The sequence below is a fragment of the Salminus brasiliensis genome, chromosome 3 (assembly GCF_030463535.1).
Source record: "Salminus brasiliensis chromosome 3, fSalBra1.hap2, whole genome shotgun sequence".
Lineage (NCBI taxonomy): Eukaryota > Metazoa > Chordata > Actinopteri > Characiformes > Bryconidae > Salminus > Salminus brasiliensis.
The window spans coordinates 24,080,967-24,339,758 of NC_132880.1; the positions used below are offsets into that span (position 1 = coordinate 24,080,967).

General features: G+C 40.8%; 6 protein-coding genes across 7 annotated transcripts; 4 read left to right on the forward strand and 2 right to left on the reverse strand.

Moving 5' to 3' along the window:
* Positions 1 to 4,600: 4,600 nt before the first annotated feature.
* On the forward strand, positions 4,601 to 12,398 carry polr3gla (RNA polymerase III subunit GL a). 2 transcript variants are annotated; one of them, XM_072674695.1, is made up of 9 exons: positions 4,601 to 4,780; positions 5,101 to 5,216; positions 6,789 to 6,918; positions 7,653 to 7,736; positions 9,488 to 9,556; positions 9,698 to 9,754; positions 9,926 to 9,996; positions 10,724 to 10,855; positions 11,671 to 12,398. In XM_072674695.1, exons 2-9 carry the CDS (start codon positions 5,103 to 5,105, stop codon positions 11,755 to 11,757), a joined length of 744 nt encoding a protein of 247 aa, XP_072530796.1. In that variant the 5' UTR covers positions 4,601 to 4,780; positions 5,101 to 5,102; the 3' UTR covers positions 11,758 to 12,398. The 2 variants fall into 2 exon arrangements, with proteins under 2 accessions (XP_072530796.1, XP_072530797.1); XM_072674696.1 differs by lacking the exon at positions 7,653 to 7,736.
* Positions 12,399 to 58,907: 46,509 nt separating this feature from the next.
* txnipa (thioredoxin interacting protein a) lies at positions 58,908 to 63,198 on the reverse strand. Its single transcript, XM_072675644.1, has 6 exons — positions 62,684 to 63,198; positions 61,723 to 61,795; positions 61,463 to 61,610; positions 60,801 to 61,160; positions 60,363 to 60,677; positions 58,908 to 60,251 (listed from the first exon to the last, which is right to left on the reverse strand). Exons 1-6 carry the CDS (start codon positions 62,937 to 62,939, stop codon positions 60,204 to 60,206), a joined length of 1,200 nt encoding a protein of 399 aa, XP_072531745.1. The 5' UTR covers positions 62,940 to 63,198; the 3' UTR covers positions 58,908 to 60,203.
* Positions 63,199 to 69,116: 5,918 nt separating this feature from the next.
* On the forward strand, positions 69,117 to 94,475 carry mtx1b (metaxin 1b). Its single transcript, XM_072674697.1, has 8 exons — positions 69,117 to 69,213; positions 75,845 to 75,914; positions 79,589 to 79,668; positions 85,850 to 85,942; positions 88,357 to 88,539; positions 90,711 to 90,787; positions 91,229 to 91,386; positions 93,825 to 94,475. Exons 1-8 carry the CDS (start codon positions 69,133 to 69,135, stop codon positions 94,037 to 94,039), a joined length of 957 nt encoding a protein of 318 aa, XP_072530798.1. The 5' UTR covers positions 69,117 to 69,132; the 3' UTR covers positions 94,040 to 94,475.
* Positions 94,476 to 108,597: 14,122 nt separating this feature from the next.
* On the forward strand, positions 108,598 to 134,347 carry thbs3b (thrombospondin 3b). The gene is made up of 23 exons (XM_072674698.1): positions 108,598 to 108,685; positions 114,089 to 114,295; positions 115,414 to 115,667; positions 119,441 to 119,543; positions 120,023 to 120,049; positions 120,182 to 120,264; positions 121,779 to 121,830; positions 122,355 to 122,503; positions 122,764 to 122,901; positions 122,992 to 123,066; positions 123,773 to 123,925; positions 125,661 to 125,771; positions 126,412 to 126,519; positions 127,450 to 127,609; positions 127,690 to 127,808; positions 127,932 to 127,984; positions 129,040 to 129,233; positions 129,357 to 129,535; positions 130,467 to 130,515; positions 131,701 to 131,897; positions 133,359 to 133,531; positions 133,670 to 133,809; positions 134,286 to 134,347. The coding sequence occupies exons 1-23, from the start codon at positions 108,598 to 108,600 to the stop codon at positions 134,345 to 134,347; spliced, it is 2,874 nt and encodes a 957-aa protein (XP_072530799.1).
* A 9,475-nt stretch (positions 134,348 to 143,822) lies between these two features.
* On the forward strand, positions 143,823 to 162,677 carry LOC140551068 (ATPase family AAA domain-containing protein 2-like). The gene is given in 22 exon segments (XM_072674437.1): positions 143,823 to 143,874; positions 145,306 to 145,389; positions 146,406 to 146,508; positions 148,341 to 148,406; positions 149,067 to 149,175; positions 149,261 to 149,376; positions 149,996 to 150,170; positions 150,730 to 150,818; positions 150,905 to 151,064; positions 152,001 to 152,091; positions 152,317 to 152,631; positions 152,822 to 152,892; positions 153,935 to 154,201; positions 154,503 to 154,688; positions 155,206 to 155,341; positions 156,626 to 156,822; positions 158,194 to 158,353; positions 158,580 to 158,702; positions 158,955 to 159,086; positions 160,604 to 160,737; positions 161,516 to 161,644; positions 162,645 to 162,677. Coding segments are annotated over 22 exon segments (2,928 nt in total).
* Positions 162,678 to 163,866: 1,189 nt separating this feature from the next.
* On the reverse strand, positions 163,867 to 231,018 carry zfpm2b (zinc finger protein, FOG family member 2b). Its single transcript, XM_072674700.1, has 8 exons — positions 230,973 to 231,018; positions 205,375 to 205,533; positions 199,654 to 199,755; positions 190,061 to 190,185; positions 185,994 to 186,090; positions 167,886 to 168,092; positions 167,099 to 167,323; positions 163,867 to 166,247 (listed from the first exon to the last, which is right to left on the reverse strand). Exons 1-8 carry the CDS (start codon positions 231,010 to 231,012, stop codon positions 163,867 to 163,869), a joined length of 3,336 nt encoding a protein of 1,111 aa, XP_072530801.1. The 5' UTR covers positions 231,013 to 231,018.
* Positions 231,019 to 258,792: the final 27,774 nt, after the last annotated feature.

The window sequence follows — 258,792 nt, forward strand, 5'->3', positions numbered from 1 at the left end:
TGTAGGTTATTATGTCTAGTATATCTGCTAAACAACCAATAAGATTATATCCAATCCTAAAACTACTAATCCTGTTTTTTCAGCCTATAAACTAATGGATTGTAAGTGATATTGCATTTCTGCCACTATAATAAATGTCCAGTGTTTCAGGAGCAGGACCAGCACACCCTGTGCCCAGTGAAAGTGGGCGGCTCAGCATGGCCGCACCTCTGACGTCTCTGGGCTGCTGTCTGTTTGCAGAATGAGGTTTTTAATGCCTGTTTAAATGTTTGAGCTGAACAAGCCCTGCTGTGCGGAAGTTTGTATGATTGTGTTTCAAGTTTGTGCCAATAATAGCCTTCATCAGTAAACTCCATCCACCCTAATTCCAGCACTACTGGCGCTGCACTGCAGGGTCTTATCTCAAGGGTCTGCGGGTGGCTGTTGATAATGTGTGCTGATTTTAGATGAGCTCTTTGTGGTCTATTGTAATGTCTAACAAATGAACTGATTTAGGCTGTGAATAAAAGGCAGGGTAAATGGTTCGACCTGCCGTTGCATTGCTTATTATACTGTTTGTCCAGTGTAATCAGTGTAGTTGTGTTTCTATTTCAAGAGGTAACACTTAAAAGAAGTCTTCTCAACATTTAGCCCCAATTTCAAACTCAGAACACAGGACAGTGTTGTGTTCTCCATTAACTGCATTTTCAAACCCTAGAAGCCTTTGAAAATACTCTGGAAATCCTTTTGAAAGACTGTCTACAATCAGACACATCTACAGTTTGTCAAAGAGAATCTTGCAGGGTCACCTTCCTACCTTTTTCCCATGTAGGGAAATGCCCTGTTCCTACGGCTCCGCCCAGGGTTACCCTACCTGGCTCTCCTCTACCCTGCTGCCCATTGCGATGCGGTCCTGCTCCGGTTCTTGTTTTAAAAGAGGCTCTGACCCGGAGCTCTGCAAAGCTGCTTCATGACAACGTTGTAAAAAGCCTATATAAATAAATCTAAATTGAATTGAATTGAATGTGCTGCTTCCCGTTTGAAACCCCTACCTTGTGCTTCCACTCACTGGCCACTTTATTAGGAACACTCACCCTTGTGCGTCTGCTCACTGGCCACTTTATTAGAAACCCCTACCATGTGCTTTCACTCACTGGCCGCTTTATTAGAAACCCCTACCTTGTGCTTTGACTCACTGGCCACTTTATTAGAAACACTCACCCTTGTGTGTCTGCTCACTGGCCACTTTATAAGAAACACCTACCATGTGCTTCCACTCATTGGCCACTTTATTAGAAACCCTTACCTTGTGCTTTTACTCACTGGCCACTTTATTAGAAACACCTACCATGTGCTTCCACTCACTGGCCACTTTATTAGAAACCCCTACCATGTGCTTCCACTCACTGGCCACTTTATTAGAAACACCTACCATGTGCTTCCACTCACTGGCCACTTTATTAGAAACACCTACCATGTGCTTCCACTCACTGGCCACTTTATTAGAAACCCCTACCATGTGCTTCCACGTTTGGATTATAGTGTTGAGGAATCTCTTCTAGTGGAAACAACAGACGGGAAAGAATAATGAACAGTGCCACACTTGACCTGTTTTCTAATCGTACATTCACTCCTCCAGTCCTCTTTTCTTCAAACAATATACTTTTGAGGTTGTTAAGGGTTCCTTTAAACATCTGAATACAATCTGGAGAGGGATGTTTGTTTGACCGCAGTCTAATCAAGTAATACAGCATGTAGAATCCAACTCCCTCAGACTCTATTAACTAGGGGAGCTTGATGGACAGGTGCTTGATGCCTGGCTGAGTCAGAATACTTTGCTGAAGCTTCTTGTTCTGGCAGTTGTTGGGCTATCCGGCAACAACCAGAGGAGGATGGGTTCCCCTTTTGAGTCCTGGTTCCTCTTAGGGTTTCTTCTTCTCGCTCTAACTGAGTTTTTTCTTGCCACTGTCGCCCCCAGCTTGTTTTAGAGCTGTAAAGCTGCTTTATGACAACATTCATTATTACTGGAGTGAACCGCTGATGGCTGGCTGAGTCAGAATACTTTGCTGAAGCTTCCTAGATTCCTTCTAGATTCTGTCTGATCTATGGCCATGTTAATCTATATATCTATATATAAAAATTTGTCTTACTGTATGCAGTGATGATCATATGAGTACGGCCTTCACCTAATTGTAAGCTTCAAAGTTTTAAAGGAATGCCTATTACTAATAATGTTGAAGCTTTAGTGTTGAACATACAGCCACCCGTCAGCTCCCAATTTAAAGGCCTACTAGCCTTCAGTGATTACCAGCCTTGGAGTAGGCCTGGACAGCTCGCCAGTGCAGTGTCTGAAATATGTAGGTTATTATTTCATAACATTGCTTAACTATACATGCACTGTGTTTTTAAACAATGAACATATACAAATACATTGGCTTGCAAATCTGATGCATAGCCAGACAGCCTCTGGCAGTGTTCCTGGGGAATCTTAGCCCATGTCTCATGGGCAATGGCCTCCAGCTCACTAATATTCTCAGGTTTGCTTGGGACAACTGTCCTGTTGCAAGGTCCAATGGTGGTTAGCACATTCGCCTCTCAGCACTGGGATCTGGGTAAAGTTTCTATGTTCTCCCTGTGTCCGCATGGGCTTCCTCCAGGGACTCTAGTATCCTTCCACAGTCCAAAAACAAAGGGCATCAGCTGAATTGGTTACTCTAACAAACTGCCCAGGTGTCTATCCCAGGTGAACTCCTTTATAAAGAAACACAACAAAAATGTAAGATTTGGGTCCTTCAAAGTATACAGAGACAAGGCAAGACACATTATAAGCAAAATCATTCTGTAGAGAGGTTAGGTTTTTTTTGTTTTAATATTTTATAATATTTATTTCAAAATATGGAATTTGGAAAAATATGGAATATGGAAGCTTCACAGTTGGAGTCTGGAAAAGTACCAACAGTAAACAGGTCAAATTAATCACATTCTCCGACATCTGAATTAGGCTGGGGTTACATAGGGTCGGTTAAGATGTGACACACCCTTTACAGTCAGTGTAGATAGCCCTGCTTATCCATATGACCGTAATCTACAGCTCCATAGTCCTTTACAAAGGACTCTCCCCTCTACTGATAAACATGATCATCATGCCACCTACAGGTCAATGAGCAGGATGACTGTCCATATGCTGCACTTAAAGCCAGAAAGGTTCTATTGTATATAGAGCTGAATAAGGCACATAACAAATTTTACTTATTTTTTTGTTGTAAAAAATAATTTACAAGAAATGCGTTTTGTTTATTTTAGAGACAGACTAACCAGGCAAAGAACCATTTAAGCATTCAAATCATTAGCTTTACTGAATATCCACTGAATAACTGAACCCTTGATGCATATATATATATATATATATATATATATATATATATATATATATATATATATATATATATATATATATATATATATATATATGTGTGTGTGTGTGTGTGTGTGTGTGTGTGTGTGTGTGTGTGTGTGTGTGTGGTTTCAGTAAAAATTAATTAATCAATTTCATATAAACATTGCCTGTCTACCTTGTTTCTCTAGACAACTGAAAAATAGCCTCATTATAAAATGACTTTTATATTACTGTAATATTATGCAATATTTTTTGTTGTTAGTATGTTTTATTCATGATGAAACTACACTTGTAGATAGCATAGTATTGTATATTACATTATATTATATTATATTATGTTATTATATTATATTATAGTACTGAGGCTTGTATTAAATGTAGTTCTTAGGCTTGTAACATCGTGGAACCCCTTATGTGCTACATTTTTAAGTTCCTATAATGAATCTACTAGAGCTTTTCATTTTATTTTTAGAAGTTTAATCAGTTAAAGACGCATTTCAGTAGTCAGATGGTTATTGGAGTTGGTGGAGTTGGTATATATTTTTTTTTGTAGTATGTTTTCTGTATACTAACATACTAAACCTGTAATAGCGTAGTAATATTATATTATATTACATTATATTATGTTGTATTAAATTATATTATATTATATTATATTACATTATATTATATATTATATTATATTATATTATATTATATTATATTATATTATATAGAAGAAACAATACTATTGCTATAATCCGCTTCTCCCGTTGGCTAAAGCCGCGTACTGTCCCCGTCAATCATCGGCGGTGGGCGGAGCAACTAACCTCTTAAGACAGATATGAACGTGCCTGGTTGTGCGACCTCTTAAATTGAAAAACTTTATATATATATATATATATATATATATATATATATATATATATATATATATATATATATATATATATATATTAAGCTGTGTTGACTGTGATTTACCAAAAAAAAAAAAATAGCATTCTGTTAAACCAAAATGAAAGACCATTCAGTGTATCACATACAAATAAAAAAGAAAGACTTCTAGACTTTAAAGTGTATTTAAGGCAGTAATCTACAGACTACTATTGATTTTATTAAGCCACTGCACAGCTATAAGGGTCCTGAAGAGGCAGGATCTGCAGGGGACGTATAATGACGTAGCACATGCCGGCAGGAACTGAGACCGAGCAGGAACACACGTGTACAGTAAACACAACCCACGTGGTCGAGCAGAATCCTCTTCCTAGCTCTTTAAGTTTGCCAACAAACGGGATCCTTTGAGTAGATCTCGAGAAATCCTAACACTTGAGATGACCAGATAGCTGGAGATACTGGAGAAATTGGGAAATCTACTGAAGGCAAAGGAGCAGAGCCTGAGGAACTGAGAAACCAGCAGAGCCAGAGGTAAGAGGTACATCTAGATCAGCAGTTTCATTGCCAGCATGTATTTGTACCTTGGGTAAGTAAGGCAGTCATTTCTATTTAGAAGATGCAGAAACTGCAAATTACCCTGAGGAAAACTGCCCCACATTATCCTGCATATGGGGGTATATAGGAGTTATTACAGCTTATCTTCAATGATTGTTCAATTATCAGTGTAAATAAGCATGTTAAAAAGTTGTAATAACTATAGTCTACTTTATCCTGCTGTTAAATGTTCTTCAGTTGTCTCTACTGAGGATGGTTGCAATTATTGTCTTTCTCTGTTGGGTTTTCTCTTAAAGACATGGCAGGTAGAGGCAGAGGAAGAAGCCTCTTCACCTTTAACGTGGATTCTCTGGGTTTTGGAAGAGGAGAGGCTTTACCTACCAGTGCCCACGCCCCGTCCCCCCTGTACCCTGTACGTACACAATTAGGCCACCTTTCAGTAATACAGAACCAAAGTGATGATGGATGTAAAAATGTTCTAATATTATTTAAATCTGGACTCACCCACTGCAGTAGAAATACTCCACAATATGGAGCCCAAACCTTTGCATTTGGAGGTGTTTTTTAGTTCTGTACAGCATCAAATAAAATCACATCAATATTTAGACTGAAGCTCTAATAACATTAATATCCAGAATGAAGTTCTAATAACATGAATATCCAGAATGAAGCTCTAATAACATTAATATCCAGAATGAAGCTCTAATAACATTAATATCCAGAATGAAGTTCTAATGACGTTAATATCCAGAATGAAGCTCTAATAACATTAATATCCAGAATGAAGCTTTAATGACATTAATATCCAGAATGAAGCTCTAATAACATTAATATCCGGAATGAAGCTCTAATAACATTAATATCCAGAATTAAGCTCTAATAACATTAATATCCAGAATAAAGTTCTAATAACATTAATATCCAGAATGAAGCTCTAATAACATTAATATCCAGAATGAAGCTTTAATAACATTAATATCCAGAATGAAGCTCTAATAACATTAATATCCAGAATTAAACTCTAATAACATTAATATCCAAAATGAAGTTCTAATAACATTAATATCCAGAATAAAGTTCTAATAACATTAATATCCAGAATAAAGCTTTAATAACATTAATATTCAGAATGAAGCTCTAATAACATTAATATCCAGAACGAAGCTCTAATAACATTAATATCCAGAATGAAGCTCTAATAACATTAATATCCAAAATGAAGCTCTAATAACATTAATATCCAGAATGAATCTCTAATAACATTAATATCCCAAATGAAGTTCTAATAACATTAATATCCAGAATGAAGCTCTAATAACATTAATATCCAAAATGAAGCTCTAATAACATTAATATCCAGAATGAAGCTGTAATAACATTAATATCCAGACTGAAGCTGTAATAACATTAATATCCAGAATGAAGTTCTAATAACATTAATATCCAGAATGAACTTCTAATAACATTAATATCCAGAATGAATCTCTAATAACATTAATATCCCAAATGAAGTTCTAATAACATTAATATCCAGAATGAAGCTCTAATAACATTAATATCCAAAATGAAGCTCTAATAACATTAATATCCAGAATGAAGCTGTAATAACATTAATATCCAGACTGAAGCTGTAATAACATTAATATCCAGAATGAAGTTCTAATAACATTATTATCCAGAATGAACTTCTAATAACATTAATAGCCAGAATGAAGCTCTAATTACATTAATATTCAGAATGAAGCTCTAATAACATTTAGATCCAGAATGAAGCTCTAATAACATTAATATCCAGAATTATGCTCTAATAACATTAATATCCAGCATATCCATGTTCAGTAGTCACTGTCCAATAAAATATGTTCAGAAAGTATGAAAATAATTATTTGTGTTAATGTTGAAAAGTAGTTTGAGCTCAGTGATCAGTGTGACATAATCTTGCATGTAACACTTTCTAACAGGACTCTAATGTCTTTATTCTTAGCCAATGCAGTTCCGGCCGGTCCCGCTGCATACGGGGGAGGAGGTGGATTACATGCTGGCCCTGAAACAGGAACTAAGAGCATCCAGCAAAAACCTGCCTTTCCACATCCGCCCAGCCAGAGCGAAGAGAGGTGAGGAGGATTAGAGCGTGCTGGAAATGCTAAGAGGCCACTCATATGTAAATCTAGCACATTGTCTTTAGAGAGGTGTGAGCAGTTCTTACTATTGTGTTGCTAAACACATGCGCATGCATCGTTGATGGGAGTGCCTGTGTGAATGTGTGTGTAAATGCAGTCATGTGATTCAGTGATCACTTAGATGGACTGGCAGATGGACGTTAACTCTATGGCTCTGTATGCAGGCTCATGCTTCAGTTCCTCACCTTTAGCTTATCGGCCCTTACTTAGGTGGCACCAGAAACCGAAATACTGTGATTTACTGTATTTGAAATATCAGGTTGAGTAAGCACTGATTAAGTTAATGATCCCAGGCCTCCTGAGTGCTTCTACTCTGCACAAAAATATCTTCTAAACCTAAAACACAAGATGACACAGAAGACAATCTCACACAGCACTGTATATGTTAACCATAGACCACATTTTCAGAAAATTATTAATGCATTTATTAATTAAGGTTTATTTTTGTATTTAGAACAATCTGAAGCTATAAAAAATACCTATATTTCAGCTAACCCCTTAACACTTATTACACACTAATGTGTATTACTCAGTAACTACAGGGACTTCTGTACAAACTGATAGGGCTATTCTCTGGTACTAGAAGTTTGTATGAACACTTTCCGACCTCTGGCGGTCCATTAGGCTATTTAAGGGGTTAACATTCTGTAAATTCCCCTTGTCCCAAGGGTCAAAATGCCCCGAAGACAATCTGGTGGTATACAGAAAGTCTATCCTGGTGATGTACAGCTTTCATGGAAGTATAAACAAAGGTGATGTTTTTACCTTCTGTAAGTTTTGTCCCTTTAGACAACACAAGCGCTACGTTGATTTGTGTAATCTATCAATACCACTAAATCCTAAAATCAATACTGGTGTGTGACCAATACCAAGATACCGATACAGACAATATCACCCAGCCATTAAAAATCAAATCAAATCAAATTTTATTTGTCACGTACATAGTCATACACAGTATAACTTGCAGTGAAATGCTTTTTTGACAGTCTGCTCACATCAAGCTATACAATGAAAATCTACATTTAAACTTAACTAAACCTTAACTTAATGAAGTAAAGTGCAAAAGTGCAAAAGAAAAAATAAAATAAAAATGAAGAAAATAAAAATAGAATAAGTTACATTTAAGTTAAAGAATAGAATATAAAAATGAAAATATAGAAATATAAGCAAAAAAAAAGTACAGAATACAAATATACAAATATATTAAAAAACTATATATATATATATATATTATAAAGCCATTACACTAGACGTGAGATCCTCAGCATGAATGTCTGGCAGCTCCTTCCAATAAAATCAAATCAGTTTACTTGTTAAAAAAATGTATTCATCACATTCAAAGTCATACAACTTGCAGTGAAATGCCTGAAGATAAAAAAGGCAAGTTAAGATGGATAAAAAATATAAAATAAAATAAAAAATAACATACAGAAATAAGAAGAAAAAAACACTTCAGAACACTTCAGAGATTGGTAACAATGACTTCACACCATAAAACTGAGGAGGCCTAATCAGTCCAGTCCAATCATGAGCAGCACCTGTGTGCTGGAGATGAGCCTGGGGTAAAGGGCGGAGCTTAGCTCTTGCATACTGGAGTACATGACCTGTTCATGAGCTCCCCACTGAGGCCAGCAGAGGGAGACATTACAGTATAGTGCAATAACTTCAGTGCAATAATAGTAACAATAATGAATGTTGCACCGTATCGGCAATAGAGAGCACTGATACCATGAAGCTCACTGATGCAATACTTTTTCTTTTTTTACATAGAACATTTTTCTTTGCAAACTTTGGCACCAAACGGTTAAACAGCCAGTAAAAGCCAGTCAGAAAAAGTTATTACTATTAATCAGACGTTTAATGGAACTTTTACATTTACAGCACTTTTTCTTGTTTTTTACAGCAGTTTTTTGGGTTCTAAACCAAAAGTTGAGTTTTTCAAAGGCCAGACATTGACGTTTAGTATCTTTTCACATAGAGACATGTACTAGAATGTGAATTTGCTGAATAAGCACTTCTTAATTCTGAAATGTGAATTTTATACACAGATTAAAAAGCTGTTTGGTTGAGTTTGGCCAGATTATGCTTGCAATGTTTTTTTTTTCCTAGCTTTGAAACTTTTCAAATGTGCAGCTACTCAACCAGTAAATGCTGTGCTTTCAAGCTTATTAGATCTTATTTGGGATCAGATATAAAAAATTCTTCCTATAAAAAGTGGAACACCATAAATATCAGGATTTATAGCCGTCTATCGAGTATTTAAGTCAGAGTTGGTATCAGTATACGGTATCGGCAGATACTTGAAAATCTGGTATCAGTATCGGAAATGAAATGTGGTATTGGTGCATCCCTAATGAAGATAATAATGATAATACTAATTACAATAATTACGTATAATTACTAGTTACAAGCCAATCTTCGCCATGTAGAATCTGTTTAAGGTATCACTGTATATCTGTATAAGGAATTCACTGTTAAGTCATGTTGCATGTGTTTCTTATAGACGTGGACCGCTACTCTGACAAATACCAAACTGGAGAGCCAAAGAACAACAGTATAGAATGGAGCCCAGGTGAGTCGCTGTAAAGAGGTTATTACCAATAACGGTGAAAATGTATAGTGATTAGACTATTCTCCTTCTACAGTTTTGAATTATTTGGCCAACAGTGTGATTGCATGAATGTGTGTGTGTGTGTGTATGTGTTTGTTTCAGACTGGAGTCGACTGCCTAAAGAGCTGTGCATCAAAGTACAGAAACCACGCAAAGGAAGTGAGTGAAAGAATACATGTATATATATATATATATATATATATATATATATATATATATATATATATATATATATATATATATATATATGAAATATATTTAAAAATATATAGTTTCTTATGGTCATTCCTCGTATTTTGAGAGTTTGGTGTTTGTTCTGTATGTCCACAGAGGCCCGGCCACTAGTGAAGCCTAAAATAAAATCTGCTGCTGGCAAAGCGGACATGATCCAAAAACTGGAGGTAAATATCATGTTACAGTATTATCATTATTATAACTACCATTTTCTTTTGTTAATGGAACATTTAGATTGAATGAATACACACGTATAGCTCAAGCATATGAATGACCATAGATGGGGCCTGCTTTGGTTCCAAAATCACAGAACAACCTCATATCTCCGAAAAGATCCTTAAAAGTTTACAGGACAAGGTAAAAACCTAGACGTTTATTCCAAGACATTTTGGAGCATTCCTATTGGTTCATTCATCATGCAATTTTAAGACAAGGTAAAAAACAACAACTGCCAGATTCACAGAATGTGAAAAAGTGAAAAACAAGCGGATATTATATATGATATTGTTCTCCATCTACACTTCTTCATGTTTTAAATCACTGACTGTAAATGAACTGTAAACAGTAAATTAGAGCACAGTGGTGACCTACTGATGTCATGATTAAACACCCACACTGTTGTGCATGATCTAAATCATCTGTGAGCGCCCACAATATTTACAGCATGCTGTAAAATCATTTGCTGGAAGGCTCAGCTTTAGATAGCCTTAGTCTGCAGGCCAACAAACCATATATTATTGAGCCCTAAGCGGCTGAACATAGCAGAACTATATCTGGACCTAAAATATAAATCCCAGTCATTTTACACACCACTACACTGCAAAACGCATGCCCTGGAGCCTTCATGTAATGAAAATGTTTAATCAGTATCATTTGTTTCTCACCGTTAAACAGACTCTTGAAAAGAAAGAGGAGGAGAACCATTCTGAGGAGGAACAAGATGAAGAGAAGAAGAAAAAGAAAGCAGGAGAGGAAGAAGGAGAGGAAGAAGAATTGGAAGAATATGATGAAGAAGAATTTGAAGAAGTATGTCTGGGTTTTTTATTTTGTTTACCAACCACCTTAATGGCAGTCCTCCCACCAATTAGCATCATGTACATACTAGCTGCTACTGCAGCAAGTTGTTAATGAAATTGTTTGGCAAATAAATCAAATGAACATGATTAATATCTGACTCCAGATCAGCTACCACATGTCTTCTTTAGTTTAGCGTAAGTTTCCGGGCTAATATTGCTAACAAACACTAAACTTTGACTTTTTGTTAATATATAACCCAGAAATGTCTTTTAACCCCCTCAAAATGCATCCAGAGCTTCAGTGCTGCAGCTACTACTATTACCTTAGCACAGTTTGTGGTGGTGTTTGAACAAGGCATAGAACTAAAAAAGCAGGACGTTGAATGGATGATGATGTCGTTCAGTTTTAGCTTAAATGTTTAAATTAGGGTCTAATCACTTTTTTAACATTTTGTTCACATAGCTTTTTGATACGTTTTACAGCAAATAAATGGCGTCTATGATCTATGGCGATCAGATTGGTGACAGTCTAAGTCAAGTGTTTGTTAGCAGTATTAGCCTAAAGTTTCCTGTTCTAAACTAAACAAGGACACATCAAATATCAAAGGTGGCTTGGCTGTATTTGGGTCAGTGATTCATCATATTCATTCGATATTTTGGCCAAACTACTCCTTCAAGTATTTTCAAATAATCTGGTTTACCCGTTGCTGATTAGAGCAAGGTGCTTTAAGGCACTTACCATTAACACCCAATGAAACTGATCAGTAAATGTAAAAATTTAACCAACACATTTAACCAACACCACTGCTGCCCTGTGTGTTTCAGGAGACAGACTACATCATGTCTTACTTTGACAACGGTGAGGATTTCGGAGGCGATAGCGACGACAATATGGATGAAGCCACCTACTAAAAAACTCTTGGGGAACATTTTATTTATTCTGAATAGCTAAACTGAGCTATTCCTCATTATTAACACACCAACATGGGTTGTTTCTGCTGCTGTACTGTTTGGTTAATCCATTTCAGGACCTGAACACTGAATGCCTTGAGCTCTGTGGCTGCCAGAACCATATTTAGAAAATCCAGTGCTGCTACCACATTGCTGCTATTTTATTGTTACGACGTGATTTTATCGCAGTTCAGTCTCATGACATATGCAACTACCACAATCTCTATGACTTACTTTGCTGATCCAGCAGCGTTTGGGGACTTTATGAGAACCATGGGAGATCATTTTATCATGTGCCTTTCTGTGCAGCTTATTGTTTACGACGGTAGCTTTTGTACACACGTGTCTTGTGTACAACGGCCCGTGTCTTGGTTGGTATTCCATTTGACTGAATGTGCTTGAACTGAGTAGTAAGTATTAACCTATAATTTCACCTGTCCGGGTGGAAGAAGTGCTTTATAAATGGTCACGACACTGTGTCATATAAAATCATCCAGCAGGGGTCGTTCTGAAGCTGTTTAATGGAGCTACTCACTCACCCTGTGTGTACTTGCTTGACTGTAAAGTTTAGAGTGGTGCTATGTGTTATTGGAAAACTGGTTTGGAGAATTTGACTGGTTTGCGGTCAGTCCAGTCCAGTTACTGCGTTCATTCCATACAACCAAACCTGTGCCATAATAAACGTCATTAGTTTTAATGTGGACCTCCTGATGATTTCGCCCAACACAGTGCACTATACAATGACCATGCTGAAATTCTGGACATAGCCCAACACAGTGCACTATACAGTGTCCATGCTGCAGTTCTGGACATAGCCCAACACAGTGCACTATACAGTGACCATGCTGCAATTCTGGATATAGCCAAACACAGTGCACTATAGAGTGACTATGCTGCAGTTCTGGATATAGCCAAACACAGTGCACTATACAGTGACCATGCTGCAATTCTAGACATAGCCCAACACAGTGCACTATACAGTGACCATGCTGCAGTTCTGGACATAGCCCAACACAGTGCACTATACAGTGATCATGCTGTAATTCTGGATATAGCCCAACACAGTGCACTATACAGTGACCATGCTGCAGTTCTGGACATAGCCCAACACAGTGCACTATACAGTGACCATGCTGCAGTTCTGGATATAGCCAAACACAGTGCACTATACAGTGACCATGCTGCAATTCTAGACATAGCCCAACACAGTGCACTATACAGTGATCATGCTGTAGTTCTGGACATAGCCCAACACAGTGCACTATACAGTGACTATGCTGCAGTTCTGGATATAGTCTAACACAGTGCACTATAGAGTGACTATGCTGCAGTTCTGGATATAGCCTAACACAGTGCACTATAGAGTGACTATGCTGTAGTTCTGGACATAGCTCAACACAGTGCACTATACAGCATATATACGATGTAGTTCTGGACATAGCCCAACACAGTGCACTATACAGTGACTATGCTGCAGTTCTGGACATAGCCCAACACAGTGCACTATACAGTGAAAATGCTGCAGTTCTGGACATAGCCCAACACAGTGCACTATACAGTGACTATGCTGCAGTTCTGGACATAGCCCAACACAGTGCACTATACAGCATATATGCTGTAGTTCTGGACATAGCCCAACACAGTGCACTATACAGTGACTATGCTGCGGTTCTGGACATAGCCCAACACAGTGCACTATACAGTTACTATGCTGCAGTTCTGGACATAGCTCAACACAGTGCACTATACAGTGAATATGCTGCAGTTCTGGACATGGCCCAACACAGTGCACTATACAGTGAATATGCTGCAGTTCTGGACATAGCCCAACACAGTGCACTATACAGTGACTATGCTGCAGTTCTGGACATAGCCCAACACAGTGCACTATAGAGTGACTATGCTGTAGTTCTGGACATAGCTCAACACATTGCACTATACAGCATATACGATGTAGTTCTGGACATAGCCCAACACAGTGCACTATACAGTGACTATGCTGCAGTTCTGGACATAGCCCAACACAGTGCACTATACAGTGAAAATGCTGCAGTTCTGGACATGACCCAACACAGTGCACTATACAGTGAATATGCTGCAGTTCTGGACATAGCCCAACACAGTGCACTATACAGTGACTATGCTGCAGTTCTGGACATAGCCCAACGCAGTGCACTATACAGCATATATGCTGTAGTTCTGGACATAGCCCAACACAGTGCACTATACAGCATATATGCTGTAGTTCTGGACATAGCCCAACACAGTGCACTATACAGTGACTATGCTGTTGTTTCCCACAGCCTAAAATAATGCGCTACAGTAAAAAAAAAATCCTGAAAGCCTGGAAGTCTAAGTGCACAAAGTCATTTCTATACAACATGAAAGGTTTGCCTAGAAATAGCGTGCAGCCGTGTTCACCTACATGCAATTTAGCACGAACAGCACAGAACATGTACAACAGCACGTAGTTTCTGCAAACATATACACACCCACACACCCTGCTCCAGTCTCCTGCATGAACCATTTTCCATCACTGAGGGAGATAAACATGTTACGCAACACTTTGAAGGGCAGGTGGACAATGCAGGTCATTAAACAGGAGTCAGTGGTGCAACCTGGGAGATTCTGTAGCAAACACTTCAGGACAGTGGTCCGTCCACAGTTTGGCACGTGGACGTGGTGGCGCATTAGGACAGTGCTTGTCGTTCCTGTGGAATCTTGTCCAAAATGACTAATATTCAGTTGATGTATTACAAAAACCCAAATCATGGAACCTGAAAGCTTGTAATGATGATAAGGTAACGTGCCTATTAATGTATGGTGTCCTTGAGAGGCTTGAAGCTGTTGTAGTTGTAGTTGCCTCACAGTCTATGTGAAATCCAAATGGACCATTTTTACCTCTGTTTTCCTGTAATCCTTCATCCAGCTGCAATGACTTTTGCCTCTTCCTTCTGACTTTTGATGATGTCACCATGAAACAGTAGGCGGGGCAGAATAAAATTAACCAATAATATGACGTTGTAACCCCCATGATCTTAGCTATCATGGAGGGAATACGACCTTCCCTGATACTAAATTAAATTAAATGTTCCTATTTATGCTGACTTTCCAGTAACAGCTTAACAAACAGTGTGGGCCGCATTTATAAAACCCAGTAGCCACTCCCTGTTTAATGCTGCTGACCTCAGTAACAGCCAATTAAAATCTAAATGTTGATGAGCGTATGCATATTAATGACCATTTGCCTGTTTGAGAGCCACTACAATAGTAGAGAGTGGAGTAAGATAAGCCATATTTTTACCTTAGGGAAGGTGGTAGCTTGCTCTTACAGCCTTCCGTGTTAAAGCCGGGGAAGTTCAATATTATACAAACTACAAGCGACTGCATAAGGGAAAGTGGCGTTGGGGGAATGACTACACACTGATGGTGAGTGAGGAAGGAGAGACATGGCCAGTATGCAAATAAATGGTACCCAGAGCCAATGGGAAAGGGGTGAGTTTGACTAAATATCAGTTATGCAAAACATAATTGATATTTAACTGAACGTCATGTAAATATGAGAGGGTAAGATGAACCGTTGGTTGAATGTACCCTCAAAGTGCTGGCATTTTGGGCAGTTCAACTTACCCACTGGCTTATCTTACCCTTCATAGCCACAAATTCTAATGAAATATTGTTTGTAAAATGTCCAGGCAAAATAATCAATCAGTAAAATACTGATACTGGGTAAACAAACACTATCAGAGTGGTAACACTAACTTCCAACCAGAGTCAGAAGCAATAGCAAGATGAAAAAGCAGTACAAGTATAGATGCTGGAAAACAGGTAGTTTCTTGCACTAATTAAAGTCACACTCTGATGGTGTACTTTATGAATCTGGCTCATGGGCATTCAAGCATAAGCAAAGAAGCTCTTTAAACCCTTAATGCTGAAAGGCATATTATATTCTAATGTGTATTATTTAGTAACTACAGGGACCTCGGTACAAACTGGTGGGGCTATTCTTTGGAAACAGAAATTTGTAATAACACTGAAAGCGACCTGCCGGCGGGCCACAGGCTGTTTAAGGGGTCAAGTCCCTGTGTTCACTTATTATGTTTAAAAATGCACAAACTGGAAAATACAATGTTCAAGACTGCATGAAAAATCTTTCTCCACAGTGGTGGAAGTTGCCTATTGGAACAATACTGTGTGAACCACTCCCTTAGAATCCCTCCTCTTGTGAGAGGAGGTGACTTGTAAAGGCTGTAAAGGTTAATTGGCCATCTTGTTTACTTCTGTAGGACTTAATGACTTGAGAGACATCAGAGACTGGAAAAAGGCTAATGGTGGTCATTCTGCATTTTCCACTGTTTGCATCGCATGCACACTTTTTATTTACCCACCGTACTGTCTAGCACCTCTGTCTAGCCCACTCTTCTGACAAACAACGTCAGCTGTTCAGCAGGCCTCTCTGGACAAGGACTTTCTTTTAATTGCTCTGCTTTCATTTTATAACTCGACATGAAATAATAGGATTTATGGTCTCTTGTGATCAAGTTAGAGTAAATCATTATACAGTGCCTTATGACTGAGTAAAGCACAGCAAAATATGAAATCTCGGCTACTTAAATCTAAGTAGTTGTATGCGTTGTTTTAACAAACTAATGAATGTATCTTATTCGATTGGCTGATGAAAACATAGATAGATTGTTCAGGTGATGTAAATGTCAATACCTTACAGATATGCTAACCCCAACAATCAGCAGCTACGGACTCCTCTTAGCATCTAAGCATCACTTTCAACATTAAAATAACTGATGCCTCTAAAACAGGAGAAGGCTGGCAGTTAACAGGAATGGTGGAGGTCAATGTCAACGACCCCACTTTGCAGTTGTGCTGAAAAGACCCTTAAGAACATTCAGCAGACTCTGGAGTGGTGGTGCACTGTTCTACTGTGCACTGAGCACACATTTTGGAAGCAAACATTGCACTGCCTGTCAAAAATCTGCAGTGGGCTACCTAAATAGGCACAAACTAAAGGTTTTGCCATGGCCCTCACAGTCCCCTGAGCTAACATCATCAAAAATCAGTGCATGCAAGAAATCCCAAGACCAAATTGTAAGCCTTGATCTTGCTCAAAGAAAGAAATTCAAAAGGAAAGGGTCATCTTTAATAATCTTTACCTGCTTAGCTATTCGCAGCAACAGATATTTTGACCCGAGGTGCCAAAACTTTTGCATGCCAATGTGTGTTAGATTCCACACCTCTTCATTCGATCATTAAATGCTGCTGTGCTTACTGATTGAAAGAATAGCAGGTAAGTCAAAAATGGGCCTGATGTTTAAGGACTTTACTAGGTCATTTTGTGTCCCTTTACAGTGACAAGCGCTACCTCTGCATGAAGGTCCTGGCATGAAAATGTCAGGGAACCCCTGGTGTAGAAGTCTAGCTGTAATTTAAGCCTCGCGGTGACCAGCGCTGGCCCGAGAGCGGCCTGCTAGAGCCAGGCTGGATCTAGTGTCTGTCAGCATGCACCAGGGAGAAATAAATTTACAGCTTCCGACAGCACATACTAACTTAACCTCTGTTTACCCTGTCAACGCGCCACGTACACATCGGCTCTACTCAGCACAGCTGCGTATCCCAGGTTTCACCAGCCCTGCTCATGAGCCCGCTGTGTGACACGCACAGCCTGGCCAGCAGCTAGACAGGAGAGTTTACTCTACTTCTAGAATTGACATTAACATTTAGTTCGGAGTTTAATTAGAGTGACCAGACGCCCTCTTTTTTCCCTCTTTCCCCAGATGTCCTCTTTTATGGATGTACATGAGTTCAGTATATGAGCTCATAATTTTTACAGCTTTTACAGCTTCTGGCCACAATAACTGGTCTATATGTACCTGCACCAACACAACCACTGGTCAACCACTGCGTGAAAAAGAGAGAGAGCGAGAAAGCAAAGGAGAGATAGCAAGAGGTTTGACTAAGTAAATCAAAACTGTCATGAAGAAACCTTCTAAACTTTCAATGGAAGTTATTGGAGCATAATTTCCATTGGTCTATTCACCATGAACCTCTACCACAGCTTAACGTCCCAACAAGTGCCAGAGTCAAAACTATGTCGAATGATACAAATGATGTCATACAGATTGCTATGGTCCAACAACTTGAAGGTCTACTTGAAGCCCCCCTGGCCCCAACACCCTAACCAGTGTGTCTCTGGTGTAAATTCCATTGATAATTTTTTTTTTTTTTGCATAATTCTGTGTTTGACATGTAAACAGTTCAGAGTGGAGGGTTTGGTGTGAAATGGTGAAATGGTTGACTGTAAAGAAACTTACTGACTCAAATTTCTCTACTGTGGTGATGATGGGAACCAGGGGTTGCCATGACTACAAAAGAAATGCAGCCATTATATTTACTATCCAAAACTGTCAGTGAACCTATACTGTGTCTCCTGAGTTTTGACTGTAATGTTGATGGTAAAAAAATGGTTAATCTGTTGGACTATTTTGTCTCACATGATGCTAAACGTATTCATCCACCTTGAATGGATTTCAGGTATGTGTTTTAGGCCAAACCTTCTTAAAACTGTGGTAAAACAATGTCTCCTGAGGCATCAGGAGGTGCATTCATGACCATCTGGTGTAATAGCTTTAAGTGAGGGAGCTTTTTGAGGCATTAGACGTCTTCAGACTGGTTCCCTTCACCACCACTGTGAACAATTCTGAACCAGTAAGCTGCCAGGTTTGTTCATCTGTTCGTGTTTGTTTAGTAAGTCACTTTCACTTCAGTAACATTGCTTTTACTGGAGGATGGGTTTGGACTCCTCTATGCCTCTGCTAGCAGGAGGTTTGTAAACCAATCAGTTACAGCAGGTGCTCGGTTATGACCTCTGTGCAAAGTGACGAAATATGTGTATGTGTGGTGTGCGGCGTGAGTGTGTGTGTGTGTGTGTGCTGTGACTTCCCCTGTACTCAGCATGCTTTTGCAGTGACTCTGCTGGAACGCAATGTACAGCCAACCACAGAAGGTACAAACCGAAAAACACACACATGCGCACTTGCTGATGTGCTGTATTCTGCAGTGATGTGGACTGGGTGAGTCAAACACATGTGCACAGGCACATAAACACACACACATTCACTGTTTATTCATTTATTTTTGCACCCCTTAAACACATTTGAGACAGGACGTCTTCTATTATTAGCTGGTTTGCTTCTCTACCGTTTCAGTCAGCTTCTATTTTTTCATTTCTGAATTTTTTTTATATTTTTGCTGTGTTGTCACTTTCTCCATGCAGTAGTGATAAAGATTCATCTGCACCACATTTAACATCCCTGATGAAAAATCCAGCTGGTCTTTGATGGTCAAGGTGACTGAAAAACTGGTCATCCAGGAAAAAAAACAACTGGTAACCACCTCCTGACCAGTATAGTGTATGTTTCAGCTGATTTTGATGGACTAGCTTGTTGACCAGCATGACCAACTCGACCAAGCTGGTTATACCGGTCAAGCTGAATTGATTTTGGAACGACAGAATTGTTTATAGTCAGTTAATTATTAATGATATTCAATAAAGTATCCACTCGTCCTTTGGCCAAGCATTTCTTTGGCTACTTCGAAAAATTCAATAAAAATCCAATAAAATATGTATTGCCTATATTTCATTACTGTGTTAATAGCTGCCTCTCTCTATCTTGTATGTTATGTAAATAATCGTATTCACATAATCCAATTCAATCAAATATTTCATAATGCATCAAATATAGATCTAATTGAATCATTATGAGGTCAGGGATGTACACCCCTCCTGCATTTAACTGCTGTTCTTGTTAAGAATAGAACATGGATATCTTGCTAAACAGAACTAAAGCCTGTTGGGATATTTATGGGACATTTACATGTATGGTTCAGTGAGTCTCAGTAGTGCAGGATTTGTCTAAATATAATGACCTTAGAGCATGAATACTCTGAAAATGCCCACAAGGCCATGCCTTACCAAGACTGAGTACTATTAAAGATATGAATACAACTCAATTTGGCTTTGCTATAAAAGACATTGCCCAAAATGGTCAAATGTCAATTGTCCAGAAATGGAGTAAGGCCTCTAGAGTGAATGGAGACCATGTCAGGAAACAAACCCTACCTAGTTTGGTGTGGACCTATTGAATTTTTTTTATTAGTTTGGTTCAAAACTGGTAAAATGTTCACCTCTGTCAATGCCGTCCAATTAGACTTATGCTTCTCAGAAACACAGCCTTCACTGGTGAAACTGTATAACATTAACCCCTTAAAAGACCAATGGGCTGCCGGCAGGCCGAAAGTCTCTTGCTACGTAATACACCTTCGTGTGTAATAAGCCTTTCTGAGTTACAGAATGTCACAGATAGGCGATGTACAACAAGGAGGGCAAAGAACATGCCTCATAAGCTTTGTCACGGCCTGCTATGACCAGTCATGGTCCCCCATGTGGGTTTTGCATTCAGCTCTATCTAATCTGCAGGATCAGCAGTGGCCTAGGGCTGCAGAGAGTGGGTGGGACAGAGATGAGCGTCACATTACTGAAAGGTCAAACACTCAGCCACTGAATCAGCAAACAGCAAACTGTCCCTCCCTGCCTCCAGTCTGACCATTCTGTGATGGGGTGTTGAAAGCTCACCTGCTCACATACACTGATGCTATTAAAGTGAAAATCTGAAAATGAATGCTGCAATTATTAATTAGGTCTGAATATGGGTTGAGAATGTTCTGGCAGTCATAAATGGCCAGAAATGCCAAAATGCCCCACCTCTATGATAATGTCACTTCTGCTCGCACCCCTATGGGATTTCTAGTAGCAACATTAAGCAAACATTAAACCCGCCATTCTGTAGTCAGTGCTGTGCCAATCAGAACATGATTGGTTGAATCCTTTATCTGTTCCTAATAATGAATGTGCGATGCCTTCAGTTCCACCTGTGAAGCTTTAAGCAGTGCAAGAGCTTGATTAGGTTTTGCCGGATTGGACAATTTTCTGTTTAGCTTTATCACATTTAACCTGCTTGCTGACAACCAACCTTTACTAATAAAAACAGACTATTATTATACAATATGCCTTATGTCTTGTTCTATTCATGGTTATTCTGACATGTAAGACCTTCATTACAGCTCCTGAGATACTGACCAGTTGGGGGAGCTTGCTTTGCAGTGCCTACCATGAAGAAAATACTACAGAGAAGCAAATCCTGGTTGGACAAATGTGCTTTTTTATTTAAATGTAACCCAATCAGAAACTCCACAGAACTCCTCATTCCTCATGATTGCACCTGCGTAGTTTTCTTATAACATTGACAATGACAGCTGTTCTGAATTTGGTGCATTAGAGCCAAGGCAGGGAAAGGTCACTGCAGATGGCAAAGTAGCAAAGTAGAACAGCAGTTGGCCACAGTCTGTGCTGCTGAGCTGTTGATGACATCAGCGCTGTTCCTTAAAGGTGGTTAACAGGATTATCCCCAAACTCAGGCCTTCATTCATTCCGTTCTCATCTGCCTACATATGGAGACTCATACCATCCTCAGCACGTGAGCAGAGGTCAACCACCTGTAAATGTACAAGCAGTCAATCAATATGTATATCTTGCTATTATATATAGTACTGATGAAATGGGAACAGTGGTGGAACCCTTTTAAGTGCTAGGAAGAACCATTTTTAGAGTTTATGCAATGGTTTTCCATGGATTAGAAGAACCTTTTTTATCAGTGGTTATCTGAGTTGGTTCTTTATCAGAGCATCTCAGAGCATCCCGGTCAGCAGTAGTTAGTAGCTAATCACAGTGATCGGAAGAGGGGCAGACTATGAACCTGCAACAAGGTGTTGGGCCCCTGAGGCAAAAACTGACAAAAGGCCATTTTATATATATATATATATATAAATTGCATAGAGTGTCATTAGGCTTCACAATGTGCTTAATAACACCCTTTAACCAAAATATATTACTGTTATGTATGGTGGCTTTCATGGCTTATTGCTTTAGTTTAAGTTTAGCTGGCCTTCACGTGAGGCTACGAGGTTGCCTCTCTCTCTCTTTCTCCCTTTTCCCACTGCCAAAATCTCCTTTAACCCCCACAGACTGCTAATCCAATGAGATTATTCAGGAGCAGTATGCTGCTTTTACCCCTGCTCCTCCCACTCCTTCCACTCCGACCTGGTCTGCACTCAGCTGGTAAGCACATGCCTGTGTGTGATATACTAAGACACCCAAAGACTGAAGAATGCCAAGCAATAAAAGGTGACGAAGCAGAAATCCACCTTACTAATCCACCCACTCGCTTTCCTTTCTAATCAGATTAAAAGCGAATAGGGAGAGAAAGGAGTTGGGTGACTACCAGTGATGTGACAAGTACAGCAATACTGCAGGGATAATGAGGCCATTTGGGTAATTGAATTAACCATGCTATGTATGTTTTTGTAACTATTGCTGTGAGGTTGGAACCCTAATGAGAGACTGTAGCTCCACCTCAGTGTTTATCACAATGCCTACATTAAGAGTGTTATTAATATTTAACCCTAATGAGAGACTGTAACTCCATCTCAGTGTATATCACAATGCCTACATTAAGAGTGTTATTAATATTCACCTTAATGAGAGACTGTAACTCCACCTCAGTGTATATCACAATACCTACATTTAGATTGTTATTAATATTCACCCTAATGAGAGACTGTTACTCCTCCTCAGTGTATATCACAATACCTACATTTAGAGTGTTATTAATATTAACCCTAATGAGAGACTGTTACTCCACCTCAGTGTATATCACAATACCTACATTTAGAGTGTTATTAATATTCACCCTAATGAGAGACTGTAGCTCCACCTCAGTGTACATCACAGTACCTACATTTAGAGTGTTATTAATATTAACCCTAATGAGAGACTGTAGCTCCACCTCAGTGCATATCACAATACCTACATTTAGAGTGTTATTAATATTCAACCCTAATGAGAGACTGTAGCTCCACGTCAGTGTATATCACAATACCTACATTTAGAGTGTTATTAATATTCACCCTAACGAGAGACTGTTACTCCACCTCAGTGTATATCACAATACCTACATTTAGAGTGTTATTAATATTCAACCCTAAAGAGAGACTGTAGCTCCACCTCAGTGTATATCACAATACCTACATTAAGAGTGTTATTAATATTAACCCTAATAAGAGACTGTTACTCCACCTCAGTGTATATCACAATACCTACATTTAGAGTGTTATTAATATTCACCCTAATGAGAGACTGTAGCTTCACCTCAGTGTATATCACAATACCTACATTTAGAGTGTTATTAATATTAACCCTAATGAGAGACTGTAGCTTCACCTCAGTGTATATCACAATACCTACATTTAGACTGTTATTAATATTCAACCCTAATGAGAGACTGTAGCTTCACCTCAGTGTATATCACAATACCTACATTTAGAGTGTTATTAATATTCACCCTAACGAGAGACTGTAGCTTCACCTCAGTGTATATCACAATACCTACATTTAGAGTGTTATTAATATTAACCCTAACGAGAGACTGTAGCTTCACCTCAGTGTATATCACAATACCTACATTTAGACTGTTATTAATATTCAACCCTAATGAGAGACTGTAACTCCACCTCAGTGTATATCACAATACCTACATTTAGACTGTTATTAAAATTCAATCCTAATGAGAGACTGTAGTTCCACCTCAGTGTATATCACAATACTTACATTTAGACTGTTATTAAAATTCAACCCTAATGAGAGACTGCAGCTCCACCTCAGTGTATATCACAATACCTACATTTAGAGTGTTATTAAAATTCAACCCTAATGAGAGACTGTAGCTCCACCTCAGTGTATATCACAATACCTACATTTAGACTGTTATTAAAATTCAACCCCAATGAGAGACTGTAGCTCCACCTCAGTGTATATCACAAGTGTAGCTTCGCCAAACTTACTGCACAAGCTTTATAACAAATGTGGCAATGCATTGATCTGAGCTACAGCAATAAAATCAAAGTATCCAACATGCGGACTACTAGCACAAGTATAGCTGAAGTTGTTGAATTTTCTGCTTAGCAAATTAATCAGAAGTTTAGCTGTAAATATTACACAATATTTGGCTCTTAAGGCTGATTACATTAGACCATTAGACAATCTGTTCCCTGCTGACTTTGTATCTTCATTTGCTGATTCTTGCAAGATTTCCCCTTGGGCTGCCAGACACTCTGGACTCCCATTTCCTCTTTTTGCTGAAAGGAACTGACCTCATCCTGTCCAGGGAGGTGCAGCAGCAGTGGAAGTGTTCAGGCTTTTGCGGTGATCCAGGGCCAGTGTCCTTCATCCAGTAACAAACCCCAACCATTACTTCTAAAGCAGGCAAAGCTGCTCTGGGATCAGCTCAAATAGGAGGGCCAGGCTCTTGGGGTAGGGAGGCTTCCTTTGTTTGTTCACCGTACAGTTCTCCCTTCCTCTCCAGCGCACTCGTGATGTGTTATCTGCTCTTTGGTGCAGCAACGTTGTTACAATTCTAAACAGTGCAGTTAATACAGTGGAGGATATTGTCAAAGTCAATAAACAACTAACACCCGCTGTTCTTACAATCACCATTCAGCTGGAAGCAGTGGTGGTGTCTTGTAAGGTGGTTTGCTGTGCTTTCAGTAGTCCACAACTCAGGATACTATTTTGTAGAAAAAAATAAATGAAGAAATGTTTCGCTTATTGAACCATGCCTTTATGTCTACCATTTTCTAGTAAGAACCTCATCTCTCAGCGTGGCTTTTCTGATTATTTTCATAAGCAATGCACATGAGACACTGGTGCTGTCATCCAGCTGCTTGCTCATGTTTGTGGATGGTGGATCAGATGCCCCCATGTCTGTGTTACCTTCTGGCTCTCTTATTTTAGATCTGAAGTCAGATCTGCCACAATCTGATAATGTTCAAATTCTCTGTACGCCAATCATTTCCAAGCAGAACTAATTCTATCTCTTGGCCTTTTTCTGAGTTAATGACTGCCCACCTATCCAGCCTGACACTGATGGAAGACTGACTCTTGGGCTATCCACGCCAGACCAGCTGCTCACCCTCCAGCAACTGCTATCTGCCCTAGTTGTCTTCCCTCTATTACTGACTATGTTGAAATAGTCTATTTGCTTTAAATATTATTTTAGCCGTAATATTATTATAGTTATTATTATTATTACTATCATTAACAATGATACTCTCTTTCATTATTCTTACCATCTCTACTATGAATATATCACTCATATCATATTGTTATGATATCAGCACACCGGAGCAGTAGAACTGTCTTATATGGTGGTACGGTGACTATTGGAAATTATTTATAAGTCGTTCTGACCAGAGGAGGATGGGTTCCTCCCAAGGTTTCTTTCTGCAGAGGGAGTTTTTCCTAGCCCCTGTTGCCTTTGGATTGGTCACTGGATTTCAATACTTGATTCCTGTAAAGCTGCTTTGTGACAAATAGCAGTTGTAAATAGTGCTAGACATATAAATTTGATTGGATATGATCTAACAAAGCCAGAAATCATTATTAAACATTACATATTAGTTACAACATATTAGTTGTGCTGTCTCATTACTCTGATTAGAGATATCAGATTATATCTTCTCATTAAAGCTTAAGGAGCATAATCTATTCCCTGCTGACTTTGTACTTTCATTTGCTGATTCTGGCTAGATTTCCCACAAGACGGTAAAACACAAACATAAACAGCAGTATACCTTAAATGCACTACATGGCTGCTCTGATTTCAGGGAACAATAATAAGCACCGGTCCAAACGGCACTCTGGATATGAAATTGTGTTGTGCTGTGTTATGTAGTGCTGGAAAATACAGAACTGCTTAGAATCTTATGGCAGATTTAAGCCAGCGGCTAATTCTTTGGACTGTCAGACTTTTTTTTAATATGGAGATTTTATCCCCAACATTAGCCATAATTTTGGTCAAGGCCAATCCCCCACCCCAGCTAGGACTCCACTGATCACACAATTCCCCCTCATATCCTTTTACAGTGATGCTAACGCAATACCACTGTATCTCAACACACTTGAAGGAGAACTCTAACTGCTCATTCTGTTACGTCAGCCAACAGACAATGGCTAGCATGGTATAGATGGGACAGGGTGCCATGCTACCCACCCAGAGAGAGTGAAGCCAGTAATGCTCTCTGGGACTCTTGGTCACACAAACCGGTGATTGAACCTATGACCTCCAAATGATGGGGCAAACACTTAAGCTTTGTGCTTGTTTGATTGTGTATATAGTCTATGATTGTAAAGCACAACTGCAGGAAAAAAAAGAATGACAGTAGAAAACATGAAAACACATCCTCATATGAAGTGTTGGATATTGGACATGTGTATTTGCTCTCAGCAGTCATGATTATGATATAACACATATCTCATTGAGTTAATAAATCCCACCCCAGTGTCTAATTTATCCCACCCCTTGACAAATGCCACTGAAGATGAAGATGATCAATGTTAGACCACCACCCCAATACTATCTAGACAACAGTAGTCCTGAGGTTGAAAACTGACCAGTAATTAAATGGGGTTGGTGGATTAAGTCTGCAACTGTACCTCTATAGTGGAGCCTTAAGGGAGTGTAGTTTCTAATAAAGTGGCCAGTGATTGGAAGCCCAAGGTAGGCATTTCTAATACAGTGGCCAGTGACTGGGGGCATGAGATAGGGAGTTCTAAGTGGCCAGTGAGTGAAACTACAAGGTAGGGGTTTCTAATAAAGTGCCCAGTGAGTGAAAGCACAAGGTAGGGGTTTCTAATAAAGTGTCCAGTTCGTGGAAGTACAATATGATGTCTGTATTTTTAATAAGATGGCAATTCTAAATGGTGCGTTCATAAAGGCAAAATTTTCTTGCGTCAGGTGTCTGTATTTTTAGCAATCACTATCTCATGTCTTATCTTTTTTCCTATTAATTTTAATAAATTGAGTTAGAGTACTTAGCATCGCTCTTATCAAATAAAAGGGACTTACTCATTCAGTGACTCATATATTAGTAATACTGCCAGACAGACCAGCCCCTCCGTACTTGATGGCAGTGGTCAAAAGCCAATCTGCACCAAGAGCCCTTCCAGCTTCAAGTACGGCTCGGCTCGGCCCGCCATCCCTCAAAATCCACGGAAGACAAGCGTCCAGGCTTTTTTCTGTCCTGCACCAAAGTGGTGGAACGAGCTTCCCCTGGGTGTCTGAACGGCAGAGTCGCTCGCTGTCTTCAAACACAGACTGAAGACCCACCTTCTCAGGGAGTGCTTGGGCGAATAGCAGAGTACTAGGGTCTCCTTACTGATTGTGTTTAGTAGTGTCTAAGGTTAGAGGTATATTTGAATTTTAGTCTATTGAAACTAGCTGAGGTTATTCTTGGGTAAATAGCAAAGCACTGGATAAGAGCGTCTGCTAAATGCCTTAAATGGAAATGGAAATGTTTGAAAGAAGGTTGTAAACATGTTATTAAAAAAAAAACACACACACACACACGCCCCCCTTATCCCAGAACTGAGTCAGGACATAGTCAAAATGGCATTGAGGCTGAGACCAAATGGAGATCATTCGTTCATGTCTTATGATTGGTCCCAGTACTACAACACTAGACTTGACAAACATGAGAAAGAAAGTACACATCATAGTGGCTTTTTCATGGACAAAAAATGTATTACCTCATCCTAACAGGCCTTACAATAGGGTGCATCATTCTCCCTATTGTTTATATTAATTTTACCTCCCTCATAACCACTTTCTCACTTGCTAGCTAAACACAGCTAATCTGCAGTGCAGATATGAGAAAAGACAGAAGGTGAAAACAATCAGCTGACCTCAGTCTAAACATGCAGTCAAGGCCTGCCTGGAAGAAGCTGCTGAAGCGTTATCCTGTGTTTTTCTTTGCAACTCTGCCATTTAGCTCAAGTTCCTGTGTTAGACTTTCCAGCCTTTATATGTTGCTCTGCAAAACTGCAAGTTTTCCAGATTATATGTCCAAGTGAGGCCTGTATGGGTAGGCCGACTAGGAACCAGAACGTTGTGTCCGTGGGTTCTGTGTTGGACCATGTATGGATGCCCACCAGGGTCAGTGATTGGGCAAGGGGGGTTAAGCATGGTGCCCCATTTTGGTTATACACTGCACATGGGGCCTAGATGGAGATTAGGGTGGGCTGTAATGATGGAGCCTTTTTTGGGAAGTCCAACTGGGTCCCAGTAGTACAAACACGTACAAACCCATTCAGAGCCCATGTTCCACCCACATTAACCCCACATGAGCATTTTGGCTAGATCAGTAACATGAACTGCAACTTTAATCAGCATAAGCTACACTCAAATGGACCTTCAAGGGTTAATTGGTAAAGACAATGGAACCATGACAACTCAAATAAACATTTGGATGCTTAAATGGTTCTTTACCTAGTTAAAGTGTTCTTTGCTTTAATGGAAAACCTTTTGTAGATGTTCCCTTTTCAGTACTACGTAGAACCCATTTCACTTAGAGGCTTGCTTTCCCTCCATGTTGGATCAACTGCTGCAGAGAAGGCATCCTTGACTGGTCAGCAGTGCATGGCGCCTGACGCTTTTTCATAGGCCTTCAGTACAGACCTTCACAATGTAAAACACTGAAGCGCATTATTCTTTAAACTAGTCTGAAAAGGCATCGCCTGAACGCCTGCTTCACACCATGTCCGTAGATGTTGGAGCTGCTTTCGGCACCCATCAATATCCATATGCCATCTGTAGTAAGTATCTGGTTCTGATCTACGCTGCCACTGCCTCTGCCAGACCTGCTCAGCAGCTCATAACTCACACTAATGCTAATGTCTCACCTGCAGTGTGGGCCTGCTATGCTAGCTCAGAAAGAGAGAGAGAGAGTCTGCCCAAGGACTGTACATGAAAATGAGCTATTTTATATTTTAAAATATTTGAATAAATTAAAAATTACAAAATGCATGTATTGTCTGGTGTACCCTGCTTATGAAAAATGTTCTGACGTCCAGGGAAACGTTTGGAATCAGACCTGTAATAAGAGGGTCTGGAAATTGGCCCCACCCCCTCTCTCTAAACCAGTAGCATGCTTCTTTCTTAACATGATTCTGTCAGTCAAGCGGGAAATAATTGTGGGCAGGACATGATTTCAACCATCGGGATTTGATTGGACGGTGAAAAGAAAGAAGTGCCCGTGCAAGGAATGGATAGAAATCCTGGCAATACAGGAGCTTGGAAAGCAAGCTATGATATCATTGGTTTCTATGCCACAGTTAGTTTAGACTTTGCAATGTGCTTGAATGAGAGGCCTTCAATGAATGTCTGTTAGTATCAGTCACCTCATTCACTTATAACTATCAGCAACAATCAGAGGTCAAAGAAGTAACAGCCGATTTTAATGAGAGTAACGATCATCAGCAGTGAAGCCAAAACAACCCCATTACAAACAAGAAAGCTCTTCCCGGGCCAACGCAAACAGAGCACTGTTATTACCAGATGCTCGTTTCTGAGTTTGAAGCGTCATGCTGTTGTTCCACCTCAGCAAAAACCCTGCAGTGAAGCTGCCGCACTGTTTATCAAAACACGGCTAAACTCAGCATAATCAGACGGGTTGGATTGACAACAAAAAAAGAAAGGTTTGGACATTGTCTGACATGAGCATCAATTATTGTTGTGTCTAACCTTAACATAGGCAAATACACACATGCATTTTTTCAATATGTTGTTTTTTTGTGACTGTGTTGCAGTGTGTAATCCTGCAAGTTGCCACCAGGGGGGCGCTCTCCATTACAAAGGAGCCTCCGGAAGCGTGACCCAGGAGAGTGATGTTTATGGCCCCTTCCCTTTGATGCCCAGGAAGAACATCCTGTCGGTCTGCATGCATCAAAATGCTCTGAAATAGAAATGACATGAAATAGACTCTTATTTTACCTTGACTTCCATTCAAAGTTAAGAGCCTTCTCCTGTAAAGTCACCATGCATGTTTTTCATGGGACAGTGACCTTGAATTCATATTTTCTCCACTTTTTCTTCAGGATAATGGCTGATGGCCATTTTTACAACTTTAGAGAAATTTAAAGTAACTTATCTAATCTCTGAACTAAGTGGAAATCAAACCTGCAGCGGGACTTTAGCACTGAAAACACCCCAAAGTTAACACTAACATTTTTTTCTTTAGTTCATTAAGCTAGTTCATAATATAGCTAGTTCCTACAGCATGTCAGCATGGCAAAGCACCTTCTTCTGCTTCCATAAATCCAATCTTAGCACACTTTGTGGTGTCCGCCAGCAAAGAATTTTCTTTATTAGCCACACCTTCTCTGTCTCTGCTTTACTAGCCAAGTTTTTATATGTCTAGCTATGTTTCGGCAACTAATGCTAGATACTTTTAATGAGCGCTAGCTAGATGAACTTAAAATATGAAATGAACAGAACATGAACTTGGTGTCTTTTTAAGTTTAATCACTTAATCTTCTTTAATGAAACAAGTTAACTAACATTTTTAAATTACCTTAATTAACAAGTTAGCAAGTGTTAGACAAATCTAGCACGACACTGCAAAGGTCTCTATTTAAGCTCTTCATTATGTAGCAGTTCAGCAGTAACAACCTCATCATAAATCACACTAATGACGTCTGGAGCGCCCACTACTGCACTATGTAACTTTGGTGGAGCTGCATGAGACCCTTTTGTGAGAACTGAACGCTGCGTAACCCAAATCATGATTGTGTTACATCGTGTAATATTGCTCTACTGCATCAGTCCACATGCTTCTTTCCGCTAGTCATAAAACACACGTGCAAAGCTGTCCAACTGGGGGTGCTTAAAGCACGATTTGTATTTAACGCAGTTGTGTAAATGTTATTTATGCTCTCCAGAGAAATAATATCAATCCCAATCAATCATAATGCTGCCAGTGACTAGTTAGTCACGTGCCACGTAATATAGCCGCAGAGAAGCCATGCAAATTGAAGGTGCATTCCAGTAGCCCCCTGCGAAGTGGGCTACACAGGGAATTTGGACCTTTTAAGAGAGAACGCATTCAGTTGGCAGGAAACTTCCCACTGCATTACGAGTAGTGAGTAACTGTGTATCAGCAGAAAGTTTACCCATCAATCACAGCATGTCTTGGGGGTTAACACAGCTGCCGTGTTATCCGAGAGCATCTCCAGCAATATAACACAGTGTAAACACGACACAAGTCTATTGTACACATTTGGAGGTTCTTCAGCTTGAAACTGTGGAGGATTTTTTTCTTAAAGGTTCCTCCATGGCACCATAGGAGGTTCCTCCACAGTTTCAGATGGAAGAACCTCCAAAAGGTCCTCAAGGATCTTATACTTTCAACAGTGTAGGCCCATACAAAAAAGGTCCATACGTTTGGCGTTGCAGGGGTATTCTGAATACAGGGGATTAACCAACTGGAGTAGCCTAGTCTTCAACATCAACATCATTTTGCCCCAATTCTGCTAAGAACTGTGCTCATGCTAGCTATATACCTTAGTCAGTTCAGTGCACTGCTTTCCAGTGTGTGATCAGAAGCTTGTTTGCAGCTGCTGTGACCAGTTTAAGAAAGGCCTGTTTGGACAAACATGTTGTCTAAGCAATTGGTGGTATAACCAGAGCTGATGATGTTGCAGTGTGTCTTTCCTTTCACTCTCTTCCTCTTTCTCTTCTGTTTTTCCTCTAAAGCTCAGCGTGAACAGTACATTCCGATCCGCGCCTGTGTGTGTATGGGGGGGGGGGGGTGTTTTCAGAGTAAGTGTGCTGCAGCTCCTTCCCGCCCAGCATGTTCTCGTCTTCATTCACGTTCTGCACGTCTTGCAGGCCCTGAGGCTGTTTTTCAGTGCAGCTTTGGAGGTGAAAAGTGAGCCCCTGGTTTATTGACACTGAACGCACAGGGGCAGGTTTTCATGTATAGTAAAACAAAGTGATCTATTTGTTTTTGTTGTTGTTTATTTGTTTATTCATTAACATTTCTTTTTGTATTGAGTGTAATGTCTAAGTATTGCTGGTGTCATTACTCCTAGTGCATCTGTTGTATTAGCATTGCTGTTGCATGTGTTCATATGTGGTACATAATGCTGCAAATAATAAACAATAATCAAATGTATTATTATTATTATTAGTAGTAGTAGTAGTAGTAGTTGTAGTAGTGTACTAGCTCATTCATCCAACAGTTGACTAGGAATGGTTCGCTTGTACTGGATGTATGGTTTCCGTATGGCAACTTTTTAATAAAGGAATTAATGGCATCCAATAGGTTATGCAGAGTTATGCAGGCCACTTACATCAGCAGGGCACAAGTACACAAGCTACACCTTATCAACCATATTGATTACCATCACAGCTATCTAACAACACTCTACAAACCCTAGCAACCACTCGGGTTACCATAGCAACCACCTAGCAACCTTCAAGCAACCAATTGGAATACCAAAGCAACACCCTAGGGACCACCTGGGATACCATTGCAACCACCTATTAACACTCTGGCAACTGCCAAGAAAACCAAAGCAATTGTGTCTAAACACAACATGACATGAATCACTGTCTTCCACCAATCATTTTTGAGAGTGTTTTCTTGCAGCCTTAATGTGTGTAGCATTGTGCACAATATCTTTCATACATATAAAAGTCAGCAGACAGCGTGCAGCTAGACAAACAATAAGGAAAACAACACAGCTGTCAGCAGCAGAGCCTGACTGATACGGGCAGGTAAATTAGTCCAGATTTTAAGATCCTACTAATAGTCTGGACAGTGCCCCACTAGCTGTCAGAGCTCGGGTGCAGAAAGGTCATATCAGACCCGAAGTTGTGTGTACATGCTCACAGAGTGTGCTGAGTAAATCAGATGCTCTTCCTATCTTCTATTTTAGCTGTCATGGCCTCACACTTCCACTTCTCTATAGCAGGCTTTGTTTTGTTGCGCTGGCTTTTTTTTATGTGATCCACAGTTGATGGTCACATGTGACCACTGTACAGCATTAAAGTTCTCAGAGACAGCTGAGCTTTCCTCTAACACACTGCACAGTTGGAAGCACTCAGCTCCTCATGAGGATTTCTAAGAACTACAAAATATGTCTGTGGTCCAATTAGAATTTTAGGCAGGTTCGGCCAATCAAGCTCTCCCAGATGTTAGGCCTTCAGGAGATGGACTTAGACATTGGAATATCCAACAGCATAATTAGGACCTTTGACCTGTGACAGGACCCCTTACTGGGGTCACATATATCACTGACAGATGAAGTAAAAACACTGCTTGGGGTGGATGTACTAGGCAGCAAGTGAACAGTGAGTTCTTGAAGGTGATGTTTGAGTTAAAAGTAGGAAGAATTAGTAAGCATAAGGATCTGAGCCACTCTGACGAGGTCCAAACTGTGACATCTAGACGACTGTGTCCAAGTATCTCCAAAACACCAGCCAGGTCTGGGGTGTCCCATTGTGTGCAGTGGTCAGTACCTACCAAAAGTGCTCCAAGAACAGAAAGACAACCGGTGAACCAGCGGCAGGTCATGGGCACCTAGGGCTCGTTGATGTGATCCATGGAGGCCCCACCTCACAACTTACAGGCCTTAAAGGATCTGCTGCTAACATCTTGGTGCCAGATACCACAGAACACCTTCAGATCTGTCATGGCGGTACAAGGGGGACCTGCTCAATATTAGGCAGTTGATGCTAATGTTATGGCTGACCCGCATTGTAGAGATGGTTTTGGCATTTATGGCCAGAACGGAGGACGTGGTTCGCAATTAGTGAACTAATAAATCATTAATTACAGTCACGTTTCAGAGGAAAGCCTTGTATTAGCATCTCCTCTATTATCCCACTCACCCCAGCCACCCGGAAAGAGGTGAACCACCAGATTCATGAGCAGTTGAGCAGTTGCGTGCTGTTAAACTGGTCTAACCAGCAACACCAACCTCAACCTGCTCAACTTACTGCACTGGACACCTTATTTACGTATGTGGCGCTGCTGTAACACCAGATTGGTCTACCTCAGCATACACTCCTGAACTCCCTGTTGTAGTGTAGTTTCTGAGTTGGGGCCTTTAATCACCCAGCCTTCATGCACACATTAGCAAGTGCACAGATTTGTACTGTATTTATTGTCTTATTGGCTATGCAGCCTGTCTCCTGTCTATTGTCCTTGTGCTATTGTACCATGTCCTTACCTACCAGCAGTAACTTAGCCTAACAGTGTTTCCTTGTACTGAATTTAATTCAATTCAAGCCACTGATGTCTGATCAATAAAAAGGAATAGAGCCAGCATGAACATAATAGGACCATATAATTCCACTATTGATGGAACATAATTTTAATATTTAAGTGCAATTTGTTTATGTTACATTGGAATTTTGCTTTAATTGAAATTAATATTTATATAATTTATAAAATTATATATAAAAATTCATTCATTTAATGCTGACATATTTCCAGTTCATAAATCAAGCAAACCTATTGGGATGTTTTGCTTTTTTATTGCATATTTGGGTTTTTTCTTACTCCACAATACTACATATATTAACAAGACAAAGAGAGGGGTGTGTAAAAGATGAACAATGAGAACACTGATCTGAACCTGTTTCATCACACTGGTTTATAGAACGAGAACAATTGACCAATTGACTGTTCTTAAGAAGACTTTTCTTAAGAACAAATGTAAGAAAATTCTTAGGTATATATTGGTGCATGAAACTGATAGCGTTGGTTCTTTAACTGATTCTGATATGACAGTGCTATCACTCTGTATCATCTTTTTTATTTGTTTCATTATGAAAATTGATACACTGGCGTCCGTTTGACTGTTTATAATATTTATAAAATTCATACACTGGCATCCATTTGACTGTTTATAGTATTTATTAAATTCATACACTGGCATCCGTTTGACTGTTTATAATATGTATAAAAATTAATATACTGGTGTCGGTTTGACTGTTTATAATATTTATGAATATTCATACACTGGCATCCGTTTGACTGTTTATAATATGTATGAAAATTCATACACTGGCATCCGTTTGACTGTTTATAATATGTATGAAAATTTAAATACTGGTGTCGGTTTGACTGTTTATAATATTTATGAATATTCATACACTGGTGTTGGTTTTACTGTTTGTAGTATATGTATCTTAAATAATATCCTAATGATTCTAAAGCTTAACCTAAAACCTTTCCAACAAAAGGTTTATCTGGTTTAGACTAGTAGTGTAGCGCACTGTACATATTTCATTAACAAAGTTTAGAGTGATGGAAATCCAGGCCAGTGGCCCAGTTTTGCAGACTCATTCGGATTCACTGAGAGGCTGAGTAAGGTGGCTTTAATTTAGGTTTAGAAACAGCGTGTTAAGAAAACACTTAGTCTGAAGGCCCACTCACAGCAACACCACAGAAAGAAGACCAGACGAACCAACATAACCTTTCCACCAAAAAAAATAAAACAACACTTCAGAGAACAACCTGTACCCCAGGGGCTTTCTCCCGCTCTGCAGTCAGTGGTGATGAAAAAACTCTCACGCTCTTCAAAAACATCTGAAACCTCTTGTGGGGCGCAAAGGAAAAGACAGATCAGCCCACAGAGACGACTAGCATGCACTCGGAGCGTGAACACGGTGTGAAAAAAGCCACCAGCCAATCAGAGAGCAAGTGCTCAAACTGAGGGCCCAGTCAGAGCTCAGCAAGAGTTTACAGTAGATTTTTTGGATAAGAGACCAGGGCATGGTTGTCTGGATGGAAGCAGAGGGAGGGAGGAAGAGGAAAAAAGCTGTCATTATGACAAAGAGAGAGAGAGAGAGAGCAAGAGACATAATATATATATATATATATATATATATATATATATATATATATATATATATATATATATACATATATATATATATATATATATAGAGAGAGAGAGAGAGAGAGGTAGAGTAAGAAAGTGTGTGAAGGGTGAGACTAGTCATCTAGGTTAAAGGTCAAGCTGAGTCTGCTTTATTCACATAGGTATTTTTGGGGAGCCGGTCTATTTTTATCAGATGAATGATTATACGTTGGAGTATGTGGACGAGAGGCTCAAGTGAACTTAGGCTTGATGTTTGTTAGCATTGAAACTACAAAGCATTTGATGTGGTACTTCCTTGCGATGATATGTGATTTTTTTTATGACGATATGTGATTTGGGATGTGATGATATATGATATATGCCCAGTTTTCATTTGTATGTGGATCCATATTTGAATTCCTCGCTCTCATAACTAAAACATTACACATTTGTTATAATTAGGAGTAGATACTGAATAATTCATAATATGTCCTGAATAATTCATAATAGATACTGAATAATTCAAAGTAGACCTAAATAATTCACAATTCATACTGAATAATTCAAAGTAGTCCCTGAATAATTCATAATATGTCCTGAATGATTCATAATAGATACTGAATAATTCATAATAGATACTGAATAATTCATAATACATCCTGAATAATTCATTGTAGATACTGAATAATTCATAATAGATACTGAATAATTCATAAGTTGTCCTGAATAATTCATAATAGATACTGAATAATTCATAATTTGTCCTGAATAATTCATAATAGATACTGAATAATTCAAAGTAGACCTAAATAATTCACAATTCATACTGAATAATTCAAAGTAGTCCCTGAATATTTCATAATAGATACTGAATAATTCATAATAGATACTGAATAATTCATAATAGATACTGAATAATTCACAATGCATACTGAGTAATTAAACGTAGTCCCTGAATAATTCAGAATACAAACAGAACTCATAATACATCCTGAATAATTCATTGTAGATACTGAATAATTCATACTGAATAATTCATACTGAATAATTCATAATAGATACTGAATAATTCACAATGCATACTGAGTAATTAAAAGTAGTCCCTGAATAATTCAGAATACAAACAGAATAACTTATATTAGATGCTGAATACGTTTAATAATAGATACTGAATAAATAATAGTATGTACTAAATATTTTATAGTAGATACTGAACAATTAATAGTAGAACTGAATCATTTCTAATCAATACTGAATAATTCACTGTAGATATTGAATAATTTGTGGTAGATGCTAAATATTTCATACTAAATACTGCACAATTAATAATGGATAATTAAAGCACACTAGATACTGAATAAGGCATACTAGATATTAAAAAAATGATAGTTGATACTGAGATAGTTGTTATAGAATAATTCATAGTAGATACTGAATATTCACAGTACTTACTGAAAATTTACATTAGATATAACTGTGGTGTAGGATTTCACTGGACCATTATTCTGTCAAGCATTTTTTTTTATCTCAAAATCTCAATTCCATTTAAAAGCTTTAAAGAGAAAACCTTGACCATTGCATGATCTTCTGAGACCAAAAGGAGCTAGATAAAGATGTCTAGGTGACATTTCAGTAGGTCAGCCTCATCACTAATGAATGAATGCGATTCTACACCACACACACCTCATTCAGGGAAATGTGGACTTTCTGACGTGAACAGACTTGGATGTGGACAGATTGTAATACAGTACAGGACCGAGTCTCGTCCTTACAGAGAGAGAGAAAATAGCTTAGCTAACCCGGGTATTGAGCCCACAACGTCGTTATCAATAACTCAGTGTTCTAACCACTGAGCCACCACTGCCCAACAGAGCCTTAGCCTTACAGAGAGAGACGGACAGAGACAGAGAGTTACGTGGATGTAGAAATAGACCCACAGATAGAGAGTCATAGGGAGGGAGAGAGAGAAACAGCGAAACAGAGGAAATAATGAGGAAACAGTTGATCATGCAGTGTGTGAGTGAAGCCCTCGTGAACACTGGCTTCAGCCAATGAAATCAGTAGGTTGTTAGACTCTAACCAGTCAGAGAAAGGCTTTCATATGTGGGTTGTGTGGGTGGAGTGTGCCGATCCCATGATGAGGGGGATTCTGGATGACCTTCAGCTATGCAAGAATGAAACTGAAACATTTGAGAAATTATTCCGAATTCCCACAGGAGGAATAGTCAGCCTGCCGAGGAGCAGTTTAGAAGATCAGGGTCAGCCTGTAGGTTAAGAACTACAGGGAAAAAAAGGAAACGTTAAGTCACATCATGCAGAAACACTGAATGAAGTGAGCCGTTCAATCTGCTGGATTCAAACAAGGACAACATTCTGATCTTTGCTGACCTTTCCTCTGAATCCTGTGTTGTACATACAGTGCGCCTGACATACGCATGAACAAACACAGGGACAGTAAACAGCGGGCAGCCATTGCTGCAGCGCCCAGGGAGCAGAGAAGATAGAGGGCCTTGCTCAAGGGCCCAACAACGGCAGCTTGCTCCTATTTCTAATGAAATTTTACACAGTGCAAAAAACAAGAGTTGGAGATACGGATGGATGGACGGGCGGACAGCTGGATAAATAGATAGATGGAAAACTTAGAACACCCCCACATTTATCACTACTCACAGTTAGAATTAGATGCAGATGATTAGCACAACATTAGCGAATTCTTGTTAAGAGAGGCTCAGTTTTCTCAAACCTCAAGCCTCCAAACTCAAACCTCAAGCTTCTCACAATAGTTGGCAGGAATTTTGGCCCATTCCTCCTGACAGAACTGGTGTGACTGAGCCATGTTTGTAGGTTGCCTTGCTCGCACATTCCTTTTCAGCTTTGCCCATAGATTGAGATCAGGGCTTTGTGATGGCCAATCCAAAACATTTACTTTGTTCTCCTTAAGCCGCTTCGTAACCAGTTTGGCAGTCTGCTTCGGGTCATTGTCCATTTGGAAGACCCATTTCGCACCCAAGCTTTAACTTCCTGGCTGATGTCTTGAGATGTTGCTTCAGTATTTCCACATAACATTCTTTCCTCATGATGCCATCTATTTAGTTAAGTGCACCAGTCCCTCCTGCAGCACAACAACCCCACAACATGATGCTGCCACCCCCATGTTTCACAGTTGGGATGGTGTTTTCAGGCTTGCAAGCTTTCCCCTTTTTCCTCCAAACGTAACGATGGTCATTATGGTCAAACAAGACTCAGACCACAGGACATGTCTCCAAAAATTAGGGTCTTTGTCCCTGTGTGCATTTGGTAATAATAATCTGGCTTTTTTATATTTCTTTTGGAGTGATGGCTTCTTCCTGGCAGAGAGGCCTTTCAGCCCATGTTGATACAGGACTCATTTCACTGTGGATAATGACCAGGATACCAGCTTCAGCCAGCATCTTCACACGTTCTTTCGTTTTTTCTTTTGGGTTGATTTAGGCACATTTCGGACCAACGCACGTTCATCTCTGGGACACAAAACCTGGCTCCTTCCTGAGCTGTATGATTGCTGGACATTCATATTTTGCTTGTACAGATGAATAAGGCACCTTCAGGCATCTGGAAATTGCACCCAGGGATGAGCCAGACTTGTGCAAGTCCACAAATCTTGGCTGATTTCTTTCGACTTTTCCATGATGTTACACAAAGAAGCAGTGTGTTTCAGGTATGCCTTAAAATACATACATGACATCATCATATGGGCTGTCCCAAATTGCTTAAAGACATAGTAATCTTAGTTTATTTAAACTTTTGACTTTGAAGAAAGGAATAAAATTGCCTTAAAAAAATCCCTCTCTCATCATTCTGGCATTTAGCAAATAAATAAGAATTTTGGCAATCCTAATTGACTTAAAACAGGGAAAAGTTTATACTAAACTCATGTCAGACAGTGAGAAAAAAATGCATGTGTCTTTTTATATAGTGTATGTAGCAAAAGTTTGTATGTAGCAAAGCTCATTACATCACCTGTGTAAGTACAGCAAGAGCCACTACAGTCAATCAAAATATAGATCAATATAAAGCAATCAAATATAGATGCACAAAGCTAACGAAAGAAATGTATGTATTGCCTCTAATCCCGGTCAGGCCAGAGGACCTCATCCACATCAGGTGCAATGTTCTCCCTGGCCAAGCAACGAGGGAAAAAATGCTGGGCATGGCAGATCCATGCCTGGCATTCATCTGCATGGATATCATCACGTCTCCTCCATTGCCTGGAGTAGTGTGACACGCTTGTGGGGTCAGTGTGGGTCACAGGAAAAGAATTCCTCTGTTGGATTTAGAAATGGGTAATATGGTGGGATAAGGTACAGCACAACAAAATGTGGGTTGTTGACGAGGCAGTCTAACACCTGTATAAATTACCTGAGGCCTCTTTTACACTCTGACAGATCTCTGTGTGTTGAACTTTGAAGGTCAGTGTTTCTCGGTGACCAAAGTGTGCTAAAAGTTGTTGATACATGAGCTTCGTGTTTTCAGAATTGTGTGCATAGTTCCAATTTTGTGTGTCTGCAAATGGGGGGAAACTGTCTGAAAATGTCTAAAAACCTCAGACCTTTAGTTCTGTTTGCTCTTGATTGGTGAAGTGAGTGTTATGACCATGGCAAGATCCAAAGAGCTCTCTGAGGTCCTATGAGTCTGGGAAGATCTGAAAAAAAATCAGCCACAGACAGACAGACAGACAGACAGATAGATAGATAGATAGATAGATAGACAGAGAGATATAGACAGACAGACAGACAGACAGACAGATAGATAGATAGATAGATAGATAGTCCGGCAGATAGATAGATAGATAGACAGACAGACAGACAGACAGATATATAGACAGATAGATAGATAGATAGATAGACAGACAGACAGACAGATAAACAGACAGACAGACAGACAGATAGATAGATAGATAGATAGATAGATAGATAGATAGATAGATAGATAGATAGATAGATAGATAGACAGACAAATAGATAGATAGATAGATAGATAGATAGATAGATAGATACTCCGACAGACAGACAGACAGATAGACAGACAGAGAGATAGATAGATAGTCCGACAGATAGATAGATAGATAGATAGACAGTCAGATAGACCTGACCATTTCCTTTTTTCCTAGAAATCCATCTTTTCAAAGTAACAGAGCGCACAAGCATTTGTGGCTTGTGGGAAAAGTGTGTGTGTGTGCAGGAGAGAGAGAAATGTGGAGATGTGGAAATGGCAGTCGTTCCAGCTCCATATTAAGTTTAAAGAGGCTGAGTGGAAAATTAAGCGCTGCCTTGTTTGGTCTGAACACGCCGCGCTGGAAGGAAGTGCGCTTCTCTCTGAGAACAAAAAAAAAAAAAAAGAACGCGTGCCCTTTCACCTAGATTTAATGAGGGCAGGCAGACGAGCACAGCATGTCTAAATAAAGGCCTTCTGCGGAAGCCTGTTGTACACAGTTCAGCAGTGGGCAGCTGTATAATAACATGCTGTATTGTAAGTTATTGTTACATGCAGATTCATCTAAACTCCATCCTTCAGTAAAAGTGCTAGCTCAAACACTAAAGTATTAAAGTACTGAGCAACTTCTAGAACTGCAGTGCAGCTTCTTACTCCACCCAGCCTCTATCAGCACAGAAACGGAAGTGTGTTAGACTCAGGTCTTCTCTTTTTCGGATCCTTTCGGTGTAGAATAAAACACTACAGTTACAGTGAGGCAGTCTAGGAGCTGAACAACACAAAAGAAGCAAATCTTAGAAAAGGAATTAGGAGCTAAATGTTAATGTGAACTCAAGCTGCACAAAGCCTCTGGTGTCCACCTGAGTGTGTGACCACCTAAGTGTGTGAACGTAAGCTGCAGATGAGGAGCTCAGATTCCAAACACATCTGACCTTCCTCAGCTGTTTACACTCCGCTCTAAATCTACATAAACATCACAAGGTAGGGCTTTCTTTAAAGCACCTAACTCACTGGCCCCTACCTTGTGCTTCCACTCACTGGCCACTTTATTAGAAACCCCTACCCTGTGCTTTCACTCACTGGCCACTTTATTAGAAACCCTTGCCTGGTACTTCCACTCACTGGCCACTTTATTAGAAACCTCTAATTTACTAGAAACCCCTACCTTGTATTTCACTTACTGGCCACTTTATTAGAAACCCCCTACTCTATTAGAAACGTAACCTTGTATTTTCACTCGTTTGTCACTTTATTAGAAACCCCTACCTTGTGCTTCCACTCACTGGCCACATTATTAGAAACCCTTAATCTGTTAGAAACCTCTACCTTGTATTTTGCATTGAAAACTTTATTAGAAACCATAACCCTGTGCTTCTGTGTACTGGCCACTTTATTAGAAACCCATACTCTATTAGAAACACATAACCTTGTATTTTATTTCTCACATGCCACTTTATTAGAAACCCCTACCATGTGCTTCCACTCATTGGCCACTTTATTAGAAACCCCTACCATGTGCTTCCACTCATTGGCCACTTTATTAGAAACCCCTTCCTTGTGCTTCCATTCACTGGCCACATTATTAGAAACCCTTAATCTAACAACTCATGAAATCATGACAACAGGTCGTTTTAGAATAATAAAAGAATGTATATATAGGTTGACTGTATGTCAGTTGCATGCTGGCTTTTAGTAATAGTGTTGCTAAATGTTTAGAACTTTATTGTGTAAAACTGTTATATCATGGACATAGCAGTGGCAGTGTGTCATAGTCATTCAGGCTGTTGTAACAAGCCTGAATTTCTGACTTTCAGTCCCAAAGCCTTCCTCTTTCTCTGCTGAGTAAGTTTGACTCATGATTGGCTGAAGAAAAATGTCTGCATTTTCATTGGCTGAAAGCTGGTTGCACATGGTCACCACGATTTCCCCGCATGCTCTTCTCCACCCTGCACTGTTTGCTAAACGATGAAGAAACTGAAACTGTTGACTCCAGAAAGTATATTTTCTCAGGTGTGTCCATCTCTAACAACGTGCTCACACATGTACGTCTTCTACTGCAGTCAAGCTCAACATGAAATCATTAATAATCATTAATAACACTGGCCACTTTATTAGAAACCCCTACCTTGTGCTTCCACTCACTGGCCACTTTATTAGAAACCCCTGCCTTGTGCTCCCACTCACAGGCCACTTTATTAAAACCACTTACCTTATAGTTCCACTATGTAGGATGGGTGTACAGTAACAGATCTGTTTCTGCATAGTTTTTCAGTCCCCATGTTCTGACCTGCTGTTGTCCAAACACCTGTCAGACAGAACCAGCTGGACTTGTTTACATGTTCTCATCTTACACACAAACACAGAGGAGACCAACATCACCAACAACAAACAGTTTACTTAACAGAGTTTCTCAGTAACTGCTGTCGGGGGTCTGGAGCTGAATATTACTACACACATTACCACACACCTTACTACATTCTTACTACATGCGTTATTACACACAGTACCACACACATTACCCCACACATCTTCCCACACACATTACCACATTCTTTGCTACATGCATTATTACACACAGTACCACACACATTACCCCACACATCTTCCCACACACATTACCACATTCTTTGCTACATGCATTAATACATACATTACCCCACACATCATCCCACACACATTTACCACATTCTTACTACATGCATTATCACACACATCTTCCCACACACATTGCCACATTCTTTGCTACATGCATTATTACACACATTACCCCACACATCTTCCCACACACATTACCACATTCTTTGCTACATGCATTAATACATACATTACCCCACACATCTTCCCACACACATTTACCACATTCTTACTACATGCATTACCACACACATCTTCCCACACACATTGCCACATTCTTTGCTACATGCATTATTACACACATTACCCCACACATCGTCCCACGCACATTACCACATTCTTACTACATGCATCTTCCCACAAACATTACCACATTTTTACTACATGCATTATTACACACATTACCACATTCTTACTACATGCATTACCACACACATCTTCCCACACACATTGCCACATTGTTTGCTACATGCATTACCACACACATTAGCACAATCTTTACTACATACGTTATCACACACATTAAGGCACTTTTTCACATGCATTACTACACACTTTACCACATTTGACCACACTTTTTACCACATGCATTATTATATGTTTTACTATTGACATTACCACATGCATTAACAGGCATATTACTACATGCAGTACTACACACATTACTACATGCATCATCACACACATTGCCGCACTCTCCACCACATGCATTACCACACACATTACCACACGCATTACCTTGCACATTAACATACACATGCAGTACTGCACACATTACTACATGCATCATCACACACATTACCACACTCTTTATTACATGCATTACCATGCACATTAACATACAAATTACCACATGCAGTACTACACACATTACTACATGCCTTACTACATGTACTACTAATCACATAACGCACACTCAGTTAAACACACTAACACACAACCTTACCCCATGCATTACTACATGAATTACTTTATATAGAATGTAATGTCTTTTATATAGAATGCTATATATCATTTTAAATGTATATAAATATATATTTTGTAATTATGTCTAAGAACATTCACATGAGCTTCATATTGTTATTTTTAAGTTGTTTTTTTTCTTTGGAAGGCTTTAGTGAATCTGACCCATGGTCCTGATGAGGTTCATGTAAAATTGAGCTGCAGCAGGTTTAGTGACTGTCTCACATTAATCCTTCATACGTGTTTGATGGTGATTCAGTCTGTGTCATGGTTCATGTCTGCATTGATCAGTCGTTTGGTGCAGTGACACACTCTGGAGACTCAGTGCGTAATAAATCGACATAGTGAACATTTACAGGCCTGGGTTCTTAAAAAGGCCTGAATAAAATTAGATCCTGCTAATCCTGGGACTTTAATGATTTAATCGACTGCAGGCCTCCACACTATCACACTATCTTTCCATCCCAGCAGAGGTGGTGTAGGAGGAGGAGGAGGAGAGAATCGGGGGGCTTTTCTGAAGTCATGTTTGATATCAATTATATAAGGCTTGTTTAAATGCAGTAATAGGGCAATTTGTGATGTGTGTCTGGATCAAGTCACTCTCTGATTAGTTCAAATATGTGATCTTTTAAAGTTGTGAGTAGGAGAGAAGGAGATATTTTATTCTAAACTAAATCTGAAGAAAAGTTATTGTTGTGCATACAGTCTTAAATCTGAGCTGCTCATACAGACTGTACATTGAAAAAATGTAATTCATAATTTGGTCAGTAATTCAAGGAGTCATAGAATGAAGCTGCAGGAATGGTCCAAAATTCATAGTAAAAAAATCTCATAGCATTAACGTTTGTTGAAATGGTTTTTCCTTCTCATGAAAAGTTACACGTTTGACAATACAATGTTTAGTACTGACACTTCACCTGTGATTAAAACTCTCCGATTTCAACAATAGAATTTAATTAAGCATATAAACTATACATAGAGGCATTTAGGGGTGTTAAATTGCTTAATTTGTGCTGGAACAAGGTTTTATCATATAGGCTTTATTTCCAGGCCATTAGTCACCCTTGAACTTGTGCAGCTTTTGCCGCCGTCAACATGAGGACCAGGGTTGTGCCAATGAAAGCCCGATTTTTATACAGTTGAGAAACAAAAATAAAAGAGGAGTAGATGTCACTCAGGCCTTGGGCTTACCAAAATAAACTTTTTGTAACTTATAAAAAGTGAGGAGAGAACTGGCGAGCTTAATAACCATAAAGGGACTGCTTGGCCTCCACACAGATGCACTCATTAAGGAAGCAGGAGTGGGTTTGTCAACGGCCGCTGTCCACAGAAGACTTCATGAAATATTAATACAGCAGGGGGTAATAAGACTGCAGGCTGCAGAGACAAAAAAATATGGAGGGGACTGCATAATTCTTTCTTCCTCTTTGCAAGTTCAGTGGGAGTGAGTTCACCGTCATATCTCTACAGATATATTAACACTTTATCACCTGAAATGCCTCTGTAACACAATAACACTGTTATCTGCAAAAGAAGCCAAACAAAAACAAGGCCACAGCATTGTCGCTGGGGCTCTCTGGATCTTTACTGCTCCACAGCGAGGGACGACCTCAACTGGAGGTCACTGGATCACTTTATTTACTTCACATGCCTATGTCATGCGGTTTGACAGTTGAATGAATCGTAGACAACTTTTTTCCACCCTTGTCCAGCCCATCCATCCCACGGCATGTTTCAAAAGAAAGCCCTTGTTCCACAGTCAGGAGTTGTTTTTGTGGGCCTGAAGAGGGTATGTCCTTCTCCTCTCTGCCCCACATGGCTGGGATTGCGTTCTTCTCTTTGGTACACATGCCTGAGATTGCATTTCTCTCTCTGGCAGGCAGCTAGAAATATGGCATGGAAACAATACGCTATATGCCAGTTGTGTGTTGTCTTCTCTTCCAGCTTGGCACGTCCCTATAGCCCTATTACTGATGACATCATTTGTTTAAATTAGTGATTTCTTGTGATTAGTTTCCCTAATGAACATGGACAAGGACCATGTATGTCAATGTCAATCCTTCACCTAAGGAAGCCTGCTATATGCTCATGTATGGCTCACATGGGTGGAACATGGGCTAGGTGGGTTCCCATTGTGATCCCCAAGTGCAGTGTACAACCCTGATAAGGCCCATGCTTAACCCCTCCTGGTCCCATCAGTGACCCAGGTGGGCATCAACATGTGGGGCCAACATGATACCCATGGACAAAACTTTCTGATTCCCAGTTGGGCTACCTATACAGGCCCCAAATGGACATGTTAGATGGCTAAGTAATAATGAGGGCCAACTGTGCAATAAGTGCAAAGCTTTGTTTGATTATCAGCTTTGTTCTTCACGTATCAATCCATGACAATGTTAATAATATACATTTTCCCTCTGACTGGGGACACACTGTTACACTTTATAAAGAGCTTAATGCATCTGGGAGATCATGCACCTGAGCAGATTAAGATAAGATGAAGGTTTTGCACTCTGTGGATTTTTTGCTAGGAAACGAACAGGGCATGTAAAAGCAGGTGTGACCCTGGTCCTACTTGGCGCTCTTAGCTTTCCTCTGATTCCACTGGTAGATTAGTAACTGAGTGATGCCCTTAATGCTGGCACGGGTGGAGGAAAGAACGAGGTGAAAGGGCAGAGCAGACCAGAGCCTGGCTCAGCCGTGCTCCCCACCTGTTTCCTACCAGTACTATAGAAGTCGTTTGGAGAGGCCTAGCTTTTCAACACCCTGTCCAGGTTCTCACTGGGCTTTCCGATTTTCATCTTCGGGCCTTTTAAATTGAGTTTAGCTGCCTGAATGACTGAAGACGATCCTATTTCTAACCGAAGAACCACAGTATCTAACAGTAATCAGGGATTTCTTAAAGAAACAAATGTGTCCCCAGTGTTTGTATTTGGGAGGGGTAGGAGGGTGTGTTGCTTTGTGTTTGTAGAGGTCAATGATTCAGTGTAATTAACTGGTGGCAGATTCCTGTCTGCAAATAGCTTCAGCCTAACGCTTGCCTGGCACTGAGTTTAGAGCAAGAGGATACTCCCATTCCTAGTGAGAGGTTTCCTGGTAAAACTGTGTGTGCGTGTGTGTGTGTATTCTTGGCAGCTGTTCGGTACCATGCTCAAAAAAAAACAAAACACTGTCCAAGTTTCCATCCTTCGCTGGACAATCCTTTAAAAATAGCAAAGACAATGTGAGGACGAGACGACACAGAGAGAGGGAGAGAGAAAAATAAGTGGAAAGAGCTTGAGAGAGAGAGGGCAAGAGAAGTAATGAGAAAGAGAGAGAGAGAAGAAAGAAATGAGAATGTCTGAATTTAGTGCAGTATTGCTTTATTAATTTGACTGTACTGAGAACAGTATTATCAGAACACAGGGCAGTTGGTGTTTTTACAAGCCATGTAAACACCTCCATCCTGCAGAATAGAGGTGTCACGCAAACCTCCAGCACAAACAGGCTTGTATGGCCTAACCCACACACCACTCAGAGGGGCCAGTCCTCACCTGTCTGCTCAGCAAACTCATGGCGCTGCTGTAAATGTGCACAGGATCTTTTTTTTAGGTGTTTATCAGTGTCCTTACTGCAGGCATTTGTGGCCTAGTAGCACTATCCTCTCAACAAAAAGGGTTCTTCAAGGGTATAAGGTCCTTGTGGAACAGTACACTGTTAAATGCACCTTGAGGAACTTTTAGTGGTTCTTTGACTTGAAACTGTGGAGGAACCACTTAAAGTTTTTGAGAAGAAACAGGTTCCTTGAAGGTTTCTCAAAGCACCTTCAGAGGTTCCTCCACAGTTTCAAATTGAAGAACCCCTAAAAGTTTCTTAAGGTACTTTTAACAGTGTACAGTAAAAATCAAGGACAGTGCACAAAGCTAAATGTGCAAATGTTAGCAAACTAACTGACTGATCTGTAGCTGTAGACCCAAAGGCTGGAATTAGGCTCTGGCAGATGTCCTGATTTGATCAGGATTTTTTTTTTTTATAATGGGACGCACGCCCCTTATCCTCCCTCAGACCCACCCACCCATGTTTTTCTCCCATAGTCAAAAAATAGCCTCCATGGTGGTAAACATTGCATAGTCATCTGCTTACAGTATTTCCAAGAACTGACCTCCATGAACACCCCCAGGCATATGGCCCTTCATGTGGATTCCTCCCTGTGTGTGTTTCGCTGAGAGAATGCACCCCAAAGCACACCCCTCCCACCAGCTAACTGACAGTGGTTTTACATAAAGGTTATGTAAGGGCCAGCTGTCAACAACACATCTCTGGGAGAAGACACAGACACAGAGAGCAGAACATGAAAGGCTTTCAGCTCAGTTTCAGGTGTCAAAGAGTGATATATAAGTTGCGGTCTCCTTAATTATAGGGTAGCCATCGTAATACTCGTAATAGTTTGTTGCATATTAAAGCAAAAGAGTAAAATATCATTGAATGTACACAATTTACCCTTCTACCTTCAGTGTATCCGATCAGGTTAGGGTCTGAAGAGCGCAGTGGCACACACAGGGCATTGGACTCCACACCAGTGAACAATCTGAGACTATATTGAGTAGTTCCCTGTATGAGCCACCACCACAAATATGACCATTAGAGGCATGGACTCCTCAAGACCTCTGAAGACACCCTGTGGTATCTGACACCAAGACATTAGCGTTTAAGTGCTGTAAGACTTGTGTTGTGAGATGGGGCCTCTATGGATCTCATCAATGAGCCTTAGGTGCCCATGACCCTGTCTCTGGTTCACCAGCTGTCCTTTCTTGGAGCACGGTTGGTAGGTACTGATCCTACAGACCAGTAAAAAACCCTACAAGGCCTGCCTGATGTTTTGGAGATACTCTGAACCAGTCGACTAGCCATCTATCATTTATTTTGAACACTGATAATTACAAGTATGCAAATGTTCTTCTGATAATCATTTGCAAAGAAATTCAAAGTGCTTTACATAAACAAAATTATTATAATAACTTTGTGTGACTCCACCTTGTCTGTGGGGTTCAGGTAAATCGCCTGTTTGAGCTCTAAAAGTCTCAATGGTATCAATAGTCTGTGGCTGAATAGCTCATTGCATCACAGATTAGCACACCCGACCTATACGCTTTCATGTCTGCCTAATTTGTCTGCTTTTTTTTTTTTTCACTTTGCTTCAGGCACCAACGCGCTGTTAAACAAATTACTGCACATACAGCATTCCTGCACATGTCTACGTCACTATTTCAAGTTCAAAGAGGCAATTTCCTTAGTCCCAACAGTGAGGTGGAGACACTGATGTGCTCTCTCAGCAGTGGAGGGGGTGTTGAGGGACCTGGTGAGGTTCTCTGCAAAGTGAACGCCAAGGAACCTGGTGCCCTCTCCTAACAATCTCTATAGTAGAGCCATTGATGTTCAGTGGGGGGCGATCACTTCACACTTTCCTCAAGTCAAGGGGAACGGTTCTTGGTTCTGCACCTTTAGCTGCTGAACTTCCTTGGGTTGACTTTATGTAGACCCCAGAGTACCTGGTCGTCGAGAGGAGGGGTGGTCTGACTCGCCGTCCATTGTCCCATGATTCTGACTGACTATAGATGTTGTTCAGCACATCTGGAAGGGAGGCATGACAGGCATCACTGGCAGGTGAGGTATCTTGTAGGTGGCAGTTGGCCTGAAAGTGGCCATGCCTTTTCTGAGCGTAGATTCTTGGGAATTCCGGAAATGGTTGGCCCTTGCTGTTCTCAGGCCTGACTTATCCTCTGATTTGAAGGCCTCACGACTCTGTAGTTATCCATGTCTTCTGGTTGGGCTGCATGATGTTGGACCTAGAGACAATAACATCAGATGTAGCCATTCACTGATGCCGTTCGCTCTTCTAGGTTGATGTAGTTGCCCTAAATTGAAGCATCTCTAAACATGTCCCAATCAATGTGCTCTAAATGTCCGTTTAAACAAGATCCAGCACATACTAATGTACTAATTCTGCATGTAATATAAGTAAATTGCATATTATTGACATATAAAGGATGTACACATGAATCAAGCACTTGTTTACTGCATTCTTTGGTGCACACACGGCCTGACTCATCAGCTCATTAACAAGGCCTTGGGTGGCTGGGTCAGGTGTGAACTATATTAGACACTGTTACGATTCTTTGAGGACTGCGCTCTTCTCTCTGGTCCACACAGCTGCTGGCAGGAAGACAGAAATGTGCCATGGAAACAATACACTGTATGCCAGTTGTTTGCTGCCTTCTCCGCCAGCTAGGCATGTCCCCACAGCTCGGCAACTGACGACATGATGGTTTAATTTTGACCAGTGATTCTGAAGAATGAAATGTATTTCGAAGGCTTGCTTCATGTGTATCTCAGGTGATACAAACAGCAGCGCTGTGCAGTGTGTGACTGTTCTCTGCAGACAATAACATACATCTTTTATTTTACACATTACAAACATCTATTAAACATTGATACATTTTATGAATTTGGAAAAAATAAAGTACACATGTATCACATGATACATTTAATTAATAAACAGTAATTGTGTATTAAAATGTGCTGAAATGTGAAGTTTTGTACAGGTATTAATTCACATTTGCAACATCAACAAACATTAAAACACATTAATCATCTTACAAACTTTGGCCCCCAACTTCCTCCTGTAGGTCACTCTCCTGTCAGAGCCTAGTGACGTATTTAGCGGTGTAAAACAGCGTTGCTACTGTTGAGCTCGGAGTGTAAATTACGCTTGATTTATGCTGAAATACAGATTAAATCTAAAACTACTAACTCTCGTGCTCTTTCCCCTCTGTTTCATCTCTCTATCTCTCTCTTTCACACACAGCTGTTCATCTCTTAGCTCTTAGCTTAATCCAGCCCAATGACTGATCATCCATTTATCTTTCAAAAAGCATTTTCTCTATTTAGGCTTCTGTGTCCGAGCTTCGTCGTGTCCGAGACTAAAGTTCCCAAAACTGGATACCTCTAGACAGTTTATTAGGCATAATAAATTATGACACATCACATTTATTTGTTCTCTTGCCCAGAAAAGGGCGTGCTACCAAGTATTTTAACATCTGATTAATCAGAATTAATCACAAAATATAGCAGATTATTTTTTTAATAGATTGACCCCCACTAGTTTGTATTTAACAGTATGTAACAATAAAATGTCCTATATGTATTAAGTACATTATTAAGTACAGTAAAGTATCTTTATAAAATGGATTTGTATAGAATGCCAATATTATATAATTCTATAACTGTAATCCTAATCTGAAAATAGTCATTATTTTACTCTTTCAGTTTAAAAAAAATAAAGAAATAGAAAGTCAGTTATATTTCTAGCTTCCTCTCTCTCAAAACTCTGCATTTTGACTTGTACACGTACTCCAGGACTGCATGCTCCTGCGAGGAGCTAATCTGTCCTGCAGCTGCTACTGTCATTCCAGTGTTCGTTCGTTCTGCTACTCTAAAAGAAGCAAAAAGAACAGGCCACTATACTAAAGGTTCTGACCCCTCCTTGGCATGGCTGGGCTTGTGTTTACCCAAGGGTCAAAAAGGTAGGGTCAGAGGTCAACGACTGGTGGACGTGTCTGCCTGCATCCTCCTACAGTTCACGTTTACGGACCGACATTTAGAAATTGTTTTACAAATACTTTGGAAGCCCATAGCCTCGGCCAGTGACTTTATTTGGGGTGGATAAACATTTCCCCCTGAAAAAGCAGATGCTTTTAGCGCTGCAGTGTCTTTGTAATGGTCCTCTGTTTCCGATTGGTTTCTTTGGGAGGCAGTGGTTGTGATATAGTAGCAATGAGGAACAGTTATATAAGTGATAATATGGTTAGAAACAAATGTAAATCACCCAGCTGTTCCTGTTGCACTAGTTGCAGTCATTCGGCCAACATAGGCTTGCTTTTTCAGTTTAACAATGGAGCTGTGAGGTTAACTGAATGCTAACTGAATGTCTACATTATCGCACACTCGTCCTCGTCCTAGAGTTGTTCAGTAATCTCTAGTAGAGCTGCTTGTGTGGTTTCTGACACTGTATAAGTATGGCCCGTAGTATGTTAGCATAGCTGAAAGCTGTATATTCTAAAGGTAGCATCTAAAAGTAGGCCTGTATTCATGAGTAGCAGTAGTAGTACCATTCTGAGGTCTGTGTAACACCAATATAAGCAACTGTATATAAAGAACTATGAGACAGTAAAGTGACCCTAGGACAGGGTCATGCCGAACGTGGTGTCAGGGAATTCTGGCTTGCAGCTAAGCGTGGGGCTGTAAGGGTGTGCTTCTTGTATTCTTGGCTGCCATTTCAAATGTAGGGACAGATATTTAGTTGATTGCTGTGGGTGTAGATTCTGTTGTGATGTGTGCCGTTGCCCAAGCTGTGTGTGTGTGTGTGTGTGTGTGTGTGTGTGTGTAGCCCTGTGAGTTTCAGTTGTTCAAATTAGTTACTTCTTGATTCATGATTTGAGTCATGTGAGGCATCCTTACTCGGCCCCACAATAAACAGCTCCTTGTTTTAAGTCAGTGCAGTCGTCGACGCAGCCAGTGCTGCAATATGAGTATTGTTCCATGTATGCTGCAGGCAGGCTAATACTCCTGTGCTCAGCATTTTGCAGAAAGGCCTTCTGTAATGAGGAAGGAACTGGATGAACTTGCACAAGGGTTTTTGTTTTTAAAACAGGCACAAGTGAGAAGGTCCACGTTCAAATACCTGATGTTCAACAGGCTTGTGGTCAAAAAGGGGAAAATGTGAAAATACAAGCAAAACTGCACCTAGAAAAACAAGCAATGAGAACCGGAAGTGACCTGAACAGTGGTGATTCAGTATCCACTATGAATCATTCAGTGTCAACTATAAATCATTCAGAAACTACTATAAATTATTCAGTATTTACTATGAATTATTCAGAACCTACTATTAATTATTTAATTTCTACTGTGAATTGTTCAATATCTACTATGAATAATTCAATATCTACCATGAAGTATTCAAAAACTACTATGAATTATTTTGTTTGCTTATGTGGGATACAGCCTACCAGTGTTGGTTCCCCCACTTCTCAGACCAAATCAGCACCTCTGGTTTTAGTTGATGCACACATTGATTAGGGTTCAAGAAGCCTTTCTTATCTAGTGTGTCATTGGTCATAAACAATACAGAATTTGACCTCTCTGTGTACAGTAAAACTAATCCTGCCCCAGAACAAAAACAACTCATCTTTAGTAGAGCAGGGAGGACAGTTATACAGCACAGGTCAAGAATTCACCCCTTGCCATATCAGCAGTGGTGGATATGACCTCCCACAACTCAGCAGGGAAGGCTGGGACCAAGAAAATGGTCACTAAGTGATAAGCCTGGCTGATTTTACTGCCTAATATCTGACCCTCCTCCTGTCCTGGTTAATGATTAAAACTGGGTCATTCCACTGTGTTAAGGTCAGACATGAACTTTCACTCAATTCTTGCTGTGATATGAAATGCTGAGATACTCATCTCTCACACATTCACAATGACCGTCTGACCGTCTGAGATGAATGGCAGTGGACTGTGCAGTCCTTTTTTTAGAGAATTGTTTTGGTCAGAAATAAAAATGTACAAGTTTTCATGAACTCTTTAAAACTGCACAATAATTATTCAGTCAGTTCACTTATTATTCAATGTTTATGTCATTTGTTCAGTATCTGCTCCGAATTATTCAGTAACAACTTATTAGACTTATTTGTTCTTATTCTATGATTTATTCAGTATTTTTTTGTGTTATTCATATTATTATATGTTCTATGAATTATTCAGTGTCTACTATGAATTATTTAGTATCTACTATGAATTATTCAGTATCTACTATGAATTATTCAGTATCTACTTTGAATTATACAGAAACTACTATGAATTGTTCAGTATCTGCTATGAATTGTTTAGTATCTACTATGAATGATTCAGTGTCTACTACAAATTATTCAGAAAATACTAATTGCTCAGTGTCTACTATGAATTATTCAGTGTCTACTATGAATTATTCAACATTTACTATTACTTATTCAGTATTAACTATGAATTATTCAGTGTCTACTATGAATTATTCAACATTTACTATTACTTATTCAGTATTAACTATGAATTATTCAGTGTCTACTATGAATTATTTAGTATTTACTATGAATTACTCAGTGTCTACTATGAATTATTTAGAAACTACTATTAATCATTCAGAACCTACTATGAATTACTCAGAAATACTATGCATTCATGTTTTTTTTCACTGGTAGTAGCAAATTGTCCTCACAGTTTGCACAGCAGCAACGTACTTCTGAAAATGTGATAATACAGCACCTACAAGATTACATATCATTGCCGGAAAACTATTTATAATCCTAATATCGTATAAGACACAATGCAAATACAGATGATGAATAATTGCTTCCAACAATGTTTAGCTGAGACCTTTGCTCTCATTAGTAAGGTAAAAGTGCCCTTGCCCACACATAGGACTGACTGCAAAAGGGTTTTCAGTTTTCAAATAAATGGGAGCTGTCTTTGTGCCACCGGCTGGCCAAAAGACACTGAAGACACTCGGAGATAAGAGCAAATGCTTTCAAGGTCACATTGATTCCCACGGTGTGAGAAAATCTCATATGGCTGAACTTTTTCTGTTTGTTTTTAAAGCAATAGTTCAGCCAAAAAAATTAAAAAGAGGATAAACAAGTTGTTGAGTTTTACTATTAGCATTAAATTACATGCCTAAGTCATCCAGGAAAATAGTTTTATGCAACACCATGGTACACGCTAGAGTGTAGCATGGAAATAAAATGGTTAAAGTCATCGGTTGATCATTGGCAATTGCTTCAGGTAGTGGACTGATGGTTTTATACAACTGCCAACAAAATTAGGATCTCACAGAGGAATCAACCAATCACGTTCTCATTTGCAGTGGGCGGGACCAATACGAAAAAAAGTCACTCTAGTCCTTCTGGAAGTTCTAGATACGTCACTGGCTATGAATATAAGTGATCGTGGGAGCAGGTTTCAGCAGAGGCGTTATAAATAAGGAGACCCGTCACTGGTCGATATATCAATGGGAATTCTCATAACTTAACATGCCGTCTGTTTATGGATAAGGGCCCACCCCACCGTGGAGATGTGCACAAGTGCAGCAGCCAGAACAAGCCAAATTGTCAGATTTCATCAGTGATTTTGACCCTCAGTCTGTCCCCCATTCATACAGATAGGAGCCTGGTCTTGTGTTACTGAAGGAGTCGCTGTAAAACTGCAACATACTGTACAAGCTCAGACATATACATGTAACAGTCATGTAACAGTAACAGTCTGGACTGTTACAGACGCGACAGATTCTTAAAAACTGCTATTCAGATACTCTCCCGTGATTTTTAGTCAAAATGTGCAGCACTGCTTGTCTAATGCATGCAGTTGATCAGTGTTTTTTTTTTAAGAACTGACAATATCCTTGATATGCTCCTTGAACAGCCTAAATCCCATCCCCCACAACCGGTGGACCGGACGTGTACAGGAGTCCCTGTACACAAGTACAAGTGTGTAAGTGTGTAATAAGCCTTTTTTGCATTAAGGGGTTCAAAAAAAGCATATATTGTGTATCATGATAACAAAATGTAACAGTAAGATAAAATATTGTTAGTTGCCAATAGTAACAATAACTGCTGATGTGCATTGCTGTTAGCTTCTCACTAATGGCACTGGCAGAAATACGCATTATCATAGAATTTATAACGCTTTTATATATATGGCCCAAACTTAAGGCCCAAACTCTAATAATCAAGGTTCACCACTGAATGTATTCATACAGTTAGCACAATGGTAATTGGTGGATTAGCTTTCCTTTTTTAGCCACATTAGCCTCTTTGCTCCAGTGTAAAATTGAAGAAGCAAACGTCAGACACAACAAAAATGCCTCGACTGCTCAACTACGGCTCTTTCACCAAGGTGAAGTGGTGGCGCCTGTATCTACACACGTACAATTCAGCATCAACGGAAAGTAGCATTGCACACTGTATCTGATTTATGAGCAAAGGGTCTCTCCAGACATGCTATACTCCAGAGGAATGGAAACTGGAATCTCTTCAGTTATTTCACACGTACACACACACACACACACACACACACACACAAATGTACACAGAGAGAGAGAGACTTGAGTGTTTCTTAGAAAACTTTCAACATTTAATTGAGCAATTCTGTTGAAAATAGAGTTTTTGCAGCTCAGGCATTCAGAAAAAAATTGGCAGAGCTGTCCGAAAGCAAGCGTTTCCCATGAGATAAACAAGGCCTGGCTTATCTGCAGCCCTACCACTGCAGTCAGGCACGTCTACACATACAGCAGTTACGCACCGCAGGCTGAAACTGGAGGAAACTGACGCACGTCAAGTCCTACACTGCGAACACTGACATTGAGAGAATCTCACCTGAAACAGCTTAATGATACCAACAGCATACGAACTGCATAATGGTGATCCGGGATGGTGTTGCGCAGTTTTTTAAATAATAATAGGTGCTTTTTCTCAGTTCTGTAGTCTACCATGGACATGTCCAGTTCTTCTTACTTTATTTAACCCCTATAGCCCCACCAGTTTGTGCAGAAGTCCCTGTAGTGACTGAGTAATACACCTTAGTGTGTAATAAGCCTTTTTTAAAGGGAGCTTTAAGGGGTTCAATAAGCTAATCCTGTGTTGCTGCTGCATTCTGCCTATAGGGACGAATACTGTGTTAAATAGAACACAGGTATAAGTAGTTACCTGTTTATGCCCTTAGCCTTCTCAAATCTTCTTGTATAGATTTTCACGGCTGATTCTCCACTGAATTCTGTTACTGTGCCATATATTTATAAATCGGTTTTAAAGGGAAGTGTGTTTAATTACCATTGAAGTTGAGTTGTGTGTAGAAGTCCTATAATATCTGAATCTTCCTCTTCAGTTATATCACAGTTTACTGTTTTAAGACACTAAATGGACTGCCACCTATTTTCATATTAGACATGATTTAACTCACATGCCTTCAAGAGCCGTGGGATCGTCCAGTCAATTCCTCATAATGGTCCCTCCATTTAAAAGCTGAAGCTAAAGATTAAAAGAGCTCTCAGACTACATTTATATTTATTTGACACACTAGAGTGACCTACATTCGAATCAGGCCAATGTGGTGTTAGGAGTCTTGCCCAAGGGCTCTTACGGGTGTAGCAAGGTGCGACAGAATCGAACCCCTGTCCGCCAGTGGGAAGCTGATGTGCACCTATCTTGTGGTTCTTTTTGTTGAAGCTAATTGTGTTTGAAATGTGGTTTAGTAATAGATATTTTTTACATCCTTTTTAAGCAAATAAAAAATTATAAGCAAAAAAGAGCTAGCCAGGCTGTGTCCCCCCACCCCCTAAGCCCCATATACATCTGTACTGTAGATGTAAGGGGATGTTAAAATCTAGTTGAGGTTGACGGGACTGACATTTGATGTTCAACTTTTGTGGTAAAATGAGTGTCAGCGTGGAATTTCGTGTACAGTTGTGGTCAGACTCAGTCTACATACACTTGTGTCATGTGTGTCATGGAAACATTGGGCTTTCAATTGGGCATTTTGATGCACAAGAGAATCAACTAAGGGTCAATATTATACGTACAGAGTCCAAAATCTACATCTGCACACCTAATATTTGATTAAATAAACCTTTATCAATGCTTTTGCTAGCCGTCAACAAGCTTGTTGGACGCATATTTTAAGCACAGTCCACGTATATTTAATTCGGTTGAGGTCAGGACTTTGGGAAGGCCATTCCAAAGGCCTAATGTTAGCCTGGTCTATCCTATATAAGACCACCTTCGATGTGTTTGGGGTCATTGTCCTGTTGGAACACCCAATTGTGTCCGAGTTTCAACCATCTAGCTGATAGTTTGGTAATCCATCAAACTTTGAGCAATGTGCCAGTCCCACTGCCAGCAAAACAGTACCAGAGCATGATGCTACTGCCATCATGTTTAACAGTTGGTACAGCATTCTTGGGGTTGAATGCATCACCTTTACTCCTCCGAACATATCTTTCTCACCTGACCATAAGATTCACAGACCAGCTAAAGAGGATCATAGTCATAGTTCATAGATCACAGGATAATTAACAGAATGTTAACTGCCCTTGAACTTTCATCCATACTGTATTTTAAACCTAAGAAGATATGTCTAATTGCTTGTGGACACCCCCTTCTAATGAATGCATTCAGCAAAAAACACACACAGCTTGCAAAGTCCCAGTAGATAAGTACTGCCAATAAAATAGGACTCTCTGTAGCAGATAAACATGAACCTATTGGCACCATGCCTAACGCCAGGTACGGACTAAAGGGGTATAAAGCCCCCCCAGCATAGAGCTGTGGAGCAGTAGATCAGTGTTTTGTCTGGAATGATGGTGCACCATTCAATACTTTTAGGTTGATGTGAAGGTGACGATCAAACATCCTGACCTCACCAAAGCTTGATCTATGCAAATCCTCACAGCAGTGCTCCAAAATCTAGAAGGCCTTCCCTGGACACTTTCCTTACTCTGAGGAGAGCACCTTTGAGGCAAAAATGGTCTCCAGAGATAACCCTTTCCACGATTTAACCATCAATTCCACCACTATAAAAGAGGTGTTGGTCATCATTTGAAATGCATTGATCAGTAAAAGGAAAAAGCAGAAAAACAAATGTAAACTTTTAAATCTTTTATTGAAAACCAACCCACAGGGTTTCTGATACAAAAACATTTCAGTTTATATACATACAAAAAGATGCATTGCAAAACCATGCCACAAGATCAGTCTTACGACAAGGTGAACACCATACGCACGAGAAAAACAGGAAGAGCACCACAAAGCCTCTTCAATAATGAAATACAATCTTGGGGAAGAAAACTGACAATATTGAAAATGTTTATGCACACAGTGCAGTTCCTGATGTTGAACGGGGCTTCGGAGCCCACATGCACCAATTTGTTTTGGCACTTTAAGGGTCACATTCTCTTTTGGCTCACTGAAAAAGCCCACTTTCAAACAGGTGGTAAAGGAACGAGCCCTTGACAAACATGAGGTTTTGAATGCAATACAGTGGAAGGTCTAATTTTGATCTTTACATCAGCTTCAGAATATTACACAAAGAAAAGGAACTGGAAGACTAGAGCTTAAAAAAACAAACAAAAACTTCAACAGGCTTAATATAGGAAGTTGTCCCTGTAGGCAGTTACAGAGCACATTGCATCCATAAGAAAGTGCATTATAGAAGAAACAGCATTGTAAAACACTGATCGATAAAGATAAATGAACTCTGCATGACGTTCCCTTCATATCCTGAGGCAAAAAACATGCAGCATCTCGCACAGACCTTCTCAATCTCCGCCTCAGACTATTTCAACAAAAACCCTAACAAAACAAATGATACAGCATGTTAACAGATGGTTCCTCTAAGAAAGGATCCTCAAAACAGAGGATTCTAATGGAATGATTCGCAACAAATAAAGAAGAGTCACCCAAAATGACTAAAAGCTAATCGGTAATATGCTGGAAACCTCTGGAAAAGTGCTTTCTCCCTTGCGGAGAGAAAAAAATAAAAAAAGTCCTGGAGTGACTATATGGCCATGATACGCAAAAGTCAGCTTCATGTCTCAGCAGGAATCTCATGTTGAAGAGGAGCAGCTTATACACATCGACAATGTGTACGTGTGGGCGAGAGAGTTTGCATGTGCTTGTTCAGGCCCTGAAATGGCAGCAGTCCCACCGCGCACCCGGAAAGCTTTGATAGATGGCCACCGACAGCACACGCGCGGAAAACTCACGACCGTGGACCCTCGTTCTCCAAACTTTGCCTTTCTTTGGACCCAGGCTGTTCCTCAGCCCTGAGAAGGCCACTCAACAGCTCGCATTTCAGTTCCTGAATGGTGAAATATTTAAGAGCCTAGAGTAGAAACTGGCCCGTCAATTGATGGGCATCAGTCCTAGAGGTGCTGAGCTCTTCAGCAGACTGGAAGCATGCGAGCATTGCCGTTGTATTCTTCCTCCACCTGAGCAAAACAAACAAAAGAACAGGGTTAGGTCAATGCGGTCAATGCAGTTATTGGTTATTTGTTGCAGTCTTGGTAATTAGCACTAAAGAAGGAGCACATCAAACTCACCTCTGAGTAGGCAGGAAGAGGAGGAAACTGGAACTGTGGAGCGTTCATGAAGATCGGACTGTCCCCGCCATCGTAGTCGTCCAGCAGGGGTGTAAGAGGCTGGTCAAGCCGGCAGTCGCGGGTCACATCGCAGTAGCTAGGAGGAGCAGAGGACGGCATACGCAAGGACACCCAGCTGGCCGAGGCTGTGCTGACTGAACCCTCCTGGCTGCTCATGCTGTTGGTCCGGCTGCCGAAGCCGTTGTAGGGCACGGTGCCGATGACCAGAGGAAGCTCCAGCACCAGCTTATCACTGCCTGGGATGTGCATGTAGATCTGAGGGCAGGAGAACACGCATGTTTAGATTAAGGCAAGGAACACTAGGAGTGCATGTGAGGAACATAGACCGTTTTAATGGTTTACAGGCCATACAAAAGTGTCATGTGACCTGCCACTCACCATGAGTGCGTACTCCACACGGATGATGTTGCAGCCCAGGATGGATGGTTTGATCTTGGGCACACGGATGGTCTTCCCCTGCCAGGCGTCGCACATGCCGGAGATGATGTGGTTGCCCCGAACAGAGGACAGCTTCTGCCGGAAGACCTTGGTGCGGCCGTTGGCCTGGTAGATTTGCTTTGCCACAATGGCAGCTTTGGGCACCACGATCCTTGAGCAGGTGTTCTCGAACTTGGCGTCAATGCTGATTTCCTCACCCTCACAGAAGCCCCGTCTATCAATCTTGGCATTCAGGGAAACCTGACCATCAGGGATGAACATGCAGGTAACCTTCTTCTCCTTCATGCCACCTGTTGGAGACTGAAGATTGGACAAGAGTGAGGGGGTTAAAATTAGTCATGTTTTAGCTCACATTTTAACCGTTTCACAACCAGCTTTCAAGCTACCATAAAAGGACTGGCTGTAGTGATTCTGCCGATATCCATCTTCTCACTTTAACAAGTACACAGAGCTAAAACGCACACTGGGGTTGACTAATGACCCCTTTATATTGGGGTAGTCCTTTAATGAATACACCTCAAGGACCTCTAAAGTACACAAACTCAATCCTCAGTCGTAAATAACTCCACTATAAATAAACTACACATGAGTAAAGGTCTCACCAGCAGGTCTGGGGTGTTCACGTCGATTGGTTCCTCCACCTCAAAGTGCTTCTTGCACTCCAGGGCAGGCTGAGCGGGCCTCTCCATCAGTGCCTTCACATAGTACTGCACATATCCAAACTTGCCCTTGTATGAGGACACCAGTTGCCTAACAAAATGATACAAGTAATCCATTACTACCTTCTTATTACAGCACTTGTAAAACAACTGAAGTACAGAAATGCATGCTGAAGTGAAACCAAAGCAATGACCACACTTACCCAGGTGGAAGCTCAAAGCCAAATGTGTATTCATATTTGTTCCCAGGACGGAGGATGACTGAGCCGTCGGTATCTGTTAGGAAAAAATAAGAAAAACAGATGCTCATGTTAATAAGTGGAAAACTTCAGAGTGCAGCTTGTGCAACTCTTCACTTGTTCCGAATAAGCAATGCATCTCAAGCCAAGCCTCTTGCCCCACCAATTTGCAATCTACAGCTCCAGCTATCCCTGAGCCTGGTACTCAGGTAGGAGGGGATTTTAAACCTAGATCATATGTGGATGAACTGCTGTTACAATCCAATTCCCTCACCACCAGTCAGTCCACATTTTTGTTTTAGTCTAGCCTCATGTACACCTGAGTCAGGTAATGGTTTCCTGTTTCAGGAATGCTAGGAAGTAGAACACATGTGGACTGGCTTGAAATCCCCTGCTCCAGGGGAATCCCATCCCAGTACGTCAGCATCTAAGGTTGGAGGCATGTTCAGCTGTAGTAGAACTACTGGACATGTTCACATGTCAAGCCATCTTCATTAAAATGACTACATTACAGGCTTTCTATGGGATGTTTACAGTTCCAACCTATGCCAAGTCTACCCAAAAATAGTTCCACACAATTGCCAATCATTTTAAACCAATAATGATCCCTGAATTGCCTTCTGATCACTGTATGGGAATGCATTTGGTTTGGTTTAGCTCATTCATTGCTTGTTGGTAGATCTAACATCTCATCTCATCTCATATAGTCTTAAAGCTACTTTACACCAGAAAGATCCATAATATATTAAATATGTTGTCAATAACCATTTCCCCACTTTGGATCAACAACGTGTTATCCTGACCCACGCTGATCAGACGCTGGTCTAAAAGGAACTCAGCAGCAGCAGCAACAACAACGAGGCACCTCCAGACACCTCCACAGTTCTCCAGCATGCACAGTAGCATGAGCGATCGCTATTCTCACCTGAAGGCTGGTCGTCCAGGTGGACCACCTCGTCGTACTTGAGGTAGTCGATCTCCTCCCTGCACCTCTGCTTGCCCTTGGCATATTCCACCTTGGCACAGCCGATGCCCAGCACCCTCATGGTCAGCACCCTGGTCACCTCAGCCACCTCCACCAGCACCTTCCCGGCCACTTTATCTCCACTGCTGTAGAAGGTCTTCGACGGATCGTTGAAAGCGATCTCGAAGACCTTCACTCTCTTAGTCATCGCCACCATCTTCAGTGTTTCAGGTAGTTCTCGGAGAACAGAAGGTGAACAACGGAAACCCGAGTTTGCAAAAGCCTCGAAATGCCTCCTATCTCACTGCTGCATCTAAACGCGATCTGGATACAACTGGGTCGTGTGAAGCTGAGCTAATCGATCTATACAAACCAGTGGTGGTGGTGTGTGTGTTTTTTTTTTTATCTTAATCTTACAAAGTCAATATTCACTCGCATCCGCTGCCACTACTAGCCGTGAAGCTCTGAGCCTGGAGTGCTAGCTCACGGTTTTATACCGCTACCGACTCACTAGCCTTGTTTATCACTCTCAGCTGTGCATGTGCTCGGGGCATGCACGGCATGGCTCAGCGCGTGAACACCTCTCCCATTGGCTGAGCTGGCTTGTTTGTGTCGGCTTCGGCCAATCGGAGCGCAGAAGCGGCGCGTGCACACCGCGTGGAGCGGTGGCGTACAGCGAGTGCACAGCTGCTGCTGGAGGGACGGAGGGGGAAGCGGAGGCGGGGCCTGAAGAGGCTCGACTGGAGAAAACCGAACAAAGGCGGGGGGAAGTGTGTTGTGTTGGGTGTTTGCGGGGTTTCCTCCAGCGCAAGTCGATGTTCAGACATGATTCAGAGGGGTTAGAAACAGCAGCGAGGAGCTAAATGTGATTAGTCAACTCTCGAGCGTCGTACATCCTTCTTACCAACGTTTCTCATGAACCTGGCACTTAGAGAGTCAGGTCTGAACTGGTTCTTAATGGGCATGGACACCATGATCACTTCCCCTTACTCCACATTCAACTGAGTAGTCCTGCTTTTTTAATGTTGAGAGGACATGTGAGTAACAGGAAGGGCCCCAATAAATCATAAATCATACTTTCTTTTACTCTTCTTAGATATTTCTTCTGATATTTCACCCTGTACTTTATTTAAGGAGTTATTTTTACAAGGCCACACAATTCAGGAAGAAGGAACCTGATGAAATACACACGTTTCTCTGTTTCGAAAAAGTTAACGCCTGTGTGTATCACTGGATAGAGACCACAGCTAAAACCAGTCTAAATGAGAAGTCCATACCATTTTAAGAAAGAAAAAAAACCCCAGCTTATTATATATTCCATGCTCGTCTAAACTGGTTCATGCTGGTCTGGTGCTGGATGGTCAGCCTACCAGTGGTCAAAACACAATACAGGCTGGTTTATGCTGATCTGGGGCTCAATGGCCAGCATACCAGTGTCCAAAACACAATATAGGCTGAGTTATAGTGGTCTGGTGTTGGGTGATCTGCATACCAGTGTTCAAAACACAATATACACCATATGCTGTTTTTCTGGTGGTCTGTGCTGTTTTTTTGCCAGGGTATGGGCCTAGACACTGTCCAATAGACTATGACGTGTTTTAAACGTCATATTACTCATATTACTACTTTTTGCTTACCTTTTTTTCTATGGTAATTTAGAACCATCCTTCGTTTTATCATTGAATAGACATACAGCCTTTTAGTCTCCAATTTTATGCCCCAGTTTCATGATGAAGTCTTAAACTTTATGGCCCAGTTTCATGATCATGGGTTAAGTCTGGTCTTGGAACTTTTAGTGCCTGTCATGTTTCACCAATAAAAAAAAAACATGATTAATGAACAATGAACATGATTGACCACTTCCCCCAGATGCAGTCGATTAACCAAGACATGTTTGTTATCTGACATGTACTTCTTTAGGTAATGCTAGGCTAACATTGCTAAAAAAAAAACACTGGACTTAGACTGTCACCAATCTTATCTCTGTAAATACACGCCCCTAAACTTCAAAAAAAGCCTCTCCGGCAGCCACTTTTACAGCATTATCACAACCAAGGACCTCCTTTTCATATCTTTATTGTATGTATTGGACAGATAAAGCTTCTACCCAACCATCTTATCGATGTGAAGCCTATGCTAACAAACAAACGTAATACGTCATCTGGCTAAGGGAGAGTTTTGCTGATCACAATGGGACCCCTGTTGGTTTTGTCTTTGCTGAAGGCTTATGTCACTGTTATTGGTTTACAGTTAACTGTCAGTTCAAACTTGGCTGTTCTGGTGGGTCATTGCTGTGTTACAGGTAATTAAGGCAGACGGATAGTTAAAGAGATTCGGCCAATCACATTAGATCAAGGTCGGAGCTAAAGGTGGGTATAACCATTACTAATATGACTGCATACTTTGGAACAGTAGTGTTTGCCTTTGCCTTTACACTTCCACACTTCATATGCCAAGCTGTACACTGTAGACAAGCAAAAAGGGTCCTATGTAATACAGAAAAAAGTTTTTATACTTATTATTAAATGGTAAAGCATAAAAAATGGCCTTAATCAGAGATATATATTTTTTATTTATTGGTTCTGTCCAAGACTTTTCTAGGAAAAGACGACGTTTTGATTGCTTGGCTGGGTTTCATGTTGTCTTACTTATGATCTGATTGTGAAATCCTGGAGCCCCTTCCTTTGCTGCTCTTAAACTGGGCGTAACACACAGCAGACCTCACAGTTTGCCCCTACATTCCAGCTGTAGAGTGTATTTGTAAATATAGGCCTGTACACAGTGTCCAAAAGCAGGGTATTCGAGAGATGTTTGTCCCCTTTGCTGCAGTAACAGCCTCTACTTTTCTGGGAATGCCTTGCACCATGCTGCAGCATTGCTGTGAGGAGGATTCACTTGCGTTCAGTCCAGAAAGCTAGAGGATCAATGAGGACAGGTTGTGTTTATGTCTATACCGTACTGGCGAACTCATCCCAAAGGTACTGGATGGAGTTCCACTACTCCACAGCCCAATGCTGGGGGGCTTTAATATATCCCTCTAGCCCAAGCTTACCATTGGGCATGGTGAATCTAGGCTCATGTGGTTCTGGTCCTGTTGTATTGTTCTATTTTTTTTTTTAATGGCGATACATGAGATAAATGGAGATAATGGAGATACAAACCACATGCCTACATGTGCGTCAGCTTGTAGTTGGCTCAAAGTACGGGCGTCCAGATACTTTTGGACATATAGTTCATGTGTATATATAAATATATCTATATGTTTATGCGGTCATATGCAGTTAAGTACTTGTGGTTTCCTCAGAAACCTTTCAATAAATCATGTTGGATGTAGATTTAGACGTTAAGAGTCTTGCCCAAGGACTCTTACTGGTCTAGCATGGTGTGCCTGCCTGACTAGGGAATCAAACCCTAGTATGTTATGAGGTTGTGTGTTATTACCCACTACACTTCACAAAGCATGAGCCTGGATGGGTTAACTGTAATAATATTGGAGAGTCGCCACTGAAAATCGTGTTGTTCTGGGTCTGGGAAGCTGGCCCATTGTCTTGGCTCCACTCCACCGCTTTGTTTTTAAGGGTGTTTTCAAATGGAAGCTCATTTCTTTCCACGAATCATGGAAACGTCCCAACTCAGCACCACATGCCATGCGCAGACTGGTAGTGACCCCCACAGTGGCTACCCATGAACTGAGACCACAACCAATCAGATCCAAGAGGTCTGTGACATGTTCCCATGAGCTGGGGCAAAAAGTCAAACCACAGCCTTCCTGGATAGAATTCCACTGTAGTATTGCAAAAGACTCAGATTACACCACTGCCTCGAAATGCAAGATGCTAATCAAAGGAATGGCTCAAACAAACAAGCTAGCATTGCTAACAGTGAATGGAGGCCTCCTAACCACACTCATCAGTGTCATCCATAGTCATCTCTTACTGTTATTGTTGTTATTCTCTTACAGAGAATTGTTGTTCTCTGTTGTTTTTTGGTATCTATCTAATCTGACTTTATAATAACAGTGACATTGTCCTCCAAAGGAGGGAGGGTTGTATTGTTGATGGAGGGAAACATACAGTAAATGGAATTGTCCTTGTCATATTACTAGCGTTTACAATTTCAATCAACCCTTAAAGAGCCCATATTGTATATTTCCAACACCCCCTAATAACAGAAATATGAGTTTTATTGAATATGAGTATCATTAACTTTTTTTAACTATTTTCCAACCATATCTCTTACAATTAAACAGCCTGATTTTGTAACCATGCCTTAAACAGGCTGTTTTTGTAAGGCCGACACATGTGAATTGGCTCTTTTCCATATTGACTTCTCTGTATTGTGCCTCATTCAAAAAGCAGTGAACTTCAGCATGAGTGGGCGGGGCTAGGCGTTAGACAGTCAATTTAATAGGCAAACATATGCAAATCTTTGCTGTCCAATGAAAAACATGTATCTCCACAATGGTGACTTTGCAGGAGAAGGCAAACCGTCCTTAACTTTGAATGAAATTTGAAGCATTTCTATTGGTCCATTCATCCGGAGTTGTTCACACAGTGTACAGAGCATCTTGAAAATGTTCGAAAATATAGATAAATGGTTTTTAATTAAAAGCAGTGAAATATTAAGATTATTATTATTCAGACAGGATTCAATTGTGGTGGGCTGATCATTTTAGTCCTATCTGGAATCAGATCTTGGTGTTTTTCCAGGCACGTCACCTCGGGGTGCTGCTATGCATCATATTCAGTCTTAAAGCACACATAACCGAGATCCTCCAGTCAATAAAAAACACTTTCTCAATGGCAAAATGAAAACCTTTGACTGTTTGGATGATGCGGTTGTTGTGTATTTGACCATGCTCGAAACTCTTTGGGCTAGAAAGTAAGTAAAAGGGAGGAATAATGAAGTTCCATATGGGCCCTTTAATCTCTGAGCTGTATCCGCAGGAGTCTGAAAGAGTGTCGAGTAAGAGCTGGTGGGAACAGCAGCCCACCTCCGTGCAGAGTCACAGAGGGCCCGGCGTGTCTCCTCAGCGTGCACAGTGCTGCACACTGCTTACACACTGCTTACACACTGCTCTTTATTTCTGAGTCAGCTTTGTGTTTACATAGACAATCTGATGCTCTCCCGCTGATAATGGCCTTCGTCTCAGTAAGATAAGCTCACCCTGCAGTGTTTTTCACTTGACTTGCCACAACAGGCTGACGAAGGAAGGGTTTTTTTTTGTGTGTGTGCTGTAATTAAAGCTTTTACAGTGTTTGGCATCGGGAATCAGAGTGCGGAGGTCATTTCTCAATAGATACAGTCAGGACATGTCAGGAAAGTAACAGAGCAGTGAGTAGTTGGGGCAGTGGTGGCTTAGCGGTTAGAGCATCGGGCTATTGATGACAGGGTTGTGGGTTCAATACCCACATGGCTTGGCAAGCTGCCACTGTTGGGCCTATGAGCGAGGTCCTTCATCCATTCTGCTCCCCAGGCACTGCAGCGATGGCTGCTCCCTGCTAGTTACCCAGACAGCATCGTGATGGTGTTTCATTGCTGATTTTCCATTCAAATGTCATTACTTTGAGCTAAACAGGCAACTGTTTCTCTTCTACTTGGCAGGGATTAACTTTCATGATCATTTATGAGTGTTTGTGTTTTATTGTGGTGTGTATTTGCCTTATCAAACAGCATGGCTTGAAACCTGACTAATAAATTCCAGATGACACTGATAAGGTTCAAGATTAATAACAGCATGATTATATGATGTTTATAGCTGTTCCACAGCACTTTCACTAACTCAGGAACCTGCAATTACCCCCTATTGCTGCAGAGCATCGAGGAGTTCAGCCTGAACCGACAGCGCCCTCTAGTGACTGGCAGGAACAATGGCACCACAGACCGGGAGACTCACCTTTATTTACTTGAGTAAAGGACTGATCAGATGAACTAGGTGTTGGATTGGAACTGGAAATACTGGCCTTCTTCTAGCAGGACAAGGAAAATGGTCAAGCTAACACAGTCACACACTTATTATTATTTCTTTATTTATTTCTATATTTTTGAACCCAAGATTAATTAACATAATAAACAAAAAAGAAAAGAAAAATGATAGGGAAATATTTTCAGATGGTGGAATTATATAAAGACTCTTTTCACACAGCTAGCTGAAAAAAAGATCATACGGTCGTATCTGTTGTATAAGAACCACTAAATGAATGCGAAATATGGCCTAATATTAGTTACCCATATTATTATTATTATTATTATTATTATTATTATTATTATTAGCGATTTACTTTATCTTTACAAACACTCTTCATCATTACACACATTTATTTCAGCGTTGTCAGGCAAGACACGAACTGTGTTTGTGCGCGTGTGAGAGTGACGCGTTTCCGCCCGTGAAGCCTGCGGATCTGTCAGACATGGCGGCCCCCATGGAGCTGTACTGCTGGAGAGGAGATCACGGTTTGCCCTCGGTGGATGTGGACTGTTTAACCGTGCTGGTAAGAGCGCAGAGAGCGTTAAGAGCCGGGTCTGCTGTAGTTCATGTCTGGATTAGGGGTTGAATGCAGAGCTGTCAGAGCTGCTGTGGGTTTGTGACCGGAGCACCGTGTGCTGAGCACAGAAACGCAGACAGTCCACACTTTTCACCTTTGCGCTATCAGCGCTGACAACAGGGCCGGAATACCAGCGTTTTTCGCGTTTACATAGGGCAGTGACCGACTTCTATTCTAACAGAAATACACGCTGTTTCGGTTTCAGTCCAGGTGTGAAGGGTATTTTATTTTGTAGTTTCCAAAGTGAAACATTTCAGCGCAGTAAGCGCTTATTGAGCGAGGCAAAAACTACAACTCCCATGGTGCATCGCAGACTGGCACGCTAAAAGCTGGTAAAGGAAAAGTTTAGTGCTAGCGGTTAAACTTTCCATAAATAGACTAACAACAAATACATAAATAAATAAACAGACAATGAAAAAGACGGATGTATTCTAAACATCTCCAAAAGTATATGGACAGTTCTTTTAATATGTAAATTTAGCCACTTTAAGGTGCACCCAGCAGCTGCTACTTTTAGTCCTTTAGGATGAGTTGGAGTAGGAGATCTAATCGTCCAACATCAGTACCTGACCTCACAGATGCTCCTGCTCTCTGGCTGAATACAATCAACTCCCACTCACACCAATGTTCCAACATCTTTCCAGAAAGTGAGTGGCTCTTACTGAAGCAAAGACGTATGAGAAGCTACAGTAAGCTTCTAATTCACGCTACTTCAGACTATTAAGGGACTCCTCTTATGGGAATTCATATTTTCTCACTTTTTAAAATAAAATAATTTCTAACAGTCATCACTGAATTTTCATAAGTGTTCACGCCCCTGAAAAAAAAACTGATTAGCCTACTTTAATTGACTGTATTATTATTTTATATTATTATATGTATTGAGCCGGATAGTGTTGCTGTCCATGGTGTTTTCTCCCTGTCTTAGTAGTCTGACAGTCAGCTGACCCAGTCCAGTTTGTTTTGGAGGGAGCAGATGCTGGCAAGAAGTTGGCTAGCCTTAGCTAGTGTTTGCTTTTAGCCTAGCACAGATACCTGCTCTCTTCCCCTGGCTTTCACTTCACCCTTTGCAGAGTGCGAGCTCCCCTTCTGCGGATACTGGTACAATAAACGAAACAAACCCCTTAATGGGACCCCAGGGGTGGGCGAATGCCCTTGATTTCAGAAGAAACGCTGGAGAAGCTGAAAATATTCTGCAAACGTTGTGATCACTGCAGCAGGCTCCTGTTTCTGAGCAGGAAAAGCACTGAATTCACCACGGGAGCAGGGATACCGTCTCACTGAGCTGTTGTTTTTGGATCAGCAGGCTCCACGGCTCCCAAAGGGATTTAGCCGTGCGTTTCATTGGGTCTTTAGTAACACCGAATTCTCCCTTTTACTTTACCCAAAGCTTTGGACTTGATCCCCGCTCATTACAAAGATGCGACTGGCCTTCTTTCCTTTGAAGATGTTGAGTGTTTTCCCCGTTGTTATGGTTACCATGCACGCTAATTGAAATATCTGTTTCAAAATTACCCTTAATGAGTGACAACAGTGTAGATAAAGGGCCTGAAGCCCAGACTAATGATATCAGTTTAAGCTTCCCGCAATAAGATGAAAGACTATGTTGTTTTTTACTGATTGTTTATGCTTTTGATAGCGTCATACGTTTTCTTATATTCCACCAGCATCATGAGTTTCTCCATTTTTGCTTAGATTTATAATTTATAATTTACTTCGTTGGGTTTATATATATACATCTCCTGCATTATCTTGTGATGTGCTACACCTTAGTTAAATGAGAAATGCACTGTACAACCCTGTATATACTCCTCACCGACCCTGCTATAATCATGGGGTATGAAGGTGGATGGAGCGAGGGGCATAAAAACTGGATGAGAACATCCTTGTCGTCAAGTCTGTGCTTATAGTTCTTGCACAAAACGTTTACTGAAACTTGCCATTCCACTTCAGGTGTTAAACCAAGAAAAAATCCACTTCTTCCTTACAGATACAGATACCTGATTTTTAAGTATCTGCCGATGGCCACTCTGCCTCAAATACCCGATGGACGGCTATCAATCCTGATATTTATGGTTTTTCACTTTTTATAGTTTGTATTTTTTTATTATTATTATTATTATTATTATAAATCTGAAAAAATAAAAATAAAAAAATAAAAACTGCAGCAATGCAGAAACACATGCAGGTAGAGAAGCATAATCTGGCAAAGCCCGATCAAACAGCAATGAAAAAGTGCCAGTTTAGAAACAAAAAGTGCTTATTTAGCAATTTCACATTTGAAACCGTCAGTGTCTGGCCTTTAAACAAGCTGCTGAAACACCACATGGAAATAGGGCTGGGCGATACGGTAAACATATTGTGTCACGATATTTAAAGACATTTTCATGATGAACGATATTTATCGTAATACACGTGAGCGCAGACAAAATGCATCAGGGTGACAAATTCTTAAACCGCTGTTCAAGTACTCTCCATTACTGAGTACAGCTTGCATTTCATCCACTTACAATAGACTAATTACACACTCATCTTTAATGACACATGCAGTTGATCAGTGTTCTTTAAGCACTATCCATGATATGCTCAGAAAAGCATATTGTGTATTACAGTAAGAACATTTTTCACGATACAATAAAATATATATTTCACAGCTCCACATGGAATTAAATTAAGATGTATTTATGTCTGGCTTTTACTGGTTTCATAAAGTTTGCAAACAAGAAAAAAAAGAAAGTAAGCCTCATGGTATCGGCACTCTCTACTACCGATACCGATACTTTGTGTAAGTGCCAGTATCGGCACCAATACCGATACAGTATTGGTGCGATACTAGTCGGTCACACGTTTTCTGTATCGGAACAGAATTTTTTTATTTTTTATTATTCCTTGTCAGTTCGGAGCATTTCTATTGGTCTATTCATCCAGAATTATTTACACAGTGTACAGAGCAGCTACAGGGTACATAGGATGGAGAAAATTACAAACGTTCAAAAATTGAGATACATGTTTTTTGTTGGACTAACAAAGCTAATGCTAACTGACGAGGGCAGGGAAGAAGCGTTTGTAGGCGAGTCAAATGTCACAGAACAAGCTGATGAAGGCAGCTGGCTGTCTGGAGAGAGCGGGTTGCAGAATATACTATAACACAATAACTAGGATATGCGTCTGTGGCTCGTAGCAGAGCTTATGGTTTCTTTCCCACCTCCCTCATCATTAAAAAAAAAAATTGGCTGGTTTTATTCTGAAGCAAAATAACAGGGTGGTAATAAGCTTGTGAAACAACATACTTACTACTTACAAATCAAATAACAGAACCTAAAGTACTTAAGAAAGGCATTCTTTGGCACCATTAAGGCACAATACTGAGCAGCCATACAGAACAGGTTTCAGTTATCATATTAAGATTAAGTTATATTAAGAGTTACTCTCTTAATCTGAAAGACTCTGGACCTGAAACTAGCCATATACACGCATATACACGTATACCTGGGGATTGGATGATAATTATTTTGAAAAATCACCAGTAGTATTTATTTATTCTTATTTTTAAACCTTAGTGATATCAGAATATTATCACCACCCCTGGTTTGGAGGCCCAGTAAGAAAAACGGGCTGCTCAGTTCTAAGGAACTTTTCTAAAAGCACACAAATGTGGATTTAAAAATATGGGCCTAAATTGAGCAGAATAATATGACATTATTTCAGAATGTGGTGCTGTGAATAGTTTCCAGACTGTAGGAATACTCTACAGCCACGGCATGCTATTCACATTCGAACAGCTCCAGCCTTTTGGATGGGGTAGATCTGTCAGCAGACGTGGGAATGAGTCTGTCATTACCAAAGCTTTAAGCCCAACTGCAACCCATAGAGGGCCCTGTTCCTCGCTAAAGAGAGCCTTTTAGGCCTGACTGGGTTTGTTTGAATGGGAACGATAATGTGAAGCTCCAACCACAAATCGGTTCGTCCTCCTGCGGGACTGACTGGCAGTGGAAAACAGGCCTGTACCGGCATTGGGTTTCCGCTTGGTCTCTGGTCACCGAGCCCTTGAAGGAGCAATCCTCTTGCTTGTAGGTGTTCTCGTGGGGTGGGGTGAGTTTTAATATGCCTGTGCTGCTACATTACATTCCTGGAAAGCCCAGTCAAAGGCATCAACCGCAGTAAGATATACGGAATAAGACATTCATACTCAAGATTTTTCCGACAACTTCAGCAGTCTGAGAGCCCACACATCGTAGACTGGATCTAGACAGCCACAAATACTCTGAGTATCAGGTTGTAGTCCACAGACATGACCATATGAGGAATATCGCAGTTTTTTTTTTATATGGGAGTTTTTGAAAATCATAGAAGTGGGAGAAGAATTGAGACTCTGATGGCCAAGGATCAATATTCAATTATTAGTTTTGTATTAATGTATGTATGTATTAAGCTTACAAAGCCAAGTCTTACAAATGGATGTATAGCCTCGATACATAAAATAAGCATATAATATAATAATCATAATATGAAAAAAAAAACAATGAAGGGGCCATATTTTAGAGATCACCACCCAGGGAAAGTACACCTTGCACGGCTCGAAACGTGCAAAAGGCATAAACCAGCTCTCTTAATTAATCATGGGTGTGTTTTGGGCGTAACGTGCAATAAACCAATCAGTGTGACACTTGCTATTCCCAGTAAGAGCCAGGTGCGGTGTGCCAAATAATCATAATATCATAATATAGTATAAGTAATATAATCATAGTAGAGATGGTATAAATAATGAGAGTAATGATGGTTAATGGTGGTAGTATTAGCAGATACTTAGAGTCGTAGAAATTTTAACATGGTCATTAGGCAGGTAGCAGTGGCGGGATTGTGGGCAGCTAGTCTGACACGGGTGGCAGGGCAGCCTGGTGGTCAGTGTGGTGGGTGGCAGCTGGTCTGACTCTGAGAAGGTAGACTAGGAGACTAGATTAGTAACTTGGATGGCCAAGCCTGTGTCTAGGTTTATTTACATAGAGGCTGTGACCTGTACAGTTGAGTGTTTTATGAGACTGTCCCTTTAATTAATTACTTGCTTAATCAAAGCATCTCTGTTAAGCTCTTGTAACTCCAGTGTTCTGTATTAGTGTCTGTGTGCTGTGGGGGCAATCACTCGGACCATCATGGCCAGCGGTCTTGTGTTTTACTGTTTAGCTCGCTCTCCTATAACGAAGAAACTTTGTGACGTTGCTTTTAAAACATGTTATTATGCCTGGCCTGGGAAATATGACTCTGTTAACATGCAGTAAACCTGAAAAAAAAGAAGACTAAGATTTATTGTGTACTCAGTATGTTCCCAGTTATGGGACGCAGAGCTCCAGACCACAGTGGAATTCACAGAGGGGGAGCTGTCTGATCTTCTTTAATGGCAGTTTCCTGACTGGTTTAGCCATGGTGGGTGTGTTGGACCTCAAACCCTCTTTACGTTCCCTCCCTTTTCCTCCTCTTCCTCTGCACACATTCCTTTGAGGAACCTGGGAGTGCATAGTCCTGGATTAGCACCAAGTTCAGGCAGTTCAGATTGCTGGAGAACATGAAGAGTTAAAATTAAAGAAATAAATTGACCTTTATAGCACCACTATGTTGGTGCTCTCTACTCCAGTCTCTACTCTGACCATGGGACCACTGTTGTCCAGATATAATTAGGGTGCTGGTCCATTCTCAGCACAGCAGTGACACTGATATGGTAGTGTTTATGTTGGGGTGTATGGTGGTGGTTTGAGTGCATCAGGCGCGGTGGTGTTGCTGGAGTTTCTTACACGCCTCATGGTCACTGCTAGGTTGAGAGTGGATCCACCACCCATAAATACCCAGAGAAGACTGACTCTGTGGTCAGAAACTCGCCACTTATGAAGGATGAGAGGATTGCCAACACAAACTGCATCAACTGATGTGCTTCAGTCTTTAACTGTACACAAGCTAGGTGGAGCTATAAGGGAGAGGTTTCTGATAAAGTGGCCAGTAAGAGTACAGGCTGTTCTTCTGTACGTGAATAGGATGCTTAAACTCTTCATAATGTCTTAATATCTGAAATACCAGATGTGGCCGATTTTTGGCATTTATGTGGGATTAGCACCACATAAGAGAAGAGCGCAGATAGCCATCGTACCTCTAATTGATCTGCTGATTGGTCCATAGGTTCTTATTACAGAAAACGGCCAAACCAGGAATGAAACAAGTGATTATCTGCTTAAAAGCAGTTGGACTCGACAGGGATTCATCCAAATCCAAAATTCAGGCCCAGTGGCCTATAGACAGCAATGTTCGGCCAGGAATGCCCAGCTAACTAAGGCCCACACCCGTTTATAAGATAAAGCCTCTGATCTGAAGACAATCTGTACAATACTGCTGTCTAGCGGTCAGGGTTTAAACACAACACAAAATGAACCACTGTCTGCCACCAATCTCTGCATATAACAATTCATTACTGACACTTCAATAAATCAATATTTTCTTACACATCTTTGCTGAATACCATGTTTTTTAATTGACAAATAAGCTTTTCATTTTCCACATTAAGTGTAATGTCCTCGGTCTCTTTCTCTTCCAGGCCTATGCCAAGTTTGCAGGCGCCCCACTCAAAGTTCACAAAATTACCAACCCCTGGAGAAGTCCTACAGGTGAGACAGTGGAGCTCCTTAAGTTTGTTCTCTTTTGTTTTTTTTCTAGTTTTTATTATTATTATTATTATTTTATTCTAAGGCAATGAAATCTACCTTACAGACTTACGGGTGAACTCTAGTGGCCTCAGTGTTTACAACACTGTTGGTATGAGCAAAGCATAGAATATTACCTAGCCTCTCCACAGCATAGCACAACAAAACCTAGTACACAAAACGACACGACTTAACAGACCAACACGGCCCAATAAATACCATTTTGCACAGCACCGCACGGGACAACTAAGCGGAGTGCACCATTTGACCTAGAGCACAGATCTTCATCTACATCTACTTCTGCAACCTCTGAAGGCCAGAGGACACAAACCAGCCTTCTGAGACGAACTCCAGCGTTCTAATGTTGGCAGCTGTTTTAGAATCTTCAGAAGAATAACTGCCCCTGGCTCAGCGGGCAACGATATCCTGTCGTATGTTTTAAGCTGTATTCAGGCGGGATTCAATTTACATAGAGTTCTGGGGAATTTCTCTCTTTCTTAAGAGCTCTTCTGTGAGTTTATTCCTGTCCAGGTGAGCCATGTCTATGTTTTTCTCTGTCATCCTCTCAGAAAATCACAGGCCGATTTACCCACTTTCTTTCACGAATATTTTCTGTAATTTTGGACCCATCCAGATTTGCATCATGGTATTTTTCCATCTCACGTCAGAAAAAAGGTGTTTGGACACTGTATTTAATCTACAATAACACCGATTGCCCCCCCGACTGTTTCATTAGTTAAAATCTTGCATGTGATTAATTGCCCATCTTCACAAGGCTGTCATACTTATATTCCCGAAATGTATGGAAAGATATTTACTGATCATCACTGAGAAGGTTTTATCTGGATAAAGTGTCGCTATTTAACTTTATTTATTAAATATGAATCACTTATTAGCTCAACTTGGCTCAAGTTCAACAATATAATATTGTTGTTGCTACACTGGCACATCAAGCTAGCTATCATGCACTTGCTACCCACGATTGAGCTAACCTTGTGCAAGATCAGCAGATAATTGGTATTCTAATAATAATAATAATAATAAAAACACTAGATAAAACACACTGTAAATGGGGGGGGGGGCAACTCTGCTGGCTAACAAGTAGCATGCTAGCTACATCGGCTGGCTAACGTATTGGGTCCTAAATGGTCCTTCTGTTAGATGTCGTCAGAAGGGAAGGGATGTGTTACGACACCAGGCGAACACAAACAGCCGTGGCGCCCCAGCCCAACATTAGCGTTTGTTCATGCTCTGGCCTTAAAATGTCTTTTGATTGATTGATTGATGAGGTCACCATGCGTCAGTGTATCTTAATAATGATTACCAACAATAACATGTTGGTACCCCATCCATCACTCAGACCCTCCCTGTTACCGTGTTATAATTTCCTTCTTATTCACTCAGACTTTAATTCTGTCCACTCAGCTGTTCCTCTGACCGAGGTGATGAAGCTTCAGGAGCGTTTGAATGGGGGAATTGGGTGGAGCTGTTTAGAGCTGCCATAAAACTGCAGTAGAATTAGCAGATGATGAACTCCTTAACGCTTGCTCATACACTCTTACTGGACACATATTAAGTGACTATTCCATGTTAATAAATAAATTATTGTTTAATAAAAATCTACATTTTAGCTTTATATTCCCACCAATTAAATTTTTGTATGTCAACATTTGGACCATGTTTACACCTGGTCACTCCATCCATCTCGAGTAACAGGATTATACCTATAAGGCCAAGCCACATTAAAATGCAAGTGTAAACACACTCAAGACTCCTTTACAACTGAGACAACCAGTCCAGGAGACACCTGGTCTGATACACCTTTAAGACATTTGTTATAGCAGTGAAGAGGCGTCCATCTCCCCAAGACACGTTTTACAACCAATCCCCCTTCCACGATAATAATTACAGCGCAGATTTGCATAATCGGTCTCATATAGCAATCATATTTCAGTCTTGACTAACCAGACACGCATTTGACTACCCAGTGTAAAGGCATGTGGCTAAAATCTCAGGACACAATCCAGGTATTAGTCATGTGACGTCACCAGGTGTAAACGGGGTCTGCTCATATTTGTAACTTGGAGGGTACATTTTTATAGTTGGTGCCCTGGAGAGCAAAATTGCAGCCGTACAGCCCCTTCTTAAATATCTCAAATTTGGAGATGCCCTGATTTCCCTTCAGAGCTTCAGAGTTCCTAATGGTGCTTCTATAAAGCTGTTCAAGCTGAAGTAAAGAGGCTGAGTGGAGGGGTGATATACGAGCTGAAGGAAGGGAAGTTTTAGACCCCACTTTGTTTGTGTCTTCAAGGGTCAGAGGTCAAGAAGCCAGAGGTCAATGGGTCAAGCATTTCCTGCCTCAGTTAACCCTTTAGAGTGTGTTTGTTTTTGCACTCCGCTGGAACTCTGTTGACAGCTCTTTCAGCACCTCTCCAGATAATAACACATTTTTATTATTTATGTATAGCCCAAGTATTTATAGAGTTTAACATATTTACAGTGTATATACACACTTTTCAACTTTTTAATGACACAGTCAGGTCTATAAGTATTTGGACATAGGTTTTGTCATTTTGCCTCTGTACACCACCTCAATGGATTTGAAAAAAGACCTTTAGACCTTTAGCTTTGATATAAGTGCTTTAACAAATGCACTGTATCAAAAGTAGTAACTATTTATGTGGGTTCTTTTGTGTATGTAAATCCTAAAGTCTTGTTTTGGGTCATTGTCCATCTGTACAATAAGTGCCACCCTATCAATTTTGCAGAATGTGACTGAATCTGAGTATAGTATAGGCATTACATGCCTTTGCCATGATAGTGCCTCCATCATGTTTGACAGATTATGTGGTATGCTTAGGATTATGTGCCCTACTTTTCCCTCTTTGTGCTCTTCTCTTCCCCTTATTGTATTACAAGTTAATCTTGATTATAACTGTCCAGATAATCATGTTTTTAAAACAGGTCAGACTTCTTTATATGTTTTCTAGCAATGTCTGATCTGGCCTTTCTGTTATTGAGTGTTGCATTTTGGAGTAAACCCTCTGTAGTTACATTCATGAAGGCATTACAGGATTGTAGACTTTAAAAATGATTCTCTCCCTCCTCAAGACTGTTCTTGACTCGACTAGATGTTGGAAAGGGGATTTTCTTCACCAAGGAAATACTGTGCTATCATCTACTTTAGTTGTTTACAGTGGTATTCCAGGTCCTTATTGTTGATTTGGCCACAGTTATTTAATGATGGCCTCTTTTACTTTCATCAACACCTCTTTGGACCACATATTGAGTTCCTATTAACAGCTACCAAATGTGGTTTCCACACTGGGAATCAACTCCATTTTTTTAAAATATAAGGCTTCTTAATATTTCATGACATAATAAGGAAACAGACAATGTAAGCTTGTGAAAAATGAGTGAATATGAGAGGGGGGTGGGCTGTAATTTCTACCAGACCTGAATCCTATAGAACACCTTTGGGATATGCTGAAATGGCTGGTTCATGTTTCTAGAGACAGAACCTCCCTTAGTCTTCCTGTTCAGCTCTATGGAGAATAATGTCACCTTCTTCCAGGCTGAGTGTGGTTTTAATGGTGGGTGACAGTGATGTAAAGTTGTGTGTGTTTCCTCTCTGACAGGTATTCTGCCTGCGCTAAAGACGAGGGAGGAAGGAAGTTTTTCCCAGCCTAGTAAAATCATCATTCAGCTTAGGAAACAGGTGAATGACCTCCTTACTGACCCTCATCCGGCTCTGAATGGCTCACAGGTTATGGGACCCAACAGGTGGAACTGTGGACGAAAGTAAAGGCCTTCACGGGTCCAATCAGATTGGAAACCTGACCTCTGGGTCAGTGAGTTTTTAGGTCTAAATGCAAACATGTGTAAAAGCTGACAGCTGTGTAGGCTTTTTTCCCCCAGTGATTTCACTAATGATTGGAAATGACCAAAAAAAAAACTGTCGTTGTAAGACCAAATGTATAACTTTACAGCCTTAATTTAACATAATTGAGAATAATTATGTGCAGTTTGGGACTATAAAAAAATTTAAACAAATAATTACCTGTAAAAGAAAACTAGCAAGTTCAGAATTTTACATCATGCTCTAATTTAGTGTGTTTAGTAATCAGATTTTAACACCACTGCGGCTTTGCAGTCTGCCTGTAATCAGCTCATGTAGATCTGGAGTTTTACAAGTATAAGATTACTAAACTGTTTGTAAACCTGTTGAACGTTATTACCAAAATCAGATTTTCCAGTTATCAGATTTGATTTGTATGATTTGTGTGAATGTACTCACAGGGATGGGACTATAGGCGGATTCAGGAGTACTGTTGGGGGGAAAAATATTCTAAATTTATTTTAAATATAAAAATGTTTTTTTATTTAAATGCATCTTTATTATGATAAGACAAAATAATGAATAATCATACTGAACATCAAACCAGAAGGCTTCCATTATATACCTCTAAAAGTCCTTGTTTGCTGCCAGCATTAGCAAATGACTGTTAGACATAGGCCTACATTAACCACAAATGTCAAAAAAAAGAAAGAAAAGGAAAAAAAAAGAAAAAATATACAATAATGCTAATTTCTAAGGTTAGCCCCCTCTGGGATTCTAGTGTAATATTAGCCCTAAGCTAATGTCAAATCACTGGAACATATTATATTCAGTAGTACTCCTTAACATGGAGTTTAGCTTGTATATTGCAGTTTTACAGCGTCTCCTGATGACCGAGCTGCCATCACTGTTTTCCAAAAACGGACTGAATCCTGGTTTTCCACTCATTTTCACAGTCAGTAATGCATGTAGGATTTCTAGATGGACTAGAGGAACGTTTTTCAGATGAAATTGGCCCCACCCACTGGACCCACCCACTTCTGTCAGTACCTAATAGTGTTGGTGGTTAATCTGATAGACCCTCAACCTGTACAATCTCAATCATCAACAATTTTCCATTGCCCCCAAAACATAACAATGAAATAAGAAATAAGTTCTGTAATCTCGATTATGTTTTAATTATTTTAAATAAAACAAATGAAAATTGAATTATGATATGACTTCATGATCTAACCAATCATGCTAACACTTTACTGAAGGGCAGTGCTTGTAAGGCTGCATAAAACCTAGATACGCTTTTTTTATTATTATTATTATTTTTAACCAAATGACCTAAATCTTCACACAGGCTTATTTCAACAAATGTCAGTTGTCATGGCTGTCAGTTGTGAATAAATGGTCACAGATTCAGAGCTGCTGTTAATTTAAACAAGTGTGTGTGCTGTCATGGAGCAGAAACGGAAAATAGTTGGTGACATCTGGAAGAGTTTGGTTGCTGTACACAGACAGGAGGACATACCCTGGAGCGCACACACTGAATGGGGGGGTTGGATGGTCAAATCCGGCCAAATCCGGCCAAATCCGACCAGCCCCAAGTCCGACAAGTCTACCCACCCCCGTTGGTGTGTAAGCTCCATGGAATGTCCTAACTAAAATTAGTTCACCATGATAATTGTATAGCATTGTCAGTTGTAAAGTAAGATGTGTGCGTGTGTATTGTTTGATTGGATCTTCACAGTTCTTGGCTTTGGTTTGGTTCAGTTCCTTGCTTCACTTAGCGGGCATCCACCCTTGTCGTTATCATGTCAGGACACAGTGGGTCATCTGCTGACTCAAGGCACAAAAATGCCCCCTGGGTCACTAGTTAAAAGCTGCTAGCCTGCACGGTACCTTCTTGAGCAGGGTAATGCAGCATATACAGTGAGTCCAAGAAGTATTTGATCCCTTGCTGATTTTCTTCGTTGGCCCACTAATAAAGACATGATCATTCTATACTTTTAATGGTAGATGTATTCTTACATGGAGAGACAGAATATTAAAAAGAAAATCCAGAAAATAAATCTAAGGAATATATATTAATTGATTTGTATTTCATGGAGTGAAATAAGTATTTGATCCCTTAGTATTCATTAGCAGTTCTGGCTTTTACAGACCAGTTAGACACTCCCAATCAACTTGTTACCTGACCTGAAGCCACCTGTTCTCACTAATCACTTGTGTGAAAAACACCTGTCCACAGAATCAGACAGATCACACAGATTTCAAGTCTCCAACATGGGTAAAACCAAAGAGCTGTCACAGGACCTCAGAGTCAGAATTGTTGACCTTCACAAAGCTGGAATGGGCTACAAAAAGATTAGTAAGGTGTTGGATGTGAAAGTAACAACTATTGGTGCAATTATCAGAAAGTTTAAAGAGTATAACATGACAATCAACAGACCTCGGCCCGGTGCTCCAAAGAAGATTTCGCCTCGTGGGGTGGCAATGATGCTGAGAACAGTCAGAAATCGTCCTGCAACCACTCGGCAGGAGTTAGCAAATGACCTGAAGGCAGCTGGGACCACAGTTTGCAAGGAAACAATTGGCAACACTTTGCGCAACAATGGATTCACATCCTGCAGTGCCCGAAAGGTACCCCTGCTGAAGAGAGCACATGTGGAGGCGCGCCTCAAGTATGCCAATGATCATTTGAAAGATGAACCAAGTTATTGGGAGAAGGTTTTGTGGTCAGACGAGACCAAAATTGAACTTTTTGGCCTCAACTCCACCCGCCATGTGTGGAGGAAGAAAAATGCTGCCTATGACCCCAAGAACACTGTGCCCACCGTCAAGCATGGAGGTGGAAGCATAATGTTTTGGGGGTGTTTCTCTGCCAAGGGTACAGGGCTACTTCACCGCATCACTGGGAAGATGGATGGAGCCATGTACCGCGCAATCCTGAGGGACAACCTCCTCCCCTCTGCCAGGGATCTGAAAATGGGCCGTGGTTGGGTCTTCCAACATGATAACGACCCTAAACATACAGCAAAGGCAACAAAGGATTGGCTCAAGAAAAATCACATTAAGGTCATGGAGTGGCCCAGCCAGTCGCCAGACCTCAATCCGATCGAAAATCTATGGAGGGAGCTGAAGGTCAGAGTTGCCAAGCGACAGCCCACCAACCTTCATGATTTAGAGAGGATCTGCAAAGAAGAGTGGGCCAAAATTCCCCCTGGTGTGTGTGCTAAACTTGTGGTTAACTACAACAAACGTCTCACCGCTGTGCTTGCAAACAAAGGCTTTGCCACTAAGTATTGAGTGTGTTTGGCAAGAGGGATCAAATACTTATTTTCCTCATTGAAATACAAATTAATTAAAATATATTCTTTAAAATTATATTCTGGATTTTTGTCTTGATATTCTGTCTCTCCATGTTAGAATATATCTACCATTAAAAGTGCAGAAGGATAGTGTCTTTATTAGTGGGCAAACAAAGAAAATCAGCAAGGGATCAAATACTTCTTGGACTCACTGTAGGTTTGGTTCTTATATCACACAGTAGTCACATTACTATAAGCTATAATGTTTAATAGACATCTGTGCCAAAATGAATGCTGTAGAAGGACTACCTACTAACACTAAGCTAATGATGGGTTCTAGGAACAGTGTTGTCGGTTCTAGACTAAGCACAGATGTTTGAGGCATGTAGTTTCTTTCAGTTGCTTCTGAAATCAAGGATATTAATGTAGAGCTGCTGCACTTACAGCCTTTACTCTTTACTCTTACTGCACTGCATGCTGGAAGATTTGATTGCATGCAGCCTTACGTGAGAAGCAGTGAGGTCAGGTTGGAGGGGAGGGTTATACCCCTCTGCCCCACTCATGGCATTGAGCCTGGTGACCTGAGATTTGTGCAACTGCTCCAGAATGTCCTGTTCTTTTGGTCCATGGTTCCATGGAGATTATACAAGCGCTGTGCAGGTATAGATGGATACAAATGGGTCTGGGAGTATGGATACGGATGGGTGTAGAATGGTATGGGGTAATGTAACAAACGCCGACACCTCTAGTCTATCCTGTGTTATGTGGTGTTGGTTGTGTGTTTCTTCCTGTATTACGACATCTTTAATTAGTATTAAATTAGTAGCTAATCTATACCACTGGAGCAAGTAATCATTCCAGGTGCATTGTGCCCATTTCTATTGGTCCAAAGGGCAGCTGGAGGTTTCAAGTGCTAGAACTGGGGAAAAACCAGCAATCCGATTAACCTTTATGTGGGTTTATCTGAGCTCTTGCCTATTGAAGGTCGTTGTTATTGGGCTCTGTGGTTTGGTCAGCAGTAGCTCGTTTTGTAGCGGCCTCTGTGTTACAGTTATGGTCTGGGTTTTATAAGGCTGGCACTGTGTTTAATTGGGCAATGTGGTGAGTATTTCGAGGATTTATGAGAATACTAAAACTGCTGTTATTCAGGTCATTTGAGGAGCTTGCTTCTGCTGCTGTTGTCCCTGTACATCAGCTGTTTGTTGCTCTGCAGTACACAATATTTAGTCGTTTTCAGCAGACACACCATATGTGATTATGTACTTGAAACACAGCCACTCCATCAGAGGTGTGTTGGAGTCCCAGAGCAGCTCGGCCTTCTCAAGCTACCACTTGCACTGCCGCACTGTGATCTCGGGCTATAATTAGATGTTAGTACGGCTGTTTTTGAGTGTTACCTTCACAGGTAACTGCAATGTTTGCAGCACCGTCCTTTCTTACTGAAAGTGTTTTCTAGAACACCATGGGTAATAGTGACTCCTCTTCTGCTCATCATGTCCTTATACACTCATGAGCGAAGCTTCTTGGCACAGTAGGCTGCATCTGGTGTTGCGGGGGAGAAAAACACACACACACAGCCTAAACACTCCGCCATTAGCCAGACGCACAGTTTAAACAGAAATACATTACTACATTCTATCTCGCTCTGCAGGCCTGCAGCTGGATCAGCGCTGCTCTTACATCACTCTCGCTTCACCATGGCGCTCACTCTTGAGATCACACACCAGATAGTGCTAGACAACGTATGGTCTCATCAGATCACAGCTACACAAAAGCCTCTTAGACCGGTCGTGGCAGCAGTGTCCAGCTGCAGCCTAGCAGACCAGGCCTGTTCCCTGTTCAGATATTTTGGAGTCTGCTCAGATTCCGATTCCAAGTGATGAGAATCAATGTTTTTTTTGTTTGTTTTTTTTTAAGCAAAAGTCAGTGGAAAACTGTGGTCAGTCAGGCCAGAGATGGTTTGTTCGGTGTCTGAAGTTTGATTCTTTCGTTTTCCACTGGACATATAGGTTAAAGTAGAACGAGTAACAGAAGTAGGGATACACCTATCAAGTATCTGCTGATATTGAGTATGGATACCGATACCAGCTCTGACGTAAATACCGGATAGACGGCTATAAATCCTGATATTTATAGAGTTAACATTTTTATTGGTTGTATTGTTTTTTGTTTTTTTTATAACTGATCCCAAATAAGATCTAATAAGCTTGAAAATGGGGAAGCATTAACTGGCTAGACTTCACCAAACAGCTTTTTCACTGTAACTGTAAAAATAAAAAATAAAAAATTCACATTTCAAAGAAGTGGAAACTTTTAAACTCTTGAAACTTTTGGTTTGTAGAACCAAAAAAAAAGCATAAAGTGCACAAAATTGCTGTAAATCTAAGAGTCTGTTTAACGGTAATAACTATTTATGACTGGCTTTTACTGGTTGTTTAAACATTGGGTTTCATAATTAAGTTTGCAAATAAAAAAAATGTTCTATGTAAAAATAAATAAATAAATAAATAATGTAGAGCGTCAGTAAGCTTCATGGTATCGGTGCTCTCTATTGCCGATTTGGATGCCGATGTGTGTAAGAGCTAGTATCTGCGCCAAAACTGATACGGTATTGGTGCAACACTACAAAGAAGCTTATACCGTAACAGTTAGCGTCTAAATCAACACACCTCAGTACCGAGCAAGGCTACTAACAGCAGCGGTACCTTGAGTTTTGTGTGTATAGTTGTCTGTTGTGTAAACAGGATGCTCTTGTTTTTCAGAAATACAACGCTGACTATGACCTGTCTGCTAAAGAAGGTGCGGACACACTGGCCTTCGTCTCGTTACTGGAGGAGAAACTGCTGCCAGCTCTGGTGAGAGATGAAGAGATGGATACAAGGATGAATGGATGATATTACTTTATTAGTCCTGAAGAAAAACTTTTAGAGAGGCTGGCTCATTACAACAGACACAGTAACAACAGAACTGTATAAAAAAAACTCATGTTACTGAATCACTCGTTATATATATTCATTTATATATTTTTAGAAGATGTAAATGAAAAACATTGACAAAAGTCATACCATATAGAGAAAACACTCATACACATTTTAGAATATATAAGTACATATAAGTAAATGTAATTTAATTCATATGTAATACATAATAATTCATAATTTATATGAATAAATACATTTCAGCCCCATGGTTTGGTCACCCCTGGTCACAAATGCGAGGTATTATTTTTCCTTAATAGAGCTTTCTTCATTCTGGATATTGATGTTAGTAGAACTTCATCTTGATATTATTTTAGAATCATCTACTGCTCTCTATCATTCTGGATACTGATCATCTGAAACCTGCAGATTAATATTTGCACATAATGCACATATTCATCTTATTATTCCTCTTTTATGCAACCAAATAAGGTTCTATTAAAAACAATGAGCAACAGAATATACTTTTTTTTATATACTTAAGGTTAATAGGTGTCAGTGTCCTGTATAACTTACACACATATTAGGTATAAGGTATCACACACACGCACAGTATGACACATTTTCCATGATGCTCATTAATATTCAGCGGCTAATGGTTAAGGTATTTTTTCTGTTTTTTCTCCTGGTGGTGGTTTAGATGTGGTCTGAACTAAAGCCTTTAAAAGGTCAACACTGTTTTCACAGCATGCCAGAACGACACCCTGCAGTCTCCAGAGCATTACACAAGAAAATAAAGTTTACCAACAGATAGAGATCACGTTTCTGAACCCATAACGTCCCATCAGGCTCTTAAAAATGGCAGTATACAAAGTACTGTTGTAAGCGAACCTCAGTGCATACATTTTAGGGCACTTTGCAGTGAGGGGGAGGTCTCCAAACAAATAAGACATAGTGTAGGGCCAATCGGAGTCAAGGGAAGGTTTAACAACAGCCAGTTGCCAAATCAAATGGCATTTCTGAAGAACATCAGGTTTTATCTTAGTAAAGTAGCAGTAACAAAACACGCATTGCAGTAAAACATTCACCGGATTAGAAAGTTAAGGCTGTTTTCTTGCTCAGCTTATGCTGGTTTCACCGTTGGATTGGTTCAGAGTCTGGTTCTTCCTCTAAGCTGGAAGAGAGTAATGGAAGCTGAAATTCATGACTTTGATGTCGTTTCTTACATAAGTCATTCACATGGCTGTCCTGTTCTCATTACCATCACTGTCCACAGTAAAAATGACCTTATTAAACGGCTCAGTGTCCACTAGAGTTGACCAGTCCATGTTCTATACTGTTTTATAGCTTGTATAATGTAAGTTATAAGACCATAATGGCGTACTGTACAATAGCATCCATTAGGTCATTGACTTCACTCTCTAGGCTTCTATAGAGTACAAACTCAACAGTGTCAAGGTGAGGATTAGGATTTAGACTTTGTGAAATTGTATAAAAATCACACAAAAAAGTGAAATAAGAGAAATGTGTATATATAAAAAAGATGTAGGGCAAATGAAAGTGAATTTAATAATAATTTAGTTGAAATACATTATGCAGGTTATACACAAATAGAGCTGGTCGATATGGTAAAAATACTAGATCACGATATTTAATTCCATTTTTCATGATGCATGATATTTATCAGTCTAAATACATCAGTAGTGTCAAATTTTTAAAAACTGCTATTCAGATGCTCTCCCGTACTGAAACAGGTTGTTTAGTGTTATTAAAGTACTAACAGTATCCTCAAAATGCATAGAAAAGCATATTGTGTATTACGATAAAATTTATCACGATACGCTAAAATATCACCATATTACCCAGCTCTAGACACAAAGCACCTTAAAATTCCCCATCCAAAACCAGTTTATGATACGCAGTCTCAGATTTTCAGTCCCCTCTTCAGTTCCTCTTTTGTATCACAGAAGAGCAGAGCCGTGGCTCAAAGCTACTAGGCCTGTTAACCTCCAAGAAACGTCCTCAGTCCGTTTGAAGTGTTAGATGAGTAGAACCAACTGTGGCATGTTAGTGTGTGTATACATATTGCATGTAGAACGCCCAGACTCCCCTGAGGGACCCAGTAACATTTATTATAACAAACTTGTGCCTCATTGCCTCTCCCCTGTATTTAACGGTGAGAACGACAAGCTTTGTGAGTTTCCTGAAGTTGTGAGTTATGAGTGGGAGCCTCATGCAGACTTTTATTAGCAATGTCCAGGCTGCTCTAAGAAGCTGAGAAGTGAAGTAGGATCTTGGCTAAGTTGGTGGTTTTGTTCCACCGTTTTAACCACTTTTCTCCATGTCTTTAGATCTACACACAGTGGGTCGATGCTAAGAACTACGTGGACGTGACGCGGCGCTGGTACGCAGAAAACATCCCCTTCCCTCTCAACTTTCTGCTGCCCAACCGCATGCACAGCCGACAGCTGGAGAGACTGCGACTGGTAAGGGGAGACCCAGCGCTGGAGCCGGGCGAACAGCTGGAGAAAGAGGTGAGGAGGGAAGAGAGAGAAAACGCCCCACAGAGTACGCTAGCAGACTTAATAGCCAGGTGTGACCTGTTCCCATGTTTTTTTATGACATGTTAAGCAGATATAGGTGTGGAGTTCATTCCAAATGTCCTGTTGCATTTAGCATTTGGTAACTTTCCTAGTGGCCAAATGAATAATTTGGTATATTCATAAAAAGAAGGAAGGCATTGGTGAGCTCAACAACTCAAGCAGGCCAGGAAAGACAACTGAAGTGGATGATCGCAGAATTAAACTTTGCCAGAAAATATTTCTTAAGCCTGCCCAGACTATTTTGATGACATCAAGATTAATTCACACCAGAATGATGAAAGGAGAAGCGTATGGAGAAGGTAAGGAAGGGTTCATCATTCAAAGCCTACCACATCATCTGTCCAACATGATGTAGGCTCTGTTATGGTATTGGCATGTATGGCTGTCAGTGGAACTGGGTCACTAGAGCCATGCTTTCTTCTAAGATTACAATGGGTAACGTCCATAAAACATACCACAAAAGCAACCCAAGAGCTTTTTAAGGCAATGAAACTCAATGTTCCTAAATAGCCAAGGCAGTCTGCTGCACTTGGTGAAGTCATTCTTATTATTTTAATTGTTTGTCTAATCACTTTTGAGGAACTGTAGCACTTAACATTGTAATATTTTCCCAGTAATATAATACTCCTAGAAATTGTGCATATAGACTTTATGCCAAAATCATTAGCATATGCCAGAGAGATGGTCAAAATAAAAAAATATATGACATTTTCATGATCCACAATATTTATTACAATACACGTGATCGGTGACAAACAGATCATTGTCCCTACTCTGAAACATGGAAGAGGCTCTGTTATGTTCTAGGGCTGCTCTGCTGCATCTGGCACAGGGTGTCTTGAATCTGTGCAGGGTACAATGAAATCTCAAGATTTCAGATTTCAGATTTTCAAGGGATTCTAGAGAGAAATGTGCTGCCATTCAGTGTCTGAAAGCTTGGTCTCAGTCGCAGGTCATGGGTCTTGCAACAGGATAATGACCCAAACACAGCCAACACCCAAGAATGGCTAAGAGGAAAACGTTGGACTATTCTGAAGTGGCCTTCTATGAGCCCTGTAGCAATAAATTCTACTAGGTAATACTACTATTCCAATAATCTCCCATACACGTCCATTAAACCAGACTTCTTGCACTGTCTGTAATAAAACATGCAGATGATCAGTGTTCTTTTTGCACTGACAATATCCTCCATATGCTTAGAAAAGTATATTATATATCACAAGAACTAAATGCATTATAATACGAATAAAAATAGTCATAGTTCCTTCATGTTAGCATGTTTGGTTAAACCCCTTGAATTAAAGCTTGAAATCTACACTTCAGTCAAATCTCGATTGCTTCCTTTCAAATCCACCGAGGTAAATGTACAAATTTACAGATAAGGTACATTTGTACTGGTAAAATGACAAACGATCACTGTCTGCATACTTATGGGTCCAAATTCATATTTATAACTTTCAGGTTTAATTATAATTCAGATTTGAAGTTACTGATAAATTCCATCGCTTTACCAAAAGCTTTTTAGTCTCCTAAGCCAGTAGTTCTCAATCGGTCAGTTGCAGATGATGTAAGAGTGAAGATCATTTGGAGTTGAGCGCTATTTGGAGGCAGTTTTATCCTTTCCTCTATAGTAGCTAACGTTAATGCTATATCCATGCACTCTTTTAGATTAGCCACGCTAGAAGCTGACACAAAAATGGCTTTATCTGGACTTGTTAGTACTGTAAAATGTCCTACAGTCCATATTCTGCTTAACTTAAGGAGTATCTGATTTTATTTATTTATTTTGAAATGATGATATTTGTAAATGCGTGCAAAAGAAGGCTGATTTTCTAAGCACAGGTTTAGGACTGTGCTGTTGCAGTTAACAACTTACCCTTCTTGTTAGGATTGCTTCCCCTGCTCTGGACAGACCTGAACCAACTCATGCACCAATTAACAAGCCCCTCCTGAGGTGACCCGAGTGTCATAGAGTAGGAAAACACTACAATATGCAGGGTAGTGGTCCTGCCCTACTGTTCTACGCAGTCTCAATACTTTTACCTGGATTTAACTGATTACTTGAGTGTGTGTTTAATAATTCTCTGTTCTCTTTGCCTCAGCTTTATCAGGATGCCTTGGAGTGTATGACCCTTCTCTCCCAGAGACTCGGCTCCCATAAATTCTTCTTTGGAGATTCGTAAGTAACTTTAATGCAAGGTGCAGTGATGGTTTCTGACCACAGATTTGCTCCTGTCTGAAAAATGTTTGTGGTGGGCCTGCTCTCAACCTAGCAGCAGCACTTCAGTGCCTGAGGCACTTGTACCAGTGCCGGAAACACTACCACGTCATTGTCTCTGCTGTGTTGAGAATGAACCACCACCCCAGTTATATCTGGATAACGCTGGATAACTGTGGCTAGAAACGGAACGATAATGATTTGGGTAGAATGGGGCTGATTAACTGAGCAATAGCAGGTAGGCGATAGTCTAGAAGTCTCCATCTGCTGTATATAGCAGAGATTTAAGGTAGTTTCTAATAAAGTGGCCTGTAAGTGGAAGCACAAGGTAGAACATAAGTGCACAAACTGTAAAATACGCCCAACACCATACAGTAATATGATTATGTTGTGTTCTCTTAGGCCCTCCTCCCTCGATGCGTATGTGTTTGGTCACTTGGCCACTCTTCTGAAGATTAAGCTGCCCAACAGCAAGCTTCAGCAGCACCTCAGCTCCCTGGACAACCTGCGGCAATTTTGCACCAACATCTTGGTTCTGTACTTTCCCTCGGAGAGCAGAGGTTTGGAGTTTTTGTCTAGATATGTTCCCTTCATGGTGATTCTGAAACTCTTAGCATTGTAGTATTGCTGAAGCTGGATTACAGTGTGTGCAGAATTATTAGGCAAGTTGTATTTGAGAGGATTCTTTTTATTATTGAACAACAACTATGTTCTCAATCAGCCCAAAAGACTCATAAAGATCAAAGCTTAATATTTTTGGCAGTTGGAGTGGGGTTTTTTTAGATTTGGCTATCTTAGGAGGATATCCGTTTGTGCAGGTAACTATTACTGTGCAGTATTATTAGGCAAAAACAAATATATACCCATCTCACTTGTTTATTTTCACCAGGTAAACAAATAACACAAAATTTTGAAATAAACATTTCTGACATTCAAAAACAAAACCACAAACAAATCGGTGACCAATATAGCCACCTTTCTTTACGATGACACTCAAAAGCCTTCCATCCATAGATTCTGTCAGTTGCTTGATCTGTTTACGATCAACATTGCGTGCAGCAGACACCACAGCCTCCCAGACACTGTTCAGAGCGGTGTACTGTCCCCCCCCCCCCCCCCCCTGTAGATCTCACATTTTATGAGGGACCACAGGTTCTCTATGGGGTTCAGATCAGGTGAACAAGGGGGCCATGTCTTACTGGCCAGCCACGCTGTGGAGAATTTGGATGCATATGATGGAGCATTGTCCTGCATGAAAATCATGGTTTTCTTGAACGATACCGACTTCTTTCTGTACCACTGCTTGAAGAAGGTGTCTTCCAGAAACTGGCAGTAGGTCTGGGAGTTGAGCTTCACTTCATCCTCAACCCAAAAAGGTCCCACAAGTTCATCTTTGATGATACCAGCCCATACCAGTACCCCACCTCCACCTTGCTGGCGTCGGAGTGGAGCTCTCTGCCCTTTACTGATCCAGCCTCGGGCCCATTCATCTGGCCCATCAAGAGTCACTCACATTTCATCAGTCCATAAAACCATAAAATCAGTCTTAAGATATTTCTTGGCCCAGTCTTGACATTTTATCTTATGTTTCTTGTTCAAAGGTGGTTGTTTTTCAGCCTTCCTTACCTTGGCCATGTCCCTGAGTATCGCACACCTTGTGCTTTTTGATACTCCAGTAATGTTGCAGCTCTGAAATATGGCAAAACTGGTGGCAAATGGCATCTTGGCAGCTTCACGCTTAATTTTCCTCAATTCATGGGCAGTTATTTTGCGCTTTTTTTTTTTCAACACGTTTCTTGCGACCCTGTTGGCTATTTGCCATGAAACGCTTGATTGTTCGGTGATCACGCTTCAAAAGTTTGGCAATTTCAAGACTGCTGCATCCCTCTGCAAGACATCTCACAATTTTTTACTTTTCAGAGTCCGCCAAATCTCTCTTCTGACCCATTTTGCCAAAGGAAAGGAAGTTGCCTAATAATTAAGCACACCTTATATAGGGTGTTGATGTCATTAGACCACATCCCTTCTCATTACAGAGATGCACATCACCTGATTTACTTTACTGGTAGTTGGCTTTCAATCCTATAGAGCTTGGAGTAGGACAACATGTATAAAAAGGATGATGTGATCAAAATTCTCATTTGCCTAATAATTCTGCACACAGTGTATAGCTATACCAATCTACACAATCATACTCATATACAGCCTAATCCATATATACCAATCTACACAGCCATAGCCATACCAATACCAATTTTTAGCGCCAAACCCATACCAAATGACCATATATTATGTATTGTGTCTGTATTGAGTATATTTAACCAAATTTTCACAGATAAAACAGTCATGGCCTGGCTGTTCAGGTTCGTTTATGCACAGAACAGACTCAGTAACGAGATCAACATGCTTTATACTAGATTCATACTGGATTAAAATCACTACACAATTACGTGATTGTTAGATTTTAGCTTTTTAAGGTTCGACAGTTACAGTTACTACTGTCAGACCTCCAAAACTACACACACTGGAGATTCATACTGGGTTGAAATCACTCCGCAGTTATTACCGTCAGACTGTACAACCTAAACACACTGCAGCTTCACAGTGGATTAAAATCACTCCACACTTATTACTGTCAGACTATACAACCTAAACACACTACAGATACATACTGGATTAAAATCACTCCACAGTTATTACTCTCTGGCTGTAAAAACTACACACACACTACCAATTCATACTGGATTAAATTTACTTCATAATTATTACTGTAAGAGTGGAAGAACCACACACACTGCAGATACATACTGAATTAAAATCACTTAACCAATGAGACGGGTGATTTTAACCCAGCATGAATCTGCAATTACTTAAATGATAGAACCTATGTTTTAACTAATCCATCTCTAGTAAAAGACATTGAGAATTGTGCATCAAAACAGCGACATATCTATTCCTTATTTCCTTTATTTGTAACCTTTGTCTTTCCGCTGTCCAGAGCTGCCGACCCGAAAGGTATCACCACAGGCCGATGGCGGAGATTTTGATAATGAGCCGCACAAACGGCGGAACCAGATACTGTCCGTCCTGTTCGCTGTGGGAGCCATGCTGGGTTACGCCGTTCTCAGTGGCATAATCACCATTAAACACTCGCCAGCACAGCTGGAGGCGCCACTCGCTGATGACGAAGACGAGGAGGAAGAGGAGGAATGATAAGGTGGAGGAAGAAAAGCAGTTCAAATTGGAAATGCTTGTCCTGAGCCGATGGGAGTACTTGCTTTGCTGCTAGCAATGGGCGTCCGCCTGTTGTTCACAGAGAAACTGTACATTGTGTACAATCTGATATAACCTCCACAAGCTGCTCAACCGAAGTATCTCTGAGCTTGTTACAGGCAAGACCCATGTTGGTGCTTTTCATTTTTCTATTTTTTTTTTATAATTAATTCCTATTATTATTTAATTTTTAAAAAAACATAACTCTAATGATTATTTAAACGATTGCATCACCCCTGTTTGAAAGCGGCCAGTACCGGTCGTGGCCTCATTTCCCACAACTTCATAACCGTTATCAAAACGGAAATGCTTCTGTTTTTTGGAGCGAGGATGTGTTCTGTCAATGGATATCATTAAACCACATCTTTCTGTGTCATGTCTGCTTTTTAGGGTGTCTTGCAAATGTCTCATGTGACCTAAAGCAGTTTGGGACCCTTCAGCTGTGGAGGACTGAATTCCTTGTTCTTGTGTAATGAGTTCTGCTAGGAAGCTTGTAATTGAGCTCTAGGAGCACCCCGTTTTGAATTCTCGCTTGCTGTGATGCCACAGGAACAGACACATTTACATCCACTCTCTGTGCACTTTATTAGGAACACTATACTAATACTGGGCGGTGCCGCCTTTTGCTCTCAAAACAGCCTCAATTCTCCCCTGGGACATGTGGCGAACATTCCTTTAAGATTCTGGTCTATGTTGGTATGATGTGTCGCAGAATTCTAGCATGTTTTTCATGAGCATGTTTGTATGGATTTATGTCTAGTAAAGTCCTGAAACATTGAAGGCCACAGAAAAGCACAGTTTAGGTTCCTTTGGGAATCTAAGTATTCCAATTTTTACAGATTTAATCTCTTAGTGTTTCTGTGACAGGATGGCCAAAACAACTGTATAATTAACAAAGTATGCTTAACCATTTATTTCAATGTTTAAAAACTAATTAAAACATCATATATGCAGTAGTAGGCATACAGATATAGGCATCCATGTTCAAGTTATATGTTTTGATGATTTACAAGGGAATATAATTGGAAACAATATTGGAAAAATATTTTCCAATATGTCAAAAAGTTAAAGTAAATAAACTTAACTGTGGAAAATGTGACTGTGCTGCCTAAAATTGCATGTGTGTGTGGGGCAAAAAGTATTTAGTCAGCCACTGATTGTGCACGTTCTCCTTCTTAGAAAGATGAGAGAGGTCTGTAATTGATATCATAGGTACACATCAACTATGAGAGGCAAAATGAGAAAACAAATCCAGGAAATCACACTGTAGGATTTGTAAAGAATTTATTTGTAAATAATGGTGGAAAATAAGTATTTGGTCAGTAACAAAAGTTCATCTCAATACTTTGTTATATCCTTTGTTGGCAATGACAGAGGTCAACCGTTTCCTCTAAGTCCTCACCAGGTTTGCACACACTGTAGCTGGTATTTTGGCCCATTCCTCCATGCAGATCTCCTCTAGAGCAGTGATGTTTTGGGGCTGTCACTGGGCAACACGGACTTTCAACTCACTCCACAAATTTTCTATGGGGTTGAGGTCTGGAGACTGGCAAGGCCACTCCCTGACTTTGAAATGCTTTTTACAGAACCACTCCTTTGTTGCCCAAGCAGTGTGTTTGGGATCATCGTCATGCTGGAAGACCCAGCCACGTTCCATCTTCAATGCTCTCACTGATGGAAGGAGGTTTTGGCTTTAAAATCTCACAATATGTGGCCAGTTCATTCTTCCCTTAACACGGATCAGGAGTCAGTGAGTAGATTCCCTCTTCTCAGCCTGGTGCAGGTCTACAATTTTCTTCCTGGTGTCCTTCAACAGCTCTTTGGTCCTGGCCACGGTTAAGTTTGGAGTGTGAATGTTTGAGGCTGTGGACATGTGTCTTTTTATACAGATAACGAGGTCAAACAGGTGCCATTAATACAGGTAACGAGTGGAGGACAGAAGAGCTTCTTAAAGTGTGTGGGTGACCAAATACTTATTTCCCACCATAATTTACAAATAAATTCTTAAAAAATAAATAAAAAAATAAAAAATCTCATTTTGTCTCTTAGTTGAAGTGTACCTATGATACAAATTACAGACCTCTCATCTGTCTAAGTAGGAGAACTTGCACATGTTGAAAAACTCCATCAGCACTGCTCTGTCTGATCCACGCGTACCAGCTCAGCACACACTAACATGCCATCACCACGTCAGTGTCACAGCAGTACTAAGAATGACCCACCATCTAAATAATATTAATATATAGAAAGACAGACAGACAGATAGATGACCTGGTTCCTTGTTCATAATCTGCAGAATCTTCCCCAGGCCCTGCATGTTTCTGTCCGGAGAACAGAGAACAGGTGGAACTGATGGGGGAGCGGAGCTGAGAGTGCATGTTGGATCACGTCAAGCGTTTATTTAGTTTACTGGCAGGAGCAGAGCATTGTAGGGCAGTAAGAAATACATAATGTGCTATCATTTTGCCCCAAATCCTTTCATACAAATATTTATCCAAGCCAATCGCAGTCCAGTTTGTCGGGGCGTCTTCATCCGTTATTCTCTGATTCTTTTCTTGGCTGAAACCGATCTGGCTGTAAAAGCTGAAATCTGCACGCTGGTGTGATGTGGTGAACAGACTAAACAGCCTGACTTTCCCACTGTAACACAAACCTGTGACCTCACCAGAGAACACTTATCTGAAGTGAGCTCTCTAGAAGCTCCATGAAGCACTTAAATGCTAAATGTTCGGAAAGTCAGCCAGCACTGATGGCTCCCAGGAGATCTGCCCAAATCTCTCATTCCAAACATTTCAGAAGACTTAAAACCGGAGGCTGCGAGACAGCTGGTGTCGAGTTATATCGCACTCTTAAAACTGGACCACGTTAATGAAACTGGCAGTGTTTCACCATTTGTAAACTTACTATGGCGGTTCTCAGCGCTCTCTGTCACGTTACCACTGCAGTATTTTTACAAGTGATCTTTTTAACAGCCAGTAAAATTCCACATGTTAATGAGCTCATGCATGTTAATTAGCAGGGCTTGTTTAGGGGCCAAAATGGACCAAATCCGAATCAGAGTCACAGATTCTAATATAAAAAGCAAGGTAAAGTTTGGTAAGATACACCAACAAATGGTAAACAATATTAGCATGGTAACAAGACAAGCCAACCTTATTCACCATTAGTCTTGGCCTCTGCCACACTTGTGACAGTGAGCACACTTGCCCAGAACGGTGGGCAGCCATTGCTGCAGCGCCTGGGGAGTAGGCAGGGTGTAAAGGGCCTTGCACAAGGGCCCAGGTACGAGTACATTAGCTATCTATCTAAATGTTTGTGGACACCCTTCTAATGAGTGCATTCAGCTACTTTAAGGCTAGCTGGGTCTGAAACGTGAGAAATGCTAGCTACTGTGACAGGATTCTGAGGCAGGAAGGCACCCAGACATATCTGTGTTTAAGTTCAGTAATCTAGCCTTCTGTTTTATGGACACAGATGGAATTTAGCCTCTGCCTTTAACCCATCCACGCACACATACACACATAGTGACGGTGAACACACATGTCCGGAGTGGTGGGCAGCCATTGCTGCAGCGCTCAAGGAGGCTCCAGAGAGGGTGAAAGGCCTTACTCAAGGTTACTCATCTCGCCTAGCACAGGTATTGAACCCCCAACCCTATCATCAACAGCCAAGAGCCATCTAACCGGCAACGTGATTCAGGTACAGAGACCTGCCTTCTGAGACAGCGTGGACAGCAAGGCATCAAGTCAGCTAAGTACTTCCAGTCTAGTCCTTAAAATAAGACTCTCTGGAGCACATAAAGACTGTGTTCACATTACCAGATTTAAATCTGACACTTCCAGAGCTGTAAAGTCGTAACTACGATATATTGCAGTCTTTACCCCCAACATTATCATGCTGCAAGTAGCCATTAGAAGAGAAATGGAAATGACCCTGAAGGAACCCACATAGTTGGCAACACTACAGTCTATGGCATTCAAGCCTAGATTAATTGGTATTAACAGTCCCAATGTGTGGCAAGAAAGCATCCTCCACACCACTGCACCACCTCCACCAGCCTGGACTGTTGACACAAGGCAGATTGGGTCCATAAATTCATGTTGCTGATTCTGAAGTTTTTCCAGTCTTCAGTAGTCGAGGTTTGGCGAGCCTGTGCCCACTGCAGCCTCAGCTTTCTGTTCTTGGCTGATTTGCAAAGGTGGTCCTCTGCTGTTGTAGTCCCATCCACCTCAAGGCTAGACATGTTGTGCATTCGGAGATCGCACAACACCTTTCTGTTCACCACAGTTGTACAGAGAGGTTATCTGAGGTTATCTGAGGCGGGACGTTTGTTCTTTATTGCACCATTCTGAGCAACTCCAGATACTGCAATGCTAAAAATCCCAGATCAGCGGAAATAGAAAATACACATTTTGATGGTTGATGTGAAGAATACCTGAAGCTGTTGGACTGTATCTACATGATTTTAAGCTTTGCACTGCTGCCAAATGATTGGCTTGCATAAATATGTTGACAGGTGTTCCTGATAAAGGCCTTGTTGCGCTTGTGTTGTATTGAGTCCACAGTTTTAAGACTCACTAGTGCACTAGGTGGCAGGGAACGGTTTGGGATTCAGCTGTAGTTTGATGTTTGTGATGTTCATAGTCTATTGCTGTAAACCTTCATGTGAAAATCCTAATTGGGAGTTGGATTGTGTTACATACGCAGCTGCTTGCATTAACAAATGGCACATTCGAATAAGTGTATTTTGCTAATATTTTGCTGGCCAACGACTTGACTTTTTTCTATATCATCTGTTGACAACTTTTCTTTTATGCTTTCACTTCTTGTTTGTGTTGAAGCAGCCAAATTCATCATGAATGAATGTGTTATACCTGCCAACCCATGCACAGAAACCTCCAGCAGTCACTCCTGTGGTCTGTTCATCAGCAAATCATTACTCGCGAAACCCGTCTGTCATTGGTGTTCATCAACATGACATGAGTTATGACTGGACTCACAGATCAGTACCAGTAGGTGCAGCAGTGAAATTATAGACCTGTCTCCTGAGTGTCAGCACAGTATAAAAGAAGTAATAGTTTGACCCCAAAAATCTAATGTACGCAATATAAGTTAACTTATAACAACTAAAAAAAAGGCAACAACAGTTTTGCACTGGAGCTACAGTTTTGGCCTGAAGTACAGTCATGGCCAAAAATATTGGAACCCTGGCACTTCTTGCAGAAGATGCAGCACTTCTCCCAGAACCCTGTTGCAGTTACAAATGCTTTGGTGTTCATGTGTCTGTTTCCCTTGTTTGTTGTTTGGAACAACACAAAAATGCAGAGGGGAAAAAAAGTCAATGATTGGCGCCCTCGACTTCACATTCAGTAGCACACCCTTTGTAAGCAGTAACTGAAATCACTCACTGCCTGTAACCGTGAAGGGGGTTCTTACACCTCTCTACTGCAATTTTGGGCAACAGCTGAAGGTCTCTCAGCCTTGAAGGGTGCCTTCTCTCAACTGGTGTTTTGAGATCTCGCCACTGGTGTTCTGTAGGATCTAGATCTGGCCTCTTCAGAACTCTCCAGAACACTTTGTCCTACCTAAACCAGTTCTGGGTGCTTTTGGAGGTATGATCTGGGTCTCTTTCCTGATGGAATATGACCTCATGACCTTTGATGGAAACCCAGCTTTCTGACCCTGGGCCATACATTGTGCTCCAAATTTCTTTAGTGGTCTTCATATTTCATACCGCCAAGCACACAGTCAAGGCGTCATGTCATTTTCTGTAAGTGGTACAATGGTGTGCTTCACCAAGAAGCTCTGCTGTTATCTGTAAACATGGAGTACAGAGTATTGCTAAAGACAGCAGCAGCACCTAAAGCTTGAATTCGGTCATTTATAGATAACAGTGAGTCATACAGAGTCAGAAAACTAGTGGTTGGTGTGGCGCAACAGATAACACCACTACCTGCCACTGAACTACCACACCATGTGGGAGACTGGGGTTCGATTCCCAGTCTGGGTGACTATGCTGTGCTACATCAATAAGAGTCCTTGGGCAAGACTCCTAACACTACATTGGCCCACCTGTGTAATATGAGTAACCCTGTAAGTCGCTCTGGATAAGAGCGTCAGCTAAATGCCATAAATGTAAATGTAAACCACATACCCACGACTGATTAGAGACTGATTAGAAGTCCACAAGGTCTGAGGTGAGTCAAAAGACCGTCGCAGGATTTGTATACAGATTTGGTTCTACTCTAAAATAGGATATCCTAAAGTGTCCTAGAGAGTAAATAATAATAATAATAATAATAAAACAATACATGTACTACAATAGCATCTTACCCTACTAATGCTACCTACTAATGGAATGCATGTAACGGCTTTATATAATCAGAATAAATTAATAAATGAATAAAAATACTACAATCTTTACATAGTATATGTAATATAATATTACAATAAAATATAATTACAATAATATATATATATAATTTTTTTTTTATTTATTATTATTTTTTTTTAGTTATTACGGTTATTACATTACAGCCAAGTTCCGCTGTTGGTGGGCTGTCGCTTGGACTGCGCATGCGCACGCCTTCACGCATGAGTATAGTAAGTGACGTCTCCCGATGCTAACGAAGGCAGCAGCCGTAGTCACACGATATGTGGTACAGGCACCTTTAAACGCCGGCAAAATTATCAGTAAAACGATTAAAATGCTTTGATATTAAAGCCAGTGTGACGCCAGTGCATTTTCATGTGTCCCCAGCTGTTTATTACTAGGTCCGATCAAACAGGAATCTATAAATATGGTCGATTAAATAATCAAACCTGCCCATAGAAATGCGTGGGATTTTTATTTACTTATGGTTGAACACACTGTCCACTGAATACACTTTAATTATAAATAAATAAATAAATAAATATTTCACAATACATTAAAAAAAACATCACGAAAGGGCACATGAAGTAAAATAACCCTCCGCTGCTGTGACACACATTATAACACACTGTTATAATTTCTTGAATTAATTTAAAAAATTCTCCTCACTGAGACATCCTAATTCTAAATGTTCCAAAAAAAAACCTCTAATGTTTCCAAATTCCTTTTGTTTTAAATACTTCACTAATGTATGTATATTATTTAAAGTCCCATGTATTTTTTTTTCTGTTTTTATTTCCTTTTAATGCACTGTTCATTGTACCTCTATGAGGCTTTGTACTCGAAATGCTTAATAATAATAATAATAATAATAATAATAATAATAAACAAACAACTGTTGACACACACGCGCAGTCACTTACATGTACGCATGCGTCCAAACCGGGCAGATCGTGTTAAAATCGCGCACGTGATTAATTGTCCATATTCACGCGGCTGTTGTACTTGTATGCCAGATTAAAATGTATCGAAAGATATTTACTGATCATCTCTGAGACGTTTTTATCTGGATAAAGTGTCGCTATTTAATTGTATTTATTAAATATGAATCAGTTAATAGCAAATTCAACGATATAATACTGTTGTTTCTACGCTGGCATATGGAGCTGATACCAACAGGTAAAGCTGGCTATCGTGCTAACTTTGTGCAAGATCAGCAGATAATTAAAATCTAATTAAAATAATAAAGCAAATAATAAAAACAAAACATCGACCTACATCGACCTGCTAACGAGTAGCATGCTAGCTACATCGGCTGGCTAATGAGTAGCATGCTAGTTACATCGACCTGCTAATGAGTAGCATGCTAGCTACATCGGCTGGCTAATGAGTAGCATGCTAGCTACATCGGCAGGCTAATGAGTAGCATGCTAGCTACATCGGCTGGCTAATGAGTAGCATGCTAGCTACATCGGCTGGCTAATGAGTAGCATGCTAGCTACATCGGCAGGCTAATGAGTAGCATGCTAGCTACATCGGCTGGCTAATGAGTAGCATGCTAGCTACATCGGCTGGCTAATGAGTAGCATGCTAGCTACATCGGCTGGCTAATGAGTAGCATGCTAGCTACATCGGCTGGCTAATAAATAGCATGCTAGCTACATCGGCAGGCTAATGAGTAGCATGCTAGCTACATCGACCTGCTAACGAGTAGCATGCTAGCTACATCGGCTGGCTAATGAGTAGCATGCTAGCTACATCGGCAGGCTAATGAGTAGCATGCTAGCTACATCGGCTGGCTAATGAGTAGCATGCTAGCTACATCGGCTGGCTAATGAGTAGCATGCTAGCTACATCGGCTGGCTAATGAGTAGCATGCTAGCTACATCGGCTGGCTAATGAGTAGCATGCTAGCTACATCGACCTGCTAATGAGTAGCATGCTAGCTACATCGGCTGGCTAATGAGTAGCATGCTAGCTACATCGGCTGGCTAATGAGTAGCATGCTAGCTACATCGGCTGGCTAATGAGTAGCATGCTAGCTACATCGACCTGCTAACGAGTAGCATGCTAGCTACATCGGCTGGCTAATGAGTAGCATGCTAGCTACATCGACCTGCTAATGAGTAGCATGCTAGCTACATCGGCTGGCTAATGAGTAGCATGCTAGCTACATCGGCTGGCTAATGAGTAGCATGCTAGCTACATCGGCTGGCTAATAAATAGCATGCTAGCTACATCGGCAGGCTAATGAGTAGCATGCTAGCTACATCGACCTGCTAACGAGTAGCATGCTAGCTACATCGGCTGGCTAATGAGTAGCATGCTAGCTACATCGACCTGCTAATGAGTAGCATGCTAGCTACATCGGCTGGCTAATGAGTAGCATGCTAGCTACATCGGCTGGCTAATGAGTAGCATGCTAGCTACATCGGCTGGCTAATGAGTAGCATGCTAGCTACATCGACCTGCTAATGAGTAGCATGCTAGCTACATCGGCTGGCTAATGAGTAGCATGCTAGCTACATCGGCTGGCTAATGAGTAGCATGCTAGCTACATCGGCTGGCTAATGAGTAGCATGCTAGTTACATCGGCTGGCTAAATGGGTTCTAAATGGTCCTTCTGTAAGATGACGTCAGAGGCTATAGGACTTTCTTTAGATGACTCACACGGATCTGGTTGAGTGCAACAGCGCCCCCCTGAGGCGAATCCTACACCACCTCAGCATGGCGTGCACTAAGAACTAGCTAGATATATCTTTTAAATATCTTTTAAGCTAAAAATGAAAGAATATCACTATTCAGTGGAAATGAGGCCGTAAATATTCTCTCAGATTCAGAAGACGTCTGAAGGTAAGAAAATCACCCACGGAGACAAGCCTTAATCTTAAAACGTTGTCTAAATCTTTTTTTAGTGGTAATCCAGCGTGCAGGAGCGTTTCTGTGGGATATTTTAATACTAATATTAATAATCACAATAACGTGTAAGCTAAATTTAATATATCCTCACTGTTTTCTTACATACATACCTAAAAAAAGACAGCTGCCCTTCACACTGTCCTGTTAGAAAAAACAGCAAACACTGGAAAACCAGACCAGTTTGGATATTTTTCTGAGATATTAGATAATATGGAGTTCATGCTGGTCTGAGATGTTTTTTCAGGCAGATGAACATTGAACATTTCATGACGAAAGGACCAAAAGGGGACTTAATAAATAAATAAATAAATAATGAGGGGAAAATGTGAATGTGAACTTAATATGTAAAGTTTCTATTTAGTCTTTATGTGAATATGTGGCTTTTTAAAGTACTGAAAAAAGTAATGGAAAGTAATTAAAGTGTCTAACTTTACTATAGTAATTAGAGCTGGGCAATATTTCTTTTATCATATCGTGATCAATTTTGTTATCGTGGTCCACAGTGTGCTTTTGTGAGTGTAACGGGGATATCGTCAGTGCTCAAAAACCGCTGATTAACCGTACATTTCATTACTAAAAGTGTAATCACTCCAATTGAGTGAGTGTAAAGTGCAGCATATACATACATGCATGCCTATTACATACATGACATTGAGATAAATATTGTATATTGTAAAAAAATGTCACACAATGTTGGCTTTTGCTACAGCTATCTTACACCCTGCTGAAGGCGCGCTGCGATGCTCGTTGCTGTCCTACACCCCGCCAACAGTCTATCTTCGCATCTTCCTCCTGCGTCGTTTAAATAGCTACGGTGCTTGCGAAGATATCTACGGCAGTGGGCGTGGTGGTCTCAAAATGAGGTGAGTTCAGGCACATTTCTGCCGTATTGCTTTCTTGGCAATGTAAAACACAGATGCCCCACTGACTGAAAACAGCTTAGGCAGACGTCAACAGTCAGACGTTCATTGCTAGCTTGGCAGTGAATTGTCAACACAGGCACGTGCACAGCGCGAGTACAGCTCCGCTTGTTGCGCACACATGGACGTGCAGCAGCATGTATATATCACTTTTCTTAGCATTTGCTAATTCATGAGTGGAATTCATTATGATCTTAATATCATTAATGATCATTAATTGCTAATTAGTTGACCAATTGCGTCAACTGCATGCGGTGCACAGTTGAAGGCTCGCCCAAAGATCGCCAAAATAGGGCCCATGATCAGTAAAAGAAAAAAAATGAATTAACAACAAGCTCCTAATTTCCTTCCTGAGTTTAGTTTTTCCTTTTTTAGCACCGTCAGGATCCAAAAAGAGATGAAGAGAGTGTACTACACTTCAGACCCTCCTGCTGTAGGAGGCACTTAGTTAAGGTGCTTTATTCTGGATGACTTGCTCTGGAGGAATATCAGCTTGAAGGGCTGCAGTTTTCCCCTCATCTTTCTCATCTTAAGTATGAGCAGCAATTATCATTCCATCTAGTCTAGACTCTCCTGTGGTGTGCTAGATAGGGTTTTAATCTTACACACCCTGCAGGATTTATTTATTAGCTCTCGGTGTACGTTAGTGCTGGGCTCACGTAGAAGAATGGCCGATCCTCAAGATCCACATTACACATGCTTCACTGTGTACAGAGATTTCTGCAGGTCAATGTTAACAGCGTGTAGCTATAGGGCCGGGACACCTTGTCCATTAAATTAGGCTAAAAGTATTGAATATATGGTTACATGAATGGGGACCATGTGTCCATGAAGGGCTGCAGTTCGGATTATTTATCATTAATTGGGAAATTCCCATCATGCTCCTGGTGGGAATAGTGCCGGAATAGTTGTCAAGTGAAATTAATTCATTAGTTTAAAAAAAAAACAAACAAAACAGACCGTGTCAAAATAAAAGTCACTAATACACATGGACAAACACGCCATGTCCAAATAAAAGTCACTAACTTACAAACAGACCGTGTTGAATTATGAGTTACTAATACAAACAAGCAAAGCGACCATGTCAAAATAAATTTCACTAACACAAAGACTGTCAAAATAAGTCACTAATACAAGCGAACAGATGGTGGTCCGAATACAACAAGAATACAACTGGACGAATGGTCCAGTGGACAAAGGCTCTGTCACTATGATCAGAAGATCTCTGGTTCGAGTCCTGGTCATAATTGGCCTTGTTCTCCCTAGGGTGGGTATATGGCGCTCTCTCTCCGCAGTGCTTCACAGGGCTGTTACATTGGAGCCAGGTATGCAGCGAGTTGGTTGCATCGGCAGCAGTTCGAAAAATGAAAGCCTTAACTGCGCACAAGTCGGAGGGGCGTGTGTTGGTCCGCCCTCACTAGTGTGTGTGTGGGGGTGGGGGATGTGTGTATGGGTTGAGTGATTAGCGGTCCAAATTGGATAAAAAAAAAAAAAAAAAAAAAATATATATATATATATATATATATATATATATATATTCAAAATAACTCTAGTCTCACATTTGTCTCTCATTTTTGGCAAATTAAAAAAATGATATGAAAACATATTATTGCTGCTACTTTGCACATCTTTTGTTTTTTTTTATAGCTAATAGCTACAGGAGATATTTGGTAATTGAACGATTCATAATCTGAATAATTGATTATTTGTTTGAATAACCGATCAAAATAGAATATCAAAATAATCTTTGGTTGCTGCTCTAGTGAGATTGCAACTTATTTCATGTTGTTTTGTTCCAATGACAATAACCAATCATTTTTAAAACAAAAAATGTTTTAAGCAAATAAAATCTTTGGAGAAGCTTGTTCTATCAGAAAACATTGAAGTTTGTGTTGGTTCAGCTCCTTGACTCACACCGCTCACTCTGGGGCTTTAGTGTTTTATGTTGCACCAGAAGTTTTTTCTTTTATCAGTTCCTGTGCTGAAAGATCCTGGATCCTGAAGAAGTTCTATAGAAGTTCCACTGCCATTCTACTGGGTGCTCAGACCTTTTTACTATATTTACTTTTTACTATACTATTTCTCCGCAACAGGCTCCTAAAGCATGTTAGCCTCATTGTGTTCCGCGACATACGCTGGGGGAGGTGTGTCTGTGTGTGTGTCTGTGTGTAATCTGAGAATGTGTTTCAACAGTGACTCAAGGGAATAGCAACGGGTTCCTGAATGTGGTCCGTTATTTATGGCTTTTTATTTTGTTAAGTGAAGTTTTAAATATTTTTCTAGGTAGTAACTTTAATGCGGTTGCCACTTAAGCTACTGTCACTCTTTCGTTTCCCAATAAATAATTGATTTATCTACATTTCAACCAAGCCCTTATTTTTAGTGGCGTCGAGTTACATAAAAGTCTACCAGACTAATGGGAATCAGTACTTTATTAACCACAGCTGACTTGATATTTAAGTGATCTACATATGTCCAAAAGTGCTTTCTTGGCCATCTGATACTTTTGGTATTGGAGTTGTAATGGCAGAACTGATCCTTCGACATGAGTATCTGACCTTACTATTGCTCTTGTGGGGTTGAATGCAATCTCTGCAACCTCTGGAGTATTGTATACAATAATGTGTGGTAGGAATGTTCTAGGACTGTTTCTGAACTTTTGGGGCCTTCATTGATATCTTTCTTTGGGGTTCCTGCCCACCAGGGTCATCATTCTGTTTGCAAAAATGAAAACTATTGAATACTTCTTTCCTTTATTGATTTAATAGGGACCATTGTGTTTTGTGTCGTCTGTAAATCTGACAGTATTGTGAAGGTGTTTACTCCAGGTTCCGCCCCTAAGGACAAAGGTTTCTGTTCCAGTAAGTGTATTCTTTCCTGGTAAAGATGTTTGAGTGCAGATTTGTGTGTGGACGTCGCAGAATTCACCCCAATGTTATTTGAGTCACCCTCTTGGTGTCTGTAATAGCAGATTAAACAACTCACAGTGAGAGCTAGCCAGGCAAAAGTACAGCCTCCACACAGTGGTGTTAGTTTAGTATAATGTTACAACTGTTTGCTCTTTACATTGAGCCATAAAACAGATCATTAGAACTAGGGATGCACAGATTTTTTCCTTTCCGATACTGATACCAGATTTTCAACTCTTTGCTGATACCGATTTCTGATACGAAACCAACTCTGGCTTGAATATATCCTTAGATGGCTATAAATCCTGAGTTCCACTTCTTATATGTTGTACTTTTTAATATCTGATCCCAAATATGATCCAATAAGCTTGAAAGCACAGCATTTACTGGTGGAGGAACTACACATTTGGAGAAACTACAAGTTTCAGAGCTATAAAAAATGAAAAATTGCCGCAATGCAGAAAACACTGCAGGTAGGGAAGCACAATCTGGCTAACCTCGACCAAACAGCTTTTTAATTGGTGTAAAACTCACATTTTCGAGCAACTTTTAAACTACCCCATGGAAATAAAAAGTAAATTCATTAAATGACTATTTATGACTGGCTTTTCTAAACAATTATGTGAAAAAAATGATATATATGTATAATAAAAAAGCATGGCATCAAGAAGCTTCATTGTATTGATGCTCTCTATTGCCGATACTGATATTGTGTGTAAGAGCCAGTATCTGCGCCATTACTGATACGCTATTGGTATAAGTGCAATACTAAAAAGAACTGAGCATCTTTTCATTCGTGGAACAAGGTTGGAAAAAATTAAGTTATAGCTACATCCCCAACAATGTAGCTGGTGTAAATTGCTACATCAAAATACAAGCTTTAGAGTTGGGGTTAGGGATAAGCTTAGCAACATGCTAGCCATAGATTCTGATTGACTCAGACTCAAATAAGAATCGGAGTGGAAATCGGCCTAACCAGAGACGGCATAAACGAAGGCTGATTACGCCGTGAGAGGAGTTGCTATAGGTGGCTAACATACACTAAAAGTGCCATTTGAAGTTTATTATATACAGGACGTCCTCCAGAGTAACCAAAGCAAAAAGAACAGCTAAGGCTAAGGGCCAAGTGTCCAGTGTCTATGTGATCGAGGTGGGCGAAGAGGTTAAAGGTGGGACTAAAGATTTGGGCCCTGCCCAGTATCTTCCCATCTTGCCCATCACTTAGCCCCACCTCCTCTCCCAGCCTGCTCTCAGGCCCCTCCCCACTCTTTCAGCTTGCCCTGGTGTCAGTGAGGTTGTGTGAAGAGTGTCTTGAAGAGTGTGAGTGTGCAGTCGAGAGCTGCTGCTCCTCACAGTAAAGGTTTCTGCCTCTTCAGAATGGAGTGTGTGGACATGCTGACCACTCTTCTGCTACTGCTGACCACCACAGTGTGTGGACATCTCACCCAGCCTCAGGAGATGAGAGGTAGGTTTACACACTCGGTGTATCCACACACTGGACACTGGTTACTATGTCTTCACTAGCAGCGGTTTGAAAATGCAGTGCTGTCGGGAAGTCTTAGGAAGTCACAAAAGGTAGATTACATCTGTGTACTCTACCAGGGGCTGGGACATAGTCAGTAGTCAGAATGTGCTGTTGCTTGTTGATTAGAAGAACACAGGTCTGGCTGCTGATTCTCTGTGAACTCACTCAGTCACTGTTTGGATGTGTTCAGGTCCACCAGCACCTCACCTGGTTTACTTTATTGAAAGACTGATCAGATAAACTCAATGCTGGATGGGAACCCCTCCAGTGATTCAACTAATGGGCCCACACACAACAATCACAATACACTATTTATTTATAATATTCTTTTTTTATTTATTCATAAATGTGTATTATTTAATTTACTGAAGTAATAATAATAACGGCACAAAAAAATCAAAATAATTTAGAAGTTAAGTTTTATCTAAAATGTTCAAAATATGAGAGTTTGTTTGTTTTCTTTACACATATTTGTAATTTAGGTGATTATGAATGTGGTAGTTTACCGTGTTTGAGGTGTAAAATGATTAGTCGATATTTAATGTATGTATTTCTTAATACAAGCAAAATTTTCGACCAGTGAAATCAGATCACAACACCAGATACAGTTAATCAAACCAAGTAAAGTGTCTTAAAATAGGTTGATTTAATCTATTTGCTTCTAAATTTATGTATGTGTACATATATATATATATATATATATATATATATATATATTCATTGCTGTTTTCTTGGGTTTTTATTTTTTTGCTGCCTAGTATTAATGCTGAGCATTATGAGAGAGTTTAGGCCCTGTTGCTGGTTAATGCTTAACTGGAGACAGTCTCTAATTGCGTTCATCAGTGTGTGCTTTCACTTCACTTGTTAAAGCCAATGTTAAAGGAGCAGCTCAGTGACTGTGCTCAGAGGTGTGTAGGAGTGTCCTATCCCCATCTTTCGATCTTTCAGTAAAAGTGCTGTTACTTGGGTGAAAAAAGATGGATAAAAAGAGAAGCCGCTCAAAAGCAAAGCCCTTAAGCTCTGAGTAACAGCTAGAACGGCTAGAAGAACTTTTAAGTCCATCCAGCCTCTATCAGCGTAGGAGCTGAAGTGTCTTAGGCTTTACTCTTCTCTTTTTTGGGGGGTCCTTTCAGGGATAAATAAAATGCTAAAGGTGCAAAGTAAGAGGTGTGAGGAGCAGGAAAGCAGTTCAGGATCTGAACCAACTCAACATTAAATCTAAATGTTAAAGGGCCCATATCATTAAAAAATGGAAGAATGAAAAGTATATATATGTGTATATATATATATATATATATATATATATATATATATATATATATATATAATGGAATCTAAGCTGTAAATACAAACCACTTGTGTGGAATTTGTGATGTCACAAAAACCTATGCATTTATGTATGTCCAGCCATCAACATCTATCAATCTACAGTAGGTTAGCCCCACCCATTTACATAACATCATTGTCTAATGAAATAAAAACATGTGTCTCTTCAATGGTGACTTTACATGAGAAGGCAAACATGCTCTTAACTTTGAATGGAACTCAATATAAACGTTTATTCCATGTAATTTAAGGCATTTCTATTGGTTCATTCCTCCAGAATTATTCACACAGTGTACAAAAGCCGCTACAGGGTCCAATCCATGGAGAAAACTAAAAATGGACAGAAATGGAGATACATGTGTTTCATTGGATTGCAGTGATAAGTTTGGCCTGGACTGCCTTTTAAATGACACACAAAACAGGGCAGCCAATCGGAAGAAAGATGGTTTACGTATATATTAGTCTTAAAGGCACAGTAATAAATGAGCTGTTAATTCTAAAGGATAGAGAGAGAGGTTGGAAAGGGTTGTGTAAAAATTCTGACAGTTTTTGGATCATGAATTTACACAAACTTTAAGAGTTCAAATATACATAGTGATGAAGTGCATTGTCTCAGCAGTGTCTTTAAAATTTATTCAGAGTAATTTATGGACCATTTCTATTGGTTTATTGCTCATCTACACACCACCTTCTTCAGTGTGTTTGTAGAAAGTAGCTTTACTGTCTCTCTGAATGAGAATAAAGTCAGGCCGAGGTGGAGAATGGATCCCTGGAGGAGCAGAGGAGTCTTAAGCCCGACAGTTACACTTTAAATAGAAGGTGAGAGCGCAATTGAGCCGTAGCCCACTGTAGAAGAACAATAGACAAAAACCCTCCTCTAACATGGGGGTGGGGGGTGCAAGAAGGAGAACAAGAGACAGGAGGAGAAGATGAGAGTGAGAGGGGAGACAGAGAGAGAGAGAGATTCAACAAAGTGAGAGAAGGGGGGCAAGAGAGTGAGAGAGGCAGAGAGAGTGTGAGAGAGAGAGAAGAAAAGGTGAGGACAAAGGAAGAAAGGGAAAAAGAAACAGAGGAGGCCGAGCGACAGTGGACAAAGAGAAAGGACAGAGAGAATATAGAAAGTGAAAGGTGGGAAGAGAACAAGGCAGAAAGACGAAAGAATGAAAGAGAGAGTGAGAGAAGAGAGCGGAATCTCAATGAATAAGAGAAGTTAAGAGTGGCGTCTCTTAGGCTCTGTAAGTTCAGTTCAGCACTCAACATCTCATTACAGGGGTCAGCGTGGCGATCTATCACTGTTGAAGATTAACTTTCATGCCTATTTGATCTAATTCTAAAATCTGGCCACTGCAGGTTGAGCGTCTTAATCCGGACCTTGTGATGTGTCCGGATCTGAAAGTGTGATACACTGCTTGTAAAAAGGTTGGCTACACTCAGCTGCTGTGTGTAAAGGTTTAGTGATGGTACAGCGCCTGTGTGTAAAGGATGGTGGTAGTGTGTAAAGGTTTAGTGCTGTTTAAGCAGCTGTGTGTAAAGGTTAGTGTTGATAAAGCAGCTGTGTGTAAAGGTTTAGTGATGATAAAGCGGCTGTGTGTAAAGGTTTAGTGATGATAAAGCGGCTGTGTGTAAAGGTTTAGTGATGATAAAGCGGCTGTGTGTAAAGGTTTAGTGATGATAAAGCAGCTGTGTGTAAAGGTTTAGTGATGATAAAGCGGCTGTGTGTAAAGATTTAGTGATGATAAAGCGGCTGTGTGTAAAGGTTTAGTGATGATAATGCGGCTGTGTGTAAAGATTTAGTGATGATAAAGCGGCTGTGTGTAAAGATTTAGTGATGATGAAGCGGCTGTGTGTAAAGGTGTAGTGTTGATGAAGCGGCTGTGTGTAAAGATTTACTGATGATAAAGCAGCTGTGTGTAAAGATTTAGTGTTGATAAAGCGGCTGTGTGTAAAGATTTAGTGTTGATAAAGCGGCTGTGTGTAAAGATTTAGTGTTGCTAAAGCAGCTGTGTGTAAAGATTTAGTGTTGATAAAGCAGCTGTGTGTAAAGATTTAGTGATGATAAAGCGTCTGTGTGTAAAGATTTAGTGATGATAAAGCGGCTGTGTGTAAAGATTTAGTGATGATAATGCGGCTGTGTGTAAACGTTTAGTGATGATAAAGCGGCTGTGTGTAAAGGTTAGTGATGATAAAGCGGCTGTGTGTAAAGGTTTAGTGATGATAATGCGGCTGTGTGTAAACGTTTAGTGATGATAAAGCGGCTGTGTGTAAAGGTTTAGTGATGATGAAGCGGCTGTGTGTAAAGATTTAGTGATGATGAAGCGGCTGTGTGTAAAGATTTAGTGATGATAAAGCGGCTGTGTGTAAAGATTTAGTGTTGATAAAGCGGCTGTGTGTAAAGGTTTAGTGATGATAAAGCGGCTGTGTGTAAAGATTTAGTGTTGATAAAGCAGCTGTGTGTAAAGGTTTAGTGATGATAAAGCGGCTGTGTGTAAAGATTTAGTGATGATAAAGCGGCTGTGTGTAAAGGTTTAGTGATGATAAAGCGGCTGTGTGTAAAGATTTAGTGATGATAAAGCGGCTGTGTGTAAAGATTTAGTTATGATAAAGCTGCTGTGTGTAAAGATTCAGTGATGATAAAGCGGCTGCGTGTAAAGGTTTAGTGCTGTTTAAGCAGCTGTATGTAAAGGTTTAGTGATGATAAAGCAGCTGTGTGTAAAGGTTTAGTGATGATAAAGCGGCTGTGTGTAAAGATTTAGTGATGATAAAGCGGCTGTGTGTAAAGGTTTAGTGATGATAAAGCGGCTGTGTGTAAAGATTTAGTGATGATAAAGCGGCTGTGTGTAAAGATTTAGTTATGATAAAGCGGCTGTGTGTAAAGATTCAGTGATGATAAAGCGGCTGCGTGTAAAGGTTTAGTGCTGTTTAAGCAGCTGTATGTAAAGGTTTAGTGATGATAAAGAAGCTGTGTGTAAAGGTTTAGTGCTGTTTAAGCAGCTGTATGTAAAGGTTTAGTGATGATGAAGCTGTGTGTAAAGTTATAGTGGTGATAAAGAAGCTGTGTGTAAAGGTTTAGTGATGTGTAAAGCAGCTGTGTGTAAAGGTATAGTGATGATAACGCGGCTGTGTGTAAAGATTTAGTGATGATAAAGCGGCTGTGTGTAAAGGTTAGTGATGATAAAGCGGCTGTGTGTAAAGGTTAGTGATGATAAAGTGGCTGTGTGTAAAGGTTAGTGATGATAAAGTGGCTGTGTGTAAAGGTTAGTGATGATAACGCGGCTGTGTGTAAAGATTTAGTGATGATAAAGCGGCTGTGTGTAAAGATTTAGTGATGATGAAGCAGCTGTGTGTAAAGATTTAGTGATGATAAAGCAGCTGTGTGTAAAGATTTAGCGATTTCACCATGATTGAGGTCTTTTATGAATAACTGATTTATAAGCCTTAATGGGTTTAATAGGACAGCATCAATTTGACATGGCATAAAGTGCTGAAGAGCTCTTGAAGAATGTGGGCCAGTGCCCTGTGTGATATCTCTCTGGGGTATTCTGCTATTCACACGCATCATTAACAAAACAGGCAAAAAGACAGACAGGGAGGGAAGATTCACAAACCAGGTGACCCTATGTTCACATGACCTTCAAGGACATCCGGGCGAGAGTGGTCTAGGAACTGAAAAGAGAAAAATAGGGGGAGGTTAAAGAGGACGGGACTGTTTTTTTTGTGTGTTTCTTTAGCTTTACACTGGAGCTATGAGGCTAATGTAGTCAACGAGTAATGGAAGATTATAGCACACCAGTTATAAGATAATAAGCGCTGTTTTAAACTTACCGGATCTCAAATTGGAGCGGAGAGCTGAGAAATCTCCTATTCATGTGCCTCATATCAAGTGGTCTGGGTTTAAAGTGACTCTTATTTCGTCTGTTCAGTCAGTAAGATCTTTAAAACTAATACCTCATATTAAAAATTTGATTTGTAAAGTGATTATTATCAGACTTCTAATTTGCTCTTTCCTTTTCTGCACAGTGATTGACCTGCTGGAGCTGAGGAATGCTGATCAGATGGCAGAGGCTGTAGATAACTTATCCAGCAGTTTGGGGAGCGTACAGGACCTGTTTATAACCTCCACGTTCAGGCTGCCTCCAAAGCTGGGTGGTGTGTTGTTTGGCTTTTACCACAAAGAGGACAATAAAAAATACCTTGAAGTCTCTCTTATCGGCAAGATCAACAAGCGTGAGTGTCTTTTTTTTTTTTAATGAATTTAGATCAGATACAAAGTGTAATACAAGACGTCAACAATCAGTTTTTTTAAAGCAGCATTATGGGGAATTGGTACTTTTGCTCATGGGCTCCCCCTTCAGGTGGAGCATGTAATACAACAGTGAAGACAAATTACACTTAGAGACCCTCTTTTCCTGGCAAAGGTGATTTTTTCCATGCAGAGAGATATTACATTTTACACAAGTATGACTGATGTGGGTTATGTGGGGTTACTTAGTCCTCACGAGTGTTGTTATGGTCGCTTCACCAAAGTTACATAGTGCAGGTAGAAGCCCTCCAAGCCTGGAGAAGAATGATAGATGGAGTAGCAACTAGCTGTTTTCTCTATTGCAAGCTTCACAATGATTTTGAAGCTGTTATTTTATGGCATCAATGTTACAGAGTGTTGCTTTAAATCATTAAAAAAAAACTCACCAGTGAATGTTGTGCCAACTTTAACAGTAACAATCGCAACCAAACACTTCCTATAACTGGAGATCAAGCTTTTGAGCTTGAACTGCCCATTTAATATCCCGTGACACAGCATCTAATTGGATTGAATTTTAAGACTTTAGAACTTTAGACTGTTCAGAGGCGGACCTGCTTTTGTGTTGCTTTGCTGGAAGAGCCAGTTGTTTACAGCAGCTTTTATGGCATCCCCTTTTGCAAATCCGTAGGCATTAATATGAAGTTGCAGCTCTAACTGCAGGTCTGGAACTGATTATTGATTCAGCAGCAGCAGTATGCACTATGCTCCTCAGTACAGAGGTGCAGTGGTTCCTAAATTCTTCCACATTTCAATAATACAGCTTACAGTTGATGGATTTATACACCTGTGGCAATGGGAATTAATTAAATACCTGAATTTATTGATTAAGAGGTGTGTCCTAATACTTTTGTCCATATAGTGCATATCGTCGCTGTGTCCCAAAAACCTTATATATCCAAAATAGTAACAAGAGACGAAAAAAAATTATCTTGAAATTTGGATGGAATATAAAGAATGACTGCAGGATTCAAAATCGGGGGGGAACTCAGATTAACAGATTATGGTATCTCTCCCTCTCTGTCTCTCTTTCTCTCTCTCTCAGTGTTGGTCCGGTACCTGCGCTCTGATGGTAAAGTCCATTCTGTAAACCTGCAGAACCCGTCTCTCTCTGAGGGTCGGACTCAGTCTGTGATCCTCCGAGTGGCCGGACTCAGGCGGAACCACATCAGTATGGAGCTCTATGTCAACTGTAGATTGGCTGACTCTGCCCAGGGCTTACCCTCATTTGTCAAGATCCCATCCAAGGCGGAGTCTGTGGATGTGCGAACTGGAGAAAAGGCCTACGCCAGACTGCAGGTGCTTGACTTGAGTCATACCTGAACTAAATTAGATTTACCCAGAGAGGGTAATTTACCTCCCTCCCTGGATACCTGTAATATACCTGATTATTACTGAGATTTCTTTGTTATGATTCTGCAGTGTGTATATATTCAAGTCCATAAGTATTTGGACAGTGGCACAATTTTTGTAAATTTGCCTCTGTATGCCGCGTCAAGTGTAAACTTTCAGCGTTGATCAAAAGGTTTGAGAATTTAAGAATCACAGCCATTTCTTTCTTACATAGTCCCTTCATTTCTGCTGAGTACAACAGTAACAACAGTAATCGCACAAACTAAAATGGTTATAAATATAAGAAATATTTTTTTTAAACTTGAATGCAAGTCTGGAACCCATGAAAATCACAAATTGCAGAGTTTCCTCCCTTTCAGATGCTTTGCCAGGCTTTTACTGCAGCCACCATCAGTCTACTTCTGTGTGGGTGTGTCTGCCTGTTTTGCTCAGGTGACTGACTCTTTGGTTGCTCTCACAGTATGTTTTGGGTCATCATCCATTTGTACAATGAAAGACAATCCTCAGTTTTGTAGTATTTGACTGAAACTGATTACTGACTTCACACTTTAACCTGCTACTTCGATCAGCAGTCAAATCATCAATGAACCCCCATGGACCCAGTTCCATTGCCAACCATACATGCCCATGCTATAACAGCACCACCACCATGTTTGGCAGTTGATGTAGTATTTCATGGAACCCTTGCTTACCTTCCCCTTACTCAAGCTAATCTTGCCTTAATCTATTCACAGACTGAGTCTGAGAGTGTTCTTCATGTTGCGAAGGGGTTTTCCTACATCAAAGAAAAAATCTGTACTAATCTACTTGTTAGATTAGTTGTCTACTGTGGTCTTCCAGGTACTTTGGTGTTGCTGAGCTCATCAGTGCATTTTGTCTTTTCAGGAAGATACCAGATTGTTGATTTGGCCACTCCTAAAGTTTATGCTAACTAATTTTGAGCCTGTGACAGTGTACAAAGTATCTGTAACCTTTTGTTAAGCCTCTTGAAACACAGCAGAAGTGGTGGTCTACATTTTAAATAGACCAGCCCCTCCGTACTTGATGGCAATGGTCAAAAGCCGATCCGCACCAAGAGCCCTTCGAGCTTCAAGTACAGCTCAGCTTGACTCGCCATCCCTTAGGATCCACAGAAGACATGCATCCAGGCTTTTTTTTGCCCTGGCACCAAAGTGGTGGAACGAACGGCCGAGTCGCTCGCTGTCTTCAAACGCAGACTGAAGACCCTCCTCTTCGAGTATCGTTGTCTTCATACTGACTTTTGTACTTAGTAGCATCTAAGCTTAGAGGTATCTTTTGGATCCTAGCCTATACAGACTAACTAAACAGTGAAGACTTTTGTAGGTGGCCAGCAGGGAGAAACTACAGGTGTGAGGCTAGGGCTTGGCAGTGGCAGGGGGTGTGGAGGCTCAAAGACTTAAATGTCTTTAAAAGAGAGGGAGGATGGAGGTAGTGTGGAGAGAGGAGGGGGACTAATTGGAGAATACAGTGCAAGCATTGTTCTCTTATCTCTTAGCACTCTGTACCCAGATTAGATTGCACATCAGGCAGGTACCAGTGTATCTTATGGTGCTTATGCTTGAGATATATGCAGTTAAAGGCAAATTTGTCTGCCAAATTTTTTGTCCAATGATTTACCATGAATTCAACACTTCAAATGTAGCCATTATATTTACTACCCAAAGCCATGAGTGAACCTACACATGTGAACAGATATATATTTTAGGCCAAAATCTTCTTGAAACTGCAGTAAAACAGTGACATGGACATCAGGCACTGTATGTATACATGTTTTGTATAATAACTTTCTGTGAGGGAGCTTTTGGAGGCGGTCAACTCAATTCACCACCACTGTGAACTTTTCTGACTCAGTTTCACAGCAAACCCTCTCTGAATGACTTTGTATTCTTCAGGCAGGTGGAATTAGGGGCTCTGTACTGTGCTGGGCCTCATTGAAGAACGGACTGTTGAGTTCAGACTGGAGTTTTCAGGGCCGTTCATTTCGCATGTGTGGATCATATGGAAGCTCTTCCCTTTTTTATCTACCTTTCCGATAACCCCCGCTGCAAACCCTCTGTAGAACAACACCCCACAGCATTGTAAAGAGACTTGGCGGGGCTAAATTGCTATGGGTGGAATAAGTGGTCATGATACTATATTATATACACTATAATATATTAGATACATAATATATTGCACCAAATTCTTTTATTTAAAAAGCCTTTTAAATATGAGCTCATTTCAGGTGGGGTCAAAAGGCAGAATAATCATTTCAAATGAATAATCATTTCGAAGCGAATATTAAAGTGTAAAACATGAAAGAATAAAACTTATCAAGTTATCAATCATGGACAATAAAGAGAAGAAAAAAATATGTTTTTTAAAAATGTATTTATTTATTTATTATTTATTTATTTCAGGGTTTTTTTGCAGTGCCACTCCCCTCTCCCAGCAGTATCCCAGACAGCAGTTTATCACTCTCACTGAAGCTCAAGTACATTTTACAGTACAGTATTTTTTAAGCTGAACTGTTGGGCTTGTTGTTGCTGGTCCACACACTCACATCTGGGTGTCATGGTTGTTGCTGACGTCTGGGTTGTTTGTGTGTGATAGGCTACATGCATTGAATGTTAAAGGGATTGTGAGCACATGTGTATTTAGTCCGATACCCCCCTGAAAACATGAACGTTTAGTGGTTGTGGTGCTGCTGATTATTTGGTTGTTGAGGTAAAGGGGAGATACCGGAGGGGAAATACCAGCTCATCTAGTTATACTGTGTTTAGGTTAAATGTCCTTCAATCATCTCTCACTGTGGACTCTGTAGACACACTATTGTTGTTAAAGAAATAGGAAAGATGAAAAAAGTATGGAGAAATATGGAAGAAATGCCCTTTGTTTAGCATGGACAGTAGGCTAAGCTTAGCACTTGTGTCTTCTTGGGCCGAGTTCTTGGTCAGACGATGCCATGGAGTCGGGAGGGACGCTGAAGCTGGTTATCCATTACCGTCTGATGGCTGTAGCTGTAGCACGAGTGTGCTAAGGGACGAATGAGACAAACGACCCGTAAAACATTTAGCACTGTCTTAGTGCTATTTTTTTTTTAATCCATTGAGTTCATCATAATGCTGTGGGGTAAAGCAATGTTACACGTCATTTATGACAGAAGGGTCCGGTCAGAACCAGAAGGTTGTGGTTTCAAAAGTGAAAAAAATGAAATGAACATAATTGATCACTGTCCCTACACCCAGTCCATCAACCAAGACATGTCTTCAGGTTATGATGGAAGGTGCTAAGCTAATGTTGCTACAAACACTGCACTTAGACTGTCACCGATCTCATCTATAAACACACACCCGAATCTTCATTTTTTTGCTTCAGAAATCAACTGAAAAGCTTCGGAAACAGGGTTATTTAGTAAAAGCATGAGCAGACCTTCTTTTCAAACATTTAAGTCATGCCACAGATTGTCTGCACCAAGCAAGCGAAGATCTGGGTGTGTTTGAGCAGGTTGAGCAAGAGACGTTCTTTGGTGTGTAATTACAGAGGTGAGATTGGTAACAGTGTTGGTCGTCCTTTAACCCCCTACTGCTAGAGATAATGCCGCTATGCTGTTGATACAGTGTGGCTCCGAGACTGAATATAGCTATGCAGTTAAATGACCATTATCCCTGTTAAATTGATCAGGAAGGTAAAACTTTCCTGATATTTTGATTCTGCAGGGTTCAGTTGAGTCTATAAAGCTGGCCCTTGGCGGCTCTCTGGCTAAAGCTGGGCTCCTCATTGACTGTCCGTTCCAGGGAGACTCCAGTCTACATAATGCAGGTACACACTCAGCACTGCATGCAACTCTAGCCTTTTTAATGGTGGTCTAACGGTAGTACCCCCTGTTTAACCTTAGTCACTTGATTTGCATACCATTACTGACCAGAACTGTTGCCACCTCATTTTTGCACACCCAGCACATACAGGTATACCTTTATTGTACAGCAGTGCAGCAAGGCACAGTTGATCAACATCTCTGGAGGGCACATGAACAGCTTTTTAACTGTCAGTGCAATATTGCCGCACACTGCCATCTTGTGGCAAGGTGCAGTACTTTATGTTGTTGTGTATTTTTGCTGATGGTGTTTGTGAATGGAAAGATGAGGTCGGCTTCACATTGTACTTTTATAATCATTAAGTATTGTTGATCCTGTACATAGGTGAACATATTTGACCTGAAATGCATATACACATATTTCTTTCTTTGCCAATCTGCTCTGTGATAAAGTAAAACTAATGTGTAATTGTTGTCTTTGCAGTCAGCAGTGACATTAACGCCATACTGGGTAAGGAAAGTATATTACACACACACACACACACACACACACACACACAGAAAGAGTTTAACACACAATCAGAATCATTACCCATAACACTAGTCTTTCTCTTTAATGCTCTTCTACTTATTATTTTCTCAGGTGATCACACCAAGGCTCTGATTGGTCAGCTGATCATCTTTAATCAGATCATGGGGGAGCTGAGAGAGGACATCAGGGAGCAGGTGAGCTAGAAACACAGTGAACAGAGAACAGAGTAAAATAACAGAATAATTCCATATTTGGAATACCGAAAACTTTATTTTGGATATTGAATCATATGAGTAGATTAGTAGATACGTAGTTACTAAGATTCATAGAAGGTACTGATAAACTCATAATGAACAATGCATAATTCATAGTACATACTGAATCATTTGTAAGGGCGGCTGAATAATTTATAGTAGATGCTGAAGAATTCATAGTAGATACTAAATCATTTACAAAGGGTGCTGAATAAATCATAGCATAATGCATACAGAATCATTCATAGTAGAGACTAAATCATTCATAGTAGCAACTGAATTATTCATAATGGAGGCTGAATAATCCATATTGCATACTAATTTATTTCGAATGTGTGCTGAGAAAATCCTAGCAGAAACGGAATAATTCATAAGGGATACTGAATAATTTCTAGTAGTAACTAAATGATTCATAATGGATGCTTAATCATTCATTATGGATGCTGAATAATTCATAGTAGATACTGAATCATTCATAATATAATGTGAATCATTCATAATATTAACTGAATCATTCATAGTGGAGGCTGAACAATTCATAGTAGATACTAGTGAACAATGCATAATTCATAGTACATACTGAATCGTTCGTAAAGGTGGCTGAATAATTCATAGTAGATACTTAATAAATCATAGTAAATGCTGAATCATTCTTAAGGGTGGCTGAATAATTCAGATACTAATGAATTTGTAATTCATGCTGAGTAAATCAAAGGAGAAACTAAATAATTAATAGAAACAACTTCATAAAGGATGCTGAAGAAATTATAGTATGATTTAGTTTATAGTAAACTAAATTATTCATAATCAATGCTGAATAATCCGTAGTTGCTGTGATTCATAGTAGGTACTGATTAACTCATAATGAACAATGCATAATTCATAGTACATACTGAATTGTTCATAAGGGCGGCTAAATAATTCATAGTAGATACTGAATAATTCATAGTAGATACTGAATAAATCATAGTAGTTACTGCAAAAATCATAGTCGTTACTGCATAATTTGATTATAACATACTGAATAATTCATAGTAAATGCTGAATAATTCATAGGGGTGGCTGAATAATTCATAGTAGATACTGAATAATTCATGATAAATACTGAATCATTCATAGTAGATACTAAATAATTTATAGTACATACTGAATCATTCATAAGGGTGGCTGAATAATCCATAGTAGATACTAAAAGATTCATAAGGCATCCAGAATAAATAATTGCAGAAATCCACAGTGACATGCAGCTGTCTGCCACTTCTGCAGTAGCTACACTCATACTACGTACTGAAAAGCAAGAGAAAAAGAATATGAAGGCTAAACATGATTAAATGTAGGTGCCAGTGTGTTCTTTGCTTCATCTATATTGTCAGGCTTTTCATCATTTGCAAGTTCAGTTTAATAGTCTGTGATGGAACCTGAATGTGTTGTATTTGATGTCCTTGGATTTGCAGACGAAGGAGATGTCTCTGATCAGAAACACCATTCTCGAATGCCAAGTGTGTGGTGAGTGATGCAGCAAAAGATATGGTGGAGATGCTGTATAATGAAGTGGGAGATGGATGGATAGTCTGAGAGTGAGGGAAGGACAGAACTGTCTGAAGAGGTCATCTGGTCAAATGTGAAATGTAGAATTAAATATTAAGGCACAAGGATGCACCGACAGAAGAGTTGACATTTCCAAAGAAAGTCTACATTATGGCAAAGTCACTAAATTGGCACGATACCCTCTAAAGAAACAGAGTCAGAATTGATTACAGTGGTGGTGAATGGAGGTAGACGTCTGAAGAGTGCCTCAAAAAGTCATTAAACTAAATGCTTAAGGATACTCTGCCTGATGCTCGAGACACTGAAGTGCCCTTGAGCAAGACACCGGGCCCCCACTTGCTCCCCAGGCACTACTAGGTGGCTGTCCAACACTTCAGGTGTTTTATTTCCCAGAGTGAACACACTAATCACATCAATGATCAAATATTAACTACAGACTGGAATGTAAGAAAATGAAGAATGCCTCTCTCTCTCTCACTCAGGTTTCCATGAGCCTCAGTCTCGCTGTATCCCCAGCCCTTGCTATAAGGGTGTGTCTTGTATGGAGGTGATGGAGTATCCAGGATATCGCTGTGGCCCGTGTCCGGAGGGCATGTCTGGCAATGGGACGCACTGCCAGGACATAGATGAGGTCTCTGTCAATTCAAGCTTTTTTGGCAGTTATTTCTTGACATTATTGAGCATGTCAGACATAACAGATTAACAGGCTGCTTTTACGTATGATATGAATTAGGCAAGGCAGCCAATCAGTACAGAGCACATTAGGGCACAGCAACAGAAACAGCCTGTTTAATTTTAGGTTAATGAGAGGTAATGAGAGAATGGGTTCTCAAATATGGGTTCTCAGAAGTCTTCACTGACAGGATTTCTCTTTCTCTCTTATACCCGCAGTGTTCTGTGGAGCCTTGTTTTTCCTCTCAGTCCTGTGTGAACACTGCTAACGGCTTCCGCTGTGATCCGTGCCCTCCGGGTCTTTCCGGCCCTGTACTCAGCGGAGTCGGCCTGGACTTCGCTAAAAAACACAAGCAGGTCGAGCTGTCCGTACTACACAGATGATGAGGATGATGAGTGCTGGGAAGAAAGTGCAGCTGATTGTGTGCATTTGTGCGTATTTTCCAGGAGTGTGTTGATATTGACGAGTGTGCGGATCAGACTGGAGCCTGCGTGCCCAACTCAGTCTGCATCAACACAGCCGTGAGTAAAGACCACTGATTTTTCAGATCAAAGGGAAAGCTGGTTTGCAGTGACACACCCTTTATAAATCCAAAAGTTTGTGGACACCTGCTCCTCTGGTGTTTCTTTTGAAATCAAGAGTGCTAATAGGGAGTTTGTCCCCCTCTACATTTCTGGGAGGCTTTACAATAGATGGAGGAACATTGGTGTCAGGTGGATTTGATTGCATTTAGCCCCATGAGAGCATCAGTGAGGTCAGGCACTGAAGATGGATGATTAGTTCTGCTACTACAGCACATCCCACACAATATTATTGGTTCTGTTAGAGATCATAGACACTTTGGCCCCTTTTACAGCTGGCATTAACATGCGTCCTGGGTACAGTGCCGACGTACAGGGTGCAGTGCACCTTGAGCATACATTGTAATTCGATGACTTAAACCACTCGATGTGTCTCCAACAGCAAAGCACCACCTGCATCTTCAATTTGAAGCTGTGGAGGAACTTCCTAAGGTGCTTTGAGGAACCTTCGAGAAAATAATAAATAATAAAAAGGTTTCTTGAAGGTTCCTTAAAGCACCTCAAAAGGTTCCTCCACAGTTTCAAATGAAAGAACCTTCAAGTTAGGGTTAGTTCCTCAAGGATCCTACACTTTTAACAATGTACAGCCCTTGCTCTTGTTCTCTTTTTTGCTCCGCCTTTATTATCCACCTTGTCTGCTCCTCAGGGCTCATTCCGCTGTGGTCAGTGTAAGGCAGGTTTTGTGGGGAATCAGACCACTGGCTGTTTCCTGAGGACAACCTGCGCTCTGCTGGGCTTCAGCCCCTGCGACGTCAACGCCCACTGTGTCATGGAGCACGGCTCTGATGTTATCTGCAGGGTCAGATTCTCCTTTAATAATGGACAGTCTCAGATCAGACTCGACTGACTATCCTACAGGCACACTACAGGCCAAAAGAAACCACCATATGAACATAAAATAAAGAAAATAACCGTATCATATCAATATTTTGTTGTATTTTTAGTGGTGTTATATTAACATTTACTCAGTTAAAAACTCAATAATGATGCAAAAATCACTCCAGCTCCGAAGTCAATTAAAGGCAGGGATAAAACTTTCAAGCATAATGTTTTCTAAGAAGGTTTAAAGACTGAGGCACTAATGCATAATGTGTTAATCTGAGACAGCCAGTGTCCTTATCTGGACGTCTGAACACAGGTTACCCATACACATATTTTTTGTTGTCATTGTTGATTTAGTTCCGCTATCCAATTAAAAAGGTAGTTTTAGGTGAAGTACTTCTCATCTAGTTCTGCTGAGTTACAAATCTGCTTTGGTTGCATTTTTTTAATACGCTGACCCCCTCAAAACCTGGCAAACCCCAGCCATGCATGTCTTGGTGCAGCATGTGTCTGTGGGGGTGTACTCGAACGTGCCTCACTTCTCCTTCACCCCAGATCAAACATCCCGCGTTTGTAATGCTCAAGAAATACAGAAAACCAAAGGCCCAGATTTCATTAAATTCGTCACCCTATTCATATTTCAGTCTGGGTAACCCTAGCTGTCTCATCCCAGCTGTCTCATTTATTCATATCTTTCCATCAGTGGTTATAGTTTTAACACTGTAAAGCGTTTTAAATTCTGGCCAGCAGCAGGAGCTGTACACTCACTGCGCAACCCTAACAAGGACAGCTATTGGCTTACGAACTGCTGAATGCTTTATTGTTATTAGCTCACTGCTGAAGCAAGTGCATGAAACAGAGCAGGCTTCTATAAATGATATGTAGATGAAATCTATTGGGGCGTGGCATTCGAATTTTCTTCACAGTGTATGTAAATTTTAAAAAGTTTTTTAAAAAAAAGTTAAAAGAACATCACTAATACTAATGTAACTGCATACTTCATGTGACCGACTCCTGTGGCAGCCAACAGTATTTTTAACGTAATGTTACCTTTTAAGATGTCCGTTAATATTGTATGAATTTGAACCCTTTAAAGCCTGAGCCATCAACAAATTGCCAGAAAATTGTGATTCCTTAAAAGTGGAGTGTTTATTTGTCCAATTATTTAAAAAGAAAATTAAATAACACTTAACACTTGCATATAATTATTTATTATTTATCATTATTATTTATTATAATTATTAATTACTCATATAATTATATGATTCTTTACTTCTTGACTTATTATTTAGAATTATGTATAATATTTCCAGAATGTATTGCTCACATTGCTCACAGCAAACCAAAACATACAGAGCATAAAATTGTTGAACCTCATATACTTTTAAAGAGTTGCCGTTATTTTACTAGTAAAATTTTTACAAATTGAAATCTGGTGCATGCAGTACATGGATAATCCACCAGGAGCAGACCTGCTGTAATTATATTTTCTTGTCTTTTCTTGTTATTATCTGTTTAATTTATTGTTTATTGTTGTTCTGTTTTATATATTGTTTAATATGATTGAAAACAATAAATTATTTAATTGTTACACTGATTTTGCAGGGGTCTCAAATATGTATAACTCAAATACGTATAATATACACTTGGCTTTAAAGTGTTAATGGCTCTCTCTCCCTCTATCTTTCTCTTTCTCTCTTTTCCCCTCTTAGTGTAATGTGGGCTTTGCCGGAAATGGTAATATCTGTGGAGCGGACTCTGATCTCGACGGCTATCCTGATGAAGCACTGCCCTGCATGGACAACGACAAACACTGCAGACCTGTAATTATCTGCATTATATTGCTTTCCAGTGAAAATAAACGAACACTTAGCTTTTCAAAATATTTTCTATATAAATGAGCATATTCTTTGTTGGTTTACAAGAACTCTGCCATCTACTTTGGTAAGATGAAAAAAATGGTCTATTCAAACTGCATGCAACTCCAATGAATTCTATTAAATCCTGACAGAGCTGCAGAGTTATCCTTTGCCAATGTATATCTTAGTTTGTTCTGACTGTCTGAGCAAAGTTAGGTCAGTTAACCCCTTAAAAAGTTCCATCGAAAATGTCATCACAAACTTCTATTACCAAAGAATGGTCCCACCAGAAGTACAGAAGTCCCTGTAGTGACTGAGTAGTGTGTAATTTCTGGGTTAAGGGGTTAAATGCTTTTTAAGAAAGTAAGGTTCATTTCAGTTGAAGTATTGAGCTTTTAAATATGCAGAATAATCAGCTGAGTGTGTATTTGCATCAAGACTGACCTGTGAGACAATGCATGCCTGTAAACTAATAGATCCATCATGTCCAAGCAGAGATCAAGCAGAGCTATGGGCCTGTAGCTGTTTCTTTTTGCTGTTACTTGTTTCTCTTTCTGGCCTCTGTGTCCGTCTGTCTGCTGTTTAAACTGTCTCGCCTATGTAGGATAACTGCATGTACACTCCAAACTCCGGCCAAGAGGACGCAGATGGTGACGGCATTGGTGATCAATGTGATGATGATGCAGATGGAGACGGGATAAAGAATGTTGAGGTGTTGATTAACAGAATACCAGTCAGTTCTGTATACTAAAAACATGTACAAAGTTACATAAAACACCAATGTATAGACATTTTGAGCTAAATTTGTGACACACGTGTAAATACTGAAGTGCCTGTGCAAGAATTACATGGCTAAAGATCTTAAATTTTTGTTGAAATGACCCCCAATAAGAATTGTGTTTTCCAGCCAGTAGGGTGTGATCATATGCCTCAGTAAAGGATGGCCCTTCAGGTGGCCCTACATGAAGTTGGTGTGAGAATTCACAGCAGTCACTAAATAATTCATAGTGGATACCAAATATTCTAGAGACTGGTACTACTCTGAACAATTTCTACTAGTTAATGAATAAATCATAGTAGATACTAAATAAGCAGTAGTATACACTGAATAATTTCTACAAATTACAGAACAACGTATAGTGGATACTGAATAACTCATACGGGATACTGAATAGTTAATAGTGGATACTGAATCATTTAGAGTAGTTTTTGAAAATGTCAGTATTTATATAACAATTCATATTAGATACGAAATAATTTGTAATTGTTAATGGATAATTCACGGTAGTAATGAATTCATAGTAAAGAATTCATAGTGGATACTGTAGATACTGAATAATTAATAGGTGGTACTAAAGAATTCATAGTAGTTACTAGAGACTTCATAGTAGGTACTGTATAATCCATAGTAGATACTGAATAATTAATAGGTGGTACTAAATAATTCATAGTAGTTACTAAATACTTCATAGTAGGTACTGTATAATCCATAGTAGATACTGAATAATTGCTGATAATTGCTGAAAAATCCAGAGCAGGCTTAAAATTATTATCTGAAAAATAAATTGTTTGTTATTTTACTTTTTTATATATGTATATTTATTTGAACTCTTAAATGGAAGTGCATTTTAATTGTTTTTAGGATAACTGTCGGCTGGTGCCCAATAAGGATCAGCAGAATTCAGACACAGACTCTTTTGGGGATGCGTGTGATAACTGCCCCAACGTCCCTAATGCTGACCAGCTGGACACAGACGCAAATGGAGCGGGAGACATCTGTGACAATGACATTGATGGAGACGGTATGGTCAGTGTTCTGTCCCGCCGGATTTTGAGAATCGCTTCTTTAGAAATCATCACCCTCCCTATGCCTCTCCTGCAGGAATCCCCAACATGCTGGACAACTGTCCAAAAATTCCCAACCCCATGCAGACAGACCGTGATGGCGATGGAGTGGGAGATGTGTGTGACAGCTGCCCTGAGATCAATGATCCCACACAGGTCAGAAATGACGGGCTAATACTGTAAACGTGCATTGTGCATGTAAACTGTAAATTACCAGTAATAATACGGCATAAAATGGAATTAAATTCCCTTACTGATACTTTTTTTCTTACTTTTTAGTCGGATATTGACAATGACTTGGTGGGAGATATATGTGACACAAACCAGGACACGTAAGTTTCTCTCCGGCACATGCTGAGGCAAAAGGCGAGCACATGATTGGCATTTCGTGAGGGTTTAGTACAAGTTTCCACATGGAAAACTTTTATTTACTGTTTAAATGTTTCAAATAAAATACACTTTTCAAAGTTTTTACAGCAGTTTAACCCCATCCATTAAGCCTGCAGTACTTCAGACCCACCCATTTAGTCTGCATCAGTTTAGTCCCACCCATTTAGCCCTGCCTCTTTAGCCTGCATCAGTTTAGCCCTGCCTATTCAGCCTACAGCAGTTTAACCCCACCCATTAAGCCTCCAGTACTTCAGTCCCACCCATTTAACCTACAGCAGTTTAGCCCTGTCTATTCAGCCTACAGCAGTTTAGCCCTGTCTCTTTAACCTACAGCAGTTTAACCCCATCCATTAAGCCTGCAGTATTTCAGTCCCACCCATTTAGTCTGCATCAGTTTAGCCCTGTCTCTTCAGCCTACAGCAGTTTAACCCCACACATTAAGCTTCCAGTACTTCAGTCCCACCCATTTAACCTGCAGCAGTTTAGCCCTGTCTATTCAGCCTACAGCAGTTTAGCCCTGTCTCTTTAACCTACAGCAGTTTAACCCCATCCATTAAGCCTGCAGTATTTCAGTCCCACCCATTTAACCTACAGCAATTTAGCCCTGCCTCTTCAGCCTACAGCAGTTTAACCCCATCCATTAAGTCTGCAGGACTTCAGTCCCACCCATTTAGTCTGCATCAGTTTAGTCCTACCCATTTAGCCTCGCCTGTTTAGCCTGCATCAGTTTAGCCCTGCCTATTCAGCCTACAGCAGTTTAACCCCACCCATTTAGCCTACATCAGTTCAGTTTTCACCCATTCAACCTAAAGCAGTTTAACCCCATCCATTAAGCCGCAGTACAGAGGTTGTTTGCATTTATCTTAAAGACACAGGAACTTTTTTATCTGTGTAATACAATAGAGAAAAAGCTGTTTGTGACTCATAAAATCACACAAATATTGTAAAAGGGCTTTAGGGACAAATCATCAATTTAATAACTAAATTATATTTGCAGTGATGGTGATGGCCTCCAGGACTCAAAGGATAACTGCCCTGAAGTCCCCAACAGCTCTCAGCTCGACTCTGACCTCGACGGCATCGGTGATGAATGTGATGATGATGATGATAATGATGGAGTTCCAGATATTCTTCCTCCAGGCCCTGATAATTGCAGACTTATTCCCAACCCCAGCCAGAAGGACAAAGATGGTATGATGTGCAAAATTGTATACATATCCATAGACCCTATTCTGTATACTGAGACTGTTCTATGCTTTAACACTCTCTGAGATTAGTAAAGTTTATGTTGTTTTTTTTTTTTTTTCAATTCAGCCAATGGTGTTGGCGATGTGTGTGAGACCGATTTCGACAACGATAAAGTGAATGACCTGGTGGACGTGTGCCCTGAAAGTGCTGAGGTCACCATGACTGACTTCAGATCCTTCCAGACGGTCATCCTGGACCCAGAAGGTGATGCCCAGATTGACCCCAACTGGGTGGTCCTCAATCAGGTGACCACAATGTTAATCAGTTTAAAGCAGCAGTATGCGAGAATTGGTATTTCTTGATCCTGGTCTCCCCCTACAGTCAGGAAGGGTATTTGGCACCACCCCTAAACTCCTTAAAGAGGGTCTTCTATTACTAAAGAATAGCCCTGCCAGTTTGTACAATGGTACCTGTAGTTCCCTGTAGGCTTAGAAGCCTTTCTGTGGTAAGGACACATTTACATTGATTTCAGTATTACCAGCTTTAAAAGGTAAAGACTCATCAGGACTGTCATGTAAAAATGAAAAAATATGTCAGGATGCTACACAAATATGACTCCCACTTGACTAATGCTACATAGTTATATGCAGTTAGCAGCATTCCAAGCCCGGAATAGCAATGACAGAGACGCTACTCTCCCTGTTGCAGTCACTGGAGCGATGATTTTAAACTGCTACATAATGTTGCTTTAACCAGCTACGGAGACACACATCAAATCTTCCCATACAAACCAATGCATGCATGCATATTTGAACAGATTGAACAAGTTAATTGGGAATTATCTTTGCATACGTTTATTTACGTTTAAATATTTGGTAGCACTTTATTTTGATGGTGCCCTGTAGATGCTTTGCAGAAGGTATCTTTAAATACTACGCACCTAAACATACAGTAAATGCAAGTGAACTGTGAATTCAGTGTTGTAGTTTCTAATAAACAAAACCTTACACCTAAACCTAACCTTAGCCTGAACTTAAACCTACTCTTACATCTAACTCTAACCTTGTTGGCAAGCAGCTGTGTTTCCTTTAGTTCATTAAGCATTTATGCATCTAAAGATGATCTATCGAGGACCATAAAATAAAAGTGTGACCAAGTACGGTTTATTTTCAGACTGTACTCTGTGCATTGCTCTGTTGTTCTCTGAAGCTTCAATAAACATCTCTTTGACTTTAGGGGATGGAGATAGTACAGACAATGAACAGTGACCCGGGTTTGGCAGTGGGTAAGTCGGTCAGCAGCTCTGTTTTTTTTTCCAGTTTGGATTGTTTATTGTTTACCAATATGGTATTTATCACAGCGTAATTACAAATAGACTATGACGCTAAAGTACCCAAGAAGTAAAGGAAGCTTATAACACACCAGTTAGCATAAGTGTTAACTGTATGCCTAAATCATTGCATGTTATGTTCAGTAATCTCTTCCGACACTCTTATTCCTCAGCATGGACTAAAGTGCAGACAGAATTCAGACTTTAAGATGATTGAGGCTACTTTTAGCTACGCTAATGTACTTTTGTCTGTTTTAGTATTTTAGTATAACAGTACACACAATGCTAACTGGTGGCATATGATGCTCAGTGGTAATTGCTGGGTATAGGTTTCCATTACCTGTGAACAATCTTTGACTGCAAACATGTCTTGTCTGATCGATCTACATTTGACAATGCCATCTAGCGCTCTGGCGGTGATGATGTGGGTTTGAAATGATTGGGTTGATGCAACTCATACAAAATGTTAACGCAGTAAGAGTTGCATCAACCCAATCATTTCAAACCCATATCATCACAGCCAGAGCGCTAGATGGCACTGTCATCGGGTTTGAGGAAGCTGCCTCAACATTGAGCAGAACAAGCGATGCTGCAGTTCTTCCTTTCACTCCGCTGCTGCAGTGAGAGCACTAACACTAGAGCTTTGTTAGTTTATTCGTTTATATAGAGCTGGATGAACCACTAAAGGTTTCACCACCCTCAAATACTCATATGAGGCCTAATGGCCTGAGGTCCTTTAGTTGTAGTTCTGTTTACAAAGAGTTAAGCTCAGTGTTTTAAGCTGCTCTCCTCACTTGCTTTTACATACGAAACACTTGTATGTGGCAGGTTGTGTTTGTTTAGAGAGTTAATTGAGGACTCTGCAGGGTCTTCTACATTCCTGTCCTTGTACTACAGCCAAAGGAATTGTGACAGTCCTTAAGTCTCAGCGTTTAAAATAATATATACAATGATATTCAAACTTTTGGCTGCGTTCTGAAATAACTGCATAAAGCAGTACTTGTACTTTTACTTTCAATACTTAAGTACAAAAAATGTTGAATACTTTAGTACTTCCACTTAAGTATGGTAGCAGTCTAGGGTGCTCTCTAGGACTGTATACATGTCTGGCTTTAATGCATGCCTCTAATCTCCCTCCAGGCTACACAGCGTTTAATGGTGTTGACTTTGAGGGTACCTTCCACGTGAACACAGCCACAGATGACGACTACGTTGGCTTCATCTTCAGCTACCAGGACTCGTCCAGTTTCTACGTTGTGATGTGGAAGCAGACGGAGCAGGTCTACTGGCAGAACCTGCCGTTCAAAGCGTCTGCCCAGCCGGCCCTGCAGCTAAAGGTGCTCACTGTGCTCATTCTGCACTGCAGGAGCTCACTAAAACTGATTACCCTGAGTTCTACTTGCTGGCAGTAGTTGATTAGGATGGTGAAAGTACAAGGTATGTGTTTCTAATAAAGTGGCCAGTAAGTGGAAGCACAAGGTAGGGGTTTCTAATAAAGTGGCCAGTGAGTGAAAGCACAAGGTAGGTGTTTCTAATAAAGTGGCCTGTGAGTGGAAGCGTATGGTAGGGGTTTCTAATAAAGTGGCCAGGGAGTGAAAGTGCATGGTAGGCGTTTCTAATAAAGTGGCCAGTGAGTGGAAATGCAAGGTATGTGTTTCTAATAAAGTGGCCTGTGAGTAGAAGCACAGGGTTGGGGTTTCTAATAAAGTGGCCAGTGAGTGAAAGCACAAGGTAGGTGTTTCTAATAAAGTGGCCAGTGAGTGGAAGCACAAGGTAGGGGTTTCTAATAAAGTGGCCAGTGAGTGAAAGCACAAGGTAGGTGTTTCTAATAAAGTGGCCTGTGAGTGGAAGTGCAAGGTATGTGTTTCTAATCAAATGGCCAGTGAGTAGAAGCACAGGGTTGGGGTTTCTAATAAAGTGGCCAGTGAGTGAAAGCACAAGGTAGGTGTTTCTAATAAAGTGGCCTGTGAGTGGAAGTGCAAGGTATGTGTTTCTAATCAAATGGCCAGTGAGTAGAAGCACAGGGTTGGGGTTTCTAATAAAGTGGCCTGTGAGTGTAAGTATAGGGTATGGGTTTCTAATAAAGTGGCCAGTGAGTGGAAGTATAGAGTATGTGTTTCTAATAAAGTGGCCAGTGAGTGGAAGTATAGGGTATGTGTTTCTAATAAAGTGGCCAGTAAGTGGAAGCACAAGGTAGGGGTTTCTAATAAAGTGGCCAGTGAGTGAAAGCACAAGGTAGTTGTTTCTAATAAAGTGGCCAGTGAGTGGAAGCACAAGGCAGGGGTTTCTAATAAAGTGGCCAGGGAGTGAAAGTGCATGGTAGGCGTTTCTAATAAAGTGGCCAGTGAGTGGAAGTGCAAGGTATGTGTTTCTAATAAAATGGCCAGTGAGTAGATGCACAGGGTTGGGGTTTCTAATAAAGTGGCCTGTGAGTGGAAGCGTACAGTAGGGGTTTCTTATAAAGTGGCCAGTGAGTGGAAGTATAGGGTATGGGTTTCTAATAAAGTGGCCAGTGAGTGGAAGTATAGGGTATGGGTTTCTGATAAAGTGGCCAGTGAGTGGAAGTATAGGGTATGGGTTTCTAATAAAGTGGCCAGTGAGTGGAAGTATAGGGTATGGGTTTCTAATAAAGTGGCCAGTGAGTGGAAGTATAGGGTATGGGTTTCTAATAAAGTGGCCAGTGAGTGGAAGTATAGGGTATGGGTTTCTAATAAAGTGGGCTTTACTTTCTAATAAAATGAAATTGTGTAATGTTTAACACTCTCCTCCACTACCATTTCCCCTCTGTTCTCCCTCAGGCAGTGAAGTCCCTCACTGGTCCAGGTGAGTATCTGAGGAATGCTCTGTGGCACACAGGAGACATTCCTGGGGAGACCACCCTGTTGTGGAAGGATCCCCGGAATGTGGGCTGGAGAGACAAAACATCCTACCGCTGGCATCTCAGCCACCGGCCACAGGTGGGCTACATCAGGTAAGAACAGAACCAAATTGAAAATCAATTAACTAATCAATTTAAATCAATATTAGAAAAGTACCTTAACAGTCAACAGGTATGAGAAAAAATGTGTGTGTGTGTGTGTGTGTAAGCATCAGCTGTGTGTGTTTTCAGAGTGCGTCTGTATGAAGGCAATGCTCTGGTGGCAGACTCAGGTGTGGTAATCGACACATCGATGAGAGGTGGACGACTCGGTGTGTTCTGCTTCTCACAGGAGAACATCATCTGGTCCAACCTGGGATACCGCTGTAATGGTGGGTACAGAAAGACTCTGCAGGGTCAGACTAGGAGCAGACTGATCTACATCATATATCCACATCTATACATGTTACTAGGAATGGGATGGGATCAAATATAGGTAACACTTGATCCCTGCTACATCCCGTTGACATAACCACTGCATAAATATGTCATGACACATGTCATTACGCCCAGTATTATGAAGTGTTCCCTATATTTTGAGTGTTTCCTAAGAATATTGGGCTATTACTTTCAAAATATACAGAAATATGTAAATGAACATTAATACAGACCCACTAATACAGGTCTGGATGTTATTACTGGGGTGGTGGTCCATTATCTGTCAGGGACAGCAGTGTTGCTGGGATTTATACCCACTTTAGCGTAACTGCTAGGTTAAAAGTGTGTCCACTGCCCACAAATATATCCAGACAAGAGAGACTCCAACATTTTGTGGATGAAATTGTTTGTGTTTGACCTTTATTACCAGATACCATCCCAGATGACTTTTACCTCTACCAGAAACAGATGAACCTCAGGCTGGGAGCTTAACAGAGGACCTGCATCTTCAGTAGGGACTTTAAGCAATGATGGCTGTAGCAGCTGGGGAAAAAAAGCTGCGCTGTTCTGCAGGTGTGCAAGTTTGATTCGTTGCTTCCTGGCCCTGTGACCTGCCTCACTATTACTGCCAAAAAATAAGGTTTGACTAGTGACACTAGTCCTCGGAAGACACAATTTCAAATGCTCCGTTCTGCCACTAGTTGCCGTTTAGTGAGTCCATGGGTAGGTGGCGAACATGGTGAAAACTCCAGTTAATACAGACTAACCAAGCTCTGGCTATCGGATTCAACTCAAGCCAATACAGGCCTAGCCTAGCTACCACATTTAATTCAGGATAAGACTGGCGTAGCTTATAGTGTAATAGTTAATAGTGTAGAGTACACAATAGCTGCGTGACGGTCCTGGTAGTGAAATCAGGGCATGGATATGAGATCGGGCTGCACACCGTCCAGATAGCCGTCAATGTTTAAGGCCTCTAAATGCAAAAGGCCACTCTGTCCAGTGTTTGTGAGTGAGTAGTTTGTGTGTGCTCGAGTGTGTGTTGTGCAAAGATGGCTGTCTTTGTAACTCGGCTGTGTTTCCTGTGTTGTTTTTGTTTGTTTGTTTGTTTGTTTCGGGGAATCCATGCATTTGCTAGAGCCAGTCACACTGATGCGAGTGCCCAGGCCAATCACACATCCGGATGAGTTCCTGTGGGACTGTTATTCTGGTGGGATTAGCGCAGGCCTGTTTTACCTTATACAGCGAACATACACCTTTGTGCCCTGGTGTCTGCATGTGTTTGTGAATGTGTGCTTGTTATTGTTTTGCCCCCCTACATGATTATCCTTGAACACCTAATGTACTATGTGGAGACATAACTGAATTTCGGGAGAAGGACCTTACCCCGACCTCCTCCTCCTGGCCCTCAAGCCCTTTATATAACCCCGCTTCTCAGTTCAACTCAGCCCTCAACCTCTACCCCGTCACCACACCAACAGGGGTGTCTGGCCCACCCGGACTCCAAGCCACAAGTATTCTGAGTCCACCCTCCTGTTCCATCTCAGAGCATGGTCCGCACTAGAAAATTCTCTCTCAAAGCAATCATAGCTGGAAAAATCAAATGAATGTAATTGTTAATTGACCCCAGACGCAGTCAATCAGCCAATGTCTGACATACAAATGGAGATGCTAGGATAGATATTTTAACCAATTAGATTTGGAGGATTTGGGTGTGTATTTTTACTGAGAAATTGAAATTGTTGACAGTCTAGTGTTAGCCTAGCATCTCCCGTTGCCAGCTAAAGAAGCACACGTCAGAAACCAAACATGTCTGGGTTGATCGGCCGCATCTGGGGTCAGTGATCAATCATGTTTGTCTGATTTTTCACCAAACTATTCCTTTAAAGCCACACACTCAAAAACCTTGCTGTACTGTATCTTGCAGGTGGGCGGGGCTTTTGAATAGCTTGCCTTTTGATCTGCTAGCTGGCGAATGCAGGATTGATAGCTTCACTGCTAAAGAATATCACGTCTGTATTTATTAGCTGCTACATCATTGGCTTTGCTGGCCATCAAGATTTCTTCATTTCTAAGGAGACATTCCCAGAAGTCATGTGATGAATTTGTTCATAATACAACAAATAAACAATAATCCAATGTTTTTTTTTTTGGTCATGAATATGGTGCTAAGTGTTGTTAGTGTGTGTGCGTGTGTATGTGCATGTGTATAACGTCTTCTCTGTACATAATACTGTAATTAACACAGGTTTTGGTCAGCTGAAGAACTACGACATGTAGGAACGAGCTGTAAAAGGAATGCTAAAGGTGCCATAAGACTGAACTGTGTTTGTTGTTGTTGAATGTGCTGGTTTAAATATGTATGTGTGCGTTTTGTGGTTGGCAAACCACCATGTGTTCAGACCTGAACATAAATAAAGAGAAAGAATTAAAAATAAAACCACACTGGTGATACTTTTACTTTAAGCTTATATTACACCTTATTTTATGATTGGATTTTATTCCCCATATTATTTTTCTGCCATTTATCAAGTGCACTTGGATGTCTCTTGTTTTCAGACTCTGGCCTGGGACGCATAAGTCGCATTAATGCCACCAGATTTTCCTATTAGTCTAATAATAAAAATAATGGATGGAGCTGGGCTTGAGTACTTCAATACCCGGGCTTGGCAAGCTGCTACTGTTGGCCCCTTCACCCACCCGCCACCCTCCTTCACCCTCTCTGCTCCTCGGGCGCTGCAGCAATGGCCGCCCACCGCTCTGGGCATGTGTGCTCGCTGTCACTGAGTGTGTTTGATCACTAGTGTGTGAACTATGATCGTATATATATATATTAGTGGACCAGGACCAGCTCCACCATTAGCTGCAACATCACACAGTTTGTGGCAGAGTCTGGGTTGCGCAGAGTGAGATCGGCCCAGTGTAAAATATCTGTAACATGTTGGTACGTCCAACCTTTCACTCAAGTATATTTTTGACTCCATGCTGTCACTTTAAACTCAGTAAGATTGTGATACAGTGCTCAGGTGATGCTGATGCTGTGTAAATGCACTAATGCAATAATGCCTAAATACAGTGTACCGGGAAGCAAGGGTGCAGTAAATTAGGAGTCTAGGAAAGTTAGCTAGCTATAGTGATGCAAAATGCCCACTACACCAGAAAACTGCACTTTCCTTTTTCCGTTCCACCTTAAATGGGGAAGAAGTGACTGCTGGACCACTTAAGGTGGAAAGAATATTTTGGAATAAGCAGCTAAGTTCAGGCAACAGCAAAAACAATATTTCATATAAAACATATTACTGACTTACCCTCATTTCCAGTAATAAAAAGGCAAATAAAAGCCTGATTTCACATTAAACGCAGTTTTTCTGTAATGCAGGAGCGAAGGGTGGGCAGCAGCAGTACATATAAAACAATAAGAGCACCCCGGACTACTTAATCCCTCGGAAGGATCCCCCGCCTCCGCGGACCGGGTGGTGATGTGTCAGAGAGTAGGTGAACGAGCGCAACGGCCGGAATGTTTTTGCTCAAAACTGCTGTTTAAACCGACGCCTCTCGTTTAGCGCCGATGCTAATTCAGCTAGCTATAAGTTTTAATGAAATGTGATTAATGAACGATATTCCATCCAGTTCTGTAAAAATACAGACAGGATAGAAACGACACCGTGAGTTTTACTGCCCTAAAGCAGCCTGAGCACTGGTTTAACCGTTTATTAGTTTCCAACTGACGTTAACGTTCAAAAGTTAGCTAGCATGCTAGCGCTAGCTGCATTATTTTGTTAGCTAGCTAGCTATATAGCTATCGTTTTTCATTAATATTTGCCTAATGCAACAAAAAATAAACAATAATAATTAACAATTAATTCAGTATACAAGAATTTAGGCTAGCTACATGAATTATTAACGTTTTGGATACTTGTAATGACATGGACTTTTTCTCTAAGGAATATAGCTAGCTAGCACTACTGCTAATTTCAGGGATTAGAAGAAGTGAGAATGACATGGAAGACCAATGTGGTGAGCAGCAGCTAGCTAATTTGATTATATATCACATAGATAGATGGATATGAATTATGTGTTTAATTAGATATGATACAGTGGTAGCTAGTAAAGCCCCCATACTTTTTTTTTTTTTTGTAGATTTATTTTGGAGAATTCGACGTTTTAATAGAACAACAATAGAAACACAAGCTGTGCTTTTCAGTGGGGGGGGACTGGTTCTGACTTGGAAAGTTTGCCCCCCGAGTACAAACTCTGGAGGACTAGTGGTTGGTGTGGCGCAACAGATAACACCACCACCTACCATTGCGTTACAACACCATGTGGGAGACCAGGGTTCAATTCCCGGTCTGGGTGACTGTGCTGCGCTACACCAATAAGAGTCCCTGGGCAAGACTCCTAACACTACACTGGCTCACCTCTGTAATACAAGTAACCTTGTAAGCCGCTCTGGATAAGAGCGTCTGCTAAATGCCATAAATGTAAATGTAAATGTCGCTGTCTCCTTAGTCAGGACAGTAGCTATTCGCTGTCCTAAAAGTCAGTAGAAGTTGCTAAATGACGTCATCGCCTAATTTGCATAAGAGTATAGTTGCTTGTACTTGAAGCTGTAGAATAAAGGGATAACGATGTAGGAGAGAAATACGTAAGTGAGTAAAAAACACTAATTGTGAACTATAAATGAACGTCTGTTGATATAGATATATATTTTTTTGCCTTTTAAAAAGGCTGTCACTTCCCAGAATAACTTCATGACTTATAATGCTTTGTCTAGACCCACATTACATAAATCATTTTTACATAAATTTGAGGTGAGTGAGTGACTGAAACTATGTAAGTTAGTTAAATGCAGTGATTTATTTCTGTGTCACACTGAAGACTGCATTTATATTTACATCCCACTCTGTAAATAGGGGGCGGGGTCAGCGGTGGCTTTGGGCATGTGCAGTTCGTTTGCAGTGTGGATGTGGAGTGGTGTGGGTCTGCTCAAGTCTCTATTAACACCAAAAAAGTCTCTAGATTTGTCGCTAGTCACTTAGAAAAAATGTTGATGGAGGGGTCTGAAAAGTCGCTAAATATAGCGGCAAAGTCGCTAAGCTGGCAACGCTGAGTACAAAGTCCTGAGGACGGGAGGACGCTATACGGTCATTTTGTAAATGGAAGAGCAGCGTGGTTCGTAATGCGTTCTGGCATTTCTGGCTGTGCCGACTCCACACAAGTCACAGTTTGTGAAATTGCCAAACTGTGCTGGATACTGGCCCTTCAGCACTGTGTTTATAGAACCCTGGGAAAAGGCTTGCGTGCTACTTACAATATGATAGAACGTGATATGATGCGCTGCAAAACAGTTTAGTTTAATATGATACATATCATCACTTTCACAAAAACCTGAGATGAAAAATGGCAAATAACCTTTCAGATGTTCAGTGGACGTAAATCGCAAAACAAAAGTTAAACAATTTTATTTTGGACCATTTTGATTAGTCCATTTATCATGGGACAGTGTAAAGAACAACTCCAGAATGTCTAAAATGAAAGAAAGTAATCAAGAAAGGAAACAACTATATGTACCATATGTATAGACAGATGGGCAGATGACCAGATAGATAGACAGATAGGCAGGCAGGCACTTTGTCAGTTGTTTTTAGTATTTCGTCTTCATGTACTTCCAGACAGCTCAACCAGCAGGGATCTCCAAGACAAGTCATTTGAAGATAAGCTCCTCCTAATAAAGAAAGAGCCGTAAGTTTGTTGTTTCAGAAACAAACACAGACCATATCAGACAAATCAGAACTGAACTCTGCATCTTGGTTGCATTATTCATTAAATACTGTTAAACATCAGTTTAAAATTGATTGCTTGTTTACTAGCTTTACTGTACTATTAGGGCAAAGCGGGACACAACCAAATACAGGGTAAAATGTAACAGATATTTTATATAGTTAAACAGATTCCACTAGAACAAGAGGGATGGGCAATTGGAGTTCTACACAGAATTCACTCCTATTATTTAACTCCATCTTGGTGTCTAATAGAGCACCATTTTAACACAGATAAACAATTTACAGTGAGAGCTCGTTGGCCTAAAGTACAGCCTCCGCACCATGGGATTAGTTTAACACATTGTTACCACTAAGACCCCTAAAGTAAACAATGAGAGACCTCATAGCAGCTAATGTTTTGGACACAGACTGATCAGAGATGCACTGTAGATGTGATGGAAATAAAATCTGGTTTGATGGGTTGGATATTAGCTGTTCTGCTTTGTAAAGTAAATGTGTCAGGGTTCATCACAGCTGCCCCTTTTCACTAATCACATTTATTTGGATGCAGATATTTTTTGTTTTATGTTGGAAAACGTGTGTTCAAACACAGAACTGTATTCAATTAATTGTGCTCATTTGCATTTGCCAGATTTTTTAGTGACTGTTACAGCTCACCCTTTAGTTTGTTAGTCTGATTATCAGCTGAACATTAGGAATTCAGTTGAAAAGTTTATGTTGACAATTGTAGCAGAGATGTGCACATTGTAATAATAACAAAATATGTTATGTTGTGCTTCGCTCTCTTCCTACTGTACTGTTTTACATTGTACTTTATGTATGGCACTATTCACAATTACAGTTACAGTTGTATCTTTGTAACTATATATTATACCCTTTTATAATGTATGAGGAGCATAGTGCAGTTATAGTGATCCCTGAAGAAGAAATAAATTGGACATGTCAAACCTGTTATTGTCTAACAGCACAGCCGCCAAAGATGCCAGCATGCAGAAAAAGCACCTTGCCAACAAAGGGAGTGATGTAAGTGGAAGGGTAAAATGTGAACCACAGCATTTTTGCATTACAAAAATGTCAGAAACTACCAGAGTCCCATACTGCTAAATTCACTAGATTCAGCTCATATAGTTTGTATACTTCTAGTCTTAATATTTTCTCAATTTAATATATATATATATATATATATATATATATATATATATATATATATATATATATATCTATACAGTCATGCCCGAAAGTATTCATACCCCTGTCAAAGTTTGACTTAAATTTACTTTTATTTAACCAGAAATTACATTTTTGCCTGGAAATGACACAGGCATCTCCCAGGAGATAACACGATGATGTACAAGAGGCATCATTGTGGGAAAAAATATTTCTCAGCTTTTATACACATTTGAACAAAAAGTGGCATGTCCAAAATTATTCATACCCTTCTCAATAATTAATAGAAAAGCCTTTATTGGCTATTACAGCAATCAAACGCTTCCTGTAATTGCTGACCAGCTTTTTGCATGTCTCCACTGGTATTTTTGCCCATTCATCTTTAGTGATGAGCTCCAACTCTTTGAGGTTCGAGGGTCTCCTTGCCATCACCCTGATCTTTAGCTCCCTCCACAGATTCTCAATTGGATTCAAGTCAGGACTCTGGCTGGGCCACTGCAAAACATTAATGTTTTTGTCTGCTAACCATTTCTTCACCACTTTGGCTGTGTGTTTTGGGTCGTTGTCGTGCTGAAATGTCCACCGGTTCCCAAGGCCAAGTTTCTCTGCAGACTGCCTGATGTTGTTGTTGAGAATCTTGATGTATTGCTCTTTTTTCATGGTGCCATTTACTGCGATCAAGTTCCCTGGTCCATTGGCTGAAAAACACCCCCAAAACATTAGGTTCCCACCACCATGTTTGACAGTGGGGATGGTGTTCTTAGGGTTGAAGGCTTCTCCTTTTTCACGCCAAATGGTGCACACATCATTGTGGCCAAACAATTCAATTTTTGTTTCATCTGACCATAAAACAGAACACCAGAAGTCTTCTTCTTTGTCCAGATGAGCATTTGCAAAGGTCAAGCGGGCTTTTGTGTGCCTTTTCTGGAGAAGTGGTGTCCTCCTTGGCCTGCGTCCGTGGAACCCAGCAGTGTGCAGTGTCCATTGAACTGTCTGCCTTGAGATGTCGCCACCAGCAGAGTCCAGATTCACCAGGATGGCCTTGGTGGTGATCCTTGGATTTTTCTTCACCTCTCTCACTATTCTTCTGGCCAGCACAGGTGTCACTTTTGGCTTCCGACCACATCTTCTGAGATTTTCCACAGTGCGGAACTTCTTGTATTTTTTAATAATACTTTGCACTGTAGCCACTGGAACTTGAAAACATTTTGATATGGCTTTATAGCCCTTTCCTGACTTGTGAGCGGCCACAATGCACAGCCGCAGGTCCTTAGTGAGCTCCTTAGCTCTTAGCCATGACTGTCCACAAACCAACTGCAGAGAGCTGCTGTTTTTCTCCTGTTGAGTTGATTAAAACAGCTGTTCCCAATGAATCAGGGTAATTAGGATGCTTTAAAACAGCTTGGACTATTTGGAATGGTATAGAACTTTGGATTTTCCCATATACTGTGACAGTTTTCAAAGGGTATGAATAATTTTGGACATGCCACTTTTTGTTCAAATGTGTATAAAAGCTGAGAAATACTTTTTCCCACAATGATGCCTCTTGTACATCATCGTGTTATCTCCTGGGAGATGCCTGTGTCGTTTCAAGGCAAAAATATAACTTCTGGTTAAATAAAAGTAAATTTAAGTCAAACTTTGCCAGGGGTATGAATACTTTCGGGCATGACTGTATATATATAAATCTTTGCTGTTTTTCACGTTTTGACATAATTTAAATTTTACAAAGAATAGGCCAAAATGACTTTGAATAAACAACAAACAAAAATAAATTGAGTAAACATAATGAACATATAAGTTCTTCATGTGATAGATATGATGTGTTATGTTTTATTTATAATATGTAAAAGTCAGTCAATAAATAGAATTTGTGTTACTTCATGTATTAAAAGTTTTAAATCAACATTTGACTTAAACAATGGTGTCCAAAATTATGTATATACACAATATAAATAAGAAGTTAAAAAGCAATAACAAATAATATTGTTATTGCTTTTTTACTTCTTATTTATATTGTGTATATAGTGTAATTTATTTATCTACGTTTTTGTAACTGAGTGTCTTGCTATCCCTTTCTGCTGTGACACTGAGAATTTCCCCACTGTGGGGCTAATAAAGGATTATCTTATCTTATCAAAAGCTTATATCATTATTGTTATTATGATTCTTCTTTTTTATATTGGTCTTCTTATTATTATGAATTTTGTTATAGCAGCTCATCACAGCTCATTGCTTCAAAGTAATACAAATCAAAAAGCAAAACAATTTCAGAAAAGAATCTACAAAAAGGCAGTGTCTGTTTAACAGTGTTAGGTGCAATGTTGATTGATCTTCAAAACATCTTCAAGTTTATTAGTGAAGAAAGTAATCACACATTTAGCTCCTAATTTCTTTAATTTAGGTTCAGTTTGATGAACTGCTTTACTGTAACCATACTGTACACACCTCTCGCTTTAGAGCTAAGTAGTTTTGAGTTTTGATACTTTTGTTCTTCCTCTTAGACTGTTTTTGTAAAGATGCTTTTGGTTTTACTGCAGTTCTTATTTCACCAAAGTAACAGTGCTTTTAGGTTTAGGACACTCTACACACCTCTGACCTTTCTTTGTGTTGGTGACAGAAGCACTGTGTCTGGGAAAATCCCCGGGTGGTGCGTAGCCTCTTTGTTTTATTACTCTGGTGCGTTATCTGTGCTGATTAGTGACAGACGTAGGCGTCTCTGTTCTGTCGCTGAGGGCTTTATTCAGTAATCTCACTGTCAGTGACGCTTTTTACTGAAGATTTTCTATTATCATCTCTGACCACGCTTAAAACCAGCCGCTCAGATGAGCATTAGTCAGCTGAGCTGAATGGTCCCAAGCAAAATGCAAAATGTAGATAACTGACGCGTAGGCCTGCTTACTGTATAGCATGTTTACAATAGCAGCGTGACGCACCATTCAGAGTGCATTAATTAATCCATTAATTTGTTCATATCTTTATACTAGCAAAACACTGCAGGACTGAAGAGAAAAAAGATGACTGAGCCGGAAGAACAGAAAGAAGACTACGCTGAAGAGGAAGATAAGGGTGAGGTTCTGTTGTTTAATTGAAAGATGCTTTTTTTGTAGGGTTTAAAAGGAAATTTTGAACTGAAAAAGCATGTTTTGCAGGTTTATTGGCTTTTTAAAATAACGTTGGTCTTTTGTTGTGAAATACATGCTTCTAAACTAAGAAACATTACAAAAATGTTTGGTTTGGTAATAGTTTGTGAAAAGTTTCTTCTAAGGTAAAAAACTCAAACATTGCAAACATAGTTCTTTATGGAACTCAAAAGTGGTTCTTCTCTTACTAAGGTCGGCTTCAGGTTGTTCAAGCATAAAAACAGTTCAGCTGCAGTTCACAGTCTTTGGTTATTGTGAGAATTAAGATTGATGGAAGTTTAATATTTACTATTATGATCTTATTATCTTCAGTAACTGAACACCGATCAACCATAACATAAAATCTGAGCATTTGAGCCATGGACTCAACAAGATCTCAGAAGGCATCCTGGGGTATCTGGCACCGAGACGTTAGCAGTAGATCCTTTAGTCCTGTAAGTTATGAGGTGGGGCCTCAAATCACATTAGTGAGCTTTAGGTGACAATGACCCTGCCACTGCATACCAGCAACACCCCCACAAGACTACCTAGGGGTTTGGAGATCCTCTGACTCAGGCAATTAGCCATCGCAGCTAGGTTAGTCAGATTATTATACTTAACCATTTTTCCATCACCTTCAAGAACTGACTGTTCACTTGCTGCCTAATATATCCACAATATATCCCTTATAGATGCCACTGTAGATGAAGATAATCAGTGTTTTGTGGTGGTTGGTGGTGGTTGGTGTGGCGCAACAGATAACGCCACTACCTGCCAGTGAACTACCATACCACGTGGGAGACTGGGGTTCAGTTCCCAGTCTGGGTGACTATGCTGTGCTACACCAATAAGAGTCCTTGGGCAGGACTCCTAACACTACACTGGCCCACCTTTGTAATATGAGTACCCTTGGATCGCTCTGGACCTTCAGTCGCTCTGGATAAGAGCGTCAGCTAAATGCAATAAATGTAAATGTAAATGTAAATGTGAATGTTTTCACTTTACCTGTCAGTGGTGCTAACGTAATGGCTGATCGGTATATACACAACTGCATCGCTAACCGCAATGCCCAAACCAGTAAAGTGGTCCCAGACGAGTTATACGATTACACTGTTCTGTTTCTTATCAGGTCTAAACACGAGATAAAAATTAATAGTGCAGCCATGGGATGGGAATACTGCACCACTACATTAGTGGTAGATGAGAGTTTCTGAAAGCTATCATCCTGTCTGATTTTATAAACGGTGGAAGCCTTTGAACATTTGAACTGTATCTTTATTTAAAGCATAAAGAAGGAAAGAATTATCTTTCTGAGAAATATTTTCCTGTAATTATTTCCTCAATAATTCAATAACAAAACCCCCGTCATTGTTTCCAGACTACTCTGATGATGATGCTAAGTATGATGAGAAAGACAACTACGATAACGAGGATGTTTATAATAAGGACAAAAGTAAGCATGGTAAGTATGTAAGGGAAGACATTGGACCTTCAATAAGCATCACTGGGTAGTGTGAGCTTATTAGTGTATTTAAGAGTTCAGTGAAAAATCTAATCTGTGTAATTTCCCTGTTATCTCAGATATGGTCATTAGCCAAGGCTTTAGTATTAATTTAATTATTTATACACTATTTTACATAACGTGGTGTCTGGCACTGTAGTAAAAACTAAAGTACAGTGAACATTCAGCTTTGAATAGACATTATTTAGACATATATATCTTTAGATCTTCCTTCCTATGAACACGAGGCATGCCTCTAAAATCTGTTTCCAGAGAGACATCTTCTTACGTTCCACACATACTCTACAAAGTGGCATTCAGTACCTTTCACACAATTTTTCCACACACACAGCTTGCCTAGTCCCTATAGAGAAGTACTGCCAAAAAAATAGGATTCTCTGGAGCAGATGAACATGAACCTATTGGCACCATGCCTAATGTCATGTGTGGGCTATAGTGGTATAAAGCCCCCCAGCATGGAGGTGTGGAGTAGGGGAACTGTGTTCTCTGGAATGATGGATGGTGCGCCATCCAGTACTTTCGGGATGAGTTGGGGAGTTGGAGATGAGGTGGGGTGGTGATCATCAACATCCTGACCTCACTAATGCTCTTGTTGCTTAAAATCTAATTTTCACAGCAATGCTCCAAAATCAGTAGAAAATCAGTAGAATACCTTCCCTGGACGATAGAGACAGTTACTCTAACATAAGCAGGATACACACTTTTTAAATGCCCTTGATTTTTCAAGAACAAAGAATGAGCAGGTGGCCTTTTTATTAGTGTTTATCAATATCTTTTTGGCATGCAGTGTCAGGAACCACACAAGCAACTCTGAAATGAATGAATGCTGCATTTAAAAAATAAACCCAAGAAAAGTGTGCATGCAGAACATTGTGCAAATGTCAAACTATTCCTTTAAGGTTTCAGTATTGATGGCTGAAGCTAATGTAGAATCTATGTTTTTGCTGCTACTTCAGAGTGGCCAGACAGATTTTGTAATCGTCAGACTGCTGTTGGGAGCTTCTGTTTCAATGCTTCGATGCCCAGGAGTGTGTACACCACTGGCAGGAGAGCAGCCAGGTATGCATCCACAGTAGCTTCCACATTTTCAGCTTCAACATTTAACTAATTAAAGTGATAAAGTAGTGCACTGTACACAAATAACTCATCCTTTTCCTTAAGTAGTCACACACTCACTTCAAACTGTGTGGAACTTTTTAGTTATCTCTAATTGATCTGTTAATGAATGTATCGTGACACTGTATGATATCCAGAATGAAGCTCTAATGACGTTAACATCCAGAATGAAGCTCTAATGACATTAATATCCAGAATGAAGCTCTAATGACGTTAACATCCAGAATGAAGCTCTAATGACATTAATATCCAGAATGAAGCTCTAATAACATTAATATCCAGAATGAAGCTCTAATAACATTAATATCCAGAATGAAGCTCTAATGACATTGACATCCAGAATTAAGCTCTAATGACATTAATATCCAGAATGAAGCTCTAATAACAATAATATCCAGAATGAAGCTCTAATGACGTTAATATCCAGAATGAAGCTCTAATAACATTAATATCCAGAATGAAGCTCTAATAACAATAATATCCAGAATGAAGCTCTAATAACATTAATATCCAGAATGAAGTTCTAATAGCATTAATATTCAGAATGAAGCTCTAATAACATTAATATCCAGAATGAAGTTCTAATAGCATTAATATTCAGAATGAAGCTCTAATAACATTAATATCCAGAATGAATCTCTAATAACATTAATATCCAGAATGAATCTCTAATAACAATAATATCCAGAATGAAGCTCTAATAACATTAATATCCAGAATGAATCTCTAATAACAATAGTATCCAGAATGAAGCTCTAATAACATTAATATCCAGAATGAAGCTCTAATAACAATAATATCCAGAAGGAAGTTCTAATAACATTAATATCCAGAATGAAGCTCTAATAACATTAATATCCAGAATGAAGTTCTTGTAGCATTAATATTCAGAATGAAGCTCTAATAACATTAATATCCAGAATTAAACTCTAATATCATTAATATCCAGAATGAAGTTCTAATGGCATTAATATCCAGAATGAAGCTCTAATAACAATAATATCCAGAATGAAGTTCTAATGACATTAATATCCAGAATGAAGCTCTAATATTAATATCCAGAATGAAGCTCTAATAGCATTAATATCCAGAATGAAGCTCTAATAACAATAATATCCAGAATGAAGCTCTAATGACATTAATATCCAGAATGAAGCTCTAATAACATTAATATCCAGAATGAAGTTCTAATAACATTAATATCCAGAATGAAGCTCTAATAACATTAATATCCAGAATGAAGTTCTAATGACATTAATATCCAGAATGAAGCTCTAATAACATTAATATCCAGAATGAAGCTCTAATAACAATAATATCCAGAATGAAGCTCTAATAACATTAATATCCAGAATGAAGCTCTAATAACATTAATATCCAGAATGAAGTTCTAATGACATTAATATCCAGAATGAAGCTCTAATGACATTAATATCCAGAATGAATCTCTAATGACATTAATATCCAGAATGAATCTCTAATGACAATAGTTTCCCAAATAAATTCCAGTTAAATTAATGTCTAAGTTCTAATTCATTTAATTTCCGAAATAAGTCAATTTAAGTCAAGTCAAATTCCTATCCAGAAATAGCGTTGATATTCAGAATAAAGCTTAATAAATTAACTTCAAGTAAAGTTTTGAAATATTTAATAAAATGTTGTACTAAATGCGTAGATTTAATAAGATGATTAGTTAAGTAATAATATTTAAACAACAGTGTATTGAGGTTGGTTGTGTATTTGGTGTTGAGTGTGTAATGATGTTTGATCCACAGTTGCAAGTATGTGTGGTACAGTAAGGAAGAGGATAAAGAGGATGATTCCTCTGATGATGACCGAAGGTACGGACTCTACACCTTAAACCTATGTGGATCATGTGATTAAATATCAGTTTTGTCAAAACGTCCTGGATTATTAATTGCCTTTACAAAGTATCCCATGTAATATATTAGGAAGGCATCAAATCACATTTCAGTCACAGTCCAATTTGTGCCAAAAGTTAGGGCAGACTAAAATCGATGGTACAGTTTTTGTTGAACTTGCTTACATTTAACATTCACCACTATTATGGTATCAGTGTGCAAACATGTAAAGACATGTAAAGGTTTTACTCCTCAGAGGGGATTTATTATTGCACTCTTGAAAGTACTAGCGCCCTCTGCTGGGACTGGAGTAAACAGAATGAAAGTTTTTGTTTGGCCAGATTTGTTTATATTTACAGCTACATACAATAATGGATGGAATACTAGCTATCCACCCAGATCTTTATGTTTATGTAAATATTCTTTTTTTAGTATCTCTTAGTATATTTCATATTTTTACATGTAGTGTTTCTAATCTTAGCTATGACTATATGACATAGTTGTTTTATTCCTAGAAAAATTGAAATGTTGTCTCCAGCCGCATTTAGTCAAATCCTTTGGACTTCGCCAGGTCATTCTTCTGTGTAGCCGACTCTCGAAGGTAATGCCGACTCTCAAACTAATTATTATCTCGAACAGGCTCTTCCCTATAAACCTACGTAAGGAGGATATTTTGGGGACACGCAAAGACAGGTTAAAGCTTGGAGAAAGCCTTGCTGATGTTGACCCAATGGAGATTGATCAATCGGTGAGCTCAGTGGTTCCAAATTCACTTCCTTACTTAAGAAAATACAGTTGTGTAGCTCACACTGCTCCTGTGCTGTGAACTGCAGGTCCGTTTTGACAGTGTTGGAGGCCTAGACAGTCATATCTTTTCGCTGAAGGAGATGGTAGTTTTCCCCCTGGTTTATCCTGAGGTCTTTGACAAGTTTAAAATCCAGCCACCAAGGTTAGAGGAAGAAAGGTCTACATACATCTAAAACTATTACACCCAGCTGTACGACCTAGATAGACCCAGATAGTAAATTTTATTCAAGACTAAACTTATTCAATGTCCCCAAAACCAGTCCTGAGTGACTGCATGTGAGCCCACACTATTCTCATTCTCATTACAACTGGCATTCACACATACGTTGAAGAATAGTTACTGAATAAAAGGCCTTAAGATTAATAACTGAATAATAAGCGATGCAATGTAAAAGGATAACCCTTTGAGCCCCAGGCTTATAATAAGTTTTGTTGTAATATTATAATATTATTTAGCATGAGTTATGAATGATTCAGTATCTGCTATGAATTATTCAGTATCTACTATAAATTATTGTGTCATCCATGAATTATTCAGTGGCTACTATGAATGATTCAGTATCTTCTATGAACTGTTCAGTATCTACTATGATTTGTTTTTGTTTTCACTGAATGATTCAGTGACCCTTTCTTCAATGAATTGTTAAGTTTTTACTGTGTTATGTAGTCATTACAAAAGTCCACAAAATAGACTCTTGGGGCTAAAAAAACATTCTTTAACTTTTTTATTTTTACACTCTTACTCACTTAACATTTTTCAGGGGCTGCTTGTTCTATGGTCCTCCTGGAACGGGGAAGACGCTGGTGGCCCGTGCTCTAGCTAATGAGTGCAGTAATGGGGAGAGGAAAGTGGCGTTCTTCATGAGGAAAGGAGCGGACTGCCTTAGTAAATGGGTTGGAGAGTCTGAGAGACAGCTCCGCCTGCTGTTTGATCAGGTCAGCAACAAGGGTGTATAATCTAGTCTACAATTGTGTTTTTCCACAAAATGCCTGATCCAGGTGAGAGCTGCAGCACAGGCTTAGGTTAGGGCTACACAATGTTGCTGAAACATCACATTTAGGGGTGCAATGATTAATTGACTTAGTCGGCTGCTGGACAACCAAATTAGTTGGCAACTACTTTAATATTTGATTAGTTGATCACGCATGTTTCTTGCGCTAATTAGGCATGGTTCTGGGCGGAAGTGAACTAAGGATTAAAAGCCAAAATTTCACCATGACAGTGTGAAATACAGTTTTTCTGTTCCTTTTACTTGATACTTGAGTTCCATCAGTCTGCTGTTTTAATGCAATGTCTAAAATTGAATTTTGACATCTTGAAAATCTCAAAATTCAAAAATGTGTGATCTTGAGAAATGATTCCATTCTAAATAAAAAATAAGGTAAAAGGTTCTGTATTTGACTGCGGTTGCCTGCAAGTATTTGTGCACTGCAGATTATCATGACACTAGGAAAATCCACACAAAGAAATATTCACGGAAATCTGCTCTTTTAGGCTTATCGGATGCGTCCGTCCATTATCTTCTTTGATGAAATCGACGGATTGGCCCCGGTTCGGTCCAGCCGTCAGGATCAGATACACAGGTGTGTTGGAGTTAAAAGCTGTGTCTGCACAGTTATAAGGTAAGTTACATTTAATGTATGTTAACTGTATGTTTGTGCTCTCGCAGCTCTATTGTGTCCACTCTGCTGGCTCTCATGGATGGTCTGGACACTCGGGGAGAGGTGGTGGTCATTGGTGCCACTAACAGGCTGGACTCCATTGATCCAGCGCTCAGAAGACCCGGAAGATTCGACAGAGAGTTTCTCTTCGGTCTGCCCGACAGAGAGGTCAGAACTATATTATTGTATTTTTCAAAAGAGTAGATTATAACAGATTGTTGCTCCTCTTATTTAAGAGCACAGCTTTTAAACGCATTATTGGTAAATAAAAAAACGTAGGGTTGTTTCATTTTCGTTTCATAGTCAAGACAAGAATTAAGAAATGAATCTTCATGGCCAGAAATGACAGATACATAATGTAAAAGCGAGTTTTCCTTTAATTAGAAATGAGCAAAAACAGAAACAGTCTTTCTCTTCTTTTTTTCTTTAACCTAAAGGCAACTCAAGGCATGTAAAAGCACTGAATTGTGGCCACGTTGCTTTATCATAGAGAAGACATGTTTTTTCCTCAAGGAGTATTATAAGATTTTGTGCTGACAATGGCGTGAGTTGACTCTACAACACACATTTGCAGTTAGAGGTTTCAAAAGCCATAGATTTCTTGGTAAGCACTCGCATGATATTGCGCTACAAACATGTTGTATAAAATAAGAATGTAATATAAATGTTCAAACATTTAACATTAATATACATATTAATTTATATGTATCTTTTTCATTTGCCACATTTGCAGTAAATAATTATGCTATGTGGGACCAGGGGCAAGTAGACTACGGCAAGGAATTTATTTTTGACATTGTCCATGCTTTACACATACACACTAGTAAGCAAACTCACACAGTGATAATGAGCACACATGCCTGTAGTGGTGGGCAGCCATTGCCGTGGTGCCCGGGGGGGCAGAGAGGGTTAAGCGCCTTGCTCAAGGGCCCAACAGTGGCAGCTATCATGTATGCATGTGCCGTATTTTGTTTTTTACTATTGGTGAGGTCTAATGTGTTTTATTTTCCCTCTTTAACTAGTATACTTGTTTTACCTGTACTTTTGTCGAAACATTCATCATCCAGCAGACTGACTGCTTTATTTTTCATCATACTCACACAGGCACGGAAGACTATTTTAAAGATTCACACCAGGCAGTGGAAGCCCTGTCCATCTGACATCTTTCTTGAGGAACTGGCAGAGAAATGTGTTGGTAAGACTAACCACAGCCAGGCCTAATTTATTAGCCATAGTTGAAATATAAATTTTTTTTTTAGAGCCTAACAGGGCCCAATATAAAATGTTTACTATAATTGGATCTTACATTTTAGCCTGTGTTAGTTTACACTACTTAAAATATATGTATATAAAAATATATGTTAATTTAGCTAAATACATATTTACGATATGTGTTACCACCCTCGCCCTGCTACTCCAGGTTACTGTGGTGCAGACATTAAAGCAGTGTGTACTGAGGCTGCTCTCTGTGCGCTGCGCTGCCGCTACCCTCAGATCTACAGCACCTCCAGCAAACTCCTGCTGAACGTGAACTCCATCTCCATCTCCAGCCGGGACTTTGCACATGCGATGATGAAGATGGTGCCGGCGTCTCAGCGGGCTGTCTCCTCACCTGCTAAAGCACTGGACCCAGCGCTGCAGCCACTGCTGAGCTCCAGCCTGGCCAGTATACTGACCGTCCTGCAAAGGATCTACCCTCATACAGAACAGGGGCTCAAACGGAAGAGAGACGGCGGTCAGTCATACTTTTTAAGACGTTTTAGAGAACTGATCAAATTATTATATATAATTTTTATAATATATTATAAAATATAAAATTATTATAATATATATTATATATATATACATTTTTTTAACCACAGGAACGTATTTGGCTACCAGTGCATTTCATTTACTGACATTTTCTAGTTATTCCCAACTTTCAGATCTTATGTATCACATCCTTGATGATGAGCTCATGTACAGTGATGATGAGACACCGTCCTCCAGCACTACAGCTATTCACAAATACACCAAACCACGAGGACTCCGGCATAGCAGCAGGTATTGCACTTTAATACACCTTCAGCTCAAATTAGTTTTAGTGTGTGCTTTTAACGGTATGGTTTGGAAAAGAAAAGCTGCTTCATGCTAACTAAACCTTTGCTATTTTTAAGAGTCCGTCCATACAATGCTTTTTGTGCAGATTCACAAGTTTTTTTTAAAGAAGAACACAAACAATTTTAGGAGAAACACTGAGATGTTCAATAAAATGTTCTCAATTGCAATTCTCAAGAGAATATTTTACTTCATACGTCAAATATTTGAGAAAGGCAATTATTTTCTTAAGACAGTCTTTAGTGTTTTTTTCCTATGTCAGCCATGTGTAGCATGGTCTTTTACGCTGTTATAGCTTAATATAAACGCAAGAATTTAAATTTCATTAATCAGTCAAATCCAGGCAGCGGCAAATGAAATGAATCATTTTATTTGAAAGCATTCAAACATTTCAGTGAATGATAACAAAGTGAAACAGCTAACAGCTTTGGTAAATCTCACTGTGAAGCTGTTATTTCCTTACATGCAGAACAGTACTTTAAGAATCTCCAGTTTAAATCTTGCTACTAATAACATCTACAATTAGATGTTTCTAGTCATTTGATTTCTGGTTTCATTTTTTGTGATCAATTGTCCAGTTTAAACAAAACAATCAATAAAATATACATCATAAAATCATACAAAGAAAATGGCTTCCACCTTTAATAGCCAGTTCATCATAAAAAAAATTCAAAGCAGGACTTCTGGACTGCTGACAAAGTTGAGGAAATTTTGGTCCAAAACTCGTGTACCTTAGGACATTTCCAATGCATATGTGAAACAGTAGCATATTTATCATCAGGGTAAAAGGTGAATAAACAGTACATACAGTACATACAGTATATACAACATATTTTTAAAGAATAATAACAACATGCATTTGCAAAGGAGCGCAGTAAGAGTTTGAAGGTGTCATCTAAACAGCCTGTAACTTCATTAAAAAGCACCCATACATTTAACAGAACCTTTTGTAGAACAAGAGGTAGCAAAGGGGCAGTGTAGAACTCTTCAACCCTCAACTCTTTCTCTCTCCCCCTCACAGAAATGCTGCCCTACACCTCACCACCTGTCGACCCCGACTGCTCCTCTCTGGCCGTCCCGGCGCGGGCCACAGTTCCCACCTCGCCCCCGCAGTGCTACATGCTCTTGAAAAATTTACCTTGTATACCTTGGACCTGGCTGTGCTGTTTGGGATCAGCAGCACTTCACCTGAGGAGGCCTGTGCTCAGGTACACACTGTTTCATATCAGCAGCAGTTAGCACTGTTCTAATTGGTAGGCTACAGACTTTCTTTACATCTTAGCTACATTAGCCTCGTAGCTCCAACTGAAGCTAAAACTAAAGAAGTAGACAAAAGAACTTCAGACACCAAACATGACTTGGTTGAGGGACTACATCTGTCCCTAAAGTATTTATTAACAGTTTACAGTAATAATATAAAACTACAGTGTTTACAGGTCAAGCTTAAGGTCTAATTTCCTGTCTTCTCTGTTACTCATGGCTTTAGTTTGTGTGTCTGTGTTCCGTCAGGTGTTTTGCGAGGCTAAGCGGACGTCTCCCAGCATCCTATACTTGCCCCATGTCCAGCAGTGGTGGGACACAGTCAGCGGGAACCTGAAGGCCACATTCCTCAGCTTGCTCCAGGACATCCCCTCATTCTCCCCCATTTTGCTGTTTGCCACCTCCGATGTTGCTCATGCTGACCTGGCTGAGGAGGTAAACACACACTCACACCAACACATATATATATATATATATTATTCTTACTTTATTTAACACTACTTTCTTTTGCAGTTCCAAAAAAATGATAACATTAATATGTATAATTAAATAAATAAATAAATAGATGAATAAATGGTACGCTTGCATGACAGCATCTCAAAGTGCTTCACAGAAGATAGAAAGTGCAATTTAATTTCATTTCATTTATTATAAAAAAAAATACATTTGGTTTACATTGTGTAGCAAAATGTAATACAACACAGATGGTTATAACTCTTGTGTCTGATGTTGGAGAAGTGGCTCAATAAAGATAGAGCATCAAACAAGCAATTAAAAGTTGTGTTGTTTAAATAAATTGGTAAATAAATGACGTTTTATTACAGTTTGTGAGCTCCATCTGTTATAGCATCTGCTTTAGAATTATAGGGCTGGTTTTGTATGTGTGTGTGGTGTGTGTGTGTGTGTGTGTGTGTGTTTGTAGTCCGCTGATGTTTGTGTTTGTCTGACTCAGCTCCAGACTCTGTTCCGAGTGGAGTATGGAGAAGTTTTCCATGTGCGGCTGCCTTCCCGGACAGAGCGGATGAAGTTTTTTGAGGATCTGATTCTCCATCAGGCTGCTAAGACCCCTCCATCCAAAAGGAAAGCCTGTCAGTAACTTATCTCTCAGTAATAATTAAGTAAAGTAGAAGTGGCGATCATATTGAATGCCTCTATAATCAGAATTGTGTATATACTGTATGTGTGTGCATTTTTGTGTATGTTCTTGTGTATATGCTTATATATACACAGTATATACACCGACCAGTCATAACATTATACCACCTGCTTAATATTGAGTAGGTTAACATTGTGCAGCACAACAGATCTGAGCATTCGAGGCGAGGTGTTCTGTGGTATTTGGCACCAATATGTTAACGGCTGATCCTTTAAGTCCTCCACCAGCATCAGTGCCTATGACCCTGTCACTGGTTGACTGGTTGTCCTTCCTTGGAGCACTTTTAGTAGCAGAAACACCCCACCAGAAAAACCCTCAAGACCTGACTGATGTTTTGGAGATGTTCTGACCCAGTCAGTCGTCTAGCCATCACAGTTTTGTTCTTGTTAAAGTTGAACTGAAAGTTAACTAGGCATTTTCTTTCTCATGCGAAGTGCTCTTTTGGAAATACAAGGATTTTGCGTGACAGCATCAGTATATACGCCAATCAGCTATAATATTAGCACAGGTGAAGTGAAATACACTGTTTATCTTCATCTACAGTAGCATCTGTCATGGGATGGATATATTAGGCAGCACAGTGAACAGTCAGTTCTTGAAGGTGACGTGTTAAAAAACGCAAACCCATTCAAATCTGAGACTTAGCCAAATAATGATGGCTGGACGACTGGGCCAGAGTTTCTCCACAACATAAGGCAGGTCTTGTGGAGGTTTTCTGGTATGTAGTGGTCAGTACCTACCAACCAGTGCTCCAAGGAAGGACAACCGGTGAACCGACGACCTAAGGCTTATTTATGTGATCCATAAGGTCTTGTGGAGCGTCTCTAAGAGTCAGATCTGTTGTGGCAGCACAAGTTGAAGGATGACACAAACACCTGTGGATGTGTTTATATCTGAAGCAGTAGTGGAGCTTACTTTATCTGCTTTCACAAACCTTTATGTGCAGTTTATCTCATGAGGTGCAGTGTTGATGGTCTACCTGGTCCTTTAGAAACTCTTGTTTTTTCCAGTTATTTTCTCATGGCTTTCTCCTTCTTTACGCAAGTGGATCTGACCTCAAATCACTTCTACGAAATATGTCGTGAAAAATGATCATCTTATAGTACTCATAGACATTTTTAATCTATATGAACTCACATGCATTTGCATGGTGCGTATACAGTATGTGTGTTTTGATGCATTATTATGCATATTTGTTTGTGTGTATTTTCCTCAGTGCTTCAGGCTATGGAGGTTTTGCCGTTGGCTCCGCCCCCTCCTCCCCATCAGATGACTGAGTCAGAGCTGTTGCAATTGGAGGAACAGGAAGAACACACCCTGAGGGAACTCCGCCTCTTCCTGCGCAGCGTCACTGAGCGACTGGCCCAGGATAGACGCTTCAAAGCCTTTACCAAACCTGTGGATATAGAAGAGGTTATACTGCTCACACACATTCAGACTAGATTCAGGGTCCTGATCTGAAACTGGTCTTTTTTTTTTTTACCAGTCATCAGTATTTATTGCTACAGTGCCTTGTAAATGCAATCACCCCCATAGCTTTTGCCTATTTTTATACATTATAACCTGTAATTTAATTTTTTTTTTTTTATCTGAATTGTATGTGATGCATCTGCACAAAGTTGGTGAAGTGAAATGAGAAAAATCTATTTAAAATAAAATTGTGGAAATTAACATCTGAAAATTGGCATGTGCATATGTATTCACCCCCTAAGTTTTGGTGCAACCAGTTACCTTCAGAAGTCACATGCTTTGTGAAATGAAGTCCACCTGTGTGCAATCCAAGTGTCACATGATCTGTCAGTACATACACACCTTTTCTGGTCCTAGAGGCTGCAACACCATTTAGCAAGAGGCACCACTAACCAAACAACACCATGAAGACCAGGAGATCTCCTAACATGTCAGGGACAAAGTTGCAAGGATCTGTGGTCAGATTTGAAAATTGCTGTTTACCAGCGGAAACCATCTAACTTGAAGGAGTTGGAGAAGTATGCCTTAAGGAATGGATGAAAATCCTAGTGGCAGGATGTGGCAATCTCATAGCAACTTATCCAAAGCGACTTAAGCAGGTGTAATTGCCGCAAAAGGTGGCTTTACAAAATACTGACTGAATATGGGGTGAATAGTTATGTACACTGAAGTGTTCTGTTATTTTATCCTATTTGTTGTTTGCTTCACAGTAAATGTTCACACTCAAATGTTCGAGAGTTGTAGGTATGTTCTATAAATGAAATGATGCAAACCCATAAATAATCCATTTTAATTTCAGGTTGTCAGGTAACAAAGCATGTAACAAAGCATGTAATACTTTTGCAAGGCACTGTATAAACATGAAATACTGCACCTCTGCACGGTTCTCAACACATAATAGTCGTAACATAAACAGGTTTTAAAAAGTCATTTGAAAACATTCGGACACCCCATGATAACTTTTATCTTTTTTAAGATATTTAAACATATGGACCTTTTGCTCTTTATTTTAATAATGTTGAGACATGAAGGTAATATATTTTATTAAACCATACAACTGATGAAATTATATAATTTGTAAAATGTAATTAATAGAAATTCTCTTTGGTAAAATAACCTCAATTAGACATCTCTCACATCCACCGGAGGTTTTTCCCCCCTGTCTGATGTTTTTTTAGTTTTTAGACAGGTTTTAATGGGGATGACTGTATTAATGCAGCAGTACTTGTCCCATTTCAGTGCAGTATGAAACCCTAAATATACTGGATTTTATTGCGTATCAGGGATAGTAAAGCTGTGTGTTAATCTGTGTAGGTGCCAGACTACTGCACAGTTATAAAGCAGCCCATGGATCTGTCCACCGTACTCACGAAGATCGATACTCACAAGTACGTCACAGTAAAGGAATTTTTGCATGACGTGGATTTGATCTGGAAGAATGCTCTCAAGTACAACCCTGATAGTGATCCGACTGGTAATTTACACCTCCCAGAACATTCTCTGTATCATTTAGTTCAAAGTGATGTATTTTCTCAATAATCAAATCACACACACTCTTCAAACTGTGTGGAGTTGTTCAGTAATCCCTAATAGACTTGCTAATGTGGTTTCTGACACTGTATGACCGTTATCTATAAAGATGAACTGCACACAGCTTTAAACGTGACTCTGCCCATCAAATTTTACACACTGCACTTTAGATCGCCAGATTCGCCACCGTGCATGCACTTTGAAGGACACAGTCCACGCCATCATCACAGATGAGCTGGATGAGGACTTTGAGAAAATCTGTGGAAAAATCAGAGAATCACGGAACATGAGAGGTGAACACAGAACACACACACCGTGAACTCATGAAAATGGGGAACCTGAAAGTCTTGTCAGCATACATTATGCATATCAGCATACAATAAGCTTGTCAGCATATATGTAGTTGAACATGCAATAAGTCGATGTATTGCTGTTAAAGCAACGTTTAGTGATAATGACATTTATATCAGGTGTGAAAGTTGAAAGCACTCGTGGTGCGAAACCTTTCTGAAATAAATGCATGTTTCTGTTGTTTATATTTGAAGGTTTCAGCTCGTCCAGGTTCGCACCACCTTTCTACCAGGTGAAGGAAAGGGTGCGTGAAGCTGGAGAGCTAAAGCAGTCTCAGCGTAAAGTTGCCACGGCAACAATGACCCCCAGAACCCCACGGCCTAACAGTAAGAACCTTCTCAATGCTAATGAATGGTTTTTGGCATGTTATTTACTGTTTAGCTAGTTTTGGTATTAACGTTCACAAGTGTGTAAATGCCAATGAGTAACTTCTAATAATGCACATCTTTCCTGCTAATGTTACATCACAAGTTTCTGCTTTCAACCAGTGGTGCATAGAGGAGGCTAAACCCCCAGTAAAATTGTTGTTTCTGCAGTGACGTAAGTTCTTGAACTGCAGGGGAGTATCTTAGTCCATCCAGTATCCATTCAGCACACAACTGAAGTGTGTATCACTCTGTTCTTCTTTTTGTGGGTCTTTTTGACATAAAGCTGCCAAGTCAGAGTTGTGAGCACTCGTGAAGCAGTCCAGGAGCTGAACCAAAAACCTCACTGATATACTTGAGCAATAACATTATTTTTATTAGTTATACCCATTGCTGACACAGATGTGTAAATGCACACTCACAGCTTGTCTAGTCCCTGTAGAAAAGCATTGCCAATAGAACTCTCTAGACTATGGGCAGATAAACACAAAGCTATTGGCAAGCTATTGTTTATGGTCATTTGTAAGGGTCTGTCCAATAGTAGAGGTTTGAAAATGCATTTTTAGAACATTAATATAAATTATAATGGATTACAATAATATTTAATATGAACCTATTGGCACCATGTCTAATGTCAGTTGTGGGCTAGAGGGGTATAAACCCCCCCCCAACATTAAGCTCCGGTGCAGAGGAACTGTGTTCTATGGAATGATATAGCAGAATACATATTTTATTACCCTTGATTCTAAAAGAAACAATGAATGAGCAGATGTCTTAATACTTTTGTACATATAGTATATTTAGGAAAGCTAGTTCTAAACATCTGATAAGGTGTATAGTGTTTCGCAGCATTGGCACCTGTTCGGCAAACTTTCAACTCACCTTCCTCATTTACCTTAGATAATTAGATAGCACAGATGTGTATGAGTGGAAATACACACGCACCTGTGCAATGCAGAAGGGAGAACAGTACTGAAACCTGGAAACATCTGCTTGGAAAATCACAAAACTGTCAAACATGGAGATGTACATGAAGATTTACTTCCAACATCGAATTGCCTTAGCAGATAGATCACCACATTTGTTTATGGTCATTTTTTAAAAAAGGGTTTGTCCAATAGTAGAGGTTTAAAAATGCATTATTTTTAGAACATTAATATAGATTATAATGGATTACAGTAATATTCAGTATGCACAAATTATTGGCTACATTCTTGATCTGTTTACACATTAACAAACAAGCTCAATGTAACGCTTTCCACTACATTCCCCTACAGTGTCAGTAGTTCTTCTAGTCATATCTTATTTGTAGTTTGTTTACAGAAATAACTTGGAAATTTTCCTGAATAATCCGATTGACCTGAATCGTGGTAATGATTTCATGATACTTTGAATTGTTTTTAAAAGTTTTAGTTGAATCTAGTTGAATTGTCATGAAAGTTTTCAGTTATTTCACTGTTAACGATGGCCTTTAACAGAGAAGCGCACTAGATTGAGCTCCCGCACGATCAAACCACCGCAGCATGAACAGCAGCTGATCAATGTGGATAAAGCACTGAAGATCCTGTCCCAAAAAACACCGCCCCTCATTGTGGACCATGAGCAACTCAAGGTAATAAACTAGCAATGGTCAAAAAAACAAAAAAAGGTTTGTGCACTTGCTTTTCAGAAGTGTGAAGCTGAGAGGTTAAGATCAAAATAGCTAAAGCAGAACATACCTAAAGCTGTTTTATCAGTCCAAAACCTGCATATAGAGTTACTTAATAAAATGTCAACATTTTAAAATATATTTAATTTCACTAAATATAGTCACTGTGTTGTCACAGGGGTAAGAACTAGCACATGCCCTGTCCGAATCATATGTAGCTACATCCCAACTTTTCACACTGCTGCTAAGGCAACAGTTGATAGAGAACACTAACTGCTAATTTTAACAATCGCCTAGCTGGCTGAATGATGGGGAGTGGAAGTGCCAACCTGCCCACCCAGGCCATTATTGCTTATCCGGTTATAATCTGCTTATATTCTGTTTTTGTGAGATCTGAAAAATTTGCTCTCTAATGATCCTTTAGTGTAAAAAAAGATGCATTAAAGTTGGTGATAACTTTTTTTTTTCTTTCATATTGTGGTGTATCTGAGTGAAACATGGCAGAAGGGGTCCCAGATTTCTGAGCTATCTGAGTGTTTGGTGTTTCTGGAGTTCTGGCAGAAAAAAAGGAGTGATAGTGATAGGAGTTTAATGATAGGTTTTGATGATTTATGTATAATATGACCAGAGACACAAACTTTTAAGGAAAGAAAATTATTTTGATTTCAGGTTGACTTTAATGCTTGTGTCTAGTATTTAATTGATTGATTGATTGATTTTTATGAATATCTCATTTCTTCAGGAGCTTCTACAGTATGTGGTGGTGAAGACTGAGGGCTATGAGGTGTTTCAGCTAGAGAAGCTCTACGCAGTCCTATGCCAGTGTATATACAGACACCGCACAGATTACGACAAAACCAGTCTCATTCGGGTAAGAACTTATCCACAGTTCCAGCTGCTTTTCAGTTCTGCTTTTTCTGCAGTAATTCAGTTTTGGACAGAGTACACAAATCCTGTAGTGAAAATAGAGATAGCCTTGCTGAAATATGACTGCAGTAAAAGCAGAGGTCCTCCATTTACTACTTGATTTCTGCTTACAGTTACAGTAAGTGCTTGCTTTAAATGTACTCAAGTATCAAATGTAATAGTACTTTATTTTGCATACAATTTAGTTATAGTTAATATTATTTTTATGGACAGTGCCTGTTAAGACCATTGTGGTTTGCAAATGTGAAAAGACATGCAGAGCCTGTGGTTTGTTGAAAAAAAAATGTTGAGCTTGTTAGAGTGTTAGATTTATGGTTAAGGCCAATAGGTTTATGTTTATCTGCTCCAGAGTCCTATTCTATTGGCACTACTTCTCACTCTAAAGAGACCACACAAGCTGTGTGTGCATTTGCACACTTGTGTCTTAAAACAGCTGAATGCATTTATTAGAAGGGGTGTCCACAAACATTTGGACATATAGTGCATGTTTATTCAGATAGTATTCAGATAGATAGAAAATGCAGTTTACTTTCGCTTCACACAGCTGATATTGTAGTGATAGTTAGGCTGCACTGCTTTGCAATGTCATGGAGTGAAAATAAAAGTCCTTACCAGTAAAAACAATTGGAAATACGGACACTAGAGGTGGGAGTATTGGTAATAAAATAGATCAATACTTACATATTCGAAAAAACACGATATCCATCACAATAATTAGCTTTTCTGAGGTTTGATAACTTGGATAAGTTGGAACAAGTAAAGCAATTCTATTTAATTCATTTTGCAAGTTAACAGGAGTAATTAAGCTTTGTAAAGGTCCCTTCTCGTGCTCTGTATTTCTTAGCTTTATGCACTTACTGTTATGTATTAAATGCCTGGATATTGTACACAAACTGATTTAGATAGAGAGGACAGAAGAAGCACTTATTTCTTTTGTGTTTTAGGAAATGAAGAAGGAAATTGAGCATTTTCAGTGAATCTCTACCTCAACTTTACCTCTAATTGCAATAAAACATGGTGCACTCCAATCTGATATCTTTTACAGCTTTATGTGATTTCTATAGGCTGACAGGTCACAATTCTGTAATGTACTGTATGTAATTTCAGTATTCAATTTTCCTGTACCTAATGAAAAAGAGGAAGCTCATTTAAGAACCACCAGGGGGTGCTCATCTACTCAGAATATTCTACTGAATCTGAGGTGAACATTAGTGTTTAGTGAGTGACCCCAAAAACAAAAACCATATAATTATTTTAGATTATAATGTAAAAAATCAAATTTAGGACACGCTCAGTCCTGAGATTAGAATTTTAATTTGGATGCCACATAAAATCAAAATGTCAAACATATCTGGAATTTCATTCCATACAGGTACATGCATAGCAACACATTTTTGACAACATATTACTTTTTTCTATCATAAAGATTACACCGAGTCCTCTTTTTCAAGTGTAAACCCCTTTCCCTTGTGTTCAGCAAGACAAGTAAACATTTCCACAGACATTTTCTGGGATCCAAGTAGGCAAAAAAAGTCCCTCTTTCATAATACTGCTAATGGTTCATCTTTCAAAAAGTATTGCATTGGAAGCCAAGTTTTAAAAAGAGACTAATGAACCAGCAAACACATACAAGTACTTTTTAGAAGAATTCTGCATACGCAAAATATAAACAAAACCAAACCAACAAAAACATTCAAGTGTAAATAATTGTAAATAACAACAAGGACAAACTAGAACCTACACATACTGACAGGTATGTCATTATTTTCAGAAGGACCTTCATTATGAGTGCTTCAGGATTGCAAAAATGTGCACAGTGGTCTAAACAGAGAAGTGCTCTGCAGTCTACAGTGTATTTTGCTTGTTATTTACCATTTTTAATTTAATTATTCCTCTGGCTGACTGTGTAGCCTTATTCGTGTGACTCCAAGTGAAGATGATTATATTCTTATCTCAAATCTGTATTAATTTACTGCTAGAAATATGTTTGGAAATAAATAAATACATCACAAAGAGGCAAAAATATTACACACAATACTCTTTCAACAAACATTTCAAAATTCACTATTCACTGAAGGATAAATCTCCTGATTTGATTGTCCGTCTGCTGTTGTGTAAACGGGCACGGTGCATTGCAAAAAAAAGAAAGAAAAGAAAAGTAAGGATTCATTTTACATGCTCTGTCGTGGGTGCCGAGCAATAGAACTTCTTGTGCGTTATAAAGTTTGACAAGTTATTGAACTGGATGTCACAAGGACGGCAGTACTTGACATTTGCAGCAGTGGAGATTGGTCCACTCGTGCCTTTCTTTATACTGGATGGGATCTCCTCAGTTGGCAAAGATGTTGGTATGCTCTCCTTTGCTTTTGTAGAACCTTCTGCGTCTGGACTTGAGAAAGTCAAGTGATTATCTGGGGTAGGAGTGCCATCAGGCTCATTTTCTGGATCTGCTGACTTCTCCTCAGGCTGGAGGCTCTCGTTTAAGGCCAAAGTCTGGTTCTCCTCAGCGTCTTCAGTGCCAATATGACTCCCATCAGGCATCGGTTGGTCTTTCTCGCCCTCGCTGCCCTCATTTGGACTCTGTCTCCGCTCACTTTGTGTAACAAGCATTCCTGTGGCATAATCGGTTGGCTTGATCTCATAGTATGGCCATATCTGCTCATCTGTTCTCATTTTCTTAGCTGAGCTCGGGTAGCTCTCGAGAGGCTGCACGCTGTACTCTTCTTTTATGACAATTGCATGCTGCTCTGGAGATGTCCCAGCATCAGATGTCGTCACAGCATGTGCCGGGACAATACCGGCATTCTGAACTGGATGCTCAAACCCGCCATTCTTGCTGGACATTTCTGTGGCACTGTTGTTGCTGTTTGAGTTTCTCAGGCCTTCTTTTTTGATGCTTGGAACCTTGCTATCAATAGCATTACCTGGACAGAAGTTCTGTTTGTGGGCAAGGTAATCCTCAACTTTGTTGAAGCTGATCTTGCAGACTGCACATTCGTGATAGTCCATGAGCAGTTTAGCAGGGATTGAGATTTTACCAAACTGTGCCATGCATTTTTTGCTTAGATCTATGGGCGCATCACCTTCCTCTTGGGCAATTGCATTGCACTTTGACACCAGGGCTGATTTTGTAACTGTCAGGGAAGGTTCAGGGTGCTTGGGAACCAAGCCCTGGATCATGTTGTACCGCTGATGAAACTGGTCCTTGAGACTTTCCATCACATCCTGGGACATGAAGGGACTGCCAATTGTTGCCATTCCTAGATAAGATGGAGGCCCCATGGGTTGCATTTGCTCCTGATCGTGAACCGGCATCTCGTAGGCCTTCCTTCTCTTACGAGCACGCACTGACTTCTGATTGGCTGCTGATTTATTGCTGTTTGCACGTTTTACTGGTGGATCATGGCGGGTGGCGCAGTAATACTGTTTGTGTACCATAAAGGTTTCATGGCGACTGAAGGTGATCTTGCAGGCATCGCAAGTTGTATGGCTTGAGTCCATGGCATTCTCTGTTAAGGAGATTTTTGGACTCTTCGAGTCTAACTGCATGCCATTCGGCCTCTCCTCCACACCAGAAGGGGTTGACGCTTTCTTAATCTGAACAGCAAATTCCTCAGGAGCTTTGCCTCCTGCAACGAAAGAATCGCAAGCGGAGGGATTGAACTGGGTTGATTCGTGACCTTTGACATCAGGGGGATGACCAGCACTTAGCATGCTAGCTAAGCCACCCCCAGTCTTAGGACTGAGTGGATCCGCAGCCTTATCCAAAATGCTGGTGTAGTCCTGTGGCTTGGCCATTTGCTGCCAGCGACTGTTACAGTAGTGCTTCTTGTGAACTAAATAATTGTCAAGGTTGCTGAAACTGATATTGCATTCGAAGCATGTTGCTCCTTTGGGCACCAGTGTGCTGTACATTACCGGGGGGTAACTATTTCCACCATGGCGCAGCCTTCGATGGACCAGCTCTGACATTTTAGCCAATATCTCAGAGGCCTGTGGGACAGCAGTTATTTCCTGTGTGAATGGAACATGGGGCATGAACGGTGGCATCGGAAATGCTGGGGACATATGGTGCTGTATTGGGGATGAAGCTAAGCGGGGACTGGAGGGTTCTGATTTCACTCTAGTGTAGGAAAAGCTAGCCCTGTTTCCTGAGTTAACCTCAGCCTTCGCAACTGACTGCCCCTGTTGATCACTCTCTTGCTCCGTGCTCTGACCCACTTCTCGGCGAGCAGGGCTTTCTAGGGTGTCTTTCCTGCTCAAATCGCGTCTACCATGCTTCGGACTGTCTGCCCCAAGGCTTTGAGGTTGCTCCACTTCACTCTCTTTAGCAAGCTTGCCACCGACACCACCGTGTCTGTGCAGTTCCTGGTGCTTGGACAGCTCTCGGAGCGTCTGGAAAGTGAAATGGCAGTGACTGCACCTGAGCCCAGTCTGAGACAGGTGGGACAAGATGTGGGGCTGGAGCGCCACAAGTGTCTCAGCTGTGTAGTCACAAATAGTGCACTTCAAACTGCTTCCAGCAGGTGTCTCTTCAGTCTTGAAAGCTACAGAAGCAACAGCAAACAACAAAAAAGAATCTTATCACTGGTTATAATGATTACATTCATTTTCACATAAAATAATTTTTTTCTGGTGAGTGTAGATATAGAGAAAAGATAACCAACACACAAATTCTTAAGATAAAAGTCAGATTTTATGATTTTGTTTAATATTTTTTTATGATCTACACTAAACATACAAATATGCAATACCAGGTTCAGGTAGCATAGACAACAGGTGGTAGTTTAAGTAGCACTTGGTAATAGCTTATACTTCATCAGACACATCAGACTCAAACCTATCAGAGATGAGATTGTAATCTGGCTTTGATGCTCATAATTCAGGAAGACTCAAGATTCTTTCATTTTACCCAATAGCCAATATGGTTGTATTTGAATTCAGTACAGCTGTGTGTACAATCTATCATTTGGAAGTTTTGAATTAGTGTTTTCAGGACTATAAAATGTATACAATTCTAATTCTAACTCCTTGTCCTGTTCATCTTCTCCAACCAATAGGACGCTATGAAGATGTAAAAAATGAAGAAGTATACAAAATGATCAAAGGAGCTGTAGATGATTTTAAACTGAAAACATTTTTGTTCACAGAATTTTTAAAATGTCAAATAAAAATCTACAAACTACAAAAATACAATTTGGTGTTTAGGTAAAAATATTTAGACTATTTAAATCTATACTCTACAAGTTCAATAAATGACAATAAATGAATGAAAAACTTCAAAAACAAAAAACAAAGAGGCAAACAAGCCATAAACAAAAAGGGTGACACTAGAAACATCACATCTGTTTTGGACTAATGGTGGTTTTATGCAGAGATCTTCTCTCTCTCTACTCACCTGTGTGTGTGGACAGATGCATTTCTAGAGCATGTGAACCCGAGAAACTCATGTTGCATTGCGGGTAAGTGCAGACGCGGGGCATTTGATGGCCTGTTTTGGTTTGTTTCTCGGTGGCCATCTCGGTGTCCCTCTGCCGCCCGCTGCAATAGTACATAAGGTGAGCCTGCAGGTTCCTCTCGCTCCTGAACCAGATCCCACAGTTCTTACACAGAAATATGTCCTCTGCAAAACAACAAGTAAAATATAGTACAGTTACCAAACCGTTTACTGTAATGAAGAGTTATAAATCTGTTCTACTGGAATTAGAATATTTTTATATATAATACTAACTTGCACAATGTAGATTGAAATATTATGAAATATTTATAGATTAACAAAGCTGACAGTCATTTATGTATGCAGATGGTTTTTGAGGCCTGGCTCTGTGTTCCATTGCTGTTTTGTTCCTAGTTCATATTGAATTTTTTTTAATTTTTTATACTTGGACCACATCTATAGATTCCTTTAGAAATTTCCACTCAATGTAAAGAGAGCTGGTGTGATCTGGCAGCGACATTGTTCTATATCAGACCCAACACACCCCACTGAAAAAAGCTGTATGGATGTAAACGAATAAATGTAAATATCCCCCGAAAACTGAAGGTCATCCGCACACTCTTTGTGATTGGCTAATCCTAGCAGAGCACGCACATCAGAGCCAAGACCATTCTTCGACACAAGATTTCCATTTTTAACCAAGCACATTAATCAGCCCATCCACAGGCCCAGATAACGGCTCACTCACTGTTCACGATAGCGTTGGGCAGGATAGAGGCCATGGCGGCCTGCTGGGGGAGAAGCTGGATGCCGTCCAGCAGCCTGGCAGGGTACATGCCCTGCCCATGGGGGGTGGAGCCTGCTGTCTGGATCTGAGGGCAGAAGTCCACAATATATGCCGCAAGCTCCTCCCCCTCCATCACATTCCGCGTGGTAGAGCACCATACGTGTCCTCCTGAGAGAGAGAGAGACATTATTAGTAAATGTCTACAGAGTGATTGTTGTCATTTTGCTGGGTTAGTTAAATGTAAGTATATTGGTAGTTATAAATAATAACATAATAAATTAATAGGGATGTACAGATATGGAAATTGCAGGCTATGTACATATCTGTACATGTTGCATGCAGGACTCATGCAGGACATTTCTGCCCTTTCACTTTTTGACTTAACCTGCCAGTTCTTTACATTGTCTTGCTCAATATAAGGACACAGGGAAGGCCTTCTCTGCTACCTTCAATGCTACACAAACTACATTTCTTTACTTGTCCTTTTATTATTTATTATTTGTAGCAACATCAATGGCCTGCCTGACCACATATGATTGTGATCTCATCGTTCTTACCTATTTTCACCTGACATTTAATTTACTGTATGGACAGGTTTATACTTCTGTCATTTTTTTCACTGTATAATTCATATTAAGGAAGATTGCAGTCACCCATCATCTCGTACAGTGATGGACATTTGAAAGGACCTATATCATGAAAAAAAAAAGTTTTCAAATTTGATGTAGTACATAATACACATTATTATGTGTATTATGTATGTGGAACATTGTATGTTCCACATACAATACACTCCACGTGGCGTCTCAAATAATATTGATTCTAATACAAATAATATATATTTCTGTAAAATGTAAAAGATGTTTTTTTTCTGAGAACAAGCCTGTAGATACAAAACCTTTAATCAAATACAGATCATAAAATATCTCCTCTTCTACTGACAAACTCCACTTTGGGATGGACTGAAAGAGCACAAGCTCCACCCAGTTTCCACACTTGTTTTAGTAAAACTATGAGTCAGAAATAATGAATATAAAATTACCACATTATTTAGTTTTGCTATGGGTTGAGACTGGTCAGTTTTGGAAACGTGTGGCCATTAAAACATCCTTGTTCTGAGGGCCGTTAATGGCTGAATGAGATAAAGGCATGACAAAAGGAGGATTCCTCTTTAACCTTGGCATCACAGCGTGTCTTTGAGCTTCCCTCGCCTCTGCGTTCCTTAATGTTCTAGTAAATTAGTTTCACAGTTTGATCTAATTCTCCCTTTTTTTTCCCCCTTCACTGTTTTATGAACACGCTTCTATTTTGTTCAGTTTCTTGAATATCTGGCAACCTACGCTGCTGAGATCAATTCTACAAACTTTCCCTTTTCACTATTTGACATTAAGTGGCCGTTAATTTGCGCGGAGGTAAACTGAGAAATGAAACAACAGCAGCAGCAGCAGCGGAAATCTCAGTTTGTGCTTTGAACCCACGTACAATGCACAGCTTCGAGAACATACATGCATGCATTTCTTTGAAGATGGGAAAAACAAGCGAGGGACAGTGGACTGCAAAACGCACTGTGTTTTTTTTTTTTTTTTTTTTTTTGCATTCCTGTAGAAAAAGGGAACGGACATCTTGGATGAAAGTGCAGCATTATCTAATTGCGGAAGCCGTGGATGAAACATTCCGCTGGAGTCCTAAAGAACAAACTCATTAGTGAGGCAAAAGGGAGAGGAGCGCTTTGTGGCCAAGATAACATTTATCTCTGTAAATGACAGCCTCTCTGTCTGCGCTTCATCTTCCATTGAGGGGATTAAAGTTTTAAATATGACTATTTACAAAAGTCTGGAGAGAGAGATAACAAGCAGAGGCATGATACGCCACCGCTCAACGCCAGAATTAGGACATGGACTAATTGGCCTGTTGGACAATGAAGATGAGGAGCACACACACACACACACACACTCTTACTTGTATCTTTCAAAGATGCATTAACACTGACAACTTGTCAAAAAGTGACCTGTGATGATTTCTCCTGGTTTGTTTAAAGGGCTCTTAATTTGACGTTCTGCAGTCTAACCCAGTTTAAGAGCATTACGCCACACTGGGTGACAAAATGGCACTCAGCCAGGTTATTAAAGCGATACTCTGACACATTTACTCACTGTGAGGAAAAAAAAGTTTCCAGCAAGTGTGGGCACCTTTGTTCAAATACTATTTATAGAATGTATCATAAATAAAAAATAAACACAAAATGTAGCTTGTACAAAGATTACAGCAAATTTTATGCTGTTTTATTGTTTTTAGAATATGTTACATTCAGAAAATGAACAGAAAAGGAGTCTTGAGTGTACAGTGTCATGATCAAAAGGATTTAAACAGTTCAGACCTCCTGTGCAAATAAATGCTTTGACTGATTTCATTCAAATTGAATTTAAATATTCAACACTTGAAACAAACAGATGAGAAAAAGCAATATTTTCCATTGGCTCAAACCTCGAACAGACTTCAAACTTAATTGTCTTAAATGTCCAAATACATCAAATATTTGTCTTCATCTGCTTTTTTTACATTGTGATCCATGACTCTGGCCCATACCGCCTGTCCTTTAGGGGAAAACCAAAATAAATGGTTGTGTTTTTTTTCCTAGGGCACCAAAAAACTAGCTGGGTAGTCCTTTTTCTTGGTAGGTCTTACTGTTCTCATAATAAATGACCAGTTACTGCAAGAAAAATCATGAAAACTAAAACAGCAGGGCTGGCTGGACATGCAGATTAGCAGCCAACTACATAGAGCTCAGGGTCCCCACAATAGCTGTCGATATGATCCAATCGGTGATTGTCCAATCAGTATTGTAGCACAAAGCACAAGGTTGAGCTGAGCATTCCACCCCAAATGTTGTCCTTTGTAGCCCTGCCCTTTAGTAATACCTGTCTTTTACTGGCGAACAAACCACAACGTCTTCATGTGTTTTCACAGCCTTGCTGTTGCTGCGTCTACTTCAGGCCGTGATTTGCATTTGCTTAGCCTCTGTTTGCTGTTTTTTGGAATGAAGACTTTGCACTTACGCCCGGCCTGCGCTCATACGTCACAAAGTCCTTTTATTTGATGAAATTGTCTTATTTGCACTTGCAGCTTATTTACACCCATTATTTCTCATAGTAAGTAGAAGAACCTGCCAATAGAATAAGACAACGCTACTGGACAAAGTGACTTAAAACAATTAAAAACTAATAATAATTATTAACGTATTGATAACATTGTCAGATGATTAGCTTTAGCTTTAGCTAGTTTCTGACTTTGTTCTTCTACTGAACTACTGTTCTCACTCATCTATAAACATGCTACTGGACTACAGTACAGAGCAGAGCTACAGATCCATCAGACATATCTTGGCTTGTTGACTAAATAAATCTGTGGTAACGGGAAATAGTCTAAACGCATTGAATTGAGTCTGGCCTATTGATTTAACCTAATTTCTGAACATCAACCCAACAGAGAAGCAAAGCCACTCTATAAATGGGCTGAACCTGTGAAAGGCATTTAAACTGGGTTAAATTTGCACTGAGGCCACAGGATAAAGGAGCTACACCACCAGAACTCTCCAAAACCACCAGCAGCCAGAAAACGGCGTGTGAACCCGCAGCCAAATGAAGCAGCCTCTGCGCCATCTGTGTGCAGGCATTAGGCTCTCTTCAGCCGTGAACACCGGAGTAATTCACACAAATAGCTTCACTCACCGCTAAACAAACAGGCCGTTTACCGCAGCCCACTGCAGAATGTGATATCTCAACAGCATGAAAAGAACTGTGACTGTTCTTGGTGGATACATGAGTTGCATTAACATTATGAAGCAATTTATAGCTCATAATAACAGCTTTTAATAATAAAGTAAAAAAGCCTCTTCGGGTTGAGAGCGCTGACCTCTTGGGTAAAATCCTATGTGATTTCACCCCACCACCTCCGTCCACACACTTCCTTCAGTTTCAGATGCTGGTTCTGTATCTCTCAGCCTGTCAGCAAATGCACTCGTACAGCTGTCCACAAGGGAGGGACAGAGCTCAAAGCACAGTTTGTATTTACGGCTGTGCGGTAAAAGCGAATTACACTCCCCAACTGTAGGGGGAGCCAGAGAGCAAAAAAACAAACAAAAAAAAAACAGTCCTTGCATAATGCTGCTTTAAAACGCGAAGAGCAAAAAGTGAACTTGTTACTGGCCTTCATTGTTTTGGCTAAAGGAAGAACAAGCCGTACACACTGTATATACCTACTGGCTTTTATGCTAAGCTAAGTCTAACCCGAGCGGATATTAACCGGGACATGCCGAAGCCTCCTTCGCTGAACTTTCTCTCTGCCTGTTTACGCTCTTTGGCTATTTAAATCCTGGCAGTGGAGCTCAGAGCTGTTGGCTTCGGCAGCGTTTACTCTGGCAGCTAGAGCCACGCTAAAGACAAAAGAGAAGAATAAACAAAACGCACGTGTCTCCCTCACCCCGTCTCTCTCTCTGTCTTTATCCCTCTCTCTCTCTCTCTTCTCCCTCCGAATTCACAGCAAATATTTGGATCAGCCGACAAGTTTTCTGACTCATCAGAGCTGAAAAGAAAACAGAGCTTTTGGAGCTTTCTGAGCGCCCACACAAAAGAGGGAGCGAGAAAAGGCACAAGACTTAGAGAAACTTTACAAACACCAAACGCATCTCCGGGAGGAGCCCCAGTTACACGGGTTAAGCTGGAGGTGTGTGTGTGTGTGTGGGGGGGGGGGGTTCTCAACCACGAGGTGGAGTTTTCTTTGCCTTTTGACACTAAAGGCTCACACTGCTGCCAGACACCAGACACACACATTAGATGGAGTATTAGTGCCGTGTTAGCTAACCCTAACAGACATGGGGGGAGGGGGGCGGTGGAAAACTTGTAGAATTTGGCAAAAACTGTAAAGACCCCCCCCCCCCCCCCCCACCCACACACACACACACCTCCTTAAACAACTATTTACTCACTGTCAGAACAGGGATAACAGGGTGGTTTTTGTGCGTCGTCGGCCGATATACCAACATTCCCATGCAGATAAAAGCCAGTACAGTTGGGTGCTGTTGAAATGTCTGGTGGTGTGGATTTTCTGAGGGTAAATACTTCGTCAACGAGGGCATTTTACAGATGTAGTAAGCCAAATACGGTTGGAGTTTGACAACTCTATGGCGGCTCTACTCTAACGAATAGCTTTGGCCATGGTCGTGGCATAGAATTTGATAAACAGTCATAAACTTATGAACATGGCCCAGCCCAACATGCTGTTACACATCAACTTTCATCACAGAAACCTGCGATTCGTGGATTATGGGCCCTTTACACTGGGCTGGGCGTGATTCCAAACACAGCAGTGAGCCTCGGACATCAATGCCGAATCTGACCTTGCATTTTCCTTTCTACTGACCAATTAATCACCATGACTACCCACGAACTGTCCAGAACTCGTCTCTTTCTCCCTCTCTCTTTCTCTCTCTCGTTTCTGTCTCGCTCTCTCTCATGCTCTCTCCTCTCCCCCCCCCATCCTCTCTGGCCTGTTGGCCTCAGACCCTCCACCATCTGCCCTCACACCTGTGCCCCGACTGATCCGCCGGCCTGCACACTACATCAAACATACACACATACACACACATGGGCACGCTCCCTGTGAGTCTCTGCCAGTCTGTGTGTGTGTGTGTGTGTGAGGGGCAGTAAATTGGCTGAGGTAGGGGGGGTGTAAAGTAGAGTGAGTGTTCGTTTATTCATGAATCAACATTATTTTCAGACTCGGAGTCAGACTGAGAGACAGACCAGCAGAAGACTCCAGCTCTCTGACAGCTGCTGCTCCCAGAGGGTCTTTACTTCCTGAGTGACGGCTCACAACCCCCCCCCCACACACATTCTCTGTTCACTCTCTTGTTCTCTCTCATTCTCTATTTCTCTTTACTCTCTCATTCTCTATTTCTCTTAACTCTCATTCTCTATTTCTCTTAACTCTCATTCTCTATTTCTCTTTACTCTCCTTCTCTATTTCTCTTTACTCTCCTTCTCTATTTCTCTTTACTCTCGCTCTCTCATTCTCTATTTCTCTTTACTCTCCTTCTCTATTTCTCTTTACTCTCGCTCTCTCATTCTCTATTTCTCTTTACTCTCATTCTCTATTTCTCTTTACTCTCCTTCTCTTTACTCTCGCTCTCTCATTCTCTATTTCTCTTTACTCTCCTTCTCTTTACTCTCGCTCTCTCATTCTCTATTTCTCTTTACTCTCCTTCTCTTTACTCTCGCTCTCTCATTCTCTATTTCTCTTTACTCTCATTCTCTATTTCTCTTTACTCTCCTTCTCTATTTCTCTTTACTCTCATTCTCTATTTCTCTTTACTCTCCTCTTTACTCTCGTTCTCTCATTCTCTATTTCTCTTTACTCTCCTTCTCTATTTCTCTTTTTCTATTTCTCTTTACTCTCGCTCTCTCATTCTCTATTTCTCTTTACTCTCATTCTCTATTTCTCTTTACTCTCCTTCTCTATTTCTCTTTTTCTATTTCTCTTTACTCTCGTTCTCTCATTCTCTATTTCTCTTTACTCTCCTTCTCTATTTCTCTTTTTCTATTTCTCTTTACTCTCGCTCTCTCATTCTCTATTTCTCTTTACTCTCATTCTCTATTTCTCTTTACTCTCCTTCTCTATTTCTCTTTACTCTCCTTCTCTTTACTCTCGCTCTCTCATTCTCTATTTCTCTTTACTCTCCTTCTCTATTTCTCTTTACTCTCCTTCTCTTTACTCTCGCTCTCTCATTCTCTATTTCTCTTTACTCTCCTTCTCTATTTCTCTTTACTCTCCTTCTCTTTACTCTCGTTCTCTCATTCTCTATTTCTCTTTACTCTCCTTCTCTTTACTCTCGTTCTCTCATTCTCTATTTCTCTTTACTCTCCTTCTCTTTACTCTCGCTCTCTCATTCTCTATTTCTCTTTACTCTCCTTCTCTTTACTCTCGCTCTCTCATTCTCTATTTCTCTTAACTCACCTTCTCTATTTCTCTTTACTCTCCTTCTCTTTACTCTCGTTCTCTCATTCTCTATTTCTCTTTACTCTCCTTCTCTTTACTCTCGCTCTCTCATTCTCTATTTCTCTTTACTTTCATTCTCTTATTCTCTATTTCTCTTTACTCTCTCGCTCTTTCTCTTTCTCTATTTCTCTTTACTCTCGCTCTCTCATTCTCTAAACTCTCTCATTCTCTATTTCTCTTTACTCTCGCTCTCTCTTTCTCTATTTCTCTTTACTCTCATTCTCTTTACTCTCGCTCTCTCTTTCTCTATTTCTCTTTACTCTCATTCTCTTTACTCTCGCTCTCTCTTTCTCTATTTCTCTTTACTCTCATTCTCTTTACTCTCGCTCTCTCATTCTCTATTTCTCTTTACTCTCGCTCTCTCATTCTCTATTTCTCTTTACTCTCGCTCTCTCATTCTCTATTTCTCTTTACTCTCATTCTCTTTACTCTCGCTCTCTCATTCTCTATTTCTCTTTACTCTCGCTCTCTCATTCTCTATTTCTATTTACTCTCATTCTCTTTACTCTCGCTCTCTCATTCTCTATTTCTCTTTACTCTCTCATTCTCTATTTCGCTTTACTCTCTCGCTCTTTCTCTATTTCTCTTTACTCTCTTTCATTCTCTATTTCGCTTTACTCTCTCGCTCTTTCTCTATTTCTCTTTACTCTCTCTCATTCTCTATTTCTCTTTACTCTCTCGCTTTCTCTATTTCGCTTTACTCTCTCGCTCTTTCTCTATTTCGCTTTACTCTCTCATTCTCTATTTCTTTACTCTCTCGCTTTCTCTATTTCTCTTTACTCTCTCTCATTCTCTATTTCTCTTTACTCTTTTGCTTTCTCTATTTCGCTTTACTCTCTCGCTCTTTCTCTATTTCTCTTTACTCTCTCATTCTCTATTTCTCTTTACTCTCTCATTCTCTATTTCGCTTTACTCTCTCGCTCTTTCTCTATTTCTCTTTACTCTCTCTCATTCTATTTCTCTTTACTCTCATTCTCTATTTCGCTTTACTCTCTCGCTCTTTCTCTATTTCTCTTTACTCTCTCTCATTCTCTATTTCGCTTTACTCTCTCGCTCTTTCTCTATTTCTCTTTACTCTCATTCTCCATTTCATTTACTTTCTCTTTACTTTCTTTTCTTATTCATTGTTGGATGATGTCACTTTGTCTCAAAGTCTGGCTGAACTGCACAGTTCACACTGTTGCTGAACACAGTTGTGCATCTGAACCTGAATATCAATACAAACACTGTGGCCAGCCCTGCTTGCGTTCCACACCTGCTGTTTCATAAGCAAGCACAAATACATATAAAAACATAAAGAATGCAGAGTATACAAAGATTATGTTACAATCTTTTTTTCTTTTTTAATAAATAAAGCCACCAGCATCTGTAGAATCTATTCAATTCAGTAAAATAAAAATTGTGTCCAAACTTTGCAGAGAAGTGCCATATTTTGCCAGGACCTAAAATCAACAACACGTTTGATTTGAATGAGGTGCCCGAACTTTAGCATTTTGCACATATTATTCTTGTAAAAGCAGAGCTGCTCAGGAAGTGTTAGTGTTTTCAGCCACCCCTAAAGAAGAATACACTTACATGCATTTCTGGACAAGCTGAGAGATTTTTTATTAAAAAAAATCTGAGGGGGCAAAAGCTTATGTGGTGAGGACTAGGATGCATATGCACCACTTGCTCTGCTTGTCAGGTCCAGATTTTGAAAGGAACAATTGAGGAATGATGGTCGCATGTATCACACACACACACACACACACATACTTACTCACATGGCTGAATATGTGTATATGTGGCACATTCAAGCTGAGCCGGTCTTAATGAATTGTAGCGTCTCCCACTTAACCCAACGATGCAGCCGCTGTCTCTCTCTCTCTCTCTCTCTCTCTCTCTCTTTCCGATAGAGTCTGGGGCTGTTTATTAAATGATGGAATTTGGCTGTTTCACATGAGGAATGTTATCAGGCGGAGAACAATCCTGCCCATGGTTTCACCCTTACGGGCTTGCCCGCCTGCTCATTAGCCACAGCCTTTTTTTAATCCAGAAGTTTCTTATCAAACGTGACACCTGCATCTCCGAATGGCACTTTTCCCTCGTTCATTGGCATGTATTTGGGTGAGCAGACTCCAAGGTGCTTTGTGGAGATTAAGAGGGAGAGACAGAGAGGGAAAGTGAGAGAGGGAGAGAGAGAGAATGAATGCTTATTTTATCATTTAGCGGGTCTGGACCGTATCCAAGGAGTTTTTGTCTTGTTGTTGTAATTAGAAAGCCTTTTAAGCGATAACAGCTGCTGTAGAATATGAATATGGAGGGAAGCGAGGCCTCAGATAGACATGCCCCCCCCCCCCCCTCTTCTGCATCACCACCCTCTGCTAATTTTCATACGGCTGCTTTGCTTTTGCTGAAAAGAGACTATCTAGCTAGCTAGCTAGCTAGCGCCTCTTTCAGCATTCCTGATTGAAGTCGTTCTTGACAGTCTCCTGTCTCGAGTGTCATATGAAGCGCTCCAATTCTCCAGCGCGACTCAACAGTAAACAGCTCCTCTCCGTAAAAAAAAAAAAAAAAAAAACGACATGCAATTAAGCTCGCAGACGTTTCGCGGACGGCCCGAGACGACTGTCAGTTCCCAACAGGCCCCAGAGTGCCGGGACTGAGTTGCACCGAGCACGTGTGCAAGCCTGTCACTTCAAAAAGGTAGAACCCAAGTTTACTTTTTTTTGCGAGAAACCATTATCACCGTACAATAATCACGACTAATCAGCAGCCCAGCATCCACCCAGTAAACAAGGACACAATAGAAAGGCCTCGCCGGGGGATTTCACACACTGTGATTGACATGCTATGCAAATCGCGTTATTATCTCCGCCAGCAGATCTTTGCTCGAAACCTTCGGCAGGCTGGTGCGCTTCCTCATGCATTGCACCAGTGCAGCACACCTCATCATCCCACCATACATTCCCAAACTGACAATACGTCACGAGAAAGCACACAAATGCTGTGAAAGGTTCTTCACAATCGCAGGTTTCATTTAACTAGGGTGGCCATAGCTTAGTTTTTACAGGACACTGAGGACACATGGCCATACATTGTGGTTAAGATGTTGTGGCTAGGGGCTTTCAGTAGGTGGCCTAAGTTGTAGCACTGTGACAATGCGCGCATGGGAGGGTAGGAAGGAGTGGCTTTGAAATATCTCTAAAATTAAGCGCCTGTGTTACTGAGCATTAATACATAAACATTTGCTCATGAACTAAAACTAATAACCCTAATAATATTAATAAATGCATCAATGAAATAAAAAGCCAGGTAGAAGTCAAACTGATTTGTGTTTATTTACAATTGTGTTCCTAGGCGGTGTATTTCTAGGCGGTGGCCGATGGACTGTGGTGGAAAGCAGTTTGACCAATGGTTGATGTAGATGCAGGTCATTTAGAAATCCCGGGCAGTTGGGTAAAAGAGAATGTATGGTCACCCTAGTGTAAAGGGACCCATTTTTGCTCATTTCAAAGTTTAATGAACCCCCATGTGCTGTAGAAGACCCCCCTTACACTTATATAGAACTTGGTATATTATTTAAACGGACTTTAAGCCTATAGTGGTTCTCTGAAACCTAAATAACACAAACACTTTTCCTAGGGTTTTTTAGTAAAGGCAGTTTTGAATTTTAGTGGTTCAGCTGTACCTTGCCTGGTTAAATGGGTCTCCTAAATGTTGAAGACGTAGATATGTATTTATTTATTTTAGTTTTCTAAAAAACATTTGACTTATTCTTTCACACCACATAACAACCCCATATATATTTCTGTTTATAAATTGTTGGATACATATTTAGAATGTTGAATAATATTAAATTATTTAAAATAATACCTGTAAACTGTAAATAAGAGCAAATCTTCTGCAGGAAACAAACTTAAATATGGGCATTTTATGTAAATAAAAAAACATTTAATTGGAAAAAAGTAAAGAAATATATTAAATAAACCATACAAAGCATACAAAATGACCTATGTACACGCCATGTTGTACATTTTTACAATTTTTTCTGTCATGTTAAATTGAGTGAATCATCAGGACGTCTGTAAATGATGGGCTTACATTTACAATATCAACAATACATGTCAATATATGGTAAAATTAAGTTAAAGTTTTAGGTCTGTTTTGTACGTTTGTTTGGTATTAAAGTTGCAACATGAGCGTTTGCTAATTCTGCTTTTATATGTGTGAAACCTTCTATATGTGCTAAACCAAGAGAAAAACAACAATTCACACGAGAAACTCTGAAACAGCACGGTCAGGAAAAAAGACACAAGACCCTAGCACTAGCAGGCCGTACTACAGATGCCGATCTATTCACCTGCAGGACAAGAATGTTTCAAATAGGTTTTGAAAATGTGTGGAGGGGGAAAAGGAGGGTACTCTCGTTGATGAAATGTCTCTCCTGCATTTCTTCCTCCTACGTTTGTTCTTTAAACTACCACTGCGGTCACAGTTAGCGGCTAATTCACTCCGAGCGGACAGGGTGCCACCGGAAAACAACAGAGGCTACTGTAGAGAGAAATCCCGGACAGCATTTCTCTCACTTTTATCTGGGGATATACAGTATCACAGCTCAGGATGCTCTCTTTTTTCCAGGTAATAGGATAGAGAGAGAGTGAGGGAGGGAGGGACGGAAGGAGGGAGAGATTTGGAGAAAGGGCGGAGAGATACCCCTCAAGCGAGCATCTCTGTAGGGAGAGGATTATATGCCTCTGCTCCGCTACCTTCCAGCATGGCTCTCCATTGGTTTCAGGAAAAACTCAATTAAACTTTGTCTCTGCCAAATTCGTCTGCGGCGTGTATCAAACAGAAACTCCTCTAGCGTGATGATAGTGTTTAGGGGCAGGCGAGGACTTCCTCACTAACACCCCCCCAAAATTTTGTGACTACGAAATAACAACACGTCCTAGAAGTGAGCGTCTGTTACAGACGTAGCTAGCATTACTGTTAGCTTTGGGGGGAAACCTGAGGAGGATTAGAAACAGAAGAAACGGCACACTCTAAATGTGCAGGCAGTTCAGAGGCAGTTCTAAACTTTCAGTGTTTTAATATTTAATATTTCATATTATTTCAACTACATTTTTGCTCAAACGGCCAAAACATAAATGCAAACAAATGAACAATCCTCTAACTGTATTCCGCTGTGTTCCTCTGAGTTCCACTGTGTTCCTTTCACTGTGTTCCTCTAACTGTGCTCTTCTGACTGTGTTCCTCTAACTGTGCTCTTCTGACAGTTCCTCTAACTGTATTCCACTGTGTTCCTTTCACTGTGCTCCTCTAACTGTGCTCTTCTGACAGTTCCTCTAACTGTATTCCACTGTGTTCCTCTGAGTTCCACTGTGTTCCTTTCACTGTGTTCCTCTAACTGTGCTCTTCTGACTGTGTTCCTCTAACTGTGCTCTTCTGACAGTTCCTCTAACTGTATTCCACTGTGTTCCTTTCACTGTGTTCCTCTAACTGTGCTCTTCTGACTGTGTTCATCTAACTGTATTCCGCTGTGTTCCTCTGAGTTCCACTGTGTTCCTTTCACTGTGTTCCTCTAACTGTGCTCTTCTGACAGTTCCTCTAACTGTATTCCACTGTGTTCCTCTGAGTTCTACGGTGTTCCTTTCACTGTGTTCATCTAACTGTGCTCTTCTGACTGTTTTCATCTAACTGTGCTCTTCTGACTGTTTTCATCTAACTGTATTCCGCTGTGTTCCTCTGAGTTCCACTGTGTTCCTTTCACTGTGTTCCTCTAACTGTGCTCTTCTGACTGTTCCTCTAACTGTGCTCTTCTGACTGTGTTCCTCTAACTGTATTCCACTGTGTTCCTTTCACTGTGCTCCTCTAACTGTGCTCTTCTGACAGTTCCTCTAACTGTATTCCACTGTGTTCCTCTGAGTTCTACGGTGTTCCTTTCACTGTGTTCATCTAACTGTGCTCTTCTGACTGTTTTCTCTAACTGTGCTCTTCTGACTGTGTTCCTCTGTGTCCCACTGTGTTCCTTTGACTGTGATCATCTGACTGTTTTCTCTAACTGTGCTCTTCTGACAGTTCCTCTAACTGTATTCCACAGTGTTCCTCTGAGTTCTGCTGTGTTCCTTTCACTGTTCATCTAACTGTGCTCTTCTGACTGTTTTCTCTAACTGTGCTCTTCTGACTGCGTTCCTCTGTGTCCCACTGTGTTCTTTTGACTGTGATCATCTGACTGTTTTCTCTAACTGTGCTCTTCTGACAGTTCCTCTAACTGTATTCCACAGTGTTCCTCTGAGTTCTGCTGTGTTCCTTTCACTGTTCATCTAACTGTGCTCTTCTGACTGTTTTCTCTAACTGTGCTCTTCTGACTGCGTTCCTCTGTGTCCCACTGTGTTCTTTTGACTGTGATCATCTACTATCTAACTATGATACAGCTAACATAAGTTTCTTTTCATTTATTTAGAACGGAGTCTAAACACATGCAACGTAGTGTGTATGCAGCCCGTAGCAGTAAAATGTAAACCTTAGCATGCTCAATGTTTCCTCACACATACCCTACAACTGTCAAACAACACACATTTACATTTACGGCATTTAGCAGATGCTCTTATCCAGAGCGACTTACAAAGTGCTTTGCTATTTACCCAAGAAAAACCTTAGCTAGTTAGAATAGACTAATAATTCAAAAGAAACCTCTAAGCTTTAGAAATTACTAAACACAATACAATAAGGAGACCATAGTACTCTATTCCTCCAAGTACTCTCGGAAGAGGAGGGTCTTCAGTTTGCGTTTGAAGACAGCGAGCGACTCGGCCGGTCAGACACCCAGGGGAAGCTCGTTCCACCACTTTGGTGCAGGACAGAAAAAAGCCTGGACGCTTGTCTTCCGCGGATTTTGAGGGATGGCGGGTCGAGCCGAGCCGTACTTGAAGCTCGAAGGGCTCTTGGTGCAGATCGGCTTTTGACCACTGCCATCAAGTACGGAGGGGCTGGTCCGTTCTTGGCTTTGTAGGCCAGCGTCAGGGTTTTGAATCTGATGCGGGCAGCAGCTACAGGAAGCCAGTGGAGAGAACGCAGCAGTGGAGTGACATGGCTGACACACTGTGCTCGTCTGATCCACCTTGATTTTATGAGTTGAAATGAGCTGCAAAAAGGCCAGTTCACATAGAATCAGCAACCAGACCTGTGTCCTGTTTACCTCTATGGTTAATTAAAAGGACACAGGTCTGGTCGCTGATTCTCTGTGAACTCTAACCACTGCATAGATTTGTTCAGTTTCAGCAGCATCTCAGCAGCAACCTGATTTACTTTAATGAAGGACTGAGTTGATAAACTAGATGTTGGATTGGAACTGGAAATACTGGCCTTCCTCCAGGAGAAGCCTGAGACTGTAACATGTAGAACAACACACATTATCCCGCTTTTCCTTTTTAGAAAGCATGCTCTGTTGGCTTAGAAAATTTGTACAGGACCTTCATCTGACCCCTGACTATTATCCAGCAAACTCCAGGAAACTGTACGCGATAGGCAGCCCCCTTTCACCGTTCGCCTTCAGGTTTTCTCACCCCCTTTTATCCCCCCTCGTGCTGGCCTAAGATTCACCTTACCACAACAGCTCCCCCCTTCAGCTTTCATCACCGCCGCAGACAGCTATGAGCTGTCAGATAGCAGCCCGTCAGAGAGAGAGAGAGAGATGGAGGGAGGACAGATGCAGAGTGATGGAGAGAGAGAGAGAGGGAGAGAGAGCGATAGCGGGAAAGATGATAAATCAAACTGCAGACGACGAGGTCTAACACCATCTAATGACCAGAATGAAGCCGGAGCCAGCCGCAGTGAGGCTGAGACAGAAACACTGCCGCTTTAAGCCGTGTCACCTTCTGATCCAGCCATCCACCATGATCAAACCCGGATTTACAGCGCCTCACAACATCCAGCAGCTTAATAATCTCATATATTTCTCCCTCTGCGCTCGACACTTCCAGTCTCGACAGTCACTCAAGATAAGCTAAAATCGCTCTGACTGGATTGAGAGCACATATAAAACACATGCTTAAGACTTTTCACTGCTATTCCCTCCCCCCTCACCCAAGCCCTCTTCTGGGGAGCTTTAGGGGGACAGTCAAGCTGTGCTCTGACTATTACTCCATACGATATATACAGGTATATACACATTACAATATTATCCATATAGGGCCATTACTTTATTAGCCATACACCTGGCATTTCTTCAGATTCCCCTAAATTACAGAATTGGTCTTGGTGGCTGTAACTGAACACCACTTTGAAGCTGACAGTGAGAGCTAGCCAAGCTAAAACACGGCCTCCGGACCACGGGGTTAGTTTCCCACACTGTTACGTCTAGGAGAACATCATGTCCCCCTCATTTAATTTCTTATTTATCATTTAATAAACTGAATTATTATCCTGTTGATATTATTCTTTTGCTGTCCTATTTCATGATCACAGATACATTATCCAGATGATCCAAAGGTCAGATTCAACAATGTGCTGGTCACACCTCAGCCACATCAAATGTGCAGCAAAATCCTCCCCCAAGCCCTCTTCTGGGGAGCTTTAGGGGGACAGTCAAATTGTGCCCTGACTATTACTCCATACTATATATACAGGTATGTACACATTACAATATTATCCATATAGGGCCATTACATTATTAGCCATACACCTAAATGTGCATTAAATTGCCCTTATAAGTGTTTTGGCATAAATAAATAAATAATTAAATAAATGGCCCGTATCTTTCCCCGAGTGTAGAATTATTCTCCAGAAATGAGCATCATTTACATGTATACGACTATTTTCCACCTTCTCTCTACCCCTTTTAAGAATTAAGCAGGTTGTTTTTTTGAGACTGTATATGTAAATGACCTCTGTTCAGATTGGCTGCCCTGTATTGCGCCTCGTCATACGTTACATAGACAAAAGTATTGAGACACCTGCTCATTCATTGTGTCTTCAAATCAAGGGTATAAAAAAAAAAGAGCTAGATTCTAGATTCGGAACATTGCTGTGAGGATTTAATTGCATTCAGCGACAACAGGTCTAATGAGGGAGGAGCAGCGTCCTTCATTCACTGCTCCACAGCTCAATGCTGGGGGCGTTATACCCCTCTAGCCCACGCCTGCGTGGTGCCAATAGGTTCACCTTTTTTCTGCTCCAGAATCCTATTCTATTGGCAGTACCTCTCTACAGGGAGTAGATGAGCTGTGTATGTGAGCATGGGCACGTCTGTGTCAGCAATGGGTGCCACTTACAGTAGCTGAATGCATTTATTAGAGGGGGTGTCCACAAATGATTGGACATATAGTGGAACTTCAGTGTGAGTAGGTGGGGCTAAAGTGCTAAAGCCTGATGTTGTTGAGAACTATGACTTATGGTTTTATATGTATATGGGTCACTTAAGCTTTTGCCTGCTCCTGTACCTCATGGGGGCAAACTGTGGATTTCTCGTCCCTGAAATAGGATGGGAGTCAAATTTGAGATCAAATATTTAACGAGCGAATCGCGGACTTCCCCTAAAACTCTCGTTTCAGAAGCAATCTGGATGCGTCTGCGGAAGCCGTAGACTTGCGGAGATATCCGGTGGCTCTGCCCAATCAATTACAGCCTCCGTCAATTCATTAATAACTTCCCATTGAAAGCCCTTCAGTTCATCGGCGTTGTCTTTTAATTAAACACAATCGCAGCAGCGCTGCTCGCTGGCGGAGAAAGAGCCTCCTCGAGGGCGCGGCGCTGTTCGACTGCGCTGATAATGGAATTTGACATTGCTGGAGATGTTGAGCTATTATTCTGCCCCACTGTTTCTCTATGTTCTCTGATAAAGAGCGATAATGGCCCTTAAATCTCCTCTCTTTCCTCCAGTCTTTTTCCTCATAAGCGCTGGGAACGTTCGCCGCTGAACTTACACATGTTCTGTAAGTAGATTAATCAATTAAGCTGCAGTGGATAAAAAAAAAATAAGAAAAAAGTGGAGGAGTTTAGGAGAAATATCGTTTTTACAGTCGGGGGAGAAGAAGAGAGGCCAACAAAGAGTTATCTTCCTGCTCAATGAGACGGAGAGCAAAGCAGGGGAGCGGACAGATAAAGCGGCTCTGTGGTTAAGAGGAGACCCTGGTTTCATCTCAGAATAAGCTCTTACAGTTTTTCACATCAGGCGAGGGTGATGAGGACTCGTAGGAGTTAGAACTAGGTCTGGGTGTCGCTAGTTTACTAGTTCAGGATATATCACGATTTATTATATCACCATGTATCATCAGGCTATATCACAATGCGCTCTGAAGTAGTAACATTTGGACCGGAAGTGTGAGGGATAACTTGACACAAGGTCAGATGTAACAGGTTCCAGTAGACCATGCTCTTACCCATCTTTTCATGTTCCCATGGAAACATCATCTGCCGGTTTTGACAGTATTTAGACTGGCTTTTTTTTCAGATTCCCCTAAATTACAGAATTGGTCTTGGTGGCTGTAACTGAACACCACTTTGAAGCTGTTAAACTACTGACAGTGAGAGCTAGCCAAGCTAAAACACGGCCTCCGGACCACGGGGTTAGTTTCCCACACTGTTACGTCTAGGAAACCATCATGTCCCCCTCATTTAATTCCTTATCATTTAATAAACTGAATTATTATCCTGTTGATATTATCCTTTTGATGTCCTATTTTATAATAACAGATACATTATCTAGATAATTCAAAGTTCAGATCCAACAATGTGCTGGTCACACCTCAGCCACATCAAATGTGCAGCAAAAGCCAGGCACAGAAAGACACAGCCAGGCCTTATGGAGCTACTGCCAGGAAGTAGATACTTCATCCATATTTTATCTCATTTTATCATTTTACATTGTGTCCAAATTTGTCATTTTGGACCAATAGAAATGCAGTTGTTTTAAGACAGAATACACAGCATTCAAAAATATATAATCAGAGTCACGGATTGAACAGAATTCCACCGGCACAGCTGTAGATATTGTGCTCTGGCCAAGCCAGAAAATAGAAGCTAGAAATTGCTTACCTTTACTGTAAACCATGCAGTTGGTTTTGGAGTCCTCTGTGCCGACCCACGTCATTTCCCCCAACCACCGCGGACCCCCGCTTAACACCAGCGGCACCTGACAGACACACAGTGCACTTTTGTTAGTAATTCTAATTCAACTGCAGTTTAGCACAGCTTCCTGCCACACGTACACTTGAGGGAGTTCTTTCATAAATGGTTCTAAAATAGTTTAAAGAATATATATGACCTGTTTGCTTAAGATGTAATACCCCAGTATAACACCTTAAATTAGTCTGTGCATAACCCCTCAAAGCAGTAGTTCGTTAAAAAGGTATAGCATAAAGTTTAGTCCTTTAGTCCTGTGCTTTAGTTCTTGTTTATAGATAACAGAGATTCATACAGTGTCAAAAACTGTGCATTTACCAAACCATGCCTTTAACCCAGCTTATCCTATAAGCTACTGTGCTGCAGGGTCCACAGTTGTGTGTGTGTGTGTGTGTGTGTGTGTGTGTGTGTGTGTGTGTGAGCGTGTGTCCTGTCTGTAAGGTGTGTGAACAGGCTGCTCATGGGTTCCTTGCTTCCTGTGAATGACCACATTGTTAGGGGTCCTCTCTGAAAGCTGCAGCTGATCAGATCTCATCCTCTGGGCTCGGGGAGAGAAGAAGCCGAGCTGTGAGGGCTGATCTTTAGCCACATTGTACCTCCCTATCACCCGCATCACACCGCTTCCTGAGACTGGCAGCGGAAGAATTTAAAGAATCGGTGTGTGTTTCAAAAAAAAAAAAAAATGGACTCATAGAGAGGGCTTAAAAATCGACCAGCTCCAACACTGAGGGTCTTTCTGCTGCTCCCTGCTCTCTTCTGCCCATCTCTCACGCGAGATGATGATGATGATCCTCTTGGAAATGAAACTGGATCATGTAGATGAAAGACAGTTCATAGATTAGAGACTAAAGCCCATCGGTGAGGGTCTTCACTCTTAGAAATGAAGGTCCTTCAGCTGGTTCCTTGAGCGATGCTATAGAAGAACTACATTTGGTCCCATAAGCAGCCATGTTAGTATTAGCATGAAGTAAAGGTTCTTCACACTCACACATCTCTATTACACACATGCTTCTTTATGGGACCAAACGTGGTTCTAGTGCTGAAGAATTTCACCAGTGATGTTAACAGAGTTCCCACTGAATTCCCACAACAGTGCCCATCGAGTTCCCTGGCAGCGGGAAGACGTTTTTCCGATGGTCCGCACCAATGCCTGGACAGCGCAACCACTGCTCTAGCACCTATCTAGTGCTTGTATGATGTTTGTAGCTCTGCCCATCCCCACGCATGTGCTGCAATGCTCTACCTCTGGTCTCTACCTCGCAGACTCTGGCTGCAACAGAAAGGGACAACGGGAGACACAGACGGAACCATTTGGTGTTCCATTTGCTGGCCCTTGACGTCTACAGTCATTGGTCCACACCAAACAAGGGGATTCTACATCAGAGCAGTGTAGGTCAGCATTGTACTGACCACGCAACTCTGTCTGCTTGACATTAGACTAGACTTTACACAGCAGCACCGTACCAGCACCAGCTGATGTTTCTCCTTTCTCCACCCTCATTCTTACTCGTCCTTTTTCTTTTCCCATTTTTTCTCCTTTTCTGTTTCTCTATTCTTCACTCTCCTCTTTGCTTCTGTTCTTTTCATCTCTCCCTTTTCCTCACTTTCTCTCTTTCACCTTCTCTCTCTCTCCCTCTCTTTCTCTCTCTCCTGTGCCAGGCTGGTGACGGATGCCCGGGCAGGTTGGCAGTGCCTATGCTGTTTGGACCTGATAACTCTCTCCCTCTATACCTCTCCCGCTCCTCATCCCTCTCTCCTCTCATCCCTCTCTCGCCCTCTGCCAGGCTGGGAGACAAAGCCGCGTGACGTTCACCCCCGGAAAGGCGGCCAGCCAGAAGACGACAGAATTCAGCAAAAATGCAGATTCGGGCCAGAGAGGGCGAGAGTCAGGGCGGGTCAGCAGTGCGGAGCTAATGAGAGATAACGGAGGAGATACATGTGGGGAGAGATAGGTAGAAAGGGTGAGAGAGAGAGAGAGAAGGATGTGAGGAGCATCCCTCCTCCCCCACTGAGAAAAAGGAAGCGCTCAGTGTTGGGCTATTAGCATTAGCTGCTCTGAACCCAGCAGCCTTCACAAGTCATATCTGCTGGCCTGCCGTGCTGGACGTTTACCAGCATCTCAAATGCCTTTATTGAGGTTATGGAGATTATCTCCAGTGTCACGAATACGATGTTCATTTGTGTCTCATGTTTTCAGTCGTATTATACAGACTTGTTTCAGTCTATTTTCTCTTAACCTTTTAGGAACGAACGAACATCAACACTTCCCGTTTACGACAGTTGGCGGTGTTCCTGAGCTGGTCACTCAGTTGGGAGGTCATACACTGGATGTGTCCACAGAAAATAACAGATTAATTAACAGATGTCAAACATCTCATCCTGCCCATATTTGATGAGTGGTAGCTCAAGGTTTGAAGAGTGAGACAATGTATAAGGCTTGGAAATCTGATTCAGCTAAGGATAAATATTGAGCTTTATTTACCAACCATTCATAAGAGAAAACCCACTTACACAGTTCTAATAAGGGTTCTAATAAGGTAATTATATAATTTAAATAAATAAATAGTTGATATATGTATATATATATATATATATATATATATATATATATATATATATATATATATATATATATATTTAGTGTCTTAATGTACAATAATAATACAATACACTCTCCACATACTGTGAGATATGCAGTGATATCAGAGCAGAGTTATATTAGTGTGAGGAGTGGGCGAGGAAGGTCACTGGCTGCTGAAATAAGTTTACCCTTATGAATTGAATTGAAATATGAATTGAAGTTCTTGTAACTCTAGGCTCAGTCATTGAAGGGTAAACTTAAATGGTAAATAGTCACAGTCAATATATAAATCAAATCAAATCTATATTTATTTACATATTGAACTAATAAATCGGACACTAAAGACAACAATTTTATTATTGGTTATGATATTTTGTATCACTGTATCATCAATCAACTGTGAAGAAGCAGATCACAGACACCAAACACTCCCTGACTGTGTACATTACGTTTTAACCTCATTAGTGTTCTTGTTTTTGATCTGTACAGTAGGTACAGCCACATCACACCTCACACACTATCCACTTCTTAAATCTTCCTGATGGAGTGTGTGTGTGTGTGTGGAAGTGACTATGCGGGAATACTGTAGAGAGACAGTGGAGCTTGTCATGGCTCTCTCTCTTTCTCTCTCTCTTTCTCGCTCTCTCTCCCTCTCTCTCTCCTCTGAATCCTCTTTCTCTTATCAGGCCTGCCCAGGCCTCCATCGGCCTCTCCCCACTCTGACAGGAGCAACAACAATACCCCAGCGATACCACAGCGCTTCAGAGAGAAACCTGCCACGGGCACAGATTACCCATGACACACACACACACACACACACACACACACACACACACACATACATACACACACACACGCTATTTCTTTTTCTCTCTCTCTCTCTCTCTCTCTCCCTCTCTCTTTCTGAGACGTACAAAACGGCATGAAAAGCGGCACACTCTATTCCCCCTCCAACCTAAAACTTCCAAACTGGACACTGAAACAGGCATTGTGCTCCCTCTTCTACTCCTGTTCTCCTCAACCTGTTCTTTCCTTTCCTCTGTTCCCTCCACAAACGATCCCTGATGCTCGTCATAGTGGGCTCCTTAAACCTTAGAGGGTCCTTATCCTACTCTCATTTTCCCTGCATTCGTTTTTCAGGATTATGCACCCAAATGTAGTCAGAATTCATTGCAACCTCTCTTCATCCCTTATAATAAAACAGGCTGCTTTTGTCACTGTGCCTTTTAAGATGTAAATGAGCTCCATTCTGATTGGCTTCATCCAACGTTCTGTTCTCTATAATTGCAGCCAGACAAAGCAATTGTGCTTTTTAAAAACAGGTGTCCCCAAACGAATGACCCATTATTTACCCCTCAGGACTCACAGGAAACGGGGTAGACAGAAAAAAAAGTCTTACAGCATCATTTCCTCCTGTGGCTGTTTCTATTTTTCCTGGGAACGGCCCCCACATGGTGCCCGGGGGAAGCACCTGACGAGAACGAAGGCTTTTTTCCCCTCCGTCACTGACCACCTCCAACTCTCCTGAAAGAAAAAAAGACACACACGGAGTTACGACACACACACACACACACACACACACACACACACATCGAGTTCTGGATTACAGCAGCTCAGCCTGTCTCACACTCTAACCTTAAAGGAGTAGTTTGCTGAAAGGTCAAATGAACATGACTGATGACCTCAATCTCATCTCTTTAAACACACGCCCTTAACCCGTCCCTCAGACAAATGGATGTGCTTTAGAACACGGTATGACCTACTGTTGTCTATAAACACAAACCCTCAAACCCTGCCCATCACCACCAACACACCACCCTTGCTGCGAAGCATGGTGGTGGCAGCGTCAATGTACGTCCGTAAGAGTAGTCATAGGTGTCTTGGTGGCCTTGGTGGTGGACTTTTTTGGTACCCACCCCTTGACTTATCATCTTTAATAACCTTCAAGATCCTTGGTTCTTTTGTCTTCAAGGTGTATCTGTAAGCAAGGATACTGATTAACCAGTGACTGGAGCTTCCAGACAGGTGTCTTTATACTACAGTCACACGCTGTGATCTCCATTTTACTAACTGTGAGACTACTGCCTGGACCTCTGCTGAATTAGGTCAGTCACTTTAAAGGGGGTGTATATTACTTACTTTAGGTTATATATTTTTACTGAATTGACATTCCATGTCATTTTTAGTTTGGCATTGAAGAGTTTTAATAAAAATGTTTTTCAATAAATAGTTTGTTTTCGCTATATACATTTGTGAAATGAATCACAATAGAGCAGTGTTAGATAGCCCAGCTATCAGTGCTATGCGTTCATTTTTCCACACTTTTGATATACTTGCTGTAATCTAAAAATATTGCATCGAAATGTGTCAGACAATTGTAAAAGACTGTAGCTTATCTAAAAAAATGATCTGTGAAGAGTATTGTAAAATGTTTTGTAAAATAAATTTCTTTATTTACCCCAGACAACTAAACAGGCTATTTCTGGATGCTGTGTCTTTAAGAAGGATACTGGTATGTGATTGGCTGCCCTGCATTGTACGAATTAAAAAAATAAAACTGTCCGGGATAAAGAATTTCTTATAATTTCAGCAGAAATGGGCGGGGCTAACGCACAGTGGGTCGACACTGGGGTTTTTGTGACATCACAGAAACATTGATTTAAAAAACAAGCCCCTTTTTGGCCCTTTAAGAGACATTTCCAGTGCTTATTGTCAATGCTAAATGATGACGTGACTCACTAACCTGGATAAACATCAACTTTTGATTCCTGAAAGGTCTGAAAACCTCCACACACACACACACACACACATCAGCGCAGCAAACAGCTCCTTCAGCTCCTGCAGTCAATTAGCAGATCATAAACTGCAGAGAGATTCTCTCTACCCTGGATGACCTGCTTGTCTCTTTGATTAGGCTTTAGCCCTCTACGCTCTGACAAGCCTCAGATAAGGTGCATTAAGCCTCTCTCTATATCTCTCTACTCTCTCTCCCTCTCTCGTGTTCTCCCTCTCCCGCTCCCAGCCCTCTCCGTTTCTCTCTTTCTCTTCCCTCTCCTGCTCTTTGTCTCTCCTTTCCTTTCCCTTCTCTATATTTAGCTCTCTCTCTCCTTTCTTTCTCACTTTTCCCCTCTCATTCTTTTCTTTCTCTCTGTCTTTCTCCTCTGTTTCTCTCTCCCTCTCTCCTTCAGCTGCAGATTAAACACACACCTCTCTCGAAAGGTCGCAGCAGGAGAGAGCCAGAGTTCAAATAGGAGCTTCTTCTTTTATATCTATACACATTATTAGACAAAAGTTTTGGGACTACTACTCATTCATCGTTCAGAATGAAGGGGATTAAAACCAGCTTATGCTGCTTCTGTTGGAGTAACTATCTCTACAGTCCAGCATTGCTGTGAGGATTTGACTGCATTCAGCATTCACAAGAGTGTTACTGAGTTCAGGATGTTGGATAATCACCAGCCCACCTCATCCCTTACTCCCCAACTCATCCCTAAAGTGCTGGATGGAGCACCGATCATCATTGCAGAGAACACAGCTCCGCTGCTCCACAGCTCAATTATACCCCTCTAGCCCACGTCTGCCATTAGGCAAAAGGTTTCATGTTTATCTGCTCCAGACAGTCTTATTCTATTGGCAGTACCTCTCTACAAGGACTGTAATTATATATGATTACAGTCCTGGAAATCTGGAAACCTTTATGATCAGACTCCAAACCGATCATAAAGAATAACACTGCAGTAACGTCCTGCAGAAGTGCTTCCTAGAGTGTTGCCAGGTGGGCAGTTGCTGCTATGCTGCTCTCGTGGTTACTAGGCAGTGTTGCTTGGCAATGAAGTATATATGAAACAGAGGGGGGTTATCTTTGAGATTTTACAGCTCCATAAAGTTCCATAAAACTAGAGAGAGAGAGAGAGAGACATAGACAACATGAAGTGTGTACTGTACCTAATCTACTCTGCTTCTCTCTCTCTCTACCCTCTCTCTTTCTTCACTCTCCCTTTTTTCTTTGTCTCTCTCTCTCTCTCTCTCTCTCTCTCTCTGTCCTTTGTTTTCCTCTTTGTCTCTCTCTCTTTCTCCCTCTTCACTCTGTCTTTCTCCCTTTCCTCTTTTTCTTCCTCTCATGCCCCTACGCTCTCCCTCTGTCTCCAACCCCTTGGCCCACCATTCCTTCTTCCATCTCCTGCCTTACTCTCTCTCTCTGCCTCCTTCTCTCTCTCTCTCTCTCTCAGTGGTCTAATCTGTGAAGGACTTAAAGGACCTTATCTCCAGGCTCTCCTGCTTCATTTCATGCTTGATTTACTTTAATTTGTCTGATAGGGCACAAGGATTTGGAGCTGGCCCATCTCTGGCTTGGGTGACGAGCGGAAGGAGGGGGGAAAAAAAGCCACTCTGATATTTCTCTGCCACATTGTCGTGGGTTTTTGACTTCTCTCTCCGCTGTGATTTCCTGGAGTGTGAGGGAGAGATGGAGCGAGCGAGAGAGAGAGAGAGAGAGAGAGTGGTGTGGCAGCCCGTTTGAGCGTGTTTGGAGTCAAGCAGCCAGAGAAGAAAAGGATTGTGGGAGTGTGGAGCGATGGAGTGATGCACTCGTCCGCTGACCGGTCGGGTCAGGGGCTTCAATTCAGCACCCGCAGCCCGCGGCACACGCTAACATCACTCAAAACCAGAGGCCGCCTTTAAAGGCCAATATCACTACAGTGTAAACACTGTACACACACCGTTTACCACCCAGATCATACACACCACCATGTGCTTCCACTCACTGGCCACTTTATTAGAAACCCCTACCGTGTGCTTCCACTCACTGGCTGCTTTATTCGAAAAAACAAACATGGCCGGCTACAGGGTAGGGGTTTCTAATAAAGTGGCCAGCTAATTAGTAGGGGTTTCAAATAAAGTGGCCAGTAACAAAGTAGAGGTTTCTAATAAAGTGGCCAGCTGCAGAGAAGGGGTTTCTAATAAAGTGACCAGCTGCAGAGAAGGGGTTTCTAATAAAGTGGCCAGCTAATGAGTAGGGGTTTCTTATAAAGTGGCCAGCTACAGAGTAGGGATTTCTAATAAAGTGGCCAGCTAATGAGTAGGGGTTTCTAATAAAGTGGCCAGTAACAAAGTAGAGGTTTCTAATAAAGTGGCCAGCTGCAGAGAAGGGGGTTCTAATAAAGTAGCCAGCTACAGAGTAGGGGTTTCTAATAAAGTGGCCAGCTAATGAGTAGGGGTTTCTAATAAAGTGGCCAGTAACAAAGTAGAGGTTTCTAATAAAGTGGCCAGTTGCAGAGAAGGGGTTTCTAATAAAGTGGCCAGCTGCAGAGAAGGGGGTTCTAATAAAGTGGCCAGCTAATGAGTAGGGGTTTCTTATAAAGTGGCCAGCTACAGAGTAGGGATTTCTAATAAAGTGGCCAGCTAATGAGTAGGGGTTTCTAATAAAGTGGCCAGTAACAAAGTAGAGGTTTCTTATAAAGTGGCCAGCTACAGAGTAGGGGTTTCTAATAAAGTGGCCAGCTAATGAGTAGGGGTTTCTAATAAAGTGGCCAGTAACAAAGTAGAGGTTTCTAATAAAGTGGCCAGCTGCAGAGAAGGGGGTTCTAATAAAGTGGCCAGCTGCAGAGAAGGGGTTTCTAATAAAGTGGCCAGCTGCAGAGAAGGGGGTTCTAATAAAGTGGCCAGCTACAGAGTAGGGGTTTCTAATAAAGTGGCCAGCTGCAGGGTAGGGGTTTCTAATAAAGTGGCCAGCTACAGAGTAGGGGTTTCTAATAAAGTGGCCAGCTGCAGGGTAGGGGTTTCTAATAAAGTGGGCAGCTAATGAGTAGGGGTTTCTAATAAAGTTGCCAGTAACAAAGTAGGGGTTTCTAATAAAGTGGCCAGCTAATGAGTAGGGGTTTCTTATAAAGTGGCCAGCTATATAGTACGTGTTTCTATGTGAGCGGATGAGTGAAAGTGTCCAGTGAATGTATCGTGATCAGACTCTATCAGGGGTTTATGGAACTCAGAACCACTCTGAATCTCTCCTTCTGTTTATACCGGATTAAAGCGCTTGATTTTCAACCCCCCCCACCTCCCCTCCAAAAAAAAAAAAAAAATCAAAGTGGCATAATGAATTCAGTGAAAGGCAGGGGGGCTTTTTATTTGGCAGAGTGTAAATTCTGCAGCTCAGTCAGTCACCCCCTCCCTGCGCCGAAGCAACTCCAAACATGAGTGCGCTGAAATTCCCCTCCTAGCAGGCTGCGCTAAGCGGCGGGGTGTGTGTGCGCGCGGCTGATAAACAGAATGATGATCCAGCAACACGTCTTTATCCGCCCCGCTCCGCTTTAATTAACGCCGGCTTGTTTGTTGAAAAGATGATTAATATGCCAGGGAAAACGGCCTAATTGAATACCGAAACAACCCACACAATCAGGGAGGAACACACTGTTTTGTTTGGTGTAGATTAGCCCTTTTATCAATATCATTATTTATATTATTATTATTATTATTATCATTAGGTGGTATTTTAATTCAGCTGACAGACCACCCCCCCCTCACCACTGTGAGCCGTATGGGGGGGGGGTGGATGTATATCACACACTGAATTATCCCCCTGAGTGTGCGTGTAAGTTTATATGTCGCGGGACCACAGGCACTGAGACGGTTCTCTGGTCTGCTCTGGATGTTCACTGAACTCTTTACAGGGGAGTTTATTGGAGAAGGTGGAGGGGGGGGGGTTATTAAAGTCAATCAGCCAAGACGTGTTTGGTGTCTGAAGTTTGCTTCGTTAGTTTTACTTCAAAGCTAAAGTAGCTAACAAGCAATGGAAGCGTATGAGCACCAATTAGCATCATACCATGCACTGCTTAGCATAAATTCAGTGGCTGAATGTAAATGATAACTCATAGTGGGGTCTGGTGCCAGATTCACGTTGACCGATTTCTTTAGGGTGATGATGACAGAAACCAGGGGTCACCATGACAACACAAATGTAGCCATGTCTATTTACTTTTATTTCCCTATAACTTTCACCTGGCTATGTTCTTCGCGGAGGTGGAGCAAAGCAGGGCAATCGTGGGCGCTCCTGGTTGGAGATGCCGTACCTACATGCCTTGGCAGATGAATACATTTGGGGTAAGCAAGAGGCAAGCAGGGGGGTGGCGGCGGCGGCAGGGACGGCTGAATGCACAGGCTTAACTTGACTGAAGCCTAAGGGCCCCAAGTCCACGAATGTTTTGTGCTAAAGACCAAATGCTTGGTTGTGCAAGACCACTAGGGGTGCCAGTCCAGGCCCTGGATCCATATTTTGAAAGTGTCTGCTATTTTAGGGCAGATCCAGTTCTGATCCAAGGGCTGGGCATTTTTTTTTTTTTTTGCGCCATGGCTGGGACTTTCTATAGATTTGTGGCTTATTCTTGTCTCAAAAGTATATACAATCATGTATGTTATGAAGGCTTGCTTGGCCCCACAACATTACACGTGAAACGAAGGCATCAGACTGCATGAAAACAGCTGCAGAATGGAAACAGTGTTTATAGAGTTAGAGTTTGTGATGCATCACAATGTTGCTTCGTCAGTTTTACTTAAAGAGTAGCTAGAGTAGCTAACAAGCAAGCTTATGAACACCAATTAGCAGCATACCTGTTGCTTTAGAGTACGTCTCTGTACAGTGGTTTTACAGCATGTGTGGAAATGTAGGATGAATACCAAATACCAAATGACAGTGTGAATACCGTCACACTGCCCAGCACCACCGGAGCCTTTGCTTTTCAAGAAGAGCGCCCTCTGGTGTCCTCAATGCGCCATTAACAGACATTATTCTAAGCCTGCAGCAGTGAGGAGCGTTCTCAGAGGGTACGGTAAACTGTCTATAAAAATAAGCAATTTCATATCAATAGTTGACAAAATACAGAAGACATACACACACACACACACAAAGGTGATTTGACTGCAGTGTTTAAAAGGAGCTGGCAGCTGAATGGTTCAGGGAGGTGCATCAGACCTGATTGTTTAATATTAAACATTATAAAAGGCTCATAAATAAATCAGTCTACTGTCTACTGTACTTTTTTCATATCAGGAAGCAAAAACTGGATCGGAACATCCTTTATTAGCAGTGGTGCTCAAAGGCAGTCAGTCAATGAGCTGACGGTCTGTGTATTTTCTGGATGCAGGGTGTTGCCTGGTGTATGGTTTGATTACTCCACATCAGTTTGGAAGGGAACTCAGCTGGGTCGCGTCGCGGTATGCTGGTTTTTCAGATTATAATTGGACCAATAGAGTTGGTCAACGTGCTTGTAAATTTGAGCCTATTTGATTTATTGCCAAACTGTGGCTTTAAGGTTCATTTTGTACAACAGCGATGCAAATAAATAACAGTAATCTATTATGCCAACAGACGGGAAAGTGAAGCTGTGCTGAGTGAGAATAGCAGGATAACAGCCCACACTGCTCCAGATAAAACCATACGCCCCTTCATCTCTCTCTCTCTCTCTCTCTCTCTCTCTCTCTCTCTCTCTCTCCCTCTCTCTGGTCAATGCTGGTTTACATGTGTTGTGGTTTGTGTGAAGGCTTCATAAGCTCAATCGGCAGGTCTTTGATGTGTGTGTGCTGCAGCTGGAATGAGTTTGTATTGTTCCAGGGATTTCTCTAATCCACTACACACACACTCACACTGTCAGACTGTCATTAACGGGGGTTCTGCCCCCACAGCCCCTCTGCATCTGCTTCTCTCCTTTCATTCCTCCCCCTTAGTCTCTCCCTTCGCTTCTCTGTCGACACATCGGCAGAATCTCGACCTCTCTCTCCATCTCTCGGTCCCTTTCTCTCTAGTTCTCAGTCTTTGAGTCTGTGTCACACTCTCTCACGTTTTCCTCCCTCATTCTCTCTATGTGAGATGTAACCGTGTGTTCTGGGTTACTGGTGTGGAGTGTGTTATGATTGTGTGGTGTAACGGGTTGGTGTGTAGAGTGTGTTACGGGTCAGTGGTATAACAGTGTGGACTGTGTTACGGGTTAGTGGTGTAACAGTGTAGAGTGTGTTACGGGTTGGTGGTATAACAGTGTGGACTGTGTTATGGGTCAGTGGTGTAACAGTGTGGACTGTGTTACGGGTCAGTGGTATAACAGTGTGGACTGTGTTATGGGTCAGTGGTGTAACAGTGTGTAGTGTGTTATGGGTTGGAGGTGAAACAGTGTGGACTGTGTTGCAGGTCAGTGGTGCAACAGTGTGGACTGTGTTGCAGGTCAGTGGTATAACAGTGTGAACTGTTATACCACTGGTCAGTGGTATAACAGTGTAGAGTGTGGTACAGGTCAGTGGTATAACAGTGTAGAGTGTGTTACGGGTCAGTGGTATAACAGTGTAGAGTGTGTTACGGGTCAGTGGTATAACAGTGTAGAGTGTGTTACGGGTCGGTGGTATAACAGTGTAGAGTGTGTTACGGGTCGGTGGTATAACAGTGTGGAGTGTGTTACGGGTCGGTGGTATAACAGTGTGGAGTGTGTTACGGGTCAGTGGTGTAACAGTGTGGACTGTGTTAGGATATGCAGTGTACTGACCACACATTTTGCCTGTCTAACATTTATTCTTTACAGACTCCTGAAAATACAGCTGCTGTAAATAAAGGCAGGTCTAATAAGTGGTGTAACAGTGTTGAATGTGTAATAATGACCATAGTTATACATTTGTAACCTTTCATGTGCTTTAGCCATTGCAGTGTGAAACCAAATACACTAAATCAAAAACATATGGCAACACAAAAACCCAAACTCTGGTGCGAACTTTAGCAAAAGTTATGAAAAAAAAAACAGGCTAATGATTCTAATTGTGAACTACCAGATGATGTCCTAAAAGGCCTCCACCAAACAAGACCCCTAAATACTGGTGCTCTGTTGATATATTTGCAGGACCTAATTATCACCAGACATGATCAGAGATCTGATAATTGTGTATCGACGGTCGAGACCTTCTTCAGAACCACCTTCGATTTCATAACCAAGTGAAGTGATGCTGAAGGATGTGTACGAACTAATCTATGAAACTATGTTGCTCACTGTTGGCAGCTAATCCTGATCATTTTACTGTAGCTCCAGCTATGAGTTCCGCGCACACACACACACACACATGCACACCCACCCTACACAAGTGGCATAATTAGGGCTTTGGGCTCATACATTTCAGAAGAGCAGGCAAAAAAATCATTTTTTCTGATCAGATAAGAGCGCACTGAGGCTCATTATTGTTAGAATGACTCTCTATCTCCGCTAATCATGTTTTGCTGGAAGATAGGAGCGAGAGAGATAGAGCGAGAAAGAGAGAGAGAGAGAGAGAGAGAGACATGCTGAATGTCAGTGCTCAGTGTATCTCCACACCAGACAATGGCGACAAATAGCCGTGATGAGATATGAAGCAGATAAGGACCATATCTCTCTCTCTCTCTCTCTCTCTCTCTCTCTCTCTCGGATGGTTTCTTTTTGGCTGTGGATAGAGTCAGTAACGCTGCAGTGAAAAAAAATACAGGCTTAATAAGCAACGTAATAAGCAATGCAGTAGAGCGCTGAGGGGAACACAGACATGAAAGCCTTGGTTGAACTTCTGAATGCATTTCGGAGAAAGCATTAACCCTTTAACTTTCTATAAAGGAGCCTAAAGCACATTTAAACAGCTTGGTACTTAATGACACTTCATCATCATCATCATCATTATTTTTAAGGCCCACTTTCAAATGTGCTATTGAAATCCGCTACATATCTGACATTGGATAATATGAAAGCTCTAGCGAAAGTTCATCCAGGAGACCCTAATGCAGTGTCCCCTTTCTTCAGCCAATCACCAGCCTCCACCTATAGACACCAGACATGTCTGGACTGATCTACTCGGCTTGTGAATCACAGCCTTAGTCTCTTTCTGAGTGGAAGAGATCAATTTAAGGGGTTAACTGTACTGGCGAGGACATGTACATTGAGTCAGGTTGTGGATTAGCGTGTCCGAGGCAGGTGCTTCCACTGAGCCAGCAGAACAATAACTTACTCGGGCCGTCCCATTCCTCTGACTCCGGCGGGCTGGACTGAACCCTGTCCTCTCCTCCTTCGCTCTCCTCCTGCCCGGTCTCCTGACCTCCACACACATCACCTGTCCGAAACAGAGTTTCGCAGTTTAGTCGCTTCACCATGATTCAGTTTGTTTTAGTAAGATTAAATGAAATTATTTCTCAAATATGAATATTATATAAACAAATAGCATATATATGTTGTATATATACACTATAGTATGTATTGTCCCTTTTTAGTTAGTGGTCAATTGTTTGAACCCTGGAGCTGCTCTGTACACTGTTTAAATAGCTCTGGATTAATAGATTAATAAAAATGCTCCAAATAACTTGGAATAAATTATTATTCTACATTGAGAATATTTCTGTCTTCTCCTGTAAAGTCATGATTTGGGATTTATTTAATTGGACAGCAATAATGTGTGCCCCTACTAAAAAACCAACGACTGGTAAACGATGAGATGGTCTAGATGTGGATTCCTTTTACATTGAAGGAGGTAAGAAATTAGCACAATTGGGAAAGAGAAACATGGCCGTAGCTCCTCCTCCTAAACAAACGTCTTATAAACGTCCAGACTGAGAAAAATCTAGACTGAGAAAAATCCAGAAGATCCGGTTGGACTGTAGCCACCCAGCACACGGCCTGTTCACCTTACTTCCATCAGGCAGGAGGTACCACAGCATCCAGGCCAGAACAAACCGGCTAATGAACAGTTTCTACCCACAAGCCATCAGGTTCCTGAACAAGCTGTGAATCTTTCACCAACACCACTGCACTCGGTCACTTAATAACAGATATAATACTATATATATCACTGCTATGAACAACATCACTAAGTCACTTTATATAACAGGAAAACATAAACATACATATTTATATTTAGCTCCACTCTCTTTCAGACTATACCTGTGTCATAAATGTACATATCAGAGAATTTCTACAGATCCCTCCTGTCTTTGTATATTCTGTATTTTGTGTGTATTTTGTATTTATTTAATATAATTGTTATATAACTTATTTATATAACGTACTTAACTACTTTAATATGTTTAGTATGTATATAGTTTTGTCCTCCTGTAGAGCTTTTCAGCAAGCATTTCAATGCATAAATGTCCTGACATGTTGTCCAAATGACAAATAAACCTGAAACTTGAAACTTGAAACCTTAAATGGTGACTGTCATGGTGCGATGTCAAGGTTTCCTTATTTCAGGAAAGTTTCTGCGAGTGTTCAAGTACAAATACCTCATGTATGGTTGTACTGTCTGACACCATAATAATAATAATAATAATAATAATATGCTGAGGGCATGGTCTAAACTTACAATATCTTAAATAACAGATGGCTGTGTCACAGATGGCTCACTTAGCTCGGGTAACCGTTCACAGTGCTGCTATTGGAACACTGAAATTTCCAGGGCCGTTTCCCATGAGCGTTTTAGCGCTAAGACCATAGTAACGGGTAGAGAGAGTGTTCAGTGTGATGCTCACTCTACCAATCATTAAAAATGATCTTTCTCCTAAGATGCTTTCAAGAAAACCCAGAATGCACTTTAGAGCCGCTTTGGCTTTGCCGAAACAGCGAAGAAAAACAAACGAGTCCCAATTAGAATTCCTTGGAGTACGTCTCTGTTTCTGACAAAGCCAAACTAAATCTAAACACGGGGCTTTTAACTGGAACTGTGGCCTTCCTGATTATTGGAGAATCCCTCAATTAGAGTTCCATCCAGCACATTCCTCCTTCCTCTCTAGAGAAAATGATGAAACTCAGGGGGGAGCGCGCCAGTGAGCGAGAGAGAATAAGAAAGAAAGAGAGAAAGAAAGAGAGAGAGAGAGACGTCCCAGGACCCACCTTGATCACAGACTTGTTCTCTTAGTTAAGCCCTGTGACGAAACTTATTGGAAATGTTTAATTACAGTGTAGGAAAAGAAATTAAGCTACAGGATGATTCCTTAATTAAGCCATGATTAAGGATTTTCTGCCTTTGGCTTCGACACTGCGGGCGCGTACACTATTATTAAGCACCGTTTTAGGCCAGAGGAACTGAACCTCGGCTTTAGCCTCACATTTCTTCCAGAAATGACAAAAAAAAAAAAACACACAGAAGGGAATCCATTTGAAGGAAACCATACAGGCCAGGATGAATTTAAGACTTATTAGGGCTCGGTCATGCATTAGCGTGATTTGTCAGGATGCTCCCAGCCAATCGCAGCCTTTTGTAATACCAGGGCTGTGCCAGGGCTTCATGTATGATCGCAGGCAGGGACTGTATGGGAAGTACAGGATCAGCTAAGTGCAAAAACAGATTACAGTAAAATTGTGCAGCTATTAGCGATGCATTCTTAGGGGGGTTGAGGAGTCCGAAAAGCTCACTTTCAAGGACTACTTCAGAACTTTTCATCTTTACCTGGCGTATCTATATCACACAGCTGAATACCACTGGAAATATTCAGATTCCGAGCCGCTGCCCACAGCCCCAAATAAGGACTTCTGCATTCGTTCGGTTCATGTGTTTGGTTCTTTTCAGTTCTCGGTTCATGATTCAGGTTCATTTGTGTTCATGTTTTATTCAGTGTCTTGTTTCGTGTTGATCCTGTTCATGTGTTTCACCTGGGATCTGGGGGTACTTAAGAAGCCTTGATGCTTAGTTCAACACAGGGAATTGCATGCTTGGAACCTTAAGGTAGCCCGAGAGATTCCCGATATTGCCCACGGTGTGTTTAGGCCAGCTTCTGATCTACATCCTCGTTCATGAGCCGACCACCCGGCCATTCAAGGACTCAGCGAGGCTCGCTCGCTCTCTGCCAAGATATACCAGCGACCTCGCCTATTCAGCTAGGCGACCCGTGCTCATGCAGCAGTGCCAGGATTGGTCGGCCTAGCCGTTCTTGCCAAGTAGCAACAACAACACTCCAATACTCTATAGCATTTAAGTGGTGATTGATTGGTATTAATAGCCCCCAACTGAGCTAAGAACACCACCTCCACCAGCCAGGACATTAATGGATTCATCAGACCAGGCTACATTCTTCCTCCTTCAGCTGTCCAGTTTTAGTGAGCCTGTGCTGAGCCACTGCAGCCTCAGCTTTCTGTTCTTGGCTGTGGCTGACAGAAGTGGAACCTGGAATTCTTCCCACAGCCTTTCTGCCCAAGTCTGTTCTAGTTCTAGAGACTGTAGGAGCAGTTTTAGAAATACTCACACCAGCCCGTCTGGTCACTGAAGTCACATTTGTCCCCATTCTGATGGTTGATGTGAACAATACCTGAAGTCGCTGGACCATATCTACATTTACATTTACATTTAAGGCATTTAGCAGACGCTCTTATCCAGAGCGACTTACAAAAGTGCTTTGCTATTTACCCAAAGAAAAACCTCAGCTAGTTACAATAGACTAATAATTTAATGATACCTCTAAGTTTAGACATTACTAAACACAAGTTAATAAGGAGACCATAGTACTCTGCTATTCGCCCAAGTACTCTCGGAAGAGGTGGGTCTGCCGTTCAGACACCCAGGGGAAGCTCGTTCCACCACTTTGGTGCAGGACAGAAAGAAGCCTGGACGCTTGTCTTCCGTGGATTTTGAGGGATGGCGGGTCGAGCCGAGCCGTACTTGAAGCTGGAAGGGCTCTTGGTGCAGATCGGCTTTTGACCACTGCCATCAAGTATGAAGGGGCTGGTCCTTTCTTGGCTTTGTAGTCTGAGATGACTACTGATGTGTTTTAGGGCATTTTTGGTAGAAATGGTGATTTATCATGGAAGTAGCCATTACATGAATTGTGGCCGTTAAGGGACGCACATGGTCAACAACAATACTTCAATACTCTACAGCATTCAAGTGGTGATTGAGCCAAGAACACCACCTCCACCAGCCAGGACATTACCGGATTCCAAGTACGAAGGGGCTGGTCCGTTCTTGGATTTGTAGGCTAGGTTTTGAAACTGATGCGGGAAGCAGCTACAGGAAGCCAGTGAAGAGAACGCAGGAGTGGAGTCACATGGCTGAATTTAGGATCGTTGTCAGCTACAGATGCAGCGGATAGAGAGGTTGGAGTGTTCCTTTAAGGCGGGCCGACGTAAGGTCTGCCGTTTGTTGTTTTTTTTTTTGCATGGGAACATTTCTTTGACAGCTTGAGTAAAGTCCTACATGAATTCTAAATGTCATTTGAGGCAGGGACAGGCATTGAAAAGTAGTTTATATTATTCCTGGCATTTCCATTACAAGGTTCAAAATGCAATTACGCGATCAAATCGAGGGAAACGATGATGAATATTCAAAAGGTGCGGAAAAAGACCCTCGGAGAGTACACTTCAAAAACAAGGCCGAGCAGAAGCAAAGGGGAGAAATGAGAAAACGAGAGAAAAGCGCAAAATAAAAATTCCAATCTGAAATGAGCCCACCGACACGTTGCGCTGTATTCCTTTACAGAAAGAACAAAAGGAGGAACAGCGTGCGCCGTTCCGCCAATTTGAGACAAAAAAAAAAACGAGAGATTGCTCTTTTGAAGATTCCTAGCTGCCAGGCAGAGCAGGTAGTGTATTTACACTCCCATTTTTCTTTTTTTCTTTTTTTTTTTTTACCCATCCCAAACTTTTGAAGGCACTGGAGGTGAGGGAAAGTGGGGATAGTGAAAAGCGGAGCCATTTCAAAGAGGAGATTCATCATTTACGAAGAAGAAAAGCAGAACGTTTGGGAGGCGAGTGAATGTTTTAAGCAGCCATGGGCCTGATGGCTTCGGCGTCAGCATCGTGACCTCCAGTGTGGCCAGGAGAAACGCAGCATAATTGAATTTCAGTTCAAAGAGCCCATGCTTTCAGCTCGGGTTGCGGGCCGGACCCCCAGGGCGCGCGCCAGAGACCCTGTTATTATTTACTATGACCAATAACCCTGTTAGTAATATATAGGATGTTGCCTTTAAAATTGTGTTTTTCACATTTTGCTCCAATCGTCTCCCTTTCGTATTTAAATTGAATTTTGCCGCAACAACAAAAAAAATGCATGCTCTTTCCAGTGAATCGGGGTCCGACTTGGAGCATGCGATGAGAAAAGGCAAGGGGAAAGTGGAAGGGTGCTTTAGAAACCTGGTGCTCCTTTCAGAGGACTGCTTAATAGACAAACTTAGCTGGTTCACTTTGAAGGAGGACCCTCGGACAATTAAAATAAGCACATTATTTGGTCTATATAGAAGAAAACTCTCATTGACCGAATTAGTCAGAATTCTTTGTATCATTCAGTGTTTGAATGTAGTGTAGTATTGTGGGTTGGTGAGAAATTTACAGACTCTGATTTCTTTACAGTCCTTCTTTACCGAGACTTTAACACAAATATAGCCATTTTTTTTTACTATCCAAAACCACCAGTGAACCAGTGAGTTTTTGAAGCAGTGCTGATGATGGTAAAATAAGGGGAAATCTGAAACTGGTCAATCCAAACAACCTAAATAGAAGCCCTTCACCATGAACAAGTTTTAAAAATGGGTTTTTGGACCCAAAGCCTTGTTCAAACTTTAGTACAAACCTTGTCTCAGTCATCAGGCAGAGTATTCATTAGCATTCGGCTTAATATCGTTCTGTGATGTAGGCTTTAGAGACTCTCCAGACTGCTGTGAACTATTCTGACTCAGCGAGTTTGTAGAACTACCCTAAAGTTTCCATCCACAAGTTTACACACATATGTATTATATGCACACGGTTCAATTACCTTTCTTCTTGGAAAAGTCTTCGCCTTTAAAGGGGAAGTTGTCGGGGTCTAAAAGGAAAGGTGTGTGTGTTTCCTCCGGACACACTTCGTTGTCCTTTAGCAGCTCTCTCTCCTCACATACTCCATCCTCACACTCCGTCTGCCCACTCCCAAATACTCCTGAAAAATAAAAAAACATTCACAGCACTTATAATTTACAGGGTAGTTAAACTGTACTTTCCATTTTTTTTATTGAATGATATTCATTTATTATGTCTCTACGTTTAGCTGTATTGGGGGCAGCCATGGCATAAAGGCTACAGAGGTGGGCTTAAGGCCAGAAGGTTGTTGGTTCAATGGTCCAGAGGAATAAGGCGCGAACCACTTTGAGGTTCGACTAGTTCGAATCCTGGTCATGCTGCTAGTCATGCATCATCAGCCGAGGCCCCGAGAGCACAGTTGGCCTTGCTCTCAACCCAGGGTAGGTAGGTAGGCACTTATCTTCCCACAGCACTGGCTGGCTGGAGGAAGCATCGGAGCCGTACAAGTGTGGTAGGGTGTGCATCAGTCTTCCTTCTCTGATTTCTTTACAGTGGTGGTGATGATTTCAACACAAATATAGCCATTTTATTTAGTATCCAAAACCACCAGTGCACCTACATGAGTCTTGAGTGTAATAAGCAATGCTGATGATGGTAAAATAGGGGTACATCTCAAACGGGTAAATCCCAACTTCCTGAATAGAAGCCCGGCTGGTTGCACACGGTTCTCCCAGTGTGAGGAGCAATGCATGTGATGGGAAATATATGTATGGGCTGGGTAATCGTGGATCCAAACTGGGCAGAAAATAATCGGAAATAAAAGGGGGGTGAAGGAACTGCACCTTCTCCTCTCTCCTCAGTAGGCACCAAAGGGACCTCCACTCTCAAAAATAACTGTGCTACACAGGGTTCTTTGAGCAAATCTATAAAAGAAACATTTCATCCCATGAGGTTCTTGAAACCGAATCACACTCGCACATCTCTTTTACAGAGAACGGTTTCTTAGGGAAGCAAAAGTGGTTCTGCAGAATTGCTCACAAAACCCTTTGTAGCACCTTTATTTTTTACAGTGTAACCCCTAGTTGTTCTCAGGGTGCTGAAGTGGCTGCTCTTCACCCTGGGTGAATTAATTAATTAATTAACCATTCAATTAATTAATTATTCTAGAACAAATGAATGATTCGAATGGTTTAACTGGGCTTGATCACTGATTTGAACTGATGTCTGATGCATTTCTATATATAGGGTGACTAAACTAAGTTGGCGGTCTACAGCAGAAGTAAAGGAGGATTCAACAGCCTTAGGTTATGTCTGCTCGCAGATAACTCTCTCTCGTTCACACACACACACACAGCATAAGCTGCATGGTTTTGAAGGTAGAAAGAAAGCAGAACACACTCCTCATTAATTTGCCTTATCAGCCGGCACAATGTTGATTTTTCATTTGCTGGCCATGCCTTTGGGTTGTACACTCGCGCAATCACACAGTTCATTTTTCTCTGTTTGATTAATTTCCCTCCTCAAAAAAAAATAAAAAAAATAATAATAAAATAAATAAAACCCCTGCGTTCTATCAGCCCGGGTCCCTCTCCCTTCCAGCTGTACACACTCTTTGTTATTTGCATATTAATGTTTTTTTTGCTTAATCAGTCGTGGCGTTTTAGCAGCAAACCTGGAATGAAGCTTCCAGCAAAAATGTTCACCTTTGCTATCGGCTTCAATGCTAACATTAAAATGAACATTAATATCAGCCTGAAAATTCTCGCAAAACGTCAGAGATCAGGGGTGGAAACGCAAACTGCAGAGTTACAAACACACTATCCGAGCATCACCACAGCCGTATAAGACTGACTGTACTGGAGTTTGGGTGTCTGTGTGTTTGTGTGTGTGTGTGTGTGTGTGTGTGTGTGTGTTCATGTACTATTAGCTTTATAAGGACCAAATATCCACACAATGACAAGACAGCAAGAAAACCAAAACTCTTCTGGTTCTCAGTTTTAATCAGGCGGTTCTCAAACTTTTTTTTTTATTTTTTTTTTTAGAAAAGATCAGCGTGAGTAGCAGGATCAGCTTTTGATTATTGAGGTTAAGGCTAGGGAAAGGTGTAGGTTATGGTTAGGGTTGGGTTTGGAATGATTAAGTTAAGGATAGCGTTAAGTGAAGGGTGGGGTTAAGGGGAGGGTTAGGTTCAGAATTATTAGGGTTAATGTTAGGGTGAGGTGTAGGGTGGACTAAGGTTAGGGCTAGGTGAAGGTTGGGGTTAAGGTTATGATTAGGTGAAGGGTGTGGTTAAGGGTATGGTTAGGTAAAGGATGGGGTTAAGGTTATGGTTAGGTTTAGAATTATTAGAGTTAGGGTTAGGTGAAGGGTGGGGTTAAGGCTATGGTTAGGTAAAGGATGGGGTTAAGGTTATGATTAGGTTTAGAATTATTAGAGGTAGGCTTAGGTGAAGGGTGGGGTTAAGGGTATGGTTAGGTGAAGGTTGGGGTTAAGGGTATGGTTAGGTGAAGGGTGGGGTTAAGGGTATGGTTAGGTAAAGGTGGGTATTAAGGTTATGATTAGGTTTAGAATTATTATAGGTAGGCTTAGGTGAAGGGTGGGGTTAAGGCTATGGTTAGGTAAAGGATGGGGTTAAGGTTATGATTAGGTTTAGAATTATTAGAGGTAGGCTTAGGTGAAGGGTGGGGTTAAGGGTATGGTTAGGTGAAGGTTGGGGTTAAGGGTATGGTTAGGTGAAGGGTGGGGTTAAGGGTATGATTAGGTTTAGAATTATTAGAGGTAGGCGTAGGTGAAGGGTGGGGTTAAGGGTATGGTTAGGTAAAGGATGGGGTTAAGGTTATGATTAGGTTTAGAATTATTAAAGGTAGGCTTAGGTGAAGGGTGGGGTTAAGGGTATGGTTAGGTTTAAAATGATTAAGGGTTAAGGTCAGGGCTAGGTGATAAGGATAGGGTTAGGTTTAGAATGATTAGGGTTTAGGTTAGGATTAGGTAAAGGGTGGGGTCAAGGTTAGGGTTAGGTTTAGAATTAGTAGGGTTAAGATTAGGGTTAGGTTTACGGTTAGGTTTAGGGTTAATTTATATATGGTTTACGTTCGATTTAATGTTAGTATATAGTTCTGGGTTAGGGTTAGGTTGGGGATTAGGGTAGGGTTAGTAGGGTTAATTAAAAATTTGGGTTTAGTATGGTTAGGCGGAAGGTTGAGCTTAGGGTTAAGGTTAGGTTTAGCAGGGTTAGGGTTAGGTTTAGGGTTAGTATGCTGGAGTTATGGTTAAGGTTAGGTTTATGTGTAGCATTACTCGGCTACAAAACACAACGGTGCCCTCACTACATGAAGTAAAGTGAACCTCGAATTAGTAGGAACTCTGGGTCTCAGCTGGACTCTGGTCTCTCTGACAGAAATGAATGGGGTTTGGGTAAATTGTCTCTCTGTTACAATGTGGTAAACACACATGTTACAAACACCAGGTGTTTTTTTTTTGTCAGGGAACAGATCATGGTTACACTAGCCCGAATAATGTTCTCCAACATGTTTGGTCGCTCAGGCCAGTCTTGATGCACGAACACACACTTATTATCCCACATATGTTAGAGATCATTCTAATCTGTTTAGACTGAGCTTCATAGGGAACATCCCAGCTGCAGTCAAGGATCTGAGAAGGAGTTGAGAGTATTAATACACAATTCAGAACCCAGTATTTAAATAGTTTCCAGCGGTTCAGCCAATCAGAATAAACACATGTAGACTGAGACTGTCAGGATTGAGAGGAATTACCGATAATTGTTGCTGAATCTTGGTGACTTGACTAAATACGGCTTAAATACTTAAATACACGCTTTTCGTAACATGCTACGAGTTTAAATGTCTACAGAAATGCCTTTAGTGATGTCTTTGTTAAGATCAGTGAAATCTTTTAGTATGGGAAATTGGAAATTGGGGATAAGCTTGCTGTTACTACACAGATCCAGGGGTGCATTTTTCAAATAACGATTAATCTTAGCGATTTACGAACAACTTTAAGAACGACGTGGGTTCAGGAATGGTAATTTTGCAAGCCTTCTTAGTCTCCAAAAGTAGTTCTAGTAGTAGACTAAGTAGACTCCGCCCCTGCATCTGCACTGGCAAGGCACCAGGCGCCAGTCGAAAACGAAACCACTGATTTACATACATTTTCTTATTATTATATCACAAAAGTATCATTAGGCGGCTGATTATATTAAAACAATAAATATGTAAATTACTGGTATAAAGAAAGATGCAATTCCTACCTACCTCTCCATATTTATATAAATAAAGGTGCTATTGCCATGCAAACAACTAGTTAAAGGAAAATTAGCAGCCAGGATATTCTTCAACGTAAGTTCAGGTCCTACGCCAGTTCCGAAGTGTTTCGGGAAATGCTTGTGATTTTAAGATTATTCGTAAAGTACAATCATTTTGGGAAACCCACCCCAGTTCTCCTGCGTTGATGGTGTTTATTTAATGGGCATCAGCCGTGTGTATTACATAAGCTCCGCTTTACACATTGGATCTATGTGGGGTTTTTTTTTTATCCAGTGTAGAATCAAGCCAGGTGTAAACCTGTACTTTGTCATATCAGACAAAAGAGATTAAACATTTTAGCGGTGCATGTCAAGCTGACCCTGTGTGTGTGTGTGTCTGTGTGTACTGATGTAGATTCTGTGATCAGCTCTCCTAAAGCCCCCTCCTTTTTATTAGCCTTATGAATCAGCCCATTGTACCAAGGAAGCCTCGAGTGTGTGTGAGTGTGAAAAGGATCAGACACATGCACACACACACACACACACACACACTCATACACACACACACACACACACACACACACACACACTCATACATGCTTCGAAAAAGGTCATGTCGGATCATCCCCAGAAAGAAAAAGAGAAGTTCCGTCCAGCTGCTTGTTCTACGGGAGTTTGGCCAAACTCTGAAAACTGAATTAAACTGAATTCAATTGAAATGAATTCTTTTAATTCAGATGATTTAATCTGAATTCAAACTGACTGACTGCTGCAGTTCAGTGGAAAGTATCTAGTTATATGTGTAATTAACTTTATACACTTTTTTACACATTTAATTATAATACTTTAGCTTTACTTTTTTTTTTTTTTTGAAATGTGAAAAAGTCAATTCTGAACTGAGACCCCAACTCCACCATCGCTAGCTGATGATCTGGTGGGCACTAAATTGTGCGAAGTAGGGAGCTTTCCCATCTGCCTTCTGCGGTTTGAACCAGTGACCGCAGGAAACATGGACGTTGTGTTTCTGCTCTCTTCCATGCTATTGAAAAGAAGCCAAACTGTGAAATTTGCAGGCAGAGTCCAAATGTGCAGTAAGGACCAGAGGTGGAGCCACACTCGCCTACTACCTTCTCAGAGACTAAGGGCCTCAGGCCGCCTTCGGCGAGTTTGCGGTGCAGCCTAAAGGACCAGATGTGGTGTTCTTTTCACTGGGTAATAGGAAATCGATGTGGCGAGATTTCTAGGCTAACATTAGCTGCCTGACATACCAAAATAACTGCAAAGAACCCTGTACAGAGCGTCTGATAATGCAACCAACAGAACGACGCGGCACGACTGTCAAAACGTCGAAATTGAATAGTTATAAGAAATAAATAATAAATAACAGTTAACTAGGTAGTAGCCTCATGTCCTGCAGAGGGTCTCCTCCAGCCAAGGCTGTCAATCACTTCATATCTTATATAGCATTGTTTTAAATACTGATTCCTGGTGAAAAAAATAATAAAATGGGCCAACATTGGAATTGGATACTGGAGCTGTTTAGTCATTAAAACATATAGGGATTGGTGGAGCTACGCATCATACTGCAACCAGCCAGCGGAGGCGCTAGACCTGTGGTGGCTTCACTTTTGAGAAATGCTGCCCTGTCCATGTTTTCAACAGTTCAACACATTTTATTGAATATTATTAAATTATTCAATTGAACTGTGTGAACTAATCACAGTTGCTGGCCATCCCACATCTAACAAGTCTGGCCCTGCTCTGTCAGTTTGGGGTCTGAGAACCCCAAATATCAGAAATCAGCAGCTTCAAGTGGTCACAAACACATCTATCTCCTGACTCTCCTTATCTTTTCGAATCCAACAGGCTGTTTCTGTTACCATGCCTTTAAGACTCATACACTGGCTTGAGCTAGAGGGGTATAAAGCCCCCCCCCGCATTGAGCTGGGAGGTGCGGAGTTGAGGTGTGGTGGTGATCATTCAACATCCTGATCTCGCTAATGCTCTTGTTGCTGAATGCAATCAAACGTTCACAGCAATGCACCAACATCTAGAAAAGAGTAGAGACAGTTACTTATCAAAGCAAAAGCATGATAAACTTTTAATTTTGCCCCGTGTAATGTATATATGTAAATGAGCACTGCTCTGATTGGCTGTCCTGCACTGTTCCCTCATTTAAAAAGCACTCCTGAGAACTGCAGTATGACTTACTTTGAATAGGTGGAGATATGCAAATGAGTATGTACTCCTCTCCCCCCCCATCGCATATGATGCTCCCAACACTAGTGAGGGCAGACCAACAGACGCCCCCCCTTTGACGCATACACAGTCAAGCCTCTCATTGAGGGGAGAGCGCCATCTACCCATCATGGAGTGAGCAAGACCAACTGTGCTCCTGGGGAACCAGCGATCCTCTGATCATAGTGACAGAGACAAAAAATCTATAAAAAGTGGTGAATGCTGTAGATGTGTAGACATCCTTAAGGGAAATTAGCTATTAAAAAGGAGGTTTGCTCAACCATTACTCTTCCAGGAACGCTTTACATCTTGGAACACGGCTGTGAGGAGGATATGATTGCAGCCGGCCACATCAGTGAGGTAGTTCTGCCACTTCGACTCATGCCAAAGGTCTTGGAGGGGGCGCATTACTGCACATCTCCACTGCTCCATAGCCCAATGCTGGAAGGCTATATAGCTAGTATATAGCTAGCTAGTGTCCTGTTCTATTGGTCGGTGCTATATCCAATATAATTCTAATATAATATTCTAAAATATAGAAATAAACAATGGTAGATACACCAAAACTAGAACTATTGTCTTGGTCTGTTTAAATGACAAACCCACAGGTCTATTAATTGTGCGGTCATAGTATATGCCCAGCATGAGGTTCTACTGTTCATTATTCATTCATATGGTGTCATATTTTTTTTTATCAATATCTCACTATCATTACAGTGTAATAAAAAACAAAAGAAACATGCCTGTGTATTTGAATCATGGGTGGCTCAAACAGCCTCTTACACACACACACACACACATACACATTCGCATATACAGTACACACATTCACTCACACTCACACACAAGACAGCAGAAAACACATGAAATAAAATATGCAATAAAGTATGCAGGCATGATCCGAGCGGCTGCTAATTTCATGCTTGGATTTGCTGCGCGGCGGCTGTAGGAGGTGTGTGTGTTTGGACGGTGATAGCGTCCCCGCAGCCTATCTGCTGCCTCACACAGCCGCCAGAGCAGCAGCCTCTCCAAAGCCCTAATTACACCTGAGCTAATTCAATCTGACAGCGCACAGCCGCATGGAAATCACCACTCTCCTCCTTTCTCTCCTCCTTTCTCCTCTCCTCCTCTCCTCTCTTCCTTTCACCTCCTCTCTCTCCCTCTCTTAACATCTACTGCTTTTGCTTAACTTCTCTGCTTTCCTGTCTCGTTTCCTTTCTCCGGTGAACTGGAGTCGAACAAATCACTGTATATGCTGGTGAGCGGAAGTGTGTGTGTGTGTGCGCCAAATCACAACACTCACACACACACACATACACACACACTGGTCGTGTCCCATGGAAAGCCAGCATACCTCCCTCTGCACATCAGCACCACATCAAACACACAGCTGGGGCTTCCTGGCTCGGGATGAGGGCATCTCACCCTGCACCGAAAACAGCCCGGCTCCGAGCCCAGCACACACTCCGCTGGGCTCTGTCCCAGAGAGAGAGAGAGAGAGAGGGAAAGAGACATAGGGGTGGGGGTGGGTGGGGGGTGCTCCTGGGGGGCTTCATCTCTTTTTCACAGCTTTCAGCTGATCTTAGTTAAGCAGTCACTGATACCTGCACTGAGATTCCACCTTAAACCGCTCCAGGCTCCTGTGCTTCACTAAACAGAGAGACGGTTAACCTTCACAACTTCCAGTCATGCCCTCATTTTACACACATTTCTGAAACAAAGCCCAGATACCCAACTCTCGATCCATCCCACATCATCGTGTGGGAGTTTAAAAAGGACGTCTTTTATTATGGAGGAGACTATGGATGGAGGAGAGCGCTAACTGCACATTCTAGCATAGTATCGAGGCACCTGCCTGTTCATCGTTTCTGTCTCTACTTTCCAGGGAAGAAGGCCTTCTACTAGAGAAGGAGCATTGCTGTGGGGATCTGTGAGATTTCAGTGACAAGAGCGTTAGAGAGGCTCATCTCCAACTTTCCAACTCATGGAGCACCAACCATCATTACAGAGAGCACAGCTCAATGCCGGGGGGGGGTCTTTATACCCCATCATCATATGCTCTTCTGTGTGCATGATCCGCCTGGCCAGAACTTTCAGAATACTGAACCTAAAAAAAATACCTAAAAAAATGAGAATTATAGAAATTCCATCAACAACAACAACAAGAACCACATGTACAGTAACTGCATAAAAAGCAGCTGACTGGATGTAATTGGATCTTTATTTATTTTTTATTCTTCTATACTTCTATAATTTATTTATTAAATGTTTATCAATCTGAACTTTGTTGTATATGATGACCTTTTAAAGCTTACAGAACCTCCACATAATATAACCTGGATTATTTGCAATGTTTTCCATCTACTTGTGGATTAATAATAAAAATCTGAGGTAAGATGGTTCAAATAAAGGTTTTAAAGTTTAGAGAACCTAATGTGGTTCTTCAGTGGCATCATTTTTTAAAGGGCTGTATATTTACCCGCCGTTAGCTGATGGGATCTAAAATCTAAAAAAAAATTTTTTTTGTTTTGGTCTAAACCTTGAACGTTCAGTTGTTTAGTTGTTTGTATACTCATCTATGGCCTTCGTCAAGACACTATTTTAATCCCATGACCCCAATTTTGACTATTTACTGCAGTTTCTTGAAAGAAGACGCCTTGCAAAATTAAGAGAGTCATCACGGCTCATTTCCGACTCCGGCGCTCGGGCGAAACTTTACAAAATCCTCAGCGCAATTTATCCTGACGTGCGTCGAACTCCACTTTTCCTTTTTTCCTTCTTTTTTTCCCCCCAGCGTGTATAAACCACAATGTTTCCCCCATCAGCGATCTCCACGTTTCCATAATCCCCGCCTGTGCGCATGCACACGCTCGCGCTCTTTCCCACCAGCAGCCTTTGTTTCGCTGTATCTTTAAATGAGATTAGGAGGAATGATTACACAGCGCTGAGACATGAATAGGGTTCAAATCCCGCCACACAATAAAGCTTTCTCTCCTCGCGTTCGCCCCAAAAAAAAGCCTCAGTGGCACAGTGTCAGAACAATGCTTCATTTGCTGCTTCTTTATAAGAGCCGGCAGCAGTGTGTGTGTGCGGATCGGGGTTAAAGGAATAGTCTGGATCTTTTTTTTTTTTAAACTTAAGCAACGGGTTCAGGTTTCTAGACGACTGCTGGAGAACTCTGTGGAGAACAGTGAGGCATACAGTGTCCGGAACCACATACGCAAGTCTATCAGCATCTTTAACATACTTTATTTCTATTTAGAAGGTTTATGCGTGTTTATGTGCCAATATTAGTCATTTTAGATATTTACAATATGTAAATGAGCTCTGTTCTGATTGTCTGTGCTGCATTGCACCTCCATATGAAACCTTCCAAATACCTTCAGTGGGAGTGGGCAGTGTTACACTGCTATAGGCTGAAGAGGCAAATATACTGTATAAGCTATTAGGGTAGAAGCTCCCATTACTTGTTAGCGTTAACTTTAAGATGTCCAACAATCAGATGTCCAACCAACCCATTAAGTCCACCCGCTTTACATGAGTCTACATGAGTGTCAGGATTATATCTGGATAAGGCCGATCCACTTCAGAATGCAAGTGTAAGCACACCCAAGTCTGATCACTTCAGGGGCTGGTCTGAGGCCCATTTTGAGCCACGCAAGACAAGCAGAACTCCTCCCAGGACAACCCAAACACCAGTAATAACTGGTGAACACCCAGATAATCTGCAGATTCCGTCCAACCACAGCGATCAGATTTCAGTCTGACTAACCGGAGATGCATCTGACTACCCAGTGTTAATGCATGTGAATTCTGAATTCGGAGCAGGATACAATCCGGATACTAGTCATGTGAAGTGACCAGGTGTAAACGGGGTCAAACTTGCCTTAAAATCTAAACCCAGTTGCTCAGATTTGCTAATCAGAAGACTATGTAATGTAAATGATCACAATAATGAGGTAGCAAGTACAGTAATGTATCCCCATACATATGCTCATGTGGTCTCTGGCACTGTATGACACACTGTTATCTAGAAACATGCATAAAAACCACACATGGCTAAAAACAGTAGCAGCAGCTTGAAGGCTCAATTGTTTGGAAGCAAACAGAACTTCAGACAGCAAACATGGCTTTTGGCTGCCTGAGCATATTTTGGGGTGAGGGGTGAACATTTCATTTTTCGCCAAACTGTTCCTCACACTCAAACAGATTCAGTGTGCTGATGGCCTCCCTCGCTAGTCACCAAGACTTATCCCTTCCATTTCATAATGATGGACCTAACTGAACTACAGGAGATATTCAGTGGCATTTTTTGTATCCGCCCCCTGATTAACCAGTGACTGGGCCTTCCAGACAGGTGTCCTTATACTACAATTAGGGATGCACCGATTAATAGCTGGATTGGGTATCGGATCATTAGGCCGATCCATGCACTGAACCCGCTTCCCGCACCGCCGGTAATCTAGGCTTCAGAAGACACGAGATGTGCAGCACCTAAAACTACGGATACTGGAAGCCTGTGCTAGCATTTCTTCTGCGGTGTTGCTATCAGTGTGTGAAGAGTAGGAGACGAGGGTTGCATTGACAATCCAACACAATGGGCAGCACTTTGAACACATTTTATAAGTGGTCAGAAACTTGTAACTCATATATCGCTTATATCAATAACTCATGAAAGAAAAGTTAAAACCAATCACACCATTGTTTTTCTTGTGAAATTCTCAATAAGTTTGATGTGTCACATGATCATCTTCCCATTGAAAAAAATAAAGTTGGATCCAAAATGGCCAACTTCAAAATAGCCGCCATGGTCATCACCCATCTTGAGTTTTCCCCCTCCCATATACTAATGTGCCACAAAAAGGAAGTTAATATCACCAACCATTCCCATTTTATTTAGGTGTATCCATATAAATGGCCCACCCTGTAGATCCATAACAACTTAAAAAAAACAACCTGCTCCTGAGTGGTACAGCCATCTAAGCTCTATAAATCAGGAGGTTGCAGGTTTGATTCCCAGCCATGAATCCCACCAGCTTTCTCTGACTGGGTGCGTCTGTTAGCTGATGTAACGGATTTAGCCAACAGCCCTCACCTCCAAACGTGTTGAGGACCAGTGACATTACGCATAAGCCTGCACCCTCCCAGCATTGGTAGCATTGTAGCAAAGCTAGGGGGGGTCCTAGTTTTAGTGGGTGGCAATTGGAAATTCACTGTATATGGACAAAAGTATTGGGACACTTGCTCATTCCTTGCTTCCTCCAAAATGAAGGGTTGTGTATCCTGCATTTGTTGGAGTAACTGTCTCTACTGTCCAGGGATTTCGGAGCATTTCTGTGAGGATTTGATTGCATTGAGCAACATAAGTGTTAGTGAGGTCAGTGTGTTGGATGATCACCACCCCACCTCATCTCCAACTCACCAAGCATCAGCATTGACTGGGACTAGACAAGCTGTGAGACACTTGATAACAGTCCAGACTTGATGGGATACACGTATGCATTTCTAGTGCCCATGTAATCCAGCTGTAACACTAACACTACAGGCAAAATGGGTTCTTTACAGCACTGAAAAAAGGGGTTCTTTGACTCACAATAATAGTGGAACCTTCTTTGTTGTCATTTAGCGAACAATTGTTTTTAAAGGTTCTATATAAAGTAATCTGCATAAGGTGCCGTTTAACCATCCAACTGTTCTTCTAATTAGAACCATTACCTTTACCAGAGTGTAGAAAAGACACCACCCCCCTCCTTGCCCTTCATGTTTAAAGGGTGTACCATTAACACCCTTAGGATAATGATTAACCCTTTACTGGATCCTTCTAAATAAAATCCATTATCTGAACGACATAAAACACACAAATAAGTTCCCTCCACACACACACAAACACACACACACTCACTCAGATGCCACAAATAATAATTAAAGCGCTGCACAGCATGGTTAACCAGTCAGCGCACTCACTAACGTAATTAAGCACTTAAGCTTTCCTTTAGCAGTGGTATCAACAGCTCTGCAGACTCAACCCCAAAAGCGCTTCTTATTAAACTTCCTTTTTTTTTTTTTAAGTGCAGTTGCTCGAAAGATGTTTTGCTCAAACTTCCACTATCACCTATTTCCGCCCGGATTTGTGCCATTAGCGATTTTCCACTCCCTGTTTAGACGTCTGCGGAAGCATCAGTCATATTTTTTCCCCTTTTTTTTTCTGCAGAGCGGCTGAAGCACAAATTAAAGTGAAAAGCTCGCTCTGTAATCCCAGCATGCGGAGAACATCTATTGTCACACCAACAGCTTCTGTGATAAAAGCAAATTCTGCGTGCTCCTAGCTCTTCCAGTAATCACTTTCATTACTGTCTGTCTGTTTTCAGGCTTTTTTTCTTCTGAACTGGGCTTACTTCTTCGTTTATGGTTTATGTTCACGCTAGCTCAGCGCTGGTGGGCTTGACATCCAGATTCGGATGAGAAACTGAAAGCACGACTGGTCCTCAGACGATTGGACTTCTCTTTATCTATTTGTCTGATTGTCTCTCACGTTGCCTTTAACATGTGTTAAAAGCCATAAACACCTGTGCTGCCAAAGCTATCAGGTGAACACAGTAAAATAGCGATGGAGGGATTGATCGGCTATGAATTGGTATCTGACGTTTTTCAGACCAGATATGCCATCTGCGATCTGTTGATAAATTCCTTTGATCCATTAAAGGCAGTGCAGAAATCTGCTGAATGTGCATCAGTCTGGTGTTTTTTTTTTACCAAATCTGCCTTAAACTCTTACTTGTAGAATGTGTAAAACTGACGTGTTACGGGGGGGAAGCAGAGTAAACCCTTTTAACACCACTAAACTGAGATACTCCAACCGAGAATCCATCACTCAGCCCAGTACAGCGAGCATCAGTGAGTATCGACACTCTCTCAGCCGGTGCTCGGAGTTCGACAGTGTTTCAAATGTTGTTGATTTCAAAAAGTAAAAGTACATCTTACCAAGTTTGCCTGGAAATGTTAACGTGGCATCCAGCCCCGCCCTTGATCAGTATAGGCTATCGACTGATCGACGACTGAAAGACGGTCAACAATCGGTACCGGCCCCAAAAATACTGATCGGTCCATCTCTCCAATGAATGATGATTACTGCCTCTAATTTTAAACCACCTTCCTCTGGCCCCTAATTGTCAGCCATTGTTGAAGTTGAAATCTACCCTACTCTATTAAAAATCATGTATTTACTTGATATTTGAGAGAAAAAAAACATAGCGCATCCAACAAAAACGAAGGAGCGATCTTTAATACAGCACTAAAAACATGGTAGCTCACAGAAAGCGGCCATTCTACACGCTGATCTGTTTTACTGTCTGCAGCGTGAACACCAGATTTACCCGCAGTGGCTAGCAGAATGGAAACGCACTGTTAGTTAAATGCACTGGTTTAGCGCATTTCCATTCTGCTAGCCACTGCGGGAAGAGGTTAATGCATTTCCCAAAGCTGACCTTCTAACCCATCCTTAGCAGTGCAGGCTAAAGCCCAGCTGCTTGCTCTGTGCCATATGATGCTCTGAAAACCCTGCTTTTAAACATACAGCTTTTAAGGGGATACCTTCAGCACCTTTGGCAGACTGTACGGGACGGCACCCTGTGGGTAAATTAACCAGCAGCAAACCAACAAAAGCAGCAGCAAAGTGGCACTCCAGTTCCCCTCAAGAGCCTCAACTGTTAGAAGAACCCACAAGCTGTATTAACAAGAGCAAAAGGCTACAGCCGTGGAGGAGCTGAACCACTGACTGTATATACTGTATATATGATATTGCACAGCACAGTTTGCTAATTTCCCTGCTCGAACAGATCTACGAAACATGGCAATTAACCAGTGAGTTAAACCAGGTGTCGGAGTTGCCCATCCCTGGTCTTAACAGTCACTGGGTGAAACATGCAGCGGCTGCTTTTACTGGTGATGAAGACTAGAAACTGCTGCTGATTATATTCATGATCAGGTTGGTGGGAACAGTTATATATATATACACACAATCTGATGAAGCCTACTGATGAAGTCTAATTATGCCCACAACACCTCGCTTGTAAATAGATATACTTTCTTTATTGTGATTAGTTATTTGAATCATCTGACAGCTCTAAAAACAACACTTACTGTGTTAGCCTTGACCAGGTGCACAGATGTGTTACAGAGGTCAGGTTAAACATAGCAGAATGTATCAGATATGTCTGGGCCTGGTGTACTAAGCCTTTTGAACTGCCTGTGTTCTGTTACTATATGAAACCTCTGAAACAACAGGCATGACGTTGGCGCTTTTCATAATAATCGGAATCATATGGGATCATACCTTTTCACTTCGGGTGCGAGAGGTCCTGGGTTCAACTCCCGGTCGAGCCCTGTCCTGAGTTTTTTTTTCTCTTTGGTTGATTTTAAATGAAAATATAATGCAGATCTCTGCAGTCTGAAGCATAGACCAGCTCCTGTAGATGATTGTTCTGGGTGTCTGATTATTGCCTTTGGTGCGAGGGGTCCCGTGTTCAAATTCTGGACGAGCCCCATTCTCGAAGTTACCAGGAGATAAGTCTTCTCATTGGTTTATTCAAATGTAAATTCATTACACTACACTACATCCACTTAAATCACAGTGGACACAGATAGGAATATAGTTATTATTCCCACATTTATTTCCCAAATTTGAGTCATTTCCGATTCCCAACCAGTAGCTAGGACCTTCCCAGAGGGTGGGTAATGGGTGGTTAAAGTCAATGCTGAGTAACACTACCTCAAAACATCTGACACCGGACTTGGAAAACAAGAAATTCAATGCCTTTTTCTGCACTAATTTCTATATACTTATTAAATTAAATTGAACATGACATAAAATGACATTATAATGTGCAAAAGTGTGTCTCTGTAGAGAATGGGACTTATTTCCACTTATAACATCATCTATTATACATGTCATCTGAGCCGGGGTGCCCAAACTTTTGCATCCAGCTGTATGACTGGTGTACTCTCTGGTGCATCTGTTGCTTGAAGCTGAATTTAAAGGTGGGCATCATTTCCACCACAGTATAACGCAGCTGTGGGCTGAAGCAAGCGAGGGGAACTCGCGAAACTTGTGGGCTGGAGTTCTGGGCTGCTTTAGCTGATCAGACTTTTCGTTTGAATTGTGTTGATATACTTTATATGGAAATTAGGTACATTTAACCCCCCCACACACACACACACTTTGATATCATGATATCTAGATTGTTAAAACAAAAAGTTGCTGACGACATCCAGCTCTGCCAGGCTGAGCGATTCCCGGTGAACTCCATCCAAATATATCCAAACTTCCACGCCACGGAAAACACATGATGAACACTTCAAAGTCTCTGAGGGAAGACATCATTTTCCTCCACTCCCAGTCTGAGTGTGCACACACACAGGCACACACACACAGGCGCACACAGAGAAAATTTGCTCAAGCGCTGCGAGAGGCTTTGAGGCATTTATCTATCTACAGAGGAAAGTAAATTCCATAATCCTCCACCTTCAATGGGCCCTATCGTACATTTAAGATACATAATCTCTTTAGGTAGGCACCAAATCAATTCCTCATCCATGAAGCCTTTCACTGAGTGAGGATATTCAAAGTTCTTCCGCTTTGTAAAATAAAAAAAAAAACTCCAGCTGGAAGTTCTTGCATTTGTTAAGTAGAATATTCAGCTGCAGATGTCTGAAATAATGAGAATACAGCCCATATGTATAATGAGCACCTATTAATTAATTAATTAATATTTTATATTTTATATTGTTTATCGCATACTGCTGCTTTTAAGAAAACAAAGAATTATTGTGTTTCAACAGGAAGAGCGAAATAATGTAAACCAATGATCACTGGTGCAAATTTACATGATTTAATTATTATATATTGTATTACAAAAAGTTGAGTCTGAGGTGTTGCAGAATGAATTATTTATTAATTAATCAATCCTTTGCTTTTATTATTATTTTATCAGTATTTTGCTCAGATTAGAGTAAGGGTTCCGGTGACAGACGATGAACTTCCAGCTGCAAGCTGGAACTTGCATTAGTTAAGAAGAATATGCAGCTGCAGATGTCTGAAATAATGAGAATACAGCCCATATGCATTACGAGCTTCTACAGTGGCTCCTGTCAAGGGGTGGATCTGTTAGGCAGCGAGTGAACAGTCAGTTCTTGAGACACTTTGAGAAGAGCCAGATTGCGATGGCTAGACGATTGGGTCAGAGTATCTCCAAAACATCAGGCAGGTCTTGTGTGGGTTTTTCTTTTCTGGTATGTAGTGGTCAGTACCTACCACAAATGCTTCAGGAAAAGACAACCGGTCAACTGGCGACAGGGACATGGGCACCTTAGGCTCGTTAATGTGATCCATGGAGGCCCCACCTCGCAACTTACGGGACTTAAAGGATCTGCTGCTAATGTCTTAATAATGCCAAATAACCCAGGAGGACTTGTGGAGTCCACTAATTTCATCATGATTGGACCAATAGTAATACATTCACTTCCACTGAAATGTATGAACGTTTCTCCTGTTGCTGTTTTGAAGCTACAGGTGTGTTCTGCCACAGTGCCCTGTGACTTGTAAGTATCAGTATGGGAAAATGTATTACATGGATACAGTAAGTGTTCATATCCAATATGATCGTTTTGTTGGTCACTCACTCATGCATGTACATAAACCACAATGGGAGTACGGAAGATCTTAATGATTTGATGATCCAGGCTTTGTTTAGCCCTTTCAAAGAGAGCCCTGCCTGAATACCTGAAGGACAAAGTCTTCGCGCACTCTTTCAGCCCGTAAGCCAGCCTGAGCGATTGCGTTATTGCTGTTTCTCTTCAGACACACCAACCACATCTCTGCCATCTGCCCCTGATCATTGATCTACATCTCAGTTGCGCCCTGTGGGTTCAATAAAGGTGAGAGGAATAAAGGTCTGCTGTTGGTCAGGCTTGCTGGACATCACTGATAGAGCATTTACCATTGCTGGGGCATCGATGATTAAGGGTGGTCAAATAAACGTCTTCTTTATCTTCTTGGGTGGGTGTTTGTTTGGTTTGGAGTTGTAGGGGGGGGTTGTTTTTGGAGGTTCCTTTTTTTACCTTTTATGTGCATTTTGAATGAGAAAATAGTGCCTATTGTCAAATAACTATAATAAAAAAAAAATGTCACTAAACTGGATAATTTAACGAATAGGATTAGTTCATTATTATTCATATGTGCAGTGCAGAGTAGGACACAGGTCAAATCCAAAAAAAAAACATATCATAACATACCATATCAGCCTAATCCTACCTGCACTGTTCACATTACATGATCATTCCCAGTCTCATTTGTCAGAGGACCGACAAAACTGCTCTCCTGTCCAACAAGGAGGATCGAAGATGGAATGATAATGACTATGAAACTCTTGCCAATAAAACCAATCTTATCAGGCGATGCTCAAATCATAAACACGTCCCATATCCCATATAACGAGGTTCTCATCTAGTACAGTGTACATTGGCTTTACACTTATACTTTTGTAAAAAAAAATATGAATGTATATATATTTTTTATATTCCATTTAAAAAAAATTATATATTTTATTTATATGTGACTGTGATCGGACAGTATGACTGCGTATGTTACAAATAAGCTTTGTTTTTAATTTGATTCATTACATCATATAATTTAAAGTATCAATGTGTAACATTTTCACCTTAAGATAGAAGCTTCAGAATCACTGTGATGCTCAGCATTTTCGTCATTCCCACTCTTGGATTGGCACGTTGTTAACTGCACTATGCAACTTTGGTAACTTTAAGAACTGTCATATTTGTGTAAAATCCTGTAATATTACTCTACCGTCTCCAAGCCCACGATTCTCTGTCTCTCAGCGTGTAAAATATACCTGTGCCATGCGGTGGGTGGGAGGGCCTCAAATCAAATTAGTCTAAACTGCAGTTACACTAATATCACAGCGCTGCATCGCATTGTATCCTAATTATAAACTGTATATAGTATATTTAATACTATGCCACTGTACATATTATTATACATATATTAATATTTTATATTTTATATTATTTATCGCATACTGCTGCTTTAAAGAAAAACTAAGAATTCTTGTGTTTCAGCAGGAGGAGCAAAATAATGTTAACCAACGATCACTGGTACAAATTCTAATTCAGGGAAATTATTTTATTATTTTATTATTATATATTGTATTACAAAAAGTTAGTCTGAGGTGTTGCAGAATGATTTAAAAAAAACTAATAAATAATAAAAAATTATATTTACTATAAACACCTTTTAATTTAGCTACTTTAAAGTGCCTGTGTTGCTGATTCAGGTGTTTACGTACAGCTTGGATAACCTCAATAGAAAAGCAATGACCAATAGCCTAAGGTTCACCATGCCCAGTCAAGATCCCCAAGCACTGGGCTGTGGGAACGATGGAACTCCATCCATCCATACTTTTGGGATGAGCTGGGGTAGCAGAGCCAATCATCCAGCATCAGCTGCCTCGCCTATCTAATGCTCTTGTGTTGCTTAATACAATCAAATCCTTCTCACAGCAATGTTCTCACAGCACCTAGTGTAACGCCTTCCCAGAATAACGGAGGCGGGGGTGGGTGGGTGGCATGATGCAAGCTGCCTGTTAATCCCTTTGATTTGAGGAGAAACGCTGGAGGAGCAGGTGTCTACGTATCATGAACATGCCTATAAGGACGGCGCCGGACGGTCTTGTGAGGCAGAAAGCGAGGCAGCAGCCGCGCGCCGGATCTCTCGGAGCGTTTGGGTGAAGGAGAGAGAAACAGTTGGCTCCCTCCGTCCCTCCATGTCTCCATCTCTCCATCCGTCCTGCTTTGTAGCCCGGCGAGCCCGCAGCACTTCACAGCTCATTAGTGCTGAACAGATGCTGGGGGAAAAGTTGGCACGCAATAACCCCTCTTCATATCGCGCTGATCTGAGAGAGATAGCGCGCGACTGAGGGACGCCTCGCGCTGACAGTTGGCAGATGAAGTTAATCAAAACGGATTAAAAAAAGAATAAAAGAGAGCCAACAAATCTGACATCCCTGATAGGGGTATAATAATGAAATAAATTATCATATTTCTGACAGTGGCGCGTTAGCGCGCGACAACCACAAATGACACAAGCGACGGCACACCAAATAAATAAGCAGAAGCTCCGCAAATAAAGAAGTGTTTAGACACTTCAGAGCTGCTGGGAGGTTAAATCAAGTTTACGGTTTTCCTCCCCGGTCTGCTTTTACCTCACTAAATCCCCTTAATGTAACAGTACAGTCTCAAACATTAAGGATTCGCTGGAGCAGTTCCAAGGAGGAGCCGCTGCTGGAACCTTTTAATGGAGGGTTTCTCAATGAATCAGATTTTTGTAGAGGAGAAGATTGGGTTTAAAGAACCCAAATTATGGAAATATGGAAGTTTCCAGATTCCACTCTTCAGTCCATACAGTCCATGTGTGTACGGACGCTACGCTGGAGGATGTTGCGATCTCCATTTCCGACATTTTCCCCTTTATGTCATTATGTGAATGTGGCTGTTGCTCTTTACACTGTGTCAAACTGTCCTGATGAATGGACCAATAGAAATGCTCCAAAATGACTTCCAGTGAAAGTGTTTTTTTTTTTTTTGGAGATGCCAGGTTTTTGCACAACAGGCCAGTCTGAAATCTTTAGCAAATCTCCATTTTTGTCCGTTTTTAGTTTTCTCCATTCTTTAAACCCTGTAGCTGCTTCTGTACTCTGTGTGAATAATTCCAGATGAACAGACCAATAGAAATGCTCCAATTGGGGAAAAAAATTCATTGACTTTCATTGAAAGTTCAGAAGGTGAACTCTCCTCCCGTTCTGGAGACACGTGTTTTTCTTCGGACAGCGGCGATATAATTGTCTATGCAGCCGAGAGCAGTTTAGCCCCGCCCATTCACGTTGAACTTGCAGTAATCCAGGTCTAAAGCTCCTTTTAAGCCCCCCCAAAAAAATGCCCACCACGCAAACACCCTCTGAAATCGGAAGCTGAAGTTGGACACGTCCGAATTTTCCACGCAGCAACAACAGGCCGAGTTAAACGCTGAAATCGACTTAAGCGCTGTTTATAACGGTAGGCAAATTAATAATAATAATAATGTACAATTTGTGTGTCCATTCTAATAGTAATGCCATTTTTAAAACACCTACAAATCAACACCTTATTTTTGCAGTAAGAAACAATGATAAAAATATATATATATAAAAAAAACATTAAAAAATGCATTATAAAAATAAAAAAAAGAAACTTACATCCCCCACACACCCACTATTCACTTGAAAGCACCATGATGCGTTTCAGCTTTTCAGCTTTAAAGGTCCAGCAAAAGTGGAAAATGGTAAAAAAAAAAAATAATAATAATAATAATAAATAATAATAATAATAATAACAATAATATATATATTTTTTATTGTGGGACTCCTTTAAAGAACAGCCACCTAATGTAAGGTTCTCCACCAGTTTTCTCCCCCCCCCCAAAGCCGTACATCCCAGTCAAGAGCTGGTTACACTGTGAAAAGTTGGAAAAGGGCTGAAATTGATGTGAAGTGGCTTGGAAATGTGAACTGAACTCGCATCAATAAACTACATTCTTTCTTCGCAATCTTTAATTCCAAGTATTTCTTTGGGACGAATAAAACCAGTGAAATTGCTTCATTTTCAAGTGAAGGGAATTTGATCAGATTTAGATTTTGAGGTCAAAACCCACTAAAATGAACAGATGACCCTGACCATGCAGACAAACTGGATTAGGTGATTGATTATGTAATTATATCTACATGATCTAACACTGCCAATACTGACTTTTACTATAGTTCAGTGTAAAGAACAGCTGCTTATTTAAAAGGACCATAGAACCATAGAATATATCAGAGCGGAGAACCATTACGTTCTTAACATATGTAGGAATTGATCCCTTACATGTCCGGGCGTATTACTCTATTACTGTATGTACACTATGTAAATGAACCTGACTAAATTATTCTTACATTACAAATTCTAAGCAAAACAGGTTCTATAGTGCTCAAAAAAGGGGGAAAGGGTTCTTTCGACCTTCACAAAAGTAACAAAAGTGTCTTCAACCAACAGCTTCTATGTGTCTAGTGCTTGAAAAAAGCCGTTTTCCCTTGCATATGAAGATCCGTACAACCAGACCAACCATTTGGGCATATGAACGGAACTTCAGGTCCTCAAGGTTCTACCCTCTCTTTTTAAAGGGTGTAGGAGTGGTAGCCTCGGCCGCGTCCCCAGTAATCTGACTGCCTTCAGATTTGAGTTCAGTGAATATGACTATTATGAGTATTACTATACTATAGACCTTTCTATAAAGGCTCATTCACTCATCTGCAGAGATTGCAGTCAGTTTCACTCTGGATCCGGAGCCGGAGCCTGCCCGGAATACCAGCAAGGCATTGGAATATCCCCTGGATGGGGCACCGGTTCACCGTGGGGTACCACACACATGCACACACACACACACAATGTATGGAAACCAGTAGATCCGGAGGAAAAGCCCCACAAACACAGGGAGAACACACCAAATTCCTCATAGACATACAGCGTAGCGAACCCACAACCCCAGAGCCCTGAAGCCATGTGGCACACAGGACCTGCTGCACCCCCCCGTGCCGCCTCTTTCTGTACTTGTATCATTATGTATTTTAGACTGATCAAAATATTAACCTTTAAAATATCAATATTCTGATTGGTCCTGATATTTACTTATACCTTAAATGGACCTTTAAAGATGAAAAGTCAGCAGTCTCACGTGACTGGATGTAAAGTATAAATAAGTAAAAGTATAAGTTCTAAAACCTAAAAATTAAAAACCTAAAAATGTCCAATATGGACATAAATGGCTTAAAAAATGACTCCTCCTGTATGAAGCTAACAACTGTTTACAGAGGAAGCGAGGACGGAGAGGTGCTCCTCCCCTTTTACAGGTTCACTCGGCTGAGAGTTGGGCTGTACTGTATTTGTAGCCCAGTGCTGTAAATTAGGCAACACTGCCTCACACTAACCACCAGTCTGCAGAAATTTACTGTCCCTTGGTTTTTAAGGGGGGGGGGGGGCAGGGGGTTGGTTGATAAGAGCTTAAAAACAGCTGGTCCGGCTCACTGGGGTGATGTAGAACTGATAGCGACAACGAGACACACACACACACATACACACACACATTGAGCCAAGGCACCTTCTTTCCTATCAGCTCCTCAGATCAAACTCTTATTACAATAAAACCCTACTTGGAACTTTGTGGGGGGTTGGGGCAGGGGGGAGCAGAAAAGATGACCCAAAATGACCCTTCTTATCGCTTTGAAAGAGAGAGAGAGAGATGGGGGAGAGAGAAAGAGAGACAGAGGGAAAGAGAGAAAGAGAGGGATTTCAATAGGAGCAAAGAAAAAAAAGAAGTGGGGGGGGGGGCAGTGGAGAAATACATAATTTATCACCATATTATCGGAATATCCAGGAGGCCTAATAAAGGCAGTGCGGACGACTGACTATTTTTTTTTTGTCTTATCACACCGGGCTGGGGGCTGGGGGCGGGGGGTGGACGGTGGGGGGAGTGTTGGATTATCAGCCGGCTGCAGATTGCAGGGCTGGAATTCTAATGGTAATAATCGTGCGTCTGATGGTATATCTTCCACAGGCTTATCAGCTCCATTATCTGCCCTTATCGCCGCAGTCATCGGGGCAAATTAATGGAGCTCTTTCAGCACTCGCTCTTTATCTCTGCTGCAGAGGACACCCCAGAGAATGGGAATAGGCAAAATATGAAAATAGAGGGTCGTGAATCGCTGCGGTTTAGATAGCGGGGCAATATGTTTGAGGGAGGGGGAAAAAAAAACAGAAAAAAAAAAAACAGAAAGGAGGACGACTCGCCCTGTAATGACCTTTTCGTCCTCTGTAATAACCATCTACCTCTGAACACTGTCCTGCTTCCAGTTTCCTTTATCCGTATTAGTCACAACACGACCTTAAATCCACCTTTAACTTGAATAAAAAATATTGCGGCGGTCTCTGAAATATTTCATAAAACATATTTCCACATACTCTTTATACTTTATATATATATATATATATATATATTCTTTAGCAGATTTACAGGTGTTTACTATTACTGTGCTTCAAAGTGTGTATACGCACCTGTAATGTCAGGACCGCCTGCAACTTTTTTTTTTTTTTTTTTATAAATCATAGATTATTTTGCATGTATTTGACAGCAAATTACTTATTAAATTACTTATACAAATGACTTATTTATTAATTAAATATTTGACTATTTTTTATTTACACGTTTTAACCATATTAACCATATTTTTACTGCACTGTTTCTGCACCCCTGCTAAAGCCCTGGAATTCAGTGTGCAAACCTGAGCTAAGGCTGCAGGTCAGAACTGTGCACGCTGCTCTGACTTACACCATGCAACACACACACACACACACACACTAGTGCGAATAAAAATCCCATGCAACAGAAACATCAAACCGTTAGCATATATTATATATAACGCACGCGGGCAATAAACAAGCGCTAAACGACTGCACGCGGTTGCATGTGCATGTGTGTGTGTGTGTGTGTGTCAACCTCACGCGCACAAACAACTCTGGGCGTCTGTAATGAGCAGCAGTGCACGGTTCACATCAACTACCGCACAAAAGGGCACGTGCGCTAATTTCATAAACGACTGCACATGATCACAACAGCAACCACCGCGCGACGGAGATCTCTGCACCGAGCAGCTTCGCGTTTGGCTGCATGTAACCTCGTGCGTCAAATGACCCCCGAGCATTGCAGCAAACGCCTGCAATGACAAACAGCTCAAAAAAAATTTAAATAAAAAAAAAATAAATAAATAAATAATAATAATAAAGTCCACGTGCACCTGAGCATTTGCACTCGGGCGCTTCGGAAATGCATCCGAATGTAAATAAACCCCACGTGCCACACAACGCTCCCTGATCATCTGCAGTGATGTGCGCCCACAGAGGCTTGCATAACTCACAGGAATAGTTCACTTATGCCAAATATCTCCCTCAGCTGCTGTCCTGCACTTTACCGCACTTTCACAATACAACGCACGTGCAAATGCAAATGCACGTGCTTTTTTAAAACCTTCCAAATCTTCTCGTAAACAGTTGACATAGCTGTCGTAGAACCAGATGTTATGGAGTTTATAAAATGTCTATAACGAGTTTGCATGCTCATGCTAAGCAGCTGCAATTTGCGAATGCACGTGCACGAAAATGACCGAGTGTATGAAGTGAGAAACGGCTGCAGAGCTCAGATAAATACTTAGAAACAAGACGAAGGTGCAACTGAGCAGCTTCAGAGAGCAAGTCACTTGCAAACAGTAGTTGTAAACATATAAAAAGCACGCGCAGAAGAAATCCTAGAGATCGTTTTTCCTATAACAAAAGTCTCTGGGCACTTTATAAATGAGTTATAAATGACTGCAATGAGTAAATCGCTCAATTTAAAACGCACGTGCAAGCAGAATCGCAGTAATGTCAGTAATCATTGCACACCTCTTGCGATTCGTTGAAAATAGTAACACTAAAAGTACGTTTGCCCCGTTTGCACATACAAAAAAAAAACAAACAAAAAAAAAAACACGTGCAACAAAATCGTTTGCACGTTTAAGAAGAGTGAATAAAGGGCTGCAAAGTTTTACTGCATTTGTTTTATACTAAATATCTGTGCATGCATTTGCGTTCAGTAGCTTTTCGCACGATGGAAACCAAGCACTAAATATGCACGTGCATATCTGCACGCTTGCACTTAGCGAAATAATTGCAGGGTTAAAATGCACAGTTGTAAGCAGCTCACAAAAGATAAACGTGTACTTAAAAACAGCATTTTCACATTCACTCAAAAGTATATCGTGCACACAGAGCTCACGCGCAGCATTTGCACTCATATCAGCGTATGTAGCGCGCAGCACAGAGAAACACCGAGCTTAGAAGAGTGCAATCAAGTCTGTATAGAAATCGATCATTTTTTTTAATAACAAAAATAAAATAAAACTCACGTTTGAACTGGCGTGGCTTGCTCTGCTTCCTCCGGGACATCTCTGCTCCCTCTGCTGCTGCTGCTGCTGCTCTGAATCCAGATCTCGAGTCACGCTGAAGCTCCGATTCATCCAAACAGCGCCAAAACTAAACAAGTCGCCCCGCGCTGCCTTTAAGCTACACACGAGGTACACACACACACACACACACCAAAAACCCCCTCCAAACCCCCCAGCTGTCTCTTTCTTGGCTTCTCTCTCTGTGTGTGAGTGTGTTTGTGTGTGTGAGACAGTGTTGTGCCCCCCGGTCGACCCTGTAGTCCGCGCGGCGGCTCAGCTGCGCGTGGACTGACTGACAGCGCGCTTTCCGTCTCTGCTTTTTGTTGCACGCGAGAAGTTTGAGCCTCGCGGGGCGCCGTAGGCTGGCAGGCCTTCTGGGCTGAGGTTGGACATGTGCTCGGAGTGAACAGTTAAGGGGGTGGGTTTGAAGGCTGTTGAAGGCTGTTGGCTAATTTGACGTCGGAAGTTCTTCACACGGGTGTTCAGAGCCACACACAGCTTGTATAATCTCCATAGATCCCCAAACACTGATCAGTAGATCGGCTGCTGAACCGCAGCCTAAAGGTCACCCTGCTAAAATACCTTTGGGATGAGCTGGAGTGGCAACACTAATATTTTCGCATTAGTATATGACCTCACTGATGCTCTTGGCATGGCTGAATGCAATCAAATCCAATAATGGGGCAGTGGTGGCTCAGTGGTTAGAGCTCCAGGCAATTGATGACAGCAAGGCCCTTCAGGGTGAAGCAATAGCTGCCCACCACTCCGGGCATGTATGCTCACTGTTACTGTGTGTGTTTGATCACTAATGCGTATGTGTGTGTGTGTGTGTGTGTGTGTGTGTTCACTGCACGGATTCACTAATGGTGAATAGGGGTGTCTTGTCTTGTCTTGTGATTAGATAACAGGTAGGTTAAAAGGCTGCTGTTGTTGATGTTGAGTAGCGCCCTCTGGTGGAAAATGCTATTCACTAATGGAAATCCATGTAGACGAACCAGCGCCGCTGTGTTTCTCAGTAGTATTCCAGTACTAATAGTAATAACCACAATAAGCTAAATCTTATATCTCTTGGCTAACAGGATGAAACCTTCTGAAATTCTCCATTTTGATCTTTTTTAGTTTCTTACATAATCCAGAAATAAAGCAGCAGCCCTTTACACTGCCCTGCTTGAAAAATGAGCATACCAGCAAACCAGGCCAACACCAAGCAAGTTTAGACCACTTTAGATGAACATGGAATTCATACTAGTCTAAGCTGGTGATTTTAGCCCCGTGTTTCGGAGATTTCGTGAAAAATGGACCACAATAAGCACATAACCAAAATACTGTGAATTAAATCATTACTTTATTATTATTTTATTTTCATGTGAAGTTCCCATTTTGGACAGGTTTCCTTCTAGCAGTGATTGGTCTGAATATATTTGAGTATAATTGAGTAGAGAGGGAAATTGAGTGAATGGCTTTAAATAAGACTAGTAATCCGAAAGTAACTGAAACTAGCTATGATGGACGCCAACGATCAGCCGCGTTCTTAGCATCCCAAAAGCGAGTTCACCTGCAGCACTGTTGCTTCTTTGCAAAATGTGCAGCCAGCAACCTTCCTTTCATCATATACCCCCTTCGCCCGGATTGGGATTAGCCCCTGATGTTGGTAGACTGTGGTCATGCGCCAGGGGGACAGCCGTCCCAGAATGTTGCGTGAGGTTTCGCTGTAAATAAGCTCTGCTCTCGGGAGATTATAACAGCATATGTCATTGTGACGTAGCGATGACACTGATGCAAGCCAGCTAGGCGTTCTCTCACAAACCAGAAGCCGGACTGCCCCTATAACCTCTAAAAGAAAATACATCACAGCCCGCAGTGTGCATAGAGCCTATTAGCAACGTTGCACTGTAAATCTGTATAATGCACTGAACTGTTTGAGTGACAGGCTCTACATAACGAATGGAGATGGATCCATCTGTACCACTGAGCTGAGAATCATATGTAATATTGGGCAGATGCAACTAACATTGCTGAAAGACTAACACAGGGAGTGACTGATAAGCTCACGGTAGCTGTTTAAAAAGAACTCATAAACAAGGTATAGCAAATACACTTACGAGACAAATTCTCACAAGTGTTTACAGGTTTATAATTTAACAACCAGGCTAAAATGCTAACACAGGAGTCTGGTGTCCGCTAGTCAGACGGAACAGCTATACCAAGACGAATATTTGGTGTATGTGTGTAGCATGATTACGATTTTAGAAGCGTGCTCTGTGATAATGGTCAGGGATGAAAAGCAGTGTTGTGTTTAGCACTTCCTAACTGCTATTGGTCGCGTTTCCTGAATCAATTGACCTTGACCAATGCTCCTTTAAAGCAACATTATGTGTTAATTGGTGTTTCTTGCCACTGGGCTCCCCTTGCCATCGGGAAGTGTAATTCACGCTTTGAGGCACCACTAAAGGGCAAGCTTTTCACATGCATTTCTGGACAAGCTGAGAGATAAAGAAACAGCATCTGAAGTAAAAGAAGCATGTGAACTGTCGATAAATGAGCCCGGAGTAGCAACAATAGAGGTGCTATTACAGTCAGTGGAGCTTCACAATGATTTTGAAGCTGTTATTTTAGGGGAGAAATGCTACACAATGTTGCTAGGTACAGTTTGTCTTAGACTATTTCTTCATTAAGGTACAGTTTTTGTGTTGTAGCTGCGAACATGAGCCGTACCCAGCTCCGTTGCAGTAAACAGATCTGGAAAAGCAGAGCGGTTTTAAATTCAAACCCTCAGCCACGCTGCATATTACTGAAGCGAACTGGATATAGGCTTTTAAATATTGTCCAGCATCCTCCAACCCAACTTGAGGTCTGAATAGGCCTAGGAATCGAGCGAAATTCCTCTGTGTTGAATAGTCGTCTTTAATGTCATGCAAATACATGGTAATTTCTGTACCCTGCGAGAAAAAAAAATGCATGCCACCAAAGCCTAGCTATCATTCCATTGCTGATGCCTTTGCCAGCAGACGGCGGCGTTTATTTTCATGCATTGCCACATTATAGATGCTGAGATTGGCAGGGCGCTGATCTGCAGAACAATCTGCAACTCAAATGGAAGGATTTCCACCTCTCCTTTATGGAGCGCGTCAATAAAAGCCCCATGTGAGGAAGAGGATCCACCGCCATTCAGGCTCGGGGAGGCGATAACGCAGGAGCCGGAGATGGATTAATTATGGGAGAGCGTGGAAATGGGGCTTTATCGCCATTTAGCAAAAGAGCCGGGCTCATGCGATCACAGGACGAGGGTGAAAACGGGAACCGTGCGATGGCATCTCGTCGAACACGCTCGGCTTTGTCGCTCTAATTAAAAAGTAACATGTAATTATGCTCAGAGGCCTGGAGGAGAGGGAGTGAAGTAAATCATCCCTTTTAAAACGGAGGTCAGGCTTTTAAAACACTCATACTTGGTGACCCCTGCTCTTCTTTCCCAGCCAACGTGCAGTAGAGAGTAAAAACCGACGTCTAGGGAAGAGAAAACCCTTTTTTTTAAATTATTATTAATTATTATTATTTAATGAGCCGAAAAAAAACAAAGTACACCCTCATCTTACAGTTCTAATATCAGCGTGATACTTTGTTTGCCATGTTTGGGTGTCTTTATATACTAAAAACACCCATAATTCACAATATTCCACCATATTCCAACCTCACATAATCTTTTAGAATTAAACAAGCTTTTTAAATAACTGTCTCTTTAAGCATGATATATGTAAATTAGCTCTGATCTGATTGGCAGTCCTACATCACACCTTCAGAGTGTGTCTACCGTGAAACGCTCTGCATTCCAGAGAAATGTTCAAAGGGGATGGTGAAAGGAACCAGCCTCCTTTAGAGTTTAATGCCTATGTGTCTTTCCACAACATACAGCGCATCCCTAAAATGCAGGAATTTTCCATTTGCAGAAAAGGAAATCACAGGTAGACAAAACTCACTTGTGAAAGGGTTCAAATCCATTCATGCTGGCGATCATACAGTACATCGTACATCGTACATCGGGTGTGTTGTGGCAATGTAACGAATGGAGATAGATCCATCTGTACCACTGAGCTGAGAATTATACGTAATATTGGGCAGATGCAGATAACAGTGCTGAAAACTAACACAGGGAGTGACTGATAAGCTCACGGTAGCTCTTTAAAAAGAACTTTACAGGTTTATAATTTAACAATCAGGAAGCTAACCAGGCTAAAATGCTAACACAGGAGTCTGGTGTCCGCTAGTCAGTAGGAACAGCTATACCAAGACCAAGAATTTTTGGTGTATGTGTGTAGCATAATGTGATAATGGTCAGGGATGAAAGGCAGTGTTGTGTTTAGTGCTTCCTAACTTCTATAGGTCGCGTTTCCTGAATCTTGACCAATGCTCTTTTAAAGCAACATTACCTGATAATTGGTGTTTCTTGCCACTGGGCTCCCCCTACAGTCGGGAAGTGTAATTCACGCTTTGAGGCACCACTAAAGGGCAAGCTTTTCACATGCATTTCTAGACAAGCTGAGAGATAAAGCAACAGCATCTGAAATAAAAGAAGCATGTCGCAGTAGTCCCCAAAGAAAACCTCTTCTTTCGGATTTATCTACTATTTTATCATCAGTAACATTACATATGCAACTCTGAAGACATGTGTAGGTTCACTGGTGGTTTTGGACAGTAAATAAAATGACTATATTTGTGTATATTTGTTGACCTTTGGTTCCCATCACCACCACCACCACCACTGTAAAGAAATCTGACTCAGTAAATTTCTCTACAATAACCAATGTCTCACCGAACCCCCTCTCTGGACGACTCCTTACATTGAACTACTGAATTACGTAGACAATTTTGATTGACTTTATTTTGAAGATTTGATTCATTTTTAAACTGGCTGTGGCTATATTAAACCATGAGAAGCCACGTGTACAACGGCATACAGGGTCTGGTTAAATGGTTCCTTATATATATATATAAGGATTTGTTCTTCCCTATATGCTTCTTTAAAGATTGTTCTATATAAAAACAAAAAGTTACCAACACCTTTTTTTCAGCACTACATAGAACCCTTCTTATTTCGAATGCACCAAAAAGGAGAACGCTTCAGTGGATGGTTCTTCAGGGAGTCATTTTTTGGAAACAAAACCATTGCCATTGAACCACTGGAAAGAAATTCATTAATTTAACCACATTTAACATTTTAACCAGGGTAACAAAACACGGTTCTACTATGCAATTATTTAGAGAACCCTTTATGGTGTGGAAGTTGCACTTTTTCTAACCACTAAGACAGGGGTTCCTCAACCACCTGAAATTTCACTTGAAAAGTTTTATTATATATATATATATATATATATATATATATATATATATATATATATATATATATATATATCCAGATACTTGTAGACGGGGCCTGAGTGATACTTCAGAGTCTGAACTGAAATGGTTTTGAAGCAAAACTTCAGGCCCAACGCGCGGCTGAGGAAGACCACAGCCGAGCTCCGGCGGTTGTGGAGGGCTGGAGATTATAGTGCATGCATCGCTGGAGAAATTCCGCCATCTGTCCAAGGAGATTGACTGGAGCAGCGAGGTTAAGACTAAATTAAAACGAATTCATCCAATTACTTTATCGGACTTGTTTGAAGCCCTCCGCCCCCTGCACCTTCCATCATCACCTCCACGTTTGTGAAGACCCTTGAAGAAATATCTGATACAATTATAGCGTGAAATGGGATGGGATGAGGCCTGCGTTAAGTTTTGCATATGTTTTTGCCTCGGGCGCTAGATGTATTTGAAGTTCATTTTTAGTTCATTTGATAAAATAAATTGGCAAAACATGATCTCCGCGACCCTTTCAGCACCTGTCTGCTATCAATGTGTGCGGAAAGGGAAAAGGAAATAAATCAGCTCTATGGTCATGTGACAATTCCTCGCCGGTGCTTTAAAGAGCCCCTTATCGTTGAAATCCAAATTTTCTTCTTTTTTTATGTAGTATGTAAACACTGGGTCCATGTACACTGTATTTGACTGCTGTTGGAACAAAACCTTGTATATCTAAAATTTACTGGAACTTCAAATAAAAGTCAATACAAAGATAATTCCATTTCTGAGTCATTTTGGAGCATTTCTATTGGTCTGTTCATTATTAAAGTGTACCAGTGTAAATAGCATCTGTTTAAAAAAAAGTTTACTCTTAAAAAAATAGTTTTTTAAGGGTTCTTTAGTAAAGGCGATGGTTCGGATATATGGATATATAATATATGGATGCTTAATTTGGCTTTTTTAGTGTCTTAAATTTGCCTGTTCACATTGGTGGAAAACTTTTGTCGATTATTATTAATCGCATCTTTAAAAACAGTAAAACAGTTCTATATACAGCACCAAAAGGGGTTCCACCATCGTTATGAATACAAGAACCCTTTTTACATCGAGTGTAAAGAAACATTCACTAGATTCACTTGTAGAAATGTACAAAAAAACTGAACCGAACAACAGAATTTACTGTTGTGACGAACATTTGCCTGAATTCACCAGTTCAGCCTATAGCACTTTAGCCTTCACTCTGGATCTCTGGAGTTTTTCAGTCTGTAACACTTTTTAAAGGAGGGACAATACCAACTAGAGCAAAGCTAATTTACATACATATGAAAAAAAGGTTAGGCGCCCCAGTCAGGTTAATTTTTTTGCATTTTAATATACAATCACTGTTTGATTAGATATTCAGAAAGAACAAACAGATTGTGGCACATATCACATTGTCACTGTCTCACACAAGCCTTATGTAAAACTTGGAAGTGAAAATGGAAGTGAGTGTAAAAAGTTTGTTTTTTTTGCATGAAGCATTTCTATTGGTCCATTCATCATGAAAAACTGTAAATATCAAGATAAAATAAATAAAAATGTCCAAATACATAAAACTACACAGAAATACATAACAATAATAATCATAATAATAATATAAAACAATAATAAAGTCAAACACAACAAAGCAGAATGTACATAAGTAATAGTGCAATGAAAATAATAAGTTTTTTTAAATTGTCAAAAAAAAGATATATAATAAAAATAAAAACTACCTAATACATAAAAGAAAACAGATAGTAACGGAGATTATTATTAATAATAATAATAAGAAGAAGAAGAAGAAGAGAAAGAAGAAAGAAAAATATAATAATAATAATAATAATAATAATAATCATCATATTGGAAAGAAAAAAAGAAAAGAAAAGAAAATAGTAAATAAATAATAAAGTAAAACAAATAACAGAATTTTCAGTTATTTCTAAATAAATAGTGTCTAAAATATAATATTTACAAAAATGTAATATGTATAAATATTGAAATATGTATTATTAAGTTTCATGTGGAACATTTCTTCACTGATTTACATTTAGAAAATCAACATCACATGTCATTCAAACAGGGGAGCACAATCCCCTAGACCAGTCTAAAAGGCACAGTAACAGTTCCAACCTGATTCATTCTGGTGCACAAAACAACACAAATGTTAAAAGTGGACCTTAAGGCCAAAAATATAGGATTTGGGCCCTTTAATTGTCTTTTCTGCAGAGGAATTAGTTTGCAATCCTAAAAACACACACGTCTGTGTTTTATGCTTTCTATATTTTCTTTGTATTAACTATGAGGCCAGTCAGCTGGATTTGTTGTGTTTTCAACTGTTCTACATGAGCATTGTCTGCGAGGGGTGTTACGGACACAATGGCGATCCCTCCCTTTAAATTGGAGGCATATTACTTGGACATATGTTACTTTGGTGATAAGCTGAATAGAAAATGCGGCTTCCTCCCACCTCTGATGTTTACTTCTGTAGTCTTACACACGTTTTGTGCGTACAGCGTGTGTATGGAACTCCAAAGGGGTCGATTCAATTAAACAGGAAACAGATGCGCCCGACAGAAAGCCGAGGTAAGGAAGTGGAGGCCTGAGTCAAACAGGAGGAAGCGGGAGTGGGAGCGAACAGACTGAGGAGACTCTCCATCCACCAGCACTCACAAAAATGACACGCTTGTGTCACAGTCACACTTTTCGGGTCATCACAAGATCGAAACCCAGATCTAGACCTGCTTGTTCGCTAAACCCCTAAAATTTTGGCAAATAGAATGTAGGGCAGAGGGGGTTAATACGATTTGAGCAGATTAATCTTTATTATATTCTTTTCTACACATGGTAATGCAAACATAGTCTCATCTCTGACCTTTTATCAGCAAATCTATGGAGAAAGCAGATAGTACACATGTTGAAAGGTCCCCATTGCCAGGGTTAACTGTAATAGACTAAGAAGCTGATCCATAAAAAACAATGAATTCAATAAAGTTCATGTTTTTTGAAGCAGATGAGCTTTCCAGCACGAACACATACAGCTATCTGCGTCCACATAAATATGATCAGTAAAAAGAGGCGAATTCCAACAAGTTTATTTTACACTACAAAGCAGAACACCAAAATATCAGTCCTATCAAACACAGTTTTATTTAATTTATTTATTAGACATATCTACGGTACATTTAATAAAAGTGCACTTAATTATATTTAAAACATACTCAGATTTGTTTGCAGATGTTATTGTAATCATACTAGCAAATTTACTTACTTACTTAAAATATGTTAAAATACAGAAATATTAAGCTTTCATCAAATGCCTGCAAGCTAACTTTGATCACACTTAAAAAAGTATACATATATATATATATATATATATATATATATATATATATATATATATGTAAAAGTAAAGTAAAGTAAAAAAAAGTATTTAGTCAGTCACCAATTGTGCAAGTTCTCCCACTTAAAAAGATGAGGGAGGCCTGTAATTGACATCATAGGTACACTTCAACTATGAGAGACAAAATGAGAAAAAAAAAATCAGAAAATCACATTGTCTGATTTTTGAAGAATTTATTTGTAAATAATGGTGGAAAATAAGTATTTGGTCAATAACAAAAGTTCATCTCAATACTTTGTTATATATCCTTTGTTGGCAATGACAGAGGTCAAACGTTTTCTGTAAGTCTTCACAAGGTTGGCACACACCGTTGCTGGTATGTTGGCCCATTCCTCCATGCAGATCTCCTCTAGAGCAGTGATGTTTTGGGGCTGTCGGCGGGCAACACAGACTTTCAACTCCCTCCAAAGGTTTTCTAGACTGGCTAGACTGGCTAGGTCACTCCAGGACCTTGAAATGCTTCTTACGAAGCCACTCCTTTGTTGCCCTGGCAGTGTGCTTGGGATCATTGTCATGCTGAAAGGCCCAGCCACGTTTCATCTTCAATGCCCTTGCTGATGGAAGGAGGTTTGCACTCAAAATCTCACAATACATGGCCACATTCATTCTTTCATGTACACGGACCAGTCGTCCTAATCCCTTCGCAGAGAAACAGCCCCAAAGCATGATGTTGCCACCCCCATGCTTCACAGTTGGTATGGTGTTCTTTGGATGCAACTCGAGTTGTGTTTGTACCAAACAGTTCTACTTTGGTTTCATCTGACCATAAGACATTCTTCCAAAACTCTTCCGGAACATCCAAATGCTCTCTAGCAAACTTCAGACGCGCCCGGATATGTACTGGCTTAAGCAGGGGAACACATCTGGCACTGCAAGATCTGAGTCCCTGGCGGCGTAGTGTGTTACTGACGGTAGCCTTTGTAACGTTGGTCCCAGCTTTCTGCAGGTCTGTCACTAGGTCCCCCCGTGTGGTTCTGGGATTTTTGCTCACCGTTCTTGTGATCATTTTGACCCCACAGGCTGAGATCTTGCGTGGAGCCCCTGATCGAGGGAGATTAGCAGTGGTCTTGTAGGTCTCCCATTTTCTGATTATTGCTCCCACAGTAGATTTCTTCACACCAAGCTGCTTGCCTATTGCAGATTCAGTCTTCCCAGCCTGGTGCAGGTCTACAATTTTGTTTCTGGTGTCCTTCGACAGCTCTTTGGTCTTCACCATAGTGGAGTTTGGAGTGTGACTGTTTGAGGTTGTGGGCAGGTGTCTTTTATACTGTTAACGAGTTCAAACAGGTGCCATTAATACAGGTAATGAGTGGAGGACAGAGAAGCCTCTTAAAGAAGTTACAGGTCTGTGACAGCCAGAAATCTTGCTTGTTTGTAGGTGACCAAATACTTATTTTCCACCATTATTTGCAAATAAATTCTTTAAAAATCAGACAATGTGATTTTCAGAATTTGTTTTTCTCATTTTGTCTCTCATAGTTGAGGTCTACCTATGCTGTCAATTACAGGCCTCTCATTTTTTTAAGTGGGAGAACTTGCACAATTGGTGACTGACTAAATACTTTTTTTCCCCACTCTATATATAGTATTTGTAATAAATTAATTACTATGAAATTTAATATACTTCAATACATTCTGTACATTTTTGCAAAGTGTATTAAAATCAACTACTACAGTAATTCACTTAAGCCACACCTGAAATGTCACATAATATTCTGTAAGTGTACTGTAATCCTAAATGTTGTTTTTACCAAAGTAAATGATGCCTGTTTGATGTGAAACTGGATTTATCCCACATATTTGTCATGGCATGCTAGGCCAGACCAAGATAGGACAAACACTCGCAGAGATGGTTTCAAAGCAAGGCGATTTATTAACAAAGACCAAGGATACATAAAAGGATAAAACGAGGCAAACAATGCAGCAACTAAGGGGTACAAACACAAACACAACACAAACGTGGCAAACAAGAGGGCAAACCAAAAACGCACCTGGGACTGGGAGTTGAGCTGGCGCGAGTGGCTAGCGCCAGGGGGAAAACCAAAAGGGGACCAGAAAGGAATCCTTCAGGCAGAGCCTGGGCTAAACAGGGGTTAACGTAAACTGCGCTCAAACAGCATTAAAATGACTAAGGGGGGAGAGCTGGGGGACCAGCTACTGAGCAAAAACGGCTACCGTAAGCGTGGGTCGCCTATCTGGGACGTGGGTAACTAGAGAATCCGGGCCGTGAGCGAGCGAGCCTCGCAGATAATGTGGATAGCAGGGGGACCTGCTCCTGAATGAGAACACTGAGCAGAAGCTGGCCTCAACACACCTCTAAACAGTACGGGGAACCTCTTGGACAACCTCAAGGTCCCAAACGATACAATTCTCGGCACCGAATGGCGGTGTCGAGGCTCCTTAAATACCCCCCAGTCCCAGGTGTGACTCATGAACCAAATGAACATGAAACGAGACACTGAATCGAACCCATGAATACAAATGAACATGAATCACATGAACGAAAACGGACAGAAGTCCTTATTTGGGCCTGTGGGCGGCGGCTCGGAATTGCCCCGGGGGAGGGTGCGATACCAAGGACCTGACAATATTACACAACTGTTTTGTTTTGGTGAATTTATGATCATTTTACAGATCTTGTTATATCAGCGTATAATAATTGAGTTTATTTGGTTTCCATTGGTAAATAAGCAGTGATTTCTCTGCACTTTCTCTGCAGCTGAGTGCGGTGTCATGTTGTCTAAATGCCATAACAGCTACTAATGCAAAATGATGGCATCGTCATTTGTGAAGATGATAATTGTCAATCCATGTTCCAGTTCTGGAGGTAGTTATGACAGTACGTGGTCAATCAGTTGCATTAACTGATCCCTTAACCTCCAGTGAGACCAAATTCTAGGACTGGAGACTGGATTGAATGTCTTAATGTAAATATATTTAATGTATATTTTAGTAAACATTTTAATATACTCAGCATATGATGGTAATGCAGTTGTCTTTTTTAGCACTTTATTAATGTGGCTACAACTACACTTTAGTGCACTGCAGCATAATAACATGTAGCATACTTGAGTCCTTTTTTACTAGGATGCTTAGTCTTGGTCCAAAAAATGATCTGCTGTGGATGTGTGAGGTCTCATTTTTACTTCTGCCTTAGTTGTAACAGTGTATAACACTAACCCCGCAGTGTGGAGGCTGTACTGTAGCCTGGCTAGCTCTTACTGTGACTTGGTCTTAGTTGTAACAGTGTGTAACACTAACCCAGCAGTGTGGAAGCTGTACTTTAGCCTGGCTAGCTCTCACTGTGCTTTGGTCCTAGTCGTAACAGTGTGTAACACTAATCCAGCAGTGTGGAAGCTGCACTTTAGCCTGGCTAGCTCTCACTGTGACTTGGCCTCAGTTTAACAGTCTGTAACACTAACTCTGTGGTGTGGAGGCTGTACTGTAGCTCTCACTGTGGCCTGGTTTTAGTTGTAACAGTGTGTAACACTAACCCAGCAGTGTGGAAGCTGTACTTTAGCCTGGCTAGCTCTTACTGTGGTTTGGTCCTAGTCGTAACAGTGTGTAACACCAATCCAGCAGTGTGGAAGCTGCACTTTAGCCTGGCTAGGTCTCTCTGTGACTTGGCCTCAGTTGTAACAGTCTGTAACACTAACTCTGCGGTGTGGAGGCTGTACTGTAGCTCTCACTGTGGCCTGGTTTTAGTTGTAACAGTGTGTAACACTAACCCAGCAGTGTGGAAGCTGTACTTTAGCCTGGCTAGCTCTCACTGTGGTTTGGTCCTAGTCATAACAGTGTGTAACACTAATCCAGCAGTGTGGAAGCTGCACTTTAGCCTGGCTAGCTCTCACTGTGACTTGGCCTCAGTTGTAACAGTCTGTAACACTAACTCTGCGGTGTGGAGGCTGTACTATAGCTCTCACTGTGGCCTGGTTTTAGTTGTAACAGTGTGTAACACTAACCCAGCAGTGTGGAAGCTGTACTTTAGCCTGGCTAGCTCTCACTGTGCTTTGGTCCTAGTCGTAACAGTGTGTAACACTAATCCAGCAGTGTGGAAGCTGCACTTTAGCCTGGCTAGCTCTCACTGTGACTTGGCCTCAGTTGTAACAGTCTGTAACACTAACTCTGCGGTGTGGAGGCTGTACTGTAGCTCTCACTGTGGCCTGGTTTTAGTTGTAACAGTGTGTAACACTAACCCAGCAGTGTGGAAGCTGTACTTTAGCCTGGCTAGCTCTCACTGTGGTTTGGTCCTAGTCATAACAGTGTGTAACACTAATCCAGCAGTGTGGAAGCTGCACTTTAGCCTGGCTAGCTCTCACTGTGACTTGGCCTCAGTTGTAACAGTCTGTAACACTAACTCTGCGGTGTGGAGGCTGTACTGTAGCTCTCACTGTGGCCTGGTTTTAGTTGTAACAGTGTGTAACACTAACCCAGCAGTGTGGAAGCTGTACTTTAGCCTGGCTAGCTCTCACTGTGGTTTGGTCCTAGTCATAACAGTGTGTAACACTAATCCAGCAGTGTGGAAGCTGCACTTTAGCCTGGCTAGCTCTCACTGTGACTTGGCCTCAGTTGTAACAGTCTGTAACACTAACTCTGCGGTGTGGAGGCTGTACTATAGCTCTCACTGTGGCCTGGTTTTAGTTGTAACAGTGTGTAACACTAACCCAGCAGTGTGGAAGCTGTACTTTAGCCTGGCTAGCTCTCACTGTGCTTTGGTCCTAGTCGTAACAGTGTGTAACACTAATCCAGCAGTGTGGAAGCTGCACTTTAGCCTGGCTAGCTCTCACTGTGACTTGGCCTCAGTTGTAACAGTCTGTAACACTAACTCTGCGGTGTGGAGGCTGTACTGTAGCTCTCACTGTGGCCTGGTTTTAGTTGTAACAGTGTGTAACACTAACCCAGCAGTGTGGAAGCTGTACTTTAGCCTGGCTAGCTCTCACTGTGGTTTGGTCCTAGTCATAACAGTGTGTAACACTAATCCAGCAGTGTGGAAGCTGCACTTTAGCCTGGCTAGCTCTCACTGTGACTTGGCCTCAGTTGTAACAGTCTGTAACACTAACTCTGCGGTGTGGAGACTGTACTGTAGCTCTTACTGTGGCCTGGTTTTAGTTGTAACAGTGTATAACACTAACCCAGCAGTGTGGAAGCTGTACTTTAGCCTGGCTAGGGGTGAATTCTTTGACACACAAAACCCAGTAATCAAACACACTTACCACTAAAAACAATACTTTTATGATACAGAATATCAGAATACAGTAAGAATTACTAGAACCTTTTTAACTGCATAAAAACTGTTAAATTGGTTGTAAGAGACAGTTTTAAGAATATTTAAATGTTTCAAATTTTATAATTTATTTAATCAAATCTATTTAGTCAAATATTTCTTTTGCCACTGATCTGGATGGTAACAAAGAAATCTATTACTTGTATAATGTAATGTTTATCCAGCCAGGACTTGTTTGATACCTGATCTTTGCTTCTTTAGATTGGTTTACTATATAGCTATCAAGTAATGAAAGCTGATACCTCACCGATTGATATAGCTAGCAATAGTAGCATGATACTAGCTGCATGTCCATGGTCCATATTTCATAGATAACAGTGATTATGCATACAGTGTCAGAGATAACTGAACAACTCCACACAGTTTAAGGCGGGTGTGTGTCGATTTAGGCTCGATGCTAATCGGTATATATATCCATTGCTTGTTCGCTACATTAGCCTCGTAGCTCCAGTGTAAAGTGTCAAACTAAAGAAGCAAACCTCAGACACCCAACATCTCTTGGCTGGCCAACTACAACTGGGCAAAAACTATCGCTTCAACGTGTGTGTGTGTTCTTGTAAGTGTGGTGGGCTACAGCCCCTGAAGCTTCTTGGAGAACAAATGAAATTGTCATTACATGGTTTGTTGTGGCGCAGACGCGGGGTGTGTTGTGAATTACGCGTCTGCACTGTGTGTATGAGCTGGGCCGATGTGTGTTTGGCGAATTAATAACTTCATTAAAGGCTCCGGGCCAGAGGAGAGTTTAACAGCAGCGCAGGTCTAACTCCCCTCAACCAGCCATGAAATTACTGCACAGCCTGAAAACAGGGCTGATGGAAAAGGAAAGAGCAAGACCCAGGGGTCTACACACACACACACACACACACACTTTCACATTTATTTCACATACTCACTTATTTCAAATTTCCCCTCTCTCTCTCTCGCTCTCTTCTTCTTCCTCTTTACTCTCTTCCTCTCTCTTCTCTTTGCTCTCCCCTCTCCCCTCTCTTAATTCTTTCTTTTTCCTCTGTCTCTCTGAGACAGTACAATTCTGCCAAAGATCAAATATCCTTATATTTAAGACTTGTCTTTGCTATTAAATGATTGATGTCACATCTAATTATAAGTAAGATTAAAACAAGCATTACACTTCATATTGAAGCAGTGAGCTGTATGTAGATTTTACATGGATATGGTGAGGTAGGTGTCAGGAATGTCAGGAATGTTAGAATCAAAATGTTTGGCTTTGGGCCTGATAGTGATCTAGCTTACTAGTTTAAATGTAGTTCACCCGGGAAACCACATGCCAGGACAAGGAATGCCGGGAAATGTCGGGAAAAGGACGGTGCGCTGGTCAAAGTTTTAGACTCGGCTGTGGGGCAGGGCTGCAGTCCTGGTGATGCCTCAGGCATTCGTGGCTAGACGTCTCATAGAGCATAACTGGTCCATCCAACTGGGGTTGGATGGTCCACTCTCTAACCCCCATCACTCTGGGGATCTGTTAGCTGACATAACTGACCTAAGTGCATCCAACAATAAAGACAGCTGAAGCTTCTTTCTTATACAGTGACAGAGAGGCAGATTCTCACAGAAAGTTTTCTCTAGTACCACATGCTGATCCAGTTTACTGTGACCAGCCTAGATATGCAGCCCAACCACTAAAAGCTAAACATACATTAGGCTTGAGTGAGTGGCCTTGTAGTCAGATGCCAATAACTGATGGTATTAAAGGATATTTGGCTCCAAAATTTAAGGCCTGACCGTGATTACACAGACCCGAGAGCAGCATTGCATGTATATGTGTGTGTGTGTGAGTGCCATGGATGAGTGAAGTATGGCATCATTAGAGCCGCCTTTATTGAGACGTCACCTTCCTTTTGAAAAGCGCTATATTTATCAGGCTATTAATGGGAGTTAATTACTTGTGTAAATGCGAAACCTTAAAAAGAATCATTAGCACTCTCTCGCTAGGTCAAAACGCAGAGGCGGGCGCTAAATGAGAGCGTAATTAATTCAGGGACTGCATTAAAATTTGCTATGAATTGTTAACTCTGTGTGTATTCTCATTAACAGAAGCCTCGAGGGGTTGGCCTGCTAATCATCGCACTCGCACACGTGCACACACGCAAACAAGCTGACGCTCCTCTCTCAGGGAGATTGGCGTTTGGCAATTAATCACTGAGTAGGAACAACGCTGCAGCTTTTTAACCTTACACACTCCGGCAGAACCGTCCTCGTCCCCGACCGCCTGCAGTTTACATGCTGCTAGCATGAGCAGTCTGGAAGGGGGTGCTCTAATTAGCCGCAATTTATTTCACTGTCAGTTTCATTTCGGCGGGAATACGGCCGTTTAAAAGTTTGGATGCAATCATCGTCCTCGTGATTACTGCTGGGTTTTTTTTTATGTTAAGTCAAGTGGGTTTTATTATTTTTTTAATTACACAGGACGTATACACAGGACTTAAGTCCAGGTAAAATACACAACATGACTGAGTAGACGGGACAGTGAATGCAATTAGTGCACATTGGATGCATCAAGACTATGGATGGGTGTCAAAGCGAACAAGAGGAGGTAATCAGATTACAGCTAGGTTAGACATTAGATTCATTACATAAACTTTTCAGCCTGATTCAGACCTACGTACCCAACCTCTAGCAGTGAAGACTTCAGGCGATTCCTCTTCGAATTGACACGCAACAATAGAGAGTCTATGTTTTACATCCAGTGGTGTGTTTGGATTACCTTAACCCCTCAACGCAGGAAAATGACTCATTACACACTAAGGTGATTTATTAAGTAATTACAGGGACTTCTGTACAATCTGTTGGGGCTGTTCTTTGGGAATAGAAGTATATCAGGTCCATAGGCTGTTTAAGGCTTTAACATTTACCTACACCTTACTCTACACCTAAACCTAACCTTAACCCCAATTCTGAAACTAACCGTCCTAGTGAAACAAGGAATCCTGGCCATTTCAACTGTCCTGTTTCACTTGAAATGTGTCACGTTAAGGAAGAAAAATCTATTCAGATTTATTGGTATAGTGCTTTTAACAACCTAAGACCCAAAGGTGCCAGTGTCAAGGAAAAAGTCCCAAAGTCCCTCAGAACTGGAGGACGAAATTTTGGGAGGCACCAAGCACTGTGTCTGATGGCTCCGGCATGTCTTGACTATTACAGCCTAGTTAAACGGAAAGAGCCAGAAGGTAACACAGACATGGGAGCACCTATGTCCATAAACCCCTGGATCTACAACCTTTATTGCTTTTTTTTTTATAAAAAAACAAGACATATTTAAAAAATGCTTAATTCAGTGGAAAACCTGCCTTTATTTAATTACTGACGTAAGATGACTAAAGGCTCAAATTGACATAGCTTATTTGAAGACACATGTAGGTTCACAGGTAGTTTTGATTAGTGAATAAAATGACTATACTTGTTGTAGACATGGTGACCTCTGGTTCTTATCAGCCCCACTGTCAGTAAGTTTCTCTACTGTGAACAATTTCACCCCAAACCCCCACTCAGAATCAATATTTTCATTTTAAGCATTTTGAAAAACATGTAGATCTATGTTTTATATATGCTATATACAGTGGGATGACATTAATGCTCTTTTTTTCAGGGTTTTTCAGCGTTGCTGTAGAGCCAGCTGGTGTCTGTGGGAGAGGATGAGAGTGGTATTACCTTTGGCCTCTCTGACACGCTTCTGGTTTTGCCTAGATCTGCTAAACGCTGCTTAGTTGATTGCCTGTAGAGAGCGACAGTCTTGCACTGCATGAAATGAAGTTAAAGCATCTTATATGCAGAGAATGTGTCTAATATAATGAAATTTATTAATTACCAAAAAAGTATCCAGACAGTCCTTACTCTAATAAGCAAGCAGGGTGTCTAACACAGACATGCCCACACAGGTTGTGTAGTCTCCACTGAAAAACAGTGACCAATGGAAAGGGACCCTCTGGAACAGCCGCCCATGAGCCTAAGGTCACCGTGTCCAGTGTCGAGCCAGCATAGGCTACAGGGGTCTAAACCCCTGGAACTGGGTTCTTTAGAGTGACAGAGCTCCATCCAAGAACTTTGGGACGAGTAGGAGTGGCAGAACTAATCTTCCAACATCAGCACCTGACCTCACTGGTGCCTACCAAAAAAGCTGAGGCGGTTACTGTAGCTTCTGTTAATACCGCTGATTTCAGAAGAAACGCTGGATGTCTATGTATGTTAGCATAAATCAGAATTTGAATGGTTTATTTATTTCACGTGAAATTAAACTGATAAGTGATACAGAACTAGCTATACAAATAGCATACAGAACATTCATCCACTTGGGGAATGTTAGAGATATCCCACATTCAAGATTCTTTCACCTGCCGGGATATCAGTTTTGTAGTGTGTGGGCTTTTGCACACAGAGGTCAAGCAGCCTAAAGGCGTAGGAGAGGAAAGCAGGCTGTGTGAAAAGGTGCAGCGAGGAGGATGTTATCTTCGAAAAAGTCAGAACGCAACTCCCTCTACATCCAAATTGCAACTCCCTCAGTGCAAATCACAGGGATGATTCATCAGAAACACTTTCCCCCACAGTTCCTGTCATTTGGAAAACTTTAGTCTCTGGCAGGCTTACTGACAGCAAATAGTAGCTGAAAGTACTATAAGCTGCAGCCTGTACCTCCATTTTTATTGTCATTTAAATTTACCATTAAACCATTACAGTCAACCAATAATATATGGACTGTTACACAGCTACATTTAAGATTCTTTAATCTATATCTGTATATATATATATATATACTGTATATATTAGAGATGCACCGTTTTTTCCTTTCCGACACGGATACCAGATTATAAAGTATCTGCTGATACAGAGTGCCGATACAATTCTGACTTAAATACTCAGTTCCACTTTTTATAGGTTGTGCTTTTTTTATATTTTATCCCAAATAAGATCTAATAAGCTTGAAAGAACAGCATTTACTGGCATAAACCGCAGTAAGATTATAATCTAATATACATTGTAGTGTAGTGTCATTCATCTAGGCTAGATTAGACAGTCTAATGCAATAATCTTATAATCTAATATACATTCATTTTTAATGTAGTGTTATTCATCTAGACTAGATCAGACAGTCTAATGCAATAAGATGTTATAAATGTAAAGTAGTGTTATTCATCTAGACTAGATCAGACAGTCTAATGCAATAAGATGTTATAAATGTAGTGTAGTGTTATTCATCTAGACTAGATCAGACAGTCTAATGCAATAAACATATAATCTAATATGAATATGTTTTGTAGTTTATCCTGCACTCTTAAAAATAAAGGTGCATCAAACATTCAAAAACTTCTTTCTTTGTCCCTCTCCATCTCTCTCTCTCTCTCTCTCTCTCTCTCTCTCTCTCTCTCTCTCTCTGTCTGACTCTCTTGTTCTCTCTTTCTCTCTATCTCTCTCTCTATTTCTGTCCTTCTCTGTTCTTCTCTTTTTTCGCCTCTCTCTCTCTCTCTCTCTCTCTCTCTCTCTCCCCACCTCTCGCATTCTCTCTCTCCTTCTTTCTGTCCCTCTTTTCCCATCTCTCTCTCTCTCTCTCTCTCTCTCTCTCTCTCTCTCTTTCTCTCTTATTTACTTTATATTATAAACATTGTTTATAACAATAAAAATGAATGGGGGTGCCCCTCTCCCAGAATTATCCCTAATTTTTCCAGTTCCGGAAGTGTTTGTCAGGATTTAAACCTGTCTGTGAAATGATCTCGTACTGTGCTGAATTTTGGGCAGTGGAGGAGTTTCTACCTGCCCATCTCTCCAGCCAGGCTGTGGTCACTGAGCCGGTGCTTGGTCAGGATCCGTCTCTGCTCTCTCTCTGTTTCTCTCTCTCTCCCCTTCCTTCTGCCCCTTTTTCCTATCTCTCTCTTCCTCTCTTTTCCCATCTCTCTCTCTCTCTCTCTCCTGCTTTTCTTTTTGGCAAAAGGAGCTGGCGGTGTTACAGCATATTCAGTATGAAATTCAAGGCGTCTTTGAGGAATTTTGTTTTATGAATTTTGTAAAAACTCTTCACTAAAGCAAAGGTTCTTTACAGGCTCTTTAAAAGTTCTTCTCTTGACGTAAAGATTATTTACCATTTAAGAGGTTCCTCACACTCACACATCTGTACTGCACACCTGCTTCACCGCACCTGCTGATCTTCTCTCTTTCACTCCTCACCCTCACTGTTCTGACTCTCCCTACCTTCTCTCTTGCTATATCTCTCTTCCTTGGCAGGAAACCATTCATAAACAGTAAGTGTGTGTGTCTGTCTGTGTGTGTGTGTGTGTTTGTGTGTGTGTGTGTGTGTGTACCGTGGGAGAGCCGCTGTGCTGTCATTGACATTTTCGCTCTTGTGAACTTTGGCCACATCATTATCTGCAGTGAGACAGGTGCAGGCTTAATGAACACGCCTGCTGTTTAATTAGCTCCCTGTGGGACCGAGCGTCGGATTATCACACACACATACATTACACACCCACACACACACACACACACACACACACACAAGCACACGCACATCCACTCTAACTCTGTCTCACTCTGCCTGTCTCTCTCGTGCCCGGTCTTCGTTTCTCTCTCCTGCTTTCTGTCCCTTTTTCCCCACATGAGTCTCTTTCTGCCTCCCTGCTCCATTCCTCCCTTTCTTCCCCATCTCTCTCTCTCTCTCTTTCTCTGTCCCTCTTTCCCCATCTCCCTCTCTCTCTCTTTCTCTGTCCCTCTCTTTCCCCATCTCCCTCTCTCTCTCTTTCTCTGTCCCTCTCTTTCCCCATCTCCCTCTCTCTCTTTCTCTGTCCCTCTCTTTCCCCATCTCCCTCTCTCTCTCTTTCTCTGTCCCTCTCTTTCCCTATCTCCCTCTCTCTCTCTTTCTCTGTCCCTCTCTTTCCCCATCTCCCTCTCTCTCTTTCTCTGTCCCTCTCTTTCCCCATCTCCCTCTCTCTCTTTCTCTGTCCCTCTCGTTCTCCATCTCCCTCTCTCTCTTTCTCTGTCCCTCTCGTTCCCCATCTCCCTCTCTCTCTTTCTCTTTCCCATCTTCTTCTCTCCTTCTCTGTCCCTTACCCTTTCTCCCTCTCTCTCTCTTTCTCACTCTGTCCCTTTTTTTCATCGTCTCTTATCCCTCTCTCTCTTCCTTTCTTTCCCCATCTCCCATTTCTCTCTCTCTCTTTCTCTCTCTCTCTCTCTCTCTCTCTCTTTCTCTTTTCTGCCCCCCCCCCCTTGCTCTCTGTCCCTCTTTTCCCATCTCCACCTCTCAGCTGTATCTCTCATATCACTCAGTACTCAGGAAGGAGGGGTCAGGTCTGGTCAGGGTTAAGTTCAGACATGCTGCTGTCTGATCTGAGGGAATGTCTGACTGTGACACGTAAAAGGGCCGTGAAAGCCGGCGTGACAATTAGCAGCGCAGGCCGGAGCTGATGCTGGAACGTCACTGCAGGCAGTAATTAAGTTAAAGTGTAATTAAGCCTGTTAGGCTGTCTTGATTAAATCAGGCGCGGGAGACGGAGGCTTGTCAAAACACTGAATGAACACAGCATTCACGCTGTGGCGGTCTGATACTGTCAGTCTGTGGATCTGTCAGGATCATCTATCATCTGTCCTCATTTTCTGAACACATCCCAGTGCTCACCTGAGCTGTTAGCTGTTAGCTGTGAAGTGGAAACTAAACACTTACATTTACAGTGTGGAATTAAGTGCAGTGCCTCTCATTTTGAAGAACGTTCCAATAGAATTTCCTACTTTCTGCAATGGTTGGGATGTAAACAGTCATTCAGAGAATGGTTAATTGTAGAGAAACATACTCGCCGACTGTGGTGGTGATGGGAACCGGTAGCCAGTTGCACCAGCTGAACATAGTCATGGATAGGGGCATCATTAGATCCAATGTACCAGGACATGTGCCCCCTAAAATCTTACTGTGCCCCTCAACAACCATAGTGGAACGCTGAGAACTGCAATATGTAACTTTTGAGACAGTGCTCTGGAGAACTGCGTAACAGCGCTGGTTCTGTATCTTTCGGCTCGTCCAGAAAAACGTTCTTTAGTGGTGGCTCAAAGCACGAATTCCACTTCCCGACTGTAGGGGGAGCCCAGGAGCAAGAAATGCCAATTCTCCATAGAGTTGCTTTAAACTCTTCAGACATTTGGTTTTATTCGCCACCACTGGGAACAACTTTAACTAGTAGGTTTCTCTACATCCAAGCATTTTACACCAACATTTAATAATAATAAAAAATATTTCCTATTTCCATTTTTAGTTTTAAGATGAGTTTTAAGACAGAATATGTTCCAAATTACGTTGCTCATCAAGGCTCATCACTGGCCAGTCAAGAAGCAATGTTCTGTTGTTCTGCTCATGTCATTTTCTTAGTAATAGCTACTAAGAAATATGTATATTACTGCTGTATTATTTTTCATAAATGTTCACATTGTGAAGCACTTCAAGCTGTATTTAATATTTGAAAAGTAAAGGCCATTTATTATCAATAATACTGACATTATTATTAAAGGCTTATTATCAAAACCATTGCCGCCACTATCTATTATGGCATTACTTCCAGGGCCGGTACACTGTTAACAGAATATAATTCTTGAGGAACTTTTAGAGGTACTTCAATGTGAAACTGTGGAAGAACCAAGAAAAGAGATCCTTGAAGGTTCCTCCAAGCACCGTAAGAGGTTCTGCCATAATCACAAACCTCCAAAGCTACAAAGCTGACTTTCTGACTGTTAATATCTAAGCTAAAGAGTGTGCGTTGTACAAAAAAAAATCTTAGAAGTTACTAAAAGGCAGCAAATACAACCATATTTCAATAGAGGTATTTCATCACTGTGATAGTAATAAGTAAAAAGTATAACACATTAAACGTTGTGTTGTAATTAGCAATAATAGCATCAGGTGTATAAGTAAAAGATATGATTTTGGGAGAAAAGAACCACTCTTAGGTTCAAAATGACATTACTCTCATATCCATGGTATAACCCAACTATAAACATTATAAATTAAAAGAAACATTAAATAACACTATGCATAGAAATGGTATTATACTAATTTGTAGGACTGTAGGAGTGTAAGCATTTGTATAAATAATAGACATCAGAGGTGAAGTAGTATATGCAGCAATGTACCTTATAAAGTGTATGAATAAAGTATTTGTATAGAGGTCCTAAAATGGCATAAAAAGTTCAATAGATTGGTTAGATAGGTGTTCAAATCTAATTGGTCACTGGAATAGACATATATATAAATACAAATAAAGACAAATATATACTTTAACATTTTATCATAACTGTATCCAGTACAGGGCAAGGCAGATATGAAATTGCTGGAAAAAAACAAAACAAAACAAAACGAAACAAAAAAAAACAAAACAAAAGACTGATAGAGATTATTTCTCCAGGAGCTGAACTGGTCTACAGATAAGATATCTGAATATTTTCCCCCACAGTAGATGTATTTGTTTGGTCAAATGACCACTTTGAGAGTTAACATGCCAAAGGGCTTTGCCTATAGTAATCTTTGTTGTGTCTATCATATACGTACAAAATCGAAGCAATAAACTAATCTGCTATTCACAAGCATTAAAGTGTAATGAATGGATTTACAAAAGTGGTTTAGCATGAATGTAGTCCTTAAAGTAAAGTGACATGCAACAGATTAAAAAGCTGGGTATGGTCAGTGCAGATATAAACAGCAGTGCAAATGGATGCATATATAGACTCTTGTATACATATGCAGTTTTGAATAATGCAGAGTTCAGTACTGAGTTTGTGTGTTATTGGTGTGCAGGATCCAAAGTTTGTATGAAAAGGGGGTGAAAGGGGAGGAAGGGTGGCAGGGCAGGGAGAGTGTTGAGCATCCTGACAGCCTGATAGCAGCAGGCGGTAGAAGTTGTGTAGCGGGTGGGTAGGGTGCTGTGTAGGTCATGTAGGGAGGGGAAAGAGGTGCCGATGATCTTCTCAGCTGCTCCCACAATGCCGCTGGTCAGGATGCTCTCGTTGGCACCTCTGTAGAAAGTAATGTGTATTCACAGAATACATCGAATTTCTCATTGGACTCGCATTACAACTCAAAATATATCTCTCGTTAAGGAGCCACGTCCAGCAGAGGCATTATGAACGGCACTGGACGTCTCGTAATAAAGCAGAGAGGCTTTCAATTGAGTCAGGTTTTAATTGGCTCCTGCAGAGTTAATAAGGAACAGGTGCGCCGAAGCCCCACCTTTAGTGTAAACATGTAATGCAGGGATTTCTGATTCCAGCAGCTGTGGTTTGTTGACATGTTAAGGTTGCAGACGTTTCAGACATATGCACTAGCAATAAAAAATGTGGGGCCTGCGTGTTGATGGTAGGTGGTTCTAAACCTTGTCCAGTTTTTTACAGTGTTCCTACTGTTTATGATCAATTCAGCTGAAAGCAGAGCGAGTACATGCGCTACAGCTTCCCCCATAGATTGGGGTCATCTTTAACAGACTAAGGGGCTGATTGTAACAGTCACTAAACAGTCTGGCAGATCCTTACAGACACAATTACTTCAATAAAGTTCTATGTATTCAAGTCAAGTCAGGTCAAGCCAAATGGCTTTTATTGTCATTTCAGCTCTGTACAAAAAATAATACAGCACAGGACAGACTGTAGAAAGTGCAATGTGGAAGACAGTACAATAAATACAATAAATACGCAATTCTGAGTAGAGGTAACAAGTGTATGGTGCATAGGAATTTAACATGCAGTGATGTTACATGCAGACAGCTTAGAACGCACATGAAACACAGCACTGAGGTAGTAAAGTGTGGAATATATAAATAAGATAAATATGATAAATAGGATGCAGACAGTTGCAGACAAATGCTATGGGTCGTGGAGGTGGAGGAGGGTTTAGGTTAGTCTCTGTTGTTCAGAAGCCTGACTGCTTGTGGGACAAAGCTATTGCAGAGCTGTGCAGCGACAGCACGGATGCTCCTGTGCCTTCTGCCAGATGGCAGCAGTGAAAAAAGTCCATGTGAGGGATGAGTGGGGTCCTTTGCAATACTGATGGCCTGGTGTGAATGTCTGTGAGAGACCCCAATGATCTTCTCAGCTGTCCTCACTATTCGCAGTAGGCTCTTGCGGTCTGAGGCATTGCAATTCCCAAACCAGGTGATGAAGACGCTGCTCAGGATGCTCTCTACAGCCCCTCCGTAGAACATGGTGAGGATTGGAGGAGGAAGATGAGCTTTCCCCAGTCTCCGGCAGGAAGTGGAGGCTCTGCTGGACTTTCTTGGCTATGGAGCTGGGGTTGAGGGACCAAGTGAGGTTCTCTGTGATGTGGACGCCGAGGAACTTTGTGCTCTGGATGATTTTGATGGTTAGGGGGGCGTGGTCGTCTCACACTCTTCTGAAGTCAACAACCATCTCTTTAGTTTTGTCAGCATTCAGGGACAAGTTGTTGTTGTTCTACACAAGTCCGGTAGCCGCTGCACCTCCTCTCTGTATGCTCAGACGTGGAATGGGCTAGTGTTTTTTTGCTTTACGCCTCAGAGTAGAACAGCAAATATCAACCCCATCAAACTTGTTGATGAGAGAGTCAACAGAGAATGGAGAGACTGGTTCCACGTCTGTCAGCCAAGAACAGAAAGCTGAGGCTGCAGTGGGCACAGACTCACCAAGACTGGACAGCTGAAGACTGCCTAAAACTTGGCCTGGTCTGATGAGTTTAGTGACAGTGAGTTCAGTGGTCTTCCCAATCATCAGATTAGAATCCAGTAAAACATTTTTTTGGGGGGGTAGAATTGAAAAATCGCTGGGAATCAACTGCAGCATGCCAGCATCTCCAAGGAATGTGCCCAACATCTTGTGAATTCCATGCTATTAAGAATTGAGGCTTTTTTAGTTATATATTAATATTAATATTAAGAAAAGTGATTATGTGTTGAGAAATAACAGCAAATCAAGTTCAAGTTCAAACGTAAGCTTTTGATTAACACATAGCATGTCAACAGCTTTCAGTTAACTGACAGGTGTGTAAACAGGAATGGTGAAGCACTGAGGCTGAGGCTGATGAAGTGTTAGCTGCAGAATGACATTATCCTGAGCAGCTTCATTAACACAGAGTGTGAGATGCCTCTCTCTCTCTCTCTCTCTCTCTCTCTCTCTCTCTCTCTCTCTCTCTCTCACACACACACACACACACACACTTTTTCTCTAAGCGCTCCAGGCTGATAAGACACTAATGCAAATGCTCTGATAACACCTGAGCGCAAATATTTATGATGGGCCTTAAAATTATGAACGATAACAAAGCTTCTTCATTTCAGCCTTCTGCGCTGACCAAAATATGAGAGGTATTGTTAAGAATGTGTGTTTGTGTTTGTGTGTGTGGGTGTGTGTGTGTGTGTGTGTGTGTGTGTGTGTAACTGACAAAAGAATATATTGGGCTTAGGCTTATTATTACATAATTACACTTATTACAGTATAAATAATATGGGGCATTTTATTTAATATAGATACGATATAGGATATATTTGAAATATATAACATTAGATCTTATATATAACAGTAACATATGGACCAGCAAACCTCTATAATGAACCCCTTCTGTCAGCTAATACAGTCCATGCCACAATGTATCGCTAGCGTCATCTGTGCCAGGGGTGGTTTTATATATATATATATATATATATAAAACCATCCTTGGCAATTCACAGCAAGGAGTGGCCGTCATGGAGCTCCTTAAATGCTCCCAGTCCCAGGTGCAACACATGAACAATGAATGAACCGTGACAAACACAAATTAACTGGAAATGAGGTGGAAGTCCTTATTTGGGCTTGTGGGTGGTGGTTTGTGATCGCCCCAGGGAAGGGGCACGATAACGAGGACCTGACATATATATTGGCACAGATGATAATATAAGATTTGACTTATGTCCAAAAGACATAAGTACTGTCAGGTCCTCGTTATCGTGCCCCTTCCCCGGGGCAATCACAAACCACCACCCACAAGCCCAAATAAGGACTTCCACCTCATTTCCAGTTAATTTGTGTTTGTCACGGTTCATTCATTGTTCATGTGTTGCACCTGGGACTGGGAGCATTTAAGGAGCTCCATGACGGCCACTCCTTGCTGTGAATTGAATCTCCAGGAATCTCCTTGACGCTCCGTGATTCCCCACGCGTTGGTGGCGTGTTCAGGTTGGCAAGAGTTCTGTTCTTAGTCAAGGGTTATCACAGTCTGATTCGAGAGGCAAGCGTGTTACCTCAGTTGCTGCACTTTGCTTTTCATAGCCCCTTCTTTTGTGTTTGTATTGCTTAATAAACAATCTTGCTTTGATTCCATCTCTACGACTTGTTATCCCTTCTTGTCTGGCCGTACACACCATGACAAGTATGATGACAGGGTTCCGGGTGAAGGTTGGTAGCATCTCGAAAATGTTCGAGTCGCTGTAGTGATGGCATAACAGTGCACAGCAAATTTCTGGAGTTCGAGTTTTAAGTCAGACAAAAATGTGAGAGTGTTAGATTGGTTGAGTTTATTCTCTAATTGTGTATTATGTGTAGCATTTAAGTGCAGCAAGGGTGTTGAGGAGCGTTTCTGAACTCTCTTGGAATTGATTCACTGCTTGGCGCCATGCACAGTCATGCTTCACTTGAACTTTGTTGATGGCAACATTTAACTTTTTTATTTTTTATTAACTTGCTATCTAGTTCTAGTTGCGCAGGACATGATTTTTGCTTTGAATTAATGTCGGTAGCATCTCAAATATTTCCCTCCAGTC

Bases quoted from the DNA above. Each gene is read 5' to 3' on its own strand.
- polr3gla (XM_072674695.1), top strand. From the start codon at position 5,103: ATGGCAGGTAGAGGCAGAGGAAGAAGCCTCTTCACCTTTAACGTGGAT. The intron at 6,919-7,652 runs GTGAGGAGGATT...CCTTGTCCCAAG, and splicing joins CCCAGCCAGAGCGAAGAGAG to GGTCAAAATGCCCCGAAGAC. The intron at 9,755-9,925 runs GTGAGTGAAAGA...GTATGTCCACAG, and splicing joins ACAGAAACCACGCAAAGGAA to AGGCCCGGCCACTAGTGAAG.
- txnipa (XM_072675644.1), bottom strand. From the start codon at position 62,939: ATGGTGGCGATGACTAAGAGAGTGAAGGTCTTCGAGATCGCTTTCAAC. The intron at 61,611-61,722 runs GTAAGTGTGGTC...TCATTTTGTTAG, and splicing joins GGCTTTGAGCTTCCACCTGG to GCAACTGGTGTCCTCATACA. The intron at 60,252-60,362 runs GTGAGTTTGATG...TGTTTTGCTCAG, and splicing joins CTCTTCCTGCCTACTCAGAG to GTGGAGGAAGAATACAACGG.
- mtx1b (XM_072674697.1), top strand. From the start codon at position 69,133: ATGGCGGCCCCCATGGAGCTGTACTGCTGGAGAGGAGATCACGGTTTG. The intron at 88,540-90,710 runs GTGAGGAGGGAA...TCTTTGCCTCAG, and splicing joins GCGAACAGCTGGAGAAAGAG to CTTTATCAGGATGCCTTGGA. The intron at 91,387-93,824 runs GTTTGGAGTTTT...TCCGCTGTCCAG, and splicing joins CTTTCCCTCGGAGAGCAGAG to AGCTGCCGACCCGAAAGGTA.
- thbs3b (XM_072674698.1), top strand. From the start codon at position 108,598: ATGGAGTGTGTGGACATGCTGACCACTCTTCTGCTACTGCTGACCACC. The intron at 108,686-114,088 runs GTAGGTTTACAC...TTTTCTGCACAG, and splicing joins CCAGCCTCAGGAGATGAGAG to TGATTGACCTGCTGGAGCTG. The intron at 123,067-123,772 runs GTGAGTAAAGAC...TCTGCTCCTCAG, and splicing joins CAGTCTGCATCAACACAGCC to GGCTCATTCCGCTGTGGTCA.
- zfpm2b (XM_072674700.1), bottom strand. From the start codon at position 231,012: ATGTCCCGGAGGAAGCAGAGCAAGCCACGCCAGTTCAAAC. The intron at 190,186-199,653 runs GTAAGTTATTGT...TTTTTCTTTCAG, and splicing joins AGAGGAATGGGACGGCCCGA to GAGAGTTGGAGGTGGTCAGT. The intron at 167,324-167,885 runs GTGAGTGAGCCG...GTTGTTTTGCAG, and splicing joins GCCCAACGCTATCGTGAACA to AGGACATATTTCTGTGTAAG.